This window comes from Nesoenas mayeri (assembly GCF_963082525.1).
Source record: "Nesoenas mayeri genome assembly, chromosome: 8".
NCBI classification, from domain to species: domain Eukaryota; kingdom Metazoa; phylum Chordata; class Aves; order Columbiformes; family Columbidae; genus Nesoenas; species Nesoenas mayeri.
In genome coordinates, this window is record NC_137554.1 from 9,410,769 (window position 1) to 9,635,730 (window position 224,962).

Genomic DNA, 224,962 nt, shown 5'->3' on the forward strand with positions numbered 1-224,962 from the left:
GGGCCGCGATGCTCTTGTTGGGAGGCCCGGACGCTTGCCCCAGGGCTTGCAGCTGGACAGGGCGTCGGGGCTGCCTTTGCTCGCCTTGGAGCTCCGGTGCCACAACGTGGCTTGAGGGGCAGTGTGCTTTCACACAGTAGTTTCATGTAATCATGTATAAACACACAGCATAATTGAAACACCTGTGTCTCCCAGCATTTTTAAACTCATTCAAGCTCAGCACGGGCAGGGAGATGGCTGTGCTCACCCTTTCTGCTCAAGGATGCATCAGGCTGGCTGCATGTGTGCCCTCTGCAGCTGCCTGCTGCTTCCTGGCAGCAGAGCAAGAGGCTGGGTGGTTTATCTGTGAGTATCCCATGGCAAAGGCAGTTCCAAATGCAAATCCAAAGGAAATAAACCCAGCCACTTCCTAATCCTTCATCACAGCTTTCTATAGGGCCACTCACCACCACCTTCTTCCATTCCTTTACAATGCCAAAGTTTCAACCTCTGTGGAGTAGAAGGGACAACCAGCATTTTGCTCCACTTCTGCCTTAGAGACTGAAACAATGAGCATTTTCCAACCTTCCCCTAAAAGAAACCCTTTCTTCCCTCCTCTTCATTTTCCCCAGGTTTTATCCTGACTGGAGGTTATCCTAGGGAGGACCAGCCTTCCTGGCACACACCTCAGGCTGCCAGGCAGAAGATGAACGAGGCTTTGAGCCAGACCTTGCTCCATGGGATACATCCACAGCACCAGCCCTGGTTCCTGCTGCTGCCCTCCCGGGTACCTCTGAGGTCTCTTCTCATCAGAGCAAAGGAGGAATGTTAATCTTCCTTCAGCTCTTCTTTTAGAATCATAGAATCATTTTGGTTAGGAAGAGACCCTCAAGATCGTCAAGTCCAACTGTAACCTATCTCTGGCACTAAACCATATCCCTAAAAACGTCGTCTATGCACCTTTTAAACCCTTCCAAAGATGATGACTCCACCACTCCCCTGGGCAGCCTGTTCCAGTGCTTCACAATCCTTTCCATGAAGAAATTTTTCCTAACATCCAATCTAAACCTCCCCTGGCACAACTTGAGGCCATTTCCTCTTGTCCTATCTCTTGCTACTTGGGAGAAGAGACCAACACCCTCTGTGCTACAATCTCCTTTCAGGTAGTTGTAGACAGCGATAAGGTCTCCCCTCAGCCTCCTTTTCTCAAGGCTAAACCGTCCCAGCTCCCTCAACCGCTCCTCACAAGACCTGTGCTCCAGACCCCTCACCAGCCTCACTGCCCTCCTCTGCACTCTCTCCAGCACCTCCATGTCTTTCTTGTTGTGAGTGGCCCAAAACTGAGCATGGGATTTGAGGTGGGGCTTCACCAGCACCAAGTACAGGGGAGCGATTGTTTCTCTAGTCCTGCTGGACACACTATTCCTGGTACGAGCCAGATGCTGTTGGCCTTTTTGGCCACCTGGACATACTGCTGGCTCATGTTCAGCCAGTGGTCAATCAACACCCCCAGATGCATTTCTGCCAGACAGCTTTCCAGCCACTTTTCCCCTGTAGCGCTGCCTGGGGTTGTAATGACCCGAGTGTAGGACCCGGCACTTGACCTTGTTTTATTGGCAAGGCTTTCTCAAGTGTCCCTCAGGCAACAGAGGGGATCCACCAGCACACAGCTCTCTGCTCCCACTTCAGTACTCAGACAAAACCCAGACAGCTGCCTTGGCCACACTGTCACGGACATTAGCATGTTCAGCATTTGGGAATATGGTTAATGAATAGCATGAAGGAAATATCAAAGTATGCTTCCAAAATGGCAGCTGACTAGACTTCCATCTGCATTTTCCACACATTCTCCAAATATCTGCTAAAGGCTGCCTTAACATTCATAGGCACAGTTATTTGAATAACTGTCATTCACTGAATAACGTGCAAATATTATTCTCCTTAAAACATATGGAGAGGTGAGTTGCTATCATGTAGGACATCTCAAATTCTTGAGAAAACACTACAAATGGTATTATGCTGTATCTGGTATAATGTGTGATTCTTCCACAGCTGTTAAAGCCTGCTTTTACTTCTTGCAGATTTGGGATATGTCCACTGGTATGCTTTGGTTTGCTGTTTGTTAGCATGACTTCTAACCAGAAGAAAAAGTGTTACTATCCTTCTCTAATTTTAAAAATTGCTAGGCTTCTTATCTGAAAAGGTATTGAAAATAGTTGTTCTTGCAGCCAGCAGACTGGAAAATTCTAGTCAACACAGATTTTTTTCGGTCATCCATAACTACCTTATGAAATTACAAGCAATGAAGATTTTTTAGGTCTCACGGAGATTACAGGAATATGAGCTATGAGGCAATGCCACACAGACATCTTGTACACACATGATACAGTAGGACAGTGAGGTTTGCCCTGGAGGCATTGTCACTGGCCCAGGCTGACCTCAGCTGGCCACGGCTGCTCTCTGGGAGCTGGCCAGGTACCACTCTTACAGCTTCTCAATACCTTCCTGGATGATGGGAGACCAGGCTGGAGGAAGGAGGATCTTTTTGTGAGATGCAGTGGTATGAGATAGTGGTATGCTATGAACACAATGTGTTTTGGAAATACAAAACCTTAGCTGTTTAGATAGGGTTACAGAAGTAACAACTACAGTAAAAAAAAAAAAAAAAGCCATCTGTATTTCCATACATTTATAAACAGTGCAGTTTAAATACAAATGAAGATCTGTTTGCTGATTGTGATTGTTCTATTATTTATGTTGAACAGAACGGCATCATTAACAATCTAGGAACAGATGCAGCCAAAGCAAAATTGTGCATATTTATAATAAGATTAACAAAATATCAGTTTACTCACAAATTAACCTCACATAATAGAATGTGTTCACACATTCTTGCGGGAGTGATGTTAAAATTCATCATATGCAGTAATACAAAATGGGTCAGTTACAGTCAGTGACGTAGTATTTGTTGTCTACCTTGCTCTGTATCCAGTATTTTCCTGTAATTTTGTCCAGCTGGAGAGACTAATGTAAAAGAACAAAGCTGCCCCCCAGAAAAGAAGAAGAGCTGTGTCACACTACGGAATTCATGCAGAACAATTAAAACCATGCTTGCAACAGAAGATGGACTGCAGACCGCTTAAGCAGTGTCATAGAAAGCTGTATTGAGAAACGAGAAAATGCTTCATACAGAAAATACAGAAAAGGATGCAAATCCAGGTGTTTCGTGACTGACACTACAGGGAATCATCTGCTGGCAGTGACAGTGAGAAGGAAATTGCTTTACAAAATGTACTTGAGGAAGCAGATGTGAATAGCACATTCACTTTCAGGAGACAGGAACAGATATTGAAAAAGGAGACATAGTTTAAAACTTACGACAGAAAAGTCACCAATACACAGAGTGACATGTCATCCATTTGACAAAATCACCAAAAGCATATCAATGTTTGGGGTTTTTTTGAGCCATAACTTGAGAACTGTCTACTGCCACAAAGATGAAGGGAATAATTTCCACAAGGGAAGAAACAGATTTAAATTATTGCAAGGAAAAGTACATAAAACTTTCTAGCAATAAGAAGTAGGGAAAAAGATTGCCTGGGAAGAATGTGGAGCCTCCATAATGTGTGTTTTTCAGAAGAAGTAAAGAAATATCCATCAGGAGCAGAAAAGCAGAGCTGGGGAAGAGATGGATGGGAAGACGGCCTTTCCATTCTTATTATTCTATTACCATTTTTACACTGAAAATGATTGATAATTTTAGTGAAAAGAGCTACGTAATGATGAGCCTGATATCTCCAATAACAAATGTGCAACCTTTATGCGCAACACCAAGCTGGCTGAAGGTCACGGCTGGTCACTGCTGCTGAGCAGTTTGTGTGACCACGACAAAGGAAATTTGGCTCACTGCCGAACACAAACACGTACCACAGGAGCTGATTGCTCCAGCCTGCTAGACAGCTGCAAAGTTCGAACACACTCCCCATAGCTTGCAGATGCTGGAACAACACCGCTGGCTCTAAAGCCTCATGGGCGTCTCTCACATTATTAATGAAATGCTACTTGAAACTTGAGACAGTGAAAAGCCAGGATGAGATGGCAACTGAGGCATTCAGTCACCAGTGCATCCCGCTGCGGTGATGGGAAGCTGCACTGGAAAGATGGTGAGACGCCAAGTTTCACTTTTTAAAAGGAATACAAATTTGAATGATTTCTTCATCTCAATAGAAAACTATGCAACCACTGCACAGCCAAACACCATTATTAACAGAAGCAAACACTGCTCCGCAGGAAAAACTCCCATTATGATCAATGGGTCGTTCTCTTAGTAAAAGAACAGGATCAGATCTTACTTGCAGCCACAGAAGAGAAAAATGTTAGATGTATGAAAAGCAACTCAAAGGGAATTTCACCCAGATAGTTCATGGAAGTTTTCAATGTCTGCTCTAGCACTGTAATAAAAAAACCACAGTGATTCAGTAAAGCAGTATTTTTACTAAATAATTAAGAGTCTGGGCTCCTCATTTAGAGGAGCTAATGACAGCAGGCAAGAAGTCATTTGACTTGACTTCACCCCAGTGCACAGACAAGCTCCTGAGTGTTTTCACATTTTTCAAATGCTGAGGAGATTTAGCTCACTATCTATTCTGTATGTAACAGATCACTCCTGGAAGAGGAGACCAAACTCTTCTGGATGGTGTAAATCAGCAGTGCATCTACCACCCTGTAGAGAAACCCTTTTGGGGAGCAGCATTTTCCCTGGCCTGAGTTGAACCCGAGCTATCTCACACAGCCTTACCAGGGTCAGATTAATTCTATATATAGCTGGTTCAGGGGAAACATAGTATTCATTTTGTCTGCTAAAGGATAATGAAGTGGGCATTTTCTCAGCTGGCATTTTACATCCTCCAGAGAAGGAGGAATTCCCATGAGCTGACAGCTACGCATTTGTTGGGAGACAAAGCTGTCAAAGGGTGATTCTTTAACAGTCAGCTTCAGCAGCATTGTTGCCATGACACACAGCGCCAAGGAGCCTGGACAACATGCAGAGGCACAGAGCATTCCTCACATTTATAGTCTTCCCACAGGTTTTGTTACAATAGGTTGCACTAGTGCAACCAGGATCAACTTTTGGATTCACTTGGCTGAGCAAACAGATAATTGAGGAGAGAGCTGCAGGACTCTGACTATTTACCTCCTGTGTTCCTACCTTCTCACCTTTACCATGCCTTACTTTCATTTCTGCCCTTCTTTCTTTGCAGGGGAAAAGTCCCTTGTTCAGATGTCCATGACTGAAAAATGAGAATAGTACTCTGGAAATTTATACTGAACTACAATAGTTGACATCTCTTACAGAAAATAATAGAAAGACACAATTTGTTTCCCTGATGGATATACTTCCCAGAAATAAAGCAGAAATACCACACCAGCCAGGAAAGAAAGGGGAGACAGGGCTAGGATAAGTGCTTTGTAAATTGTTCTTGTTGTGGCTGCTTGGGAAAATTAGACAATAAGACTTCTCCTGCTATCAGACAGCATTTTTAATAAAATATGCTGGTTTATCAGCTTGACGAGAAAGCACCAGCTTCAGCAGTAGAAGTAGAGGGTGGCTCGTGCCATTCGCACTTACACAGTTATTGTTCAATGGGTCTCACGAATCCAAACCAGAAGCTGTAAGCTGCTGCTGGTGCCCCCCTGGGCAGGACAAAAAGGCTGCCTGAGGGAAGTGAAGGACAAACCCTTTGGTAAATCATGGCTGCTAAACTGGGCTGCACTTATGCAACAGGAATAATGCTCATGCTGTTTATTTTGTTTTCCTCACCTTCAAGCCTTCCACCAAAACGATACCTTTATTCCCTAAAAAGGCAAAACCTTAAAAATGCTAATTGCAGGCTAAAATTTCTAAAGGAGTCCAGTCCTTTCACAGTGTAACTTGAGTTGTTTATTAATATTTATCCTAAGTCTCCATTTCCCTTTTCTATGGAGCCAGCTGACCAGCTGGCAGCACCCCACAGGTGTGGCAGCCTGTCCTTCCCTTTCCTTGCCTGAAAAGCCATTGCAGGCTCAGCAGTAAGATGCAATGACATTAGGCTGTTGCACTTCTTGCATTTCTTAGTTTGCATTTCCCATTCCTTCCAAGGAGCCAGTTGCCTGAGAACAAATTCCCAGCTTTTCTTATCACTTAGTCATCTTTTGCCTTGATTTGTAAATGCTTGGTGCATATTTGGTGTTGACTTGATCAATAACTTGCAAATGCAACTATGAAACTGTATATTTTCCTGAAATTTATTACAGTGGAATCAGCTTTTGTATCCACAAGAAACAGAATATGGTGAGCGAGAGATATATACATACATCTATATATGTATGCACACAAGTCAACAACTTTGTGGTTTCCCTTGTATACCTGCAAAGGGCAAGCAATGCTTTAGTGGCTTCCTTGGCACTAACATTGGTGCTAGAGACAAACAAACAGATAAATACATCACAAATCAAGCTAACAAAGTGAAAGATTTCCCATAGACTTTTTTACTGAGTTTATTAATATGCTGTTCTAAGCGTCTGAGTTAAGAAGCTATAGAACATGGAAAAATACACAGATTATCTTCAGTATTAATGTGTCTGGGCTGGTGGCAATAACTTGCTGTAATTCCTCGCAGAACAGATGTGAAACTATTTTTTCTTCTTCAAAGAGAAATGTTCGATAGCTGTTTTCCCCTCCATAGAGGAACAAAGTGTAGGTGCTTCCATAGGAAGCAGGTAGCACAGAAGGAGTGAAACCAGCTGGAAGGCTTGAGGAGGCAGCGGGTGATCAGCTTGTTCCATTTGAACATGTGCTGTTCCTTATCACTTCACCAAGAGATTTCTGGATGCCTCCAGCTCACTAGCTGAAAAAAAAAATGGAGAAAGGAGGCAGTTAAGGTGCAGTTCAGAAAGGGACAGAACGCCTGCTCCCCACAACTTCCCTGGCAAGCAGTGCCACCACACATGACGGGGACCGGAGACAGCCCAAAGGGAACTGCCTTCAGCAGGAGGTGAGGCACCCTTGATACCACCTAACATATGATCCTCAGGGCATGCTGAGCTGAAGCATCTATGGGACTTCAAAGTCTGTTTTCCAAATGTCAGTAAGAAGATCAAAGCCTATCTCTGTGTATTTGGTGTTAGGATCATGTACCCTTGTAGCGCAAATGCTTTTCGGAATGTCCAATTCGAGCCTCTCAAGGCACAGCTTCTCCCTGATTTATTCTCTGCATCTATTGAGAAGAATTTGTCTCCGTTGTGTTTGTAACTGCCTTTCAAGCACCCATAGGTTGCTATTAGTTCCTTCAAAGCCTTCTCCAAACCAAACAAGCCTAGCTCCCTAAATCTCTCCTTCCATGCCACATGCTTCAGACCCCTAATTGCCTTGGTAACCCTCTGCAGGGCTCTCTCCAGTTTCTCAATCTCTCTCTTGACTGGTGAGCCCCAGACTGGGCACAGTATTCCAGACATGGCCTCATCAGTATCAAATAGAGTGGGATAATAATTTTTCCTGGTTTGCTGACCACGATCCTTCTAGTGCAGCCCAGTATACTGTCTGCATAGTTGCAGATTGTGACTCTGGAGCCCACGGTAACCCTTCAGCTCTCCTTGTTGACCTTCATGAAGTTGCCGTTAGCCCAGTGCTCATGTTTCACAGCGTCCATCTGAATTCTCCCACAGATCAGCACAACTCAAAATGAAGATTTGCATCTCAGCATATTCCAAACACAAAGAGCAAAAGGTAGATCAAACTAAATTACTGCTCTTAAAAACAAAAACAAACTTCTATAATAATACAAACCCTCCTATCATTTCTGTTGATTAGCACGATTTCTACCAAAAGTCAGCTAATCCCATTTGGTTCATGGAAATCACACATCTGCATTCAGGTCCAGAGAACTATGCCAAGTTACACCAGTAAAAGATCTTATTCACCTTTTCTTGTGTTGTTTTGAAACTGATGGTTACATTTTTTATTTTCCAAAATTCCTGAGGACTTGTGGTGCCTGTGAATTAGTATTTGCTGCATGCTGCAGATATCCTGCACTGATGCTCACACTTCTGTCTGATCTGTTGATATTTCAAAATTTCTACCCTTCTGCATTTGATAGCAGGTTAATATTTTGTGGAAATTCAACTGCTTTAATTTTAGGTAAATATACAAACACTGCCGGCCACATTATTGGAAAGGAATGAATGTTGTATTAATAAACTGCTAGGAGAAGTCTGTTCACATAGTGAATATGCTTGCCAATAGCTTTGCTGACCACATAAATTCAGTTCTGTTTGAAATGCGATTGTGAAATCAAGTGAAGAGGACCAGTTATGCCTTTCGCAATATAACTGCAGAGACAAAATCAGCACTGAAAGCAGATAACTCTCATATTGGTTTCTCTGAAAGCATAACAGAAAAGGATATTTCATGCATTTTGGCAGTTCTACTCCTTACAGCTATAAATACATTTAGACTAGTGCCTCAAAATGCTCATATTCTTATTCCATTCAGGATCAGAGAAGAAATGCCATATGGTAATGAGCACAGTAAGTGGGGATGGAAGAAATCTTATTGTGCATCTGGATAAAATATAAATATTTAATTATTATGGCCATGGTTTTACAGGATAGTAGATCTAAAGTATAGTTTCTGCTCATATATTCCTTCCAGTTACAAGCAACTTGAATGAACTTTTTTAATAGCAGAGGGAAAAGCATTCTTGTATTTATTTTTCACAACAGAAAGACATACTTTTAAAGATAAGAGAACAAATGATTTCAGGCACTTCCACTTATTGGTATTCTTCTTTCAAGACCTGAAAGTCAAAAGCTTGAGGAAGCACCTTAGAAAAAGCAACATCTGAAGTGTCCTAAGTAGGGCACACACCACCATGAGTCATTTCTCAAAATTTCTCCAGAAACAGTGAAGGTGACAAGACAGTGTCATGTGCAAAGTATTTAGTTACAGACAGTAGAATTGCCCTGCACATAAGATGAGACTATAATTCAACATTAAGAAAGGGGACATATCAATAACTGCTGTATTTTAACAGCTGTCTGAGGTACCAGATGACTTTTTCTGCATATTTTCATCTGATTAGAAAGGGAGATGTATACACAGACACACAAAAGTAATGCAGCAGTGACATAATGATTTAAAAATACTCTGATAGCACAAGATGGAATTCGCAATCTAAGCAACCAACAGAAAATGTATCATTTTCCTATTTTAAATTTGGCAAGTATGAATCTAAAACTCACCTTTTTTTTTTTAATCTCTGCTATCTTGTCCACATATAAGGTTTGCTTTCCACTACAGGGTATTTTAATGGGATTAGCTATTAAAGTCAATGGGAAATTAATCCCTGTTTCCAAGAGGACCTGTTTGAATTTGGAATGATTTTTTTTTTTTTCTTAATGCACTAAATTAATTTTTTCTTAAAGAAAGACAAACAAAAAATTGAGATATGTCTAGTCAATGACCATATTAGTCCACGTTAGGCATTTCTTTCCTGGTAAGTCAGAAAAAGCCACTTTAAAATATAAAGCTTATTAGACAAGTAACTTTTTAGACATTAGTCAAGTACTGCTTTAATTTTAATTTATAACTCATCACTTAACTTCACCACACTTACTCAATACATAGATACCCGGAGGCTGATTCCACCCTATCGTTGCTGTCAGAGCAGCGTCTTTCTCGTAAAGTCACTCCAGATCAAAACATGAGCAAAAGGAAAACCAGCCCTATATGCCTTTATGTTCCTTCCCATTTGGTGTACAAATAATTTTGCCAGAACTGGGCATATCTAACAATTTTTGTTATTGACCGTTGGCTATCGATTGTTTTTACTGTATAGTGTCCAACACCCCTGGGGCACTATATGATAGAATTTCCTACATTAATAAATTGTAATCTGCTGAATATTACCATTTGACCAATTACCCATTCCTCAACAGAAGGGAATTAATTATTCTAATCTTAATTTTTTTTTCATTTCGGAAAACCATACACATGTCTACCTACAGGGGCCCACCGATCTTCATTACATGCACAATGTTAGATGGATTAGTTGTACAAAAACCTATTTGTGTCTAATGATGCTATTTGCATATTGTAAATTGCAGCAAATCTGGATTTTTTTATAGCTTTGCAAAGGTAATTCTAACTCCTCTTTCTTTCTTCTCAACCTTTTCTCCCACAATACCACTTTATTTTTTTTTCCCTCATTAAATTGCCACACTTTGTGTCATCATATTAGCTTTCTCATTGTGTCTCTGTTTCAAGACCATGACCTGCACCAGTTATGTGCCCCTGGAACAATGAAACTGTCAACGACAGGGCAAAAATGTGGCATTTAGCCCATGGAATTTGGAAGCCACCCCCAAAAGAGATCATGTTGACTGTGGACATCTGTGTCTTCAAAGTGAAATGTAAAATCCACTACTTTGATCTAGTCTTCTGCTCAGCAACACCACATTTATAAACAAACATGCATCATATAAAATAAACATTGCCTTGCTCCTGTTGAGCAGCGAGAAGAAGGCTCCTTCTGTGCCCATTTTATTTTGGGGAGGCAACTGGACACTGCAGCAAAGAGATGCTTTATATAAGGACCTAGAGATGTGGAGATTTTCCAAAACTAACAGCACATTGTGCACTGACAGTGCGGTAAGGCAGTTTATACCAGTAATGCCTTGCGCTTCCAGCCACACATTCAACCTGAAATCTGCCGATGAAAGCAGCGTTAGCTTGCACGGAGCAGTGACAGGGAATGAAGATACACATCAGGCTGATGAGCACTAAGAAGTGAATTGTTTGCCCAGATGGAAATCAATAGCTCTCTTCACTCTTCATTCTTTGGCAAGATCAGGAGCTTTGGATGGCAATTAAAGCTTCCTCAGCTGCCAAGTGTCCTAATTACACACAAGAAATCCCACATTTCTCCTTCTACCTGAAACATCCCTTGCGCCACATTCGTTAAGCTCATTACAGTCAAGCCTGCTGCTGTTGCCAACATTGACATTTCTTTTTTTAAAAAAATAAAAATAATAATTAAAAAATCCTCACTTGCACCTGGTTCCACTGGTGAGTGACCCCCCCAAAGCCAATGGATGCTCCATGGTGACCACCCACCCCTGGGCCATACAGTGATTCTATTAAGACCCTTCCAGTCAGCGTTTTGCCTCTTCCACTGCATTTTTCAGTGTTTTTCACCTCCCATTTAATTTTGCAACCCACCCTCCCCTGCCCAGGGCATTTTCCATTAAGAATTGCCCCCCTGCCTGCTCCTTTGATGGCAGGTACCGGCTGGCTCATCATCGCCCGATACACACCCAGAGTGCACAACGCAGCAGAGAGCGGTTTTATCTCGACACCCATGGACTTGTCTGACTCTCCTGGAAATGAAGCCTTATCTTTGACATGTTTTAGCTTTGCAGTGCTCATCCATCCTTTGCAAACTGAGACAGGTCTGGATTCTCAGAAGAAAGAGCAAATTTTACTTTCCTTGTAGGGAGCAATATAGCAAAACTTTATCATGGAACTTTATAATCTCTTTAATTTTCCTGGAACATATTTGGTGCTGTATAAATAAAAGTAACTAATGGACAGCTGAGCTGGAGCAGTGCAAACAGCTTCCAGGAACTCCTCCTAATTGTCCTCAAGCAAAATATGTGTTTTTTCAGAAGCCTTCAATAATTCAAGTCTGAATGTAATGCAATTAGTGAAGCTGTGCAAAGCTTACTGAAGAAAAAAGCCACTAAAAGCTCAGTCCTCTTATTTTATCATCATGATTATCACTTCATTATGAATTAAAGTAGGAAAACCCATTAAGTACCCATGGATCCAAGAGCAAGGAGTCTTAAAAGACAAAGGTAGAATAGCATCCCACTTAGCCCAACAGCTCAAGACCACAATGCCCAAGACATTGTGCTGTATAAATAAATCACCTTCTGTTTGCACAAAATGGTTAGATTATCTTAATTAAGCCATGAGATTAGCTGAACAGCATTCAACTATATTCGCCAAAGAACAAATAAGCTATGGGATACATCAAGGGAGAAAAGAAAGAGTATGAGGTAATCCGTCATTTCCCTTGAGCCATCCGTAACCTTCCAATTTACATGTGAACTTCTAAGGAGTTGGAAAGTTAAAAAGAGAATTATGAACATTAAAGAGTATTAATTTGTGTTATGCTTTTTTTGGTCCCTTTAACAGCACTTCAATTCTCATTTATCTCAGTCTCTGCTGCGCTACTCTGGAAGGACAGAGAGGCCTTAAAGGCAAGTATAAATGAATTTACACTGCCAGAGAAGCATAAGGGAGCCTTAGAGCTAATGAAAATCATCTCCATTATCAGAGAAATGAAAAATATTGAACAGACGGTACTATTGTTGATGCAAGAATTAGTTAAAAATTTCACTTCATTTTAATGCGTTATAGTTCACAAATAAATGCCATATTAATTATCTTTTAATACAAATAATTCAGATGCACGTAAACTATTGCAAATAAAGCCTGATGGGAATTCTCCTTGAAGGAGAAAAAGACCATCTGTCCTTCATCAGCCAGGCACAAAAGGGATGCCTTGCTATTTTATAGAAACTGCCAGTCAGTTCTAGGTGTGGGATCATCTATCACAATAGGCAACGTGCCATCTCCCATGCTGGTGAAACGCTGTGTAATTTGCAGTGCTGTGAACACGGCTTGTAATTATGTTTGATAGGGCCACAGCACACAAATTACATAGTTTTTACATTTAGCTGCTACCGTAAATTCTGGCCTGGCATTAGCTCCTAGGAGTTTTCAGTAGGGACGAGGAAGAGGGGAAAAAGACGTGATCTGAACTTTTAAAGAGATTTTATGTTTTAAAAAATAGTTTCAGGAAAAAGATGAATAATATCTATGTGGGAATGTTTTATGATTATTATTTTTGGTTTGTTGTCAGTTCAATTAGACAACAAACAAATAAGACTAGCAAGGGAAGAAAAAACTAACTTCTTTTCTTTTTTTCCCCTCAAGTCCAGGGCTGGCAGTATTTGTCTAGGTATGTCACAGCAAGACTAGTTTTCTTCTCTTATTTGCAATGATTTGTAAGCACAGCTGTCAGGAAATATTCTGGTCTGAAGACCAGCTCCATAAAAGAGATAGTTTATGTACCTGTCGGGTGCAATACTTCGTCATACTTGTTGACTATTGTGACAGATACTCTCCAGGATGCAAAGCAAGAAGTCCCCTCCTGTGGAGACCTTAACGCTGGAATTTGAAGACACAGATCCTAATCACAGCACAAAAGTACATACTCTGTGGTTCCCAGCGTTTACTGTCATTAAAGAACTGGCAGCTGGAACAGCAAGGCCATCCTGGAACATTGATCCCGGGAAATGCTGGATGATTGAAGATTAGCAACTATTTAATCCATTTTGGCCTGGAAAGAATTTAAGAAGAATGAGAAACTTGCATCAAAACTTGAGTAAGCTTGAAGCTATCCTGACATATTTGTGAACTAAATTCCCTCCCGACACATTTCTATTATTTCAGTTCTTGGATCATCATTCTTTGCATGCTGTGCCCAACAATGCCTTTTATTGTTGCCTGCCCCATTTTCCTCTTGCACACAAAGGGAAAGCTCCCTTGGTGAATGCCAGAGGCAAATACTGCTTTCTCAAAAAGTTACAGGGGAGCAGCATGCTTCGCCTTTTGTTTGTGCACTGTAAACTTCAGCCACACTGAGAAGGAGCCGAGTCATTCATAAATATGGCCTTTGGACTTTAAAGGTCAGCTATGCTTTTCATAATAAAAACCTGTTAGCGTAGAATCATCCTTGCAAACCCAAACATCGGTTTTAAGTAAGGTGTCACAAATGACCTGCCGTGATAAACACTCCACCCATAAGCTGCTACTCTGCAGTCTACAACAAGCTGTACCAGAACAGGAGAAGTGATGGAAATAAGGTGGTCTTGGAAAGGTCTAGGAAAATCTGTGATGTTTTTCACATACCATAGCTCAGTGAAAGAGTTTGCAGAAATGCCTGGCACAGCTGAATGTATGAATATGTAGAGTTCTGAAACAGGAGGCCAGCTCAGGAAAGAAAAAGAAACATAGAAAGGATCAGCTCATGAATGAGAAACTTCGCAGTGAAACCACAAGGGCTGGTTGTAAATAAGAGAATAACATCTGAGACACAGGATAAAAAGCAAAAGCTGTTTTCCAAACATAATGAAAAATTCAAACTCTTTCAGGGGCTTAAGGGTATTTAAATGTAAATGAGCTTACTTCACCCAACCCAGAATCAAAAGCTGCTTAGAAATCATTGCATTATTATCTGTTTCATAACTTTTGAGCGTGCAGCATACTCTGACAAAGAGCTGTGAGCATGGTGTCTGGGTCTGTATGGGATTGTCTCCTACTGAACAGAGGGGATGTCTATTCCAAAGGATGTAGCACCTTCACAGTTGTGCGCATCATTTCATAGGAGACTGCTTCCCTTAGACATGTGCCTGAACCCCAGCACTCACTGTAAACTTGTTATTTTTATGAAAATAAGTCAGGAATACACGGAAAGAACAGCACGGGCTTGCTTCTGTATGAGAGCCACAATGTATTTGTAAATTTATGACCATTTTTGAAGCCGATGAAAGGTTTTAGGATGACATACAGAAACCAAAGTCCACTACTGCAGAAAGCTCCCGTGAGCAGCAGCGGGAAGCAGCTGTCCCCAGCCGCCGGCACTGAGCGCTGGCCACAGCAGTAGCCACCCCTGGGGCAGCCCAGTCAGCTGCCACGTCCCTGATGGCTTTGCCCTTCTCCAGCCAGAGCCAGCAAGGACACAGCTCAGTGCCAACTGACACAGAGATGTGTGTGTCCTGGAGCATTCCCCAAGGAGGTGGCAGGAGCAAGCGCAGCCACCGCACTCGTGTCAGCAGTCCCATCACCTCTCCAACTCAAGCACTCGGAGTCACATAACTTTCAGGTCCTTCAATTCCTTAGCCCTCCTGCCCTTCCAAAACATGTCTAGGCTCCAATATTTCTTTCTCCACAACTCTAGTGAGAAGTCCAGGCTGACCTGCTCATGACCACAGTGTAGCATCCCTTCTGCCACCCTGGCACTGGGCCACCCGGCTGGCTTATAATGTTGCTTTTGAAGTCACTTGTCACTGAAATCCCTCAAAAGCAGAGCTCCTCGGGCTCCTTCATCAGGTTTGAGTGTCTCAGACCATGCCCAAAGCTGGTGGGATCTGCCTTGTGTCCCTCTGGCCTCAGTATAGAAGTTTTTACTATCTGCAGATCTACTTCTTGCTCCTCTTTTGAAAATCCAGCCCTGGTCTCAGCAGATTCTAATACCACCTCTCACATACACACTCTCGGTACTCCTTTCAGGCTCACCAAGAATGATGTTGTCTTCTCCTGCACCATTGCTCCATAAGGAAATGTTTTGTTAAGTCTGCTCGGTTTACCACATCTTTTCTTTTAAATCCCTCCTCAGACTCACTCTTGCCAGCCTGCTCACGATGCAAAGTAATGTCTGCTTATTTGCATTAGCTTCTCAAGAAATTATGTCACATTGCGATATAACTTAACCCTTCTCCCGGGTGCTCACAGGCAGGATTGCCGAAGGAGCTGGCTGGGGAACGGGTGCCCACACACAAGGGAAGGCTGAGGAGGAACAAAACACTTCCCACAGCCGCCCTGCTCAGATGGTGGCCACCACAACCCCTATCCAGGGCCAGTAACCAGACCCCAAAACTTCTGTCTGCGGCTCTGGCCCCTGCTCTCCATCCCCACTTCAGCCAGAAACGCTCGGCTCTTGTTCTTGTTTAAATTTGGATTATTAAGCTCTCTGGCCAGGACACTTGTGCCATTTCCAATAAGAGAATTTCCCTTAAAGCACCTAGTAAATTTCTGGGTGTTGCCAATTTACCAAAGGAAAGACCCATTTCTATTTCCAAATGGTATGAAAACAAATGGATTTGGCAATATTTGTTTCTAGCACTTGATAAATGTTTACTTGCGCTGATTAGGAATGACACTATTCCTATGCCCAGCTAATTCTACAGAGCGTGCGATTAGCAGTATGTGTCATTTCAGCTGACTGACTCTTGGACCAACTGAAAAAGCCAAAGCTGGGTACCTTCAAGTGAGCATGTGAAGAAGGAAAACGAAACAAGAAACTATACATATTTAAAGACATTTGTGCTACTGCATTTCCATTGCAGATATCTAAATACTGAAATGCCTCACATCACACTGCTACACTGTTTCTACATCTGAAAATTCCCCAAAGCTATTGTCAAGGTTTCTACATTTGAGAGCTTGTTAAAATTTGCTCTTCTAACCTCTGCAATTTATAAAAAGACCTATCCCTGTGAAATATGTATTTAATTTATATTTAAAGTTATTTTTGGAAACTTAACCCAGACTTGTTTTATACAGAAAAGTACAAAAGCTTATGGCTGGGATTTGCCTAAGCTTCAACTCATACTCCAGTGAGTTAAGATCTCATTTTAACTTGCTTATAAGGATTTCTGTTGGTAAGTGGCTGTAATGTGTTATTTTATTAAAGGTAATGTCTTGAAAAACAGAAGGTATCAAAGACAGCAATTGCAGAGCCTGTTTTCTCCCCTGGTAACAGAGCAGCAGTGAGGAGCTGTGCCAGTGATGTCTGAGTGCATTTATAAGACAAACTGTCATAAAGATGGAAAATGAGGGAAGAATTACCAGCAGCGGGAAAGTGAGGGAGGCGGTGTGGGGGGAGCGTGCAGCCTTCACACAAGGCAAACCATCTAGCTCTAGTTAGAGCACTGTGAGGTTTGTATTGCCTCAGTGATGAAGAGCAAGACAGGCATTCCAACTAGAAAAAAAGAAAAAGAGCTGAAAATGGATAACAATAACTGGATAAAAAGAAAATTTATAAAAGCATGCTGGAAAGACAAGCAAAGAGGTGCTGATACCATTTAGACACCAAATCTAGGCAATCTCACCCAGACTAGTAACTTCTCTGAAAACACAGGTGTGTCTGTGCTTTAACACACCAAAGAAAAACTCTGGTTTAGGGCATCACCGAAGTGCACATGCTTGTATCTTCATGCAATTTTTTTCACTTGCAAAGCCAGGGTGATAGCCCAAGGACGTGCCATTCCCCACAGAAATAAACAGAGCTTAGGGACAGCAGATCACCCTTCAGCCACTAACGAATCCCAGCATGGGCAGGTCCAGGGTGTGAGCCAAGGGGGACTTTCCTGGGACAAAATGAGAAGAAAGGTGAGGATAAAGTAACAGGCGGAAGAAAAACTGCAGGGACAGGGTGGGTATGTTTCGGATGCCAGCAGAAGTGGATTAGGGTTGGGTACCTTCTCAAGCGTTAATATCTCTACAAGAATCTGACCTGAAACACAGAGTTCAGCTTTGCACTAATGCATTTTCTGTGTCTGGGTCCAGGGAGGAAAGAAGTCAAAGCCATTTCTGTACCACAGCCAGGGTCTCTAGCTGGGACAGCCTCCCCACCCCTCCCACCCGGCGCCCGGGCTGTCACCTCACAGCTCAGCACACCCAGGTACAGGATGGAACTTGTCTTTAAAAGTCAGATGTCAAAAGGACTTTTTTTTCTTTCTTCCCTGAAGATGGAAAACTCCTTGCACTGGAATCAAATAATTGAAAAGTTGCTGAAACAAGAGAGTAACAGTTAATCCTGCCCATAGGGTAGATCTAAATTCTCCCTGGAAAGGTTACTGCATGCGGGATTATATATAGTGGTTAACCAAATATTCAAGGGACATTAGTAATTACCATAACATCCCACCACTTACTCTGTCAAATGCACAATTTATGCAACAAGCCCACAACTTCAAAAGGAATTTGTTTACTTTAAAAATAGTTGGAAATACATTACCAACCCACAGTTTTTTCCCCAATACCTTCCTGTCCCCACCTCAAAAAATGCCTGAAAGGCTTCTAGGTGTTTTGTGCAAACACCTTTCCCAGAGAATTTTCCCCGGCGCTGTTTGTTTCCAATGCTTGGTGTGCCAGGGCACACGGCTCCTTCGTGTCCCGGCTCCCCTGGCAGAGGTACGCTGGCCACCAGTGTGACATGGCTGCTCTTGCCACTGTCCCCAGGTCCAAAATCCTCCTGCCACTCCACGCACCCACCCCATCAGCTTTCATACACATTGGAGAGTAGAAGAAGGTCACAAAGAGCTCAACCTTCATGCTGCGCTTTCTAAAAACATAAGATTTCTTAAAAACACACCTCAGGAAGCAGAAATACACCAGGGAGTTGTAGACAGGTGTTGGAGGCCAACAGCTCCCACCACTCTGCAACAGCAGCACCATCACCTGGGCACCAGAGGTGCCCCGGGATGCGGGAGAGTTCTCACCCCTCTCAGCTGCTTTGCTCCTGGCTCCAAAGAAGCTGGAGCCACAGCCCTGGGAGAGCAGCCCCTGCCTGGGGGGAGCAGCCCACAGCTGCCAGGGGAAACCTCCCAGCCCTCACCCTTCCAGCCTGCGCTGAGTCAGGACCCTAAAAATACAAGCAGGCTGGTTCCACCCGTGTGCTTTGATCTCCCGGCCCCAACGCCGAGCAGACCCAGGGCTGCTGGAACTCTGTGCCAGCCAGACCGCTGGCCTGCCCAGACTTGTTGTAACCTGTAGCCCCACCATTTCAGTGATGTGCTGATTGAAAGCTTACTCTTTAAACCTGATATGTGTTTTGGTAACTTGCTTCTTTTCTCTGGGAGCACCAAATGCTTTCAGGGGCAAGGGATCAGGATGTGTCCCTAATAACACCGTGTTTTTATAGCAGCATTTCAGTTTCTGATGGGATTTATTTAAGACTGGAATATTTATAGTTAAAAAAGCTGAGCAATGGAATAAAAATAGGCTTTATAAATTAAGTTCTTGCTATTAACTGACTCAGTACTGGTAACCAAGAAAGAAGCATACTGAGCTGAACTTAACTGGTCTGAGCTTGTGCGCGTTGCCCTCCCCTGGACTTGGCATGCAGTTCCCAGCCCCTGCCCTTCCCCAGCGCAGGCAGGGAGCTGCCTGCTCCCCGCAGCATGGCACACCAGCCAGAGAGGAGCTGGGCAGCATGGAGGCAGCTCCCACATCCACACACAGCCTGTACCCATCCCCCTGCCCAGTCCCCAGGCTTGACATCACCCCCAGAGCTCTCCTGGCCACCCCTCTTCTGCCTGCTTTCCCCTTAGCTTCGCCTCTGACCTCATGGGCTTTGCAGCTGAGCCTGCGTTGGCAGAGGCTTATTAATCTGCCTTACAAGGTTATTTTTAAAAAATTATCTTGCAGAGATATGGGAGCTGAAAGCTCCACTTTGTTCATATTTGTCTTCTCTTGGCTGCGTGCATGCCAAAGGGCTATCATCTTGCTTCCCAGCTGAAACAGAACTTCAGTAACGCATACTTGGGGAGTTCTGTCACTACAGTTATCATTTAGTAGTGACAAATAAGCTAGGGAATAAAACAAACAGATGGAAAATGGTCAGCTCCATCCATGGACACCTGCTCTGTGATGCAGTCAGTAATGATCTACATACATTTCAGAGACAAAATTACTATACCACATGTTGAAGAGTATCTGTTGAGATCTGGGAATGGGTAACAGCATAGACATAATGGGTACCAAAAATGGCATCAATTCAACAGTCTGAAAAGTACCTAGTTGTAGTTTTGAAAATAACATATTATCTCATTCACAAAAAAAGCTCTTGCACTGGGAAACAAAACAAGGGTAAAAATATCACTAAAAGAAAAACAATATAAGTCTCAGCACTATTCACCCTCAGAATGAGTCACTGACACCACAAGCTTCCAGGGCTTTTTCAAATGTGGGTTACTGAACCTGATTTTGTTCAAAAGAGGCATTCTTCTGACTAGGAGCAAGGTGGAGCCTTCCATGCGTTTCATTTCCAGGCTCAGGCCTTAAGATATTTAAGCAGATTTAAGAGTTTTAAGCAGAAATCAAGAATTTTAAAGATTTTGAGGGCTTCCGAAGTCCACATTGAATTTGGAAAACCTACATGCTCAGTATTCCCAAAAGGCGAGGCAAACCCAATTGTATGTCTAAACAAGATTTTAGGAGCATAACACTACCTTTGCAAAAAGACCTTGTATCTGTACCCTTAGCAAAATTAGCTTTATTAGGTTCTTTTCAAGAAGCAGAGAAATGATGCAAAGAAAACATACCTTTATCCAACAGCACCCTACCAGCAAGTTTCCTGTCTCTGTTGTTCTGTCAGAATGTATTTTCATTCCTGTATTTAGAAAGTATTTCAAAATGCAGATAGCCAGAGCACTCTTACATAATTATGATGTGGTCTCATGCTATGAAGTCTCTATCTGGTAAAATTTCAGCTGTTTCAGTATATAGGTATTTTAAGACTGGGATTACTGGTCTTTATTTGTAGGAAGGCCAGATTTAGATTTCCACAAATTGCATAGAAAGAATTCTCTTTCCTCACTCTACCCCTCCCCTATTAGGCTTAAGGGGAAGCAGAGTAGGTCCTAAATATTTATATGACAAGGTAATGAATGAATTTATATGTGAAAATAGCTCACAACTCCCCTCAGAAAAAAAAGACTAAGTAAATGACAAAATGTGACAACTTACTAGGACATCAATACTTTTGCGCAAACAGAATAGATATTATTGCAGCTCTGGACTTTGAATGGAATCCTTGATATCCAGCAACAGGTTTGGAAAACTTAATAATAGAAAGGAAACAAAAGCAGATGTAAACATGGAAAGAAAATGGAAAGTAAATCAGCAGAATTTTGGTGGCAGTTACATAAAATAAGTGTGAGCACACAGAATACATATAACAGCCTTATTGCATGCTTTAACATCAATTATAAACCATCATTCCAAAAATAACTTCCCCGGCAAAAAAAAAATATCCACAGGAGGAACAGGAGACTGTTATATAAAGGGAATCAGGGTCAAAAAAGAAGGTACAGGAACAGTGATCTATTCACAAACCCTGAATTATTTCACCTTTTTCATGGAAAAATACAGGGCAAGTCTTGATTCATGTGGTTACAACTATAAATACATCTTCTGCTGACCTGCAGGTATTTACTGATGTCAGACAGATTAAAGGGGAATTCTTGCCAGCCTTTTGCTCATTTTTTGATAACAGGTACATGTCCAATGGTCTTTGCCACAGTATGGTTCAAAAATTACTTTGGGACTCTTACCAGTGCAAGTGGCTATTTTTATAATTCACTTGTCTAGATCTGTGGGATTTCCCCCATTAGATAATCGCTATTTTAAGGTTAACTAGTCAGCCAACACAAGCCAGAAAGATGAGATCCAAACTTCGCACTGTTTGTATCACCATCTTGAGTCAGTAATCAGTAATGCTGTAAACCAACTCATCTTAGGCATCTGAGGCACAGAAGCAACCTTCAGCCAAACCAGCACCCTGAGTGGGCTACCTGGCCCAAACAGAAAAGCACTCAATGTGTTTCAGTGGGCACACTGGTATTTGGCCGGGAAAACTAAATTAGCCCTGTACCAAGATGTAGATAATATTGCTTGTGTACCAGCCACAGGGTCATTGAGAGCTTGTGGTGCACCACTGACTTACCTGAGCCTGCAAAGAGCATCCCAACAGCTGAACATCCCTGCTGCTGCTGGCCATTACCACAGCTTTGAGCAATGCAGATTGTGAAACAGCTCAGCTGTATGGGAAATAAATTGTTATTTTTCTTTCCTGCACAGAAAGCAATGGATTCAGGATGTGCCAGACTTGCCTTTTTTTTTGACAACTTGGAGCCCATTGTTTATCAAATGGCACCCTGAATCTTCTGCGTCATATTTTTTTGACTTAAATACTTTTATTTAACTAACACAATATGTATGATGGCAAACAAACAAATTTTAAAAAGCAGGACTCTTGTGGAAACAAAATTTACCATTTCCACACAGATTAGATGCTGACTTTACTAATGAAATAAAACACTTGCATAGAATTCTGCTCCTCTGTACTCTAAATGAACTCAGACCCTCACGCTGGATCTTTTCAGTGTGACAGTTGATTACAAATGTGCTGTAATCTCCTCACCTTCTTACCATTTTTCTTTTTTTATTGAGATATGCTACATTTCCATTTGGCTTCTGACCTTTTTTGTCTCCTCCAACTGGAACAAAACTGTTCCAAAAAAAATACCCCCATCGCTCTCCCACCAGGGAGTTCCAGGGCAAGTCCACACAGCTGAGGCAGATGATGGGCAGCCCTGGCCCACACCAGAGCGATGCTCAACCACACGGGTTCCTGTGCCATCCACAGGCAGGAAACCTGTCAGCCATTCACTAGACATAAGAAGGTTTTGGCTGAGCCCCAGCACATGTCAGGATGGCAAATCCTACAATTTGTTAATACCTTGAATAATTTAGAGCAGTCTTAGCACTACTCCAAATCACCTTAACCCTCGCGCTACTACACCATTGTAGTGGCTATTGGAACCCATCTCTTCAGTCCTCTCCTGTGAAACTGTTCTAATTTTTGCCTTTAAACAGGGAAAGTGAACAAGAAATTCCATGTGTGGTTCTCAATGGCAGCAGGAGAGCCCTGTGAGGGCCAGCCAAGGGCGGGCAGCTACATATGCCCTGCACTGCTGCCTTGTGCACATACCCCTCACCCCCTGCCACTCGCCCCCATTTGGGAAGAAAAAAAACATTAAAAAAAAAAAAAAAAAAATCAACCTCTAAAATCTCTACCTGTGAACTATCAAATTGTCCTGTGGGGATTTAGATGCCTGCAGCCCCTCTAGACCAACAGCTTTGCTGTAAAGGATTAATGCACCAAATGGTCCAAATAGTTATGAGCACCATGGAACAAAGTCAGGCAATATGTAGAGGCTGCTGAGTCTGTTACACTTGTTTAACATTTTTAGAAGGTACGTTGTCTTCCAAAAGACTTTTTTCTCTCCCCTAAAAACCCCCACAATGTTCTTTTGAACTTGCTAACAATTTTGTTTGGAGATTGGTTGATTGTTGTTTTGTTTTGGTTTCCCCTAAGCAAACTCCTACTGTAAACATGGCTTCTGATGACTAACATAGCATGGGATCAATGTGTCAAGTTTTTTTCAGGCTGTTTATTAGAACATCTGAGAAAGCCTGGTTCACTTTTTCCTCTGCACACACCAGTTTCCTCTGCCTCAGTGTACAGCAACAGAGGAGAGAATAACACTGGGAAGATGTTGGAAAATATGATAGTAAAACTGCAAATGACGACAGGTGGGCTCAGAGGAGGTAAATCTCTCCATCAGTTTGTTTTTAATGGACTATATTTGTCATTGAAGTGCTACCTTCTCCTCCCATTTAAGAAGGAGCCTATTTACGGGGGCAGGATGAAAGGATGCAGGGTGAGAGCATCGAAGGATGGCCTTAGCATTTCACCCGAATACCTCTGAGCTCTGCGGATTCACTGGAGTCATCTTTGCCTACCTGCAACCCAAGCCCTCCTGTCCCCGGGGAATGTGGGGATCCCTCCTGCCAGCAGAGTGTGGGGGTTCAGCCCTGGGACCATTTGTGTTCCTCCCCAGGAGCAGCTCAAACACCCTTTCCAGATACGATGTTTCTGGGCTGCAGCTGGCCACGGAGCTGCTGGCTGCCCGTTCCAGCTAGCCACAGTGCTCAAACCCACAGGGAGGTGGCCAAGCAGAGGATGGCTTGGTCAGTGCTGGGAAGGGCATTGATGGTGCCCTCCAGCAATAAACTGCCTTTTGGGGTACGCTGTGTCCATGGTGGCTGGCAGGGGCTGTACCCACAGCCTCACTGTGCTCACCCACCCCACTGTCAGCTGTGCAGTGCCATGGGCAAAATGAGTAGCAGGGTTTCTTGCTAGGAACATCAAAAAGTAACTTTAGAGAAATGTATTGCATTTGGAAAACTCTGTGTCACAGGGCTGTTGTGTTTCTGGGAGGGGGAAGATGGGAGGTAGAGGTGCAGCATTACACAAGCAGGAGGAAAAGGCTTGGCAGCACTTTCAGCTCCACAAAACCCAAGCTGCTGTTAGTATGTACTGTACAGCGGCTGCCCAAGCATTCAGGTAATTTTTCCCTAGGGCTGCTCTTGAAGGACTATTTTTTTCTTTCAAATTCTGTGTTGTGCTACACAGCCTGTCCCAGGCACTGTTACCACCTCACATCACTCCGCTCAGGACAGCATGACAGAGCAGAAGGAAACCCTCTGATGGGAACACAACCCCAACAGGCAGTACCAACACCAGGCAGTGCCACCAACCCTCTCCTCTGCCCCCACTGCAAATGCACACCCTCCCTCTGAAACATTAACACCACCCTTCAGTTTCTCTGCATCATGTACAGGCTGCAAAGCTGCCGCCTGGGGAAGAGGAAAGGACATCCCTTCACATCCCCCACCCCAAGCCCTCTTCTCTGGCAGCCAAAGGCAGGACAGAGCTTGTCCTCGCTCAAGGCAGCAAGGGCTGCAGCAAGAGCTCACCCGGGAGTGCTGGGAGGCATCGGGAGCGGATCCGGCCATGTCTCCATGCCCAGGCTGCACGGCCAAGCTAACCAGCTGAAGTGTGGAGGAACAAGGACTGTTCAGTGGTTTTAAAAATAGGAAATTATTTTTCTGCCAGGCCATCCCAGGCTTCCAGCACTCTCCACATCATCTGACCATAGGCTACATTTAAAACATGCTCTCTGGCTATTTCTCACCAGGGAGAGGATAGGAATAACACACTGGTACAGCTTTCTTATAATGCCATGTTTTTCTGGTTAGTAAAATCCTGAGTAAAAAACACAAGGAAGATCCAGATGGATTTCAAGGTGCCAGCACACTAGCCACGGGTTGGATGACCATGGGCAGCTGGATGGCACTTCCTCTAACAGCATCCTGGCCAGTGAAGCACCTCAACCTTGGGGAGGTGGAAAGGCAGGGTGACTCAGTGGAGACATCTGTCCAGTTTCCAGTAGCCCTTTGACCAAACCAAATGCTTGGAAGTGCTGGTAGAGCCACGAACAAGTTGTGGGCAGTGGAACTACTGAGACCTCATTTCCCGTGGATTTGTGTCCTGCGGTTGGACTTTCTGATGTCTGGAGACGATATGAGTGCCAAGGAGGCACTTTCCATGGTCAGGGTGTTCACAGCCTCTCCCTTTGCCTCCCCACCATGGATTCTTCTCCCAGCCTCTAACCGGAACCATGCCCAGGCTGCCCTCTCTCCTTGGGTTTCAGCAAGGTCTCCCTCCTCCCCCGACTGCTCTCCCCTTTCTGGGCTCTGTCTCCTGCTTCATCTCTTAGAAACAAATACAAACAAATATCTTCTTTTCATGGCTGGCTGAAACTGATCCAATGGACTCAAAACCAGAGGGTGAACTAGCAGGCAAAAGTGACTTAAAAAAAAATGCATTTAATAAGAAAGCCAGCGTCAAAACATTACAAAAACATGATACCATAAAGCAGGAGCGGCCCACAGTCCTGAGTCAAGCAGCCACAAATGAAAACTTCCTCAAAGCCAGGAGGCACCAGGCAAGCACCACACACCTCTGAGTACTGAGGACAGTGAGGAAGGGTGGGAGCTGTGACAGGGGCTTCCAGTTACCATCCCAACCTGTGTCACTGGGAGCCCAGCAGCACAGTCCCCGCTTTGCCACCTCCTGCTGCAGTGTGAGGAGCATCGAGCATCCCCGGTGCCCACAGCCCTGCCACAGGCACAGCAGCAGCAGCCACGGTCGAGTGGAACAGAGCCGGCAAACTCCTCCAGCACACACAGCTGGGCAGGCACACGCTGCATTGCCCACACTAGAAGTGGATCTGTTTTGCATATGTGTTTACCTTCAATGGGACTAATTATGTAGCACCGGCAAGGAAACACCTTTGAACTTTGCTGACCTGTGCGTGCGGTTCAGTGCCACAGGTGGGCTGTTCCTACCATGAACACTGCTTCACATCTACTGTTTGCAAGAACAGTAAGAGTATAGATGTTTCTCCATGAAAACACACAATAGACAAATGGAACAAATCAAAGGCAAAAGTGAGAGGCTACACAGCTTGATTTACAACGTTGGAGGTGTCATGCACCCTAAAGCTATATAACTTTTAAAAAGACCAAAAATGAAGCACATTCAAGTGACAAGGGAGTTTGCCGTCGCGGGCAGTGGTGGGGCCGTGGCACAGCTTCAAGCACACCATCTCTGTGCCTGTTAAAGGGAACCAGCCATTCTCCCTCCCAGTCTGGTGGCTGCAATAGGGGTGACGTGCAATGAAGGTGAGGGATTCCTGTGTGTGCCTTGGGCATGGGCTGGCAGCGAGGACGGCCTCCAACCTGCTGGGCTGAGGGAAGGGAGCTTTGGTGTCCTGAAGAAGGGAAGGCTCTGGGTACCCATGAGCAGCCCCTGGCACTTCCAGGGTGGTTATCTAAAAGGCAGAGCCCAGTTGCTCACAGTGGGGCCCGCAGCAGACACGGGGCATAAATGGGATCAAAAGAAGTTCAGACTGGGTTCTGAATTCCAGCCTGAATTATCCATTGTTCTTATATTTTCCCTGTGCCTTGGCTTCTCGTGTGTAAAATGCAAAAGCACATACAAACAGTATTTCCCGCTGACAGTAGTTCCATGAGAACACAGGCACTAAGTCTGTATGGCACCAGAGACCACAGAGGTTTAAAAATAAATACCTTTTTAAAACAATGAAGAATAAATATTAATCACATGAACAAGTGCAAAATTAGCTAGAAGCATGTCGCCTGCAGGACAGGAATTCACTTTGCTGTCAAGCTGGTTTGTGGCAGAGCTGCCCAGCCGCAGGTCCCCTGCCACAGGAGGCGAGCAGGGCCATGGGACGCAGCCTCTGTCTGTATTTACCACTTGGTCCATGCAGCACACACCTTCTCTCTTTACATGATAACCCACTTCTCAAAATATTTTTCTTCCTAAAGCTAACATGAAAATGAAAGCAGAAGAAATGTAGCTTCAAACTGTTGTTTAAATAGCACTGAGTTACTAAAAAGAAAAAAAAAAAGTAAGCTGAGGGTGCATTCATGCTGTCATCTGAAGTAGAAGAGACTGACAGGCAGCAAGAGGCTTCCAGATATGCTCAAGGGAAGATGGCTCCTATTCATATCAACAGCAAAACGCCACTCAACATCTGGATCAGGACCTCTCTGCACTGCAAATCAGCTTTCAGATGAGGGCTGGCCACTCTTCTGTATTGACTTGTCTGTGCCACAGTGACACTGCTGCCAACACTTTATTTTGTCTGTTTAGGAGACATCTAGTTATCTCAATTATTTAACAATGTGTAAAATTACAAACACATTCAACTATAATATGTTCCTCTTGCGTAAACCTCTCCTTTTGGCCACATACATAATGAAAACCCTGTTGAGTCAGTAATAAAATCCAGAAAGCTTTCAAGTCTCAGAACTGAATGTTCAAATTTTGTAGCTCACTTCCTTTTCTAACCAGACAGTAGGGCTGCCAAGAGAATTTCTGGGCGTTCAGCCCCTTTTGATATACATACAGACACACACACACAAATATATATAGCACTTTACCGGGGCTGGCAGAGAGCGGGAACTTATTGTTTTTAATGCAGTTGTGAACAAATGCATTTGAAAAAGAAATCAGAATACTCCTTGTTTTCATCTGATGGAACAGACAGCTCAGACTTGGACAAGGCAAATGATCAGCTCCAACTCTGTCAATAAATAAATATTTGCATTTCATTCCAGCAGAGGAAAAAAATGCAGCACTGATTTTAGGAACCAACCTCAAAAATGCAAGTGTGGAAATACCACAGTTCTTTATGCAAACGTGCCAGTTGCATATACAAATGCCTCATTTGCATGAATAACGGTGCTATATGCATGTACAGATCAGGCATATGATCTAGCACACCACATTTTTGGAGGCTAAGCCTCATTCCTGTGAAGAGCAAAGCAACCTCATCCTGCACTGAAGCCAAACGGTAATGAGTGAACTGGGCCAAATGCTACTGGGAAGGCTTCAATAGCTAAATATGAGAACCTTAAGATTATATTACACAGAACTCTTGTGATTCCTCCCTGAAAGACTAAATAGCTTCTAAATCCTTTGCACTATTTATAACAACAACCACCACCACAATTACATTTCTTTTCAGAAGCACTGTCTGCTTTTGTATTTATCCTGTAAGCAGCACATTAAAAAAGGGACCAAATAGATTTCACATATGTCAATGCAATACAAGAGCAGGCAGCAGCCACGTGAAGGGAAGGACAAACATTCAACAAGTTTCATATGGCATGGAAATACAAAGTGAAGTTCAAGTCTGAGAGTTTTCCCACACTTGGGCTAAGTACATTACCAAGAGCCACTGCTGCAGTCTCAGCCATCATACAGGAGCAGGACCATACAGGGCATGATACAGCATCCCCCAACACACACAGGTGCTTTTCTGGTGTCAGAATGAACAACAACTGAACATTAGATAAATCAGCAAATTAACATCAGCTGAGGAATTAGACCCTGTTGGCTCTTCACTTGACAGGCAGAGTGAGGTCATCCTAACCTACCCCACACTCTGACCTGGGAGATCTTTGCATCCCTTTCATGATTAAATCTTTCCACTGTCAGTGGGCAATGGGTCAGAATAGGAGATGGATGCTGTTTACTGAAAAGCTCTTGGAACTAGAGAGAGGAAAAGGGAAGTACATCGAGAGGCTAACAATGGGTTAAAAAAATAGATAAATAAAATAAAAATAAAACAGAGAAAACGCATTGTAGCTGCTCCACATGTACTCCTGGCACTCATGAGGAAGCACTTATAGTATTCTCACTCACACGTCAGGTATCTGAACGCCACCTCATCCTCAGCACACCCTCCTGACATCCCTAGTGGTCAGCAAATAATGTTTATCTCCTCTCTGCAGAGGGGCATTGGAGCACAGGGAGATGAATGACTTCTCCAAAACCACAGTGGCAGGCTACAGAAACCCAGAGCTTTCCCAAGTCCCAGGACAAAGCTGCAGCTGCTAATGAGGACCAAGAAAATTCAAATAATGCAAATGAACCATCTTGAAAATTTTGTAAGTGAAACCTCTGCTGCAGGCATGAATGGAGTAAGTACAGACTCCAACAGGCAAATTCTTTGCCACCCCATCTCCTGAGTCCCAGAAATCCTGTTGATCTGGGCTAATAAATTTCCCTAAGCCCTAGACGTTCTCTTGGCCCTCATCCCAAGCTCACATAAGAAGTTATTTCATAGACAAGGTTCTTATTTACAGTTACTCAACCTCCATAATATTTTATCTGAGGTGGCATTTTTAACACTCCCCTCCCCAATACTGGATGAACTGTCTCTTTCTTTGCTTTATAGGTTTGTAACTAATCTAGTTAAAATCCCATAAATATTGGGATGTTTCTGTGCTCCCCATTCAGACAGGAGGCTGGCTGAGGAAAAAGTCCATTACCATTAAAATGATGGTGACATTCAGACTGCAGCCGACAATTCATTTATTTTTTAAGTCCACTGTCATCATGCCAGCTGCCCTTCAGAAGCTGACTGTGCATCAACTGTGGAGCCTCCTAAACTCATGCTGCTCGGGCAAGGGTATCCTGCCATAAAACCCAGATGGAGTCACAAGTCCTTGCCAGGTCGCACAGTGGGTTAATGTGCTGGTTTGCTGCCCCTGGGAGACCCAGGCTGGAGTCTTTGTTTTACTGCAGATCCCTGTGCTGCTCTAACAGCAAGAAGGTCATAAATGCCAGAGAACGGGGTGCCGGTAGCAGCCATGGTGAAGCAGGGTGCCTCAGGCCAGCGTCGGTGCTGCCATCAATGCATGCCAGTCTGGGTTTGTTTGAATCAGTGCTCACAACTAATGCACAGCAAAGAGATGTGAGTGAGCCCCATTGAAACATGGCCTATAATTCAGCTTGCAAAGAAGGAGACGTTATTCTGCCACTTCTCCTGGATGTGCGATGGTCCCTCACTATAGGATCCTCCTCCTCTCAGAGTACTTGTTTGGTGATGCTCCCAGCTGCAATAGGGTAGTCTATGGCCAGGCAGTTTCAGGAGAAGGTTATGCCAAGAAAACACCTCCCTTCACACAGATATGCACAACTCAACTAAGACAATCCTTCATTTTGCCTTTGTAGTCCCTAATGTGTCCTTCTCTAGATGGAAACCAGTTAACTTCAGAGAGCACGAGGAACAAGGCCAAAGTAGATCCTGTCAGAGGAGGAGTTTGCAGGCAGGCAGCTGCATCCAGGGCTCGGGGGCAAAGGCAGCCCAGTGTCCCCGTGCTGGGAGGGTCCTGAAAGGACATGTGCTGAGATGCTTCTACCAAGACTATGCTCTCCTGTGCTGAGCAGGTACCAATGGGATGACCCTATTCCCTTGTGTCACCAGGGTGGCAGGTCACCTGCAGCTGAGGAAAGGTGTCCTTCTGCAGGTAAAGCTGGTGGGAAAGCAAAACAACCTCAACAGGACTCCTAGCTTTATTCACACGCTGGGAAGACCATTACGTTTTATATACTTATGGCTGTATTGAATAACAGAGTGCTCAACCAGCCCTAACACAGACAACTTCTTCCTAACTATACTTTTTTTCTACAGAAAACTTTCCTGAGCAGTTAGTCAGTGCAAGAATCGCTTTTTAAAAGTTAATATTTTTTATTCAAGAGTTAAAGAGCTGCCAGCTGTTTAATCAGATTATCAAAATAAACTCAGCTTCTCAGCCAAGGATAAATTCTGAGGAAATCAGAGAGAGGCAGATGTAGCCACTCATTCCTTGGGAGCTCTCCAGAAACTCCAATGTCAGTTGTTTCAGTTAATTAATGTGTGCTAATTAATTAATGCCATTAATTTTGACCAGATCAGATGTGACATCAGCATAAATCAAGATCAGAAGCTAGTGCTCAGGTAAGGCCTAATGTGTAAAAATTCCCCCTGAATGTGGAAGTGGATTTCCCCACAATCACCATCAGCATCTTGCCGGTGTGGGAAATGTGTGCATCTTACCATGTGGTGAGAGCTCTGCACATTTTGCTTTCCCCACAGCATCCGATCCCTCTCACCTTTCAGGAATGTGCCCACTGACAGTGTCCAGGCTCTCAGCTGTGGTCCTGCACCCCAGCTCCTAGCCCGTGGACAATCACTGGCACCATGCCCTGGCCTCTGCACCCATCCACCCGGGCATCCCCATGCACAGGGTTTGCTGCTCACCCCTGAACCCTTTATTTCACACCTGACCTTCATCAGGGGCATTTCAGCAACAACTCTCCTCTCCTGCAAGAAGAACTGCTGTCTTGAGCATCGCTTTCACTGGCTAAACAAACGAGGATACACTTCTTACCCATCCTCAACCAACCACCAGCTAGTTCTCCATTTTTGAAATATATAAGGCCCAAAATGTAGAATTTGGGGTTTTACACCAGCTATTATTAATAGAAACATTCCCAGGATTTTTTTTCCCTCGATGTAAATGGAACGCTTATTTTTTTAAGCATGCCCCCACGGTGCTTGCAGGCCAAACACTGCAGCATTGTACCCGCCAGGGAGCTGGCTATAAACACATCTGTCTCGCTGCTCTGTCAGCCTCACCGAGCTCTCTATAAACCAGGAAAAGTAAACCTGTACCTTAAATATTTACTGTTTTCAGCCTGTATAATCTAGAAGCGTTATTAGCAGCAGAAGTAAGGGGCACATTTAATCAATGATTTTTATTTTGACACGGCACTGTTAAGCATTATATGGGTACCTCCTGAAAAACCCACTCTTTGAAACCAGAGATTCTCCTCTCACAACTGATTAAATTCATTATCAGCTTATCACACATAGCTCACCTGAAAGACCCACCCTATCTCTCATTTTTGTGCTCTGATCCCAAATTAACCTGTAAGTCTTAAAGTTGAGGTCATGGGGAGGTTGAGAAGCAAGCCCCAGGTTAGGCAGTAAGAGAAGACAGTGACAGATACTTCATTTTGCTGTGTACAAAATGATACAGACAAGTGCAAAGAGTAAAAAGAATAACAACACGAACACCAACTTCTCTGAAAGTAAACAGCTGCCATCCAGCACTAGTTTTCTCTTACGATTAACATGACAGCTAGCTTTTAAAGCTTGCTCCATGCAAAAAGAGCTGCTGCTTTCATCTCAGCACTGACATTAGGAGTCACAATTTCTGTACAACAAGAGGAAGATATATATTAATACAATGCTCAAAAAGGCTCTGTACCAAAGTGGTTTGCTGATAGCCCCTGGCAACCCTTCACCTCCTGAGGCCACCAGACCCTGGGCAAAGAGTGGCAGCAGAGGGGCTGCCTGGCTCGGAGATGTCCTTCTCCCAGCAGGGCTGCACATGCCATGGGCTCCTCAGTCCTGGCTGAAGCCCGTGCCAGGACCCTTTCACAGAGCAGCCCACCAGCTCTCGCCAGCCAGCTCCTTCCAGTTTTATTTTAGCCCCCAGCAGAAATAAGGTGAGGAAGAGATTCTACTCACACAGCTTTTTTATTCACTCCCCTAGAAAAGTCACCCTAGCCAGCTCCACAGCACAAGACACCTTTCAGATTCGGATGCTAATCAAGTCTAGAGATGGCTTAGCACTTCTTCCTAATCACAGGCACATAAGACTGGGATGAGAAGCTATTTGCGCATTCTTGGATCATAACTTCATCTCCACAAACATGATCTGTTGGCTGCCTGCAAGTCCTCCCTATCTGCAAGGATGACATCGTGTCTACTTATTCGTCTGCTGTTGATTTTTTCACTACACTATCACAGACTAGGAGGTAGAGGCACAAGCCAAAGAACAGCACAAGTAACTCATCTCCAGCAGCAGAGTAGCCCTGGAGGAGACTGTGGCTGGCATCCTTGCATCGCTTACTTCATGTCAGCGTGCATGAGGGAAGAACACAGGCTAGCTGCCACTGCAAGGTGCTCACATAACATATTGGTATGCAAAGGGTAAGAGCCCAGATGGAACAGAATGGAAATAAACAGTAACACAGCAAACACAACTCAGGTCTCACTGTGTTTTAATAAGCTTGTGTATGTAGCAGAGAATGAGTAATGATTCCGGACAAAGCCAACAGGCACCTCAGGGGATTCTGAAATTAATCCTGTGACATTTCCAGCACCTCGCCTAGGAAGCGACAGAATCACTGTGTGGCAAAGCACGTTCAGCATCCTGCCAGATCAGGCCTCCCCTTCTGTTTACATGAAAAGGGGAAAAAAATATTAACTAATACTCTTTAATTTTTTTCTGATAAAATAGCTATAAAAATGTGTTCTTAAAGCCAAAGGCTGAGCAAGTCTTTGACATGTCCATGTACCAGCAACAAGAGACTGTTCCATCAGGTCACAAACAGCAGGGAGGGAGCAAAAGCATTGGAAAGAAGGCAGAGGGTTCCCCTGGCTTTGACACAGACTAACCTTAAGGAAACATAGCCATGATTATTAACTGTAATGAAACAAAACAGCTTTGGGGAAAGAAGCATCCACCATGTATTTCAAATGTAGAGAAAGAACACAAACAATTAAACTTGAACATACCAAAGAGAGCATATTCCGAGGCACGCAGTTCCGCAACACAGGTAGAAGCGGGAGGCAGCTCTCTCCAAGGGGCAGTGAAGCTGCAGGCTGAGGCAGACAGCAGCCGAAAAGCACTACAGAGCCCAGCCTGGAACTGTGCTCTGATCAAGGGTTTCTCAGGCACAACCCAGCTGATTGCAGTCAGGTTCAGCTGCCTCCAGTAACTCCTTGCGATCATGAGCAATTTTATTTTGAGCTTGCTCATTGCATCTAAACAGCTGTCAGCTTGCACACCTTGCTCCAATGAGAAGTGTTGCACCCTGAGGACCAAAGTTTAAAGTCAAGAAGGAGTTTCTAGTGAGGTCATTTGGGATGATTAACATTCTGGGATGGGATGCCTGTCTGAGACCTTCATCTTAGCTGGTGCTGGGAAAGAATCTGTGTGCTTCTAACACCTGAGCCTCCTTGACAAAACTCAGGAGACATAGATGCGTGGTTTTTTTGTTTTTCTAGAATATATGAAGAGATTTCAGGCTGTTTTGCTGTCATTTGCAAACTACACCACTGCATGGGATGAAAACAATAGAGGTGACTAAGAAATCCGTGTGCAGCCGGGTGCTAGCTAGGACTACCTGATTTTTCATGTGTGTGTGGTGTGCAGAACCAAAGCCTATAACAATCTTTTCATTGTAAACTTCAGCTATAGGGATGTGTCTGATAGAAACCGCGTCTTCTGAATGTAGCGTAGTGTGGAAGTACACACGGATGAAAGTAGGTGAATGCATATCACATAATCCACCTGTCTCACCGAGGAAATGGTAGTGGCTGGTACTATAATGAAGTTAACGCCAGATCCTTTAATGACAGTGACAAAGGTATTTTGGGTCTCTGACTGGGCAGGAGGAGGCAGGCAGGAGCTGGCTGTCATTGCTTTCCATTTCTGCATCCAGCGTGGGGTGAGCAAGCTCTGCAGTAGCTACTCCCAATCAGTGGTTCAACAGGAACACACCAACCCTCAGCAGGGGTGCTTCTTGCTTCTGGTATGCTGCTACGTCCCTTACACCTGTGTAAGGTATATTTGTATAGCAGTGCAGGGCACACACTGCAGCAGCAGCAATGAGCATAACTGAATACTACTGCAAATTTTCCTGCTGTTTCCCTGAAGATTTAGGAGGCTCACAAGTCACACAACAGGAACCTCTGCAACACCTTGACAGCAGCCAGAGGAAAATGCAACGCACCTACAAAGCAAAGTGCCTCTTGATGCACAGATACTGCAGAGCACCTCCCCCCCCAAATACTAGAAATCACAGGCAAGGCACAGACTATATAAAAACTGTTGGGCATGAGCACAGCTAAAAGGAGGGTAGTAGGGAAGAGGAAGAAAACAAATAGGAAATGCCATACTCAAAGAATTCAGCATAAACTCTGAGCAAATCAAAGAAAAAAAACAAACAAACACCAAGCTGAACACACTTGAATTTTAGTTGCTGAAGCCTTCTGGCTACCTGGCTGATCCGCCTGCGTGTTGCTATGCTTAATGTGCCCCACTGGATTTGCACCTCCTGCGAGTGACTGAGAGGAGCCATTGACTCCGGGAGCACTGATTTAGTGCGGCAGGAACTGGCGGCCTGGCAGGGGCTGCGGGAGAGGCCCAGCCCAAGGTGGGTAAACATGAGAGGAGGAAAGGCCATGGGGAAAAAGACTGAACATGGAAATGGAGAAGAAAGATGAGGAGAGACGGAAGAAACGCACAGCAAAGGATGGGCAGAGGAAAAAGAGTATGAGAAAGAGGAAACTAAACACACTTCAAAAAAGGGCTGGATGCTGGGTTTAGTAAGATTTTTCCCCAGAATCCACAGGTTGTAAACCTCTGGTGTGCTCTGGTTCAATGCTGGATACTTACTGTCAGTGGGAGCACCGGCACCCGGAGGAGCCTCCGTCCTACAGCGTTGTACGCTGCTCAGCTCTCCCCATGCACGGCCACAGAAAACTGACACTGGGCAAAGGGATGACAAACCATTCAGTTATTTTTCTTTTGTGGTTTGTTTCTCCGGAAAGTCCTTTCCCTGGAGAGACACAGGCCTGTATGTATAGGCCATAAATCTGTAATACCTGCTGCATAAACCAACTGTTTCAAATTCCTGCTTTGCATTAACCAAGCTCCCAGCAGACTTTACCTGACAAATAGCAATTGCCTAAGACACAAGAAGTGATGGGACCGTAAAATACTCTTCATGACGTGAAGCAGGGAGTATTAATTACCCAGTTCACTTAGACAACAAAGGTCTGGAACAGTATGCTACACTAAATCTCAAAATGGAAGATATTCCAAACTTTTTCCTGTTTCCTGATGTACATACAGGAGATGTAGACACAGCCTGGAAGGTAAACACGGGGTCATGGTTTGCGACAGTGAAACGTGTGCAGGGAAAGCCTATGAAAGGGTCACAGTCTAGCCTGAACTCCAGAGAAACTCAACCCATCTCAAGGGTTGTCAACTACTTGAAATTCAGGACAGGTTTGTTAAAAGGTGCTTCAAAGCTTTTGGAGTGACCTTGTTTTGAGCAAACGTAGGTTCGGTTACAGTTTCTCATCAAAGTTGTGTGAATGTGTGGTAAGACACAAAACCAAGTGAGAAAAGGCGCTATTCACTGACTTTTCCTGTGGCATTTGCTGAATGTTGTGAAAGTCATAGATCAAAGCAAAACGCTTGGTGCGTGTCCTTAAATTAGATGTAATTCAATAAACAAGTGTTTGCATAAATCCCTGAAAAGCAGAACTGACCAGTTTTAACCATGCATTGGTGTTCTAGCTTCTCCTTTTTCAAAATTTTTATAAATTTTAAAAAATCTTCATTTATCAGTATGTGTTGAATCACAAAGCTGTTCCACCTAAACACAATGCTGCTGTGTATAGAGTCACCCTGGGAAAAAAAGTACCAGTCAGACTCTCCATCTAAAAAACATCGTTAGAGTTTTAAAACCAAAATACCATAGAAAAAACCATACAGCTACAAAGCCAAGGGAAGCCTGGCATACCAGCTAGCTTGGAGTCTGGAAACAGGACCAAGCCTCGCTCCTCCTCGTCATCAGCTGGGGCTCAGCCAAATCAGTAGGGATGGAAAGTTGTTACTACCATTATTGGCAACCATTTACATTTGCTAGTGGTCTCTGTCCAGTTCTTAATGGCCACATAAAATACCTCCAGTCGTCAGAAATGGCACTAAATGGTATATGCTGGCAGTCTCAGAAGATAGCTGCATGTAACTAAAGACTAAATTTCCCTTTCAGCTACTGTCCCCTCTGGTCAAATTTCAGGGTATACAAGTGATGAAGAAAACCACTGCTGCCTTCTGAAGAGCAAATTCTGGGCAAAGAGGGCCTGCAGCTTTCACTCCATCGCCTTTCTTGAACCACAAAACCACCACAAAGCAAAACATCAATCTGATTTATTTGAATAAAAAACCAGAGACAATAAATTGTGGGCGGGAGAGAATAAAAAACGACAACAACAAAAAAAAACCCCGATAATGGGGATCCTCCATCAGGCCTAGCCTGGGCATGGGCCTGGCCACCACTGGCAGGAGGGAGCAGTGTTGGGACACAGGCCCTTCTGCCCCGCACAGCCGCCGCCGCGGGGACATCCCTGGAGGAGCAGGAGGACGGGGCCGGTGCCCGGGCCGGGAGCACCACCGATGTCCCCTCCGGCGGGGATGCCCACCGCACCGCCTCCGCCTCTGTCCCCGGGGTCACGGCATCGCCCTGCAGGGAGCGGCCGCACCGTCCCGTCCTGTCCCGTCCCGCACCGTCCCGTCCAGGGCTGCCAGTGCCGCTCCTCCCGTGCTGCGCGGAGCCGCGCGGGTCTTTGCGGGACGGTGGACAAGGATGTGCGGCCACATCAGCCCCGCTCAGGCCCCGGGGCGGGAGCCGCTCAGAGAAGGTGCACGCTGGAGGGGTGAAGCAAACCGCTGCATGTTTTTGGGAAGTCCGCCGCGAGGCTCCAGGCTGCCGCTGCCACCCGGCCCGGCCCGGCCCAGGACAGACAGGGCCCCTCTGTGTGCGCCCCTTCGGTGCCGCCCGCCCCGCAGCCGCGTCCCCCCGCCGCACTCCGCCGGCCCCAGCCGCGGCCAGGAGCAGAGCTTTCAAGACAACAACAAACCCCCTTTTCTGCGGCCCCGGCAAGGTCCAACAAGGCTGCCTTATTATTCCTACTGCTATTAAAACACAACACAAAACAACGCGCACACACAGGCGCGCACACGCAGATGCGACCCTCGGCCCCTGCGCAGAGGGAGCAGCGCCGGGAGCAGCACTTACCGCAGCCATGTGCACAGTCCTCACTCAATACCCGTGAAACGGTCCTTTCTGTAGTAACCCTTTCGGCTGTGACACCGGGCAGGCGACGAGACGTCTGGGCTTCGCTCCTCCGAGCAGCTGGGCTGCTGCCGCGTCCCCTCCCTAAAAGCCCATCCTTTACGAGCAGCGCACAGACACTTACTGTATGGAAATGCTACGCAGACAGGTTAATCACATCCCCCTCCTCTTCGCATCCCCTCCCTCTCTACTGTCTCCCTCGCCCCCTCCCCTCTCTGCTTTTCATGAGCTTTGGAGGGTTTTTTGCAAAGTTTCGCATCTCCTCTGAATCTGCTTCTCCACCTTCCAGCCTTGAAGGCGACCGAAAAAAACCCCAAACTTGTGTTAGGAACAATAATCTCATTTGCAAAGAAAAATCCCTGGAATGGGGACTTATTGTAACGCCGTTGGGTAGCAGACTCAACTGCTGGGCTTTTTTCAATAAAGGAGCAAACTGCAGGATAACGCCAGTTGGCTTCTCCAGCACAATTCTCCTAAATCATGATAGACAGATTGCGTGAAAAACAGGAATTCCAAAGAATTTCCTGCCCTGGGAACAGAAGTTAAGGCTATATTTAACAACATCTGAAGCTGTCAAGAATGCTTTGTGGTTGGATAACAGAGCAGAAAAATGTGAAAAATGCAGGCTACTGCTATACCAAATATGGAAATACTGTTACGTCTGGTGTCTAAATCCCCATCTGGAAATACTTAGAGCCATGAAAAGAAAAGACGCCACAACAGAAGCTTTAACTCTTCTCCTCAACCCCAAATCTTAAACTTAAACAAGGAAATGCTATTCGAGGATCCCCAACTTGAGCGAAGGGCACTAAAACCAGTGATAAACAGGACGACAGAGGGGTGTTTGCTGCAGGGCCCGGCATTTCCTGCGATTTCATTCCTGGCCTGAAAAGTGGGCACCTGTGTGCACCCCGGGCCTCGCCGGGCTCCGCGGCCACCCGAAACGTTTCGTTTCTCCCTCGAACAGCAGCAGCGGCAGAGTCCCGGGTACTGCCGCGTTGTTTGCGGCAAGTGTCATGAGCACCACATAGCCCGTAATGCGGGGCCCCAGTTCGGTGCGGGGGGACAGATGCGCATCCCCGTTGGTGCCGGCAGCGCCGGTGGGCGGGCGCGGCGGGCGGCCGGGCCAGCTCCGGCACGGCTCTCCCCGGCACGGCTCTCCCCGGCACGGCTCTCCCCGGCACGGCTCTCCCCGGCACGGCGCCGTGCGGAAAGCTCCTTGTTCTAACATCCTCGTGTTCCGCTGCGTCTGCAGGGACAGCGGGGAAAGCACCCCGCGTGACGGGGAAAAGCCTCCGCGCGCTCGGGCGCGCCCCGGGCGTGCGCCCCGCGGGAGGAGCCGGTCCCACGCCGGCACCTCCCGCCCCCCGCGCTGTCCCGGCGGGGCGGGGGGACCCCCCGCGGCAGCTCCAGCTCCAGCTCCAGCTCCGGCTCCGGCTCCGGCTCCGCCAGCGGCCGCGGTGCCGGGAGACGGGGCGGGGCGGGGCGGCCGCGCGCGCCAGCCGCATTCCTGGGATGCCGCGAGCGCTGGATGCGGCCGCGGCCCGGAACGCGCGACGTCAGCGCCGCGGCGCACGCGGCGGCCCCGCGCCCCATATAAGGCGGTCGCGCCCGCCGCTGCCTCAGACCGCGCCGGCCCCGCTGCGCTCGCCGCTCCCGCCCCGCACCGAACATGGGCTCCGCGGGCACCCGCTCCGCTCTGGCGGCCGCTCTCCTCTGCCTGGCGCGCCTGGTAAGTGCCGCGGCTCTGCCCGCGGCGGGTGGGCGGCCGGGGGCTCCGCTCCGCTCCCGGCGCTCACCGGCCGCCGCTCTGCTCCGCTCCGCTCCGCAGGCTCTGGGCTCGCCCTGCCCCGCCGTGTGCCAGTGCCCGGCGGCCGTGCCGCAGTGCGCCCCGGGCGTGGGGCTGGTGCCGGACGGCTGCGGCTGCTGCAAGGTCTGCGCCAAGCAGCTGAACGAGGACTGCAGTCGGACGCAGCCCTGCGACCACACCAAGGGACTGGAGTGCAACTTCGGCGCCAGCCCCTCCGCGCTCAAGGGCATCTGCAGAGGTAAGCGGCCGGTCCTCCGCCTCCCCCGGGAGAAAACCCCGGTCCCCGTAGTGCCGAAGTTTAGTAATTTCGAGTCCATGTATGGTTATGCTTTGTTGTTGGTAGCTTGGCAGAAAGGCACATGACTTCAGCAGTCTGGAATGCGATTCAGTATGTCTGGGCTCCGCTAAACGCACATAAGGAAAAGTGATTCCTGACTAAGTTATTGTTCTGGCCCCGCGTCTCCGGGGGGTTGTAGGGAGCTCCACCGTAAATTGAATTTAACAGACCAGCAAATACCTGTGCTTGAACCAGCGATTCCCACCGCTGACTCCCTCCTTTCCCTCTCTGTTAACTTCTGCAGCACAGTCCGAAGGCAGACCGTGTGAGTACAACTCCAAAATCTACCAGAACGGCGAAAGCTTCCAGCCGAACTGTAAACACCAGTGTACGTGCATAGATGGAGCTGTGGGCTGCATCCCGCTCTGCCCGCAGGAGCTCTCTCTTCCCAACCTGGGCTGTTCCAGCCCCAGGCTGGTCAAAGTCCCCGGGCAGTGCTGCGAAGAGTGGGTCTGTGATGAAAACAAGGATGCGCTGGATGAGCTGGAAGGCTTCTTCAGCAAAGAGTTTGGTCTGGATGATTCCGAAGGTGAACTAACCAGGAACAATGAGCTAATCGCCATTGTGAAAGGAGGCCTGAAAATGCTACCTGGTGAGTATGGGCTAATCTATGTGACAGTTAGGGGGAGGAGGTGGTGGGAAGATGGCTATACAACTCCTTAAACCCAATGATAGGATGTAGTTAGGCTAAGCCCTCCTTTTCTTTTCCAGTGTTTGGATCTGAGCCACAAAGCCAAGCTTTTGAGAATCCCAAATGCATTGTGCAAACAACCTCCTGGTCCCAGTGCTCAAAGACATGTGGAACCGGCATCTCCACGAGGGTCACCAACGACAATCCTGACTGCAAGCTCATCAAAGAGACCAGGATATGTGAAGTGAGGCCATGTGGCCAGCCAAGCTATGCCTCCCTAAAGGTAAATACAGACTCATATGGTGCTCCTTTTCTTTGCGAACTGCTTCGGGTAGAGGGTAAAGGCTGGAGAAGAATCTCTTGCTAATGATATTATCACCTCTCCTTTACAGAAAGGAAAAAAATGTACAAAGACGAAGAAGTCCCCATCCCCAGTGAAGTTTACTTATGCTGGATGTTCCAGTGTGAAGAAGTACCGCCCCAAGTATTGTGGCTCCTGCGTGGATGGCAGGTGCTGTACGCCCCTGCAGACCAGGACTGTCAAGATCAGGTTCCGCTGTGACGATGGAGAAACCTTCACCAAGAGCGTCATGATGATCCAGTCCTGCCGCTGCAACTACAACTGTCCGCACGCGAGTGAAGCGTATCCCTACTACAGACTAGTCAATGACATTCACAAATTTAGGGACTAAGTTGTGTTGGGGGTGGGATGCTAAACAGAATTTTGAAGTAACCAGCCATGGAGAAAGGACCTCTGATGGAAATGGTGCCTTGCCCATTTGAGGGCAACATCAAGATGTTATGAGAGTGCACTGTGCAACTGGACACTAATGCAACAGAGATTTAAGCATACTTAAAGCTTCATAATACTGGAGCAACTTTACTGCTTCTTTTTGGAGCACCTTATCTAATTATATACTGTTTTCTGTTTGTAAGTGATCAGATAAATGTTTGTTCCCGTTATGAAGACTTTTTTCTATCCTGTTCGATTTAACACTCTGCTTTCTCCCCGTCCCTCCATCCTCTCCCACCCTTTCCCAACCAAGTTGGAAGTTACATTCCTTCCTGAGGTGGGCACTTGTGGGGTGTTCACAGTGGCAGCTATTATGTACCAACTGTAGTTTAATGGCAAACAGAAATCAGTTGTTTTAAAGCTGAGTATTTTATTTATCAAAGTGTAGCTTTTTGTGTTTGTTTTTTGTTTTTTTTACCCCTTCCAACCCCTGTAATACTGGAATAAGTTGTAAATGATTTTAATTTTATATTCAATGAATTAAAAGAATTTATTTATGGAATTAATCATTTAATAAAGAAATATTTACCTAATTCCTCTTAGCAGAGCATTCTGATAAGCAACAGACTTAAAAGCTCTTGCATTTGCTGTATTGGGTGAAAAGTGTGAATTCTGAAAACCTTAGGTTCTCTGAAAATGAAGCTCTACTACAAAAGCAGCAATGAACCAGAAAGCTGGGTCTAATTCTTTGGGTAAATGATGTTTTGAAGCGGTGCATGCAGTCTGCAACCCCATGCTCTAGAAAGTATCTACAGGAAAAGCTTCTTGGCATTGAAAGCCAACGGTTGATAGAGAGACTGAAATGTTAATTAGACTGTCAGATTATTCAAACCGTCCTGGAATGTGTAACATAAGGTACCTCATTAGAATGCAGCACACGCACTGTGATATTGAACACTGGGGTGGAAGTGGTCATCAGGTCTCATGTTTTTTGGTGGCTGCTTTTTGCAAATTAATACATTTCTGTGGCAGAAGAATGTGTCCTACAGTCTGCAGGAGGTAGTTTGCTTTCACTAAATTCAAATTAAATGAGCTTGAAGCAATGACTTTTGTTAATCCTAATAAGCCAGCGATGAAAAGTAAACATACTGTTAACAGGAGAAGAATGTGAGGAATTTCAAGTACTTCTCCAATGGCATAAAAGGCAAAGCAGCCACTCTTTTCCTCACCTCCCCTCACCACTTTTTAAATATGTAATTACACTTTATCCTATGGGATGCAGATGACACTTGGCAAACCAAGGGAGCTGTTAAGATAAATAGCTGGCACACTGTAAGAAAGTGAACTAGGGGAGCACGTGAGAAAGTGGCATTAAACATCGGTACTATGCTGCTTAGCACACAGCTGCACTGCAGGTAAGAGTGAAAGGAAACCTGCAACAGGGTGTGTTTTCTTTCTTTGTCCTTGTCACTCGTTAGTTCTCCAGCAAAATATCCTCCCTGTAGCCATTAGTAAGAAAGCTACTTCTCATAAAAAAAGAGTCTGATTTTTGAGGTTTTTAAAATTGTGAAGGGGTGTCATCTAGTGTCACACAGATGCAGAAGTGGTTAAGAGTCAACTTTTTACTAGACATAAATATTTCAATAAAATAAATGGCCAAATATCTCGGAAGCTCATCTTTGGCAGCTAATGCTTTGCCTGAGAAATTACAAACATCTCTCTTTTGCTCAGTCAAGTTCTCTCCCTGCAGGCATTCAGAACTTGAGCTGTTTTGGAATTCACCACCTGGCCACCAGTCTCAGCTGTATCTAAACTTGTCTGTACAATATTTGTTGACAGTAAAAGTGTAAAACGCAGTGAAGCGCTTTTGTTTGGCTCCTACTTACATCTAGCACTGAACACGTCACTGCCTCAGCTGCTCACTGAGAATCATCAGGTTTACACATTGGGTTACTGCATGGAGAGAGGAAGAGGAGCAGAACAGGCAGCTCACAGACACACCGCGGCTGCACGTGCCTTCCTCGCCATCCCCGCTGTCACTTACACTTGAGTGACACCCATCTTCAAACCAACGTAAGTAACAGTTCCCTGAAAATTACATATATGCGTGACTACACATAGACTACGTGCCTGTGACACGTACAGCATATACAAACAAAAGTGGCCCGTCCAACTCCTGCCTCAAGCGTGGCTCCAGCCAGGCCCTGGATTTTACAACCTGCACTTTGGGCTTTCCGTGTTCCATAAAGTAGAGGGGTAGTTCTGTCATCTGCTCACTGGAAAAATGTACTGTTGGGAGAATAGGGGATGCGGGAGCAGATCATGCAAACATAAAGAGTAAAATATACTAAATGAAATTATCCTGCTATAAAGAGAGGGAATGAACCCCACTACAAAGAACTGCAAGTCTTCCAGACCTGGCGTCTCACACCAACTGATCATCACCATACAGGCCTCTCTTCACCTTTTGCATTTCACAGTCTCATGGCAAAACTATTAAAACCCACAGTTCACAATACTGTAAAAGGAATCACTGCTGGTTTTTGTGTAACATCTTTGCACCTGCTTTGAAATCTTAATACTCTTTGTTGTTCCAGCACAAAAACCTCTAAATACTAGGCATGAAAATATAAGAGCACAGGTTCCTTTAAGTGCAATCAGCAGGGCTTACGGGTAAGGTTAATGAGCACAACTATAATTTTACTTTTTGGTCAAAACCTAAAATATCAAATCCCCTCTCCTGCCCGCCCCTCATCCTTTCGCCAGTTATTTTTAAGCTCAGTTTTGTCACGTAGCCTCCCCTTTCCCAGCTGTACTGAGCAGTGGGGTCACCCCAGGATGAGCGGGGTGATGTGGGGCATTTACTGCATCTGGTGCTGCCGCCAAAAGGAGCATTTGTAGAACTACAGTTTCGGGGCTGAAGGAATGTGTGGTCTTGTATTCAACGTGCTCATTTCCAAGGGTGTGATGGTAGAAATGACTATAATATCAAGATTACATATAAAATCGTTCCTACCGATGAAGGCAACAGAGTGAAGACAAAGGTTCTGATTTCCTAGGTGTTGCAGCACAGGAAACAACTTCAAAGCAGGAGTACACAGAGAACAGACTTCCACGATTACATTACACCCTCTCTGAGATGCTGCTAGCTCACTCTCCCGAACAAGCAGCAGATGGAGGAATAGCCAACAACTCACTGGCACTGGGACAGCCAAGCTGTTAATTAACCCTCACTGAGCTGAACCATGAGTACGTCTATTTTCCATATACAAATCACTGCAGAACCCACAGCAAAGCAGCCCCCCGGGCTGCCTGACCCTCCAGCGGGCACCTTCTGGGAGCTGGGCCCATCTCCCCACTATTGGGGGGATGCTTGCCCTCCTGCACTGATCCTGCAGAAAAGCACTTCAATGCACGTGCACGTTTTGGTTTACTCCTGTTTAATCAGTGGGACTATTTCCATGCAGCGCCCAGAGCGCTCAGCACGCAGCAAGGGAAGGCTCTGCAGCTCAAGCCTATTTTTTCATGTAGACATGTCCCTGTTTTCATCTTCACATTTTTTTCTCCACATGACACAGCCACATATAAAACAGCACACAGACATGCAGAGGTGCCACAGTGAAAGCAATAACACATAAATAGCTTTGGAGATAACTATAAGCACTTTTCAACCCATGAACAACTGAACTGCATGGACCTGCAGTGAGACTTTGTGTCTAGGAAATACAAATCCCATAGAAGAAGACTTCAACCAACAAAACGATACAATAAGGTAATGACCGAACAAAATGATACAATAAGGTAATGTAAAGATCAAACACCAAGAAACTGAATAGATGGTATCCAGTATACTATGACTCCCCCCTGCCCTGAAAAGCTAGAGAGCTATGACTTCAACATACACAATTTATAGTGGAGAAGATCTGAAAGACCGAAAGGCACCATTCACATAAGCAACGTCATCTGTCTTGAAGTGCAAGTACTTACGGGATGGAATGTAGCAACTACCCAGGAGGAAAAGATTACACAACGTTTTGTAAGGTTTTCATTTACTAGACAGAAGAAATTTAAAGGTAGGGTGCACAGATGTGCTCAGATGGGAATCTAGCTAGGACACATACACTGACAGCTTAAGCTCATGACGAATGCAGTTTCACTAAGAATGGACTCCATTACAAATATCAGTTTAAAAGTTTGCAGTGTAGTCCAGCAATAGTCTGAGAACACTGGTTGAGCACCAGATCATAAGAACCCCAGTATACTGGCTGAGTCAAAGACACCAGCTTCTCTGAAGGTGCTGATTTCCCTTGGCATCTCAAACCAACCAGGTTAGATCCTAATTAGTTCATGAATTCGACAAAATCAGACATCAGGACATCACAGCTGTAAAACCAGTAAGTCTGTTAATGAGAACTTAAAACAGGACAATACATTTTGCTCTGCAGAAGCAGATACTTGTGCTGTAGGGGAACAAGTCCATTAAAACCTACATGGATGCCAAAGCACAGATGAAAGGGAAAGTTGGGAAAAAAAGGTCAACACAGAGACATCACTGAGAGTTCAGATATGAAAGTGATGGGCACCTGTCAGGCAAGCTTTTAACACCACTCCTGTCTGCTCTTTTTCCTGACTATCCATACCTCATCCACCAGCTTCATTTTTGCCTCACTTGGGCTTATCTCTACTCCCTGTTGGCACCCTTGGCAAAATTGACAAGTTCTGGAGCTACAATGCAATTCAGTAGAAAACCTGGCAGCAAGGAGTGGAAAGGCAACAGCAGCTTTCACAGCCACTTCTTCCTCCTTCCTGAGGCAGAACTGGGATGACAGAAGAAAGCAGCAATGTGATTTTAAAAACGCTTTTGCTTTCTTCCCCAGCCGGGATCATGCAGGAACCAGCCAGCTCCCGGTGTGGTTATTCTCTAAATCAAGACTCCCTCTCCCCTCTCATTTCTAACCCTGCTTCTTTGACAGTTTATATTTAACCTGTTTTGATCTGTCTTGCCACCCCACAAACAGCAGTACTGATGCAACTGATGCAAAATGAAGCCTAATTTAAAAGGATTAAATAAATATGAGGGCTATTGTGCCAGTTAAGAAAACATTACCCAGTGTTTTATCACTAGCAGGAGCCAGTAAGTTCTAAAAGCCTTCCCCTTACCCAAAAGGTAGGCAAGGGTTTAGGGGCTTTCCATATTTTATCGCTCTATTGATTTTTCCTGCCAAAAAGCCTACTGCAGTAAGATAGCCTGGAAATGCTTTTCAATAGGAAAAGTTAGTGCTGAAATCAGGCCAAGCTAGTGGAGCTTTGCTTCCAAAACAATGTTACCATGCACAGAGCCAATGCAGGAAAGAAGTTCTCGCAACAAAAGCATCATTAGAGCTAAGTCACCATCCAACAGGTCACCGAGACCCAGCAGGACACAGCAGGAACACATTTGTGTTATCAGATCACAGACAGGCAGCAAAACAACTATCCTTGTTTTTTCCTGCTTTTACATGTCATCTGCAACTTCCCTTTCAGTTTCACTATTCATTTCAAGCTGGTTTTGCTGCCATTTCTTGTTTGTCTTGTACGCACGTGATTTCCTTCTATTTCACCACAGATTTCCACCAAATAAAACCATATGCACTACCATAGCAACATTTTAATACAAACACAGGGTAAACTTTGTTCACTGAAGTACACAGTTGATTTTTTTTTTCGCTTATTAACACAACTTGCATCTGCATACAGTTTAAATGAATGTCATAGCAACAACATAAACACAAATTCAAGATATTTTTTCCTTTGGAGGGAGGAAGACTAAGTGTTTTCAGGAAAAGAGCGTGGGACTTCAGAAAGCAGAATGAAATGTTTGTGACCAAATAGGGTCTGAAGTTACATCATCACAGCTGTATATTTACTCGGTGAAAGCCTGCCCTTGAGGTGTTATACATTCCTGGTTCCTACAGATGTCAATAGAGAACAGCCGTATCTGGTAGGGCAGGGTCTGCATCACAGCTCTGCTTACACACAACACGTACGTGGGACATGCTATCAGCACCACAGTGAACTTGGGAAGTTATGTGCTATTTTAAACTGGAGTGCCTGTTCTTCACAGTAAACAGTTTTAGTCCCAATGCAAAGTCAAACTGCACTCACTGTTCGACTGGAGTGACAAAAACGGGCCCTGCGTGCCTCCAAGACCTAATGCCAACCCCACATTGTACAGCACGAGCCTCTTTTCCCCTACAGATCAACAATTCCTAATGTGATGATAAATACGGTAAAACCCAGAATCCAGATGTGTTCTTTCAAAACTCAGCTATTACTCTGACAGGGGGTGTAACGTTGTTTACCCATGACAACTCAATAACTTATGCCTCATACCCCCAGGAAGTTATACAAAAAAGGAAAAGAACCAAGTTCTCTCATATGGCTGACTCAGTCCTACCTCTCAGCTATTGCTATGCGCTTAGCTATGCTCTATTTTTGTCCTTTATGGCTTGTGAAAGGGATGACTTCATTAAGCTTTTAATTTTCTCAAGTAGCTTGTTCACTCAGGACAAGAGCCTTCACTCTTTGCTTTGTAAGCTGATGGTCCTTCAGCTCAAGCACACTGTGAGGGTTCAGGTGTGAAACCTGGAAAGTCTGAACATTGAAAGAAATGCCGTAACAATGCTACACACAAATATCTTGTTCCTTCTGTGACAAGTAGTTTACAGAGGAAAATAAATGAGTAAGCATAGTAGGCATAAAATCAAGCACTCAACGCAAGCTGGTGCTGAATGATGACAATTAAAACAGCATCACAGATTTTTCATTCACAGACATCATCTGTGCTGAATCAAGGCAGAGTCCTGTAGGGATCCTCGTGTAATATGATAATAATAGTACGCTTTCAAAATGGGCTTCAAATAGTATGCTTCAAAATGAAGTCTTCCAGGCAGCCTCAGTTGAATTGCAAGTGCTTGACCAGCAATTTAAAAATACAGCTTTTAAGGATACATTTTCGCTCTTACTACAAGATGCTCCTTCTGTAGGTCACTCAGAAAGGAATTAAAAACTTCCCCTAACTGCCTATGAAAGTGTTAAAAACCATCTGCTTAGCCAAGGAATCCATAAACTTTGATTAAATCAGTAACATTATTATTATGAAGACTTACCCCTGCTGCAGGACCTGCACTAGTCACCTGCCATCAGTAAGGCTGTGCTTTCAGCCAGAGACCATCATTTTGATTCATTTTTCTGAACAATAATTCAAAAAGTTTAGCAAAACTGAACAGAAATATTCAAATTTCATCTTGGCTTACATTTGATGAATCACCACTGCTCAAACTAGTGTAACCATTATAAAAATCAAATAAAAATAGGTAAACAGGAACCTGGGAATGGATGGCAAATGCCACCAAGGCCTTTTATTCTTAATTTGATTGAATTCTTAGAATGATTCCCAGCTTTGTTTAGGAAATTTCAGGTCTAGCAACCACCATGGGAATGCTCCTTAATAGTTTTTTTTAAAACCTTCTTTAAGGTAGGAAAAGCTTTAAATCTGAAGGGTAGGTTTAACAGCATCTTCATTTAAAAACAAAACACGGTTGCATTTGACTCAGAAGGAAGCTTAAACTAGATTTATAGGAGAAAAGAAACACAGACAAAGCCTTTCATACAATTAATGAAAACTTCCAAGAATGCAGGAAAGTAACGCAAATTACAAATCTGTGTTCCTCAGCCAAAGACTAATCACACACACATGCAGATCAACACCAGTATTTGCAGCACTCTAATTTGCACTGTGTGCCATGAATCTCCACAGAAGTGCCACGCTTTTACTCCAGATGAAACATTTTCTGGCAAATGAACTGTGGCAGTTTTGCTGTTCTGCTCTTTTTTTCGTGTTGTTATGAATGGGTTCAAGACTGGTTTGTGGCTACCAAGTCAGCGTGCAGTAATCACTGATTAGGAAAAGCTTATTCACTCTCACTGAACTGAAAAAATATGAAAGCAGCACCTACAGGTCAGAATCCCGGTCCTTTAAAAAGGGTTAAAAAAACAAACATTGAAAAAAGAGGTGGGCAGAGGACCAACAATGACTAAAAAAGAAAATAGAGCACAGGTGGCTACTGCCAGGCAAGAAGAAAAGCTTCCCTGTTTTACAAGGGGTTGCAAAACACACAAGGGAAAAGCCACGCGATACTGCTGTGAGAAAAACTAGTATATGACTACAACAGTCTGATGCTCTTTCCAAACTTCAGTAGCTAGATGTCACGGTGAACAATTTTAAATGATGATTCGTATGTAAAGGTGTGAAAAAAGTAGCTTCTAAACCACTGAGCATCTCAAAAATCCTCACCACGCAGCACAAGCGGTGAGGAACCGAGCAGCTGAGAGCCCAGAAGCCCAAGCCCTCTCCCAATTGCTGGCACAGCCTCCTGTTACCTCAACAGGTTCCTTCATCGCTCTCTGTTGTCTTTCCACCCATAATGTCTGCACTGGCAGGAAGAACACTTAGGACTGAAAATCCACCTTCATGGCAGTCCAGCGTGCACCCCACCTGACCAACTTTTGTCACAAGGGTGCCAGTCTCAAGCAGGAGAGAAACCGGGTGACAACGATGGCAGCAACAACCTCACAGAGCTATTTACAAAGTGATCATGTCCTTAAGACTTCACGGGTGCTGACTGAGCTAGACCTGTGCAAACTAAGCCCAAATGCCCGTGCTGATTCCTGCAAAGCCCCACACTGATCTGCTCCTCTCCCAGACCCACGGACACGGGGATTCAGGTACGGTGATCAGTGCTCCGGGATCTAGAAATCTTCTCAGAAGCAAATATCAGATTTCTATGGTCAGCAGATGATACAGTAGAAGGCTTTATTTTTTTTTTTTAAGGTTTATTTGTTTCTATATAAGTAAATTTAGTTGATATTCCAGTCAATATTTACAATGCCTGGCTTCAGTGGGTAAACTAGTAATATGAGATGCATAACATCAGCGTTGTTTAGAAGTCCAGTATATTAGCACTAGCGACACTCTATGTATCTATTTCTATTCATTTTAAAACCCACGCCAGTTTAGAAGATAGTAGAAGACTAAATGTAGCAGCAACATGTCATCCTAAAACATGGTTTGACCTGTCCCTAACACATCAAACAAGATGAAACCAAGAAGATAAAATGTATTGCACCAGGCACCCAAAATGTCACCACAGAAGATTAAAGTCAAAACTTAAGATAATTCGCAGCAGCTCTGCATGACAAATACCCTAAAAGAAAATTATTCTAATGAAACAACTGTAGCTTTTTTAGCAATCTTAAGCATTAGTACTCAAGTCCACATACAAATACAGATATGTGATCAGATGTTTAAACTCAGTAATCAGACACTGAGCTGTTAGAGTAAAAGGAAAAACAGTATTGTTGAAACTAACTTGGAAACTTTAAATTTGGGTTAATCTGACTTATTAAAGATATATGGACGAAAGGGTGCAATTAAACGAGAATATCAGCTTTTTCTGGAACCAGCAATTCCCCATCTCTTTGTTTATGTCCCTAAATTTGCATTCCTAAATCAAAAAATAGGCAGGCAGTTTTGGAAGTGCTGCCTATAGTGAAAGAAGCCAAACCAAACCTCTGACAACTCAGCTGTATAAAAAAAAGATTTAATTAATTTTTTTAAAGATATATAAAAGACTCATTCCACTCTCTTCTCTGAAAGAACCGTCATAAACTGTCTCGAATTTCCCCTTCTTCCACAGATGAAGGCGATGAACTTTCACCATCTGAGTTCTCTGCAGGTTCAGTGGCATCTGAGGGTGTAGGACACAAAGAAAAAACAAAGCAGCAATTAGTTTCAGCAATGTTGTTTGCTCACCAAATAGAAGCAGTTTCTTTTTTTCTTTTCCTTTTAATTACACTTTTCTTGTGAATAGCTATTTCACATAACCTGTCTCATACCACGAGATAAAGCCCTGGGTAGGACCTTGTTGTTGAAGGACAAAGCAAGACAATGTTAAGGATTTCTTTCAGTTTTTACATCTTGATCTTTCAGTCAAGTAGATAAGCAGAGTATTTATCCCACACTCTTCATCCACTGAGAATTTCAAGCCCTTCTCTTGGCTTCTTTGTTTTAAATGTTGTTTTCTGGGTTGCTACACACATATCACAACTGTAATGAATTATAAATCATTTACACTTTTATCAGGATTTCAGTTGAGGAACTGCTGAGAAATTCTAAACAGGAATGGAAAATTAAGATGATGCACCAGTGTACTCCTTCCATATGTTCCAGCATCACAATGATGGTATTAAGCTGCAAAAATCCATGAGCTAAGGCTGCACCATAACTTGTGCAGCCTTGGACATGGCTGTTGTGGCCTGCTATTGCGTCCTGAAACACTCGCATCCCAAATTGGTCCTCAGCCTCACACCCCAAAACTCCTTTCTTAACAAGCACTGACCCCGGTCACCTTGTGGTGAGGTCACCAAGTGCCACCGGTCAGTGGCACTCAACCAGCACAAAAATAAACTCCGGCAAAGCAGCCCCATCATTCACACTCTGCTCTCATTTTTATTTTCAGTATTTGATCCAACTATGAACTTAAAGAAGCTTTGGAGCATTTAGTGTCAGATGCTTCATTAAGGAAGCGTTACCGAATGGGAGCTGAGGCAGTACAGTTACTGTCTTGTCAAGATAAGTTCTACAGCTGGCAAACACGGATAATACATAGGACACAGTGTGCACCTGTACAGTTTCAATGGAATTTGTTCAAGAAAATAGAAGCATTTCACCCAGAAACATCAGAGGTCACATTTTGTCTACATTAAATCTAGTGTATAATCAATTAACATTTATATGCCAGATATGTACTGAGTAATGCACAAAGTAAGGCTTGTTTTTGCCCCTAAGTCCTGTGAAAGCTGCTATAATCCCCAACTATCTTCAGCCATGACTGACCCTGTATGCTGAATCAGAGCACCTGTAGTTTTTGCTATAAGCAAGTCAAGCATCAAAACATCACATAAAAGAATGTGGCAATCTTCTGACTCACGGTGAAGTTCTACAGACAAATTTTAGCTTCAGTTTAGTCTGTTACAGTAAATGTTATTTAACAGGAATTATAGGTTGTCTTCACTCAAAAAGAACATATTTTTTATAGTGTTGATAGCATTGCCCAGTTCCTCCCACCATAAAACTGTCTGCACTTTACTTATAATGTAAAATTTAAACTCGAGCTTTAAGTTTTTCAGTGCCCAGTTTCCTTCCTCAATCCTTATTTTCCTTATTTTTTGGAAAATTCAGCCAAGATACTTCAGCCATTTCTAAGAACAAGGACAGGAGAAACAGGCTTTGTCCTCAACAAATTCTAGCATTCTCTCTGTGAAGGTGTCCAGCTCTAGCTCTCCCCCAGTCTTTGGGAGCTGTAACTGAAATCACAGCAGGGAATACTGTTTTTTCCCTTTAAGGAGGACACACAAAAGAAGAGTACAATGACTGTGCCACACTTCAACAAAAGTGGTATTTTATCTTCACATGCAGTAGCAGCAAAAAAGCCCTCTTATTTTTATATTCATGTTCTGAATACACTTTTCCTGAAAGAATCTGGAGTTACCGTGACAGGCTTCCACTCTGAACAGAAAAAGCTCCAAGAACAGAGGGTCCAAGCCAAACCTGAGGCTGAAATGTTAATTCATTAACTAAGAGGTACAAAAATAAAATATAATAAAAGTTGTGAAAATAATGTGGTTTTTGCCATTAGCTATAATCTTTTGCTTGGTTATGTCCAAGGCACCTCAACAGGGAGCTATGCACCCCATGTAAAGAGAGATTAAGAAAATGAATGGTTCCCCAAAGCTGAACTAGCTGCTGGTGTCCCCTGACTAGCAGCTTCAGGGCTGACTGCGAACTGAGTGATCCCTGCAGCAGAGAAGGTGCCTGCCCTGTGACAGAGCCACCGGCACTTCTCCAGCTGTTACGGGCTCTCCCTTCCCTCTGCCCTTCTCCGCCTTTTACAGAATCAGCTCTTTGCTGCAGCAGCACGACCTCAAAAATACAGTTGTTCAATTAACACTTATTTGAATCTATACCCTTAAAAGGACACCCTCCCTACTAGCTCAGGAGGCAATGACAACCACCATATCCAGCTTAAGTTTATGAGTCAATCAGCTGCAATTCTCTCCTGACATGTAAATCACAGCGGTAGAGCTAACTACTGAGAAGCAAGGGACTTGCTTCTACAACGGATAAACTGAATGCACCTGGTTTCCTTGTACTTGAGTGCATGTGTGTGCACTCCTTGGGTGAACAGCCCTGGACTCACTGCTCAGACAGGACCCCAGCTCAACCCCCGCCTCGTGTCTCCTCTCACAAGTTCTTGAGCTGCCGCAGGTAAATAGCCATTTCAAACACATTTCAAAGCTTTTCCTCAGAAATCTGTAAACATCACAGACTGGTCATCGCTGAAAAGTATGGAATTTGGTAACTATGGTGACTAGTTGGGGGACTACGAGTCAAGAGAACCAATTCCCTATATGAGCAGCTGCAGAAAGCAAAGCTGGGACCCGAAGCTTTTATGCTGGGGAGAAAGATGGAAATAAACTTCAAAACTAAAATACAAATTCCTGCAAGACATGGACTCTCCTCTAGGTTAACTCCAAGATGGAAGTTTTCCTTCAAGAAGTACTTTTTGAAAGGTAATATTGTGCTTTTAAGCCACCCAAAATGTTCCTTTGTGATTATGATTTCTAATAATTATCCTGTAGTTCAGAACTGTTTGTCCAATGCTAGGAGTTACGTGAGGAAATAACACAGAATGATCCTCTGTATGATCAGCAGGCTTACTTAAAACTTATTTTCCCCAGACAGCTTGACTTTTTAGAAATAACCAACTTTGTCAAACTTTGCTACATACAAAATTTAGCACAAGTCTGAAGAGCTGGGGTTGGTTTTGTTTGTTTGTGTTGCTGTTTTTTTGGTATGTGTGTGGGTTTTTTTTTTAACCTTAGTTGGTAAATGCATAGAAAAAAGAGTCAAGCACCAGTAAACGTTAGGAAAAACACACCCTATACAGCTTATGGATGTAAGCCATCAGCCACCAGTTTTAAGACTGAGCTTTCCTAACAGCTTTTTTTATAGCTATCTTCTCTATTGAGAGGGAAATACAAAACATACTGCACATTCCTGGCATTATTAATGTGTATGCTTAATTATTGTTTATTTAACTAAAATATGTAAGTGTAGCATAACAGGAAATAAATATATGCTTACCTTGGCCAAGAACCACCATGTCTTTCTTCAATGTTTTCAAGACCACAAATAACGTTGGATACTCAATTATTACTTTGCCTTTCAAATTGTCTAGGAGGCTTCTACTGGCATCCAGTTCATTGTACCTTAAAAAGAACAGGGAAGTTTATTTGGATTTTAATACTACTATGGACATTTGGGCAGCAGGGAAGAAAGGCTTCTGGCAAGTCACAGGATTTTCAGATTATATAATGTTCAGAATAACCATTTTATGATTCAAATTATATATCCAACTACATAATTTCTTTAAACCCTCCTAACATCAAGAGCATAAGAACAAGGGGAGAATCAAAGTCAGATTTCTATAAGGGCCGAAATGATTTATGAGATCTTAATGAATATCTTTACCAAAACTGGATATGGACATAGAGTTATCAAAATGGATATATTTACCAAAATTAAAAAAAAAAAAAAAAATTCTATTTATTTGCTTTAGTACTACAGGTTTAATTTACACAGTTAGTAGTGTACCTTATTGCTCACATTTGCTTATGAATTATCAGTAAAGTACTGGGAAGATGAAATAAAAAGCGTGTCTGAGCAACCAGTACAGCAAAGGCATATTAGAAGCACTTACAGCTCTGCTTTTGTAGCACTAAGGGCTCTGATACACAAAACACTAGGGCAATAATTTCTAAAAGCTGGCAGAATATCCCCGTTTATGCCTATGCAAATCTCTGCTTCCAGCAGCATCTGCAAGGAACTCCTCGTAGAACCCCCCCAGGTGTGTGCTGAAGAGCCACACGAAGCGGTCGCATAGCCCTTTCCCAAAAAAGGGTCCTCTCCCAAGTACGGTCACAAACGATACCACAGTGATAACAAGCACACTGAGCATCTTCTCCACAATTATTTCCTAGAACTGTAGTACCGTCTCCCAACTCTCTCACTGGAAACTGGGACGTGAGATTTTGGGGAAAGGAAGAGGTGTTTCAAAGCCCTCTGTAAGAGAAACCCTGTTGCTCCCACTTGCTGTAACTGAGGCATCCAGCAGATGCTCTGATATTATTACACTGCAATCTGAGTTATGCAATTCTTTCTGTAATCAGCATTATTAAATTACTACTAAGCTATTGTATCAGTTAAAGGCAAATGAAGTTCAAACCCAAAATACACTGTGGGCAATAAGTGGAGTATTTCCCACAGCTGCTCCACCTTCTCTGATCATTAACATATTATGCAGTTGGGTTTTCTTTTGCCAAAAACAACACTGGATGGGTGAAGGATATTATATCCTTTATGATTTACAGTAATGCGTGATTAAGAACAGTACATCAGAGGAGTCAGCACACGAGAAGAATATCGAAGGTAAAACAGGATTTGAGTTCTTGGGATTTAAGGGAAACTTAGTTTGAGCAAAAGTTATTTCTCTCTCATATTCAACTTCAATCATCACAAAAATATTTGGTTTCATGTTTCTCTCAACCCAAAGTAATTATGACCTCTTCTTAGTGAAACCCTTTAAAAGGGATAACAGTATATTACATTTCTTACTGAATGAATGCATTCATAACTTGAGGATTAGCACACATGAACAGAAACATATTTACTGCTTTATTTACAGTACTCTAAATGCAAAGTATGGCAATACCTTTTCTTTGGCAGGGACCTCAACACATTCTTTTCTGGTTAAGCAAACATTTACCACCAAAAGGCTAAAGTAATTCACATGCCACAATACACTTTCCATTATCTCATGTTTTAGACAAAACATCTTTAGCGTCCAGCTTGGCATAAGATAAAACATTTGTACTTTAAACTATTTTATGATAGTAAATTACTGAAGTGTTAGATCACCGAGTCGGAGCTTTATCTTTTTTTGTTTTAAAGTAATTTTTATTGGTAGACAGTGACAGAGAAAACATCTAAATTTTTAGTGCACAATGCAGGCTGTAAACTCCAGGGGGAATACAACAAAGAAGCTTAATGCTTCTCTTTTTTAAACTTTGCTGTTATTGTCTGTGCTATCCAAAAGACCTCAGTCTAACACATTCCCTACTTTATACACTAGAGCAAGTTGAGGTTTTCTGCTAATCCACCTGCCAACCTCTTCCTTGACTGTGCATGCTTAAAAGATCTCAAAAGAAAACTAACGCTTGTCACTCAGTTCCAAAGTCTAATACAGGACGGCTCCAGAGCAAGACTGATTTTTCAAGTTCTCTCTGAAAGACTTTGTCACGATAAAAATCTTCCCGATTTTATCTCAGAACTAGAACAAAGTCACACATCAGAGGGTGAACAACAAAGACCTATGGGCAAAATAGGACTGCCTTTTGTAAGGCTTTTCCGGACACCTATATACGCACACAATTTCAATTTTTACTTAAGAAAAGGCTGGACTTGTTTGGAGAAAAATGAGATGGCATTCTTACAAGTCTTGTAACTTCACCAGGATGAGCCAAGTACATAGGGTACCACTGGACCACAGGTCCTGCTATGTATTTGCAGGGAAGTGAGTGGTCCTACCACAGGTAGGAGACAGAGCAGGGGGAACCTGGTCATCAGATATTACCAGATATTCTTCTATCACCAGTTTCACTTACTTGTCCTGTATCACTAGGACTGCATGGACTGCTCAGTAAGAACCCATAACAAGCCACAACCTTCTTCAGGCCCTTCCTTCACTGTGTATTTCAAGTGACAACGCACTAAATGAATGACAACCAGTGTAAGTCTGTCCTTTAACTCAGAGTCTTCCACGCTTCAGGGCAGGAACAAGCTTACCTGAGGCTGTCATCCTAAACAAGCCCCTTCAGCCCCACACGACAGGATGGATTTGAAGATAAGCCTGGCTCCAAATGAACTGACAGAAGCAGTGCCTTAACATCCCAGCTTCACACCTCTCTTTCAGACCCTCCCTGTTCCCTCTTTTCTCCCGCTGCCCAGTTCATACAAACATCTGCACTACGGTTCCCAGCCCCTGCATTCAGCGGGTCTCCTCTTTGCACCTTCTCTCTCCATCTTTTTTCCTCCCTGGTATTTATTTCCCACATTTTATCTCTCCCTTCCTCTCTTTCCCTCAGCCTCCTTGTCCAACACCCGCCGTCCAATAATACCCTTTCCGGATGATTTCCTTTCCCCAGGCAAGGCTTTATGTCCATGTCACGAAGCAAGAAATAGGCCTGGATTTCTTCTTAATAAGACGACTTCATTTATAAGCACCACAAAGAAACAGCCTTGGCAGACAACAGTTTTTGATTTTAGCTGGAATGAAATAACAATAACTGCTTTTTAAAGGACAAAAATTAAATCAATTTTGCCTGCCAGCAGGCAGTTTAAAAGCCTACAAAAATTGCGACAATTGAGGAAGTTTAACAAGATTCAGCAATCCCACATCAGTTCCCATATAACGCGTTACATTTGCTCTGCAAATGGCTTTGTTACCTTTCAAAAGAGGCCAAAATTAATGTGGCTCTGCACTTCTGCTGGCATCTGTGAGTTTCTGCAAAGGATAGTTTCCACTATCTATAGTTATTCCTCCACCTTCCAGGAATTCAACAACTCAGGCTCCTAATCTGTCTCCCACAGGCAGGAATGCCGGATTAGGTCACCGCATCACCAGCAGCTCCCCTCGAGCGGAGCCCCGGGCTGTCATCGCAGCGGCAAAACCTGTCTCCATGAATTCAGACAGCAGGAAATTCCCTGCTGATCAGGTTTTCCTGAATGGCATCTGCAGGAACTTTGATTTTAATAATAATAAAGAAAAATCGGCAATCTGGAATTAAAGATAAATTGTAAGCATGTTATTCCTTTAGTTTAGTCTTGTAGACACTGAAAAGGGAACAAACAAGCTTTAACCATCTAAATAATTGTAAATATTACTAAAATGCATATTTGTATAATGACGTTCATAATTTTCCTGTGAGAGAGATCAACTAAAACCCTTGCGCATATTTTAAACAAGGATTATTTTTCTTCCTAGAACTGAGTGGAAACATCGAGGTATTTACTTGGCATAATTCAGATACAATAAATCATGCTATCTACTTTGGGCCTAGTCCTAAGAATCCACAACCAAACGTCTGTGAACTTATGGGAAGAATCAAGATTTTTTTCCCCCCAAACAAAAGAGGGTGGCATTTCTTAGGTATCTGCATTTGCCTAGAAAAGAGCAAAGACGGGGTACAGCATTTAAAGTCTCTCCCAAGCACTCATTCTGAAGTGCTGCAGCATCAAGATAATAACTAACAGATGGACTTTCATTCCTAAGTGGTGAATAACCTCTTCGTGTGGTTGGGATTTGGTGAACATGGAAGTAATGAAATGCACTCTTGAATTAGGTATAAAAGGAAAGTTACATTGCAGAAAGTAAACACAATGTATTGAAATAATGTGCAGTTTTTATATTTAGCTTTGTCACTAGAATTCAGACATTCTAAAAATCTGGAACACAGTGAATTCTGTTAGTCCATATGTGCAAAAAAGAATTAGAAAATTCAACGAGCAAAAAAGCAGACACCTTAGAAACAAAAAAAGGAAATGACATGCCATAACACTTCCCTTGTAACTAATTCTTATCGACAGCTGAACAATGTGGAAGACTGCTCTGCCTGAATGCTCCTTTAAGGAAGGGAGGCAAGAACCATGTTCAAGTTAATATTTTGATTAAAATATATACACTACAGTTTACAGAAATGGTTTAAAAACTTCTAGCTCCTCCTTTCACTCTTGGTCCACGATTTTTGTCCTGGTCTAGGACCTCCATAATTTGCCACAACAAATGTTCGCTAATCTCTCCTCTGTACTATCTGTACCTGCATAGCCCAACCTGTACCAATACAGGTCAGATGCCTGGCCAATCCCTGATCAAATCACATCCCCATCTTAAAAACACTTCCATCACAGATGCCCTTTTTCTGAAAAATGGAAAATGAGGACAAGAAACCTTCTCTTATAACCATTTGGCCCACAAGTCTTGCTAGGAACCATAGGAAGCATAGGAAGAAAAGTTGCCAGCATACCAGGAAAGCATCTCAGCCATTATCACCACCTCCTAACTATACCTACATACACAAAATACATAAATGCACTTCCAAATACCAAGAAAACCATTAAGCTTTTCTTTGTCATATTTCAGCCATAGATCATCCTAAAAGACCATATTGAGACAAGCTGTAACAATCTGCGGTCTCCCCCCTTTTATGGGCCGTAAGAGGCTCCTCCACTAGGGAAATCTAAGAACTGCTGAAAACTGAACTGTAAAGTGGGAAAATCAACCCAAACCCCCACAAACCACAAAACCCCTCCTCCTACAAACACATTTCAGGGAGTTAAAACATTCTGGAAGAAAAAAAAAAAGTAATACCCAGGTGAAGACAGCAGTGACCCCAGTTGGCACCTAAATTATTTGACACAACAGTATATGTCCAGAAAGATTTAATGGTTTATTTGCTTTTACCCTAGAAAACATATAAAACAGTTAATGGAAAGAAGAGATAAGCAAACTAAGACTACAAGTATGTCACCGTAGAAGCACAAAGGCTGTCCTTGTTTAAACCTCTTGAGAATGAGACAATTGCACAAAGAGAAAAACACAGTAAAAGTTGTTCAATGACTATCACGGAAAAATATAGTTGATGGCAAAGCCCATAAAGCAGATAAGGCACCTGCTGCTGCAACAATTTAGAGGACTGAGCATTAAAAGCGTTGTGTTGAAAGGATTCAGGGTGCACAATAATGATGTAAAGATTAACTGAAGTACAAACAATTCTGTATCTTTTGCTTATGGGAGAAAGTAGGACAAACCAGAAGGAAAAGGTGAAACCAGCAAATGTCAGCTTCTTGGATTCAGTAAAACTTGGTCCAAAGAATACAGAAGTGATACTGAATTTCAAGAGAGCAAATACTTTCCCCATCTCATAAGACATAATGAAAAGAACTAATAAAATCCAGCAGCAAGTAAAGATGCTATAAATCAAGTGCATCACAACTACATGCAAATTTACCTACTTTGCAAAGCCAGGCAGCTTTAGAAACCGCTCAAAAGCTCAAGGTTAAAAATCTTATGTCGTACAGAGCAGACATACTGAAGAAGGGTATACCCGAATCATGGAAGGCTTCTATATGACTGAGATAAAGAAACAAAACAGCCTAATGAGTTAATGATAGCCAGAAGGCCTAAAGGGAATATGAAATTTCACAAGGGAAAAGTTATTAAAAAGACAGAGGGTTGACTACTGAAGATGAATGCCTGAAGTTTCAAAAACTGGAAAGATATTTGTGGCATCTTTAGTACAAGTGAAAGCTGTGGGTGGTTCCTCAAAAACGCAGGGAAGTCAAAATATGCAACTTGTACCATTAATAAAATACTAGTCGGATCATGGAGAAGCAGCAAATGTTGTAAGCCTGATTACAGTACTTCTGTTACACAGCCTCATGAAATGTAAGTATAAATCATTTCAGAGGTGGCAAGTGTACCAAGGAATACCAAAGGATGCAATGAAAGACTCTTAATACATCAAGTTCAGAAAACTAATAGGTCAAATCTCATTTGATATATTAACACAAGTACGCAACGCACTGTTAAAACAAACAAATATAAAACGGACAAGAAATCAGTCCTTGTAAATTGGCAATACTTTTGTTATTACACTTGGGTTAATCCCAGGGAACAGGAAGCACTGATACTTCTGTAATTTTGGATCCCTAGATAACAAATTCTAATTTCCAAATTTAGTTCAGACACACATAGCGTGAATACGTCTAAAACTCTGTACTAAATGGTTGAAACATATCCACAAATTCTGCTTATTCGCACGGGAAGCACAGCGCCATAAACTTACCACTAAGGGGTTACAAATGCTTTACAATGAAAAGGAAAAGCTATGAAATAAAGAAAACAAATTATTTTCTTGGCAAAGACGCAGGAAGGTCAATTCCCTCCTTGGCGAGGTCGAAACAATCAGCCCTAGCTCATTTCCGTCAAGAAAGAGAAAAAACAGAGGGATTCCCCTTTGGCAGCATCAGCAGGAAATAACAAGTTTTCTCCTTCCCGACTGAACACGGAGAAGTTCTCCTCTGCTCGGCCATTGGGACAAGGTCGGTGGCTGCGCTGCCATGTCTCACAGCGCTGAAGCTTCCAAGTCCAGCCTATACTTCAACCGCCCTCAAACACAAACCAGCTTGTATCTTAGCTCCTTGAAGCCTCTTAACTCCAGCCTCGGCATGCCGCCTGGTCCCCAAAACTGAGAAAATCGGCGAACTTTAAGTCAGCATCTCACAGTGTCTTTTTTCTTCCAAGAAACTAGCACCAGATGCTCTTTTTCCTTCAGAAAAATATTTTAACAGCAACCCAAATAGATATAGTAGAATTAAAGCCCTCGATACACCTCACAACACTTACGCTAGACTGGAACAGGACAAATGGTTTGAACATTATTTCTGCTCTACAGCCCATTTTTAGCAGCTCCTTCTCCCAGCCAAGGGGCAACAGATTATTTAACAGGGTTTTTCAAATTGCAGTCCTTCCTTAGACTTCGTGGCCCTTTTGCCTTCAAGTCTGCCTTATATGTGCATGATACACAGCACATGTATTCCCACACTATGCATATGTTACATAGTATGTATGCACAGGCTATGTACAGGCAAGTTCCTCTCTGCTCCCTAGGAGAGATGGCGGGCTGGAGCAAACTGCAAGATATGTTGTGGAAACAGCCTTTCCTGAGTGCACACTTCCTCCGAGAGAGGAGAGGAGATCTGCCTGTGCATATGCTGGGTTTGGCCTGCTGCTGCCATGCTTCAAGCCCAGCTATGACGCAGAGAAGAGGCTACTGCATACAGTTTTGTGTCTTAGAATTTGGGATCTGCCTACCTGCTTTACAAGCATGAAGGGTTAGAAGGTCTTCAGGTTTGCCTGTGGTGCTTACAGAACACCACTAGAGGACTAGACAGGACAAACCACGGGCTGAAGGCAGCACGAACACTTTTATTGTTATCTCATCCTCCACCTCTTTACTTACTCATATATTCCTCCTCTGTAAGTGGTCTGGATCCAACTTGCTCCAACATAGACTGCAGAATTTTGGAGCGGAGGCTATAATGCCAAATAAATATTTGTGCAATAGATGTCTCAGTCAGCAACTCTCTAGCTGGGACACTCCAGAAACACTAATGCAATACCATTAATTATAAACAGTTCATCCAAAGGAATTCAGCATGGGTTACAAAACGCTCGATTGTTACTTTAAAAAACAGGCGCCTACTGGTTCACAAAGGAATCTCTTTCAAGAAAAGAAATGAATGGTTGCTCAAGATAGTAAGATGGACAAATTCTGTGTTTTTTGGAATCATCCCAAAAATCTTCTCAAAGGTCAAGTAATTGTAGTCAGACATCATGAACACTCAGCTATGCATGCTACAGATTCAGACCATACATACTACTTCTACTCAGCAATTATTAGCTTTCTGCTTTTCATTTGTGTTGTGTAATACAGGATTTCAACGAAAAATGTAAGTAGAAAGGAAATAGATACGAAGGAAAAGTGACTATTTTTTTACAGCAAAACTGTGTACCCTGGCATTTGTCGCTCTGCATCACTTTTGTCAGCAGAGAGACTGATGTTCAGATAAAGAAGGAGCAAGTGAAAAATGACACTGAAATGGCTTCAGTAACAAAACTAGAAAGCCTGAAATGACCTACAAGAAAACGTAACAAAGTATTCAGTAAAAGCTGAAGGTTTAATTAAAAAAGAAAAAAACACAAACCAAACCCCAGCACTCTGGGAAAAGAACAGCATCAAATATTAATACACAGGAGCGCTGTATTTAAGACACAGACTACGGACCAAATTCTATTTCCCCTTGAACAGTCCGAAGTCACCAGAGCTTAACTGCAGTTGTGCACTGAAGAATGACTATTGTGAGCCAGCTCCCTGCTTTTGTAAAGCTTGCAGAGCTGCTTTTGTGCCAGCTGCTGCGAGCCAGAGAGGAGTAATGAATTCTGCTGTCAATCTTCTGCTGGCATGGGCTAAAGCCAGCCTGGGGTCTGGTCCAACTCATGCCAAGGCCGGCAGTTCAGCCAGGGATTTGTATCCTTAATTCCTGTCTCATGTATACCACGTACTACACTAATGGGAAGAGAAACTGCTTCCAAAGTAAGGCTAGAGAATCTTAACTAAACCACCCCATGCTGTCCAACATTTGCAGAAAATGCAGAGGAGGATATAACGCTTGAAATGTGCCAATTCCAGTGTATTTGTTTTGCTAGATGAAGCAGCATTTTTGAAATGAGTTTGTAATACAATGATATAAAGAACCGATCCACACATCACACTAATGGCAGTGATTTTTTTAAAGCAATCAAGCCACATATGAAAGCAGGAAGAAAAGACTACAAGCTCTCATGTTTTTACATGGAGTTCTTCACAAATGGTAATGCAGAACGAAGTGCCCTAGGAAGATGGTATGAAAAATTAAGGAAAAAATTAATACTATCAATATTGGACCCTATCTGCAACATATTTAAATAAAAGAGATTTTTATAATCTTAAAATCACTGACAAAACAGATATCTAACAGACATTTTTAATGACAGGAAAATAAATAATCCAATATGAATACTACGTTTAAAAAGATTTGGCTCCATTACATTTATACTATACTTTGAATTCCAAGACAATTCTCTAAAAGTCTTGTTGGCATATTTGCACACACTAAAGCAAAAAACTTACTTCATCTTCCTAAATCTATTACTGTGACTACTGCGACCTACTGATGTGATCTAACCCTTAGTTATTTAAAAACAATAGACTACAAAAGAAAACTCTCTTTGAGCACAGAACTCAGTCATCCAAGGAAATAACTCATTTCTGCCAGCTGATCTTGAGACAGGGAAGTGCTCCAAAATTACTAACATTATCCAGCCTTCTGGGAAGCAACTGCATTGGATCAGCTAAAGCAAAATAAGCGTTCACCACCATAAAGCAATGGCATTTGGTAGAGAAGAACCTCTGATACTTGTTTAACAGATTTTCTTCCCTACAGACCACAAGAATTAAGTGGCAAACATGCCAGTATTCTCATGTGCACCAGCCAGTGTCACCACAGAGAGAAAGAAGCCCCTCAATGTCGGAGCTGGTACAAAAATGCTTTTGGTATTTTTGGCTTTCTGAGTAACTGAAACATGAGTTGCACCAGTACTACTGGTATAAAAGACAATACTACAACTGATCCTATACGCATCCCTACATGGCGTGGCAGTTTTACAACAGAAAAGCTACAGGATACGGTCTGGTGTGGCTCTGTACTCCAGCTCCCTATACGCATCCCTACATGGCGTGGCAGTTTTACAACAGAAAAGCTACAGGATACGGTCTGGTGTGGCTCTGTACTCCAGCTCCCTGAAGGATGTGGTCCATTGAAAGCAGTGGGCTTTGTAAAGCTCTTAAGGCCAACCAGCCTATAGTTTGCAAGCACTTAAATATTCTGTCAGCGCCTACTGATATCTGCATATCCCAAAAAGTCTTCTGCAACAACTTATTCTGAAACAAATGTTCACATGCAAAAAAGAAAATCACTATATTAAAGACCCAACATTGATATTTAAGAAACTATTATTTTTTTAATCTCATTAAAATAAACACATTTGATTAAAGACTGGCAACTATCTAAACTAGATTCGTGCAAGATGTTACTGAACCCAGTAAAAGAGATGTTCCATTTGCGTGGTTTAACCTTATTAAGATTTATCTAATTAATTGTCTCTTAGATTAAAATATCTACTGTAAACCAGGTCTGTTGCAGTTATTTCTCTTCTAGAAATGGGATAATCTTACACAATAAGGACAAGTTAATAACTTTTTCATTAAATATCTGTAGTCACAAAAAAACAACAATTGACCATTATCTTATAACAAGTATCAATGATCTGATGGATTTAGGATTTTTTTTTTCCATATTTTACAAAGCCTAATAAGGCAATTATCAGGAAAATAAGAAGGTGTCTTTCCCAAACCAGATTGTATAATTTGGCAGTTGTATCTTTTCTTCCTTAGTGGAAAAAGCAATACTCTTACCATATGAAGTCACTTTGAAGGCATCTCAAATAAAGGACTGAAAACAGTCAGGACACTAATTTATCCTGAAGAAAGAAAAGACTACTTTATAAAAGAATGTAGACTGTAAAAATCATCCAAGAAGCAGCAGTTAAACCTTTCTTGGAACAGTTACAGCCAACAATGGACACCAACAACCAACAAAATATTGCACAATAGGTGATAGAAGCAAGCACCACCGAACGGAAAACTATTATAACCCATTCAAACCTAGATTTTTTCCAAACCAAGGTTCTAAAGGAAGAAGAGAGTTGTGCAATACTCATTTTTTTCAAACTCTCCTTCATAAGCTTCCTCGTAAAGTAAGTGCAGTTAATGCAGACTATCAAGTAGTTTAACAGTTATGCTGTTAAGAGCAGTAGCTGACTGGTAGGGAGGAGAGATCATGCTTTAGGTCACTTCAAGTAATTGTGAAGTGCTACCAACTCAAATTGAAAGCAATTCTTACAAGCTGGTTTTAGAGAAGACAGAAATAAGAGCCGATCTCAAAGTACTCTAAGAAGTGCCACCAGTGCTGATAACTGGCACGGAGCAGGAGGAAAGGAAGCACCGTGCTGCTTGGCAGCTATCCTCCGTATCTGCACATCAGTGGATTTATTCTGTCACTTTCTGAAGTTCTGCAGAACTCCTGTGAGGAAGCAGAAATCTGTACTACATTGCTATTTTATAGTTCTGGAGAAAGAAAAAAGAAAAAAACAAAAAATGTCAAGCATTCTGCAAAGGACCTTCAAACTAAAAGGGCCATCTGCTGTGAAACACAGCAAACAGCCAAAACTAAACCGCAAACTCCTGTTTCATAAACAATTGCAGGAAATTCTAAAATCCTTCTGTAACATACTTATCTTAAAACTAGAAGACTAACATTTTATAACCCATAATAATCCTGCTTAGAAGTCCTCTGAAACACCATTGCACTTCCTCAATAATACGTAGTTGTAACTATGAAAAATATTTTTTTCAAAAGGTTCTGTTAAGCCTAAACCCAACATCCGATTCAACAACATGTATTTACAGCCTTTCTATTATCTAGTGCTTGTGGAGAAGGAATTTTTCTGGTGGGCACAGCGGAAGTTTTGGATAATACATCACTCATGTAGACTTACATGCGTTAGCAGAGTACACCAATGCTGCTCCTCCAGCCTACCCAGAGAGTGACGGATGAGGATTTTGCCATACAGGAACATACAGCCTCAAATCACACAGAATGAGGTGGCGCAGGATGGGAAATTACTGAGCTGACAGTAGCACTGAGGGCTACACAAACCAGCAATTTACAGATCCCACTGGCAAAGAAACATGGCTAAAGAAAGGCAAGAGCGTTTGCTCCGCGCTGACACCACAACTCAGCACGCCTGTTCCTTTTCAGTCACAAGTACTTTCATGGCAATTCCAGGTATTGATTTATAGAATGAGATGCCATAACTCTCAGATTAATCTAACTTGAGGGAAGCCGAAAGGAGAAGAAATCAAAATAAATTCTCTCTTACTTAACTGTAATGCAACTACATTAAAAATTTCAATTCCCCCATAGAGCCTTTGTCACAAGCAGGACACTGGCACGACCGCGCTGAGAGCGCCCGCTGGCAGGGACACAGCTCCTGTCCTGTCGACAGCAGATGCTTTGCTGCTGACATAGCAGTCCCATCATTTCAAACAAACTTTGTTCTTTCCTTTCAGAACAGGAATTTTCTTTCAGTGTGCTGCTTCCTTGACCTGTCTGCACTGCCACAGCTGGGGCTGCTCCACCAGCTTACGCGGACAGATTCACATCACCTCCAAGCAAGGAATTGCTTTTCTCAAGTCAAAACACTTTTTTATTTTACCTTTTTACAGTTCTTTTTAAACTTTAAACTTTACAACCATACATTAGTGTGACTTTGATATCAAACAACACAGCTGATTCTGGCAATACAGATGAAGCTCAAACTTAAGGATATTTAACTCAATTTAATTTAACTTCATGGAAAAAGAATTCTCTCTCAACAAATGTGTGAGCTAAGGAAACATTATAGAGATTTCAGAAAACAGTTAAGTAACAAAAGGAACTGATGAACACAAGAGATAAACCACTTTGATATTAAATTGCTTTCTTTCCCAAGCCTTCTATGCAACTTACATACTCTACTTCAAAAGATTAAAAGGTGAACTTTACCTGCTATTACAACAGCAACTTTTCCTTTTTTTTTTTTTAATAAAAAAGCAAATGTGAAAAACCAAGCACTAAAAAACACAGGAAAAAAACCCCACCTATGTACAGATGACTGTTCAAGATCACTGCTTGAATACTACCTTTCCAATCATGTACTCTGAGAAGATGTTCAGCAGTAACATACTGAATGTATTTTCAAGTTTTGTTGCATTAACATGAGGTAATTGCTTGAAAAGGGGACAGAGGTTGCTCATACTCTGATAACCTGTCCTAAATACCACTATTAATGGACGAGCAGAGGAGTCTGCTAAAAGTATTTTAAAACGCTTTTCCTTCATCCCTGTTAGTCAAATGACCATGTTCAACAAGTATTTGTCCAATGTTTCCTCTAAACCTCCACTTGATATTAACACAATTAAAAAGCCCTTCTTGTTATCTGAAATAACACTGGCCAGTTGAGCTTTTGCCTTTTGTGTTTTCTCCCTATATATACAAACCACAGCTCTGTAACCTTCAATTTCACTTAAAACACACAGGTTTCTAGCTGACAACTCCGATGGGAAATGTTACAACCACATGTTACAACCATATTGCAAATAATGATTGTAAAGAGGAAAAAACAAATCAAAACCATGAAAAGTTTGGTCTTGAATTTTAAAATACATTACACATTTTTAAATAGTGCTGGGAAAAAATACAGCATAAACAGCAAGCTCAGTTACAACTAAAATTCATTTAATATACCTTTTCCCCCCTTAGAAATAATAAGCCATGCTTTAGGGAAGCATATTATTTACATCTGTTACATTTGAAGAAAAGAATGTACTTTAAGAACCCTAACTAGGAATCACTGGTCAACCACAATAAGCTATGATACTAAGCCGACACATATCCTTTTCAGTAACAATGACAGCAGGGTGGAGTGTTCAAAATGGTATTTATACCAACAAAAAATATTTCTTTAAAGTTTAATTTTGTAGTTCAAGATAATTGTCTGTTCTGGAAACAAAGAAAACAATTCTGCACAAGTCTGAATTCTGGAGACTTAAAAGCCCACACCCAGCAATATGGTGACATGAAGAGTGATGAGCTAGTAACTTTCAGAAAAATGTGTTATTTCAAATGAAGTGACTGGATGCTGATAAGCACATAATTTTTGCTGCAGTGATTTAAAAAGACAGCTCTCCTCAACCATCACCTCAGCTCTCATGGGGAGGTTAACATTTTCACAGCAGAACTTGCAGAAGGGAACGGAGGTCTACATTTCTGCTGGTCAATAAAGTAATTCAGCATTTTAACACAAACCCATCTTTGCTGCAGACATTGTTATATTTGCATGGACTGCTGCTGAAGCGGCTCAGGTACCAGGTACACACACACTCACTATTCCACCAATGCAGCTGTCAGCGCCAAAGCTTCTTAAATTGTCCGAGTCAGCTGAACTTACTACTCAGTAATTGCACAGAAATGTCAGTGTTGACATATTAAAAGACAAAGAAATAACATTTTTTGCTGAATGATTTTTAAGATGGTTGGCAATTACTCACTGAAGTTTAATCCATGAGATTATGTCATCTCCATTTGTAATACTAAAGAGTAAGAAATGTATTCTTTCTTTTTGCTATTTTTAATTAATAAGCACGCAAACATGAAAACCAGCTTACCTGACAGAGTTTCGTTTCCTGTTTTCAATTTTCATTAAAATTTGTACATCTGACTGAGGAGACATTGTATACATTCTTAATCTGAAAAAAAGAACATGCCACAGAGATGAAGAAATGATGATGTACAATGACTTTTCTTACTATCATTCATAAGAGATGGGTATCTTTTGCATGTCAACAAGCAAAAGTAGGTATTTCTTAATAAAGACAATAATTTGCCACATAGTAGGTATTCCCTACAGATGAGAGCTATAATTACTAGTATGGATTTATAATTACTCTAAAGAAAAGGCTCACTGTCACCCCCACTGAGGTTAATTATGGCTACTTTTTTCAGAATTATAGTTGCTTTATTTGATCTTTATGCCATGAGACAATTTTTTGATCCTTTCTTGGCTTAAACTTGGTGGCTATACTCCAGGGTTAGCTGGTTGGTGAAGGTTAGGATGGTTTTCATCACAGGAATTAAAGCTGTATGGCTGACTGAGAACTCAGCTCTGCATCCTGGGAGTTAGTTTAAGCCATTTATTCAGTACCATTCCCCTGTGTTATTAGTGTGTTAGATGAACGAGTCAGAAGAGTTCTTCAATACACACCTTTGACAAACTACAGGATCAGACTCCACTGGATCAATGTACGGCTTAAGGATATCAGCGAGTGTTCTATCATCAGGCACCCTTTCACCAAAGATAAAAATCAAATGCGTAAGACATGGTTCATCATGTACACAAAAATCTATTACCTGAGTAATTTGGAGGACACTACATATTTGCACGCTACACTGGCATAACTGACTAGTTTATGGGAGGATCATAAATGTGTATCAATACAGCATAGATAATTGACAGCTTTATCTCAGTTTCAACACTGGGACTTCACTGGCATCCACAAGCAGTAAACAGATGCGTATCTCTAGTTTCTAACCCTGCAGCAGAAACATGCTGTTCCACAGCCCTAGAAGTAGAACAAGGGCATACTTCTCATCCCCTTCAGGCTAGGAAAGAAGGAGAAAGATTTGTCAACAAAAGCTTATTTTTTGGCCTTTGCAAAATGTGCTTGTGGGCTTTCCAACAAAGCAAACAACACAACCATTTAATCCTATACGAAGGTCAGGTCCAACATGCAGGTGAGAAGGGATGGCAAATTTTACTGAATGTCTCCATGAGAACAGAACATGTTAGGCATGTTGGATATCGCTGTCATGAATATACAAGCTGCTCTCTTTACATAGAGAAAAGGACTGGCAATGAAACATTTTGTCTGCTTTGGAAAGCTTGCTAGCTTTCAAAAAGGAAAAGGACTATGCAACTTTTAAGTTTTTTTTTTCAATTTAAATGCCCTTTTAATTAAAACTAAATATTTGAGTTTACCTCGTATAATAGAAATACATAAAAACTGATCAAAATATTTTGCAGTTCAATTTCAGCAGACTAATTTAAACTTTATAAAAATCTGTTTTTCAAGCTCTGTACCCTTTTAAAGTGTATTCAGCATGACAGTGAGGAAATATGAGCTTCAAATGCCAGTAGAACTTTTTCTCCCTGAAAAGAAAAAGAAATGCATATTATTAAAGTTAGCTGGTGACTACTACTTGTTTTTTGTATGATAAAGATCAGCAGCCTATGGCATGGGTGCAGAAGAAAATATAGAGCCAAGATTTTGCATGGCATTTTCAAACAGTAAAGGGAGCATGCAAAAAAGCTGGGATGCATTTTGAAAGATGTAATGCTCCCAGATCCTGCTGAATTTCAGGTCCTCATGAGATGAAAATCTCTTCCTTACAAATACAGGTAAGATATCGCTAACTAATTGATCAACAGCATTTCACATTTTAAAAAGCAGCATCTTTCAGCTGACTTTGTATATGTGTATCTGCCCTTGTAATCTCAGAAAAGGAAACTGCTTTTTGGCATATGACCCAGGACAAAGTGCCAAAGCTGTGCTGCAATAGCTCGAGGTCCCAGCTCAGGGCAGGGTCTGCACAGAACAGGGAGTTTTTCAAAACCGTGATGGCCTCAACAGAAACAGGGCCCTGGGCATGGAGGGAAGCTGCATTTTGGCATAACGTGGATAACAGAAATTACAAGCTTTTGGTAGAAACCAAAATTGACGTCACGTTCCCTTCTCCAGTTTGCTAGTTTTAAGATCCATCCTCCCTTTCCAGATAGTTTAATACTGGAAGAGCTACTAAAGCATGGTTCCAGAGCAGTATCATTTTAAGAAAGGCTACGCGATGCTTCACTAGATTAGGAAACATATTTTTGCCTTTCTACTCATCTGCAGAAATGCTGAAGTAAATATTGACTTAAGATAAAGCAATTTTCCTCTCATTGCTCCAAATTCTCCCATTTGGTATGGCGAGCATAACAATATTTTTCTAAAAGAATTTCTTAAAGAAAAAGCACAGTCTAAAAGGTAAATTCATGGCGCTTTGCTCTGGTTCAGAATTTTATGCTTGCAACAAACAGCAAAGATTTGGAAAAGGAAGGAATGAACTATTACCATTTATAAATCAGATGCCAGACATCTATATGAAGCACAGGAATGTCTAATGGTACACCCCCTTCTTCTTTTTTTTGCATTTTCTTAAACACTACTTAAGGCTTATGAATAATTATATCCAGAATAATCACGATCAGTTATGCAAATATTCTGGTAATACAATTAAAAGTAAATACGGTATTGTTCCAACATGTTGTTTAATATGTTTATCAAGCAGATTAAACATTATCCAGCAGGTTCTAGCTGGCTGCCCACACACGTATACATGCATCCAGTAGCAAAACAGTAAACTTAGCTGCTAAGTTCAATTAACTATGGTGCCAATTTTTCAAAGCAAGCACTTTATAAAAAAGTGCTCTTATCAAATAAATTATCATTACCTTACCTAGTTATTCCTAGGAGAAAACTGAGTTTTACAGCTGAACTATACTTTCTGTACTATAAGTAAAATCAGAAGTGTCAATATTTACCAAAAAAAGAATAAGCAAGAACCCTAGCTCCAAGGAGCTAATAAGTAGAATAAAAAGAACTAATGAAGGCCAAGGTCCCCAAAGCAACACGACTCCGCAGAGCCGTGCAGCGTGCCTTGAGATGCTTCCCCTCTGCTCATGTTTGGTAAAGGTGAGAATGAGAGAGACTTCCTTCAATGAGCTTAGAGCACATCAAGTCTGAAACAGCTAAGAAGATTACATGACCACAGCCAGAGAAAAACACAGAAAACATAGCATATATAACCAGAAGCTGACAGAGTATCTTGCCTCATGCATTTTAAGCTATTTTGCATATTGGTATGATCCTGTCCTAAATTACCAAACTGAAAGAGGTTTTAAAGTAACTGAAAATCAGTGAGATGAATTTTGGAAGTTTTTGGCAAGATGAATGAAACCAGGTTTTGCAGTTCTTCATCTTGACAGCTGAAGGAAGCATCAACACTACTATACGCATAGAGCAAAGTGGAATTTCAACAGGGTTATGGATATGAATCGCAAGTTCAATTCACTTGCGATTAACAAGGTCATGATTCCCCTCTCAGGCATACATTAATATCTGGCATTTGACATGGCATGGTATTAATTCAAAGTGCTTTCCCAAAGAGATTTTAGTAAAAGTTGGTAATATTTAGACATAGAAATAAGGCCACCATCATCAGCTGCAGGTAAAACTAATGATGGGCACATTTATTAAAATACTTACAATGACTGTTCACATGAGGTTTTTGTTAGATGTTATCAACTAAAATGAGGCTTTCTAAAATTTTTTCATTTAACTTATCATCTCCCACAAATTTTTCAAACAGGCCATGTTTATCTACTTTTAGTGATCAACTCTTACTGTGATATGTATTTCTATGAAAGAGGCGTTTTGAATACTGAAGTTAAGACGATCATTCCTTGTCAAAAAATTCCACTTTGGAAAAACAGAAATACTGATTGTTTTTTTCAGCACGCTAGTACCAAAATGGCAGTTAATTACTTTATCTCTTTTCAAAGTGCTCTTGCCTGAAAGTAAATAGCAAGCAGAATGATGTCAGATAGATTAAGAACATGGTAGAGGGAGGCAAGGAATAAAGAAGCTTACAACTGGAATAGTCTCGTACTCTACACTGTACAATGAAGTCATGAAAAACAACCTGCTGGATGCCTGTTATTGAAATATCTCTCACCATCATTCATCTCTGCCCAGTTAAGAGAACTTGATGTCAACTGTAGATGCTATCAAAGCTGCTTCACAACGAGTTCTGATCAAAATTAGATACCCTGGCTCCAGATCTCACTGACTTAATTTTCCATTATGCCTCACTGGGGTAGTATTTCCTTCAAATACAACTGACATGCAGCATGTTCATTTTCTAAACGAAAATCCTTAACTGAGCAAGTCATCTGCAGTTGACTAACAGCTCAGGGCATGAAGAGTTCCACGTCGCTCGCCTGCCATGGAACACCACACCGCACTTTTCTTGAATACCAAGGCACTGACTATAAAACTACCAGAGATCTGGATGAGGCACAAGCACATTTTTGATGTCAGTAAAAGCAGCATCAAAGCCCATCCCTGCATTGCGTGGCTTCACATTCCATTTTGGGTACTTCAGAAGCATGGAAGCTGATCAGAGGGAAAAAGAGAAGCCAAGCACCTCTTCCTTGCCTGAGATGTGGCTGCAAATTGTGTTCAGAAGTGCACAAGCTGTTTTGCAACTGCTGTTCTTCTAAAGCAAAGTAACTGTCTCCCTTTTGTTGCTCCTAAAACAAAATGCTCCAAGTACTGCGGATGTAGGCAGTACAGCTGACAGGAATTAAAGGGCAGATCTACAAAGGATTATGGGACTTGGATATACCAGTTAAGAGCCTTGGCAGGTTTTTAGAAGTGTCCAATGTTTATGTATTTCTTAAAACATTTGTGAAATATCTCATAAAGCTTAATTTTCTTACCTAGGTTTCTTCCGAACGGTCAATTTTGCCCAGACTGTGCGTGTGTACATTAATATATACATAAAATAAAATATATATCATTCAAAAAATTCCAAGTTAATCACATCTTAAGACACCAATTGCAGTCCTGGCTCTACAGAAGTACTTCACTGCCAGCATGTCAAAGATAATAAGCAGATTATTTTTTCTATTTAGCGACTAATATTCTTAAATTGTTTTAAAAACAGTAGACAGGGCATCTTACCTCAAAGCACAAATACTGCAGTATTTCCTGTCTACATCGTTTTGAATTGATAAGAACAGATGAAAAGGACATAAAGAAGTTTAATGAAGGACCAGTTATCCTTGAATTTGACAATACCCAGTACTCTCACCTAATTCACTGAAGTTTAATCGAAATACTGGGCATTCAGTATCTACGTCTTTGGAGAATAACGCCTTTCATAGCTCTGTTAAGCAACGAAGATTCAGCTCAAGTAAGTGACTGGATCCTCTTGTGGATTAAAACCAAAAGAATTACAATAAGAGGACACGCAGAATCATGATGATTTCATCCCCCCTCCTCTCTCTGCCCTAAGCTCTGTGTTCCTAGTGCCAAATTGACTTCGTTGCACTTCTGACAACAGCACACAAAAGAGGATGTCTCCATTTTCTGGAAACTTCACCAAGCTAATTCCTGGATTTGATATATAAACAGTAAAATTGAAATATTTCTACTGAACGTTCAAATGTTTCCTAGTTACAGTAAACAGCAAGACAATCAATGAAGTGCGCTTCCTTTGTAACACATATGGTCGTCTACCAAGGGGCCTCCCACCAGCAGGAGATGTTACTAACCATATGTGTTGCAATATCAAAATGTTGGGCTTGAACTGAAGGTCCTGGGTAATGAAATGGACGCTGTCAAGGTCGAGTAACCCAAACTGTAATAATTGTTAAAGAATAAAACTAATGTCCTCTGTAGCTTCTGAAAATAAACAAAATTACCCTCAGATTCACTATGAGAATCAAACATTTCAGTTGCTCAAAAAAACCCCACCAAAACCAAACAAACAAAACTTCAGGTAGAGAACTCAGTCAGTACTCATCTTCATATTGGGATGTTCTGAAAAGCTACTGATTTACTGAAATACATGAACATCCTGACTTCTGATCGCTCCAGTGTCACATTCATTTGCCTGGGAACTTTCTTTGATGTACTACGTAGCAACTAAATTCAAGTTTAACAACTCCAACTATGTAATATTAGCCCAAATCCCAGCTCAGAACTACTCAGTAAATTCTCAAGAACAGCAACACTTCAAACAATTGATTTTAATTATCTCTACCTAGCTAAAGATTACAGTTGACATGTTAGGGTTTTCAGGTGTATCTGTGACACTAATGACCTCTTAATTGGTACTAATGCCAAAGCTTCACATAATATTTTGTTCTCAGAATTAAATCAAAGAAGAGAGATAATGGAAAAGATTCCTTCTCCCACACACGGCCTCTGCCCCTTGTCAGCTCCTCACAGCCCTTGTCACCTCCCACCCGGGAAGCAGGAGCCCCAGGGCTGCAAGTTCCCTTTGCTCTTCCCACCTGTCCCTGGCTGAAGTTCTGCAGGTGCTGCCCCAGCCTGGTCACATTCTCCACCCCTTTCCCAAAGGCTCCCTGTCCCAGGACACCACTCAGCTCCATGGCAGCAGGTGTCCAGAAGGAGAACTATCACTTCTATTGGAAAATAATGGAACCATAGGAAAGGTAGGGTGAAGCAGCACGTTAAAAATAATTTGCAAACAAGGTTTTCTAAATTATCTCTAAGTCAGATGTCCCACGAATTCAGAAATTGGACTCGGACTGTACTTTCTAATGACCCACCATTATCTAGATATTTAGTATCACAAATTAGTCTAATCTAGATGTTGCCCAGCATTGGCATGTGTGCTTTCACAACACCAAACTCAGCAAACAAACTAACAGAAACCAAGAAATGGAGAGTCTGGTTAACATATCCAAACACCCACTGATCTGTCCTCCAGAGCTGGCAGGGAATGACACCAGAACACATCTTGTACTTCCCAGTTTTGGATTACTCCCATTCCTGCCCTGCACAACCTAACAGTTCGGCCCACATGGACAGTGTGTAGATGATCAGAGAAGACTGTTCTCAGCTTTCCAGGCACACACAAAGAGCAGCTTCCAACCTCCACTCTCCAGAGCAACACCTCTACAAACCTTGACTGACAAATAGCATGAGAAAGGGTTCAGATCTACAGAAGAGTAGACGCACCAGGCCCTGACCACTGCCGGGTGTTAAGCTCATGTAAAGCAATGATTTGCTCAGCTTTGCTCCATTTGAATGTAATATTCAACAAAATGTCATGGGTGTCACGAAGTCACAGGGGATAGGTGTTAAATGGCTGATACTCACTGGTGTGATCAAACCTGAGGTTTGATTCTTGAGGAACACACGTTAGGAGAATAAGCAAAACAGGCCAATTAAAAAAAAAGAAACAACAAGAAACAAAAGGAAACAAAACAAACAAAAAATGAATAAGAAAAACCCAAACAAACTAACAAAAATCCCCCACCGAAAAACAAAAGTAAAATTCTAATCTGCGCCACTGAATTCAGACAGCCCGTCGCTAGGTGAATAACAGTAGCACCAAAAGAGAGGAAACACGTCCTTTGTGTTGTACTCACTGAGCATATTCCATACCCTTGGACAGCATTTACAGGAAAGAGACGGTTATTTCCTGTCCTCTTTAAGAACAGAGAACGTTATCACGTTCTTTCTGATGGGACGCGAAAGTCTCAGAAAGGCTAGCTGTCCAAAACAACAAAAAATAGCGTAGGACTTTATAATTGACAAAAGACAATCAGGCATTCTCCCAGAGAGCCTTCCATGCCTATTTGCCAATAAGTCTCCTCCACTGTCCATCCTCTTAATTTTTAAAATTTCTTCTGTTAAACAACATAAAGCATATGAAAGGCATGAAAGTGTATTTTGCTTAATTCGTTTCCAACGCAAGCTATGCTTCAGTTATGTACCAAAAAAGGCTTTCTAGAGAAAAAGAACTGAAAAACACAGTACATGAAGGCAAATTTCTGTCAGCACAGCAACATAACATGCACAGGATCTTCCCAATATTGTCAAACCGCCTTGTGCCTTTTCTTTTCTTCTGTCCTTCTCTTAGTTGCTGATACCAGCATCCCTGGGCTTTCTGCACTTGCTCTGGCTCTTAAAGACTCCTTACACTGTACTCTTAAGGGTATTTATGTTTTTTATCTACAACATTAAGGAAATTCCCTATGAAGCTTAAATTCAGCTCTAAACATGAGATTCTTCAACAGCATGAGAGTAGCACAAGTTACATGTAAAAGGCAGAGCACAGGACCAAGAAAGTCAGTGCAGAGACAGACAGGCTCTGCTCACATGACTGACATTTGCCAAGTCTGGGCATATCTCGCCTTCTGCTCTGAAGGGAGAGCCTCAGCCATGTATAAATGTGGGGGAGAGGGAGGAGAAAATGCCTCAGATTTCTTTCCATTGATCCACGCTGGGTTTTCTATAGCAGAGCTGGTAAGATGTGCAGCTTTAAAAGATTAAACTTCTACATCTATTTTATGCCTTACGTTCTGCTAAAAATTAAGATATGCGCAAACCCAAAAAACTACGCTTTTGCTGCAGAACAGAAGAAACAACGCAGTTAAGCCTGCTGAGCAGCTCGACAGGCTGTTATTATTTGGTCGGAGAGAGACGCCTGGTGGCCACTCAGCCCCAGCAGCCACTTGCTTCCCATCACAGCCTGGGAGGAGAGGCGGAAAACTGCATCCTGAGAGCTGAACCTGCCACCAAAACTAACAGCTGGTTACCGTGAGCATCTCAGAGGAAATTTATATCTGCTCCCAGTAACTCATCAAGCCGAATGCAAGACCCATTTCCTGCCATAATGAAATACTTGGTATTTTTTTAAAAACTTTTACTGTGAAAATGCTGTAAAACACAAACTCTGGATATCACAGAAAATCCACAGAGTGGATGAAGGGAAAAACATTTAAAGTCTTCTTAGTCTTCTTCCTAAATTTGTATCTGTCTGGGCTTGTATCTCTAAGCTGTGCCTTACCAAGCATCCACATCCTCCAGCACAGCAGCTCCTCACATCACATGCAACCGAGAGAACTTTATTGGAAGCACTTCTTCAGACCTAAAGTCAGCCTTTTCAGAGAGAAGGATTTTTGCAATCATTCTACACCAATCTTCTATCATAAACCATTAAAGAAGTGCTTTTTCCAGAAACAAAACTCAATAGTAATTAAAAGGCGGAAAAAAACCAACAGCACTGATTCTTCTCCCTGTTACTCGGTATATTTCAAAATAATGCATGAATTGCATAAGCTGTTAAACTCAGCTCAAAGAGCCTCAAAAATGAAAACCTGCAGCACAAAATATTAAAGCCAGATAGCTTTTGTAAAAAATCATGCTTCTAACAGATCTTATAAGCAAGGATATTAGTATGAATTCAGATTCTCATTATGCATTCAGTGAAAACAAAATATTGCTGACTTCAACCAACTGAAGACTCACATGAAATTGAAGGTGGTTGAATTTTCTCTTCTTTTTGTAAATCCAACAGGCAGTGTTCTCAGGTCAATATTACACTTTCGAGCTTTGTTTCTCAAGCAATATAACTAGCAAAAAATAAAAACAAATTTTAAAAAATGAATAATATATTCAAAACCTGAAAGTTAAACAATAAAAGAGTAATGCTGACAGGAATCATGGGAAAATTGTAGAAAAAGCCACATTTAATGAAGTACTTCGACTTTTTGAAAAAAACATCATGAATGGAGAAGTTAATAAAGTAAGCCTAGAAACTACCTGAAACATCTTCAGGTGAAGTTTTTGCGTGGTTAAAAAACTACATACCACTAAAAAGTTCTGTAACGTACCGTGAATGCCACAGAAAGCCGTAGTGGGTGTAATCCCACCCATGGAGCTGATTTTTGGGCCACAGTCCCACTAGCAGAAGGGATACGCAAGCACCATCTCAGCCACTCTGACAAATTCCAACAGGGGGTGGCACAAAGGATATCATCCTCTAAACACACTCAGTACCGTAGCCTAAAAACTGCTACCTGTGTATGTAGCATCTCACCCTCTCCAGTGCATGTTTTCAAGGCATCATGGTGCTAAGTACAGACACACATGGAGTAGGACTTCAGCCTGAGAGAAAGCTGGAGCCTTCTGAATTTACCTCGTCATTAACATGAATTCTTTTCAGCTGAGCTTAGTGCTATATTTAAAGATACATTCGCAAGACTGGAAAAAATACAACCCTGATACCTTTCTGTGATGTATCAATGAGTCAAGGTATTTTAGAGCAGATTTTGTTTTTCTGTGGGTTTTTCTTTTTCCTTCTTGATCTTGGTCTTTCAGGAAATACCATACATTTCTGCGATCTCACTAATGCTTTACTCAAATCAGAGAAGTTTCAACAAAAATCCCCTCTCACCCTTACAAGGTTGGCTTTTACTTCATTGTTGCTTGGATTTATTCTTTGAAGAACTCTGGTTGCCTTCATTCAGTATACGGGGAAGCATGTAACTTGTTAGGCAACTAATAAATCCATTGCTTACCTGGAAATTTATACTTAAAAAAAGTTGTGGAGGTGGAAAGAAACATTCAGGCTTTCTTAACACACATCTATCATCAAACAGCAAGAGTGGTCATACATCACTTTTGAGAATGCACACTGTTAGCAATCTGTTCTTTTACAGCAATTGGACGGAGCCATCTATACTACTATTACATAAGCCTATAGACTTCTTTTGATTTCTAGCTCTCAAATTCAGGCTCATTCATACCTTCATAAGTGAAGTACCAGCTCTGAACCTGGACTGGGACTGCCTCAGTGGGAATTCAAAGGTAATCCACCCTACCTCCAACAGACCAAGCTGCTAATTTAAAACTCACAAGTTTTTTTGTTGTTGGACTATGCACAGTAGGATGTCGAGCAGCAGCATCAGCCGTCCTTCCTACATCTTCCAGGAAACGATAATCTGAAGTTAAAAAAAAACAAGGAAAAATAAAGCGCTAACGTAATAAAAACAATGAACTTTAAGAAGCACAAAAAAGGTTCTTACCACTCAAAAGGTTTAAGTCAGTAAATTCATTTACAGAGACAAATGCTGTTTTATCCCTGACTCCATTACAGCTTTGTGCAAGTTTATGCTTCTTTACACACAGCAGACTGAAATGAGAAAAAAGAAAAATGTTAATATGCCACTCACGTGAGTGGAAAAAACAAAGAAACAAACAAAAAAACCCAGTTTAATTCAGACAATAGATACCTGCACGAATATTTCATGCATCGTGGACATCTGTACTTAGCTTCCTCTTCGCTACACGTTTCACATCTGAAAGAAGTAAAAAGTACCTCTTAATAAAGTAGCATCTTTGTGCCTGACTGGCCTGGGAAGCTGCCTACTCAACAACCAGGCACTTTACCATCAATCAGCACTCCCAGGAAAACTGATCTAAACCTTGAAAGAAAGAAAATACAAATACCTTGGATTAGATAAGGTGGCAGATAAAATAACGCAAGCTATGGGGAATATCTCCAAACACATACAGGGGTCTTACCTATATTAAAACACAGCACAGATGCTTGAAAGAAAGCAAAAGACCCCACGCTAACTGTGGAGTCAGAAGCACAGCAGCAGTGTATCAGTGTAAGCTTTGTGGCTTTGTACCAGTGCTCTTCTCCATTTACATCACCTGTAATGCGCGAGGGTGAAAAATCATGGACTCCACACAATCCAATATGAATTCAAGCGAAGCCGTTTATTACAGAAACAAGCCTCCTTATATATGCAGTTATTTCCTGATCACACGTCCACACTCCAAGCGTGCATTAGCTGATTGGTATTGTCCGTGTTCACGAGCTGTCCACACGCCCGAGTCTCACTGCTAATAGGTCTTGTTAATTTACATCTTGCTGAGGCTCTGTTATTATAGAATTGCCTCACGCCCATAGCAGGTGTTGTTTTTCAGCCTTTGCGCTGGCCTTGAGATTCCTTTGGCTAGTTCAGAAATAAATCTCCATTTAATAGAAACCCATCCACACAACAACCTGAAGAAAATCCCTCAAATCTCCCACAGTAATGTACGTCACACCATGCTGGTTTATAATGCTCCCAGTTTTAGGTAGATGGAAAATAAATGTCCGGGATTCACACAAAAACCTGAACATTGCATCTGGTTCTTCAATGAAACAGAAAAACCATGACTATATATTGACCAAAACTTCTGGTTGTTGGCTATGCAAATCCCCAAGTCACGGAACCTCTGAGGTAAAATGTGTGAGCTTTATGAATATAGCTATCAAATGTTATTTTATTTCAAATACAATCCTCTGCCTTTTAACTGGGTTATGGCAACAGACATTCCTCCTATTCTTAGGACAAAGTTATTGATATATTACCTGAAACGACCATAGCTTTTCCTTTATTTTAACCCTAACAAACGCACACGGGAAACAGCCCTCCCCGCATCAGTAAAGTTTTCAAGCACAGCACAAACCCACCTCTCTGAACTACTGCAGAAAGCACCTAAACCCCAAGCAGGGTCCCTCCCCTGCCCTCCCCACCCCGCTCGCAGCCAGCGGAGGCGCGAAGGCCGAATGAGGCCGTGCCGCCCCCTGACAAGAGGGCGGCTGCGCCTGCCGGCCGCAACACGCACTCGTTATAAGCACAGACAAGGAGTTCCACACGCTGCAGAGCAGGACCAGGAGTCACCCTGAGCCAGGAAACTTGGCCACAGGCGCGCAGAGCCGTGGGCACCCAGAAGCGCTTCCCCGGGCAGGCCCGGCCCGCGGCGCTGCCTGAGGAGAGGCCGGCGCAGCCCTTCCCCTCGGGCCGCACCGGGTCTTCGCGGAGGCGCTCCCGAAGCCCGGCCAGCCGCGAGGCTCGGGGGCCGTGCGCCTTTGCAGGGAGCTGAAGGCGCTCCCGCCGCCTGCCCTCGCCCCTACCTCTGCAGGGACATCTTCCGCCCGCCCGCCGAACGCTGGTTCCCTCCGGGGCCTCCTTGCTCCGCCATGGCTGCGCCGCCTCCGTGCGCGGGGCCCGACGGGGCCTGGTCGGGGCGGGCCCGGGAGCGGCGTTTCCGGGGCGGTGGCGCCGCCTGGCGGCTCTCGGCTGCGGGCGGCCCGGCCCTGCCGAGCCCTGGGGGGAGCCCCGCTTCTCGGCGGCTGTTCTACGGGTTCTTGTTCATGGAAAACTCCAATAAAAGGAAAAGGGTTACGAGGCCTCTTGTAATCCGGCTCAGGGCTTGCTCTACAATTCAGGGTAACCAAGCAGGCGACCACATCAGAAACCATAAAGAATTAATTGCAGCGCACAAGTACTTGTTAATATCATGGGATGAAATTGTGTGAGAGCTCTTGCAAGTGCCTTCAGCTGCCCCAGTGAAGATGTCTGAATGCAAGAGGCTTTCTAAAGGCACCACAATACACCACTACTCCGTCAAACAGACGTTTCTAGCAGCCTCCATTATTATCTGTCGGTGTCCTGCTGCACAAATCCATTGTGCTGTCTGCATGGGATGTGCATTTTTGCCTTAATTACAGAAATGTAGATACTTACAGGGGAGCAGCCCTAGAATACTATGATTTTAAAATACATAATTTCTGAGACATGCTGATATAAGCTATAAATAAAGGCTATAAAGAATTTCCAAAAATAGGGCAACAACGCTAACAAAAATATAGATGAAGCAGAACGTTTTCTAAAAGGTGCCTTTCCTACAAAAAAATAATCCGTTTATCAGAACATCAGCTCCACGGGCAAACTAAGAGCAAACGACACGCGATCCTGTCAGACTGTAATGATCATGAAAACGCAAAAAGTGACATTTTCTCCAACCTTTATTGGCACTCCGTAATTTTGCTAGTTTTATCAGATTTTCTCACAGGGAACAGAACTGATGGTTTGATAGAAAATTTAAAATGGGATATAGTCGTACATTACCTTGTAAAAGTAAAGTTTGTCACTCTCGCAGTATCCCACGGCACAAAGCGTGTGCATCTCCCCTTAAGTAAAGCAAGCATTGCGACCTAACAAGCACCCTTCTAGAGGATTCTCATTATTACTAAGAATGAACTATACAATACGAAACAGAATAGTAAAAGACAAACAGAGAGCTTGGAAGCTTAATTTATTATACCTTGGTAAGTATGGTTTCCTGGGGATCAAGACAGTTAAGCAAGGTGTTTGAACACTCCCCTTCTCCCCCATATAGTCTGATGTCATCTCGCTGTGTACTACTGAGCAGACTTTAGATTGGCAATAGAGACATATCATTATAAAGACTGCCTTCCTTAATGGTATTTTTTTTAAATGAAAAAAAAAAAAGAGATTGAACATTTTAGGCTTAATTTAAAAAAACTGAAATGACCTAATAATGCAAAAAATGGAATTTCTAGGTTGATGCAATGCTAATTATAATTTAACAGCAGCCATTCAGAACACACGCTGTAGTAGATTTTTTTTTTCACAAGTTACAAAATATATACACAATATATCATCTTAAGATGCCTTTGGTATTCAAAATGTTAACTGAAATACAGAATCTAAAACCCAAAACTACTGTAAGTAGCTCTTCTACAACAATTTTTTACAATGGCTATAAAGCTAACTGTTCTGACTATATGCATCATGTACAATATGCTGTCTCATATACCATTTCCACAACAGTACATAAAAATATTTTAAACAAGAAATCCATATAAATAATGTTTTCATTGTAGTGAAGTATGTGACCAACAACTTAAAATAAGTACCTTTACAACAGAAACATATCCTGATGTAACCAGCACATACAGTCTGAAAAATAAAAAGGGACTCAATCTCTGATAAGGCCACAAGCACCTTGTGTTACATGAAGAGCACCAAGGCAACATGGACAGGAAACACAGAAGAGGTAGTGTGCCATCTGTTAAGATGTGTGTGTCCAGAAAGGACTACAATAAAACTATGTTTAAGACGACGTATTGTACTGTGGCATAATTCACTTTTCATATATAAGCTATTGCACATTTGGGAGCATTAGCCAGTATTGCTCCTTAATATTGTATGTCTCCAGCTTTCCTCAGGATGTTGGGGTTTTTTTTTGCAGTGCTGTTAAAGGGATTGCTAGGAACACGAGAGGTCCTGAAATATTCCATGTTCAGATACTCTGTTCCAGGAAATTATGCAAGAAAGCACCAACCAATTCTTTTTTTTTTTTAATACTTTATGAAAATTGTTATAGTCCTTTGTTTCTCAATGCTGTTTCTCCTTAGGAGGAAGTATTTTTCTTCCTGAGGTTCTTTAACCAACACTGTTTAAAATGATTCTTCAGTTTCCTAATAATTTTGCCTGCAATGGATCATTACTTTTGCATGCAATCTATGCAGCAATTCCATGTTGATGCAAACAAACAGGACAGAAACCCTAAAGGAAGCACACTGAACCACTTTCTATGAAGTGCTGCTGTCCTGGTTTGAGATGAGGAAGTGCATTAACTTGAACAACTGGAAGCTGGTTTGTGTCCTGAGTGTGAAAAATGAATTGTGTCTTGTGCCAGCTGCCATCTTCAATCTGCAACACATAGAAGCAGAATATTAAATTCCTATAAAATATGAGCTTTGAAACAAGTGGAAATTGTGCTTAAAGAGCAAGAGGAGGAGAAGTGCACAGAAATATTTATTCTCCTTAAAGAAATGTGTGATTTAACAAATGTCATTTCTCCTCTACAATACCATAGACACTTGTGGCAAAACTGTAACTGCAGGAAAGCTCAGCCCAGAATCCAGCTGGAGTGGATGCAAACACAGCTCAGAGCAAAGCACCTGTGACTTTGCAAGCAGTCCTGGGCTCATGTAGACTCTCAGGTCTCTTGCTGCATTCACCTCTAAATCCAGACAGTAGGTCGCAGGTTATAAACTCTACAGGCACTTGAATGGCTTTGCCTTTGAAGAATCATGACAGAGAATGAGAGCTGCCTTCTTGCCATGAACCTTGTATTGATTATTCTAATCCTTTAAAAACCTCAGTAAAAATGTATACCTCATAACATTTATGAAGTAACATTATAACATTGCCTGAGGCTGGCATACAGAGAAATACACAGAACTATGTAGGAAGTAAGGTTTAAGGGATGTGAATCAAAACGATTGTCATTTATTTGCAGAAAGTTAATAATGTCTAACAGTAACTCCGTTATGGTTTTAATAATGCTAATGCTAAAAAGTATTTACCATGCATTCATCCATGAGCACCTTCGGTTCAAGTAGCGTATTTGCTTTAAATATTTGACCATTCCATCCTTTGAAGCTAACAGATGTTTTCTGGCCACTTGCTTTACTTAATCTCCATATTGGTGTATTCAGGCAATGAACTGTGATGCTGTGGGTTGCTTCTGAGCTCAGTAAATGAAGGAAGTTCATCTGCACTTTTCCAATGCCAAACTCCAGCTAAATTCCAAGAGAAATGCATCATTAGACTTAGAGTTGGGTTATGCTGAATGACCACAGCAATGCAAACTGACTGACACTTAAGTCTGTGGTGTTCAGGCATAGGAGCACATACATATACATGTTTATACATTGGGGCCAATGCCAAAGACCGGGACTTGTATTTTTCAGGACAGCTGTTAGGTTTTATTATAGTGATTACTGTAAACAGAAGCTTTCATAGGACATCTTCAAAGCTTAAATATAAACATTTGTTAATGCTTACAAAAATGTTGAAACACAGTTGGGCAGAAAACACTATTTTTAAATAAGGAAACTGAAATGATTCTGTGATTCAAACAAAGATATTAGCAGCAGCAGTGGTTTAACTGAAGCCACATAATTCTGCTGCTTAGTCTTCTTAGACCACAGATTCTGTGAATGCCTACATTCCATTGAAAATCCAAAAATTTGTAAGCATACTTTGATTTTAGACAGAAAATATACTCATTACTCAGCATGAGTTTCTCCAAGACTAGATCACATTCGAGGATCTTCCAAACGTAGGAGTGTGTGTGGGAACTTTATGGTATTTCTGATACTTTTCAATGACTACAGTGTATATACAAAACTCAACAAATATGAAATTTCTATTTCCATGGGTTTAAGGACTAGATGTAAAGAGCAGCATGGAGTACTGATATAAAGGAAACCAGTCTCTGTCTAACGGCTTTTAAAAGTAGCTAAGTGTTGAAAAATAGTCATGATATTCTTCCCATTGCAATGACTTTAGCATCTCCACATTCAGCTGCCCTGAGTGATGGGTTACTGATGTAGCTTAGAAGCATTTCAGACTTATTTTTATGCATTGTATAGAAAAGTATAAAGCAAAACAAAACAATTTCTATCAGCATGGAAGGTGAGTAAATGAACAGAGCGAGAGTTACACTAACATATACTGTGTCCAGAAAAATCTGTAACAGAATCACAGAATGTTAGGGATTGGAAGGGACCTCAAAAGCTCATCCAGTCCAAGCCCCCCACCGGAGCTGGAACACCCAGATGAGGTTACACAGGAAGGTGTCCAGGTGGGTTTGAATGTCTGCAGAGAAGGAGACTCCACAACCTCACTGGGCAGCTTGGGCTAGTGTCTGTTACCATTACTGAGAAGAAGTTTCTTCTCATATTTAAGTGGAACCCCCTGTGTTCCACTTGGTACCCATTACCCCTTGTCCTATCATTGGTTGTCACCGAGAAGAACCTGGCTCCATCCTCGTAACACTCACCCTTTACATATTTATACACATTAATGAGGTCACCCCTCAGTCTCCTCCAAGCTAAAGAGACCCAGCTCCCTCAGCCTTTCTTCATAAGGGAGATGTTCCATGCCCTTAATCATCTTCATGGCTCTGCACTGGATCCTCTCCAGCAGTTCCCAGTCCTTCTGGAACTGAGGGACCCAGAACTGGACACAATATTCCAGCAGGAATGTGGTCTCACCAGGGCAGAGTAGAGGGGAAGGAGAACCTCTCTCGACGTACTAACCACCCCACTTCTAATACACCCCAGGATGCCATTGGCCTTGCTGGCCACAAGGGCACAGTGCTGGCTCATGGTCATCCTGCTGTCCACCAGGACCTCCAGGTCCCTTTCCCCTACGCTACTTTCTAATAGGTCATTCTCCAACCTATACTGGAACATGGGGTTGTTCCTGCCCAGATGCAGGACTCTACACTTTCCCGTGTTATATTTCATTAAATTTTTGCCCGCCCAACTCTCCAGCCTGTCCAGGTCTCTGATGGCAGCACAGCCTTCTGGCGTGTCAGCCACTCCTCCCAGCTTGGTGTCATCAGCAAACCTGCTGACAGTCACTCAATTCCCTCATCCAAGTCATCGATGAATATACTGAATAATTTTGGTCCCAGTACTGACCCCTGAGGCACTGCACTAGATACTGGCCTCCAACTGGACTCTGCCCCATTGACCATGACACTCTGGCTTCTTTCCATCAGCCTGTTTACTGTCCACCTCAGTACCCAAACATCCAGTCCATACTTCCTCAGTTTAGCAGCAAGGATGCCCTGGGAGAGTGTGTCAAATGCTTTACTGAAATCAAGGTAGACCACATGCATCGCTCTGCCATCATCTATCCACCTGGTTATGTCCTCATAAAAGGCTATGAGGTTGGTTAAGCAACCTCGGTAACAGATTATGTGATGTGTTCTTCCACAAAGGTGCACATTTAAAAGCACCTGAAATCTAACTTCTCTTAATGAGTTAAGTAAATAAGTGTTAATTTGTTCAGAGTTCCAGCACAGATCCAGCAATACGTACCTTTGTCACAGACAGCGGCGTCAAACATGTCTGACCACCTGCAGTGAAGTTGCAGAAAACTTCAATGGCATCAGAAGGACATCCAATATTTGGGTCAATCCAGTATTTTCCTATTAGTATATAATCCCAGATGGAAAATAAAACCAAAATACAATTGTTACTAAAGAATTTGTTAAAATAGTCAACCTTTTTGGCAAGTATTTTATATATATTATCCCCATAGTTTCACTAGGAAATGAAAAGGAACGTCAAAGTCTTTTCACTTTTATAATTCTACTAGTAAAAGATACTGAGCAAAATTGTCATAACCATTCAATTCTGACTACATATACAACGACTTCTGAATACTGTCACAGTTTCAAAAATGTTTTGTCTTTCTACAGCTTAACAGTGAGAACAAATGGTATTTCCAGTCTGCTCTCTCTTTATTAAAACTTTTATTTTTTTAATTTATTTGGTCTTGGCTTTATACAGAGAATATATTCAGGGCGTAAAATATCAATCTAAATTCTCTTGCTCTCATGGCATCTTGAAGATCCTTTATTTCTCCACTCTCTCCCATCAGACACTTCTACACGACATAACGTAGTGATGGTAATAAGGAGCCTTTGCCATTGTGAATCCACGGGATTTGACCTGATCAAAGAAACAGGACGCATCCAAATTATGTCAGGATTTTGCTTTCTCTGATTTATGGTTAAATATGGGTGAGACTGTGCTCTACAACTTATATGGGTGTGTAATCCTCTGAAGTGGAGGTCTGTGTCAGTGACCTTGCAGCCCTAAAGGACAGATTTATTTAGGAGAGCACGGCTCTAATAATGGTTAGGCTCATCCCTACTTGAGTCTTAAAGAATTGATCCATCCTTATGTATACCACAGAATAGTGATTTCCCTGTAACTTCTTAACTTCATTTCCCGTTTCCTCCTTAGCTTGTTACTGCTCATAACTGGTAATAGGAATATTCCCAGGTATTGATTTTTTCATTAGCCACTCAAACTGAATGACGTCACAGTATTGACATTTCAGGTTTTGGTTTGAAATACTGATTCAGGTTCTTCTGGGATACAACTGTCAGTACATATGACAGTAATAGTGTGCTGTATACAACTTTTTCTTTGGGAATCTAGGAACCGATCCATGAAAAACTCATTGCAGAATAGCGATAAATACTGGGGAAACTTTTAATCACAAAATTGGATTCAGTTTCAAATTTTCTGGACACTTTTGTTTACTTATATATATACATAATCTGTGTCTAATATCTCTATAATATTAGATAGCTACATACTTTGATCTTTAAAATTCGGAAATTTTATCTTAAATACAGATAAAATAAAGGTAGCTGTGACAGGCACACTGCAACAGAATATAACAAAAAACCCTACACATTAGAATTTTGGTGTAGAAAGCAACATTTGGAAGCAACACATTTGAAAGCCTAGTTGTGTTCAAGTTTCAAAGGAAGAGAACACTTACCATCTGCCACTTTCCGTTCACAGTTAAGCAAATCCCTGCAGATGCGTGCTGGGTTATCCCGCGTTCCAAGGGGGTTCTTGATGCTGTGCAGTAAATTGCTAAGGTAGTGCAGCGTTTTGAATATCTCTGTACTGTGATCTAGTAAAGTTACTTCAGTATTCTGGTATTTCTGCCAAGGGCCATTAGCAAACATGTTACCACAAAGAAGTGTCACAACAGTATATGCAGTAGGAGTCAAATGGCCATTGAATAGCCAGACAGAAGCAAAGTATTTCTAATGCATGCAATCAGCCATATGAGGCAGGGTAAGAATAACATATTCCAATTAAAAAATTAGTACATTTTATTAAAAATCTCAGAGCAGTGAAGTTACAGGCAGATGAAGATCATTCAAATATGTCATTATGACACGACCAAAAAATGTGAATAGAGGAAAAAAAAGAAGAAAAAAAAATAGTGCATTTTTAAAGTATACGTAACAGTTTCAGATTTGGAACAGTGAAATCTACTTGTAGGCTTAACCTAGAAAATATATGCAAATGTGTTTGACTTCACCCATGCAGGTAATCTTCTTGCAATCAATGGTACCACACACTTGCACATATGTCAGTATTTTTTGGATCAAGCCTAAATGCCACAGTCATTATCTATGACTGAACAGATACAGTCCACTACGTGTGATAGTCAATACATTTCCATTGTTGCCAATCACGACCGAACAGTAGAAATGTTTCTGTTTTTCTTAACTTCATTTCAGTCATATTGTATGAATCATAGCATGTTTAATTAAATTGTACAGTAATGATTTGCTATCCATGATTCATTTTAAATTAAGCCATTTTAAAGAAGTCCTGTTCCGTCCTCAAAGAATAGAATAATAATTGCATACCCCATATGACAATGTAAACACATTGAAATATATTACCTCCATCTGCAGTGCAGCATTTGACTGAATCAAAGCTTGAACAGCAGCATTGATGTCCACTTGTTTCTGAAAAAAAGATGTTTCAGAATACAAAAACATGAACAGCAACATTCTAAAATGCAGGTGGTACATTCTTTGAGCACTGTAGCAACATACATGATAGCTTCATCATTTTGTCATTTTAGAAAATAAATAATTGTAAACACTTATAAAATAGGATCCTCCCTTCCATTTCCAAAGAATGTGAGCATGCATACAGAAAAAGCATATTTGATTTTTATTAGTACCCCTGTACTCAATTTAATGATCATACTCCTGCAATCTGGAAAACAGGTACTATGACAGCTGTTAGTTACAGACTAACATCCCACCTTACTCCTCCCAGCCATTTAATTTACATACTTTAGAAAACCAATTCAGATAAGTGTGAAAAGGTGTTATTCTTTTACAGAGAAGCACACAAAGAATATCTCAGTCAGCCATCAGCACCTGACAGATCAAAACAGTCTTCATAATGTATGAAAATATACTAAAATGGACAAACCAGCCTATGAAGGAAGAAGCTGCTTTTGTGTATTCTTATTCTCTGCATTTGGTGGGATGTATATACCAGACCCAGACAACACGTTTGTTTACTTTTAAAGCATTAAGTTACCCACACAAGCATCTAGGTCTTGCAATTTGTTCTCAGATTACATCTATCATTACAGTTTTAGGGCACTTCAGATATTCAGACTAGACGTGAGGAAGAAATTTTTTTACAATGAGTGTGGTAAAACCCTGGCCCAGGTTGCCCAGAGAGGTGGTGGATGCCCCATCCCTGGAAAGGTTCAAGGCCAGGCTGGATGGGGCTCTGAGCAACCTGATCTGGGTGAAGATGTCCCTGATCATGGCAGGGGGGTTGGACTGGATGAGCTTTGAAGGTCCCTTCCAACCCAAACTACTTTATGATTCCATGATATTGAGTCTGTCCTAACTGGCGCAATTCCTTAACAAACTAAATCTGTGTGTACTGCATATATCTATCTATCTATCTATCTATGTAAGGGAGAACACCTGGGCCAGAAATAGCACAACCTTTTCTGTTGCTATTTTTCAGAGTGTCCAAATGCAGAACAGGAGAAAAACCTTTTAAAGCATGACGGAGTTAACCGATGTCAAAAGTCTGAGCCTGTCCTTGAACATTTCCTGTTGAGGATTCAGTAGCGTGTCAGAATGGAACTGACAGCGTAAGATGGAAGGTTCAAGAAATGTGTTACTGTAGTGGTGAAAGTTGTAGGAGAATGTATTTGCATTTCATGTGCTGTGACAGAAGAAGCAACACATTTGAAAAGGATCCTGCTATGTTCACTGTCAAAAAAGGACTGTATTGTAGGTTAGGGTTGTTATAGAACTTACTCTTGGTCCTGGTGGTCCAGGTGGTCCCTGGAAAATAGGAGAAATCAGATATGGGGTGCTTCACATGTTTATATAATGCAATCATAATAGAAAAATGCAGGCAATCTTTTTAATGCACTTACAGGTGGCCCTGGCTGGCCCTGAGGTCCCTGAGGCCCCTAGAAGAAACGAAGATTAAATGCAACATCTACAGATGAACATCTGCTTTTATATTTGTGTATTTTTAAGTGTCAAAATACCACAACACATACAATTAAGAAGATGTAATATTAGTTTTGGTAAAGCTGTAGATTATTAGTTACTATTATTAAAGTACCATACTCTGTTAACATGTGCTCAGGTGCTGTTAGGCTGCGGCAGGACATCTTCAGTCCCCATGTGGATCTGTTACTGAACTGTGCGATCATGTTTGGTGAAAAAAGTTTAGTATAAAGTGTGAAAAATAAACTCGAGAAATGAATTTGACAGTGTAAGGCCATATTTGTTTATCTTGGTTCAGAACTTGATTATGCAAATACTGAGTCAAGGCAAGGTACAAAATCCTTAGCAGTTTGTCCCTAAGTAACCACTGCTCTCTGGTGAATAGATGTCCTTGTTCTGCATGCTGAGATTTAGACATTCCAGTGGATTTTTCAGATGACTGAGTGCTTCAGTTAATATTCCGCGTTCTTGGCATGTGTCACTATTCTAAGACTCAAAAAGCTGGGATAAGACCAGTTCAAATTTATAAGGGTTTCTGAGTTAGAACTGAATATTTTAAAAATAAAAAACTGCACTGTTCCAATGAATTTAAGATACTTTGCAGATGAGATTTGTCTTGATTCACTGTCTGCTTGCCAATAAAACCAGTGTGGGAAAAAAAAAAAGGTAAATATTGAATGCTATTTGTTATCTATGGTAAACTACTTTTGGGGGTATTACATTTCTTAACTGCATTAAAACTTCAGAGGGCTATATCAATTACCTTTAAAAGCCTTTAAAATACAATAAAACCACACAGTATGTTGAAAATCCTGTAGGGATGTTATAAATGTTCTTTCTGCTGTAGAGCACTAAAATAAGTTTAAATTACACTTTTCATGGATTAAATTAATTGCTAAATATTTTACTGGAATGTACTGGATTACCTTTACAAATCTACTTACTTTACCCTTTGATCACATTAGAGTTTAATGGAGACAAGTATAATTCCAGTTCATAACAAAGGCAGAGAATAGAACAGTTAGTTTTAGTGTGCTCTTTAGTTCTTTAATCACCCCATTTGATGGCTAGTACAGAAGGTCAAAGGCCAAAACTCCAACCTTTTTCTAATACTGTAAGGCCCTGGTTTTATATGCGATGATACATATTGTTAACTTTGGAAACATGAGCAATCCCTTCAGAAATTTCCAAGAAACAAAGTATTTTTAACACAATTATTAACATGAAGCTTTCACTGACTACTTTTGTCATTTTGATACTATGTCATCGTATCTCAGAATGGGTAAAGCCCAATAGCATCATGGAATTGTCTAGTACACGATACAGTGTAGTAGCTGCCATCACTGATGGTATTGTAAAAACTCTTCTTTGCAATTCTTTGTTAAGGTGAAGCAAGAACATTTTAATTCTTTAAGTTTACTCAATGATTATAAATCTACAAGATCATAATAGAAAATTACAGATTATGCCGTATCATATCAAATTGTGTCTTTTTTCACCTTGAGGACAGTCACACACTGGAACACATGGTCCAAAGAGATTATCCAATCTCCATCCCTGGAAGTTTTCAAAATTCAGTTGAATAAAGCCCTGAGCAACATGGTCCAATCTCAGAGCTGACTCTTTTTTTAAACAGGAGGTTGATCTAGAAATGCCTTGAGATGTCCTACAACCTGGATTATCCTATGACTCTAAAATATAATTCATTATGTGCATTTTGTGAAATTAAAACAAAAAGAAAAGGAGAAGACACTTTCAAAAATATCAGAATTCTGAAATAATATTCCAAAATGTATTCACTGTTTTTCTAAATGTTTCAATCACAGTGATATGAATCGAAATATAATTCTGATTAAAATTTTTCAACAAACTCAGTTTCTGACCCTATTTTTCTCCAGAAATAACCTACAAAACCTGAACTTCGGTTCACCACTGATCTCAACAAGGAGACATGATTTTACATTCCATGTCTTCCAGGGGATAAATGGACATTTCTTTGTAGTGATGAACCCTGACAGATGAAAAACAGGTGGCACACACAGCATGGACATCCATCCTCAACTCCAGGCTTCTCCTGAACTTCTCCCTCTCTAGACAAGACCATACAAATGTGTGAACATGCGTATGCATGCTGTGCTGTGAGGCACTGACAACAAACATGACAAGGGACTTCTCTTTTACATATGAACTAGGACAGATTTGAAGTTCATGGCTGCTAAAGGATCAGGGGCCCTACTGCCCGGCAGCACACATCCCCACTGGGCACATCTACAGAAGACAACTTGAGCAAGAACAGGTCAGACTTCTGACACATGCTACCAGGTTTCTTGGCCAGTGCTCTCCTGGAGCACAACACAACTGTCTGGTATTCAGAGCACACAAAGTACATTCAGAGTAACAGAGGAATAGTTTTTACACAGCCAAAAAAGAAAGTGAAAGGACAAATAATTTCATATTACCGTTTCACCTCTTGTGCCCTTTTCACCTCTTGATCCCTGTAAGAAAGAGCAGCTGTTAATCCAGTATGTTTTCTAGCCACCTAGGATTGAAACAAGTAAATTAATATCCATCAGAGTTACACTGCTCATATGAGAAATCCAGTCTCACCTGTGGAAGTACTTACAACTCTGGGGCTTTAATTTCCCTATACTATTAGCAAACTAAATTACTTGAAAGCATCTTGTAATTTCTGCATGTGGAAAGCTGCTACTTTCTTCTGATTGTAAATATGTTTTTTCTTCTCAGTAATTGCAACTGTCAGTGTTCTCCCTGTTGATCAGCTGTGTTCTCTACAATTCGATCCACTGTAATTCAGTGCTTCAATATCTTAAGAGTAGAGCACAAAACACTATACTTTCCGTCACTGAAGAAATCCATTGGTTATATATCTGGTTTTATTACCCCATTAGTTCTCCTCTCACAGTTCTTCTGTCTCTATGGCATTTTTGGCTAGTTTTGCACTTAAACTGTGTTTCTGAAGACGGTAACAATCTTACAGTTCTTTCCTGGAAGAATCCTGCATTTTGAGGGCAGCATTTCATAACATATAGAAGTGATCTTCAACTGTAATGCTTTCTTAATGATAATGGCAAACCATGATATTCAATATGAAGTATATCAAATGCTTTTTGCACTACTGTAAAGTTTTCCTCCTGTGTGGGACTGAAATGAGTACAGCAAGACTAACTCTTTTTTTTCCCCAACAGGTGGAAAGAATAGTCTAATTACTGAAGGAAAAATTCCCTTCTCCTTTCTTTTTCACTTATAAATAATTGTATTTGTTGCTTCTATTGTATATTCCTGTTATTTTTATGATTATTATTTAAACTTCTGGATATTCTCATTTCTTCCCAGTCTTGTTGGTGAGACAGAGGAACTTGAGTGGTACAAAAAGCTTCTAAAACCTCCCTACATGTCTGCAGATGTGAGCCAGAGGGTGCCCTGGCAGCACACAGCTCTGTGTCTGGCACAGGGAGTGCAACAAGGGATGGAAACAGGGAGGAACCTGCTGTGAGGAACCTGGGGCGCACTAAAGATTGTCAGAAAGGCCAAAAAGATGTTTGAGTTGTAACAGGGACCTCACTAGCACCTGGAACACCCCAACAAGGGATTGTGGGCACAGCCAGCACAGCTCGGGGAGCACTCTGGACAGTTCAGCCCAACCAGTACATTCAAAGTGAGTGTGGCTGCCCTCTGAATATGTCTCACACCTAAGCCTGAGAAAGAATATCCAGGTGGTAGTTACCACGTGCTTTTTCACACCTTGACTCACCCACTGCCCCCGTAGGCATGCCCTCTGTATATTGTATTTAGAAGGCCATTCCAACTACTTTTTTGTCATTGTTTTTTATAATTTTTTTTCTTGTTTGTATTACAGATGTTGGAGTCGCATACATTAGCTTACTAGCATGGTACAACATGAAGCTGATCCTGCTAGTTGCTATTTGCAAGTAGACAAATTAGACGGTTGCTAATTTCAAAATAGATTATTAAAAATAAGGGTAGGTGAAATAAACAAATCATGCAAAAGAGAAGGGAAACTTACAGGCCTGCCAGCTGGACCTGTCACACCTTCTTGACCAACAGGGCCAATATATCCCTGTAAACAAGCAAAGAATTTATTAATCCACCATGTTTTAAAATGAAGAAAATCCTCATGACATGTCCTGGTTTAAAGCTGCTCAGCACACAGCCCTGGCCAATATCCAAAAGATCATGGTGATGTTCTCTTTCTGAACATTGAGTGCGCATTGCTACAAAAACAGCAAGGTAATTACTTCAGTAATTCGTAATAGTTATACTTGGAAAGCCCACACATTCTTTTATGTGAAAGCTGATGCCCTAAAAACAGTGGAAACTCAGGTGCTCTGATTACTAAAGACCACATATTTATTGTGCTACAGTCAACTGTGTCTTGAACTGTATTACTGCCCATGAGTATTCTTGTAAGGCTGCCAGTAACTGCTGCTGAAATGTTACTTTCCTGTTCAATTTCATTAAGAGCAAAGGGCTCATTTCCAGCGTTCATCTGGTATAGGAATGTTTAGGAAAAGAAACATGCTACTAGAACAGGCCCCTAAAGCTGCTGCTTTGCATCTGGCTAACTGAACTAATTCAGTTCTGCGATGGCAGTGGCAACAGTAAGACAAGAAGGTTTTGTAGGAAGGCCTTCCATGCTGCAGCCTTTCCTTTTTCATTTGATGCTGTGAGCTGGTTGCACATTCCCCGACGTTACAAAATGCTAAAGATGCTTCCACATTTTTGGTGAGTAGTAAAGCAGAATGTCATGAAGAATGAGTTAATGCAGGTTAGTAACCTTACAGGTAAGAAGGAAATGTTTATGAAAAATAAAAGGACTACCTATTAATAAAAATCAATAATGCCGGAGCACCACTCTTGTTTTACTTCAGGCAAAGTCTAACCCTTTTTGCTTTTGCTGTTATACAATCAGCATTGCTGCGAGTAAGATGAAATAAAATGTTCAACCCCAATTGACAAAGCTATGACAGCAATAAGGCTACTTGTGCCTTATTATACTAGGAAAGCCACACTTTGTCAGCAAAACTTGCTCTTTTCCTTCAAGATTAAGAGCCCAGTTCTGCTTGTGTATCTGTACCCCTGTTGCAACCAGAGCAGTGTTGTAGAACAGGCAAAGGGCTTTTAGCGAAACCGTAGTCTCAGAGACAAAGGTTTGGTTAGAGGATTCTGGCCTTGTTAATAGGAAATTAAAAACATGTGCCACTTGCAAGCCATCCTGACAATCTCTTTCAGGGAGTGAAACACTTACAACTTGGCCTGTTGGACCTTTTGGGCCCAGAATTCCAACTAAGCCAATGTCCCCTGCAGGACCCTGAAAATGCAAAGGAACAGTTTAAGCAAACATGGATATTAGCTATCCACTTGTTTCAATCTCTTGTAACCAGTGGAAGATAATTTCTAAGAGCAGTAACAGTGAAAATACCAAAGCACACTGACACAAAACGTCCCTCGTTGGACATGGAATACACAGTTCTGTCTACAACGTTCCAACAGTTCCAACAGATTTTGAACAAATTATTGTTAAAGCTGATGAATTCTATGCTTTCCTAATATTCTCATTTACTAGCTTAAGATCTAACAGAAAATAATGAGAACGTACTTTTGGACCTGGGAATCCTTGAAACCCCATTAAACCTTGGTCTCCATCTTCTCCCTGTAATAGGAGCAATCATCCTTACTATTATTGCATGTTGGTAACTCTTGGACTACTTGTGTTGCATCAAGAGCTGTGATTACATACAGTCTGTCCTTTCAGTCCAGCAGCTCCTGCTGGTCCTTGGTCACCTTGTGATCCTGGAAGTCCTCTTTTGCCTCGCTTTCCTGGATGACCCAGAAGCCCTTTCTCACCCTGGGAATAGGAAGATAATGTATCATTTATTACAATTATGACAGTTATAAACGTGAAGAGTGGTTTCCTGGCAGAAGTGTGCAACATGCTTGCTTTCTAAGAAATAGACCTACTCCATTCATTTTATGTCCATCAGTATTGCTTTCAAGAATTATACTTCCACTAAATTGCAGATGTGACTTGACTGTTCCTTGACTTGGAAACATCATTTCCAGTACAGTATCTCCCAGTACAAGCACTGAAATTCACAAAATGAAATACAGAACAGTAAATTTAAAAAGTAATAGTCTGAGCAAGGCATAGTATTAGTTGTGGAACTCCTTGCTGTTTAGAATAAAAGTTTACATTGATTCAAATGAGAACTAGACAAGTTCAAGCAAGATAAGTCCTTTGGGAACTGTCAAATGCATAGAAACCATGTCTGGCTCAGGAGGTTACTGACGTGCAATTTAGGCCTTTCATGCTTGCTTTGCAGGAATGTTTTTTTCCTAGGTGTTACCTTGCTGTGCTAGGACAGACAGACTTTAGGCCTGACTTGGTGTGTTCACTCTTAACACTTCTCTTGTGCTATGTGCTGAGTTTTTCATCACCTCATTGATTCCCCGTCTTTTTGAGCCTGAAAGAATTTCTGAGCAGGAATTACCTCCTACGGCTCATTGTCTAGACAAAGGAGTGAAAACCAGACTGGGAGCCCTGGCAATAGACCCTATAAATAGTGAATACAGTTTACACTAAAATATTTTCATTCAAAGATAATACAGACAGTATTTCCTTCCCCCAGTTTTCAAGTAACTTAAGGTTTTAAAAACTGCTTACCAACAATATCTCATAGAGCACTGCAAATCATGACTTTTAGATGAAAAATCCCATTCTAAATGGTGAAAATGATCTGTCATGTTTCCATTCTTTGATTCTTTTACCACTGAAATGAGTCTAATCAATATGAGGATATGAAAATACGGTAGTGTTGGGTACCAGGAACTGGCTGGAAAATGGAGCGCACTCAAATTTCTTTCTTTCTGACAGGGCTGAGCAAGAACAGTTTAAGTTCTGTGATAAATGAACATCTCAGACATGCTCGTTTGCCCCGACACTTGCGACTTAGGCTTGAAACTATAGTACTTCTCTGATAGTAGATTGCTTAGATGTTCAGATCATCTAAACTGTTACAGTTGCAGCAGTTTCAGATGTTTAAAAAGAAGGTTAGGAAACATTTGGCCCTAAAGCTTTGGGGGAATAAATAACAAAGTGTTTTGAGTGGCTCCTGGAGCTGGGAATAGCATCCAGATGGATTGGGAACTCTATTTTCAAATTACAGTTTATAGGAACGAGGTCAGCACATCTTGCACTTTTACCCTTCACATAAGTTTTGATAACAGTTACTCACGTCATTAACAGTAGCCAGGTGGTTCCACAGCCACTGGATGCAGTATGAAGACTAAGCAGTATCAGTACTACTGTACTTAACCAACAAATCCCATGTGTGTACCTTTAGTCCAGGTGCTCCCATGGGCCCTGGCATGCCTGGCAATCCCTTGGGACCTCGAGCTCCAGGATAACCTGCCAGACCTGGTAAGCCTGAGTTTCCTTTATTACCCTTAACAAATCAAAAATAATTGGTTACAAGCAGAACAGCCAAACATGTTTTTTCATTGTATGCTAAAACAGGCATATAACAAAAATCAATGCCACTTAATGTGCTCTGTATATATGGACACCCATCAAAACATACGGAAAGACAATGATCAGCAGTATCACCTGGACTTTTGCTAATACTCTGAAAACAAAACCCCATCATCCTTAGCAACAAAGCTACATGTGTTTTAACTGTGGGGTGGATTGAGGCTTCTGAGGAGTCAAGTTATTACAGTTTAACAAGTCACCACTGTTAGAAAAGCAAATACTAACCATGTCATAGCCCATTGCACTTGTTCAGTTCAGTGTTCATCTTTTACCTTGTTCTGTCCTACCCTAAATATATCCTGATGTCATTTGTGTGAGATCACTTACCTAGACCTTTAAAAGACTTCTGAGAACATTCAAGAGAATCAGTTGCCTCAGTGGGCTTATGCAAGGCATCTTCCCTGTTAGCACCCTCCTAAACAGGAACATTGCCCAGCTGGATCACCAGCTTAGGCATCAGTGACCTAGAAATAGTGAGCAAACTTCTGTCCACAGTAATTGTGCATTCAAGTGCATATGAAAGCACTCACGGGCATACCACTGACTGCTTTTACCTCCCATGGGGAACCATAGACAACAGTTTATGTGACACTTAAAATTTTTCACAGACCTGCAAATTTGCCTGTTCAGAGTAATAGCTTTTAGTGCCGATCTCTGTCTAATTATTTGCCAACTCTATTTTGAAATATGCAGGAAGAGAGCACTAATATCCATTAATTAGAGATGTCTCCTTGAGATTGTTCTTAGATGAGTGTTGTGTGATGTCTGAGGACTCTGAGCTTACATCCTTTTGTTGAAAACAAGATCCTGAAATTCAGTCATTACAGATGAGATAAAAACACTGTCGCGATTCATAGTATTAATTTTTTCGAGAAGAAGGAACTCCACATCAAGAAATAGAATGAGACTACTCTCTCACAGAAACATTCAAAATTCAACATGCTTATTTATAAATACCAGACATACTGCTAATATTGTGTACATACTGTAGGGATTCATATGCAATAACTCCACCATATCAAGAAAGATCAGAACATTTGTTATGAAAATGTATGAGAACATCAGACTATGAGCTATTTTTAATGAAAAATCTTGTTACAGAGTACATGGAGTTAAGCCAATTTTGACATGTTAAAAAATACAAAATGAATACTTGCTACCATTCGAGTGAAGGTTTCTGTGATGCCTTTTAGTAGAAACATATACATATGTACATATATGTTCTTTTTTATTTCATATGGCATTCTGTTAAGCATTCATTGAAATAAAAACATTATATGAAACAGGATTTTTATATTAAATGTGATTTTCAAGGCTTCTGTATATAGACTGATGGGGAGATAAACTTATATAGCATAAGTTCTGTTCTTTTTATTCATTGTGGCAAAAGTCAGTTAAAAGCCTCTCTACTACAAATCATAACTTACTATATGTTGTTAATATGGAGTAATGGAGTTTTTTAATATGAAATACGACATTTTGAGTGAAAAGGCAAAAATGTAAGAATTCTTTGAGGCGGTACTCCTAAATCCAACTCCAAAGAATTTTAAGTACTCGAAAGAGGTTCAGTGGACATGATGTGACACTGAAGAGGCTCGAATAGGGTCTATCTGCCCCCTATGGGTAACTAGTTTAATTTTCCCTTTGTTTAACCAGATAGGATATTAAAACTTGTGAGAGTGCCTCCAGCACCTTCATTAATTCCTAACTAGAACTACTGAGAATCACTATACCTGAAATCAAAGTGATCAGATTGTCAACAATGTCAACAGCTAAAGGAATTGTCTCTCTCCTCTCTGGAGTGACCAAGTGAAGAGCTGTGTCACTGCTCCCAGAGCAGCAGATGGCAGGTCACAGCCCTTGGCCCACAGCAAAGAACAGACAGACAAAAAGGTCTGTTTCCAACAATGTTCCCAAGTACCTCAGCTACCTAATACTCTTTTCTACCGGTTTTGGGCAAAGCTTTGTAATCCCTTAGGTGGAGAGACATACATTACAAATTCAAAGACAATAAAGAAAATGTGCAATTATCTCAGGGCCTGAAAAGAAACAGTTTCAGTTGGGGTTTGTGGCTCATTTTCAGGAAGAGAACTGTGAAGTCTCTCATTAGAAAGCATTTTCACTTGATTACTACTAACATTTGCTAATGAAATAGTTCTTCTGACAGCACATTTCCTTTATGGTGACTTTACATCCTGGCCAGAATATCAGGAGCAAAGGACAAAGAAAATGAAGAATTGGTCTCATTTCCAAGATGCTGAAGGAACTAAGAATGGTTCCTTCTGTTGAAATACCTTAGCCTTAGAAAACTTGTAATGCAAAATGACATAAAGGGGGGGGCGATGTTGAAAGCAACTTACCTTAGGGCCAGGCTTTCCTGACAGGCCAGGCTTGCCAGTGTTCCCAGGAATGCCTTCTGGTCCAGGATGTCCAACTGCTCCTTTCTGCCCTGCTGGCCCTGGTTTTCCCTTGAAACAAATTCAAATCGAATATAGCACTGTTGGCTCTCTTCACCATCACCGAACTAGATTACAGTCACAGTACTTCCTAAACCCTACATAATAGCAAGCACGGTGACATGGATGAATATTTGCAGAGAGGGCTCCAAGTTAGGATGTTTGGTTTAAAATGCTGCTGGTTTAACCTTAGACTTGCTGTGCTCTGAGCGTCTTCAGCTGAACCCATGGGCACAACCCCTCTGCATGGCAGGTCTGGAAAATGGCTGAGAGAGTTGGTTCTTAAAGTGAAGCAAGGAAACCTGATAAAGTAATCTATTTATTCCTGTAAAAAAACCAACTGTATAACCGTTCAGCCTTCATTTTACTAGATATTCTGTACGGTAGATTTGTAAATCTTTGCTGTTGAAATTTGTACATATCAAAAACACATACATGCATCTAATTAGACCGGTTTGTGCTGACTGTTCCTATACGTGCATGAAAAAGCCTCATGTCACATCCCCCAAAGGAAAAGTGATTTTTTCATTACAATTTTTTCCCTTTATACTGCCATACACTATCTTAATGGGTTTGGAGTTCTGCAATTCTGTCTGAATGAGTGCAATTTTTCAGAAATATAAAATATGCTAACTACAGCACATCTTAGTTGATAAAGCACAGTTAACAACAGCCACATATAATAGGAGAAGCATGCCACCTTAATCTTATTTCTAACTTCTGACTGCTGAATTATCTTGCACTTGAGATATGCTTTGAGACTTCCTCAAGTTCCAGTTTTACTGTCTCTCCTCCTCACTTTTTCCACGTTTTTCCCTCTTTTCCTTTGCTGAACAACACTCTCTCTGCAGTCCTCCAGAGGGAAGAGCTGAGGATTTACAAAAGACAGTGTCCTTGCCTTCAAAAGGCTCTTCTTGCACTCTGCCCAGAAGGTACAAGCTCTGTGAAGCAGCTGCATTTCTCTGGTTACTGACAATGTTTTGACGTAAGGCAGTAAAAGTTTTTACACAACATCTGCTTGCGTGGTATTATTTACTAGGGGACCAAAATAGCTCTGATGCATTTTGTTCTTGGTTACGTTTACAGAACACCTACTGCTTCCTGATTTTACCCCCTCAGGGAAAAAGGGAATACAAGTTTGCTTCTCTACAGTAAATCAAGAAACAGCATTGAAAATTTCAGTGGAGGGCGTGCAAGAGAAAGAAGTAAACCTCGAGGGATCTGCCAGCTGTATCCATCACAGACACACAGATCCAGGCTTCTGTAGGCTGCAGCTGTTCAAAGAACTGATGGGAGCCAGGACTGAACAGTAGTACAGTTCTGTGCAACATAATGTGATAACTTGCACATGGACTACACGCCACACGCAAAATTGGTCTAATTAGGTAAATTTACTTACAAGGGAAGGACCTTATTATATTAGCTGCACTTCACTCCATGTGCTGAGTAACTAAGTACAATTCAGTATGATTTAACACAGTTTCAAAAATTACTCTTATTTTCACAGGGGTTCCTTTACACTTCCTGAATAATAAGGAGGTTCTTTAGAGTGAGTGCAAGACTTTCTGGTACCACTGCCACGACTCACTTTTGGTTTTATTAGTTATTATTTCCTTTGTTTTATAACCTGAAGATAGACTCTAGAATGTTGTTACTTACAGGAATTCCAGGTTTGCCAGCCTGACCGGTTGCTCCTTTCTTCCCTGTGGGTCCCTAAAAGTTACAAATACATGTGAACAGACGAATGTCTTAAACTCAGTCCCCCAAGAAGAGTGAGAACCGTACCCTTCTAGTACACATGTTCTCATTGCCTGGCCTTGGACCAGATTATTTCCATCTTGGGAGAGAGCAGAAAGTTTTTCAAATAGAAATGATTGCATTTTTGGTAGAATTGTATATATTTTTCCTTTTCCTACTAGGTAGAGCGTAGTTTTCAGAACTTTTTCCATCAACAATAGGCATAAAAATATTTTCACTATTAATCTGGCAATTCCTCCTCTCTCAGCCACATCTCTGTAACGAAGTGGCTTTTACAGCACTGCCTGTGCCTTTTATAAAAAGGGAGGTCCTGAAAAGCACTAACGTATTATAGGTGCACTGAGTGTATGTGGAAGAGAATATTAGAGGACATTAGGGTCCTTTTTATCCTTTTTAGGGACTTTTTATCTAAGATGTAAACAAAAAATAATATTTACTTAAATCAGACTTTTTTTTTTCTTGACCAATCTAGGAATCTGTAGTTTTAGAAAACTGAGGGATACTGACAGAAGATAACACCCTCTTAAGTGGTTCAGTGACACAGGAGGCCAAGCACCAGGGAAGAAAAGCTCGGAATGGATGAAAAGCATCTCAGAGAACTTTGGTTACAGGGTATTCTTCACAGAATGTAAAGATCCACAGTATGAATTTTATCCTACCTCTAAGAGATACAACCACATGGACAGCAGGGACAAGAATAACATTTGTTAGCATAGATCAAGATTTTCTGCATTAGTTATTTTAAACACTGTTCTTGAAGCAGAAGTGACACTAAACTACTATGCTGCAGTACTACATAACATGCAGGAAAGTGAAAAAGCTAGGGTCATTGTTAGCATAAATGTTTTATAATTAATATAAATATGATTAAATCAGCAAAATTTTGTTCTATTCCTTAATTTAATACATTTTTTTAATTCAGAAAGGCATAAAAAAGTCCACCAATCAAAACTGGAACATGCATATTCAGAGAACTTTATTGTTTTAATTAAAATTTCTGAACGCATAAAGTAAACCCAGGTGATTCAGAGTTGCAGTTTATGGGATTAACTTTGTAGGGCCTGCTACAGCAAGTTAAGACTGAATGAACGTTTTCACTATTAATGCTTTTACATAAACCATTAGGCTCTTATGGGTTGCTCCAGGCTGGACATTGGTTCCATATTTGCAAATGGCAGTTTTAATCTGAGGGGCATTTGCGACACATAGAATATATTCTCTGAAGGAAAGACAGAGGAATGACTGATTTTATCATGTGCTGTGAGTGGTCTGTCAAAGGCAATATATCTGAGTGCATGGCTAGACTACATGCTGGCAATGTCACCTTCTCCAGCTCCCTATTCCTAATCTACAACACATCCTTGCATTTACCTAGAAAATTCTGAAACTCCAACCGAGTTGCACTATGGAACTTCTCAGACAAAATATCTTGTTTAATTTGCAATGGCAATTGAAAAGAAAACTTTTAGCCTAAATATTTTGAAATCTCAAAGGCCAATGAAATTCATCCCATGGAAGAATACTCTTGGCAATTTTCAACACAGTACCAAGATGAATAATTATTTCTAAAGGAAAAGGTTTACATTTTATTTTTTTTTTTTTTTTCACGAGTTGCTTGTTGATTATTCTTCTACTATTCTGTAGCAAATTCCTTATTTCCAGGTCTCTGAAAATTCAGTGGAGTCCAGTGCCGGGAAGCTTCATTTATAGACCAGACCAGTAAAATCCTGGGTGCCTACCAGAGCTAGTTTTCTGTGAGGAATTTCAGGGTAAAAATGGATAATTATGCCCAGTTAAGGTATAATTGAATATCTCTCGAATGTTTCCAAAAGACCCTCTCATAATGCTTTGTATCGCTCCAAAGTAAAACCACTTACCTACCAAATAACACAAAATTATTATCCCAGATCATTATGCATTTTCCCTTCTAAATTTTTATTGTCTTTGCAGGTATGAAAAGGAAACCCAAACACTGAGTTTTAGTCTTATACAATAGTTTTCCAAGGATAGTCAGTGAACAGGAAAAACATACAAATTCCAGTTAAGTGCAGTTTTGTTTTCCTGTTTTCTACTTACTTCTGAACCTCTTTCTCCTTTTGGCCCTTGCTCTCCCAATTCACCTGGCTCTCCCTTTGGAAAGAACATATATTAAATAAATAAAAAGAATAAATTGAATGCACATGAAAACACATTTTCAATAGCCAATAGAGAAATCTCACTTGTTTGAAACACTTACTGGAGGCCCCTGCTGTCCAGTAGGTCCTCTAAGCCCTGGAAGACCTATATGACCCTGGGAAGCAGAAAATATAACCTGTTGCAATACAAGTCACTCAGGATGTCACGCTCAGTGAGCTATAGATTTCCTTGTCAAGCCCACCTTGAGAGGTGCTGGGTGGCCCCAGCTTCACTGACACGACCTAGATAAAGTACATTCAGCTCTCCTGAGATCAGACCTTGGGGAGCTCTTCTTTAAATTCTTGAAACTGCCAGTGGGAATTACATATTGTTTAAACATTTCTGTACTTCTGTGAGCATAGATAATATTTAGTTCATAGATTTATTACTATGTCTGTCTGTATTATCTGTGTGACAGAAAGGCTATTCCATTGCATTTCAGCAAACTGCATCGGTGATTAGGATGAGTTACCATCCCATTTGTATATGCTGAAAGACTGAATGCAGTTATTGAATAATTGTTAGGATTAGATTTACAAAGAAATAGTGCTTGAATTTCAGAGAAAAATGTTTATTCATTCAGTATTACAGAATCACAGAATTGTTTAGGTTAAAAGGGACCTCTTGAGATCATCTCTCCATATGAAAGATGTTCCAATGTTTATTAAGAGCTCGTCAATGCAGTGAAGCATCAGTAAGTGCATCTCCACATACTTGTAAGAGAAGATAATACTTCTGCTCCACTACTCCATATGTATGCATAACATACCATGTTCAAATGAATAAAAAGCAAGAGGTATTACCTTGTAGCCCTCATCACCAGGTTCTCCTCTGTCTCCACGTTCACCACTAGGACCCTAGAGAGAAAACCAAAGAGCAAATTATAACAGGTGAACTGAAATAATGCAGTAGTGAAGTACCAAAAGAAAGCTGGGTTTTCTCTCAAAACAGACTAACCAACGCGACAGAACTGAGGATAACAAATACTAAAGTTAGCTTGTCTAAAAGAATAAATGTGGGTTTTTTTCTAAACAAAACGCATTGCAGTCAGGCAGTTGACACTGTATAAAATATTTCGTAGAAACTAAAAGAGAGACCTTACATTGGCATAAATAAAACAGGAGTACTGACTTCAGCAGAATTTCTACAGGTCTATACCCATATATATTTCTGATATCTGAATTTAAAATCTCCATGAATAAATGAAGATACTTTATTTTCAAGAGATACATGGAAAACACAGGGAAATTTGGATTCTTTTCTGAAATGACTTGCTGTACTCAGAATCTGCTTTGATTTTGAAGTTTATCCTAATCAAAAGGCAATTTCAAACCCTCAGCATGCCTTGTACATATGATAAATGCACAGGAGCAGAGGGGACAGCAGGATTTTTGTGGGTCATGTGGTTCTTCCTGCTGCACTCAGACCCTTCACTAGGTCAACTTTAGGGAAAGGCCCTTACTCTAGTCTCACAGGAAATGAGACTTTTCCCCAGAATTTTCTGTCATTGCAGAAAGTGAATCAAATCTCAGTCAAAGCAAAAACAATGGGATAGGGAATTATGCCCATAGAACATAATGGCCAAGACTTCATCTAAGGATTGGCTGGATATCTTTCAGAAAATAATAAGGGACTACGTTTTTCCCACCTGTCTTAAGTAAAGGCACATAATGAAAAACTGACCAGGCATCAGTAACTGCAGGTGTATCTGTACAGTTCACAAATGAATAGATTAGCCACTTCTAGCGCATATCCACCAACAGATACCATTGTGTAACTGCTTGTACACTGCCCAAGGTTTCAGCAGCCTCATGGCATGTTTCCTAAAGGGAATCCACAAGGTGGAAAGGTCCTGCTTGTGACATTTGAGAAGTCATCATTACTGAGCCAGTTTGGCTACAACAGAATTGCCTGGAGTCCCTTCTGTCCTGCATTACCATAACTAAGTTAAGAACCTAGTCCAGACTCTGTCTTCAGTTACATCAGGGTATTACAGTCCTGCCTTTGAGGAGGTGAAGTATACATATTAAGATTATTTGAAGAGAAGGAGGCTGTACAAGTATTACTTCTGGCACAATCAAAGCCTGAACATGAAACACTTTTAACAAGATTTTGAGATAGCATCTTGGGGGGGATTAGGGGGGAAACAACATATTTGTAATTGCTGCCAAGAGATACCCACACACAAATTCAGTAAAAACATGGTTACAAATGCAGCTCTCTCTAAAACAGCTAAATTAGCTTTGTACTGATAATTAAATAAGTCAAAACATTTCTGGTTAGCAAAGCAATTCAGTATAATTCAGGATAAACACAGAGGATAAAATACTGTTTCTAAATGTGCTGATCTGAACTCAGACTAGTGGCATGAGCATAATTAAACACAGGGCACATACTCTTATGCAGGAAAGAGCACATCTGCATTTTTCAGAGGGAGATTACCAATTAAAGGACCATCATTCTACATTTTTGTACAAGGGGCTACTGACTCCTGAGACAGTGATATCATGTTTCAGAAAGAACCTACACTGGTTCTTGTCTTAAGAAGCACTACTATAATTTTTTGATAAAGAAAGACCTACTGGTTCACCTATGGGCCCAGGTGGTCCAAGGACTGTATTGTCTTCGCCTGGGTAACCCTAAAATAAAGATAAGTGTAAAAAAAATATTAACTTGGACATTCAACCTCATCTACAACGCACACATGTTCAAATGTTAATGAACACCCAGAAAGCATACTGTATAGATGCTCAAAGTGAACACAATGCTTATGGTTTCAATACGGTGGAAATGGTAACTCCATTTTAACATGTACCTAAATGTTCTAAAGACACTTAGGACTAAAAAAAAAGATAAGTATTTGCTCTATTCTCAAACACAACTATTAAAACAAAGTATTTGAACAACCTCCATGTAACCATTTCTTTCTTTAATGAAAAAAAGGATAAACAAGGTATTCAACAAAAGGAAAAGGGAAAATTTCTTCCACTGTTTTCAGAAATAGACTTAATATAGAAAAATGAGTGTACAGAATACTCCAACAATCAGCCTGAACTCTATCAAATCTTAAATATGGAACAACTGCTATTCAAACTAATAGTAAAAAAAAAAAAAATAAAAAAAATTAAAAAAAAAATCTATTCCAGATTATATTGACCAACATTTAATGCAAAGATGCTTTAAGGGTTTCCAAAGCGCATCAGAGTGGTTTTTCAGAAGTGACCTGCTTTAGCAGGTGGGTTGGACTAGATTATCTCCAGAGGTCCGCCTGGAACACCTTCCTGTGTAGCCTCATCCAAGTGTTCCCGCTCTGGCGGGGGGATTGGACTAGATGATCTTTTCAGGTCCCTTCCAACCCCTGACATTCTGTGATTCCTTGAACGGTATCATTCAGAACTCTGACTATGAATGATTTCCCCAGCTTTGCATTTCTTTTCATATTCTCTCACAATAGTAATAAATATTGCAGGTGGCTTTCGCTGCATGCTGTGAAAAGCAGTGAGCATGCAGTAACATTTCCTGCCTTTATAATTATTTAATCTGTAAGACAGTATAATCCATATTCATACCTTTTCTCCTTTGGGTCCTGGAGGCCCTGGGGGCCCTGGAGGACCCTGGTGACCCTAAAAGAAGCAAACAGACCAAAAATGAGTTCCAAAACAAATAAATAAATAATTCCAAATTTTCTTTTAGCTGCTTGTTACTATTATTTTTTTGGTTGCTTGCTAATAATGCTAAATAGTGACTTGGCACAAAATTAATGGGTCCAGGCAGAAAAGGTATTGTGTGCAGGAAAAATTCTGTGCACAGTGGGAAACCAAAGGTCTGGCAGGGCTTGGATGCAGGTGAAGGGTCGAGCTGGGTCTCAGTTCAGAGTTAGGGCAACTAATGGCAGTTTCTATTCAGAAAAGAGACATGGCAGTCTGGTCTGTAAGAGCAGGACTCAATCCATCCACAATGATGATCACATTTTTCAGTGAAAGCCACAATATCCTTATGTCCTTCAATCAACGTAATTCAATCAGGTTCTGGTACCTGCCTGGCGAGACAGTAAGCAGAGGTGGTGGTTTGCTGAACAATCTTTATAATGAATAGCTGTAGTAGTTTCATAGGAACTTCATTCACAAGGGTGAGATACGTTGGACAAACAAGGGTTTCAAATCTGCGAACTCAGAAAACCCAGTCATCATTGCTAAAGCTAACATTTCTGAGTAGGCAATCGTGTCATAAAAACATATGTGACTATCTGACACTCTGAAAGATATCTGTGTACTCTACATACAGATCCCCATGATGTTTGAAGTTATTTAGAGAACCACAGATTTACTTAGGGATGTGTGTGTAGATGAATTCAGTAAAAAACTCACCCCATAACCTGGAATTCCTGACTCCCCTTCAGGTCCCATTCCTCCTAGACGTCCCTGTTAAATGCAAAAGCCAGTGATAAAAAAAATGACCTCCCTTGTAAAATGTTACAATGGTGACTTTATTAAGTTATCACTTGGAAAAATCTTCAAATGTTGAGATTTGAGAAGCACAGACAAATTCCTTGTTACATCCAACTTCATTTCATAAAGAATATCGGGCTTTTCCCTGTTCTGTGGAAAAAATGGTCAATATTTTCAGTCCTAATTTTATAATTCCTGTGCATAACTAAGATCAAAAGGATCTGAGCTTTCCAAGGTGCGTAGGACCTCTGTTTATAAATGCCAAGAGAAGCTGAGGATGGAACCACCTTAGGAAACTGAGTCCTTCTCTTGAAAATATTGGCCGACAGTTACTTTACTTCTGTACTTCATGTGTTCAGGGACAGAGCGCTGCATTTACTGGCCCTGGAGCAGTGAGATGGGCACGCTGCCTCAGTAGTGCAGAGGCTGCACGTGTTTGTGCATCTGTCACACAGCATAGAGCAAGCTTGGGGAGCTTGTGATGAAAGGAGATCAAAGTTAATGGAAATACACTTAATTCAGCTAAGTTTGCATCAGGTTCTCATTCAACAGGAGTAGCACTCCTCATCTGAAATTCTTTGTTTCAGCCACAGCTAGAGCTCATTTTATGTAATAACAAATGCCATGATTTCTGTTCTTGGAACTGGAAAGGTTTAAGAAACAGCCAGAGCAGTGAGATTATATTTGGATGGTGGGGCAATAAGTATTCCATGCCATGCCCTGCCATCCTCTTCCTCTGACTGTCAGATCAGGAACCTGACTGGAGCATGAGACAACTCCTCCCAAGGCCATGGTTCGTGTTTCTGTCTGGAAAGGTGCACAGATCTCATTCTGATATTGAAAGACCTGGGTACATATCGGGATGCACTGGCCGGGAAGACCACTGCCTGCATCTCCAGCTATCTCAGTAAATATTATGCTTGCTACAACTATGACTTGCCTCTTCCCATGGAGAGACAGAACTCTGCTAAACCATAAATACATGAGCTTTTAAATAAGCACGTTTTGTACAAACCAAGGGACCTCGAGTTCCTCTTGCACCTTTGGGACCAATTTCTCCAGGTTGGCCAGATTCACCAGCAGGTCCAATTTCTCCAGGAGGGCCAATTTGTCCCTTTTCCCCCTGTTGGTGGTGTTGTATTAAAAATAATATGAGATTGACACTAGGTTTCAAAATGCAGTTTATGCTTAATCAAAGTGTGTAACAGCATTATTCAATAGGAGTATTACACTGACGGATGTCATTTGCTGTAGTTCTTCGAATGCCTGAACCCAGAACTCCACAACGAAAAAACCCCTTTGCTAAAGCCTTTCCATGATTTTGTTTTGTTTTAGCCAAAGCTTAACATTTTTGATAGCAGCAGAAACTGTTCTGAGTTGCAAAAATCACATCCTGATACAAATTTACATTTCCTAAGGTCCTGTATGTTATCGATTGCAGAATGATGACAATTCTAATTGCTATGGCTAGCAAGAAAAAAATTGTCTTGAAGCATGACATAAACGAGGGATAGACTTGGTTTAATGGAATTATTTTGTAGTGTAAATTCACGTTTCAGATAAAAGGAAAGGGGAATAAGAAAAATACTACCTTCTTTCCTAAACGGCCTCTCTGACCTGGATTTCCTGGTGTTCCTTCAGGGCCCTGTACATTTATTAGAGAGAGAGAAAGAAATTATTGAGAAAAGCCTGGAAACATGTTTAAACTGTGCTCCAAATAGGACAACTAAGTAGGCTTTTGTAATGCAGAGAGGTGGGAGGGAAATTCTCATTAACTGTGGCTGTGAGCAAGTTAGTAGGACTGTTTCAAGTTACAGCAGAAACAAGTGGGCAAGCGTCAGGGATCACTTATCTAACTAGTGAAAATGCACTGAAATCGGGGCAGGGGGAAATCCAACACATCTTGTCCACAGACAAAACATTACTTTAGGAATAAAATTGCTTCAAGATAACCACTGAATTTAGAGTAATACAATACACAACCAGAGGAAAACTAAGGAAACCTTGGGGCTGTCAAGCCAGCTGTGCTGCCTGCAGGTGGAGGGTGCTATGGAGTTATAGCCCCGCTGCCTTCTCCGTCACTTCAAAAACTGATTCTCCCAAAGGGCTGGATGTGTCCACTGCTCACCAGTTTCAATTTACCCAAAAGTTCTGCGAGTTAGAGGAGGTAATTTAGCTTCAGTTTTAGATAAAGGGAGATACATTTGGGTTTGTTTGAGTGGATTTTTTTCTGAGTCATTGTGGTGATAAGCCAGGGTAAATAGAGTTTAAACTGATTTGTGAAGCGTAAGGAAAACATTTAAGGAAAATGTAATATTACTCTCACCCTCAACAAAACTCTCAGACAACTGATTATAGGAAACTTATTTCTGTTTTCAAAACAGGATATTGTGATCTGTCTGCATCCCTAGGAGATCAAATCGAAACCGTGATGTGAACGCTCCCAGACACCCGGGAGGATGACTGGGGAGGAAGGCAGCTCTGCAGCTGCCATTGGAAAACATGAAAAATCCCCAGCTAACCACATCCTTCCAAATATCCAATTGCCAGACCTGCCTGTCTCACTGAGGCACAGCAGCACTGCTGATGTTCACTGTATACAAGTATAATTACATACAACATAGCTATGCCAAGGGCTGAGCTGTTCTATCATAATTTTAATTTTAAACCAGAGGTAAAAAAATCCAGGGTGGTATCATTGGATCAGGAAAAAAAAAATGGTTCTGTGCATGCTGACAACTAGAAGAGCATTTTTCTTCCTTCACTGGTAGCGTAGTTCACTGTGAAGAACCCAGGAGTTAAGAGAGCAGATTGTAACACTGATGCTTAGAGGACAGAGGGGACAGTGCTAACAGTCATTGACAGCTGGCCGTCCAAATATTGTTTACTCAGACTCCATCATCATGTAAGAGCTACAGAGAAGGCAGCCACAGGATTGCAAGTGAGAACAAGACAGTTTTTGGTAAAGGAATCTGATGTCGGACTTAAAGCTACATACTTGCTTTGGAAACTGCTCAAAAATACTAGTTCACATTAAAAAGTTGCATAAAACTAAAAAAATAGATTTTATAGCTGGATTTTAGCTTCTAGGAGTGATGTCACTTTTTCTATAAATGGTATTTTTAGACTTCCCTTTTGTTGTTAAGGTTTATTAAAAGGAGTGACAGCTACGCATGTATGTGGCAAGAACGTTAGCATAAAGTCTTAAATTGGAGCCAAATCTTGTGTGCTCTAAGGTCTAATGCTTCATCATTTACAAGCTGCTTAAAATGCCAGTTCTTTGCCCCAAGAAACTTTGAATCTAAACTAAGAACTAGGTAGCCCTGGGACAGTAAACAAAGCCATGAGTACAGAAAGTGATACAAAACAACAGAAGATCTTACAGCACAATTTATGGTAGTGTATACATCTTGCCAATTTCTTTGGGTGTTTTTAAAATTTGAAGAATGATCTAATACCTTGAGATTGCTCACAGTATCCAAATAAAGGTGGGGGCAGAGATTAATGTCAAAAGGTTGTCTGGAGAAGAGAGATCTGAAGTGAAAGCCTCCAGGCTGTGTGGTGTATGTATCTAGTTGACAAGTGGTGAGGAATCACTGTCTGCTAAGAGGTCCCAGATCTAAGATAGGAAAAACAATTGTGTCCTCTCTCTACCAACCCTGAAAAGGGGAATCACATAGAAAAGGGATGCAAGCGAATTTAAAGATGGTCACCTCTAATTGCCATAGAAAATCAGAAATAAACAAATAAAAGCAGTGAGCAAAATTAAAAAGAAAACGATTACAAAAAGAAAATGAACAAAAAGTCCACTTAAACCTGAAAGCACTTACAGGAATGCCCATTATGCCAGGTTCACCAGGGGGTCCAGCAATTCCTGGTAACCCCATCTCTCCTTTTTCACCATCTTCTCCAAGAAGTCCCTGATCTCCAGGTTCTCCCTAAAACAAAGAAAAAAAGAGAAGCCCTTAGTCAGGCTGTTGCTACAGAATACTTATTCTTGAGAAAATTGAATTCTGAGTCTTCAAGTCTGACAAAAAAAAGCACACTAAAACTGATGGGAATCTTACCAAATTCAGATCAGGTCCCAAATTAGGGTAAAGCCATTTTTACCTAATTCAAACACACCTACAGCCAGATTTTGCCCCATCCATCACCAGCTACCTGAGAGTGTCCTCTGCAAATTCCCCTGTCCTGGTTTCTGACACAGTTCCTGGCACAGCAGGGAGTGGAGCAGCCTTGGGCTTGCTCTCTCCAGCATGGTAGGCACCAGGGAAATAAGCTGCACTCAGTTCTCCAGCTTTCATTTCTCTGTCAAGTCATTCAACTTCGCAGCTCTTTCAGGGTAGGTATATGCCAAAAAGGCACAGGAAAGCATACGATATACAGGGCCTCCTACGTTAAAACTAAGCGTGCTCAACTGGGCTCTGTTGACATAGTGAAACAGGAGAAGAGACCTGGGTCCTTAAGGTAATATGACTGCTTTACATTTGCTGCAAAAATTGAAGGTACCTTTGGGCCATCTTTTCCTTGAACACCATCTTCTCCTGGAGGTCCTGGTTCACCCTTATAGAAAGAAACAGTTGAAAACAAAGTTATTGCCTAAACTTCTCAGCATAGAAGTACTGCCTTGGAAGAACTTGGACTAGTTTTATGAATGGTTATTATCTTTTGGACAACTTTAATATTCCTGTTATAGTTCATTCATCTTCATTTTTCACTGATCTACAGTAACAGAGTCCTGTGAATCTCAAACATGGGAAAACACAAAAGATGATCGACATTAGAAAAATGAGGGAATACTTTATCTATATAACACTGGAGATTTAGACAGCGGCACTGAGATTGTTTGGTTTTAAAGTCTATAATATGTAATAACAGTAACCTCCAAAATATATATATTCTGTCCTGAAATTTCCATGTATATGTGGATAACTACTATATTGGTATGTTTAGTGACTCTGTTTAGATCCATGAGAAACTCATCATTTACCAACAGTATCAGCACCATGGCATTTTAGAATATTTGCCTTTCTCAGGTAAAGACCCTTGAAACCTGCAGATATTAAAAAACCAAATACGAGCTGCCCTATGCTATTAAGACAGCATTTCAGACACAGCAGCATGGTGAATCCCAGAGTACCCAATGTGGACCAGTACCAGGAATTACTCCTCTCCGAGAACAGACAGAATTGTGCAACTGACAGAACTGTGCATTGTGGAATGCACCTCAATGGAGATTTTAGACAGGTGAAAAACATGACAGGAAAGAGCTAATGGAACAAGAGAGCTCAACTGTAAGACTTAAGTTTGAAAGGACATAGTTTATGCTCTTTTAACAGTTTCCTGAATAAAATCTGTTTCTAGCAATTTAAAAGGTTTTTTCAACCTTCAAAGTATAGGCAACAGTTTGGGTCAGATGAGGGAGGTAAGGTGCACAGGAATAAGCAGGGGCACAAGTGCTTGGTGAAATCAAGTACCGAATGAGCCATCCACAGCACCAGCAAATCATCTGCTTCAAATGGTGGTATAGAGAGAAACCCTGCTCTTCTGAGACTATAATGTTCCTGTTATCTCTCCCAGACTGGGTATCCGTGCATGGCATTATTGCGTGCTGTCATCTTCACAGTTGGACAGGACACCCTTCGATTTACCTTAATGCTCAAACCACTCGTTCATATCTCAGTGACATGAGACGCTAAGACATAAGTATTTCAACATTATAATCAACACTCTTTTTAACTTGCTACAACATAACGTCTTTTTGTTTTTTAAAGATATCAGAAAATAACTTATTTTTGAATTCTTCTGATAAATCAAGGTTTTTCAACCTGCATTTCTGACACATTCGTAACATACTTTCCTTTTTGGAAGAAGATTTGCATTCATAGCTTACCCTTAAACCTTGGTTGCCTGGCTCTCCAGCCTTCCCAGCGGGTCCAATGTCTCCCTGGAATATCACAAGAAAAGTAAATCATTGGATTTTAAGGGATATTATTCCTAACAATGATGTGATTTACTGATAATGCAGTCATCATGATAATAACAATATTTCTTAATGGCTCATTTCCTGTATCACTACTTACTTTGCTAATAAATCAGATCACCCTGATTTCCTTTTATGGAAACTTGAAAACGTGAACAACACAAGAGAGAATAATTTCAACCTTTACCTTTGCACCTGGTTCTCCCTGCAGGCCGGGTTCTCCTTCAGGGCCAGGAGGTCCCTGTGTGGTACAAGAGCTACTGTTACATATGGTCACCAATAATAATTTTGCAACCACCAAATAATACAATTAAAACTGAAGCAGAAAACCAACATGAGACACTGGGAAATGTACATGTCTGAAAAAAATCACATTAAGACAACACAGTTCTTTATTCTTACTAGAGCCCTAGAGAAGAAAAGAGAGTATAGGAGGAGTTCAGGAACTGCACTGTGGGTCAGGAATGTATGAGAGGCTCAGCAGTACCACTAAGCCTGTACCTTTAATCATAAATTACTATCAGGCTGAGCAGCTATCTATCTTTTGTAAATCTGACTGACAACTTCATCCTGTTTAGGCTTGGAGCCAAGCAGATATAGCCTGTGGAGAAAAAAACACCCTTTTTGGAGTCTTCAGCCCTTAAAGAGTTAATGGTATCAGATTTCTTCTTGCGAAGTGTACATTTAAATCCTTTTTTAACAGTCAGAAGATTGGATTTTGGGATTTTGGGTGACTGTGGAAACACATTTCTTTGAGTAAGCCAAATGCCTTTTGTTCTACGTGATCTCATCCCTCAGCCACTTCATTGCAAATGTGGCTAATACATTCTATCATATTTCTGTCAAAGAGATATTAAAAAAATGAAGCAAGAAATAGAAGCAAAAGTTAGCAAGAAGACAGCCTGCAGCTGCTTTTCTTCTTCATCTAGCATTTGCAGGGACATATGATTAATGATGTACTGCTAAGTGCAAGGAGAATGGTGCTTCAGAAGAAAAAAAAAAAGACAACTCATTTGCTCAACTCAACATTCACCATCTAGGTGCAGAAGTCATGACCATATGCCCAAAGAAAAAGCTACTTATTTTAGGCATTTTCTTTTGTAACGGCTTTAAGTAAAGCAGTCTCCCGGCAGCTCATGGTGTTTAAGTCAGCTACGGGTAATAAAAATGTTTATAAACACATTGTCCACACTTATTCAGTTGCTTGAGTGTTTATAATGACTATATAAATGATTAAAAGCTCACCTCAAAACCCATTTCTCCAATAGGGCCAGCATCCCCCGGTTGTCCTCTTGGACCCTGGCATTAAACAAAATTTTGGATGCATCATTCAATTAGCATTAAATTAGATTGTATAGTCTTGACTTTGTTTCTTCAGAACTCTTCCAATTGGCATAAATAAGCATATTTCATTGTCTGTCTTCTTGAATTCAACAGTGCACGTAAGTACCACAATGACATACACTACCGAAGACCTCATTGCCGATCTTGACACACTGAAATAACAGATTGCAAATAACAGCACAGATGTCTCTTCTCTTAGACCAAAAGTAAATTATTATCTAAACTAAGCTCTCCTCTTGATTGAGACTTTGTTTAATTAAGGTTTGTTAGACTGTCTGGTTTGCTTTGCAGAAAAGTCTACAGTCTGGTATGGAATTAACTGGAAACAATTCCAGTGTGCTTTGCTATGGATCTAGCAATGTTTATACAGGACAATCACTGAGGTGTAATGGACTAAAAGCTAGAGCCTTTTTGGTAATATTAGTAACTATACTATGAGCATTTTCCTATAAGCCCTACTGTAAGTAATACATTTAGTGCAGTAACATGTAGGGATCATTTCCAAAAGCAGCATGCTCAAATGCTCTGCACGTTAGATTGTCTTTCTCTGCTCACAGAGATGTATTTGTGTGATGGAATAGAGGGTACCTGTAAGCTTACAGCTGATTCCATAGCCACTATGAATGTATGTCAAGATAAATCAACCCTCTGGATTTATCCAGTCTGTGAGCTTTCAGAAAGTTCATATCTATTTAGCCCTTTGGGACTTATCCGTGTTTAAGTACATTCTAAATTCAAAACATTTGGTTCATCTATTATTATAATGTAAAAGAAAGATACTGCTACCCATATTTATGAGAGAAGCTTTTTAAGCAAATATTTAGTCTTTTTTATTTCACTTCCTCTTATAGACTATGCATATGGTTTTGCTTCTTCTGATGACTTGGCAGTGATAACATGAGTATATTTTTTGCTTGTAACAATGTAAACTCTGTATTACTGAGAGGATTTCAGCAGATGCATATATGCTACCCTGTAGCTTCATTTAAGTGTGAACAACTGAAACTGCAGTTAATTTCCCCTTGAGAATTCACTTGGTCCTAAACAAAGTCCAGCAGTTTTTGTTTGCAGCAACTCCACGGTATTCCACTAGGCAAGCCACAAAGCTTAAGTTTGATTCACACGTCAAGTATTTCTTCATAATATCACCATGGAGCTAAGGCTGCTGGACTGGTAACATATCTTTCCCTTGAGACTTCCAGGGAATTTCAGAAGCCAAATATTTATAGCAATATAGGGACTCCTCTTAACCATTAACAACAGCTAACTTGCAAAGAAGGGTTTTACTGAAATGTCTGACAAGTAGGTAAAGTTGTTATTTATATCAAGCCCATTACTACAAATAGTTCTGATTGCTTATGTTTCTCTGCTACTCCACCAATAATTACGATTTTTCTTCCCTATGCAGAACTAGTGACAGGGCCAGAGAAGCCACTTCAGCAGTTGGCTTTTGTACAGTGACCAGCAGATAGAAGGTGAAATCAAACTGCTTGGATGGGCAGTTAGAAAACGAGCTACACATTTCATTGCAGACCATCTTGTGTCATTTTCCTGACTTATTTCTAGCTCTGCAGACCATTTTTTGAAGATATTTTAGTTCTTCAGCACTTGAAAGAAAAGGAGCACTGTTCATGGGATAAGCTTTTCTTACTTTTGACACTGCATGTGTAGATTCTAGGATGATGAGCACAACAGAAATCTAGGTTGCGCAAGAGTAGATCACTTAAATTCAATAAGGCTGATAGTCATTCTGTGTACATGAACATTCAGACTTGACTAGAAAAAGGAGAAATTTCATGTATAAGCTTTGCACTGTAAGTCTCTCAGATGTCACAATATGAAAATTAGATAAGGTAAATGAAAGAGACGATGTCACAGGAATCCAATAATAACCATTAGAAAATACATTTTCTGTTAAAACATTTTGCCACTCCTACAAGTTGGCAGCTTTAAGCGGGCAATCACATCCAAAAGAAAATTTACCAAAATAAATGTATGTTTTTTCTAGCCCCCAAAAATGTGCAATAGCTTTCTGTAAGCATGTCAGCCTATGGTTTGACAGAAATAATATTAGAAATAATAATAATAATTAGTAGAAACAATATACTTTATATGAACTGTTCACTTTCCAGATTTAAATCAACTACTTGTCATCTGAGGTGCAAAATATCTTTTCAGAAGCAATCAAAACACAGTTTTTGACAACTTCATTAGATTTCTGCCCTATGAAGTGGTAGCGTTCTCCCAAATGCTCCTAGGACAACACACACTCTTTCACTGTATTTATTAATATATAATATCTGTTTTAGCCCCAGAGATCATGATGCAATCCTACTCCTGTCATGGCTACACCTTGCAGCACTTTATATAGTATATGTTTGCTGCAGATTATGCATGTTCTTTTGTTACAGTATTAGCCACATAAAAGTGACTGTGGATTTGAAATAATAACAATCAGAGAAAGAATCCATCCAGTAGAAGAACATCTGAGGTTTATTATAATAGTCTCTTTTTTGTTGAAAATTTAACTGGCCAAATAGATTAGTCCCTGATTTTCTGAATAACTATCCTAAAATTTGCCTAATATCAGTATTGGCACATATATTTACAGAATCCATAATGTAGATGTCTACCTCAATGCATTGTAAAGCCAAGTATTATTGTGGTCCAGATTCTGTAATGCGCTCTTATGTTGCACACCCCTTACTACAGCACTTCCCAACATGATTAACAGGTCTCCTTATGAACAAGTTACTCTAAGCAAGGAGTCACACTCTAGCCCTGCAGTTTTGGAACAATTACCCCACAATTCCTATCTAACCACAGTTGGCAACACTGAATCTTGGTAAAATGGTGCTTGAGTTACCAAGGAATTTAGTACAATACGTGGAAAAATTTTTAAGCAGGCATAAGGATCAACTTACTGGCTCTCCCATTGGTCCCCTGTCTCCTGTGGCTCCGGGAGGCCCAAGTAAACCCTGGAAGATTAAAGGAAAATAAAAAATCCTTGGAAAAAAAGCTGTTTCATATTCTGTGAAAAGCCACTTCCTCTCATATTTCTGCTCACTCAATAACTTGGTTCAGAAATGCAAGAAATACGTGCAGCCTTTTCTTCTGGTTGATGTGCATTGCCACATCACTAGCTCCTGTGGCAAGTGAGAGCAGCCTGAATAAACCCTTCCTCAATTTCCTTCACATAGGGATGGATCTCAGCTGACCCACCATTTACCAGTTCCCCATCATCCTCCTTGGACTCATGTGCTGCTTATGTGTGCAAACTGGGCCTAAACACAACACTACGAGTGTCCTGCCCTACAAACGGTATTTGAGATGATCTATAAAGTTCACAGCCCACTTTTCTTTCTGCTTAATTTGGCTCATGTCTGTCTCATACACTCTTCTAGAAACTGGAGCTGTAGGAGTAATAGAGCAGTATCTTGTACTTTCCAATAAACATACTAATTTCAACCTAATGAGGTTTTGCTTCATTCATTTCTGTATTTATAAATACATTTGGACATCCTAGTGAATGAAGAGGAAATGAAAACCCATCGTGTCAAAGCTGAGAGTCAACAAGCTCCTACATCTGAGCAAAAGACACAAGAGAAGTACAGTGACAACCAACATTCCAAGTCCCAATTTCAGCATAAATTTACCACCATTACTGCTTTGTTTCTGCTTCTCTGCTACCTTCCTTATTAAAAATCCAATACAATTTGGACTGACTGGTAATCTTTGCAAAAGAAAGCCTCAAAGACATGTCAGACTTCCACTGAAAGAAGCTCTAAGAGGAAGAATTATCCCTTGTCCATGGGATATACATTTTATACATTTTTCTGTGCTTATCCCAACATCAATAGTACACACCTACTCTAAAAGTCTATCAAAGAATTATTTTTTATGTCACTATGACTTTCTCCCTTAAAACTACAATAAAACAAAAATGAACAAACTTCTAGGACCTTCCCCCCCAGCCCCTTCTAACTCCAATGGTCTTGTCTTCTGCTGCAATTTGCTATCATGTTGTATTTTGTGGACCATCATTCATGAAAACACTGGTCTTGTAGCAGACTAGACCATGTTCATGCTTACTCTCACTTCTGCCCCTGATTCTTCATACAAATATACACAAACCTTACTTGTCAAGGTCTGCCAGCTGCTCTAAAGTAGACAAAAGCCCTCATATTCAAGTGTGAAACAAGGTAGGAGACTTTGTGGATTTTTTTTTGGGCAGAAGTACTATAGAATTTCGTACTCACAACTGCACCCTGATCTCCTCTTTCTCCTGGATTTCCAGCTTTACCCTGGTCAAAGAGAAATATTGAAAGACAATGCTGGTTTCAGATCTTTTCTAAACACAGAAATTAGTAGTAACTGTGTTAAGGTCTACTCAAATGATTGGTTATAATACTTACAATGAGCCCAGGAACTCCTTTCTTTCCCGGATCACCTCTTTCTCCCTGACAAATAACCAAAAACTTGTGAATTCTATATGCATTTGCTAGATAAGCTGCATACAGTTGCTATCAGTTTAAATGCTGGGTAACTCTGCAAAAGCACAGGTTCAATCTTAGATGGGTCTAAACCATAATAATGAAGTCCCTGAGAAAGCAGAAATTTGCAAATCTCCTGGAGTAAATGGAACTTTATAGTTTCCGACATGCTGGCTTGGTTTTTTGTTTGTGTGTTTATTTGTTTTCTTATCTTTTATGGTCTGTCTCAACATTTTGTACAGTACCGAACAATGCAAGCACTCACCTTAATGCCTTGTGTTCCTGGTTCTCCTGGAGGACCATCTAGACCTCTTGGCCCCTGAATATTGAACAAGTGATTTGGAATATTAATTATGCATTATTTTCTGTTAGTAAACCAGTTAGAGGCATAATTAGAAGCAATTTATAATCTGGCATAGTGAACTTCTCTATTATTAGACTAAAAAGTCTCTTGTAAATTGATTTTTTATAACTAATAGATGAACAAAGATAACCTTTTAAATCATCGCATTACAACGTAGCAAATATTGATTGCCAAAACATTAAAAAAAAACCCATATTATTTAAGACTGGTGAACTAAATCCATTAGTTTACAAGCAAATGAAAAATCCTTAAAATAGATCATCAGCAAAATGGAAAATAATATTTTATCCATGCTGACTTAGGATGTTATTTCCAGAATTCTAAACACCATGACTGCTTGGGTATGGAAAATAAAGCCAGTTAATAACAACCTAAAACAACCAACCACTTTAAAGCAAGAGCTAGATGAAGTATCAAGGCAGACTGCTCCTTCCAGCAGCGTGAGGCTGGGACACAACAGCTTTCCTGGTGGCATCTGGGCTGCACTGGCATCAGAGGGAACAAGTACACTACTATGGCAGTGTCCAGAGGAAAACAATCTGCACTTTCAGAGCACATTTCTGCATTTTAGAGAACCTCACATCTTGGGTCACGGTTTATAGTGCAGGGCATGCCACCATGAGTGATTTCCAGAGTTGTTAATACTGCTCTAACAGGCAATAATAGGGACTTATAAAATTACATTCTTGGAAGCACATCTGATTTTATTTAGATTACTTTCTCCTCAAAAATGTCAGTGACTTCTACGTCTTGATTTTTTTGAGACATAACATAGCAGAATTCTGTTCTCTCTCACTTGTATTTACCGATGCACATCTGTCAGAACAGATGTTGAGTAGGCACCCACTGCTCTCTGGAGCTACGGTGAAAACGTCCGACTGGTAACTCAGGAACAGCGTGTATACTGAATCATTTAAAATTTCCTCCTGAAATGGAAATCTCTCAAGAAAAGGCCCTTCCTGTGAGCTGATATATAATTGTAACCTCTGGAAGAGCCAGAAATATCCCATGAGAAGCTTATCTGTCAGCATTTCAGCACTGCTGCTTCAGGCCAGCACAAGAGAACACACAGAGACCACAGGAAAAGGAGAATGACCAGGCAGTGAAAGCTATCTGAGTTCTTTTGATAGCTCGGTAATTTGGGACACAGCTTTTGTGAGGCAATCCTTGGGTTAGCCTGGCCACCTTTCTTGTTTTGGACTAATCCAGGACTGAGTATTTACAGGCAGTTATTTAAGCTAGAGGAGAAAAGAAGCTACAGAAGACAACACTCTGTGCTGCTGCATGGCTCTCAATGAGAAAGGTCCCAAACCAAAGGATACTTAAATCTGTGGAAAAAAGTCCTGGTGATTTCAATGCACTCAGAGATCAGAACCAAAACACTAATGGTGTGACGGAGGGTGATGGGTCCTTTATAAGAGCAGTAAGACTGGGACTCACATTAAAATTATGTGTAAACCCTATTATTGAATTATTACATAGCATAATTGAGAAGAAAGCTAAACATCTTGATCAAATTAACGTCAGGTTAGTCCTCTGCATTTTTTCTGCAGCTGCTCTCTATAATGCACATAAAATGGGTTGTGACAAAAATTCAAGGCAGATTAAGTAGGTTTAGAGTCCTGTGACCTGGTATTCCTTTCAGGTGAAATGTCTCAAAGAATGGGAAGAGAAGGGACAGGAGGCAACTTTGAGATGGAGTGAGGACAGGTCATTAAGCTGAGAGGTAGAAGGGGAGAGAATCCCAGGGAAGAGCTGTAGAGGAATCACTTAAGGCAACATAAGAAGGGGGAAACTAAGTGTGTTCAGCTGTGCAATTGCAAGATAGTTTTAGGGTTTCTCAGACTTTTTAGATACATGACCTCTCATTTCTCTTTGTGCATCCTCCACAGGGCTGATCAGTGGATAGAATCTCAAGATGGAATATTTGAGGAAAAAGGATATGTTTTGATTGTACAGATTTGCGTAATAAAGACATTTCTTTCTAGGTTTTATCTTCTATCATTAATAATATTAACAGATAAATTCCTGGAAGACTTGTGACTTCCTTTTAATCATAGAGGCAGTCATAGCCAGCCCATAGTTTGAGAAATGGTCCAGTCAGGGGACTGCACAGGATTCTCAGTCTATGTTATGTGCTTAACTCACCAAAACTTTTCTGCTAGTTGCACAAGTGACCACTTCAATGGAGTTCACATCAACGGCCCAGTCATTTGGTAGAGAATCACAACTGATTTGATCACTACTGATCAAGTAAAAAGGCCTACCATTCAAAACACTGTCTTTCTACTACATAATTTTGAATTGAAAACAGTGTATTAATAACAAATACTAACGTGATATTCAGCTTCTGGCTCCGGGTCATACCTGCCTTTTGGTTCCCTTTAGTCAGCCACAGAGTAGAGTCCAGCAATCCAAGACAAAGGCAATTTAATATTCTAACAAAAGCACACCATAACATTTCTATAAATAGTAGACTGACTCATTATTGGCACAGATTAATTGGATTTATATCGTTTCCTCCTATAGCTAGTACAGAATGAGAGATACACATGGTTTGCCAGCTGTTATTTAATTTAGGTTGCAACAGAGCCGAGGAGTAAGGCTGCCAAACGATTGCTACTGCTTTTTTATTTGGCATGGGTTCAGCTTTGTTTCTAAAATAGAACATAGTACATTGAAAACTCTGGGATGATAAGCTGAGAAAAAGTTCATTTAAGAAGGCAAGAAGCACCAATTAACTCTTTTTATTCTTTCTCATCCTGTCTCCTAAATATAAGAGTGAAAATAGCAAACATGATATATAGCTACTTCTCTTTTTTGGTGGTTGACATGGAAGAATACTGGAAAATTACATCAATTTTAGTCTCACTTCCTTTGAATAATAAAGACAGATAAACACACTCAGCTATTGATGTATCACAAAGCACATTGGCCATTTGTTTCACATAACCCTGAAACACACACATTTTTCCAGGTTCCATGTTGCCTCCTGTGGGAAGTATGAAAGATATTACTCATTAAAACTGATTATTGGTGTCTTTAGATAATCGAGGTTCTTGATGTCAGTACAGACACAGCTGAAGCAGAGATAACCCTACTGGTTCCTACAGACATAAGCTGCTGTTGCCTGACCCCAAATTTATGGCACTTCACTTTGCCATTTAAGTGCATTTTCAAAATTGAATTTAATGAACTGATTCCAGGAAAGTAAGAGTGGAAAAATTATTGCTTTTGAGCTTTAAAACACCAAACATCAACCTGAAGAATATTAATTGCTACAAACTTCAGGAGCTATGAACAATTTGCTTAGGTCTCACTCATTAAATGAATCTAATGATACAAGACCTCTTCCTCTCGAATTAAAAGCTACAGTTGGCAATCATGGTATGAACTAAAAGTAGAACCAGTCTCTCGCATTGTGTTTTTCTTCTCCACACGTTAACAAACAAGGACAACAAAAAAAACATACAACAATGGCTTCAATGGCTTCACAGCTATCTACACTGCATGTCTTCCAGACTCATTTGTGTCTTTCTTCTGGTAATGAAGAGAAATTTCTTCTCTGAGATATAGATATTCCTAACCACCAGAGTGTCACTGAACTATCTACAAAGCGGCGTTCTCCCTGTGTTTTCATGAGATTAAGACTAAAAAAGAAAAACCATGGGTCACAAAAGGACCCAGTCTACCACATGGTTCCAGCTGAAGTGCATCAAGTCTCAAGCATGAGCTGAGGAAGCTCTGTGCTAGTGCTGTGCTCAGTGGCATATCCCCCAAATCCCCTGACAGTACGATGCTCCATGGGCTCCCAGACAGCCTTCAGCTGGCCACAACTCCTGCCTGGACCAGAGACTGAGCAGCTGGACACTGTCAGGCAGAAATAGGCTGCTGGTTAATCTTGGATGCAAACCAGCTGCTGAAAGGTCTAGAATTTATGAGATGAAGGAATTCCACTCTGTGACAGTGCAGAAGGACAGGGTCAGTGCTCCTAAGACTTCCTGCAGATTCCAGCTGTGAAGACAGGATACATTCTGTCTTGTATCATACACAGCAAAGGGGAATTTCCATATGCTGCTGTTTAACTTCTGTATATGACTGTGGTATGCATTTTTCTGAGGCCTGCCATACAGAGCTCACAGTTCTGACACTTCTCTTTCTAAATCCAGTGATGACAAACCCAAGGTTTCAGGGACCCCTCGATATTTTCCTTACGTGAGATTCCACTTTGGGTCTGATATTTTGATCCTGAGAGGAGACGAACTTCTCAAGGGTTTCACTGGGAGTTTGTTCACACAATCTGAGGACCTGGGTCTTCTCTGAGAGCCCATTCCCTGAAGCAACCCCAGTCATGTTGGATGGAGACAAAGGCACAAACCACAGCTCCAAACTGGGACTTCCACAGAGCTTGGGATGTTTGGCAGTTATTTTGATTGATCTTTAATTATAAGCCACATACTACATGATGTGCTGCCAAAATCACAGAGACAGACTCCCTCAAAGATTTCTGTCGCAGTTGGCAGAAGATGTGACATCTCTCAAATAAAATCTATCTTCTACCTTCAAAATATAATCTAAATTAAAATAATTCATTCCCCCATAAAAACAATCAGCAGGTAGCAGATGCTGCTGGGAGGGAGGAGTCCCTGCAGGGGAGGACTCACATCAGTAGCTTGACTCTGACTCCAGCTCTGGTGATGCTGGCAGATGGACTTGCCAGGAGGGAAGGATCAGAGGAGGAGTTTGGAGGGGAATGCTGTGTCCAGAGGAGTTAAACATTCAACCTGCAGCAGTTCAGTACCAGTCTCAGAGACAACTGTTCAGACAAATTACTTTTGAACTGGCCTTCTAGCTCACTGCGTCCCATAGGTCCCCAGTCAAACAAACTCCAGAGGATCAATAAGACCCAAGGGATATTCCTTTTTAGAGGAAGCTCAAATATCAGCATTTTAAAGTGAAAATAACTGCATGCATGTACTCCTCATCTGAGGCCACTGGCTTGCGTGTCCCAATTCAGCAGAACACTTCAGCACGTGTTTCACTTTCAGACATGCTCTTACTGAAATCATGGAGAGGTAAGGCACCTGTTTGTTCCATTGAATCAGGCTGCTGAAGAAAAAGCAGCGCCAAGCTGCTACTACTTTTCAGCCTCACAATTGCTTCGCATTTCTGTTTTATGTTTTCAAACCTGCCTGTGAAGCAAAAAGGCTGTTTTTCCCTTCGGTCCTCTAAATCAAAACAGAGATTCCCACTCGTGGCAGAAGGGCTCCCGGGAGCCCCTCTCCAGTTCACACACCTCTGTAAGCACCTCTGGGCACTGCAGGAGCTGCTGCTCTGCAGAGGATGCCCAGGGTGGGATGCTGCTGCTCACACCAGCTCTTAGTAGCTCACCACGCTTATCAGCAAGGGGGGATTCTCAACCTCTGCAGCTAACCAAGGATTCTCTTTCAATTTTGTTAGATACGTCGCACAAGCAAATATATTCGCATTTCAGTTTTGTCAGAGAAACGGGTCTCCATCGATTTTTTCTGGACACTGATAGATTACATACATATGACATACTCAGTTCAGAAAATAAGCAGGAGAGCTGTAAGATGTGGGAAGTATTTGCTATTTCTGCATGTAAAATAATCAAAGTAATGCTGAATATTTCTTAGTATACACATTTTTAAACAGAGAAATCATTATTAAATGTTAATTTAATAATTAAATCTGATTTTAAATGCTTATTAAATAATAGCCATTAAATTAACATGCCTATTATTAATTAGCAAATGAATTCTCCGGAAAGAAATTTTTACTAATATATCATTTTAAATAGGCTTTTAAAAGCACATCTATAAAACTGAAAATTATTTTCAAAATATCATACGGATTGTCTCTGATGATGGTGGCAATGTCCTTTTCCAGGAGCTGCTGAGATAACTTCCTTAATCCAGAAACCCAGATTCAGACAGGTCTCCTACTGACAGGTACTTCAAACAAGCACAACAAGTTCTAAGTGTATGTGGATATACATGCAAATCTGCTTCACCCATTTAAGGAAACTGAAGTCTGGGATAAATTATACCCTATGTCTGAAACTAAAAATGAACAAACAAAACCACAAACAAAATAAACCCAAAAGCTAAACAAAAACAACAAAACCACAAAAAAACCCAACACCACACACACAAAAACCTCCAAACACTCAGCATTGCCAGCTGGAAACCTCTATAATACAGGGTAACCTAGAACTACTATGGCAAGTTTCAATAGAAACGTTACATTGCATATGCTACATTTCACAAATTGTTCCTACAAACTGTACCATGAACAAAGAGGCAAATTAAAGCAGTTCTTCTGAAGGAGGAAGAAACCACACTAAAGTAGGATGAGTCATTTGAAATGTGTGCAGTTTCTCTTATGAATAATCCTGTCGTACTGTGAAGTTGCTAACCATTGGATATTTTGAACATGCAGATCATGCAAAATATTGTATATTTCAAAATCTTGCATATTTCATTAAAATGAGTATCCAAAATATAGTTTCAAATATAATATATTGATATTCAAATATATTATATATTGAAATACTTTTTAAGTGACCGCTGGGGTTTATGAAGGAAAGTGTTTATGAAAATCACGTAGGCAGCCATCCCCAGGTAACAAACAGCAATAATTTCACTGATACTGATTTTATGCATTATGATCAAATGTTCATACAAATGGATGTGGACAGATGCCAGATTAGTGTCTTATATACAGTGAAAAAATGGTTCCCATTTTCCTGATAAAAATGCATGAAATGGAAATGACAATCTAACCAGAGGTTTGGGATTTTAGCATACGCCATCTTCTGACTCCACTTCTTCCTCTCCCAGAACTACATTCATGTGACTTTAATTGTCTTCCCAAATACATAAATGATAAGCAGATAAAGAAAATAGTCCTTAAAACACTGAAACAGTGCAACAGTGAAACAGTTATAGATGCCAACATTTGCATGTGTATGTATACAGAAAATAAAGCTAGTGGTCATTTTGGTTCTAGTCTTGCTCTCAGCTGAAATCAATAGCAAAACCCCATTCAACTAATGCGAGGGAAAACGAAGACTCGTATCATGTCCAACATGGAAATACAAGTATCCTCTGTCTGATTTCAGTATAAATGAATCGAATCTGGAGGACAGAGTTCAAAGGGTTACACGTTAGATTCATATTGGCAACACAATACTCTCTGCTCTAAGTAACACGAAAAAGCAGTATTACTTACTCTTCTTCCCTTAGGTCCCTGTGGCCCTGGTGGTCCTCTTGTCCCTGAAGGTCCCTGCATGTCAGATAAACTTATTATTCATTGCCTTTTATAGACAGATTTTTGAAAACTACCAGGCTCATTCACACTGAGCAATAGTCAATGCAACCAATACAAATCAATCACTTTCACTCTTAGTTCAAATTCAGTTAATTGTGTTAGCACAATTTATCTAGAAATATCTAAATAAGAGACTCCATGTAACTTTACTCTGAATAATAAATCACAATGTGACTGTTGGATAAATCACTTCTGTCCAACATCCCAAAATTGCTAAAGGATACTTGTATTTCAACAACATTATGTTAAAAGAAATCTAATAACTTATGATAAAAGATTCAGTTTTTGTCTGTACATAACCATTCAGTTTTGTCTGACCCACAACACAACAATACACAGCAAATTAGAATATAATTTATTTTTAATAAACAATGAAACTAAACATATGAATGTGTTTATATTATATTAGGCACGCATTAATTAAAAAAATAAAATTTTTGTGCAATTATAAATGATCCTTGAAAATTCTGTTCCCCTACTTGTCTCAACAGGGTGATTTTTAAATGGATGAGTAAATGGTATAATTAGTTTTCCTGTCTCTTATGGATCATCCTAGCAAAAAGCAGGTGAACAGACTTTTCATCCGGATGGGTAAATTTTTATGACAGTTTCATAGACTGCAGTACAAATTAGAAACCATTCTTAGCTTCAGCACAATAAAAAGACGACTCAAAAATCATACATTTTATGTCATACCAAAACACCACTCTATACCTACAGGTAACCCTTCTGGCCCCACAGGTCCAGGGCCTCCTGGAGGACCAGGGTAGCCCTAGAATTGAAATAAATATAGAAAAGACAAAAGGGTTTTATCAAAATTGTTATTATAACAACAATAATAAATCCAGTTAATTACCTGAAAAATTTAAGGTAAATTAATAAAAATATCCAATCTTGCAAAATTTATTCCCAAAATTTTGTTTAGAAAACATATATTTGCTTGAATACATCACAAGAATCATTAAAGCAAAGAATGAAGCTTTCCCACACACAGGCACTAGTTGACAGGGATTTACTGGAACAAAAGATGCTGACTTCTAAATAAATTTCAAAATCCTCATGTCAAGGATGTGACAATGCAAACAGAAGGTGGACACATCCTGATGTGGACAGGACAGGCCAAGACAAAATATGTTCTCTACACATTCTGGAGCAATAACTTGCTCACTGGCAAACACGCAACCAAACCCTAACTACTTCTCCTTGAGAACTTCAACGTGAGTGGAACAATGGACACGTGTGTATAGCTTTTTACTTCTGCCCCAACAACCTACTTAACATGACAGTGGCCTCTAGATTGCCCAACGCTGCATGGAACGTGACATCCTGATTCAGGACAAGTGATGTTCTCAGGAAGCCACTTGTCCCACCACAGGGACACCCAGGGGTTGTCTGGGTACTGCTCTCCACTAGAATTAGAGGTGATGCTGGTTACCTGTCTGTTAGAATAACCTGTGTCAAACCAGTCTACAAAGCAGATAATTCATTTACTTTTTTTATTTACCTCTCTTTTCAGTTCATTGTGTTTATTATTATGTCTGCTTAGAGCCATTTTTTACAATTACAGTTTACCCGCTGCTTCATTCAACAGATCACTTTACTATGTCACTTCCACAGAGGGGATAAAGCTGCTGAAAGTAACTTCCTAGGAACAAGGCATCATAAATACTGCTCTTTTCCATCAAGCTTGCACAGTCAGAAGCGTGAGAATTTACTTCTATTTTGGAAAGTAAAACGCTTTTCTAAGTAACATAATTGAGAATTCTGTGTTATTCGTGACTTACCATGACACCTTTCTCTCCAGGAGGACCTATGGGTCCTGGATTGCCTCGGTCTCCCTTTAAGAAAAAAAACATAAAATAAGAGTGAGCACTCTTTCCCTTACTCGTTCCACATCCATTGAGCCAGGCTTATCTGGCCAGCAAAGCTGACCTGCAATAAAAATAACCCAGCAATCCAAGAGGTCTTTCACGGGGGTTGTAGCCCACAGCCTGCAAGAGACTAAAAAGGAACATCCTACAAGCCCACCCATATTTTGAAAAGAGGACAAAACTGAATTTCTCTGTTTTCCCTTTTCCTAGAAGACTGAAGAGGAGATTTGGTACATCAGTCTTTGTGAACTGCAGCTAGAAGATCCCTTTTCTCTCTGTTGGGTACATCACATTTAGAGTTATGTTCTTTAACCCATAAAACTCAGCATAACAAACAAGCAAAAAAGAAAATGCTGTTCCTATCTCTCTCAATTTTTCAGTATGTGTTAGGTAAGCACAGATTTAAAAGCAAGACCAGCCCCTCAGCAGCTGCAGAGGCAATTGGAGCAGGGGAAACAGGAAGGGTCTCTTTCTTGTTTTACACACTTTCTCACCTCTTGTTCGTATAATGTCCAGCCTAAACACCAGGCTTGGCTGTAGATTACCCTCATACAGATATTATGCTTTTGTTGCAAATAGTACACATGGCACAGTGATAATACTGTATTTTATGTTGCATACTGTTAAAGGCATTTCTTTAAAATAATTATGCTGGAAGTACATTTGTCATTTGAATCCACGTTGCATGTTTACATTGTACTGTTTAATCCATAAAAGAGGAAGGCAAATTCTACAGAAACAACATAGCAATGACAACAATTATTGCACCATGAAGAAGCTTTTTTCTATTTGTTGACAGTTTTATTAGTTTTCTACTGCCTTTTCCCTCCTGTCTAAACTAGCAGCAGTATCTCAAGGTAATCTTTGTTGGTATAATTATAAAGAACAAGAATCCTTTGACACTGAATTCTAAGATGATATTATGATTAAAACCATATGAGACTTGTCTAAATTTTAGTTTTAACAAGCAGTGCTTTCCACTGATGTATTTCCTTTCATAGATTATATAAATTATAATCAGATTTTCATGGGAGTTCTAATACATTAAGACTTCCTCAATAAAATATCTAAACAGCAGACATCAGTCTAGATGAACTAATTCAGCCCTGCAGGGAATAAATATAAATGGTGCTGGATCATTCTGACAAACAATTACGTTATTATTATAATTGAAGCTGACACACAGTCCAGTAATAGCTTCCTGTTTTTCAGTTTTAAAATACTTCACCTAAATAAAACCATGTCAGATATACTTAGGCTACTTATACTGCTCTAGTCACATCAAGTCTGCTGAACTTTGCTTTCATAAACACAACTGTTACTGCACAGCAAAGTTAACAGTGTTGTCTTCTTTACTCAGTTAATGCATACAGACAGATTTTACCATTCTGCTTTCACCTCTTCATATGGCAGCACCTAACCTGTGACTTCTGTATAAAACAAGTATCATTTATGCCAGTTCCTGTGAATCAATAGCAGTGGACAGTAAAGTGCCATAATATGAACAAGATATCAAATCTACCAGCTCTAAATTCATTGCCAAGTAAAACCCAGGATTCCAGATGCATACCTCAAATAACAGCATTTGGGTTACTATTTATTACATCCCCATGCTCTGAAATTGCTACACAAATATTAGCTTTGTCAGTGGTCAGTAAACAATCTCTCGCCAATTATTATCACTCCAATAGGTTTCAAAGCCAATTTTTGCAGCTGAGTAGTCAGATACATTGCTATACCTTTTCACCAAGGCTTCCAGATGGTCCAGTTTCTCCAGGCAAGCCAGCTGATCCCTACACAAAAAGTAAGCAGACTTTCATTTGTACAATGTCCATATTAGTTCATGGTTGGCAGCTCCCCAGCAACAGAGCACGGCACATTTCTTCCTCCCAGAGGACCACTCGTCTATTTGTGCAGGTGCTCCTGTGGGGAGGTGAGGACGGCACAAAGTCACCTGGCTTACAATGCATGCAGGAGCATCACTGCATCCAGACACACCAACAGTAAATGGCTACTGCTTGAAAAGAAATTACATTAGCTTAATCATCATACTGTGCTCTGCCACTGAGCTCAGTCTTGCAGTGCTAAAAGCTTTACAAACATATAATTAAAAGTGATAATTGCTCTCCTAGTGCTTCGATCTGACCACAGATTTCAAGGGGAATAAGTTCAGTGGAACACAATGTAAGGCCCCAACTGAGAAAAGTATGAAAAAGTGAGCTTGAAGAAAAAACAATTGTTGTCCAGACTGTATCACACGACTGCTCGTGGCATATGGCAGACATGTGGAAGCTCCTAGTGGTGACATAATACACAACTGTACCGTGTCTGTAACACTTCAAAAAGCAAAAATTATTTGCACTTTAAAAAGCATGAGTAACATGACAATTCACACATTGACACTACTGTTTCTATACGTGTAGGAATGTACTAGCTCGAGTAGCACCGCACTGGCACGTAAGGGAGATTATTTTCAAAAAGCCTTACTTAAGAACTCACTAGACAGCTCATATTCCTTTCAAGAGAGTAGTAGTAGTTTTTCCCCATAGGAATGATGTCAGAACAGAAAAACAACATTCCAGTTTGACATCTCTGCCTTTGAAAAAAATATAAAAACATTTTTTAGGTTTTACCTGTACAATTTCAGTAGAGTTCAGCCTCAGGTACTTTAACATAGCAGGTCCAAAGTAGCTAAAGCTTCTTATTTTCTTGGACTGCTAACTCCTCTGGAAATCTCATACTTTAAATATATTGCAATAAGCTATTAATACAGCTGCCTTTGAGGCTGGCAATACTGGCACAAACTACTTTCTGGAAGGGGCTAAAGAGATAAACAAGTATCTTTATGGCTATTAGACTGATGTATTATGTGTGAGAACTTGTGTATTATATGTCAGAACTGAGATGTCTCTTGGCAGCAGCCAAAGATTCATCCTGGTGATACTGGCACTAAGGTGAGGCCCAGACGTCACCGGCAGGAATGGGGGACTTTTGTGACGAACTCTTGAGAAGGAGAGCTGCCACTGGTACCAGTCATGGACAACAGTGGGTCTCAGCACCAGCCAGAAACCTCCGAGACAAAGAAAAACCCTGTACTCTTGCTCATCAAGATAAGAGGTATGGAGGTATGGTTTCAAAAGTCTGAAGATTAATCACTTTGACTATCTTCTTCAAGAAAGGACAGAAGACGTAATCAGAGCCAAGATGTAACTCAGACCTATTGTCCTTCCACAGAGACACTCCTGATCTCCTAGCCAACACCACACTGTTTCCAGGTCTGAAGGTGCTGATTAGAAAGGCAGGGAGCTGTGCCTTGCACCAGCAGCAAAGCGTTTACTGTACAGCCTCTGATCTACTCCCCTTTTCAATTCAAAAGTATTGTCTTTTTAACTTCCTCTGGTCTGAAAGAGAAGGAATGACTAGGAAGCAGCGACTGTGAATGTGCTGTTGTATGACCCAGCACATTAGGTCTAGCCTCCAACACCTTCCAGAGCAAGGACAAAAGTTGGCTATTAAGAATCAAGTGTCCTAGACAATGGCTGTTCCTCAGAAAAAAAAACCAAAACAGTTAAAATAAAGAAAATTTACAGTAAAAACACTAAAAGAAGAAAGTGTACTTTTGGTGATACAAAAGATGGAAAAAAACCTCTGCATGAGTGGAATCGTATATGTATGGAAAGCAACAAAATAGTCAAGACAACAAGAACTGAAGTCAGTGAAATTGTAAAGGCAATAGGGACTTCAAAAGGAATGAACTGGAATAAGTTCATAACAGGTTAACTAAATAGTCTCCCCTCCTCCATGCAAAACAGAGGGCAAATGTCTCAGACTGAGATAATGCTAGCACAGGTACATGTAAAGGCCAGTGATGAAAAATAAAGCTTACTTAGGAATGTAATTTTGGTCCTTAAAACAATTAGTAGCCCATAGTGAAGAGAAAGTGCAATCAGAGAGCAAAGCATCTTGTTCCATCAATATATTAGTCCTAAAGCACTGTTTTCCTTATGGGTTTTCTTAACGATCATGCTGATTTGGTTTGGTTTATTACAGAGACCAGCCACTTAGGCTCAACTGAATCTAATCCTCACATAAGAGAATTTGTTGAGTCAGTGTCTTTCAGCCTGCCTTCAACCCTTTGGAGAGCAGTGGTGGATTCCAAAAATCAAATTTAATGTATTAGGCAACAGAAAATTGAAGCAAAAAAACCTGATTACTTTTTTTAAATCATGGTTTAAAACCTTCTTAAAAACCAGTCAATCTTTCATTTACAAGGATTTGCGTAAAACTCTCCAGTGACAATAACAGCATTTTAGAAACCTTTTTGACAGGAGCATTTTTGTGGAAAACTAATCAGAGACCAAATCTCACAACTAACATACATTGGAAAAAGACAAAAACGTCTTGCTAGAGCAGATGCTCTGTGTTAGAAACTATACTGTAGTTAAATAATTGAAAACACATTGTAAACTTAATGCAAACCCAAGTATGGAGGAATCCCTTGAAAAGCTTGGTAGTGCAAAACGAATGTTCAGCTGGGTCCAAACATTCATATGGAAGCAGTTACCTGTCAGGTTGTATGCTAACAAGTTCCTCTGTGTTAACTGAAAATTTTGTAATCCAATGTTATTTAGAATTCGGCATTCTCAAAGGTTTTTATTCATCATTTAATGAGATAACACAAGTAATTTTATAATATCATCTTTCTACATTAACACTTTTCTATGAACTTTTGTGGTATTTCAAATTAATTTTCACTAAAGTTTGGCCCGAATCTGTGCTGAATCACTTCATTCCAGATCCAGCAATCAGCAGTATCATAATCTCTGCCTGCTCATTAAGATTCCCAATTAAACATTTAAGATCTTGTCAACTTCATAGTTCACGAAGGACTTTATACATTTTGGCATCTTACTCAAAAAAAAAAAAAAAAACAAACAACAAAAATGGGCTAAAATTTAGGTTTGATTTTAACAGATCAACATGTACTTGAGGAGTATTGAAGATTCAAGCAAACTACCTATGTTATAAACACAACTGAGGCTGAGGGACAGGAGGAGGTGTTCTATCAGCTTCTACTATTTAATACAAAACTGATAGATATTAAAATACCTCTACAACTCAAAATAGTATAAAAATGAAGTTCTAAGAAATAAATATAAATCTAAGCTCAGTTTTGCTAGCCAGACATAGTGGTACTTCCAATTTTTTTCTTCTAACCAACCCATCTGGACTTCAGTATCCAAGGCACTAATACTGGATCTATGCTCCTAACACATGCAACTCAGATCAGGCCTGGACAAAACTTAGGAAGAAAGCATGATCCAGGGTTTATACTGGCTGCTCTTTGGGCTTGATATCATCCGCAGTAGAACAAGATGTAGCTGATCTGTGCGAAAGGAGGTGTCATGGACAGTTGACACATGCTCTGGAACAAAAAAAACTGCCAGTCATAGATTTCTGTGTGAATTTGTATCAGATCAGTGCTTTTGCATGACTGTTTATGATGACCAAAAATAGTATATCACTGAACCACAGACAGGCTTTTGAAACCAAAGACTTTCAATAGATCCTTTGTGTAGAACATTTGCTTACTACTGTACCACTATCAGGTACGAACCAAATGCAAAAGCTGTTAGTATTCTGCGCTTAGTGGTGAGATTAACCAGAAGTTTTAAAGAAAGCCCTGTCTGTAGACCATGGGGAAACAGGATCAATTTTGGAGGAAGTGTATTCTCACAGAAAGAAGAAACTCTAGTAATGTGGGCTATTTCAAAGGCTAAATAAAGAATATAAAGTAAACTGATGCCAGTTTACATACAGGTTACTGCCAGTTCAATTAGTTACTTCTGAATCCCTCAGTGACTAATACTATATTTGCCCTCTAATGACACTTTAGTTCAAATTATCAAAATGCAAGAATAGACTAGAAAATGACTCCATGTCAAACCTTGGCATCCGAGCAGCTCTTGGCTGACAGCTGTGCAAACTGCAGTATGTATGCCACATAGCAATCGCCTTTCAGTTGTGTGGTCCTTTTCTTATTATTCAAGCTGGTGGTTCCACTTATAAACTTTAGAAACTATTTCCTACCTCATAACTTTAGTATTAAAAATGTTATGAAATGACCATAAGATCTGTAGCTGCCTTACCCAGGATTATGTTGGGAAGCATGGTATTTGAAAGGCAGATGCTATTTTCTTCTTTTTGACAGTGAGATCGGGCCACCTGTTTCATTGGCATTTTCTGCCTGTTGAAAAAGTTACTTGGTAATCAACCAGAGGTGATAATCCAGGTGAAAGTCTGTGCTTTAACTTGCCTTCTCCACTGGCAGTAACAAAGCAGAGATGCACCATATTTGTACCTCACAACTGATGTTTCACTCAGTTTTTAAAAGACTCAAAACTGTAACTACCCGAACATTTGAAAGACAAGATATACTGGCACCATTGCTTAACCCACAGCCGGTTTAGGAAAAAAATAAATTGATTAAATTTTGCCTTCACTAACACCCATGTGATGTAGGACAATTCTGTTAGATAGCATTATGCAGAGAAATTTAAAGGACGGTAGCTTATGAAGTAGCAGCAAGACGTGCTCACTGGCAAAACCTTGGAAGCCAAACTGCAGATGACATGTGCAGATACTGTTCCTCTATATTTTTCTTCCAAAACCACTAGAGTATATTAAATACTTCAGTTTAATTCAGACAGTAAAATGGACAAACAGCAAAAAGACCGGATGTGTGCCAATACCTACACCATTGCTGAATAAGTTTAATGCACACTGGAACAACTTATCCTTGATTACTGTTAAAATAGCTTTACATTTTTTTCTTGTATTTTAGTGCTCCAGAATCACTGGGGCATGCAAATAAAGTATGGATCTAAAGCTATGGATCAGGTGGTGGGAAAACAACAACACAGTTGCAAAATAACTACTACACAAGTAGCATCTGGCTCTATGGAAAGGCTGAATTCCTGCCTGGGTCAGGGAAAAAGCAGAGGACTGGTACGCGTTTCTGATGTTCTACTAGATCTGCAAGAGTTCCATTTGTATGTGAATCTTCCAAATGACTGTGAGTAAAGGCAGCCTGAGGTTGGTACTACAGAGGCAGTCAGGCAATGGTTTGCTTGCTGGGAAGGATACTGCATTTTATACAGTTTACTTGCCATAAGCTTGGAGATGACACGAAGTGAATTATGTGACACAAGATCTGTCCAAATCTGAAATATTTTCACTTTCAAGTGACAATCAGAATAAAAACATTTATAACAACATTCTTGGGTTTGAATACTAAGTTCACTCTGGTAGTATTTTGTAATTTGTGCAAAGAAAAACAAAATATATTCTTCTGAAGCTACATATTACCCCAAAGACTCATCTTGGCTAAAGAGAACTGGGATAAACATTATTTACATTACGCATTTAACTAGTGCCTTTTTCTTGGGTAACAAATTTAGCACAGAACAGATTATCCCTCTGTTTGACTGTTCTCAATGGTATAGGGAGTGTTGACTGATTTAAGATGTTCTTCCTAACTTGCAAAACCATAAAGGGTGTGGGGCTGTGGGTATTCTGTGGGGTTCCATGGCAGTTGAAACTAGCTGATGAAGAGCATTACTAGCAAAAAATACTTCAAAAAAATGAGTAACAGCTTAAAAAAAGCGAAACTCCAGATACTGTAACCTGCTTCCCCACTCTTCTCAAGAGAAAAATCAGCAGCAATAGTAGTATATCAGTTAATCTAGGGTAAAAACAAGATGCGCAACATAGACACAGAAGTATCATTATAACCATTCACCATAAGATCTTCACAGAACTTATACTCAACTCTATCCAAAAGGCTTCTGAAAGCATCTGAACTGGTTCCTTCTGAAGCCCTTGGCAATGCCACATGCATTTACCAGTCTTTGAAAAAAAGGTTTTCATTAATTGACTTTTCTTTTGGCCTATGGCTTACAATTCTCTTTTGCAAATACCCAAAGCCCATATTTTTCATGACGGTTCAAACAATCCCTTCTATTGAGCATCCTGAAAACATCAGGTAAAGCCCATTTAATCTTTTCTTCGAGCGAAAGGAACTGCCATTTCCATTCTCCATGAGCTAAGCATCCCTGGTGCCTAACCCACCTAACTTTTACCTCTGCAGAAGATGTGGTAATTACTTTATAGGAATTCTTCTCAGAAGCAGCTCAACTCCTTAGGCACACAGCCTGACCACAGTGTTTTCTTCCCTTCCTGCAGCCCCTCACAGGCTGACTGTTTTCAGGCTGCTGTGAAGCTGCCATTGACAGCCTGAATAGCGCTGCTTTTCTTTGCTGGACTGTAACTTTCTATACTTTTTTTTCTTTTTTTTATTTTTCCTTTTTATTGGGTAGGGGGGAGATTTACGGAGGGGAGGGCAGAAGGAAGCACTTCTCATTTCAGCTTTGTTTCTCTTCTGCTCTTTCACAAACTATTCGCAAGTGAGCAAACTTGCTGACATGTAACTTTTCCACATCTTTGAAGATTATTTTTCCAGGATTTGTGTTCATGAACTCTGCTTATTTTAGTTTGTCCTTTTGACACCAGTCGTACATGCTGCAGCTGACAGTTCTACCCTTGTACTCCATCTCCATATGTGTATATATGTCAGTGGTTTCTAATTCAGAAGTGTATGGGCCAAGGGCTGAATTTCTGTGATGGAGCTGGCAAGAAGAAATTGGAATTAACTTGCGCTTAGTTATCCAGTGTGGCCTAGTCTGGGTAAACACTAGTATTACCAAACAGTAACACAATCTTGACAAGCAATGGTTTTAAGTCCAGATTAGTTCAATTTCGAGCAATAAAAGATGAGCAATGAATCATTATATTAAATCATCCCAGACACTTCAACAAAGACAGGTCATTTGTAGGAGATACTCGAAGCTGGTTTCAAATATTTGCTATCCCTGGATAGCATCTGATCTTCGCATAAAAAATCCAGTTGCACATGGCAGCAAAGTGTGATTTTCCTCCCCAGATATAAGGTCAATTTTCTCAGTAGCTGAAGTGGATGCTTCCTTTGACATGACTTCCAAAAGATTTTATCTCATCAGCAGTATAAATTTGCTCTGCCTGCTGCCCCTTCTCACTCCCTTGATGAATCCCTCTGCTATCGGACCTGATGGTCCTGCAGTTAACCGAGTATCTCACAGCAACAGACAGCTGCTGGGTCCTGTCGCAGCTTTAGGCTCTGCTTAGCCAAACGGCACCACCTGAACCTGCCCACCTTCCCCTTCAAAAAAGGAATATCCTGCAGCCCGAGAAATGGGGGTTTTTTTATTGTAGGACTCTGTTAAGAAATGGTGTTCAAAGTTTGTGATCTTAGGCACATTCCCAATCTAGTATTAAAATGTGTGCCGTTTTAAGCTTATGAGCACAGTGAACATGTTACAAATTTAATCTATTCAGTTTCCACACCAGACAAGCATCCAGAAATACTTTGGCAGAAAAGTACTCTGAAGAGTCACCAGCTTCATGTGACCTAAGAGATGATGGACACTATGGCTTCTAGCCTATTGGCAAAGCTGCATTTCAGCACATATCCCATCCTACTAGACTGAATAACCAAGCATTATGGTCAAGTGTCCTGCTATTGAAACTTCCCTGCTTGTGCACGGTTGCCATCTGTATTTTTCTAAGTAGATATTGAGCAGTACTTGACCTGGAAAAGCTGCTACAAAAAAGCAATAACTATTTTGGCACCTTAAGCAGCAGCAACAGATGTATTAGTCAGAGACAGAAGATGGATGATACCAGGAAAAGAAACTTAAAAGAAACAGAGCAAAAATATTGGTGCAATTCTTTACTATCAATAGCAGACATGCACATGCGTCATCTCATAATTTGCTATGAATTCAACATCTACAGGATTTACTATTGCAAAATTGCTTCTTTTGATAGCTTATTCAGGAAATGACTTCGTTTTCTTTTAGAGAACTGGAATAGTGTGTGGGCTTAAAAGTCTGCATCATATTCTGTAATTTGAAAAACTCAATAAATATAATAAATAAACAACAAACAATAGACAAGCAAAAAAGGGTGGGAGGGAGGTGGTGGCACAGAAGGAAGAAACCACACACACAGAATTTCATTACATATAGGACTTCCTATCAACTTTTCAGTAATTTCATTTTCCCTTTGATTTTACTATTAAATAAACCATACAGCAATTGCACATCATTTAGTGCTATTTGTACAAATCCTCTTTGTATTTGGTGTGAACAGGCAACTGGTAACACGAACTTCAGAAGGCATCAATAAAGACAGATGCCTTACTGCATACCTTCTTTTGGGCTCCATCTCAAAATCTGTCACAGCAGCTATTAACTGTAGCATTTGTACTTAGTTTTTCAAACTTGTGTGTGTGTGAAGTTTGTATTCTCTATGCACACTGAGGAAAATAAAAATTACTTGTTACAAACAAAAGCTGGTGAGAAGGTGGAAGTAAAAAACTGCATTCAAAGGGTACAGAAGTGAATTTCGCATTGGGACTCACATCTGGAAAACCATTTTCTTCATATGAGAAAAACCAACCTCTTCCTGCTGGTACTTTTCAATCTACTTATGTAAAGCTCAACTATTAGCATAATTATTTTAATCATCACTGTAATAATTGTTTATATATTTGAGCTAGTGAATATCACATTTGTGTTAAAATGGAGCTCATTTAGTGGTGAATAATATGTGCATTCAAAATATTTGAGTTGTGGAAAATGTGTGCACTGAATTCAAGTTCACTGAGGAGCAAAGCAAAACCCATGACAGATCCAGAAATTTAAGGTTAAGTAACTAGCTTCTTTGACTGTTTTACATACAGTTATTAATGTAGTGACTTAAGATTGAGCTTAGCTTTGTCTTTTGTTGAGGATTTTGGCACATGTGGCACTATACAGAGTACATGCTATCCATTTCTCCTAAGATGTTACAGGCTGAAAATCAGAATTTTTCTGTAATAAAAGCTTCATTTTGCACAGTGTTGGGGAAAAAAAACCAACCAAACAAAATGAAACAAACAAAAAACAAACCACCAACAACACACAAAACCACAAAAACAAAACAAAGCAAGTGTAATGTTGTCAGAAAAATTCTGGTTGTATGGACAGATTGCATTCCTGTGTCCCCATACAGTCATTTCTGTCTCTCCTCACAAAAGCATTCTCTACCGTGACATCCTCATTCTCCAGGATTCATCCATGTTTGACCCTAATCATTCAGCAGTATAAAAATCCCCAGATTTTCTAAATGGTGTAATAAGGCAAGGAAACTAATGCTTTACAGCCCAATAAAATGAAGGCTTTGCTACGTATAAACTGCTGAACAAAGCTATGGATCAAGCTGCTGGTAAGTATACTCGTTACATTTAGAGATAAGCTGGTTGAGTTTTAAGTGGAGCTTTTGGCATTATTTAGCTTTATCAGTTCCTGTCTAAGCAGATACTTCGAACTGACAAGAGTCCAGCTTCTCAGTCCCCTTCCCTGCACCAGCATCTTCAAAGAGCATAGAGGAGCTGGACTTGACTTAGAAGCAGTAACCAACCATTTGATGAGCTGTTTGGGGTACGTCTGTTTGATATTTTGGAGACAATGGGGAGCTCGCTCTGACTGCTGGCTAATTTGAACAGAATTTATGTGACTGGTACAGCACTGAGCCCAAACCAGTATACGGTATCTCTCCTTGGCATATATTAATTTATGAAACAAAATCGATTTTGTCAAGTCCTACACAACATCTGGGTAACTCAAGCACGGGTCAACAAGCTCAGATCTGCTCATAATACCCAGACAAAAGTAAAAAAATTACAAAAGTGGAGGCACTGAAATTAAGCAGAGAGAATTGCAAGGCACTATGTTTAAGTGATAATTATCAACTAAAAAAAAGCACCTACAGTGGAAGAACTGGGAAAGCTAATGACTTCAGAAAAGAAGGACTCAAGACTGTGGATCACAAACTGAGTAACAACACGCTATTGCTAAAACAGGGATGTGTAAGCAAGAATATGGCTTGAGAGAAGCATTTTTCCCTTTCTCTCAGCAGTTTGAACTGTTTGGACAGTAAACTGGAGTAATAGATGTTTAGATGAATTGGAAACAGCCTACAGGAGAGTAAGAATGTGACTTAAATTATCTAGAAAACATGAAAGGCTAAGTGAATTAGGATTGTTTAGCCTGAAAAGAAAGAATGAAGTAGGCACACAATTTGTAAAATGCTGTTTCCAGCAGAAGGGAATCAGGTTACGCAATTGGAAGAACTGTTTAAAATTAAAGATAAAGAAGACTTGGGCTGTCTGCAGGTCACGAAGCCTTTGTTCTTGTAGCTTTGTGTAACCGGTTAGTCCGATATTTGTCAGGAACGATATAAGAGAAATGGATCCTGCCTAAGCAGTAGCGGATGGACTGCATGTCAGCTACACTTTGAGCTCTGCCAGTTTATGGAGGGCAGACAGAACAAGTTTGCAAAACACATCTCAGGCAAGACATTGCCTCTCAAATAATTTCACCCAAATGTGCTTTGGGAGATCCCTACAACTACCTGTAATGTTCACTCAGTGTATTAGGAAAAAAGCAGAATTAATACTGAAAAGATCTAAACCAGGAAATTTCTTTAAATAGTATGATTCTGAAAGACCATAAAGGTATAGCCAGCATACTACAGCTTCAAAGAAAGGCAAACTTCATCAGAAAGTTACTGCAACAAATTACTCATTCATCCTCAAATAAACATAGAACTAAAAATAAAACCAGAAAGATAATTCAAGCTTACTGCTTCACCAGTTTTTCCAAGGTTTCCTTGATCTCCTTGTTCTCCCTGTTAAATGCAGAAAACAGATGACATAGTTCATTAAAAAAGTAATTTCTTTCATATGTGTATATTAAAGTCCTCTATTTTCCTGGGAACTTCTTTATTTTCTAAATTACATTTGCCAATTAAAACTTAAGTAAAGTTAAGCAGCAAGGAAAAATTTAATTTAGTTGGTGGCTAACTTTGATTTTGTAAAAAGATGTAAGCACTGTCCTAAAGTATTTAGGAGTTGCCCACAAAAATGAAAACTATGAATTAGAGGCTCACCAAAAACATTAAGTCAGCAAATACTATAAATAAAATATTTAGTTTTCATTTAAGTCTTTCAGCAAATTACAGTCATTATTTCACAATTGCTTAAAAAATAAACGTCACCTGCGCACACTATTGATAACTTTAATTTTGTTATGAAATATTATATTAGGAAAATTGACATTTGAATGACACTTAAACATTGTTCTCCTCATCTCCCCCCGAAGTGATCTGGGTACTGTTTACTCAGATTGCAACTCAGCACTGAGAAATCCTGCTGCCACAAGCTCCTCTTTCAAACTGCAGCACCTCACATCATCCCCTTACACTGCCAGAGTCCTGCCAGCGCAGGAGCTGCCCTCGGTCCCTTGGTTCTCCCAGGCCCAGCCATCCTCACATCCCCAGGCAGCCAGATCTCATTTTAGTAGGTGCTGTCTTTGCTCACACATCACTCCGTGCATAGTTTCCCTCCTTTCCAATATCAGACCTTGCAAGAGAGCAAAATCACCGGTATGATACACACTTACATGGAAACATGAACTCGTATCCTTTCACCGTCATGCCATTGCATACAGCAATGTATAATTGTACACAGTTGATACTCCAAAAACATTTTATTTCATACATAGAACCACCACTTACCTTTAAACCTTCTGGTCCAGGTTCACCTGCATAACCTTTCTGTCCTGGTTTTCCCTAAAAAAAATATATATATATATTTACAATATTTTATTGTAATCAACTTTTGAAAGGTAGTTTCATCCCAGTTTCTATATTTATCAAAATATCTGCACTCAAATGTACAGTTTAGTAATATTTAATACCAACAACTGAAGTTAGTGTATTTACAAATTCACATCTGAAAAGACACCATTGATTATTACAGCAAACAGTAGCACAGTAAGCAGAACCTGTATTAACTCTTACAGCAGTTAAACACTGAGGATAAATAGTCACCAATTAAGAAGCAAACATTTTGGTTTAAAAGAACGTATTAACGAGGCAAAGAAAAGGCAGGGTCATGTTCTCTCCTGACTAATTCCAGCAGAACAAGGACTCAAGCTAACAGAATTGAAGTTTAAACTTCAGGGACTGGTGTCATAACTGTCCTTCCTCAACAAGGCAAAATCCATTCAAATATCCTTTTCTCTTTGTTCATTGAATTGATCTTTTTAAGCCTTATGTCTCCCCATCAGTATTTTGCTGCTGATAGACCTTGTTTCTCTGGTACTCAGAGTTAATAACATATTGTTACCTGGAATAAATACAGTAACATCAATCAGAGCAGGAAGCCATGAAGTGACGAGGTCTTTGAAGCATTTTATAACATCTGTCCCTCCCTCTATCACTCACACAGACCCACAAAGGCACAAAAACTAGAATGCTTTTCTCCTGAATTTTCAATTGGATGTTTATAATTCTACCATGTCTCACTTTTAGGAGGTCATCTTCCCTCCAGGTGTACTTTACTTCCTCTGCAACATAAAACATGGCCTAACCCTTCGGTTATGTGAACATCATAGACCTGCCTAGACCAACTTTCCCCATCTGCTCTGAGGCAAAGTCCCCGATCCAAAAGTAAAGCTCCAATGGACTGGATCTGGCCCTTGAGCAAGCTGCTAATGAGATCGCTGAAGCCTGACAATTGGAGAATGAAAATTAATTCAACACTTTAAGATTCGGTATCAAGAAGAGGCAGATTTCTACTAAAAGGAAACTGTCAGCTGTTGTTCCAGTAGACTGAATAATTGTAACCACAGGACTCTGTAATGAGAGCTTTCCTTTCCACAACAGTGTTCCTGAGACATGAGCAACTCAAGCAAAAGATAACAAACAGGTTTCTTAAAAAAAGGTGGGATTTTTCCACTTGGCTCTTTTGCTCTGGCTGCTCAGTGCCTGTCTTACAGAGCACAACGTGTGTGTTAGTTTCTGGGCATCTGAGAAGTTATCTATATGGTTTAAAAATATATTTTCTTACTAGGTTCCTAGACTTCTCATACTAATCCTTTTTATCTCCCTTTTTCTCTCTCCACCTGCCTTGAGATTTCATTTTGCACTACAAGTTCCAAAAAGTATCACTGCTTTAGGAACTGACTTGTTTTTGCCAGTGGATTAAAACATGGCACAGCTAGAAACACAGGGAGAAAAGACCATGAAGAGAAGTTCTAAGAGACTTATATAGAACAAGTCACATCTGCCCACAAGGCTTAGGAACAAGCAAGTGATGGGATTCTGCAAGTTACTACATGCTGCTTAACTACTTTGCTGCTAGTCACCATTGTTAATTACCTTGATAATTTTAGCCCTATCAGAACTGAATTGGAGTTACAACTAGTAAAGGTTTCGTGGCTGTAGTACTCCAGGTATGTACCAGCTGTGAAGGATACACAGCAGATGCAAGCTCATCAGAAAACAAGATGGGTGGATTAAACTGTTAAAGCAATTTGAAATATACAGATCTGGCTTCAGACAAAAATGTAATGCAACTGTAAATTACACAAGGAGGAAAAAATCACTGACAGAAAGTTAAACCAGGGGTGGCTGCTTTTCTGCTTGCAAACCCCAGAGATAATGATTCTTCCAGGGTAGGGTAATCTTAACGGAAAAGTCTGTTTCCTAAAATATTAGCAGAAAGTTCTGCCCTTCCCTTTCAGGAAGCACCAACCACCTGTGCTTCCTTTCATCTCCCAATGGGTTGATACCGGCATGTATATTTAAATATGTTTCTCTCATTGTAACTCTATTCCCGTGCCTTCACAAGCTCCTCACATGCCTCCAGCCCACAGGAAGACATGTGCCACCTTCAGAAAATACTGCACTGGGGGAGTGGGGCAGCTTTGAAAGCACTTTCCTCCATCTTCAGGAGGAACTGCTCACCTTATGACTCTATGAACAGCAGCTTATTACACATGTCTCTCCGAAAGGAATCAACTAAATTCTTTTTTACATTCTGGTTTAAAACGATCTCTCCCTCCCCGCCCCCCTCTTTAAAGGCATTTTCTGCTCCAGCAACAAAGATACAAAGAAAATAATAAAATGCAGCAGTGCTTGCACTGACTGAGCTGAACTACAGTGACAGTTACAGTGTGAATATTTGGATAACCTTTTAGAAAGAGAGTTAATCTGCAGGAAATTGAATAAACACAGTCACTTCTTTAATGTGGCATCTACTGTATTTTCAGTCGACAAAAATAAAAATCAGCATTTTTTGATTTAGAAGGATTAATTTAAGAGAACACAATTATCTTACTTTGAAATAGAATGAGTGGGAAGGCTTGAAAAGGAATGAATGAAAAAAAATCAAATTGTGTGGTCAGATTCAGCTCAAAAACCTCTTCATAAATTCAAACAGGCTGAGCTCTGTGGAACCTGAGAGATACCCTAAGTGGGGAAGCATCCTCAGTTTTGGTTCCAGTTGTTTTAGACACATGTGAATTCTTTTCCAAGCTGGAACCTGAGAACCAGAGTGCAGGTTCATATTCACCTTCTGTTCCAGCAGAGGATGATCTGTTTTGCTGGCAGCATTGGTCAGGTGAGACCCAGGTGCTTTTGGTCTCATGCATGTTTTTTAAAGCAAAACAAGGGCGGGGGCAGTGGAAGGGCAAAAGTGGGGTCAAAAATTCATGGCAGTCTGCTTGGTGCATGACTAAACTGAACAGGGGCTTGAACACTTTGACGTGAAGCCTACACAGTATATGAGAAGAGGAATTCCAAAAGCACTAGAAACCTGCTCCATTACTGTCCAAGAGAAAACTAGAACAGTTGCATAAGAATAATCAAAGGTTTACAATGTATCACCTACAAGGATACTTTACCTAGTCTAGACAAATCCTAAATCAGGATAACAGTGGATGAAAAGAGGACTAACCTATCAACTATGCTGCAAATAATGTCAGGAGGACAGGAAGCAAAGCTGTAGTGAGGACAACACGGGCAAGATTTTCAGATAGAAAGGCCAGATGTTAGAAAAACCACCTGTAAAAGAGGCAAAAGACTGAAGCAGATTGCCAAGTCAGATGAAGAATCAACACCCCTGGGGGCTGCAAAAAACAAGTTAGAGTCATATCTGCCAGCTGAAGGCATGGCTGACAGCTGATGGTGCCTCAGGGCCATGCATGGCCAAACTACATCTTCAGGTCCCTCTTGGAGACCTCCCCTGTCCCCACAGCTGTTTAATTAGGATGGTGACACCACAGTTTTGATACCACTTGCTTACAGATGTAGCATTCACTATTTTCAACTCCTTTCACGGAACATGGAAACAAAGCCTATGTAAATTAAATTAATGTGAAATTGCAGTGAAGCAAAAGCAAGCATAATTTAAAAGACAGATGTGTTCAGCAGTTTGCTGACTTGGTCCTGCTAAACTATATACAATTTAACAACTTCATGATTGGGACTCTTCAATGTAATCCACAGTCTCTGTTAGCAGCAGGAGTGAAGCAGCAAGGACAAGCAGAGGTGGCAGCAGAGTTCAGAGCAGCAGTGAGAACAAGTTGGCCTGAAGCTGTGAAACAGCTGGAGTCAGCAGAAGCTGTAGAATCCAGGCAAGAGCAGATGGGCCCCAGGATGAGGGGGATAAACAGGCAGAGCTCCTCATCAAGCAAAATTCCCATTTCCCCTAACTCTCATTCCAGGAGGGGATGTTAGCCAGCAATGTACTTAAAAAGTGTCTGTGGACAGCAACCCTGGGGCCCACCTCAGATCCACACATTCTTCTCTCAACAGTTTGTTGTGAGAGAAACCAGGGAGCCATAAGACATGCCAATGGTGTGCATACATCCCATTGAGAGAAATCAAACCCAAAATAAGTCAGGTCAAACTGACCCAAAATAGATTAAAAAATATTTCAGTTTGCTTGGTTACACAAGAAATTTTTCCTCTTGGGTCATTTTGACACCAGCTGATGGTGGCCTGTGATTGCCTGCCGGTGAAGAGAACATGAAGGTTGGTGTCTCATTGATCATGAGTCACCCACTGGAGTGTCTTTTCCAATTGCCACAGCACAACATAGGAGATGCTGTCCAGCCATAAATCCCTGCCCAAGGAGGAGATGCAAAGCATGATGCAGCCAAACTCAACATTTCCATGAGGCTGTTGGCAGAAGCTCAAGCAGATTAAACTAAATATTGAACTCAGTCACAATATGTTTCGGAATTATGTTCAATTTTTTGCATGTTTTCCTAAGCTGAAAATAAAGCTAATGAATAGGAAAAATGACATAGGAATATGTCTACTCTAGAACCAGGAAACAATGGGAACGACTGTCCCAGGTTCACACAAAAGATGGGAAGTCATCCAAATGAAGGCCAAGCTAGTGATTATCACACACATAAGCAAATCAAGTCAAGGCAGAAGACCATATTGCTTTCAATATCAGTAACACTCCTGTAGTCTGTAGTGCAGGCTGGTATTCATTTTTAGCTTAGATTTTTTTCTAAAATAAGCTTCAAGTCCACTAAATACTCTTAGACACTAGTACATTTTTATAACTAATGAAACTGGTTCTTAGTTTTAAACTTTATGTTTTAAAACGTGTCACAGCACTATGACATTCCAGCTTTACTCCCTTCAGCAATTGTCTACCAGACCAGTTTGAAAATTATTTCTTAAAGCATCAGTCCTTTTTATTTCTCCCTGTGAGCTGAGCCTCATGGTGGGTTCTTTCCCAATTTAAATATCTTGATATATCAGCTGGTTTAGTCCTTAGAGAGTGCACAGTGGTTTCATCTGTCTCAGAGGAACATCGTTAGCAGTTTGTCATTGACGCCTTCCTTTTCAAAAACTTGCATTTTGTGCACCTTAGCTGTGATTTCCTTTCAAATCCTGTATATGGAAAACCATTTATCCTCCCAGCTCTGCTTGGAGCACATGCTGAGGAAAGAGACACATTTATTCAGGAGGTGCCACTATAACACCGTCACTTCTCACAGTAAATTGACCTTTTAAAGCAGTACTTCTGCTGAAACGTAGTCTGCCCTAACATTTTGTAAGTAACTACTTGTACTTACTCTTGGGCCGACTCCTCCAATAGGTCCAGTTGGTCCCACTTCTCCCTAAAAGAAATCAGAACTTCAAAAATCCTGATGTTAATTCTAGCTTAGAAAAAATAATCCACAGATTACTCTTTGGATTTATTATATCATCTGAAATTTGCTTCATAGGTGTTTGTATGAGTCCAAGTCTGATAGAAACACTATAAAAGAGAGTAATACGATTTCAGGCTAATTCACTAGCTGGAAAGCCATGTCCTCAGTAGCCACTAGGTGCAGTCAGAAAGACTGTGAAACTGTTGGTATACCTACCATTATACCAACATTGTCACAATTTTGAGCAGGGACAGACTCAGCAATGATGGGTCAAACCACTTTGTCTGCCCTGCAGATACTCTCTTCTAGCAACATGTTAATTACTCATGTTAATTGCTTTTAACTTAAGAGACATGAGTTTTTCTTTTTACAATGAATTAAGAATACTTAATGAAGAGCTGCCTTCCTCCCCCTTCAGTTAACAGGAGTCTCTTTACTTAAGTGTATCTAGGATACTATAATTCAATTGATATATGGTTTCTATCTCCATACCACCTTCCTTCCCCAATTTCCCCAGTTTTACTAAAAGAACTATGGACACATTATCTGAGATTTCACCGAAATAATTAAAATGAAACACATAATGGATGCATAGCCCCATAAGGCTGCTAAACCTCTTTGCAACACCTGCCAAAATGCAAAAGAGATTTGAAATTTTGCATGACAACACCATAAACACCCAACCATTATTGTCTGTCTTACCCCTCACAACTTTTTCCTTTAAACATAATCTCTCAGTTGGAGAATTTTTCCATCTTACCTCAATTCCTTTGGGGCCTTGTGGCCCTGGAGGCCCCCGGTCACCCAGAAGTCCCTAAACATCCAAACACACACAGTGAGAACTTATCAGCTAACAATCAGGTTGGTCTACTTTCTCCCCTCTTTACACACCTGGATAGAAATGCAAAACTGAGGAAGCAAATCTCATTTCTTACCATCGTTATTAGGATTTCCCTTGGGAAGGCAGGAGAAGATGCAGCAGAATTTTAATATCTGCTGGAAAACTAAGTGTTTTACAAACTTCTACTACATCTACTACATAGATTTTTCTGAAGTTTGTGTTGTTGTTTTTTTTTTTCTTTTGTTTTTTTTTTGAAAAGGAAATAAAATACTGAAGCTCATAAAAGAAAAATTCCTCTTTTCCAAAGACATAAAACACACCATCATATTAGGATTAAAGCAGAACCAATGTGATTCTTATAGATCTTTGATTTACGTAGTCTTTAGCGTAACATGTGATGACAACATTGCAATGGAAATGAACTACGAAGTGGAGCCCCAGTAGCCTAAACCTGGGATTGTGGGTTCGAGTCCCAGCTGTGGTGACTCACCACCCTCCCAACAGGTGCCTCTGTTCAATATACATGAGGGCCTGGATTGGGAATGCAGCAACTCAAGGAACAGGGGGCAACAGCAGCATGGTGCCGCCCCGCCTAGAAGGAGGAGGGTCCATTCCCGAATAGGAATGGAACAGATGGGACTGAACCTACCAAACAGTTATGAGGCTCTTGCAAACAGAACCAAACTACCACATTGAGGAAGGAGGTGACAGGGTCCCTCCATCAAAAACAGCTCCCAAAAAGCTAAAACGGCAGGTTGTGATCGCAGGAGACTCCTTTCTAAAAGGAACAGGAGGCTCAATATGCAGGCCTGACCCACTTCTAAGGGAAGTGCTGCCTCGCTGGGGCCAAGGTATTAAAAAACACAAACCCTTACTGCCCTGGTTAAAGCCTCAAACCATTTAGGGATGTGGTTTAGTGCTAGAGTTAGGGTGTGGTTGGACTCAGTGATCCTGAGGGTTTCTTCCAACTGAAATGATTCTATGATGTTCTATGAAATTGAACTACTAGCTTGTCCAAAACCACTTGTGATTTTCAGCTCTTAGCTTTCTGTCAGAATTATAATTGACTTCCCAGAGACAAAGGACCTTATCTTCAGCCAACTCTGAGTTTTCATGACTGCTCACATCGATATTTTCAAAACTTAAAGTGACTTCATAGCTAGCAGCGTGTCAAAAATCTTGGTCATCCCAATTACAATAGTGGTAATTGGGAAATACACTTAACCTGGCATATGACACACAAAAAACAAACAAACAAACCAAACCAAACAAGCAAACTGTATAAAAATATTATTAACATTCTGTGAAAGCTAACCTTGAAAATAAAAAAAAGATAAAGCAACAAAGAAACTGCCCTTTAGGAGAGATGATTAGCCTCTGAAGAAAGCAATAGTGGGAAAGTTCCAAGTGTAAGCCTTATTAACTGCTTACTAATGAAGCTGAAGTCTAGACAGAAGGTGCAGGCATTGGTCCAGTAACAGTTTACTTAGCAAACAGAGTAAAAAGGAACAGAGAACAGAACACCTCAAGATACTGAGTTTCATCAAGGAGCCCATCAGTCTGGGAAGGAGGGGGTGGGCTGCTGTGTGACACACCACCACAAAACAAAGTGACAGGAAGGCTTTTAGTATCACTACATAAGTAGTATTCCCGTGTTGTTAGTCACAAAAAAAATTCATTGACAGAACTGTTGTTTTATTCTAATAGTAAAGAACATTAGGTTATATGGCTTTCAGCACAATGTAATTGCTACCGTACACACCCATCCGCTGCACTTAATTGGATATGGAAAAAAAAGTCCCAGACTGTGAAATGAATATTTAGACTAAATGAAATTTCCATAGCTCCTTTGAGGTTTCAGGCAACAAACAGAAAATTAAGGTAGTCATTAGACTGCCAAAGCATCTGGAAAAAACTGAGAGAGTCAGCAAATGGAGTTATCCTGCATTTCACATATATAACTTCCCAGTTGACCATCCCTTCTAGATGTGGTGAAACTCCTAATAGCCACTTCTAACTATTAAATGTGTTATAAAAACAAACATAAATTAACAGAGGAAGGAAGTTCTCAACTCCTTCCATGGTAAAACACACACTACTGGAAAAACTACAGTTGCAGTCCGACCATCTTTTCCTCTCACTTGGTTACAGAACATAAATACTTGCAAAAATAACACAGGAAACAAACTAAATTATTTCAGAACTTCTTAAAACATTCTTATTCTCTTTTTTTTAAATGAGTGGGGTTTTTTTTTTTAATAAGTGGTGGATCAAGATCAAACACCTTGTAAAATACTGTTTCCAAGCTGAGTTATGTGCTGTAGACCAAATTATGTAATGAATCCTTTGAACATTATTTAGAGAGGACAGATTTGCTGATTACTGCACTAATTTATGGAAAACTGACAATTCAGAACTTCTACTGGTATTTAGAGCTGGCTGATCACACTCACAGAGCTTAAACTTTCCACCAAGAGGCTGAAGTTGTCCCACACCAACTGCTCAAAAATAAAGCTTACCCTGTTTTCTTGGCTTTTAAAACAGGTGTTGCTTCTGAGGAAGCATAAACAAAAACATGAGGAAAAGAGCAGCACACTGAGAACAGTTTTCTAAAAATAAAAGCTGGAAGAAATTTTTTATTATAAAACTGCAGTCAACATAAGACAGCTGGGAATCCCAAAAGCCAAACATTTCCAGTGCTAAGCAGCCTTTCTCCCTTGATTCTAGGAGCAGTGTAAGAAATTTTCCAGTTTGGTAATCTTCCTTCTCAAATGTAAGCCATCAAATCTTCCTGATTAGAGCAGGCTGTCTAAGCTTTCTGTCACTAACACTAAATGTGCTGCAAACAACCAAATCTTGTTCAGCTATTTAATTTCTACATCAAAGGAATATAGAGTCTTAAACTTTGCAGGCTACCTTTTAGTATTTTTTTTCCTGGAATCTGTGAAAAGGCAATAGATCAGTAATGTATGTGTTCATCAACCTAATTCTAACAAAAACATCTAATTTAACACTTTGGATATAACATGGAATAATACAATCTCAGAGAAAAAAATGGGCAGCAGGGATTAGATCTCAGTTACATGGTTCATGTATCAACTGGGAGGATTAAATCTGATCTGCAGTTCAAGAATTGTTATATTTCTCTTTTATTTCCCCTAGACACAGCTGTACATCAAAATGTTTTTTTAAGTGCCCTGGTAATTCAAAATCACAGCAGCAACTGCCACTTCAATGGTCACATTATAATTTATTCCCATAGGGCTGCTAACATTATCCATACCTACAAACAAGTTAGCAAAGCAAGAAATCCAGCTAAAGAAAAAGCCCGCGTTTGTCTCTGGAAATGTATTTTAACATCTCCCCAGTTTGCAGCACCAGATAATGAGTTGTCAGCCTTCCTAGTAAGTTCACGTGTGGGCTATTTGAGGACAAGGCACTCGACATAGTTGAAAGACATGAGATGCAGAAAAGACTGGCTATGGCTTTGGCAACCAGATTATTCTCAAGAATTATTAACTTTGGCATGGAAAGATTGTTATGCTCTTCTGGGTAGAAATAAGACTATATTTTTAAACTGTTTACTGCTCCCCGTCCTACGCTTCTTCAGTAGGCTGCCACAGAATTTCCCAACTCTGCTGGTGGGAGATCTTGTCATTTCCATCTCTGTTTACTCATGGACAACTCGCGTGTTTTGTCTTTGGAGTAATGATATTGTTGGTCTTGCACAGTTCTGCCCTCCAGTTTACTTACAAAGCTCAAAAAGGCCCTTCATTTTGGTAGGAAATAAACTGGCTCTCAGAATACAGTCATTCAGTTATCCTTTTCTGCATCTAGTCCCACTCGACTGAGTTGTCCTGGAATACAAATGCCCAGAACTGTGTGTACTACTTAGATAAAGTCTTCTCATGCTTTGTGCAGTGGCCTTAAAGAGATACCTTGCCTCATGTGTTCTAAAATTTCACTTAATTTCTTACCACCTTAGTGTGCTTTTATGTCAGAGAGATCTGGCGGTGGCATCATTCTTACCAGGTGCAAAGCTCTAAGTTTACAATATATTGGTTTAGTCCCTGCACACATCAGTGGGATGAATTAGTACAAGTGAAGTTTTTAAGATTATCTAAAGATGCTGAACTCTGTTCCATGTACAAATTTCATTCCAGCATACTTCTGCCTACTTATCAGTGAAAAACTGCAAGGATAGTCCCAAGGCTGGTGAGAGAGGAACTTAATTGGCACTCACCTTTCAACAAGTAGTCAGTCTTTAGGTATTATTCAATCATCTTACTCTGGGTTAATTTCTGACCCACTTGTACTTTTTGTACTAGTCTCTACCTTTTCCATTTGAAACAAAAATTTCACATATGTGCTTTTATCCAAAGCTTCATCAAAAACTCTATACATGTGAATTATTGCCTAAGCTTGGTCTAAAATATTAGTCTACTAAAGAACAGACACTAAGTCAATCTGGCACAGTTATTTGTTGATAAATTTTAACTTATATTATATTATATCATATCATATATCATATAGTTTCATCTATTATTTAACCTAGTGTGTGAATTTTAGCCATTTTTCCATATCTTTAGGTACTATTTCTTTTTAAATTTGTTTTTAAAAGTTCTTTATTACTCAGGTAAGACTACAGAGATCTGCATGCATTCGGCATACATTTTATTTAAGTATAGGTGAAATATATGCTACTTCCTAGCTACATAGCATTTCCTCGCTCTTAATTTGCCATTACATGCTTCCGTCTAACACAGTAATTACCCTCATAACTGTGTGTACAGCATTAAACACTAGATTAACTTCCTCATACAAATACCTGAGGCAAAATACCTGTATTTTATCAGTAAGGTTACTTTCTCATAATGTCAGTGTCCACCTCTCAGAGTTTTCCTCAGAGATTTATACTGCTTATTGTTATTATGAATAAGTTTTCATATAGTCTTACCTTAGGACCTTCAGGGCCATTTAATCCAGGTACACCAATATCTCCTGGAAAACCCTGAAGAAATCATACAGACAAGTGATTTACAACATAGGAATGTTTCCAAGATACTTGTTTTGATTCTGTTCATTCATTTAACAAACCTGAACCACAGAAACAAGAAATAGATTTGTTCTACCATCCCCAAAATGTCAAAATCCATTAAGTTTCCTTGAGAGGACTTGGATAGGTGACAGATTTTAGGCAGCTTTCATTAAACTCAATTTAGCAGATGTTAGTATGGGTTTCATTTCTCTTAGTCTGACTTTATCCACAAAGCAGTATTTGAAATTAAACCATTGGATTGGTCTTGATGCACGAAAAAACCCCATAAAGCAGCCAGCACCAGGTCCTGTACTCATGAATTCAACTGTTTTTTTTATAAAAAAGCTTAGAGAGCAGCTGAAGCCCTTTCATCCTTGGCCGCACATTAAGGACGAGATCACTGCAAGCTTAAGAGTGGAAAGCCTTTTGCCTCCAAATCAGCAGGTGCTAATCCAGGTCTGGCTGGCAGTAACTGACGGTTACCAGCACGTAGCATTATTCAGAATAAGCCTTTACGAAATAGTGTGTGGTATGTGCCCAGCTGTTGGTAAAGAAAAAATTAATATGCAAAGGTGATGAATAAACTAAAATTACCACTCCAAACTGTATGGCCAGTAGGCACTGAGTGGGACACCATGAGGATGCCTCTATGTCAGAGAAATCCAGTGCTACAAGTAGGTTGCTTTATAAGGAATTAGTGTATTTTAATTAAAAATGATATAGCTAACCCTTATGTGATACAGCAGTAAGTTAAATTTCATGAACATTCAGTGAAAAAATGTGATCTTTATATTTGTAGGATAAAATAAAGCGTTTGTAATTTACTTTTTAGTTAGCACAAGGCTTGCTCACTCACCTGCCAAGATAGTATATGATTTTGTTATTTTTATAAACCTTTAAATTTCATTAAATCTTGCTCATCTGAGAATAGAAAGTCTGCCACTGGAAGGTTCTTCCTCTGAGTGAAATATGTATTACTACATCTGTGTAAATCCATTGCCTAACACTAGTAAAAACAAGTTTCCTTTTTCCTGAACACAAAAATCATTGCAGATTAAAAATTATAAATATCATTCTTTGCATGCATACATTTCCAATAATGGAAATGAAAGCACCATGCACATCTAGAACAATTTAAAGAACATCTCATAAAGAACTTCCAGCATGAAATTCTCTCGGGCACCCTTCCATACTAATACATGCTAACACATATAATCATCGAAGCTTCAAGAGTCACTTTTTAGATTGTCTAGGCAGGAAAGAGGTATCAAACAACAACAATAAAGCCTCACTAGGTGGATAACAGTTAGCCATACTCTATTCTTCCAGAACAGATGAGTTTCAAATACAGCTAATAACCATTTCTAATGATTATTCATAATTAGCTGACATTAACCAGAAAAAAAAAAGCCCCTCAAAACTTACCAGAAAAGTAAACAGAAATCATAGTAAAGCAAGAGATTTAAAACAAAATATTACTTCACCCTCAACTACAATATTATAATAAAATTTTAAAAGTATTTAGGGCATAATTGTTCTTACTTGTATGGTTTTCTTCCATTTGTTTTCTATAGCCTGTTCTTAGCAGGATGCAGAGAGACTTTTAAGTAGAGACTTAGATGAGATGCAAATATTTTTCGGTGTGTGTATATATTAAATCAAAAATAAATGTACAAAACAAAACATGAAACTGAATTATGACTTCTTTTAAAAAAAAATTAAAAAATCAGGTTTAGCATTTGAATGCTACTGCATACTAAAGCAAACTACAAAAGAGTAAAACACAACCTGAGTTTTCAGAATAAGTGGAACAACCCTAAGACAGAGCATTTCACAAAATGACAGCAGTAATTTCTTTTTGCCGTGAAGCAGTAACTACTAGTAGAGCTTTGCAACACCAGACCATGCCTCTAGGTGGCACAGAGCATATTAGTCACATGGGACCAAGGTACCCAGACTGATACCTAAAGTGCTCGCTTACATCAGCCGAGACTCCTATACAGTTCTATAAGAGGATGTTTTTTAAATCCCGACCATCCCTATCTGCTGAACTATACTGAAAAGTTAGAAAGGATTCCAAAGAATTGACCTATTTTTATATTTGCTTATTTACAGACATTAAACAGTTACCGAGGGGTGGGTTCTGAACACCTGTAAATCTTTAACTTTCTAATGTGTGAACAAGTGCTAAATGCTGACACTGAGACAATTTCTTTCATGGCAACAAACATTCCAGAAGACAATCTGCCAAGAAAAATGTCTGTTTAGAGAGATTATTATACTTTTATAAGGGAATACATCTACTTTATTTATTTGTGTAAATATTTCTGGAATTAATTCAGTAAGAGCTATGAGATATAAGCATTGACAAGCACTATTGCAGTTAGAACAATCACAACATTTGGAAACCCTCCCATGCCAGACAAAGTCTTAGGGTGCGAGAGGGCTACCAGCCTGAGAGCATCAATTCCAGTAATGCATTTCAAAGTTCAAAATCTGCATCATTTTTGTCTTTGTTGTAAAGCTGGATGTAGCATTTTCTTCTTGAACACTAACACAGAACAAAATGCAGCTGCTATGGCAGTATTAGAACACTATTTTCTAAATGTTCTCATGTTAATAATCCATGAGGTAACTGTAATAATCCAGAACACAGACAACCACTTAATTCTGGAAAATGAATGAACCAGAAACGGGTTCTTAAACCACCTCAGCGATCGTGTTTGCCATTCAGATTCTGAATAGTGAAGTGGTATACATTTCTACCTCTATCTGAATTTGCCAAGAGATATTCAGCAGCCAGGTCCCTGTGAAGCTACTCCAGATTAAAAATTCATTATCCTTTCATAAATGAAAGGCCAGGAGACCAATGTATAGTTTCCTGCTGCAATATAATTTCCAGCAGAGACTATTTTGAACAAATCATCACTCAATATTACAAATTCTACTAAGGAAATGCAAAGCATAGATGCTGATCTTCCCATCAGCCAGAATCCTGGCAGCTGGTAGGTTTCAAATTATTTTGAAAATCTTGCTGCAGATGTGGCCTTTGGCCAGCAAAGTACTTTAGAGTTCACTTGGTTTAACCAAACTAGAAGTGGTATCAGAGGACACCAAAGTACCAGCCATCTCAAGACAAGCACACTTCAATCTTGCTGAGAAAGTGTTGCTTTCTGTACTGAAAACATTTAAATATGAAACTAACATATTTATTGCTCTCATTTATCTACATAAACTTCAACAAAAAATGCAGAGATTGTGATACTGCTACTATGTCAGGGCATGTCTTTTTGTACTGAAGCCAGTGCTCAGCAATGAGGGATGTGCAAAGTCTGTTGCTTTTCTGTCATTTGTGTTCCTGTGTGGCTGCTAACATGGGAGCAAAATACTAGAAATGTTTGGAAATTACACTCCATTTCCACTAGAATTTTCTTACATTTGCAGAATCCCACTCACTCCAAGCTGTTTCCACACCATGTTTGCCATATTGCTCTTAGTCACCGACCCTCACGCCCTCTTGCTTCTCTGCAGCCTTCAGTGGAATCAAGACATGAGCACTGGTGCAAGGGCACCACAGAGCAAAAACTTCTCCAGGGATTGTGACAGTCCCTTTGGCTGACCCATATCCCTGCTCCAATATTATTTCATTCAGTCACATGCTGTGTTTCATTTGAATGAGAATTTATAATGAATTTTCAGAAGCAATACTGACTGGATGCAGCTACTGAATGTCAACAGTATACTCCATTAGAGTTTTATTACTGATTACTATCAAATTGCAAAAGGAAGATTTCTGCATAAAACTACAGTCTCCCTAAACTGTGAAAATAAGCTGTGATGTTTTACTTTCAAATAAGAAGTGTTTATAATTCTTCTGAAAGAGGGTACTATGCAGAGATATTCAATTCAATCAGAAAAACCTATTTTCTTCTCTACGCAGTTTTAGAAATGTCAGTATTGACAAAGCTACAGGACTTTGTTCTCTGACATTTGCACAACTGCATGACAGTGTCAATAATGTGCCAAGTACAAAGAGGAATATAGTAAGAAAAAAAAAAGATGTGAAATGAGCTTTCTTCTTTGCTTGCCAATCTAGGCCAAGTTTAATGCCAGCATTTTTAAAGGGCAGAGACAAAACTTCAATTTTTTCCTACAAACCTTCAATTCTGATTTCGAAAAGGGTGGAGGAAGGAATCTAACAGTACAAATTACAACTGTACAGTTGCAATTTGTCAGAGAACAGAAAAAAAGGGCAATCATGGATTACAGCATACAATGCACAAAAGCTTTTCAATTTACTATTTCTAAGATGTTAGTAGAATGACGGTTATGTTGCTTTGTGCTTCTAATTGACCATGGCAGATCTGTTCAGCCATGCTCAGCAAAATGCTAGTGATTGAGTTTTTTGAGAGACACTTCAAGTCACCAGTTTTCCAAATGTGCTGCATCATCATTTAAAGCCATTTAATGCACCTACATAATATATGCAATACACATTAGGATCACTGTATTTACAATAAGTACTATCTAGCGTAGTCTACTTTATAGCGTAACGCTCTCCACAAATCCTTCAAGACTTGCTCAGTTGCTTGATGGCCAAGAAGGTAGCTGGTGGTTCACCTGACTGACCAGCACAGCAGCACCAGCCACAAACCAACAAATTAAAGATCAAGTCTTGAAGCATTCGATAAATCTACAACATGAAAAATCAAGGGCTTTGGGAAGAACCTCAGCACAGACGCACTTCAAGGACCAGAGATGATCTCCAGAGGGAGCTTGGCATAGTGTGGTTATGGCTACACTTGCCGTTGAACTCTGTTTAATAGTCTCCCCGTCTGCCCTGAAGACATCCAGCACTCAACCCATAAGGTGCACCACAGAAGAGGTGGTCTGCTGGGCAGTCACAATCCTGGAGACCTTAGCCAATTGCTTTCACAAGATTCAAAAATAGTCAAGCCAGTCATTCAACATCAACAGATACTTTTGTGGAACTTTCTAGTAAATGTAACTATGCTAAACAGATAGATGTATATTTTAAAATTTTATTCTGACTTGTGGTGAAAAGCATCAAATGCAGGCATTTCATAAGGGACAGAAATGCCAGATTATGGATTTACTTTAAAATATTCAGGCTTGGTTTTGTGTTACAAGTCTCCCTGTAACAGTTAAATGACTAAGGTCTGAGGAACAGGTCTTCTTTCAGGGATGCTTCTAATTATATAAGTGACGGTAGGGTTAGGTAAAGCCTGAGAACAGAGTTATCAAGAACAATTCTGTGCATTCTGAAAATCAAGTATGCCTAACTTTAACCCTTAGAAAAGAGACTAGTAACCAATAGTCAGTGTAAAAAATCTTCGTGCAAGAGGAACTCTGTTTTCTTGCAGGAGGATTATTTCACTAGACATTGCTCCTATGCGCCTAACAACTGTGTGCCCATACAGATAGGATCACATCTAGGCTAAGGCCAGACAAAAAAAGTAAAGCAGAAATTTCAAATTTATATTGCAAGTTTCTTCTAAGATCAACAACAAAACCCAAGAGCCAAAGTGGTGCAGGTGTTAAAAATCAAATGAAAAACATTTAAATATTAGCTTGCATTCCTCTAGGTAGATTCAGAACATCAGCAGTTAAATAATGCCCTGATAAAGCAACACAAATCAAGATTTGTTTGTCTGCGCATCCCTTCTTTGCTAATGAAGTCTTACCACAACTCTGCCTGAAAAATGTCCAGGAAGACAAATTCCATGCAAAATACCTCCAGAGGTCTGTGGAAACAGACTGGGACCCAACATGCACAGGCTGAACTATCACAATCACTCAGAAGAAAACACGGGAAGGTCACATGAACAAGCGTTGTTCAGCATTATTAAAAAGTCAAGGTAAATTGAATATTTCTGCAACATTAATACATATTAAGAAAAAGAAGTGCATATTATGTCAAATGATTTTATGAAAGCATCAGATAAGATTCTGTGCAAAGGCATGCAGAAAGTATAAGCAATTCTGCAACAGGAACAGTTCTTCAGATGCATGTCAGAATATGCAATTAGTTCAGCTTAAAGTTGTCTTCATTTCTGTATTCCCTTCAAGTTGCATACAAGTTATTTGATGCAATATTGAAACAGAAGGCTGTTATCACTGCACTCATGGCATTGTTTGCACATCAAAACAACATGTGAGAAGAAAAAACACGCATTAAAAATAAACATTCTTTTTCAAATGAACTCAAAGCAGCCAGTGATTCACTTACAAAATACGTGCTTTTTTGACTGTTTAGTATTATTTGAATGTATCCTTTTCCTTTGTAATGCTATTGCCTTAAGCATGAAACATCGCAGCTGAATCCCATATGAGTACCTTCCTGAAAGAATAAGCTAACGACTTCAGATCAAAATACTGCACAGATGAAAAAAGTTCTACTGAAGATAATGACTAATGCTCCCTCTGCTCCAGATGAAACAAATTTATAATGCTCAGAGCACATCTGAAGGCACATCTGAAGGAAACTATCACACTCATTCTTGGGGGATATTTAGATGTGATTCATAGAGCAAAATTTAACCATAAAATATTCTGAATACATGTGGAAGCCTTGTCAAATTTCATTCACATTAACAATAAGCATTACATACTTCCTCATACACAGTAAGCAGAGGCATTGTGGGTTAAAACAGTCAGACCAGCACTTTCCAGTTGTCATATTGATAAAACAAAGCTCTCTAGAAAGTTGAAATTTTGGTTGATCATTTTTAAATGCATGACAAAGCAGGAAAATGTGTGAACTTGAAGAATATGCTCCATAAAGGACTCACTAAAATATCCAGTACTTTGCAATCAGTGCGCATTCGGGCACATGACAGACCCTGGCTCTGTAGCAATGTACCCAGAAGAGGACTTGGCTTGACGCTGAAGGACTTCTGCACTGAAGAAAATGCACTTGGCAGCCACCCCTTGTACGGTCACCCAGAGAGCAGGCACGAGGCCACTGTCCCTGCCCATCGGCACTGCAGTTCTCAAGTGGATCCTGGCTATCAGCGGGTGGCTCATTGCAACCCTGCTCTGGTGCACCCAGGCTGCGCAGCTGCAGAGGAAGGAGTTTGGAAGCAACTCACTGCTGACCTGCACATAAAAAGCCAAAGACCTGAGGGGATGAAGGATGCCTGCCAAGCCTGCTCCCACTGCTGTCCGCAGAGTCAACTACAGACTGCAGCTGCGGCAGTGCCTGATTTGCAGTGGTTTACACAGGAAGAAAATTAAGGATATAGTTGCATACACATTCACACATGTGTAACTGGAGAGACCAAAGGATCCCCTGTTTCTTACATCACAAATACCTAAAACAAGTTTGAACATGGGGACAAGGCACATTTATAAACCACACTGTCTTAGCGTTGGACAGAAGTTTGAAGTAGGATCTGAAATGTTCTGCCACTGGGCAGACATGGCATTGTTCCTCCCAGTCACAGCAATGCCTAACAAATACCAACATAGCTTTTTTTTTGTTTAAATAAAATCTTTCCTAAAAGGCATATGGTATGAGTTGTCATGTCCATACCAAACTCAAAGTACTTCCTTTGTAAGACACTAATTCATCACATTCTGCTGTTTCCAGAAACATCAAGGGAAGATGTAGTATAGGATGTAATGTCCATTTTCTACACGGGGTTGTGGGAAGTATGACCATTCAGACAACAAAATAGAAACAAGGAAAGCAGCTCTGCCTGACTTGCTGGCTGTCTAGTTTTTGGAAAAAGATGTGACTAGATATACAACAGCAGGCTTTTCCTGTGGAAAATCTGCACTAATTGCTCACACTTCATACATCCAGTTGTGCCTAAATAACTTCAGCCAACAACTACTAGCTTATTGTTATAAGACAGAGTAACAGGGAGAATAAGACACAATCTTCAATTTTAGGCTTTTTTAAAAATTCCTTTTATTATAGAACTCACAGAAATTCCAGTTTGTTCAAGATACTGGTATACTTCTGTCCTACCTCCCTCTATTTCTGTTATTTTGCCATATGGTGATCATGTTTTTATGAAGTAAGAACCTCAATCACACAAGACAGATCAAAATAAAGTTAAGAGAAACATCATTTTGTAGTTCTAAACCTGACATTTTGCAGACAATTATTCAAAGAAAAATACCTGGACACTCCAGCTTTAATTATCTAACAAAGTACTTTATTTGCCTTCTAATGGCTGAAGTAATTCTGCACCCCTGAGCCAAAGGAAATGCTGAGCTTTTCAGACAGGAAGTTTTCCCATCAGTAACTGCCCTGAGGGTACGAGACCCAAAAGATGAATTTCTCCCCAGGCCTAAGGGAACAGATTGCCTGGGCTGGAATACGTAACTATGAACCATTGCCAGGACAGGCACCAGGGTCACCAGAACACAGGCTTTAAGACCAACAATTTAATATTAACCTGCCACAGGTCTTCCTTGCTAGCAGTTATACAAAGAGATGTCACAAGGACACGTGGGCAGCGTGCAAAGGCTTTGTGCCTTTTTCATTCTAAATAAAGGGCATGAAAATACTCTCTCCCTATTGACTAAAACATATTGGCTTATTCTGAAAAGACCATCTTCTGTTGCTGCAACATGTTTCACAGTGACTTTTCTCTCAATGATGACTCATTTCCAATAAGAAAGTGTGTTCATTGGGATTCAGAGGAGCTATAACAAAGTAATAAAACCCAGTAATTTGCTCTTTGAGGATCAGAGGACTCAGGGTCCCTCTTGTAAAAGGCAGGTTTGGTTTGAGCAGATACGGTCCCAGAGTTATTGTATCTTGTAAGGCCAGAACAAGCATTCTCACTAATACATATCTTCCAGACATATATTTTTAAAAAGGCATCCATTGGAAGAGGCTGATTAAAAAGAAAAATCTGCATTTTTTCCTTTCATCTCTTCAGAATATGTATGTTTGTCTATGTATGTCTTTTCTGTACAGTCCACAGCATTTTTTCTTATAGGCCATGGTATAAATGCCAAAAAGCAGTGGAATTGAACAATTTAGAGACTTAGTTTCTGTGTAGACTTCTATAGTAATATACGGTTCTTTAGCAACTGTCCTGCTAGATTCAAGTGCTTGGCAATGGTTACTATATACCTGGTGTTTATTCTTTGCATTCCTTGCAAATAAAATCATTTTGTAAGAGATAAACATGCAACCAGGCTTGGAAAATCCCATTTGTAAAAATGCTGTAGAATTCATGAATGGAAGTGTGCCTGAGAAATCACATGAGCCTCATTCAAAGTGTAAGCAATAGCACCTGGATTCAAAAGACAGTAAATCCTAATCACATCAGCAATTTGTACTTGTATTTGAAAACCCTATATATTAATATTTTGCATTAAAAATAATGAGCTAGAATCTTTTGTACTTTATGGAGGGGAATGAATTCATCAAATATGACTGCATAAAAAGTATTTTCTAATTCTACCAAGAGCACAATCTTTTGTGGAGCAAACTCATTTACCTCTGATTTTTGTAGTTTAGAAGTAAATTACATTCTATCTACCTTATCAAGCAATTTCTTACCTCAGGTCCTGGAGGACCCAGTGGCCCATGGGGTCCAGGTTCTCCGATTTTCCCCTTAAAAAAAATCCACACAGATTTTTAATGATAATTTACTTTGTTTTTTAAAAAACAAAGCAAAACAACAACAGATTGTTATGAAGATTTTAAAAACATTTATCAAAAAAGAAAGCCAACAAAACTGTTGAGATGACTTTTGCACTAAATAGGAAATCTTAGAACAGCCACTTCTTGGACTCAATTAGACTAGTTCTACATATATATATTTGAATTCACAAGGAAAAATGCAAATTAGCTTTAGTAAAATGAAACTGGGAGTTTTCAGATGGTCCAAATAGTTGTATAAAAAAACTCACTTGAAATATATAACTGTTTTCATAATAAAGCTATGTGATGCGATATATAAAAATTGCAGAAAGTAACTGTTATGGCTATTGGTTTACATACTTACCTAAGTAGTTTAAGTACCCAAACATGGTCAAAGAAATGGCAGTTTTGTCATTAATAATAGTAAAATGAGGTCCTATCCACATGTTTTGTGAGTCCATCGTATACAAATCCTGAGAGACATAAAAACTGACCAAAATATTTCTTTATCTGTTCTTCCACATTTTTAAAAGTTTGCTGCTGTTGCTGCCATAAGTAGGTGTTCCTTCAGCAAAATTCAAGTCTGACTTGCAAAATCTTTTTAATATAAATTATTTTGTGTAAATGTATTCTACAAAGTTAAACATACTATTTACAGGTCTGAGTTCTCTTAATTTAACATAACTCAAGAAGTTGATCACATTCAGTTTGTGCTTAAAATCCTCAACTGTTCAGGAATAGGCTAATTTGCATGTTTATCCTTAAATGAAAACGCTTATCTTTTAAAAGCAAAAAGGTCAAGTTTCCCCGTCAAAGCTTAAGCAATTTTGTGGGTTTTGCAGGGTTAATGTTTATACTATAAATTCTCCGGGACAAATCAAGTTTCTTTTAATTGAGCTTCAGGGCCTGTGACATTCATGAGGTCTAAGTCGTTTTATCAGATAGTGGCTTCATTGCACCTAAGAAAATTGAGACTGGAGTGATGAATTCTTCAACAGCATTGAATATTGTCAGCTTTTAATTATACAATGAAGAGGCAGACAGCAGTGCTAAAAACACAAAAGGTGAGGAAGAAGCCAGGTAACCCTGTGCAATGCCTTTTCTGCCTCAGCATTTACAAACCAGCCGAAGTGGCAGCACTGTACAAATGCCTTTACAGTTGCTAAAAATCAGTAAATATTAGAATTCATTACTACTCCTATCCTTTTGAGAAATGTCTGCCCACTACTAATGAGATTTCCCACACTCTCTCCAAATTCAGCTAGCCCAATTAGTTATCTTGGTAGTTCCTGAAGCTCTCATTGCATTTGTTTCAAACATTACCAACACGCCTATTCTCCCTCAAAGTGACTGTCACAGAATACCTAATATCCTAAGTACTCCTGTATTAAAATCTGACACACATACTGATCTCCGTAGTAAGATGTCACATATTCAGATCTGACTCACTCACTAACCAGTCACTAGAAATAAAACCAGCTTAGACCTTATTTGTGCATTTGGAATTAAGTACCTTCTAGAGGATTCCATGCTGTGTAAGCATAAGATATGAAGTATCAAATATAACAACATATAGTGATGCACTGAGAGCAAAAATTGATGTGTAAACTTACTGGGGGTCCTGACTTTCCTCTGATCCCTGGGGGTCCTGGTAAACCAAGAGCACCCTGAAAAAAAGAAAGCCATTAGGTACATACGATGATGTCTTGCTTGTTATGTTGGAAGCAACAGGTTGCTACGCTTTGCCACCTGAAACAGGCTTTGAAAGAATTCTGTGGCATGAGAAATGTCTTCTAACATACAACTTCCATCAAGAGTTCTCACAGGATGTGCTATTTCAGTGACTTCTGATGTACTAGCCAAATAGGAAAGAAGATATTTATCCCAGTTTCATGATACGAAGGAGCATGCCAGACCATGTGCTGCTGTTAACCACAGCTGGTCCAGGTGAGCTGCAGATGAACCCAAAGGTTCAAGGGAAAAATATATTTTACAACAGTTTCTTAGCAGGTTTCAGATCATACCATTAATTTTTTCTTGTTTTATACATCACTGAACACACAGCAGCCAGAATGCTGCCCATGACCTTTACTTGTTTGCTGCTTTCCATAACCAAGTTTTAATTAGCACATTTCTTAAAACGTTAGTTCGGTAGTATCCAGTAACTTTGACTACAGCATTCTACTTTTATGCAAGTGACTTTTTGCATTATAAATATTTGCTGATATTGGACAATTCTGTGAAACAGTACAATTATAAATTACCTTGTCTCCTGGGTACCCCTGGTCTCCTGGTTCTCCTGCAAGGCCATGTTCACCCTAAACAACATATTATTTTATACAGACATATGTATGTGGCTTAAAGTGGGGTAGTTATCAGAATTAGAGAATGAGGACATTTTAAATACAAAATAATTAATTAATCTAAGACAGATCTTTGAATGACAAAGCAAGATGCTGCCCAGAAGCACTCTTCCAGGAAACCCAACAGACACAGCACTGGATCTTGTTATGCCCCATAGTAACTTCTCTGTTCAGAAGTAAGTTTGTCTAAAGCACCAGATTGTAAGACTGAAGTAATTAAAAAAAAAAAAAAAGGTCAGAAAATAATAGAAATAAAAAGGAAAAAAAAGAAGGCTTTGTCAAGTACATTGTTTTGCTCAAGATTTAATGAAAGGAGTCTGAAAGAACAATATATCTTTAAGATAATGGAAATATTTAAGTCACCTTATCACCTTTCATTCCAGGCTGTCCCATACTCCCTGGGAGACCCTATTAAAATGAAAGAAAAAAAAAAATCTCCGATGTTTGTCTGTAATTTGGAAAGCAGCACAGGCACCGGGCTGTGGGATCGTTTAGCACTGTACCGCGGGCCCTGGAATTCCTGATGGTCCACTCGGTCCTGCTGGCCCCATGTCTCCCTGTGAGACAGCAAGAAAAGTGACTGCATTAAATATTTGATGAAACGGGGTAATTTAAAGACTGGTAACAGATTGTGGCATTTTCTGCATCACAGAGAAAACAATAAAATCTTTTTCAGGCTAATTTATTGGGGAAAAACGTATCCAAGTTATAAGCCCTCCACTTTTACAGTTCTCAGCCACATCAGTGGAAACACAGGAAACCAAATTTCCCTCTTTCCCTGTAGATTCTGTAGTGAGCAGAAGACAGCAGTGCATTAGGCAACACAGAACAAGGAAGCTTTCCTTTGTAGCAGAGCTGCACGATCGCTGGCTATTCCCTCTGTCCTTAGGGTTATGGGACATCACAACTCTATTGAATTTGGCTTAAAACAATTATTCTGCTGTGAGTAGCGTCATAAAAAGTGACGACTTCTAGGATTTCTCATGTCTTGGTGATTTCTACAAGTTAAGAAAGAGAGATGGGATTCTTCTAAAACGCCAAGTGTGCAAACTTAACCTAAATTCTGACAGGCATGCTAACTTCCTCTGTTCTCACGTACCTTCAAAGCCCTTACTACGTCTCTCCTTTCCAGGATTTATATGGACAGTTTAATGACTTAAAGAAAAGTGAAACAAAAATAAAAAAAATAACCTCAAAAAAAAAAAAAATCAACACAGCAACAGCAATAATATTAATGAAAAATGGTGAGCTAAACATGACACATTATTTAGCAATAACTAGAACTATAGTACAGGATTGAGGGGCAAAATCCATCTACTTTCTACCTAGTCTACCTCTGGAGGAAAAAAAAAGAAACCAAAACCAAAAAAGCCCTCCCCAGTGTGAACAGCTCTGTGGCTATGCAAGAATTTAGCAACAAATATGAATACAGAAATCTTTTGCCACTTGCTGAGAGTGACGTGTAAAAGATGAGATGGACATCTACTGACTTCCAGTTCAGCACACATCAATTATTCTCTGGAGACTCATTCAGCACTGTTTGCAAAAACATTCTTCTGCAGCCAAAACTGAGCTCATGGCCCACTGAAGAAAAGGGAAGACTGATGACTTAGCGTCTCAGTGGTGCTCCCCACTCCGTATTGCTTTAGCTTTACATGACTGCTTAAATGATATACTCTGTCATGTTAGCCTATGCCAAGATAAATTGTTTACATTGCTGTCTCTTACTTGTGCTATATATTCTAGTTCAGCAAGGCATTTTTGTGTTAATGATACTGTACATTGAAATGCATACTTCTGGTAATAATAGGATTGATTGAAAAAAATCACAAAGGGGTACTGAGTTGGGATATTTAGCTTACAAAAGCAATGGGAAGAAGTTCCAAAACAGCTTTGCAAAATTCAGGTTGAAGAAACTCCTGTGACAGTCTATGGAGACATCGGCTGATCTAATTGACAGCAAAAAACTGGGACTACACACAAATAAAACTTGAAAAGTGATCCCACTGATAAGGAAAGGGATGAAATAATATGTCTGTCAGTTTAAAAAATCATCCTCCATCTAAAACATCCTCACTACATGTTAGCACATGTGTATCAGTTTGGCTAAAACTTTGTCCTGGTTTTGTTAAAAACAAGTTTCTCTTTTAGTGAGTTTGTCTGTCAGCTAAAGCCTTCATAGTAACTGCATTTTTCTGGAGAACCAGACACATGTTGTGGTAAACCTAGCAATGGAATGCAAACTTATTGATAAGCACAGATGGACATCTCACCAGAGGGGCGACGAGAAACAAGTGACCAAGAAACTGACCAACTGTGTCAGTTGGTCCATTCACGTGAATACTTCATATAAAAGTGGGAGATCACAAGGATCTCATCCCTTTTGCCTTTGCTTTTTCCCTTCTGCTTACGGCCGACATTAGGAGAGGACCTTGCTAGTCATCCCTGCAAACTGAGGCCTAGTGAGAGACTGAATCCAGCTCCGGTTGGCTGCAGAGTCCAATCCAGGACTTTGGGTGCCAGCTCTGCAGTTGCTGGGACTTTTAAGATTGGTTTTGTATATTTTGTATTATTTTCTCTATTCTTATTAGTAGCATTAGTAAAACATTTTTAATTTTTCCAACTATATTCTCTCTGTCCTTCTTTCCCTCCCGATCGCCTGTCCTGAGTGGGAAGGGGGGAGAGGGAGGGGCAAAAAGGGGGAAGTGGGGGAGAGAGGGTTAACAATACATCTGCCAGGGTTTTATTGTCACCCCGCAATCTTAACCCTCAACAGACTTCCTGATAGAAAACAAAAGTTACTTCAGCTACATAAAGTGTACCTTTCTGACAATTTCTATGTGACAAGGCAAACTAAAACCAAATTGCTTTTACCTGTCAAAAAATATAAGATACCAGAAAAAGGAAACTAAAATACACCAAAAAAACCCCCACACAACAAAACCAGGTAAAAATGAAAAGCTAGCTCTAATACCTGAAAAGTCCTCATCTTATTAAAACTCATAGCGTTGCAAATCTCGAGAGACTAACTACTCAGGCAGCCAAAACTCTGAACTTGGCAACAGCTTTGTATATTGAAGAAAATACGGAAGGAAGGAAGGAATTCTTGGACTCAGCTTGCTGGTGTTGCTCACTTCACCATTGTTCTCATGAACAAACACAAAAACATAATTAGCTCTTGACACTGCATACAGCTGGGCTGGGCAAGATACCTGAATTAATGCTGTTGGGTTCTGCCAGAATAATATATTTAATCTCATGTTCAAGGTTGCATGTTACAATGGCATAATGCATTATAATTGACTAAGTGGTTTAGAACAAACATTGAGGTGTCTAGTTCTTTACACAGTTTTGAATGACCATGGCCATCTGCCACATGAAACACCAGAGGCCAGGGTGCACAAACCCATTTGGAGACCAGGTGTGGTGAAGGACCAAGGCTGCACCACACAAGCTGTATTTGGGAATGCTGGGGCCACCTGAACTTCCCCCCGGGTCTTGTGAAATTCTGCTACAGTTTAAAGAGTGCAATGGTCCCTGATATAGAAACTGTGGAACAAAGCACAGCTCTTCCAGTTATCTTACCGACTGGGAATCAGAGTAACTAATATGATGCCATGCAGAGACACAGAGGAGTGTATGAAAGTAAATTTTAGTGATGATTCCTATACATTGTGGTAGTAGTAACCACAAAGGACTCATGCCACTAGATACTGATGTGCTCTTTAGCCATGCTCTCACCTTATTTCAAAACCCCATCTAGATTCGCTGATGCTTTGGAAGCTCCCAAAGGCTGGTCAGAAACCTGAAGAAAACATTGCTGGGCCACATTTTCCTCAACTGCAAAATGTTACTGTATCAGTAAGGTCTTTTCAACTATGAAGAGTTATTAATAACTGCTCGTGAGTTGCATTTCTAATGTGTCTTGGCTAAATACAGTAAAATATCTTTAAAAACACCCTAATACATCTGTAAGTTCTATTAAGCTGTTGAAAGGATACACAATCACCCTACCTTTATGAAGCCGCATTTCTACATTGTAAGCACTTGTCCATGCGTATTTTTGTTCACACATTTGTCATCCCAGACACTAAACTCAGAAGACCAGTAGCTCATTCGCAAAACTATTTCTGTCCCATAAGGGTCATCATTTTTCGGCATCTATACACTCACCTCAGCTATGTTTGAAAGCATTGCCCTTTTTCAAAAAGTAAGGCTGGCTTTAGGGGTATAAACTAACAGATTTGTTTATTTCAAATAAAACCACCAGACACACCAGGTCAGAAATAAGCATACAAATCCAATCAAGTATAAGAATAGTCCACATCAGCAATATGACAGCAGTTTTGTAGAGAGATTTTAATTAAAATCATGGCTAACTAAAACAAAATCTGTTTAAATCCCTGGATTCTTATAATTCTTTGTATTTTTTCACGAACACACAAGACAACTATTCCAATGAAGCCGTATCAAATTAAGTAATAAAACTGTACTCACTCTTAGGCCTGGAAATCCAGGAGGACCAACACCACCAACAATTCCCTTCAAAGAAAATGAATTTTAGATCATCTGAATTTTAACGTTTAAAAAAATTCCCAGTGACAAACAAAAGTGACCTGCAAAGCAAATCAATTGGGATTTTTTTTATAGAGAGTTCTTGAAGAATGACAGCTTATCACTATACAGGGGAAGGTGCTTATTAAAATCTCTGATTGTGGAATTAGATCTCAATATATTTGCATCATTAAATGATTCCTGCATTACCAAAGAATATAAGATTTATTACCAGATTTAAAGGGAGAATAAGAAAAAGAATTTTGGGAGGGTAGAAAAAACCCACCACAAGAATTTATTAAGATTCCTTTGAAAGATAAACAAAAAACCAGCTCTGTTCAAAGAAACACCTTTGCAAATTAAAGGGTATGCGCTTTATGAAAAATTATTTCTGATACAAACTGCAATATTTGTACCTTACGTAGAAGCAACAAATGCAACAGTACACTACTACTGCCTCTGTTGTACTCAAGTTTAACTCAGCATATGCTAAAATTCTGAACATCATGGAAAACAGTCTCTTTGCCCTGTGTGAAAGGGGTATTGTAGCTCTCCATTTCAGCACAGCTCGCACAGGCTGCCCTGACACTTGAGACCTACTACTCAATGGAAATCATACACAGGGCTCATTGCAGCGCATGAGCACCCACAGTGTAGGGCAGCTTTTACCCCAGCAAACCTTGGCCATTTCTGAAGCTGCCCAACATGGCATGGCTGCTGGGCATGGCACAGAGGACACCTTTGTGCTCTCCTAGCTCCTCTGGTGCCTACACACCTCCCCCAACCTGCTCCAGGCTCCCCACAAGGGAAGCTGATGGCTCTAGCAACATCCTCCAAAGGCACACTGACATCCTCAGAGAAATGAGAGGGTGTTGTGGAAGTGAAGGATGGCATTACTCTGTTCAGCAGAAGAAATCAGGCATGGAGACAGAAGTCATTAGCGTCAAGTCAGCACATGGAAAAAATGTCTTCCCTCCAAGTTCCTGGCACCACACGCCTCCCAGGCAGCCCCTGCTCCCCACTGCCAGCTCAGGAACGGGCTCTGTAAATACCCCATTAGCACTGCAGCCCCTGCAGCTGCAGCCCTGGCCCCTTGCCTGAACAAGCCCTGCGGGGTGATTTTTGGGGAGGAGGGGAGCGGAGCTGCTGCCTGTCTGAGAAGGTGGTAAGATCAGCAGCTGTCTTGGCAGATTAGAAGGAACTTGTTTGCAAATGCCTGTGTTGAAACAGGCTTCTTTGTAAAGTGCAAGTCTGTAATTTCAGATGCAGGCTTTGTGAGTTTGTTTCTACTGAAGTGCTGTTGTTCTGCAGATCTTGTGGAAAGAGCTTTATCAGGAAAGGAGAGAAACTTGTGAGTACCAGGAGGGGAAGGAAGAACTCCCCTTTTTATATCATTTGCAGAGCAACTGGTGACATTCACAACCCCTCAGAGCATTTTCCAGATGAAAAGCACCCTACTGACATCACCTGATATTGCCATGAGCAGGAACTTTGCCTCATGGACCAGAAATGCAAAATAAGTTTTTTCCTATGTTTCAAAATGTTGACAGCAAAATGTCAATAACTCACCAGCAAAACTCATGTAAGCTTTTCTAAAATCAGTTTCTATGATGGATGTCAGGAAAGGGCAGGTCTTCAGAAACGAGACCACCTCTGCCCAGCTGCTGACTGTGGTCCATATCAGAACAACCTTTAGACACAAACTGATAGCAGTCTCCAAAGGAGCATCCAACAATAAAATCAGATTCAAATCAGCTGCTCTTTTGCCCAGCATTTATTGCTGTTCCCTTGTTTGTCCCAAAGCCCTTTCACTCTTTTTTCTTATCAAAGGAAACTGGAATTTGGAGTCTGCAGCCAGAGTTTTCCTACAAATACAGCAAGACAGCAAAGCTGCTTTTGAGGCAAAAGTCTGCTTTCCATTTGAGAGGGGAGTTTATACTGAGCATTACAAGTTTTCCTATGTTAATCAAGACACAATTTGATACTTACAGGATTCCCATCTGGACCAGGGGGGCCTCTGTTTCCAAAGTCACCTGGAAAACCCTAAAGCAGAAGAGAGAATGCTTGTTCTTTATTATCCAAGACATGAAAGGTGGGGTCTAAACACTTAATTCCTATAAGTATTAGAAATTCAGACATCAGCAAGTGGATTCAGGGAGAGATGGATGAATGGAGGAAGCAAGTTTCAGCTGCACAGTTCAAATGAATGAAATAGAATAGTAGCAATTGTTTGTCTCCTAAAATCATATACCACCCTTACAGTAAATTTTATATCAAATACTCTTTTTTGTCTTTTCAATGTTTGAATGTCCTTTTACCTCTCCCTGTGTATTAGGAACAGTACTGAGAGACACTCACCCTGCACCCCTGTAAGACTGTGTTCAAACCTGCTGCAGGTCAGAGGTACAGCTACTTTGGCCTTTCTAATCTACCTTGTTTGGAGGACACACACCCAGCTGCCCAGCTCAGGATTTAGCACAGCAGTGTCATTCCTTAATGCACCATCATACAATATTAGATGAACAGCAGTCAGGAAGACAAAATTAAATGGCAGCAAGGAGGTGAAAATAACATTTAATAAACCAAAGTAGCTCAAGCACTGCTTAAGCTACATTTGGCTTTAGTAATCACTTAAACAAAAATTCTATAAAAGTTAAAGCAACTTTTTACATGTACATATATATATATATATATATATATATGTATATATATGCACACACAATGCTTAAACAATACATTGAAACAACTTAATAGGCTCTTTATTCCCATCATCATGCATGATACTGTAACTTTATCTGAGACATGCTTAACACTCTCTGGACCATTTTTTGGGTTGATTTTGGTTGGAGTATTTTTTCTGCATTCTCCTGCAACATCAAGAAAGCAAAAGACAGGAATGCCTCTCACAATAATGAAATTTGTATTCAAGATCTGATCATGGAATTCATAAATAAGAGCCTGTAGCCATAATTGTAAGATCTGATAGTTCAAGTCTTTATAGTGTTACTGTCTTCTCATTTAAGCAGTAGAGGTTCACAAATTAATGGTCAATAAAGCAGATTTGGTTCTCAATCTGTACACCATTGGCCAAATTTTTGCAAAACTCTGAAAACGTACTGTAAAATTTCACACATGCAATATGAGTATTTGACAGTGCCTATATTTTTAAAAGCTACCAGCTGATAGGATGTAGATGAAGTTTATTTTACTACCCTTTCCTTAATAATACAGTATTTTGATTGTACTACTATTGGTAAGTGTTGGAAGAGGCAGAATTACCATAACACACATGAATATAAAATGTGAAACAGCAGATGCAATGGGACAGTTTTACCAGTCACCAGGTCATAGATACATGTCACATGTTAATATACAGCAAGAACCCAGCATACCATGAGTTACAAAAGGGACAGATTACCCTCAGTCATCATAATCCTGTTCTCAACAGCATGTGTCTTCTAACCGATGTTAATAAAACTATCTTAGGAAGCAGAAAAATGAAAGGAAAATGCAACATAGGAAAACAGTTGGAAAAGTCTAAAATTGAAAGTAATATAACAATACTACTGTGCAAGAAGTGTTTTATTACATGTTATCGTTTTACATGACTATAAAGCATACAAAGGATGACTATTCATAATTTTTATATAAAACAGAACCTGAACTGTTTTTACAACTACAATGAAGTTGACTAATAAATCAGTGCCTAATAAATAATTGGTATAATTTACAAGGTCTGTTCTGTCACATTGACCTCTGGGTGTAACTAATCCCATTTGGAAGAAAACTATATAAAAACATTCCCCAAAATGCGGTCAAAGTATATCCATGAAATCACTATACATCACACTAACAGGACAGAAAACACATCAAAAATACTACAGAACTAGCCAAAGTTTACATTATGAGCATACAATGGCAAGAAATTTAATACATATGCTTCCACTATGAAGTATCTTCTTTAAAATATTATATGCAAAACTAATCTAAAATTCAAACAAATCCTCACTCTATAATCTTCACAATAAAGATTTTTGTAATTGAATTTGTTGCATTTCAAATATGCCATAGTTGTTACAAATATGAATAACTATTCAATAAACCTGCTAAGTAGCAGCATTTCGAATTTTAAGTGAACAATCCTTTGTATTATTAACTTTGCTTACACTTTAACATTATCTTCCAAAAATTAGATCATAGTTGGGATCTGTTTTCATTCAGAAGTATCTCTGCCAGTCAGGGTTTTTTTTCCCCCTGAGAATTACTATCGACAGAAATTTTGTCCAAAGAAATAAGTTGCATCCTAGAACACAAGGTGAGGAGTCTGACTTCAGGCACTATGCAATTGCCATGACAAATTTCCTTTAGTATCGGTGCCCTACCCCAAAGCACCAGATTTGTTAACTCCAGAATACTGTGTTGTGAGATGTTGTAATCACAGTGATCATTGTCTCAGGTTATAACAACACACATCCTCTAAAGCTTGTGATCCAGCAAAGTACTTCAAGTCAGGTTCCCACGTGACTGCTCTTCTGATTTGGTCCACAGATTAGTAGCCTTCGGACAAGCAAGTACTTTACAGACCATCAAAAGAATTTGGAATGAACCTTGGGTTTGAGGAAATGACAACATTACAGAAGCATCAGTGCTGAATGAAGGTAGTCACCAACATTGTGCAGAGGTGCTTTCGGTGCTCTGTCCTTCACGTGAAACCTCTCTGAATTGATTTGTATAAATAGAAGTCCTTACCAGACCATAGCCTGGCACTGATAGAAGTTGTGCTCTTATTGTAAATGAAAAATAACCACTTACCACAGCATGGAGAGCACCAACTGTTAAGAATTGAAACAAACTACTACACAGGTATTCAGAAGCCTCAGTGAAACCTGCCACTGAGAATGAGATTATAGCACAAAACACGTTTTGCTGTAAGCTCCTCTTCCTTTTCCGCACTGAACACAAGCCTTTGCTTTCCATCCAGGTTCTCTTTCTTCTGAAATGCTGCAGCTGACTCACCAGCACAACACGCTGCCAACTACTGGATTGTACTGATGGCACAGACCCCTTCTTGCCCACTCAAAGTAGCACTTAATTTGAATTATAAGCAAACAAACACAGGAGCACCCCATCCTGCTAGCTGAACAATTGAGGAACAGATTCTTACTTTAATCTTATATCTTAACAATTTGATAGCAGCTTCAGAAAGAACGGTCTATCAACGTCATGACACTTCTCTGCATGCCTTTCTTTTAGTCAAAAGGAACTCTATTGAAGGCTAGTGCCTTTTTATTTGGCTGCTGTTAGATAACATAGAAACCACCACATAATTAAACAGGACCCTTCTCAACTTTCATGGCATACATTGAGGGCTAAACAATGGCAATCATACTGCTACTGCTGAACAAGCTTGTTCAACATGCTAGATGAAAGTCATCTGAACTGCTGAGCACAACTGAGTGCACAACTGGAGAATCCTATTGCAATTACCAGTCTCAGACCACAAGCAAGTTAAAATTGGAAACTCCTGGATAGCTTCAAAGACCTAAAATAATAAGGTTGCAGCAGAAAACAAAACACTTGGCACTGAAGATATACCACAGGAAATATGTAGATGTTGATAATGTATACTTGGCAGATTTGTGTTTATTCTCAGCTGTAGAAATATATGTTAAGTAGAGGACAGCTTTAATTTATCATATTCCAGAAATATCAGACATTAGAAGTTGTTCATTTGCATTCAAAGCAACACTAAAATCAAAGTTATGAAACTTGCATCATATCTGCACCGCGTGCTAACACTAATTTTACAGAACACATTCATGTTCCTGTCATCTTTTAACCCTCAGGTAGCTGATATAAGTAACCTATGACAAGGTGCATCATGTTAAGTGTTCCTCACTTCAGAATATCTTGTAGTTATATCCTGCAAAGAATTGGCAGTACTGCAAAGTACGAACTGGAAACAATAGAAAGTCATCTATGGAAAAAGTAAAACTAACATTTATCAGATGATTAAAGTTACAGAGTGAATTACAGGCTCATTTATGGTAGCAGCAGAAATTGTAAGAAGTGTTAGAAATTTACCTGTCTCCCTTTAGGACCTCTTTTTCCACGGAAGCCTGGGATGCCCTGAGAAAGAAACAATCCATCATAATTAGGTTTTCTTCAATAACTCAAACTCAAGTAACTAAACCTGCATTTGATTGGAAAAATTGTGAGAAGAAACATCATTAAAAAAAAAAAAAAAAAAAAAAAGAAAGAAAATCATAGAGACAATGTCCTATAAAAGGGGGGCAGAAACAAACTTTGCTTGTCTTTACCATGGCCACATCAGAACAACTATGAAGAAAGGCCACATCCTGCTTCCATCAAAGTACCTGACTAGACATCCTTTGTGCTCAAGAGAAGCAAAGAAAAGCTCAAGCACAGAGTGACAGTGATTAAGGTCTCCATGACTGGTTTTATTGCAAACATCATCTGACAACTGACAAATATTAATTATTGACTGAATGAAATTGCTTCAATGAAAAATACTGATTATGGACCTTGGTGGTAAGAAAACAATATCAATAATCCTTGCAGCTCTACATTAAATTCAAATAATAATTTACAGCTGCTCCCAGTTTAACTATAGCAGCAGTGCATTTCATCGATTAGACTGATTAGATATGACCCATTTAATTTCATTCACATCAGTTTTGCTTTTAGGCAAAGACTCAGATGAATGGCTATACCTTGTACATTTTTTTTCCACATTCTAATATATATTGCAATACCACCCAAACATCAATATTTCATTAATGTCCAATTAAACCTACCCTTTCTCCTTCAGGTCCTGGTTGTCCTGCCACACCTGGAGGTCCAATGAAACCCTAAAAACATAAGAACAATCCTTGATTACAAGGCTGCTTCCCACCAACACTGCTTGTCCCTCAGTATTGGCTAGCTGTGGGTTACAGATCCAGGGATTAAATTCAGGCTCATTTGAAATTACCAGTGAAGCCAGAATAATTTTAAATGTGGATAAGATTTACTCTCCAGAAAAACAGCAAAAATAGTTTCCTATTATAGGGATACAGAATCAATACATAAAGGAATAAGAAAGTGTTCCACTAAGACAAAGTTGCATCAGAGACCTTATTTATTAAAAGAGATGAAATAGGACAAAGCTGCTGAAGTTAACCTTATTAATGAAATACATCAGAAAATGTGTTCTCAACTTCAATAACACTGTGATCGCTGCTCTGTGCAAGAGTCCTAAAAAGTTTACCTTGTCATAAGGAGAATGTTTTTCTTAAGGTTCAGTCACAATGCATTTCTCTCCCACGTTCCCCTCAGAAAAAGATGTTCTCATAGAATCAGTTGTATGGACACGGAAACATGCTGCTGAGTCATCAGAAATGATAGCACAATTTACAAAAATAGTATAGACGGATTCTGCACTACCAGATTCAAGTGGAGATTGGAACAAATATATTATTAGTTACTAAAAAATAAACCTTTGCTTTCAACGCTCTCATCCTCCAATTGTAACAGTTGGAGGGTTTTGGTAGCTTTTTTTTTTTAATCATGAAAGATAGTTCCCATCTTGTCATCCAGCCCTAATGAGAGTAAGGAAAACAAAGGAACTTCTTTTTTTCTAGAGTTTCTTAAAACAGTTGAGAAGCAGAGTATAGTTTGATTGCAGGAAGGCTCTAAACTTAAAGCTCTAAAGATACTCTGGATCATGTTGCTATACACCTCCATGGCACAGTAGTGTGTCACAACAGGGCTGCATCACCATTTTTATTGGAAGTAGCTTGTAGAATTCATATACAGGACTTAGCCTTAAGACCTGACAGGTGTTTTCCCCTAAAATTACTAATACATTGGCCATTCTTAGCTTTGTGTAAACAGAGAAGTAGTAACTTTTCAGGAAATGTCTGGGATCACTTAGTGCCTTGTTGGTTGAGAGGAGAACGAGACAAAATACATTGAGAATCTGAGCAAAAATAAACTAAAGAAATGCAAAATATACAGTCCCTCAGGGTACAATATCTGTTGGCACTTGATCCTGACAAACTAACTTTTTCCATCACTGTAATGAAAACTGACATCAAATAAACCCACCCCCAAAAAAACAGGCATGTTTAAGAAGCTGCTGCAGGTAAAGGCTTTTGGTAACTGCGTTAAAAATCAGGATAAAAGTGAATCTAGCAGCACAATATGATTATTTTAATAGCTACTTAATAACACAGCACACTGTTTAGCAACCTGTATGCCACGAGCTGAGAGCCTGAAAACACCCAGCAAAAGGCTCCTTCAAATCCGAGGTGCAACCAGCAACATGCAAGTTTCTGGAAACATGTCTACTGCCTGATGGTGAGAGTCAGCCTGAAAAAATACTTATACCACTATGTTTAGGCATATACATGTGCCTATTAAAAAAATCAACCAACAAACAAACAAATCCCCATCTCCTCAGAAAAAAGCCAACCTATTTTACCTCCAAGAAAAAATCAAAAGGAAACTCTGAACCAACTGAGCATTAAGAGCCTCCAGTTCCTGGGATACACATGACTACAACTGAACCATTCTCAAAATCTCAGGATCACTTTTATGGTTTTATGTGACAAGGTGGTTCCCCTTTATCAACTTTTGTAGCTGTTATAGGTTGAAAATGCCAGATACATCTCCCCTTGACAGCTTCCATTACAGAAATAACGCCTCGGGCAGGAAACATCCGCTCCTCTTCACTCCCAGCTCTCACCCCCACGTTCAGTATCGCTTTCCTTCTCTTGCCTGCCTGCATTCCAAGTGAAAGGAAGTGCAACAACACCACTGCTCTGTGCTGCTCACCACAGGGAAAAAAAGAAGAAATCCTTACACATGCTTTGAAAGAAACACCATGTTTTTTTCTTTTGCAGGTTCTAGGAAGACAGAGTGGTTTAGCAGGCATACAAGTGGCAGAGCTGAATGAAACTCCTCAACTCCTTTCTTATGTATGGGTAAAAATAGACACTGTGCCAAAACGCTTACTTACTCTTCCACCTTTAGGACCTGGGTTACCTTCTGGTCCAGCTAAGCCCTATTACAAAAAGACAAGAGTTGTACTTCATTTAAAACAACCAGATATGCTCTGTTTAAAAGAACAGCAACAGTATTTATTAACTGTAAACTGGCAATACATTCTAACATGATTAGAACTGAAGAGGGTGTTGAAGCAGACCTCATGGGCAGAAAGGTCTCCCATTAATTCATGGCTGAAACTACAACAATGACTGAAAACATCCTTTATGTTAAAAATATTTCTTCTGTGAGGAATTTTTTTTTCCAGGCCTGGTGACCTGGCATTACTGTGACATAATTTCACAGGATTTTTCATAACCTTTTACATTTGGACCCATCTCCAATTATTTTCAAGCTAATGTCAGAAAAGCATATATAGTCCAAATGCTTTAAACATTTTATGTGATTCAACACAAATGTGTTATCATCCATTACTGTATAAAATATTGTAATGGAATTTTAAAATATATAGCCTTTACAAACCTAATCCAATAAAATGCCGAAGTATTGGTCAAATTCACCCTTAAGAAGACACAAAACCACAGTCGCTGAATTTGTCTCATATACCTTCATATGGGGAAAAGAATGAATATTTCTACTTTATGTCTTATTTGTATTACTGGGCTGAGGTATCTGTTCTCATATATGTAATTTAAAAAAAAAAAAAAATCAATATTTGTAAGTGTTCTTATTTATAGAAATCTGCTTTGTGGCTTTATTGGTTCTCCTTCTTAAACATCTGAATGGTGGAGGGACCAGAATCTTTTAATGTTCTGTTTTCCTAAAGGGCTGAAGAAATAATTTCAGCAGTGAAGTAAATACACTGGTGAAAATTAGGAGGAACTATACTACAACAGGCAATTTCCTATTGCTTCTGGACTTGAAATAAAAGAGGAAAAAACGTACAGAACCACAAGTGATACATTGAAGCAGCATAATGTGTTTAGACATTCAGTACTTTGGTAATGTCATTCACATATTCCTGAAAGGTACAGCATTACTGCACATTACCCACCCAAGTTTAATAACTAAAAGACTCAACATCACCTAATGGGCACTGAAAGAGGTTTGTTTCAAGGATAAATGATAGGATGTAAACAATTATATTTATAATGTTAGTAAAAATGTTCCAAAAGAGTTAGATATAGTACTTCTGGAAGAACAAACAGGAAAAATCCCCCAAACTGCAAAGACATTAGTATAGTTACTGCACCTGCCTGCCAGGGTAACCAACTGCCCCAACACTGCCAGCAGGTCCTGGAAGTCCCTAAGTGGAAAAAGAGGTGGGGGGAAAAAAAGAAAACAGACAAACAGGTTTAATGTCATATTCCGCTGTGTATTCATTTCATCATTTCTTTTTTAACACTTAGTCGTATGACACAGCCTAAGCTCATGGAAAAATTGCTTTTTAAGCAAGCAACACAACACTCTAAAATTTATTCAGCATAAATAAGTAACTCTATCAATTTCAGTTAAGTATCCTTTAAAGTTCATTACAAGAAAAGTTGTCTAAGATTTTGTGAAATACAACAGTGTAGCCCTTATTTCCATAATAAAAACATAAACGCTATTTATAAAAAGTAATTGAGGAGGACTACAGGAGACAGATTCTTATAATGAGGTAACTGCACTGGTCTTAGCTGTATTTGAACAAATTCGTTAAATGTTTCATTAAAGAAGAATTATTGTGTCTTTACAAAGCCAAATTTCTTTGTTTCTTCCAGAATCACGTCAATATAGCATTGGATTAGTTATGAATGTATCAAATTTCTTTCCATCTTCTTCCTCCTAATCAAATCCAAAAGTCATTTTTGTTGTTGTTTTATTACTTGACATCTGCACATCTGAATGTGTATTTTTGGAAAAATGTGCTTTTCTGAAACTGTGCCAAATGGCACAGCCCCATCATCAAGATTCAGGAAACTCCACCTACCTCTGTTCAATTAATTTTATTTTAAATAAGCTAAATCCACAAACTGGACACTCTCCCAGCCTGACCCTTGCACCCACTGTCATATGTCAGTGCTACCACAGAAATGGGTCAGGATTCCTCCCTGAGCTGTTCACAGCTGATTTATGGTGAAACAGCAGTCTCAGGAAGCAGAACTCAGAAGTGCAGATGCAAAAAGGAGTTGCGGTATTTTTTGTTTGAGCTGCAATTGAGATGATTTTGTCACCTGCTTTCAACCAGTAGTGATCAATCTTCTGACAGATGTTCTGTCATAGAACTAGGATCTATAGCCTACTATTTGGGCTCAGCTGCTCCTCAAAATATATGTATATGAAAACACTAAAAAAGGAGTAGAATAATTGCATTTACAACATAACTTTTAAAATGTTTCCTTTTTCACCAGCTCTTCTAGGAGTTCCACAATTCACAAATTCAGAGGAATGTCTGTTCTCACCGTACAAGCTTCTAAGAACTATAAACACAGGTGGGTGCTACAGATAACAAGTGGTTTAACTCATCACCTTCACCAGCCAGAACTGAAAATACCAGCAGTAACAACTACACGCAATATAAAACCCTTTCATCCAAAGTGCTCTCTTAAAAGTTACGGCAGAGTGTTTTCCAAGTGATAACGACGAAGGAAAATATTTACAGCAACTGTATGAGACATCAAACAGTTGCGCACCATCAGTTTTCACATTCTTGAACATGAATTGCCTTTGAAGGAACTTAAATACCTGATTGCATTAATAATTAGCAGAATTACTTTTAAATGGAAGCTTCACATTTTCCCCTCAGTGGCAACTAACTGATTATTTTCACTTACAACTTCTTCAAAGCTTGAGACACTTTTCTTCTGACATTAAGAATGACTTCCCCTCACCCTGCCCCCACTACCTATCTCCTTTACCTCACTGTAAAATCATAGTCATCACAGAAAAATGCCTATTTGCCTATAAGAAAAACCACCACTTATTCAGCTAAGATTTGTGCATAAAAATCATTAAAGTCATGCATGATGTTCATGAGTTTTCTTCTCCCTTTGGGTGTCTATCAGCTGTTATCATCAACATTTCCCTTTCACTGTCATCCCAAAGGAGGCTCATGCTTCCATCTACCCTGCCATTAGGAGCCTCATTAATGCCAATAAATCACATCAGCAATTGGATGGCTTCAAAATTTACATTCAGATTGCTTCTTGAACTGACATGGAAGTGAGAAAAAGCACTAAATAACCATTTCATTTTCTACATTCTAGGAAATTTAAAATGCATTAGACTGGTAGAGGATTTGAGAGAATACAAACTGTGCCTCTAACAATACGTTTACACCAACCTCTGCCAAGCAGTCAGTTATTTACCTTGATTGCTTATGTTGAACACTTATATTGGATTATGCATTCTTCCATCCTCAACTGTTCATCTGTAGAGTATACTGTACTGCGCTTTCATCACTTACCTGCTCACCCCGTGGCCCTCGCAGTCCTGGATAACCCTTGAGACCCTGCAGGTAGAGAAACAAATATGTGATAATTACAGTTAAACACACAAAATAGACCTTTTTTGCCTACTCCAATCTCCCTTTATCAAGAAAAAATTATTCAAACTTGTTTCCTTGCAGCATTAGTGTGGTTTACACTTAGCAGCTCACATGAAAGCCGAGTTAGAGAAAAGGAGTAAGAAATCTTCATGGCAGTTGAGACAATTTCAAGATATTATCGTGCTTACAGACAGTTCCAGAATTGTACTCTTTTAAAGAAATGAGTACAGGGGACGCTGTCCCCAGTTGCTGAAACTGCAGATCTGGATTGTTACAGTGCATTTCCCTATTCCAAATCCTTGTCACTATGCCCTTTCTGAACAAGGCAGTTCAGAGGAAGGGTATAAGTAGAGAGTAATCCCATGCTATTCTAGGACACCCACAAGAAATAAAGATGTCCAGGCGACATGATACCTCATTTTAAAATTAACATAATACAACTTTCAGCTCTTGCATTATGGAATTTATATTAATAGGGAGAATAGCCTATTCCTCATTCCAGAAATCTTCCCTGTGATGCTGGAATCACAAAGCCGTCCAACTTTGTGCCCTGCACATCGACCATTTCAAGCATATTTTAGCTTTTAAAGAAAAAAAAAAAACAAACAAACAATTAAAAACAGAGCTGGAATCTTCAGTCTGCATCAGTCCACTTGAACGGGGAACCTCCTTCTTAGATATCTTTACACTGTACTAAACATACCCAAACAAGCTGGCCTAAAAGAGAGGCTGTAACATTTGTGTGATTGATGCAGAAGCCAAGTGTCTGGTCTCCACATCCCTTGCAAGAGGTACTGGGAATACACAAGTTCCAAAAGCTGCAGCTTGAAAGAGAAAGACCAAAGCAATCTTTATCCTGGATAGAAATCTATCATAAAACTAGCCTCAAAGACATTGACTGAGTAGTGGGAGTGCCTTGGCTGATGTCAAACATCTGGCTGCCTTGGAGCATGATGATACTTATAAGTCAGTAGGGATTTGAGACCCACTGTAAGAAATAAAGAACTCTGCAACTGAGTTCAGCAGCTCAGGTATGCCGAAGTTTTGGATAAGCTTCTATGTGACCACAAGAGTCTTACTGCATTAAATTCATTTTATTATCATACACAAAATTAAAAGATGGAATTATTCTGCTTGGTAATAATTTTAGATAGAAGAGAATGACATCTCTCAGGCTTCAAAAGTTGAAATTTTGGTCTTACGCATTTACTTGAGGAATCTTGATCCAAGAGAGATATACTCATTCAGAAACCCAAAGGCTTCATTTTCTCAAAACCCAACACAGCAGGTGTGTCCTTTCATTTTGCTAATCACACATAGGTCATTGCCAGTTTGCAAAATTATAATGTATTCTGGCTTCAATCCTCTCCTGTAGCTTAATTCTAAATAATTTAGATGTGTTGTCTTGTATGTAAGGAAGCAGGTCTGCATTGCTGGTGAGGGAAAAGAGAAAAAAAAGTCTGTAACAGATAGCAAAGAGCTCATCTTGGATTAACCAGTTAATATGAAACATCCCAATTTACTATATGAATGCATGCCTAAAATCAGATTTTTTATTGAATGCTGCTCTATACCAAAACTCTCAAAGAGAAGTTTAACACAGTTTATTTTCAAAGTTGGTCAGTTTAGCTGATTAAGATCTGCACAGACAGTTTTAAAAGAAGGCACCCAAGGAACTATGAGATGAAGAATGAGGACTACTGACTGGTGTGCATGTTTCTACACAACAGCATCTTACTTCTGCCAAAGGAAAACTGCTCTGAACTCATATTTTAGTGTAGTATGCCCATATTCTTATCCAGAGTTAACATGGCCTTAACTCATTCAAACTCCGTGCTGGTTGGGAATAAAACAAAACTATGCTAAAATGAATATCATTCTATAGACAGAGTTTTCTTACAGGGGTTTTCCTTTCCTGTGACTCAGCCAATCCTCTTTAAATTCTTCACTTTTTTATTACTTTGGGTTTGTATTCTTGAGTATACCCATGTAAGACCCAGTTTGCTCTGATATAAGACTAAACAGGAAGAATACAAGTTTGCATGCACTGATTTGTAAAATGAAATACCTTCCAACTTCTAATGAAAATTAATTCTCTGATTTAAAAGCTCAATGTGGAAGAGAAAATTTTGAAGCTTTCAGTTACAGCAATACAGACTTTCAAGCACATTACAAGAACACAGCAAGTTGCAAGCATACTTTGGTTTGCGTGACAGAAAAGTCTTCACCGCCAACTAATACAACTCAGAAAAGACTTGACAGCAAGTTTAAGTCTCTGACTTTCACCATATGCCCTAGCACAGTGGGACCCAGACTGAGTGAAGTCTTTATATAGCAAAATGTAGATGTTAAATCATAACAGCAATGACTGTTGAAGCTGAGTCTTCCCATCTTACTGGTGCCCATTGTGCTTTATGAGAATTTCTATGCATTTACTATTAAAATACATCTGGCACAACACCAGCAACTTTGCTAAAGAGCCAAGAAGTTTCTGTAACCTCTAAAAATCGGTAGGTGAGGTGTCATAGCTAATGCTACAGCCATCAGCTACAGAGAGATATTAGTGTTTCAGAAGTGATGGAAAAGAGAGTTTTCTAGGCATGAGGTAAGTCTAGCATATAAACAGATTTCCATGCACTGTCACATGAGCCTTTGCAGTGCTTACTTATCAGCTCCGTGTTGTCACCACACGGTATCCAGTTTCAAAAAACTTCTTTATCAGCGAATTATTTGGGTTTTTTACTTCCATAGCTCTGTTCTATCTTGTTTGCTGATGTTTATTAACACAACTAAGATTTAACCTAGCATCTCTTAGCCTGAATATCCTAAGGAATGCAAATATCACTTTAAAAAAAATAGATAAAAGGGTACATATAGAAGATGGACCTTTTCTCCATCTAATTCAGTAGAGGAATTTCTCTCAGAGTTTAAGTTTCCTCCTGCTCAAGGGAAATGGCACTCTCTAGAAGAAGCAATGGGAAATGCTTGGTAGTATAATGTTGACATCACAGGTACTGCTTTGAAATTTACCATCAGCCTTATCCTTTACAGGATACAAAAGTAAAGACAAAGGAAATACAGAGCCCTTCTCAAGTTGCAACCAGGTTGTTCTTTTTCCCCTTGAACATGTCTTACCACATTATACTTTAGTATGTGAATTTTATCAGGAATTGATAGAACCAGATGGCCATGATTTATTGTTATACACATACTAGACAGAGAATAAAGCTAGCCCCAAAATTGTAGCCAATCTCTTTGAAAGTAATTGTAAAGTACCTACAACCACACAGGCACTGCAATGATTCTAAGGCACTGGTTTGATCCCAGGCATGATAATGCCCAGGAGTCCTGTCCCTTGGCTGACAACCCACCCCAGTACTCAGCCAGCAGAGGCCAGTAGTAAAGTGGGCCCTTTTTGGGGAGAGGGCAAAGCAGGGGGCTTCTGCTCTGTGAGGTCTCTGGACTGATATAAGGAAAGATTTGAGTGCTGATTTAAAGCTAGCCCTGTAAAGACAGCTCCAGATAAGAGATTGGTAACTGCTCTGCAGACAGCACTCAAACTAACCCTTGTCTCCTACCGTTGCTCCTCTGCTTCGAAAGATGCCTGAAAGAAAACGGCCTCTAAACACTTCATAAACATGCAATTTTCTGTTCTTGCACTAAAATGAATTTGGAGCCCTTCCCTGGCTTTTTACAGAGTGTGTTACAGGCACGAGAAATATGTCATATTTTATATGCAACCACAAGGATGCATACTCCGACATATGGTATGTAATGAAAAATAAAGTCAATCACAATAATCTGTTCCCAGAGTCCTGATTATTAGCATACGTTTGTTTTACTGTTTCACTAAAAAACCTGAGATTCTCAGATTTATAAAAGGAAATACATCATTCTATAGTTCCAATCCAAAACAGTAGTTTACTAGTGCTGCTCTGTTGCATTAAGAGCTTCAAAATCTTTTTTTTTTTTTTTTGGGGGGGGGGGAAATTATTTTTTCCAATAAACTCTCGTAACATAATTTCAGATATTCAGAAAATCAGAACCAAAAGTACATAGAATATGGCTTCTCAAAGTCACTCTTCTCAAAAAAAAGTGGAAATCGTATGCACACTTGCCTCAAACTTCCACAACACATGTTTTTGTGTGAGCATCAGATAACATTGCACCAAGAAGTTCAGAAGCAGGCAAATTCTGATTGGGAATACTTGTTAAATGCAGTTTCCTCCACAACCACAGTGACCCTGGAGTGGGGCAATCACAACCCACGGAGGGCAACAGGCACTGCAGTGCACCCTCCTCTTCAGGTCTCCAAAGTCATCACTCCACTCCATAGGAAATGGATTATGAATTTCACCAAGAAAAACTCTCAAATTTCTAGGTCTTTCAGGAAAACACAGACAAAAGTCAGTATCACAAAAAGTAACTCCCATGAAATGAACATAGATTTGTATTACACTATTAAAAATTTGGAAGCACATTACAGTTTCTATTTGCTATCAAATATCCCACTGTTTAGAAACTACTTAGTTAACACAAGCTGACTGTCAAAATCAAATAGAATTTGGGACACCATTGACTCTTATGTAGGATTTTATCTTCCTTTTTACCTGGATAAGAAAGAATATTGGAAATATGCTATTTATTAAACATTATAGCAATTGCCCAGTAGTACTGGGGTACAAAACAAAAATGGAAGTACTTGATTTTTTCTGCAGTTTTTTCCTGTAGCTGGTTTACTTCACAGCTACTTGTGCTCATGTTCCTTTGAAAATAATTTCTGAGATCACAATGAGATAACCTATTTATGTATATTGAAAAGCAGTAACTAAAGATCAGTTATTTAAAACAACGAATTGTGGGCTTGTCATTAACAAAAATGAAGCTTAAAATACTTTTAACTGTTCGTAGGTACAGTGCTGTTCAAAAGCTGGCATTCTTTCAATCTAGGTCAAGCAAAAGTCATCTTAAACATGGTTCTAGTTAGTGTCTGATGTGTACAACATGGAAACAGAGAGTAAAATTTCAAGTGATCAACTGAGCACGATTCTCCACAGAGTGTCTAACCCTCAGATAAGGAATGAATTCTTGTGGCAGGAAGAGAGCATAACGGCCATAAGATTTTAATTTCCTTGCCCCCAAATGTCAGTCTCATAATCCAGAATAAGTGACAGCTGCTTCCCATCTAAAAACCTTTAAAACAAAAATGACTTTGTTTTCAGAGCAAAACTATAAACTCGATGAAATAAGAAAGAACAATACTTGGGGTATCTCAAGGTGGCCCGAGATCAGTGGTGACAAAGCTATCAGTGTCCAGGCTTGTAGGTTAACTCTCAGCAGAGAAGATGCAAATTCTTGTCTCAGCTTTGCATGTTCTCAGTCCACAGAACCGTGGTCCATATAATTTGGCAAAAGAAATTCCCATGCTCCTCCTGGTGCTAATTCAGTGATAACTGCCGTTTCTGGTCATATTTTCACGAGGTTTTAATCAATTCTAGAAATGAATGACTACACTTTTTTTTAAAAAAAAAGTCATGCACTTTAAGCTCAAGACAATGTTGAATGAAGCCATATGAAAACATAAAACTGAATATAAACTTTTGTTGCAATTATATTTTTCTTTAATTTCAATAGCAGGCAAGCAGTTAATTCCTTTAATTAATTCATTCTCCAGATGTCAAAACTTAAGCCAAAAAATACCAGGACCTACCTTTGTAGCATTCCATCTTTTCTGATTGGCACTTTACTGCTGCCTTTAGTGTCACATACTACTTAAAAATTCTGCTGTGGTATCTGTTCTCCATGTTTTTCTGTTACACTTACAACACCAAACCATCTTCTGCAAAGAAAGCACTTAAGAGTTGTTTTCCCCCCCCAGCTTTCTTGCTGATTTTTGCCACTTGGCCAGTTTGTCACCATCTGACTAGTTAGAGCAGCCTACTGGACTTACATCAGACAACCTCTCCTTCCACATAAACCATATTCACTCCCTCACTGTTCTGTGCTCTGTTTCTTAAGGTTGCCTCATTTCCTCTATTGACATCCTTCAGGTTCCCTTTCCAAAACCACCCATCTGCCTTATGCTTTCCTGTATACATAGGAATGTCATAATTTGGACATAGTTCCTAAATGCAGTGTGTGGCATCTGACATTTCTCATATTAAGAAGAAACAAAACAACACTATGTAGAATCCAAAATTGGAACTTATTCCACCTGAGTTCTAGTTTAGGAATTCTGGCACACATTTGGAAAAAAGCAAATCATTCAATGCAAAAACACAGAGCATGTGATCCCATGGACCTCTTTCCATACTACAAAACAAACAATGTAGAAAAAGAAATGAAAAAGGTATTACTGAAAATTGAATACAATTAATTTTAAAATGGCTGTATCTTGCAGGCAAGCCTGTCTTCCCTAGTACCTATTCTATTCGAGCAGGACCATGCCATGCCTTTTGAAGGATACCAACCTAAGCAGCTGTGATTTACATTCTGTTGCTGTGATGTCCCTTAGTTTAGTTACAAGGGCAGGTTTTGCACTGTTGTTCCTCATGCCTGACACAGTAGATAGCCAGAGTGCCAACAGCAAGCCTAGAGCCCTTCCATTGCCTCTTGACCACCAGACATCTACCTAATGGCCATGGATTTTAGACAGGGAGGGTTACCTGAAAATGGAAACAGAATCTTACCTTCTGGCCTTTGATCCCAGGTGGGCCTGGAAATCCTATGGGACCTGGATCACCCTGTACAACAAAAACATCCAGAATCATCATGTTTCATTACAACACGACAGGACTATATAGCATGTAGGACTTCGTATCTCCTCTGCATTCTTCATTCCCTGGAATGAAGGAAGAAGTAGCTAATGGTGCTTTATCAGGCATAGACGTATTTTTTTTTACAGGAAGAAAACTGAAAAGGCAACGGTTCCTCAATTGCAGCCACCTGGTGCAATGGGCATTCTCCTACTTCATACAACATAGCTAAGCCATGGCTGCAATCGAGTTAGTTCACAACATTTGTTTCTAGCCAAGGTAAATGAGAGTAAAGAAGCTATACAATTCTTGAGGGAACCTCTCCCTCAAGTGAGTGGTTTCACTTCAAAATAATACAGATTTTAAACTATCACTGTTTATTGTTTGCATTACTGTCACAGCAACAATCCTCAAGTAGGAAGCGGGTCACCATTATGGTACCTACTGCATAAAACATGGCGTAAATCTAATCTGTGTAAGAGACAAAATTAAACGTGCATGTAGATAGAGGTGTTATGGTGGTATACGGCTATTTTCATTCAAGTTCTTTAAACACTGCAGCTCCATGATGGTATATGTGAGTAAGAATTAGAGCACTTCAAATGCTAGGGAGCTAGAAGAAGATGTATTTTCTTATGGTTGTTTTAGTTGGGGGAGCAGGGAAGATTGTTCCAGTTCTCTTTTCCTTACTCAGGATTAACAGGGAAGAGACTCACTCATTCAGGATTACTGCCCAAATTCAAATGCAATGAGTCAAGAGTTGAATCCTGGAATTAGCAAATTAAAACAGATTAATTACCTAGGGTGAGCAAATTTGACTTGGGTGAAGAATTAAGAATCCAAAATACTGAGAACTATAAATATGTTTATCAGTCCCTTATTTTTGGATTATAGATGCATTCTATAGGTACTTAAGTGTAGGTCATACATATACATCGGTGGTCACTAGACTGTTCTGTGTATAGTTCACAAGATTATGATTAGATTGTCAAGAGCAAAAGCTGGTTAGCTTAAAATAATGTTGCTATTTCTACAAAAGCTGCACTTCAATTTCTTATTAGTGCATCACCAAACATTTCTGAATTTTACTCAGCATCCCTCTAACATTGAAAATATATATTTTTGAATTTTGGGGTTTAACGAAAATGTTTGCATTGAAAGGGTTGCCAGGCATTGGAACAGGCTGCCCAGGAAAGTGATGGAGTCACCATCCCTGGAGGGCTTTAAAAGTCACATAGACGATGTTCTTAGGGACATGGTTGAGTGCCAGAGTTAGGTTACGGTTGGACTTGATGACCCTGAGGTTCTTTTCCAACCAAAATGATTCTACGAAACGCTCTTAATAAAACTTAGCATAAGATATTCTCAAAGATACAGTGTAAGCTAACACATCAGAATGTAAACATGCAATTACATTTTTTGCATTATCACACCGATTTAAAGTTTCATACATAATCAGTAGATTTACAATACAAAAATTAAATAATCACAAGCTTTCAAGCCCGCAGCTTCTGTGAAGAACCATTTCAAATATTTTTACTTAAATATTTTGGGCAGAGAGTGCAACTGCTGGTTTGACTAAAGTAGTTTATGAGGAACTAGCAGGAAAAGACTCTGAAGTGAAATGACAAATCTTAGCATCAGGACACTGAAAAGAAGTAGTTAAATACAAAAAGACATACATACAATGATGTGTGCACTTGTCATCGCTAAATTCTGTCTTACACATCTTTCTGTACTAATGCAAGGTACTAAAGAAAACTGGAATCTGTGCTTCGTTATACCAGTGTGAACAGAACTCAATTTTATTGTTCTCAGAGTATTTTTTTAATATGTTAAATCAAATATGTAATTTAAGTTTCAGCTTTTAATATAATTTCTAATTTTTCTTTGGTTCATTACCTCACCTGTGTCCGTACTGGCCAGTTGCACACACAATTAAGTGTCAAAATACACCAGGAGCACAGTAAATACGAAGCATTGTACTGTTTTAACTTATCTGAATATTAAACATGACTTCAACAAAAGCATAGGACAGGCAAAACATTTTTCTATAATTAAGAAAATATTACCTTTTCTCCAGGCTTTGCCCGTCCTGGAGAGACTCCTGGGTCTCCTTTAGGGCCCTGTGGCAGAGAAATTAACCTCATTAATATCACCAGGGAAGAGACATTTAAATAACATACATGGAACCAGGCACTCTAACATCTCATTGACCTGTTCATATAAATGGCACAGGCTACAACAGTGTTCTGGATTTCAAAGCTGTAGAGAAACACCCGGTGTTACTCAAAAGCATCAAGATCGACTCTTCCTACGCAAAAAATATATTTTATGTAGTCAAGAGAATACATGTTACAATTAAAGTTGTACCACAGCAGTGCTAGATTAAAGATGATACATGCGCTTCATTGAAAGGGAGATAAATTTGCAAAAAACAGCTGTTTAGACATTTCCTGCACAACCTGCGATGCTGAATGCTCAGAAGGATGTATAAGATAGACAGTGCGAGGCTTCCTGGCCATCAGCCATTGCACACTCAAAATAGTTGTGGTTCTTGCTGGAAACACTATGGGGCCTGATCCTCCTGCCGGGTACAGCACTGCAGATCAGGAGTTACCCTTCCCTCTGCAGTTTATATTCATATGTGTGAGCCCACATGAGAAACCAAGTCTGTTGAACACTAGATAGAGCCAGGAAATATGGGAAAACGAATCTTCAGCATGAACGAATTCTTCAGCATGGCAGGAGTTATCCACGTACTTCCCAGCTGGAAGGTACATAGTTATATTCCTTGAAGAACTCCAGTGTATCATCTGCTTCCATTTGCCAACACAAGCATATTAAACTAAGAGTTGTAATAAAACTCTGATCAGCTGTTGGTTAGTTAAAAAATAGGCCTTCCAATTAACTTACCCATCACCTTTCCTTTCCCTTATAAGCATATTAATTCCTCATTATTTTTAATCTAAAAAACAAACAGCCATGGTTATGTGTTGCCTTCAGTTGTTGATTAACATGCCACAGAGGTCAAGATATGGATAAAATAGAGAACTTCATTATTTAATCTATGTAACATCACTACAGTGTAGTTAGAAGAGTGGTAGAATCCACAAGCTAGATTTTTCTTTAACTAGTCAGTTTTTCAGAGCTCCAGGAATACAGCCAAAGCTCATGGATACTTTTAAATAACTTTAAAAACACCCACCAGCCAGCGTAGGGGAAAGGGACCTGAGGGTCCTGGTGGACAGCAGGATGACCATGAGCCAGCACTGTGCCCTTGTGGCCAGGAAGGCCAATGGCATCCTGGGGTGGATTAGAAGAGGGGTGGTCAGTAGGTCAGAGAGGTTCTCCTTCCTCTCTGTTCTGCCCTGGTGAGACCACACCTGGAATATTGTGTCCAGTTCCGGGCCCCTCAGTTCCAGAAGAACAGAGAACTGCTGGAGAGGGTCCAGCATAGGGCAACAAAGATAATTAAGGGAGTGGAGCATCTCCCTTATGAGGAAAGGCTGAAGGAGATCCGTCTCTTTAGCTTGGAGAAGATGAGACTGAGGTGTGACCTCATTAATGTTTATAAACATATAAAGGGTGTCACAAGGATGGAGCCAGGCTCTTCTCGGTGACAGTAGGACAAGGGGTAATGGGTTCAAACTGGAACACAAGAGGTTCCACTTGAATTTGAGAAGAAAATTCTTCTCGGTGAGGGTGACAGACACTGGCCCAGGCTGCCCAGGGAGGTTGTGGAGTCTCCTACTCTGGAGACATTCAAACCCGCCTGGACGCCTTCCTGTGTAACCTCATCTGGGTGTTCCTGCTCCGGCAAGGGGATTGGAATAGATGAGCTTTTGAGGTCCCTTCCAATCCCCAACGTTCTGTGATTCTGTGATCAACAGTTTATCAGGAATTAAATGCTGAAGATATCAGCCATCAGTTGGAAGTGCTGGCATGTCCTCAAGGCTGCACTATTCTATACTGTAAGGATATGAGCTAATGTTGTTCCATAAGGGATGCTTCAGCACAGGAGGATAAAACATAAGCATCTCAAAGGCAGAATATAATTCCGCATTAATTTACTGCCAGAAAATTGTTGTAATTTGTCTGCAATGTTTTCACATCAAACAAAAGTGTGTTTCATTTCGGCTTATATAATCAGTGTGGGTCAGCTGGATGTTCATGACCAAAATTTGGTGAGCACCTAGCTAATTTTTAAATAAAAGTGTTTCAGAAGATACTTGTATTGAAAGGATAATTTATAGTGTAACAGAAATTAAACAGATCTCTAAGTACCTAGTAATGCATACATATATATTTTATGTATATATAAAATGTATATAGGTAATATACACATACATACAATTCCTTCTGTTCTTAAACTCGTGGGGATAGCTACAGAATGGATCAGAATTATGATCCCGTGGAGGGCAAAAATACATTCTAAAATAAATCCTGGGAGTAACTGGTTACAATTATTTTTCTCTAGCAATGTATTCTATTATACAGCCAGCATAAATATTGCAAAAATTAATTACGAATCTAAGTTTATCTGTTCCTATATAAGTAGATAATAACAAAAGCACACACAGCAAATAGAGTCACTTGGCTTTGCAGTGTTTGACACTGAAAGCTTTATGATATTTATTTTTATGTCCTCAAGCAGTTTTTAACACCTGTCATGACAGGTCAGATTCCTGCCATTAGGAATCGCACAAAACCAAATCATTGCTTACTGCTGGTTTTTTCCTAACATATCCATCAAATTGTTCAAACTAAATATGAGCTGAAGGCATTCTGCAACTGCACGATCTGTCAAATCTATTTAAAGAGTCTGTGCTACCCAAGTTTGAAGGATCTATGATGATGATTTTATTTGGGCTTCAGTGTAGTATTTTTGGTTTGGTTTCAAATATCACATCCATAAATCTTCTAGAAAATTATTCTAGCATATTAATCAAGTGATAACGTCTGAAATACTACAATATTTAAATATCAAAGGTTTGGCACTGACAAAAAAAAAAAAGAAAGGAATTTCTAGAGAATGACACTATTTTTTTTTTTTTCCTTAAAAAAATAGCAAGGCAAAAGGTTAAAGCAATTAAATATTTATTCTCACTTAAACTCCAGTTTATCAAAGAGGCCAAGCTGATTTACAGGAGCTCTTTTGGGAAGTACAGACTACTTGCACAGATAAGAGTTTCCAGATCATCATTCTGCACACACACATTGTTTGTTTGTTTGTCTTGGTTTTGTTTTTTTCCCCTGAATAAACTGCTATTTTGTTTTGATTTGAAGTTCGATTTAATTGATTACATTTAATTAAAATATGTTTACAGTAACAGTCTCCATCTGTAAACCAAAGGAGGACAATTGCTTCTTTTATAGGAAATATTTTGGGGCTTCCAAAAAGTCAGTAAGAAATGCATGTCTTTACATGGCAACATGGATAAATTAACTCACCTTTGGACCTGGCAATCCTGGCAAACCTGGATTACCATGTGGTCCTGGAACACCCTATAAAAACAAACAAATAAAAAGAGTGGGATTATCCAGTACTCCACTGAACAAGTGTGAACAGTTTGCAGAGAATCATTTTACTGCATCACTGTTGCTTTTAGAAGCACTGGTTGGGATTTTCAAAGGATTCTCAAGAAATAAAACACTCACAGCTTCCTAAAAAATAAAGAGTGAAGTTGAGTGCTTCCCTTTCTTTTAAAAATCCCCGTTTCTGTTGCCTTTCCGAGTAACTCTTAACAGGTATTTGGCACACAGTCACTGCAATGTTGCTCTCCAGCTACAAAACTTGGAGGTGTTGTATAAAAATCAGAAAAATATAAAGGAAAAAAAAAAAACACCCCATTCTGAGGTACCCACCTATACAGTGCAAAGAGAAGGAAGTGGATCAGTTCTCACTGACTTAAAAGATGACTCAAAGCAACAAATTCCATCTTCTCTAAACAAGTCACAGATAAAAACCCCCTCACCAAGCCAATTCTCCCACAGCCAGTGAAGAAAACGGGCTTGGTACTAAGTCAAACTTAACCATTCCAGGAACAGAACAGGCTGTTGGGACTATCTACTCCTTCCTGGGTAAGTTTCTGTTCCTGCAATACACTCAGCAATCTTCACTCCTTGACAAACTGTACATTAGGGAAAATACTTGTTCCAGCGGCTGTCAGCAGTTATTCATCTTCCAAGCACTGAAGGAGCAAATTGGTGAAAACCTCCCCCTGGTAAGTCAGCAACAGAGATTTTGTTGAATTCACTAAGGCCAAAATTCCACCCATACAATTAATCCAAATACCAAAAATAATAAGAATCCTTTTCAGCTTTTTCACATATTCAGTAATCCTACAGCAAATAAACTCAGTGTTTTCTCTTTTCCTCACATGGGACTGAATTTACTGGTTATACCTTGCAGTACCACTGAAGGCTGTTATCTGTTAAGAGGTCATTATCACCAAAGACAATGTTGACATAACTCCACAGAAATGCTCATGCCATGTGCTGTTTGAGAGATTAATTTGCACACTGGCAACCCTGGAGATGCTCTCAGGGATTTTAGGAGAAAGTAAATGAATACGAGGTGCCAACGCAGCTGCAGTGCTGAACCGGCTCCCAGCTTTTGGTGCTTGCAATATTATCATCTTGGGGCATGGTGCTGCAACAGAGGGGTGCAAAAGTATCCTTGTGAAAAGAGAGGCATTGGGGGAATTTCATTACTGATAATTCTGAAATTGCTGAAATTCCATTATGAAAAAACTCAGATCAAGCCAAGGAACTTAAACCTTAACCGTCAGATGTGGAGTTCTCTGACATAAAACTAGATCAAAACTAGTTTTTAATGGAAATCTCTAACCATTGATACCACATCAAAAGTGTCCAACACCTGTGAAACTCTGTCAGGATCGGGTTTGGACACACACCTAAGAGACCCTGAAGCAGGCTGAGGAAACACGGCTCCGCACTCTGCTGCATCCCCTCGACACCGCAAATCAAGTTTCAGGATCACAGATGGCAGCTCATGTGAAGGAAGACAGAAGTCACAGGGCAGATTGGTAGATATGGAGATGAACTCCGCATCAACAGGACTTTGTGTGGTTTTTGGCTTAAAAAACCCCCCTATTGTACCATGTAACTTCACTAGCTGTATTTGCTTGAATTTATCAGGATTCTGCAAACTAAAGAGCATTGGAATTTGAAAAATATTTCTTTGATCAAATAGTTTTATAGATATTTTATATGTATTTTAAGCTCAGAATTACTGGTAAATATTCACCTTGGACATTCCCATGCTTTTTCAGGCACCCTATTGCAAGCTGTCCATTTACATCAGGAAGCATGTCCCACTCAATCTAGAAAACTCACACAGGAGAGAACCGTTCTCTTAGGAACCCTACACTTGAAAAAACAAAACCAAACAAAACAACCTGGGAAAGGTAAGAGATCTCAGCAACAGGCATGGCTTTAGACACATAGGCAGCCGCCTCTAAACCAAAGACAACTTTGCACTTTTAAGGATCTACCTGGGTATGTGAATCCTGCCTGCAACACAGAAGTGTCCTCAACAGAGGCACTTTGCAACATAAAAAGCAAAGTTGTAGAATCTGTCAGCTCTTATGTAGAAAGTGTGAAAAAAGGACCCAAGAAGTCAGGAAGATATGGATTCAAAGGAATGCTTTTTATTTTATACTTTTCAATGTGTCTTGTCTACCCCCTTATCTCCAAGTGCTCTGAAGCATCTGTTTGGTTTTCAGCCCCTTTGACCAGTACACTTTCCTACCCAGCCAGTTCAAATGTTCCCCAAAGACTGAGTGAAAACCCCCCACACTTCTGCTGATCCTTCATGCAAGTGGCAGATAGGGGAGTAGTTTGTAAGTTGCCCAGCCAAATGCACTCCAGCCGTCACCACTTACATCCCCAAATACCACGGCCCAAAAACCTTCTACGCAATGAATGCTAACCTGTTCCCTCCAGCCACCCTTCCCTTAAAACTCTGCAAATCAAACCACAACCTCGGGGACTAATTGGTCACATGTGTATGTATATATGTATTTATTTATAGTGCACGATTGTGCAAACACAGATTGACCAGAGAGGATTTACCTCTCCTGGGCTGGCAGCTAGCCCTTGCAGCGGTGCAGGCTTCTGACAGGCTCTTGGCAGCTGGGCACAGATTTCTGCTCAGTGCTGCCCATCCCACGCTGTGTCCCCTGGTGCAGGGCAAGGCTCTGTCCCTGCTCACACTGGGGTGTGCCCAGCCACACAGAGTAAATCAACGTTTGCTACTGTAGCTCATTTCTTTGGCAAATAACCCACATAACTATCACCTCTTTTATTAAGCTGCTGTAACACAAGAGACTAAAACAGATTTGGGGGATTAGTATTTTCCCCCCCTCTGTCTTGCAGCAGTTAATTTTGTATCCACCGCCTGCTCCTCTGTGGCGGTGGCATGCATTGCTCACTCCCCCTCATTCCAAAAACAAATGCATGTGACCTTAGATTGGAGCAAATGGGAGCAGCATGGAAAAACTAAGTTAATATTGCAAGCAGCAAAAGCTAGGTACAAATGTAACAATGCTCTATGTGCACACTCATACAGGGAATTAACTATGCTGCAGAAACAAAACTTTGTTTTGCCTTACTTTAACCTATCTGCTAAGTATTAAGAATCATACACTCTTGTAATCGCCAAACATGCCAATAAAGTTGAGAAAAACAAAATGATGCAAACTCCAGTTTGATTACTGGTGATCTGCCTAGACCTAAAGTAGAACATAGGTGTTTTACTCACCCGAGGACCTCTCTTTCCTGATGGACCAGGTAAACCTGGAGGACCTGGAGGACCCTGATGGTAGAAAATCAAAACAGTTGAGGCTAAAACTCAATACAACAACAGTATCACAAGTCTGAATCAGACTGGTTCTTCTAACTGATAACTTTCTGCTTGTACAGACCTTCAACTTGAAAACAAATTCCCAGCCTACAAGCATGTGTGTTTTTAGTCTGGCTCCAAATCAGATTGCTGTTTAGAAAGTATCTTATGTCAGAGAAATTTGAGCTAACAATCTAGATAGCAACTTCTACTTAAGCTATTTGTATTAAAGGAAGAAGAGATCAGTTAAGGGATTAGAAAAAAGCAAGTGCAGTATATTTCAAAACGAAGAACAGAAAATTAAGTGTTTTTAATAAGTACACTGGCATGCCAAATGCATTTTAGAAAAGCCAGAGGTAACTCTTGTCTTGACATACGTTCTGTGAACAGGCAAAAAAAGTATCTTTAAATCACCCTTTGAAGAATTTTAACATTTGTCCCTTACTTAAGGGACTAAATACACTTTTGTTTTAACCTTGCTAATCATCATACTTCTGTAACTATCTCTGATAGTCGCCATTCCTGGTAACATATGAGGCATCACAGTGGTAAGAAGCATCACTTTATCACCCTCATCTGACTGCCTAACTGATCACTCCCCCAGCCCCTATTTGTACTTATGATTTCTGTAACCACACCAAGTCTCATCCCATCAGTTTTAGACCACCTGGAATTCTGATTTGGTCACTCAGAATACTCCTACCTACTCCTAGCATGTTATGCTACTTCATACAGCTATTAATTTAATTATTGAGCAACAAGGATCATACCAAACACGAATGTCCACCTATTTTTCTTTCCTCATTTGCATTTCACTGGAAATAATAAAAAACCTGCATGGTTGTCTTTCCAAATGCCCTAGAGCAGGCAGTCACTTGTGTATGATTAACCTCCTTTCTTTACAGCTGTGGAAGTCTTTCACTAATTCCTACAACAGCCAAAGCAATGTCATCAACATCAGAGAAATATATATATATGGCTTTGGGTTATGGATTAAAGCTTTTCAATACTCTTATGCAGAAGACATGGAAACTGCATATAGTTTCAGGTGAATTAAATGAAACATAATTATCTAAGACTAACATTATCTTTTTGCAACTAAAAATAAACCAGTGAGAATCTGAAGTTTTTATCTGAATCAGCAGATACTGAGATAGATTTCACACCCTGGGCAAGGAAACATGAGAGTTATCTGCAGAGCTAAAATGCATGAAAGTGATTAACTGCCAAATATGTCCCCTGTGGCCAGGGAGAGCCTCAGCAAACAATTCTGTTCAACTGAGAAATAAGCTGAGATAAGCTCAAGTGTAAAAGGGTAGCTAAGAGTAAAATAATTGGAATAAACTAAGAGTGAAAGAGTAGTTGATGCTGCCCCTACTACACCACATTCAGGATCTCTGAACTGCCTTCTTCTCAGGGTTATCACACACCTCTTGTTTGGAACAAGAACATCTCAACCAGGACTCAATTCTCTCTAATGCAGGGCTTGCACTTCCAGTTCCTCCGGGTAATATCTCCAGGGGGCTTTTCCTTACCAACCAAGTAGCCTAACGAACATCACCTTTTGGTCTTGTACTACTTCTCTGCCCGGCTGAGTGTCTTCATAGTCCAGAAAGCTTTTCCAATAGAGGAAACTAATTCCTAGCTCATTTCTCAGGGGAAGCCAAATCCTCTGCAGATAGACCTGCAGATGCAATTATCTATCAGCAAGCAAATGAAACCAGCTCTTTAGCTTACATCAACCTTCTACCAGAGTGGGACTATGTATGGGACTACGTATCATGTTACTGCAGACTGCTTCAGGGCTGTGCAATGAAGAGTATCAGTTTGGTTGGACTATGTGACCTTTGAAGGTCCCTTCCAAGCCAAACTATTCTGCCATTCTATGAAATTTAAACAATTAAAAATATGCACCATATTTTTTTAATCTTTATATAGTGCTAACACCCTCTACAACAAAAAGGAGAGGCTCATCGGATTAATGGAGCACCTTTCCCTTTAAACCAGTGGTTCAGGAGACCACACTTTTCCACCTTGAACTCATTTTATATCTTTGTAGGGGATTTTGGTCATTGCAACTGCTAGGATTTTAATCATGGTCTTAACAGTTTTGAAGAAATAGGTGCCCTTTTCCATATGCTATCCATAAATGAAAGCCTGAATTCTGGAATCCTGCTTTGCAGCAGTGGGTGAATTCCACAGCTGTGGGAACATGAAACACAAGGGGCCTAATTATACAGGGCAAGAATCAGTTCTGGTAGATGATTAAAAGCTAAAATGAACCTGAGGAGTTTAAGAACCACAAAAGCTAGTTCTTGCCTGTCAACTCCAATAGAACAAACATTATTTCTGTGTTGAAATCTTGAAAGAAGATTCAATCTAACCACAACATAGTGAAAGGAGGGGGGGGAAAAAAAGGGGAGGGAAGGGGATTTCATGCCTCATCAGGACTTTTTGCTGCAAGGGCAGTTTGGAAGTTCCTCCGTGTTGCTTTTTTTAGGCTCTCCATTGATAAGACTCTGGATACACACAGAAAAACTGGATTATCTCTAGTCTTCTCTACATGGGTGTGCTAGACTGGGAAAGCAAACCAAGATCACCTTTGCAAGTCTGAGGCCAACATCAGTGCCAGGTACCAAGTCACACAACCTCCACGGAACACAATTTGTTACAAGAGCTTGTGTGGATCAGGCCACACAGAGGCCTCTTTGCCCTTTGGCATCAACCTCTCCGGCAGCAAAAGGTGCAGCTTTGCCTGTGTTCCAGTGGGTGCTGCTAGCCCCTTCAGCCAAACTAGGGCCCACAAAGGTCTAGACTAACTTCCCAGCTCTGCCACAGACCTCTAAGATCTCAGGCATGTTATTTAAATCCTGACCCAGCAAAACACCTCAGGGCAAATTCACCATACTAATTGCTACAGACTATACCGACCACAAGGTCTGCTCTAACTGCCTTCCTAGACGAGGCAAACTTCTGCGACCCCAGTCTGTAAGACAGGCAAGAAAATGGTAACACAGTCATCTTCGAACTCTCCACATCAGCTATCAACTTTGATGCTGTACATATAGTGTCTAAAACAAACAAACAAACAACACCACCACCACCCATAACCAACCACCACCAGATCATTTGTTTGGAGTTTCTTAGTAATACAAAGAACCAAGAGCATTATCAGCAGCCATTTCCATGCCATCACAATGTACAGGCGATGTGCTAAAATTAAAGGCTTCCATTAGCAGTTACTAAACATCCTAAGCTCCAAAAATGGAAATTAACCTCATGTTGATGACAGCTACATACTTACTGACATGTCTCCATAAATACTATCGTAAGGGACAAAAAGAAAAAAAAAGACTGACTTCACATTCAAAAAAGATTAAGCAAGAGCACCCCAGACTAATGTGAATTACTTGTTAACATATTTTTCAATTGTGTAACAATCCCTTTGCATCTGGATCCTGTTTAGAACAATAATTGAACTTTTAAATAGGTTTTCAGTTGCTGACTACCTTAATAAAAAAATATTTCAGTGCTGAAAGAATACACACGTTAATTTATGGGCACATTCAAATGTATATTAGGAGCTGCTTAACAGATATCAAATTGCTTTCCAGTAATAAATACAGACAAAGAGAAAATGAGGGGTTTGGGGTGGGGGAAAGCAAGTGGAATTATCTCCTCCATCCTATGGCTTAAAAATTTTAACCAAAGACTCCAACAAGCACTAACGTATTTCCCAGGCTAAGCGGGAACTGCTGTTCTTTGTCTGTAGCTTCATATATATTGCTGCCACTTGTATGCATTACAAAGTTTGTGAGTCTTGTACACACAATAAAAAGGACAAACGGGTTTCTATCAAAAGTACTACTGTGCATTTGCAATTGTTTCAGGGATCACTTACCCTGCAAACTGAAAAAATGCCACAAACTCTTTTAAGACTGTTCTCACAGTCATTTTACCTGCAGGTTTGCATGACCTTGTAACCTGGGGTTACAAATGGCTTTACCAGCCTAGATTCTGCAACTGGTCTCTTTCTACAATTACAAATTTTGGTAGCATTGCACAACTGAGAAAACTATGTCAGTCTTCCAAACAGCCTTGTTGTTCTTTTCGTGGATCAGTGTCTACATTTGTGTGCTGTATGAATTTATCCTGTAGTGTTAAGTGAGCAGACTCCGTAATTACCAATTACAAACACCTGGCTGCATTTCAAATTTTAAACAAGTCTGGGTTGCCTACCACTTCACCAGAATGTGAATGTCTTCAATATCGTCATGTTCTGCCAGTAAACAAAAATATACAACACTTGCACCAAAATTACATGCGGGAAAGAGAGAAGCTTAGGGCAGACAAACATTTGTACAGTACGGCCAGGAGAAGTCGCAGTTGCAGCTTTGGCATGCTTTGTGAGGTTTCTTTCAAAGCCTCTGTTAAATGTATGTCACTGCGTTATAGTAAAAAAAGAGTAGTAAAGATAACTTACAGGAGGTCCAGTTTCCCCCTTTGGACCTCTGACACTTCCCATTTCAAACATTTTGTCAAGATCTTCATAGTCATAAGCATAATTATCAATACCAATGTCATAACTGTTTTCCGTGTAGTAAGTCTCATCAGCATCAAAGGCACCTTCCTGCCCCGGACGGAGCTGATTATCCAGAGAGACATCAGCAGCCAAACTGTACAAAGTTGTGTTGAAGACTTGCTGCTTTTTGCTTGGTTCATCTAAATGCTGTTTTGCTTTGTCCATTCCCTTGCTTTTGGTTTTACTTTGTTTTACAGGGGAGATCAGAGAAGGTTCACTTCGTCTGCCTGCATCTTCCAAGGTATCATCTAAAGTATTCGGATATGATCCTGTGCGGGTTTCAGTGAGGTTTCTTTTTTTGCTTGTCTCCTGCTGATGAAGAGGCAGATTGACTTTCTCCCGGAGTTCCATTTCAGACCAAGCTTCCAGCAGCAGAGATTTGGCCTCTGGAAACTCGGATGCAGAAGCGTTTCTTGACTCCAAGTATTCTGATACAAAGCGAATCTGAGCAACATTGGTAACAGGTATGTTTGATGTTTCTTCCCTTCTATAAGCTGATATGCCTTTTGACTGGCTTTTCTCATCAATCATCATCTTCAAAAAATCATCCAGCCCATCAGACACTAGCAGAGATCGATACGTTTCAGCCTGGCGACACTGCTGTTTCACATATTTACAATAGTTTGCAGAGGCTTCTGCAGAGGGAATAATATCTAGCTGGCATATAACTCCTTCAAAGCTGACAGAGTGAGAGTTCATCCTTCCCAGGGTAAATAAACCATCCAAATCAAATGTCTCCACTTCAGAAAGTATATCCCGCCTATAGTACTTCCTTCCACACTCAGCAAATATGGAGACAGTCTTGTCTCTAATGTCAATGGCAAATGAATGCCATTGTTCATTATGAACACTATAATCAAAGTATACAGGCTGCTTCCCTCCAGTGTACACTACTACCTTTCTTGGTAGCAGCTGGACACCAAACTGCAGTCTATTTTTGCTCCTAATACTGAAAAGGAAAGCATTATTTGCTCTGTAAGAATACAATCCAGCTAAGATGGTGAACTGATGCCCTAGATTTGATGGTATGACTTGTGTGATGGGGGTCTCGATATGTGCATCACTAGTTAGTACAACTCCTGACGTGGTTAGACGAACACCCTGAGGTAACAGAGATGGTGTTGAGGGCACTGTCGTCTCTGAGGGCTGTTGAACATCTTTCACAAGGCCTAGTCGATGAAGAACATCTACCGCTGTAAAAAGAAATAAAGGTACACCGTTGATTTCATTTACAAGCTCATAAATTCAGGTCCATATAAACAAATTATGCACTTCTTCACAAATCTGTACTTCTCAGACCATATATATTGCACACAGCAAGGCCACCAAACACCTAGTGTAAGGCACACCAACCTTTCACATAAAGCAAATCATTAAAGCCAGAACAAAGTTCCCATCTTAAAAAAGAAAAAGTACATAGAAAGGTCCACATAATGCTCATTGTAGGTTAGTTCATTTATGAAACTCAAAAAAAAATCCCCATTTACTGTCTTCAAATTTTCACAGTAGTCAAAGAACAGACTTTGTCAGTTTCTTATTTATTTGGCTAATCCTGCCTACTCTTTGAGCAGTTAATTTTTTTTTTTAAACTTTAACTTTTTCTTCAACAAATTCCTTCTGCAATAAAACCACTATTTTCCTCTTTATCAGAAAGGTTTAACTGAAATTATTGGGGGGAGGGTTGCTTTGTTTTTAAGGAGGGACAAGCTATTTATAACACAGTAACACCTCAGTGGAGCACCAGAAGACAGTGACTGGCTCAAAGCAAAAGACAAAGGTAAACTTTGCAGGGTAGTTACTATGTGCTGCAGAGGTAACGCAGCTGGCACAGGGAAGAACTGCTGTGCTTCCACCAGGAGCTCTCCTCTCCTCCCATCAAGCACGACCCTGTGCCATTATAGAGCTGGTTTCAAAGGGAATTGTTTTCCCTGGGGAATCCCCCTTGATTGTACGCATCTGTTCCAAAGCTAGTTGGACTAAAAGAAAACAAAGATCTTTCCAAGAGAAGATGCAACAGAGTGCACCACGGCCTTCTTTCCCTCCACACAGCTTACTCCTTAGGGCCAGGGATGAGGTGTATTCTGCAGAAGTGGTGAAGAGCAAGGAGAGCAGGGAAATGTCAGGACCAAGGGGCAGTGCTCCCATCTTCTGCTTGCCTGTCCTCCCAGCAAATGCAAGGCTGCAGCTACCCAGACAAGATATTGAATTAAGAGTGTACTCCACCGCAGGAGGCAGCAATGGACTTCAAGGAGACACAGAAACCAGTTGTCCTACTGATTCATGGCACGTAGATGTCTGGATAGGAGATCATCCTACAGGGTGGAAGGTGCAATGGTGTTTTCACTGTTAGATTCTCTAGTGTCATATAATGTGAGCTTTGTGCTTCAGCCCTTTCGTTAGCCTGGACCTTACAGTATCTCCATCTTTTACCAGGCTAAATATCTTAATTGATAGAAACATACTTAACTAGCCCCCTGATAAACTCTAATTATACCTGACCTGGCCTAAGAATTCAAAGCCACTTTCCTCCTAAATCAATAGTCAAAGATGACCGAGTTCATTTGGTATTGCTTAAATCGGATTTCAGCACATTGGAGTTGGTGGGCATAAGTACCTTGTTCCTTCAGGATTAATAGAAAGACACCATAATGATACAGCTGAAACAGAAACACTACAAAGGCTTGAATGGGAAATAAATCACACATCGGAGGGAAGACCCTGTAGTATTGCAAAATAAGACAGCACTTGTAGCATTGCTTGGTAAAACTGCTTTTCTGGGTGTTTGTGAAAGCTGCCACAGAAATAGTGCAGAGACTGAGACAAAATGCAATTATGGAAATAAGAGACAAGAAGATGGGGGGCTAAAACACGTGACATAAAGCTGAAGGAACTACATATTTACTTGGGCTGGAGATGGGAAGATCTGGGGGGAATCCAATTACAATTGTCCATTAACTGAATTGGGATTATAGGGAAAACAGAAAAAAAGCTGAGAAATAAAGAGTACAAGCTGCAACACAAGAAACTCCAGCTCCATACAAAGAAAAAGCATTATCACCACAAGTGTGGTTAAGTGCTGGACCAGGAGGCCAGAGACATTGTGTAATCTCCTTTCTTGGAGATTTTCAAAGCCCAACTGGACAGGACCCAATAACCTGAACTAACTGCAACATTGACCTGGATCTCAGCAGGACATAGGACCAGATGAGTGCAAGGTCCCTCAGGCCAAATTTTCTAATTTTCTGCACAAATGGAAACTAAACATTGCAGTTTTGATAAACAACATTGCACAGAAGCATACGATACTATCTTTTTTCCTGTAACTGGAACAACTGGCTCAACCTAAGCTTCAGTTAACTGCCTATACTAAAAAGGACTAGTAGTATCTAACAGTTGCACTCATCTCACAAGCCTGGCTGGGGAGAGACTGGCACTTCCCATAGCATTTAGCTGAGGGTACTTTTACTATGCCCCTTGTCCTTTAAGTAAGTAAATAAAGCTACTAAATAGCTTAACAAAAATTTGGAGTATCCAAGAAAAGTCAAGGATTCTCTGTTCTATTAAGAGAAAAGAGCAAATGAAACAAATAGATGTTCACTCTTTTAGTGGAAAAAAGGTCTCTTTTCCCAGTGTTTCCTTTCTCTGTTTACCGAATGTATTCATAGGAAACTTTAAGAATAGACAGATGTTGGCTTAGTTTCAGTGCTAAGTTATGAAAAGAGCCTGAGATTTCCTTGAGAGGGGTTTATAAATTGGAACCAAAAACATCAACCTGAATGCACTGTACATCTTGAAAATTAATTACACACCTTGTAGTGTTTCTAGTCATGTTTGAGAGTCACAGACACGCCAAGATTATCGTGGCAAGTAGCCAGCACAGACAGAGGTACAGGGAAAGCAAATATTCACAGAAAGTCCTGTGTATGCCAATTTCTCAAGATGTTTTGCCTCAGAGCAATTAATTTACTATGGCTGTATTTTTATCTGTCAAACTGATAAGAGAGGTCGGGTTATAGCAGAGCTTCGAAGCACAATGCAGCTGCTAATGAACTACCAGACTTTCCCAGGCCCCAGGTCTGTGTGTAGTTACAGAGGAGAAAGCTTTACTTGTATTGCCCTTGTGAAACCTAAGAAGAAACACCAGTTCTGAGCTCTGGGCAATGCCAAAGTCATACACATGCAAACAATGCTCCAAGGCTGGTGACACCGCTCCAGCACTTCTGTGCACTGGCTGTGCCAGCTGACTGCATGGAGGAGAACAGCTAATAATCTAACCTCAGGTTGTGCCTGAATATCACACCCTAACCTGAAATATTTGGCAAGTACTTGTATTTTTTTAAATATTTATAATTATATATTTGTATTTAAAAATAACAATGCACGTGATGTGTCAAAAGTAAATTGAAGTATGAAACAAAAAGCTTAAATTTAAAGTGGCTTAAAACAGTCAATCTAGAAATTACATTCAAGAGTATCAGTACCAAATCTGATTGCAAACACAATCACCAAAATTTGTTTGAAAGTTATTAAAAAAAAAAAAAGAAAAACATCCGAGAGCATGATGAGAAACAAGACACATTCTCTACATCCTGCAAATAGATTCCTGTGAACAGTGACAGGTTCTGAGAAAGCTAAACACAAATAAATTCTGTGTGAAAAATGACAGCATAAGATTAAATATCAGCTAATTATTCCTCACTGACTTTCTGCCTGTTAACCCACCATCAAGCCAAAAGGCTGTTCCAGACTTTTTTGGCCAGTCATTTCATTTCTGGTCCAACATGTATTTTTATTTTAAGGCTTTCAGAAGCTCTTGGCAGTACACAGGGTTTTGGGAGCAGGCAACCCTCTCAACATTTCCTCCTTGCATGACAACCGCTATTTCTTTACCTATCCGTAGTCACTTTTCTGTGTTTACCCCCATGTCTGTACAACATCTGTATTCACTTACTGTTCACTTAACTCTTTAGCTCCCTCAAATTCTAATGGCTCATCTTCTTGAAGGAAAAGTTGTTTTGGGATTTTGGTGTCAAGTGCTTTCATTCCACCTTCTAGGAGGACTTGAAAAACCCTACTGCATCATGAGGGGAGGGAAAACCTAATATGGGCTTTGGCAAAAAAAAAAAAAATCCCCAAAAGGAACTGTGGAACTATTCTGTTCAGTCTCTTTTGTTCATTTGCCACAATCCTCCATACTTACAACTACTTTGAAGGCAGGATATTTGGGGTGCTTTCTCCATTTCAGCAATTCTAATGTACACATTACTCACTTTCCCTTTACCAGCGTGGGTAAGGGAAAGACAAGGGTCATTCATCAGCTCCATCAGAACCAAGAGCAGTTACTCATCAGGTTGCCCACTTCCTAGGTGATGCTGGATCTGCAGCTGGGTTAATTGAGATACCTGGCTGCAACCAGTGCTCTCCCAGACACCATAGGAAAGTCAACCAGCATTGATTCTGTATGGCCTTGAGCTCGAAGTACTATTCCTAAAGGCTTTACATCTATTTCATTGAACATGATTTATAGCAGCCAACCAAAGTGAGCAAGGCATAGCTTTTCAGGTAAAGCATGCACAGGCTGTCCCATCAGCTCAGGAGAGATGGAATGTTAATTACCCTAGCTAGCATCTTCATATTTGGCAGAAAACTCTTTAAAAAAAACAAAAAAACCCACCACCACAGAAACAAAAAACCAAAACCCCACAACTGCTAAGAAAGTTTTAATAATAACTTAAGTGTTAACATATTCCTAGTGGGCAGACAATCCTGTTCCTGGGCAAACTCTAAGCACTGCAAATGAAACAGTGTTAGCTCTGCAGGTTATAGACTGAGACTGAAGGATACACTTGAGCTGCTCTTTTTTTAAGAAGATTTCCTCGATGTCCTGTTCTCTGAACTGCTTTTTGCATGCTTGTTTATACACTGTGCATGAGGGACCAAATTCACCCATGGGCAGAAGGTTGCACCAAGGTTCAATGCATCGTTTCAATCCCAAGTAAGCACTTAACGAAAAGGAAGTTGTGTATGAAGCCTGTGCATGGAGGGGAGAGCAGGAGTTTCCATTCAGTAAGGCTTTTCATATGGCCATCTAGAAATGCTGTTGCATAATTTAAAAAGCAGGAAAGCTTCTTCATTTGCTGATGACAAAATAAAAAATAAATATAAGCAGGTCAAGACGAGGCTTTAGCACATTCCTACAAAGTTATGTGCACAGAAGTCTGCTCAGCTGAGAGGCAAATAAGCCCCAAGCTGCACCTGCTGTCCCATGCCACCCCCCAGTCCTGCATCCTTCACAGGCCTTGCCTGAAGTTTTGGTAGAAAATAAATTCTCAGGCTTAGGCACATGAGAAGTGAGACAAATGGTTTATTCCTTTGAAGAGGAGGAGGGTGAGCTGGAGGGATGAAGACACACCACCGCTGCACACCTGTCTCTGGCGTCCCTCACCTGCTCCCACTGCACAGGGAAAGTGCAAACTGCCTCCTTAAACCAGCCTCTGCTTTTCGCTCCCTGCACACACACCTATGGGTGCTGCCCCTCCTCTGGTGACAGCTTGGCTTAGCTATTACAAAAATCTGGAAAAATCCCATCAACATGAAAGAAAATGTCCCCCATTGGGCTGAATGTGAAAAACCAGCAACAAACCTTTACCAGGCAAACAACAAGCAACTAATGGAATGCAAAACTACAAAGAGAACTGGGTGGGGAGGAAAGCGGGAAGGAAAAAAAGACACTTTGCCAGTTGCAGGGAATGATAATAAAGAAAAAGGTATTGGTGAGAATAAGGGTGGGTGGCTGCTGAGATATCCCACAGGGCTCTAGCAAAACACTATCAGGAATGAGCTGTCTTAACCATGCAACCCAGCTGTTTGAGAAAACTGAATAGCTGCGTATTTGCAGTTAACTTGCCAGCCAAGGATGGCCTACTTCTTGCTTCACCTGTGTGGTAAAGGAACATGGCGGAGAACTGATACTGCCACTCTCCTGGCAGAAAATAAATGACTAAATAGCATGTTGGCCTCCAGCACTTCAGGCCACTAACATTCCCACAGCAGTCTCTAGTGCGAGCTGCACATCTGGTGCAGTTATAACAGCTGGCAGATCAAAAAAGAAACTAAAAACAAGACAGCCCTATTTCCTCACTAATATCTGCATCTGAATGCAAAACCAAATGAATACACAATTTCACTTTTTGCTTTAATGATGCCAGCCTAGACTAAGCCTTTATTATATGCAGTGGTTTGCTTGCACAGCCCTAAGTGCAAAGGTAACTCGGTCATAGCTCGCCACCCCCAAGGACACCCACTTCCAGTGAAGACACAATCAAAGCCTTTTCACTGTACAAGGCTTCTCTTTTATTAAGAGCTTGCTTAAATATGTAAGCAATTTCATAGACAGAAAATGTGAGTAATTTTCAAAAGGTCATCTTTTCCAAACCAGTTGCTTTAAACTTTTGCTCTCATTATGCTGCAGATGGTATTTTCTTTAAGCTACTAGTAAGGAACTGAGCCTAAGGTCACAGCCATTTACTCTTTGAATCCAATAACAGATTATACAAATATCCTGTTATTAAAAAAAAAATGTTCTCACCTTGTTTGGGTACTTGTGCAACACCCACAGCTATACATATTGCAATAAAAAGGACAGTTTTCCTAGAAGGGAAAGAAAGAAAAGAACTTGTGAGAAAACATCTAAGGTTTAAGAACTTGCAGGAATTAGAAGCTTGATTCACTGTCCAAAGTCAATGGCAGGATACCACTGACTTCAGCAAGTCCTGGATCAAAGCCATCACATCGTACAATTTCCCACTAACGTTGGAAAGACATTTTATACAAAGATCAAAGATTATGTATGCCCTCATATATAGTACATATATTTTACACTGGCTTTTATTAACAAAGTAACTGCATCTGTTTTATATTTTCTTGCAGCAGCCTTCAAATATGAATACTGCCATGCTGTAAATTTCTTCCTGGAAAGAAAAAAAAATAACCAAAAACCTGTTACTGTAAAGAAACTTTAAAACAAATGACAAGTTAATGCCTATAGAGATCATTAGATATTTTTGTTCCAGTGTACCTGTGATCAGTCTTGTCACTCTAACACATCATTTTAGGACAGGTGAAAATGTTGTGTCACACTTTTATTCCTGTACGATAAATTTTTTCATGTTACACACAAGTCATGCTCTCCACAAAAAGTAAAAAAATCCCGTTACATTTTGACTTAAAGCTTCATGTTCAGATAGAAGAGTGCAATACTGGTAGGCACCATAGGCTCACTAATTGCAACAAACATATGTAAGGTCAATATATGTTATGTGCTTGAAATTGCGAATGGTGTCTTCATTTAAAGCAAAAGTGTTGGGTGAAGAATACAATTTTACCATGGTTAAAAACAGACCGTCCGCTATTTTTTATTCCATTATGATATTAGCCAAATTAGCATCTAATCACACTCTTATCAGTGACTGAATGTTCTAATAAATGAGAAATATATTTTCTGTTAATGTTGGACATCCAGGTGCAGAAACTCATGTATGCAACAATAAGAGTAACCTGTATCTATTTGGTGCTAAGAAGTATTTCTAAAATATCACAAATATAATTCTGATACTGACGAGCCAACCACGTTTGTTGTGGTTTAACCCAGCAGGCAGCTAAATACCACACAGCCGCTCACTCATTCCCCACCAGTGGGGAGGGGGAGAGAATCAGAAAAAAAGATAAAAGTTATGGGTTGAGATAAAGACAGTTTAATAAAACACAAGAGAAAGGTAAAATAATAATAACAGAATACACAAAACTAGTGATGTGCAATGCAACTGCTCACCACTCACCAACCAATGTCCAGCCAATCTCTGAGCAGTGGCCAGCACCCCCCAGTTTTTTGTGCAGCAGGATGTCATATGGTTTGGAACATCCCTTTGGCCAGCCTGGGTCAGCTGTCCTGGCTGTGCCCCCCAGCTTCTTGTGCAGTCCCAGCCTTCTCGCTGGCACGGCAGTATGAGAAGCTGAAAAGTCCTTGACTTAGCGTAAGCACTGCTCAGCAACAACAAAAACATCCCTGTCTAACAACAGTATTCTCACCTTAAGCCAAAATACAGCACTATACCAGGAAGAAAATTAACTCTATCTCAGCCAAAACCAGGATAATGCTCAAGCCTCCGCTCAGCCCTCTTGCTCATTAGCATATATAACCTCATTGACTTTTCATAATATTAAACATTAGACGCACTAAAAGCATTTGCTGTACCATGCTAGAGAGTACCAGAGTACTTGGAATAAATAGTATTCAAAAGTAACACAGTTGCAACTAAGCATTCGTAACTTCCTATGATGTAGCTTTGCCAGCTAATTAGTACAGTTTGCACAGCATAAAAAGTTCAGGAAGAAACCACTTTATATAGGAACCTGTGGTTCAGTGTTCAGACAGCAATGACAGGCAAGTTCCTTCCACTGAGCATTCACTGCCATGTTGCCTTCAGCTCAGAGGATAACATAGGGATAAAACACGTATTAGTAATGCTACAATAACAAGAACTCGTGCTATAATTCAATCATATTTTTATATATGTATACACACACATGTATATATATATACACACAACAGTATTCAGCAAAAAGTCAGTCCAAACATTTCGGAAACATCTAAGTGCCTGAAAATCACAAAGAAAAAAAAAATATCAGGCTTTATCACTCAATTTGCCAAGTGAAATAAAGAAAAAGGCAAAATTCATTGATCTAGCAGGAGATGGGGTTGATTACTTACCCTCCTTCAACAATAGGGTTTCATTCTCATTTTCAAACCAAGTCCCTGTTAAGGGTAGGAGGTACTTGCAGCTGATGTCACTGCTTCTTGCAGGTGCCCCCCCCAGCCCAGTCCAACCCAAGCAGCAGGTAGTTCTCAACAGCCCCCTCCTCAAACCCAGACTTAATATTGACTGTTGTTCAAACAGCAGATCAGCTGTGGGATGCTCACTTCTTTTTTTCACCTCTGAAGACCAGAATTCAAGTTCTGGTCTTATTTCACAAGTAAATAGATTCTGTGTCACACAATGCACCATGTTTTGATCTAATGAGAAGCTCAGTGACAGGAGATAGCAGCATTAGGAAATGCATACATTGCACTGTATCAGCTAAAACTTAGGACAACTCTATTTGACTTTCTGGAGTATAAAATGGATTCACAATTAAAAACAGTATTAGATGTTTTAGTTAGCTCTGAAGTCAGGATGCTCAAAGAATCCCAGAGCCCAAAATGCAAAGCTGACTCCTTTTAACCCTGCAATAGTCTCTTCCATAACATCAGCCAGGGACCAGCTGTGTGTCAGGTATCTGCATCCATCACCTCCCAGCAACTGTTGTAGGAAGGCAAGAAATTCCAAAATGGTCCCAGGGCTGTAAATTACACAGATGCAACTGGATGTACAGAAACATTTAATGCAAGATAAAAACAAATGTCTAGCTTACACAGTAGTCTTCAGCTAATGTCAAGAACAGATGAGTGATCAGCTAAGAGAAAAAACAGGGACAGAGACAACCACAGGGCTGGAGATCCCCTAATGTGCAGGAAAAGTTTGTTTTGCTTCTATCTTTTTTTCACAAGTAAAATTTTTTGTAAATGAAAGCACATGCAACCTAAAATTAAGTTGTACAAGGGAGCCCTCCATGGTTAAAGATGAAAAAATGAAATTCTGTCTTCCTGAGAGAATCTGTTCAGGCCACCCCTCTTCTCTTGGTGAAGATCACTACTCTTTCCATTAAAAGCTACAGAACAGCCAGTTGTCAGTCTCCACTCTCACACCAGCACTGTCACTAAGCCACCAGGCTCCCTGATGTATAATACATACATGGCTTGATTGTCTGCCACAGCTGCAAGGAGCAAAGCAAGCAGCAGGCAGAAACCCTGGACCACCTGCCTTAGGTGAGTGCAGAACTCTTGAGGAGACTTGCCCTGTTGGGACATGACAATAGAAAAATGCGAAAGCATGTGGCAAGGAGACTCCAACTGATGAGAATGCTGACTATTTTTCCCCATCTAACATCACAGATGAAGCTGTTTCAATACCCCTTGGCTGTGTCCTGCCCTAAAGTCTAGGTATATATCGAGCTTCCTCTCCTCCTCCTACCTTTTCATCCTCTCATTTTATATGCAAGCAAAAGCTGAGGGTAACTACATAATTATTTGGAGGAAGGCACTATGAAATGTGGTTGAGCTCTTCTATTATACCACTTAAAACAGAGCTTATCTTTCTAATAATCTTTGACATCCTGTGGCTGTTGGTCTCTTCCTACGAGTGGTCAGCAACTGTCTGTGTTTATTTTTTTCAATTAGGAAAGACAAATCAGGAAACTGATCATCTTCAAACCAAGATGTGGCAAGCAAAGATGCAGAATTCCACCCTCTGAAGACTCTTCAGCAGTGTACAAAGTCTGAGTTCAGTCAACACACAGTAAAGCAGGATAACAATGTCCTCTTCATTCCAGCCTAGTTTCCCAAACCTCAAATTTAAAGGAAGGAATACCACTGGCTGGCTGCTAGAGAAGGCAGGAAAACCCGTTCCCAGTGTAACTGGCACAGATGCAGGACACACTAAACTTGAGGGCTCATCAGCCCTCTGCTCATCAGTGATGATGGCTTGAATACCAGCACCTGCCCCACATGATTTATTTCATTAGATCTCCTCTGAGAACTGCTACTTGGTGTCCATCAAGCCAGAGGAGGGCTTTGGGAAAGGGGATAGTGCCTTGTGGACAGAGCAACTCTGGGCTTCTCAAAGACCCCAAGCTTTTAAAAGCTTCATCTTTCAGGATCTGAAAATAAAGTTATCTTCCTTTGCTACTATAACGATACTAGCCAGCAGGGCCAGTGCTGCTTCTAAGTTTTAAGAGACCTACTATCAATATGGCTTGAGAGGACACAACAGCCTCCACAGGCTCTCCTAGGTGACAGTCACATTCCCTTTGGGCACAGATGCCACTGCACACCTGACCAGCAAGGGGGGAACTCCTGAATCCTTTGCCTCAGATTCCTGATTTGAAAGAAGGGGGAAAAGGAAGAGACACAATATAAGGTGAGAAGCAGAGGATCAAAAGATGTATTGGTCTTTCTTCCTAAGGAGCTGTGGCCTAAGAGGCACAGTGCTGTGCTTCAGAGAATGGAAACTCTCTGTCCAGTGACCCAGCCACTCTCTGGACAGCATTTGGCCTAACACTAGAAACCACCATATCCAAACAAACAGTCAACTCAGTATTTCTAAAAGGAAAGATAAGTTAATGAAAAATATGTGATTTTAGAACCATTTTATGAGTACATCCTGAATTCTTAGAGCAGTTCTCTTGTCTAGATAGCGTACACTGTTTTCCTCTGTATTAAGGCAAAAAAGTATACAGCTCAAATTCTCACTCCTGTGAAATATTGTCGTCTTCCAAGGTTTATCTCTATGCATTTTGTAGATTGCTCTTCAGATGTTCCACAACTCTATGCTTGCAAGAGACAAGGGGAACACAAAGCTGCTCATGTTTTAAGATTAAATATTCCATCAACAAATTTGGTGAGAGATTTAGGAGTCATGCACCTGCAGGAGTTTTATTTATTTAACCTGCAAAGACACCCCTATACAGGTAGCTGATCTGATTTAATGCTGTTTCCACAAAAAGGTGGTCTAGGCTGCAAGGGACTAAGTGGTTTGATATGCCATAGAAACCTGATCCTTTTGCAAAGAATTCTGGTTTCTTAATGTAGGCAAGCAACCAGGTTGCTTTCTTTCTAGTCAAGTAAAGTAGGTAAACAAGACAAAAACATATAGATACATATTCTGAAGCTATCTCCAATTTTGAACTCGGGTAAACTGAATCTCTGCTACTGGACTACTTTATTGTAATTCAGTTTATGTTTCTCTATTAGCAATATCCCTTTACAGATACCAAATAAAAACCTTTTTTAAAATTTCACTCAGACAATCCCCAGAGAAGTCTCAAAGACACATCCATAAACCACACAGATCTCCTAGGAAGGCCACCTCCAGGCAGCCACGTAACCGCTCACAAGCATTCAAGCGCACCCAGATTATACACCAGGCAGTCTTGAGCAGCATAATCCTCACTACAACACAAGATAAATCCTTCTCGGTCCTGCTTGGAGCTCTCAACAAATTTAAGTCACAGCCAGAATAAAATAAGCACTTTACAAAAGAAGACATATATTGATAATATCATTACAACTATCAAAAGTTCACAATTATCTTGCTTAGGCTGCTTACAGGCAAACTACAGAGGAGAACAAAGCTCTGCCTTTACATCATAGATGATGATGCATTAGAAATACCTAAGCCTATTGCAAAAGCATGTAAATACAGGGCACCTCATCTGGTCATCTGTTATTCAAGAGAGTAGCCTCAGCTCTTAGACATAAGTTCTGCACGTTTTGTTTGCTATGTTTTAATAGCTAGGCACCAAAAGCAAGGACGAGCAGTCAGGTTACTTGTGGCTGCAGAGGCACACTCTCCTCCAGGATCCCTGTTCTCCTCGGGGAGCAGGGGTGTGCTGGCTCTCAGGGCACCCCAGAGCCGGGCTGCATGTCGGGCCGTGGGCTTGAACGGGGAAAGGATGACACAAAGGTGCTGGACGGGACCAAGAACACACAGGAAAGCAAAGGGAAAGACAAGGAACATTGCGGAGGGGAGAGACGCACAGCCACCGGCACAGGCATGTTCTGTCCGGGAAGCCAGCTCCCCGCAGCCACCGCCAGTCCTCCGGGGGGACCCGGGACCTCACGGGGTTACAGCTGGAGCACAGGGGGTAGGGATGAGGGGAAAGTCCACCGGGGTCACCGGTCCTCTACCCTCAGGAGGGTAGCTGAGCCGCAGTCCCCATCCCGGGCCGGCCCCGCCGCCAGCCGAACCCCGCGGCAGGGTGGCGGAGCGGTGCGCCCCGTCGCCGCCAGCCAGGGGAGCGGGGCCGCCGTCACGCCCCCCCAGCTCCTGCTTACGTTTGTGCCGCGGGAGAGATGCGTCCTCGCCTTGTCCTCTCGGCTCCCAAATGCATTTGTATGCATTTGCCCGGGCAGCGGAGATCCGAGGGAAAGCCGGAGCCCAGCGCCGCGCTGCCGCAGGGTCAGGTCCTGTCCATGAAACCCCGAGGTCTCCGCCGAGCTCCGCGCAAGCCCGAGGGCGGCCCGCGTACGGCCCGCGGGGGCGGGCGCGGCGGCGGGGGGTGGGGTGGGGGGCGCCGGGGGCCGGCTGGCGGGGGAGCCCCGCGGCTGCCCGCGGAGTCCGGCGGCGGAGCGGCGCTGCAGCCGCCTGCCCCGGCACCGGCGGTCCTCCCCGCCCGCCGCGGTGTTAAATTTCAGCCCTGGCTGCCTGGCGATTACATCAGCAAACACGGCCCCCGGGGCGGGCCGGACCCCGGCCGCGCATGATGCGCGCTGCCCCGCACAGGTAGCCCTGGGCACCGATCCGGGACGGGAGCTGGACCCGCGCCCAGGGGCGGCTGGAGTGCGCAGCGCCCGGCCGAGCACCGTCCGCCCAGCGCCGGCGGGGCCGGGGAGGAAGAGCGGTGCTGCGGCCCCAGGTGCGCCCGGCCCGGCTGGGAGCGGTGAGGTGGGAAGGACGCGGACAGGTGATGGCACTTAGGGCGAGACGCGTCTTCAGTTCACGCCGGACTTCAGCTGCGAAGGTTTGGCAGGAAGTTGCAAGTGTAATTGAAATGTGGGGACAGAGGAAGGGGGGAAGGGATATGATGAAATAGTATAAAGAGAAAAAGCTGAGTGTGCCAGAGGTTTTGCATCTCGAGTATAACTGCAGTGACGTCCAGCAGTCCTCCGTCTGGAAAATGTTTGAAGAACAGATGTAATTTGGTAGCATTACAATGCCAAAAGAAATATGACACGCTTCACCGTCTTCTTCCTAAAGAGATAAAGGCCTTTTCAGCTTTAATTTCCAGTTTTCTTATCTTGTCCCAATAACACAGTCCATTGTAACTTTATCCCATAAGACATCTTTATGCAAACTGTCTGTCAAAACAAACAAGGTAGAGTTAAACAATACCAGACCTTGCAACACACACTGTGCAGCAAACCTGTGGTCAAGCCTTGCAGCCCTACTTAGGCAAAACTTCCATTGACCTAAGCAGAAATCTGATTATAGGATTGTGGTATTTGGCTCTCGATGGATGTTAAAGGAATGAAGACTTCACATCAGACTTGCAGGAAAGACCTTCGGGTTATAGGTAGGGTGGAGAAAGGTGACATGAAATAAAACCAAACATATTCCCAAATAGCAGAAAATAAGTAAAATGGTAACACTCAAAGAAAGATTATGCAAGACAAGGATTTTATATTGTTATCACTGAGGATGCTCCACTCACCATAAGAGACTTTTCTGGGTGATCTGGGTACCTGCAAACATGCAAAAAAAAAACAGGAGGAAAAAATTGTGAGGGAACCAAGAGCAAACCTAGACTGGTGAATTTTCTTGGGGATAACAGAAGCCAAAGCTAAAGGGGCGGGGGGAAATGTTCTTGGCTAACACATAAGCATGTTTCAATATTTAATTTTACACTCAAATTATTTTTAATACCTTGAATCATTCAGAATCTATATAGTCTGACTGACTATCATAGGATTTCCTATTTACTTCGCTTTTTGGAAGCCAGTGGTAAAAGCTGGCAACATTTTGCCTTCTTGTATGTATCTATGTATGTACTTTGCATTAAACAAAGTGACAGCAAAACATGAAAATGTATGTATTCACTGAAGACACCATGGTGCCTGCCCAGGGAGGTACTGGACACGGCTGCAATGAAGTCTTCATCAGCATTTCTGTTTTAAACCACACTCAAATGACTTCCAACAGCTCCAGTGTTATATTTCATTTAGTTTTTGTTAGCATTAAGATGAACTAAAATGTGTACATGACAGATTGGGTTTGGAATGGTTTGGTGCCATTCCGTGAAATCTATCAATCCCTTAAATAAGATGCCTTCTATATAGTAGACAAACAGTTGATTTCTCCACCCTTTAGCATCAGCATTAGGGCTATTACAGAGAGAATTTTGCCCCAAGAGTGACCCTGGGTAAATCCTGCCCTCACTTCAGTGCACATCAACAAGTACAAGAGCCAACCTGCAGCACATGGAGAGATGAGCTGGGGATAGTATGTGTTGAGATCTCCCTTTCCAGCAGTGTTTGCACTGAAGAAGGCACAACCTGAGATTCTTGCCAGCTGCACGTAGAAGCTGTAAATAAGGCTTTGCCGACCCTGATTATGCAGTGACTTAAAACAGTATAAAGTTTCAAAATTAGCATTGCTTGTTCTATTTTCTGTATTCAAAACTACGAAATTAAGTTCAAAAAGTAGGACGCTTTCCTTCTGTTTGGCACTTTGCTCCTTAGGTCCTTGTTACAGCCGCTCCTGTGGTTGAAAGCCAGCTTTTAGGCTATTTGGGCAGAGTCCTTGACTGTTCTCATACGCAGAGTCCAGGGGGCTGGGCAGGCCGCGGGGAGGCAGGGGTCAGGAAGGATTACCTCTGCCCTTCCGTTTGCCCACGGCTCACATGTCTCTGAGCCACGTGTCCACAAATAGGTTGGGAATGTGCAAGGAATGCTCCTTGTTCCCTTCCTTGTGTCCCTCCACCTGGGAGCTCTTGCAACTTTTTTTTTTTAATGTTATTGTTTTGAGAAGTGCCTAATGTTAGTCTGCAGCCTAGTTGTTTTCCTTTAATGTTAATGCCCTTCCAAGCTGCTGAAGCTCTTGTTTGAAGAAATTAGCGCCATCTAATACAGATTAAGCAAGCAAATGAAAAAGCCAGAGGATACAAAATGACTTCCCGATGTCAGACAGCAAGTGTGGCACTGTTGGAAATACTTCAGCAGTTCCCAACTTGTTGCCCATGACCTTGTGTTTTAGAAGAGCTCCAAATCAGTATCAGCAAAAATCAGTATCAGTTTTATTTTTTACACTTGCTCTTCCAAGTGTTCTTACAGCCTAATAAGCAAAACCTACTATGTTTAAAACTCTCAGATTACGTGTGTTTATTTCCAGAGCTATATATAGCAGTCTGTATACTTACGCACACCAAAAGACACGGTCGAGCTCCAAACATGTTAGCACTCATTGCAACACAGGGATGCTGGAGTTTCATTTCCGACGATAAATGTCTCAAGATGCCATTTCACCCCGCCTGCCATCTCCTGTTTGACTACAGCCTATCCCTGATTTCTCTTATCTCTCCAAGTAAGCCCAAGGATTACTGAAATACAAAATTAATTCTTTCAAGATATCATTTCTTGCCTTTCTGACATTATTACAAGCTCCTCTTCTGTTTGTTTTCTCCTTTTCCAGCTTTTTTTCCCTTCCTTTCATGATCTGGCTTGCTCATCTGTCACTCCAAATCACAGCTGCTGAGTTCCAGCTATGCTCTGGGGCACAGAGCAGGAGCTGCTCTTAAACAGTGTAAGAGGCAAGAAAAATGGTTCCTATCTGTTATTCTCCTTGCAGAAAATGTACAGGAGAGAGCAAGGGTTAGTATATTGCCAGAGCCTAAAAATAAAGAAAAAAAATAAGAAGAATTTGAAGGAAAATGTGTGCAACAGGAATGTGAGGACTGAGTGTTGGAGCCTGAGCCTTATTCCACTGCGGTCAGTAGGAGCTTTACCTTTGACTTGAGTAGGAGAAGAAAGGGACCCACACAAGTCTTCTGGTACAGTCCAAGAATTAGGAGTTTTTGGCAGAAGATCAACACTACTATTGAGTTCCCTTTGGAGAACTGTTTTTCCCTGCACACCACAATATATGGTGTTAGGCTATGTACCAAAACTGCTGGAACCTAGTTCAGCAAAATTATTTAGAATTCTCTCTGTAGCAGCCAAAAGAAGTTTAACACATTGCTCCAGTTAAACAAAGTTACCAACCTATCAAATATGATTAAGAAGTACAAGAAATGGAAAGGATTACAGCATGTCTTTGAAAATAACTGGCTAAAATTGAAAAAGGGGGGGGGGGGGCTCCAGGTCTGAAAACATTAGATATGTCTATTCTTTGTACAAAGTGAAAGAAATTGTAACAACCAGCATCTGCCTCCTCTCTCTAGTTATGCCTCTTACCTTCTGATAGAAGGACTTAGTGGGAAGTGGTGTTCTCCAGTTTTGAATGTGCCAAAAATCTGGAAATGCTTTTAAAGAGCACAGTTAATTACTTTTTGGATCAATCCTGTCCCTTCTGATTTTCTACTAATGAACTAAAGAGATAATTAACATACATAAATTCACATGCTGAAGAATTCTGAATGGAGAAGATTTTTCTGCCTTACAAGACCAACACACAAAAACCTGTGAGGTGAAGGGGATGAGAGCAGAAAGGAGAGATGCTGTGGCTAAAGGGGACCAAACTTAGAGATCTTGGCACACAGAGCAAAAAAAAAGGCACGATAGAGTCAGGACTGACAAAAATGCCAAGCCACAAATGACCATATACATCAGTGAGGTTCCTTAAGATACTTAGTTAAAGCAAACAAGGGAATATAACCAGCCAGGAGCGAGAAACAGA

General features: G+C 40.4%; 3 protein-coding genes across 4 annotated transcripts; 1 reads left to right on the plus strand and 2 right to left on the minus strand.

Annotated features, from left to right (window-relative positions):
• Positions 1-39,537: 39,537 nt before the first annotated feature.
• CCN1 (cellular communication network factor 1) lies at positions 39,538-41,335 on the plus strand (the record flags this gene model as incomplete). 2 transcript variants are annotated; one of them, XM_080348708.1, is made up of 5 exons in its annotated part: positions 39,538-39,597; positions 39,697-39,913; positions 40,257-40,604; positions 40,724-40,926; positions 41,036-41,335. In XM_080348708.1, the coding sequence occupies 5 exons, from the start codon at positions 39,538-39,540 to the stop codon at positions 41,333-41,335; spliced, it is 1,128 nt and encodes a 375-aa protein (XP_080204834.1). The 2 variants fall into 2 exon arrangements, with proteins under 2 accessions (XP_080204834.1, XP_080204833.1); XM_080348707.1 differs by having other exon boundaries at positions 39,538-39,913.
• Positions 41,336-51,001: 9,666 nt separating this feature from the next.
• Positions 51,002-83,522, minus strand: ZNHIT6 (zinc finger HIT-type containing 6; the record flags this gene model as incomplete). The annotated part of the gene is made up of 11 exons (XM_080348684.1): positions 51,002-51,164; positions 54,623-54,747; positions 69,523-69,603; positions 70,119-70,199; positions 70,995-71,063; positions 79,024-79,127; positions 80,413-80,498; positions 80,583-80,689; positions 80,790-80,855; positions 82,469-82,692; positions 83,466-83,522. 11 exons carry the CDS (start codon positions 83,520-83,522, stop codon positions 51,079-51,081), a joined length of 1,086 nt encoding a protein of 361 aa, XP_080204810.1. The 3' UTR covers positions 51,002-51,078.
• Positions 83,523-84,929: 1,407 nt separating this feature from the next.
• Positions 84,930-220,463, minus strand: COL24A1 (collagen type XXIV alpha 1 chain; the record flags this gene model as incomplete). Its single annotated transcript, XM_080348930.1, has 60 exons — positions 84,930-85,076; positions 85,736-85,951; positions 88,265-88,374; positions 89,745-89,913; positions 90,670-90,735; positions 92,068-92,094; positions 92,190-92,225; positions 94,728-94,763; positions 96,314-96,367; positions 97,556-97,618; positions 97,907-97,960; positions 98,048-98,155; positions 99,645-99,752; positions 102,199-102,306; positions 103,954-104,007; positions 106,129-106,182; positions 106,289-106,342; positions 107,031-107,084; positions 108,810-108,866; positions 109,797-109,850; positions 110,595-110,648; positions 111,691-111,798; positions 112,267-112,320; positions 114,506-114,613; positions 115,185-115,238; positions 116,569-116,622; positions 116,846-116,899; positions 117,904-117,957; positions 120,927-120,980; positions 122,262-122,306; positions 122,418-122,462; positions 122,761-122,814; positions 130,114-130,167; positions 130,931-130,984; positions 131,997-132,050; positions 133,823-133,876; positions 144,867-144,911; positions 145,800-145,853; positions 151,169-151,213; positions 152,007-152,060; positions 157,045-157,098; positions 166,673-166,726; positions 168,370-168,423; positions 169,021-169,074; positions 169,483-169,527; positions 169,623-169,676; positions 173,617-173,661; positions 175,663-175,716; positions 179,758-179,802; positions 180,492-180,545; positions 182,696-182,740; positions 183,935-183,988; positions 186,131-186,175; positions 192,901-192,954; positions 195,039-195,092; positions 198,421-198,474; positions 201,755-201,808; positions 206,319-207,610; positions 214,006-214,067; positions 220,408-220,463. The coding sequence occupies 60 exons, from the start codon at positions 220,461-220,463 to the stop codon at positions 84,930-84,932; spliced, it is 5,064 nt and encodes a 1,687-aa protein (XP_080205056.1).
• Between the last annotated feature and the right edge of the window lie 4,499 nt (positions 220,464-224,962).